At 40.2% G+C, this 251,988-nt stretch overlaps 10 protein-coding genes and 1 long non-coding RNA gene across 15 annotated transcripts; 6 read left to right on the top strand and 5 right to left on the bottom strand.

Moving 5' to 3' along the window:
• Positions 1–14,902: 14,902 nt before the first annotated feature.
• On the top strand, positions 14,903–20,171 carry MAGOH (mago homolog, exon junction complex subunit). The gene is made up of 5 exons (XM_020799618.3): positions 14,903–16,031; positions 16,999–17,057; positions 17,833–17,943; positions 19,172–19,254; positions 19,931–20,171. The coding sequence occupies exons 1-5, from the start codon at positions 15,758–15,760 to the stop codon at positions 20,028–20,030; spliced, it is 627 nt and encodes a 208-aa protein (XP_020655277.2). The 5' UTR covers positions 14,903–15,757; the 3' UTR covers positions 20,031–20,171.
• A 2,236-nt stretch (positions 20,172–22,407) lies between these two features.
• CZIB (CXXC motif containing zinc binding protein) lies at positions 22,408–30,865 on the top strand. Its single transcript, XM_020799677.3, has 8 exons — positions 22,408–22,751; positions 22,859–22,942; positions 24,120–24,176; positions 25,192–25,273; positions 25,678–25,709; positions 27,217–27,294; positions 29,326–29,391; positions 30,681–30,865. Exons 1-8 carry the CDS (start codon positions 22,746–22,748, stop codon positions 30,756–30,758), a joined length of 483 nt encoding a protein of 160 aa, XP_020655336.1. The 5' UTR covers positions 22,408–22,745; the 3' UTR covers positions 30,759–30,865.
• A 598-nt stretch (positions 30,866–31,463) lies between these two features.
• CPT2 (carnitine palmitoyltransferase 2) lies at positions 31,464–40,484 on the bottom strand. 3 transcript variants are annotated; one of them, XM_020799662.3, is made up of 5 exons: positions 40,159–40,484; positions 38,265–38,345; positions 37,224–37,330; positions 34,034–35,338; positions 31,464–33,489 (listed from the first exon to the last, which is right to left on the bottom strand). In XM_020799662.3, the coding sequence occupies exons 1-5, from the start codon at positions 40,344–40,346 to the stop codon at positions 33,158–33,160; spliced, it is 2,013 nt and encodes a 670-aa protein (XP_020655321.3). In that variant the 5' UTR covers positions 40,347–40,484; the 3' UTR covers positions 31,464–33,157. The 3 variants fall into 3 exon arrangements, with proteins under 3 accessions (XP_020655321.3, XP_072853736.2, XP_072853733.2); XM_072997635.2 differs by lacking the exon at positions 40,159–40,484 and adding an exon at positions 35,760–36,008; XM_072997632.2 differs by lacking the exon at positions 40,159–40,484 and having other exon boundaries at positions 34,034–36,008.
• A 4,432-nt stretch (positions 40,485–44,916) lies between these two features.
• Positions 44,917–90,011, top strand: SLC1A7 (solute carrier family 1 member 7). The gene is made up of 11 exons (XM_020799633.3): positions 44,917–45,166; positions 46,442–46,521; positions 61,088–61,303; positions 67,140–67,182; positions 71,249–71,468; positions 76,771–76,870; positions 78,147–78,380; positions 81,801–81,995; positions 86,175–86,309; positions 89,171–89,270; positions 89,626–90,011. Exons 1-11 carry the CDS (start codon positions 45,026–45,028, stop codon positions 89,860–89,862), a joined length of 1,701 nt encoding a protein of 566 aa, XP_020655292.2. The 5' UTR covers positions 44,917–45,025; the 3' UTR covers positions 89,863–90,011.
• Positions 90,012–106,675: 16,664 nt separating this feature from the next.
• On the bottom strand, positions 106,676–132,869 carry PODN (podocan). Its single transcript, XM_020799653.3, has 10 exons — positions 132,470–132,869; positions 129,893–130,158; positions 128,296–128,389; positions 124,144–124,208; positions 118,621–118,730; positions 115,904–116,060; positions 115,313–115,428; positions 113,354–114,011; positions 109,538–109,686; positions 106,676–108,374 (listed from the first exon to the last, which is right to left on the bottom strand). The coding sequence occupies exons 2-10, from the start codon at positions 130,154–130,156 to the stop codon at positions 108,200–108,202; spliced, it is 1,788 nt and encodes a 595-aa protein (XP_020655312.2). The 5' UTR covers positions 130,157–130,158; positions 132,470–132,869; the 3' UTR covers positions 106,676–108,199.
• A 6,982-nt stretch (positions 132,870–139,851) lies between these two features.
• Positions 139,852–145,794, top strand: LOC110082257 (uncharacterized). Its single transcript, XR_012086402.2, has 2 exons — positions 139,852–139,942; positions 145,680–145,794. It is a non-coding gene; the product is annotated as an uncharacterized LOC110082257 (long non-coding RNA).
• Positions 145,795–146,255: 461 nt separating this feature from the next.
• On the bottom strand, positions 146,256–179,162 carry SCP2 (sterol carrier protein 2). The gene is made up of 16 exons (XM_072997631.2): positions 178,976–179,162; positions 177,894–177,951; positions 176,583–176,654; positions 173,774–173,905; positions 170,983–171,050; positions 168,917–169,043; positions 167,112–167,175; positions 166,771–166,857; positions 164,060–164,210; positions 163,295–163,442; positions 159,859–159,966; positions 156,170–156,323; positions 152,978–153,071; positions 150,675–150,804; positions 147,899–147,978; positions 146,256–147,333 (listed from the first exon to the last, which is right to left on the bottom strand). The coding sequence occupies exons 1-16, from the start codon at positions 179,030–179,032 to the stop codon at positions 147,238–147,240; spliced, it is 1,626 nt and encodes a 541-aa protein (XP_072853732.2). The 5' UTR covers positions 179,033–179,162; the 3' UTR covers positions 146,256–147,237.
• A 1,782-nt stretch (positions 179,163–180,944) lies between these two features.
• Positions 180,945–195,007, top strand: ECHDC2 (enoyl-CoA hydratase domain containing 2). Of its 2 annotated transcripts, XM_072997627.2 has the most exons (10): positions 180,950–181,232; positions 183,045–183,112; positions 183,601–183,688; positions 186,351–186,437; positions 187,561–187,653; positions 188,014–188,070; positions 189,828–190,015; positions 191,342–191,392; positions 192,399–192,446; positions 194,430–195,007. In XM_072997627.2, exons 1-10 carry the CDS (start codon positions 181,085–181,087, stop codon positions 194,505–194,507), a joined length of 906 nt encoding a protein of 301 aa, XP_072853728.2. In that variant the 5' UTR covers positions 180,950–181,084; the 3' UTR covers positions 194,508–195,007. The 2 variants fall into 2 exon arrangements, with proteins under 2 accessions (XP_072853730.2, XP_072853728.2); XM_072997629.2 differs by lacking the exon at positions 191,342–191,392 and having other exon boundaries at positions 180,945–181,232.
• A 1,178-nt stretch (positions 195,008–196,185) lies between these two features.
• LOC110076156 (protein zyg-11 homolog B) lies at positions 196,186–207,221 on the bottom strand. Its single transcript, XM_020788107.3, has 14 exons — positions 207,079–207,221; positions 206,193–206,358; positions 204,947–205,701; positions 203,553–203,693; positions 203,205–203,381; positions 202,200–202,264; positions 201,719–201,818; positions 201,579–201,632; positions 201,274–201,435; positions 201,137–201,184; positions 200,584–200,781; positions 200,418–200,479; positions 198,137–198,234; positions 196,186–197,123 (listed from the first exon to the last, which is right to left on the bottom strand). The coding sequence occupies exons 1-14, from the start codon at positions 207,151–207,153 to the stop codon at positions 196,933–196,935; spliced, it is 2,292 nt and encodes a 763-aa protein (XP_020643766.2). The 5' UTR covers positions 207,154–207,221; the 3' UTR covers positions 196,186–196,932.
• Positions 207,222–209,580: 2,359 nt separating this feature from the next.
• Positions 209,581–240,260, bottom strand: ZYG11B (zyg-11 family member B, cell cycle regulator). The gene is made up of 14 exons (XM_020788106.3): positions 240,125–240,260; positions 230,283–230,448; positions 228,475–229,229; positions 226,368–226,508; positions 224,890–225,066; positions 224,132–224,196; positions 223,138–223,237; positions 222,984–223,034; positions 218,383–218,544; positions 217,348–217,395; positions 216,159–216,356; positions 216,016–216,068; positions 212,857–212,954; positions 209,581–210,824 (listed from the first exon to the last, which is right to left on the bottom strand). The coding sequence occupies exons 1-14, from the start codon at positions 240,125–240,127 to the stop codon at positions 210,661–210,663; spliced, it is 2,181 nt and encodes a 726-aa protein (XP_020643765.1). The 5' UTR covers positions 240,128–240,260; the 3' UTR covers positions 209,581–210,660.
• Positions 240,261–241,403: 1,143 nt separating this feature from the next.
• COA7 (cytochrome c oxidase assembly factor 7) lies at positions 241,404–246,221 on the top strand. Of its 2 annotated transcripts, none has more exons than XM_020788147.3 (3): positions 241,404–241,630; positions 244,778–244,918; positions 245,609–246,221. In XM_020788147.3, the coding sequence occupies exons 1-3, from the start codon at positions 241,525–241,527 to the stop codon at positions 246,058–246,060; spliced, it is 699 nt and encodes a 232-aa protein (XP_020643806.1). In that variant the 5' UTR covers positions 241,404–241,524; the 3' UTR covers positions 246,061–246,221. The 2 variants fall into 2 exon arrangements, with proteins under 2 accessions (XP_020643806.1, XP_078249018.1); XM_078392892.1 differs by lacking the exon at positions 241,404–241,630 and adding an exon at positions 243,287–243,314.
• The last annotated feature ends 5,767 nt before the right edge of the window (positions 246,222–251,988 follow it).

Raw genomic sequence — 251,988 nt, 5'->3', positions numbered from 1 at the left:
GTCAAATCCATGACAGTTCATTGTCCCTTGGTTGCAAATAAATGATGAATGCATATGTTTGAACTGGTCCCGCATGTCCTAGCTAAATGAAAAGTAACACAGATGTACTATACTTTTTATCTCAGAAACAATATAGCTTTTAGTTTTAAATATGTATTGCAAAGTAAAGCTTTCTGATTTCTTTCTACTAAATTTTGTGAATAAAGCCTATCAGCAAAAACGTACTTCTGAAGGGAGTTGGAAAACTTGGGGGTGGAGGACATGGTTCATCCATTACTTTCAGCTGTTCTGTTCAGATACTACAAGGTCACGCACTATGTGCATGAAGAAAAGAATACAAGAATCTTTGTATGTAATAACTGTAACTAACCTCAGTCTGTAAATATATTTGAAGAATTTACAGTTTTGATACTTTTTTAAATAAATCCTTGTATAAATCCTGCATATGAAGAAGCTGGATTTCCCTCCCCCCAAAACCACTGTAAATTAATGTGACATTTTCCTGCTTTCCAGCTTGAGAGATTTGTAGCTAAATTGAGTCAATAACCAAATTTTCCTTTAAAAAAGAAAGCAAAAGAAAGAAAGATTGATTATTTACAGTATGTTAATTGAAACCATTAGGATCTTGTTTAACATTGTAACCATTTCTGACCTCTGTCTTGTCATTGAAGTTCTGTTAGGATGCATTCTTGCTTGGTGCCTTTTGTGTTTTATGTTCTTATTCTGGACAAAAGGTCTAGGGATATGGAATGGGGGTGGGCTTCAATAACATTTGCTGTACTTACATTGATAGGGGGTACTGAAAACCAAATGAATACATTTGTAAAACAGTGCACTGTTTCTATAGAGAGATTAAATTTTTTATTGGCAATTTGCAATGGGCTCTCTTATTTGAAGAACTTAAATGCTGAAGAAAATATCGGAATTCCTGTAATTGATTCTTACATGTAAGTAGACAAACATTTCGAGCTTAAGGTTTTACTACTTTGTCTCCTAATACATACCAGTTTTAGCTATTGTGGTTCATAGTGGCATTAATAGGAAATGCAGTCAATTTTTTTAACAAAAAAGAAAGGTTACTTACCTGTAACCATGGTTCTTCGAGTGGACCTCTGTGAATTCACACATATGGGTTTAGTCTGCGCCTGCGCTGACATTCTCGGAGCATTCTAGAGCTAAAAGTAACAATTTTATGGTGTGATCCCCCATGAGGCACAAGCTCCTCCCACCCAAGATTCCCCTCAGTTCCTGCAATTTGTCCGCCGGGCATGAGAGTTATACAACAATAAGATACCCGTGACGACAGAGGGGAGGATGGGTGGGTAGTGTGAATTCACAGAGGTCCACTCGAAGAACCATGGTTACAGGTAAGTAACCTTTCTTTCTTCTTCGTGGCCTCTGTGAATACACACATATGGGTGACTGGCAAGCTTACTTACTGGCAGGTGGGACGTCACGGTAGGAAGGATGGCATCACATTTCTGCCAAATCTAGTGGTATTGCATGTACCTACGTGTAGCCAGTATTGCTCTGCAAAGGTAGATGTCATGGATCATATTGGTGCACGGTAGACGTCGAGAGTCTCGATTGTACTCTGGATGCAGCCGAGGTAGACAGCACTCCGTGGAGCGAGGCTAAAGCTAATTAGACGGTGACTTGTCTGACTGCTGGCAAGCCATAGATACAGCCTGGACCATCGATCTAGAGATGGATAGGAAGAAACTAGACTTTTGAAATGAAAAGAATGAAAGCATCAAAAGAGCCTGTCATCTGTTTAGAAGCTCTGGTAGTGTCCAGAGAAAATGCTGGTGAGCATCTTACATAAATATTGTGGAGCATGTGCTCTAAAGGAGATGATGGTGATCTGAAGAATGATGGTAAGATGAAGCATAGATAAACATGAAAATTAGTCGAATACGTCAGGAATGAGACATTAAAGTAGGAAGTCACTTTATCAGGAAAATTGAATAACAGGTGGATCAAATCACAATCGAGCTATTTCGCGCGTTCCCTTGGCAGATATGACAGCCACTAGGAAGGCTGTTCAAAGTAAGTAATTTGGCATTTGAAGAGAAAATGGGCTCGAATGGCGGGCACATGAGTGAATTTAGAAATCTATAGACCATTGAGGAACAATGTGTTTACATGGAGGACGGATGGTACTGAGTCCTGTGAAAAGATGTTTGACCCTAGAGTGAGACAAAAGTCCTACCTACCAGAATAATCTGGTTAATGGACAACAATAGCAGATATATAACATTTTAAAGCATAAACAGAAAGCCAAGTAGGCAACAGTTTCTAAGAAAGTTGGTAAGGTAGTTCTTTGTTTCAGTATATTTAATAAAGATTTATTTATTTACACACTGACATCGAGTTCATGGTTTTTGAGCTCGATCGAGCACTGATGCCAAAGTGGGAGTATTTCCCAGGTTGCCTAGTTCATGCAAGTTAGGAGGTGAGGAACCAGAGGGAACTGACATGTGTCTGTCTATATCGATCTGAGACAGGCAAACTAGGACCAAGTACCTCAAGGAGGTATTTGGATCGCATTTGATTAGGAATGATGGTGATGGAAGATTCTCCGTAGAATGAAATGTATCGGAGGGAAGAGTTATGGCAAATTCCCTGTCCACTGCCATATGAATATGTCCCCAACAGTGTTTCCGTCCGTACCTGCACAGGAGCAATAAAACCTGTAGTCGGCGTACGGACCCCAGTGAATACATTGAAGGTCGATACTTTCCAATGGTGATAGAACCGAACTTGCAGTTACTTGGATTAGGGATCCTGTAGTTGGTCAAAAGGAAAAGATAGCACTATTGGAGTGGTTCGAGGCTGAGTCTGGATTGCTTTAGCACTGAAGCCGTGGAGGCCATGAATTTGGGGAGATGATTGCTAGTAATAATAATTTTATTTTTTTTTTAAAGAAAAACATACGCTATAGTACCAGTACAGGTAGATGTCCATATCTCGCAGGGGAAGGTTATTATCAAACTGATGTCCTGTACCATCTGAAAGACCTTGCAAATGTTGAAAAATTGAATGGCAGTGAAACCTTAGGAATTACTGATTAGATAATAGTGTTGAGGCTGGAATCTGAAACTTGCGGTAGAATACACATGAAAAGATTTCTGAGACCAAGGATGGGACGGATGCCTCTGTCCTTTCTATGTATATAATAGCACAGAAGTAGAAGCCATGCATAAGCCAGATGTAGGAACTTGGATTATGACATGTTTGCCCAGGAGGCAAAGGTCTCTTCCTGGAGGATATAGACAAAAAGAGTGAGTCTAACGTTACTCAAAGGGGAACAAAGACAATTATATAACGTAACCTTGAGAGATGTGGTGACATTCTTGTATGAACCGAAATGTCTGGGAGGCTAAAACTCCAGATATGGTTGAAAGGACTATGGGTAGAACTGAAAGAGGGATGAAAGGGCTGTCGGCCCATATATAATTTAGCTGTTTTCCTATTCTGTGTAAATAATAATAATATTTCTAGTGTCACCAGTCTAAGACTGAAGAGACTGGTACCATGTAATGGAAGACATTCAATTCTGTCCTATGTGTCCTTGATGAACCAGTGGTTCGTGACTAGGTGAGCCTTCTATAGATACTAAGGATGCGACAGTAGTTGAAGCCCTTTGCATGTCAAGCAGCAATCCTCTGTTGCTTTGCTAGAGTCGTGGTCTCAGAGCAAGAGTTTCTAAGCTCTGTTTTAATGGATTTCAAGAGAGGTAGAATTTGAGACCAAAATTGCTCCAGGTAGGCGCCTATTGTGATTGATAGTTGGCCACATGGAGCAGAAGTGAATGAAGGGAATAAGTCTCCCTGCCAAAGACATCAATGTTTCCGTATTCTTAATAGTAGGGTTCAGGGAAATCATTTCTCGTTTTGGATAAATTTGTTCTACGATGATAGAAATGGGACTGGAGTCATCCCAAAATTTCTATGTCATTTCCTCGTACCTTGTACCTGTAATACATTCTTCCTAGATCTTTAATAGGAAGTGGCTTGGTGCAAGCATCCTTTATTAGCTTCAGCATAGTTAGTGTAAGTGCTCAGCTAAGTGATGGCTGGGTCTGGAAAAGGCGGTTCCTCCATTCCCAATAGACGGGATGCGGTGAACCGAGAAGTGAGCTGTGCGAATGAAAAGAAGCACACTGAAGGTGACAGAGGATGATAATGGATCGCATCATATTGGAGGGAGATTCGTTCAAGGAGATCCGAGCTTATGTCCAGAATTGGCAGATTCAAAGCCAGGACCGGTCGTGCTCGATCATAATGGGCCTTGACACGAGATGGATTGGAATTTGGAAAGCATCTTTTCCTGCCAAAGTGTTATATGGTAGAGAAAAAGAACAAAAATCTTTTCCATGTTGAGGTCGATCCTAATGGGTTCAATGTACATCGAAGATAGTGGCAAAGCTGGTAGCTATGATAGAAAGAAGTCAAACGGACTGACTGGTCAACAACAGAGAAGTAAAGAGCCTGCTCAGTTTGCAGTCCTACTAGCAGTTCTGCCGGTCAAGGCACTGCCTCCCCACATGTCTAGGGGTGGCGGCTGGTAACTTTGGAGTTGAGGCGTTTAACGTTCCCGGAACGCCATAGGCTGATGGGAACATCTTCAGGCTCTTGCAGATGTTACAGCACAATGAATGTGTCACCTTCTAGATCCTGAACAGGTTATCAAGAATAACAACCTTTTTCTGGCTAAAAAGCCATACACCAACAAATGGCAGGCCCTAACCTGTCAGTTGCTTAGACACTGGTTTTCAGGCGTATCAAGCAGCAGTGTGCTTGTGATGCACCTGCAACAGTGCCTCCCAGTGATGCGGAAGGCCTGAACTATAAGCGTGCACATGAGCTACCTGCAGGGTGGGCAGAACCAACTCCATAAGTGGTGATAAGCCCTCATGGCAGAGGAGTACGTGGCTACACGGCGACCAAAAACAAATAACAATGCTGACCAAAGAACTCATCTGTTGACAGTAAAGGAGTGTGACCATCTGTGACAACTGAGAGGGGTGTAGGAAGATTGGTTGGAAACTCTTCCACCCCCCCCCAGCGACTCATGTGAGTCTCAAACCTGAATGGGTTAACAACAGGTTTGATCAAGGCTCCAAACATTATGATGACGGAGCCGAGTTCGAGGGAGCACTACATCTGTAAAGTGCATGTGGAGGCATAAAGCACTCCATAGCCCATGGCTCAGAACGATGCCAGGTAGAGCGGGATGGCGATGGTGGCCGAGAGCTCACAGCTCCTATCCCAAACAAAAGGGACTGGTCCTACGCAACCTTGTCAGTGTGACAGGACCTACCTGAGGAAAATTATCCAGACTTACCAGACAGCGGCAGGTTCTCGGGTGGACCCTTGTGAGTCCTTTCCTTATGAGCCTATGCGGGCACTGGCAGCTGAGACAGGGCCGCAGGCTATTTTGTGAGCCAGCCCATTGATAAAGAGGGCTGTTTTGTGCCAAATTAACAGCCACCAGCAGGTGCTACCCCAGGCAGGAATATCACCGACTAGCAGGGGTAGTGGTGGGAGTTGTTGCAGCCCCCCCTTTCAGAGGCAAACTAGGGCTGTCAAGTGCTGCCAGAAAGCTTTCACCTCAGCACCTGGTTTTGGAAATAGCAGCCACGTGAACAAGGCCTCTGATAAATCAGGCCCAATACACCAAACACCCAAGGGCGTTACCCCAGACAGGCAAAGCACTGACATGCAGGGCTAGCCGCAGGAGCTGAAGGGGCCCATTGTATCCCCAAAGGGAAAACCCAAGCCTTACCATATGTTGCTGGCACATCTACAGCCTCGGTGTGCAGCTCCCTCCAGAAGTCGCAGCTACATGAGCAGGCGCGCGAAGGAGGGTTGGTGTGCGGCACTCACACACAGAGGCGCTTCCCATGTCAGGAGGAATCACTGACAGTCAGGGAAGGTGACCGGGGCAACAGGAGGCCCTTCTTCTCCTAGGGACAGGGCAACAGCCCTAACTCCTGCAGGGTCCCTTGAACAAGCCCCTTGAAACAATCATCCATCACCAGTCTCTCTCATGGTTGCTCAGAGAGAGGGTGTGGTGAGACATGCCTCCTTTTCACTCTCTTCTCCTCATGAGATAGAGAGACTTAAGCTCCAACTCTGGAATGTCAAATGCCCGCCCTCATGTAGGGCTAAAAGGGCCATGGCCGGACTGGACGGTAGCGCAGTCACTAAATGGCCAGTTGGAGCAGAGAGGCTATCAGACGATCCCGGAGTCTGTGCAGGTAGAGCTGGCACGTCGTCTCCTCAGAGGCAAATTCGCTAGCCTCTGGCGAGGATTCCTCTGTTGATGTAGACTTCGATTTTAAGGACTCCTTGGCATTGTCGGGTCCCCTACTGCGGCCTGCACCTATCTGGGTAAGATGTAGCTTACTCAGGCAGAAAATCATTAATGTGCCTGAGAGTCAAAATGAGTAGGCCGAAAAAGGCGGGAAAGGAGAAAGAAGCAAACAGTTGAAGCGTGTGTGTGTGCGGGGGTGGGTGGGTAAGCCAAATAGCTGGCAAGTGAAAAGAAAACAACTCAGGGGGGATCGTAGATTAGATAATTGAGAAGGGAAAGAATCCAATTTAGAGGGAATTGATCAATAAGATAAAGGGAAAAACCCCTGTGGAAATAGCTCTATGCTCTGTAAAACTTTACAGCACGGCGGAAAAAAGGAACTGAGGGGAATCTTGGGTGGGAGGAGCTTGTGCCTCATGGGGGATCACACCATAAAATTGTTACTTTTAGCTCTAGAATGCTCCGAGAATGTCAGCGCAGGCGCAGACTAAACCCATATGTGTGTATTCACAGAGGCCACGAAGAAGAAATATTGACATTATTCTTGTTTGCCATGGATGAGTATACTGATGTCCTACTTAAGTCTGTCGTAACTAATATAGCTGGCTTGACAGCTCAGTGAAATGAAACATCTGGCTGCATTGAGAGAATCAGCCTGTATAGCCTTGGGCAAGCTGCACAGTCCCAGGACGCTCCCAGGAGAAGGGAATGGGAAACCACTTCTGAGTTCTCTGTACCTAGAAAACTCTGGGATTGCAGACTTGATGGCATACAATTAATATTGTTACTAATATATGGATTTCTACAATCATAATCTTCATCTCACAAAACTAGCCAGCTTCCAACACCTAACTTTCTAGATTTTTTTCATACAATCTGTTAGCCGATGATTAAAATCTTCCTGCTCAGGGTTTCCAGATAAAGTGCGATGGTTGTTATATTGCAAAGAACGATTTTAGAAAAGAAATGAGTGAGGAAATGGGAGTGAGGTCAGATGACACCGCCAGGAGAATATGGCTGTTGGAATTATGTGTTTGTTTGTTCGATTTATATCCCGCCCATCTGGTATAGTCTACCACTCTGGGCAGCTTACAGAATATCAAAACAATTAAAAAACATAAAAACATTAGCATACAACAATAACAAATAGTGCAGGAATAAATAAATAATAAACAGCAAAGCAAAAGAAATCAGTAGTTGACAGGAGGGAAGGTCTGGATGTACATCCATGTTTTCAGCTGGCATTTGAAAGTACCCAGCGTAGGGGCCTTGCGAATCTCCGGAGGAAGGTTGTTCCAAAGGTGAGGAGCCACCGCCGAGAAGGCCCGGCTTCGAGTCTTTTCCCTCCGGGCCTCCCTCGGCGTCAGGCTCCTCAGCATCACTTCCTGACTCGTGCGGGGGATCCGAGTAGATCTTGGTGGGAGCAGGCCCTCCGTCAAGTATCGAGGTCCTAAATCGTTTAGGGCCTTATAGATAAGCATTAGAACTTTGAATTCACTGCGGAAACGGAGGGGCAGCCAGAACAGGAGAAATATGTTGGTGTTTTCTCACTCCAGTAAGAAGTCTGGCCGCTGCATTCTGCACCACTTGAAGTTTCCGCATCAGCCTCAAAGGCAGCCCCACGTAGAGCGTGTTACAGTGGTCTAATCTTGAGATTACGAGCGCATGTACCAAGGTAGTGAGCGCCCCCATGTCAAGGTAGGGTCGCAGCCGGGCAATCTGCCAAAGGTGGAAAAAGGCGGTGCAAACTACCTACGCCACCTGGGTTTCCATGGTGAGCGTCGGGTCCAGATGTACCCCCAGGCTGCGAACCCCACTCTTAGCAGCCAGGGTCACCCACTCCAAATGTGTGAGAGAGCCACCCAGGCCACCAACCCCAAGGGCGTCCACCCTCAGAACTTCCGTCTTGTCCGGGTTCAGCCTCACCTAATTTTCTTGCATCCACTGTAGTACGGCTCTCAGGCAGCGCTGGAGGGACAGGATGGCATCACCTGCAGTTGGTGAAAAGGAGATGTAGAGCTGGGTGTCATCAGCATACTGATGACACGAGGCTCCACACCCCCTGATGACCCCACTCAGCGGTCTCATATAGATGTTAAACAGCATTGGGGAGATAATCAACCCCTGTGGGACCCCACAATTTAGATTCCACGGGGCTGAGACATTCTCCCCAAGCTGTACTCTCTGGGGTCGGTCCTCCAGGAAGGAATGGAGCCAGGCTAACGCCAAGCCACCAATTCCCAACTCAGAGAGCCTTCCCAGGAGGATATAGTGGTCGATGGTATCAAAGGCCACCGAGATGTCGAGGAGAACCAACAAAGACACTTCAGCCTCCCTCAACAGGTCATCGTACAGAGCAACCAATGCCATCTCTGTACCGTGGCGCAGCCTGAAGCCCGACTGGAATGGATCCAGGGCATCTGTCTCATCCAAGTGGGCCTGAAGCTGATCAGCGACCACCCTCTCGACTACTTTGCTCATGAAAGGAACATTGGTGAGGGGCCTATAATTGCCAATCTTGTCCACCGCCATATTAGGTTTCTTTCTAATGGGCCTAATGAGTGTCTCCTTGAGGGCAGATGGAAACCTGCCCTCAAGGAAAGACCCATTTATTATTGCTGTGGCCCATGCTGTTGCTTTCAGCCTGGCTGCTTTGATTAGCCAGGCCGGGCAAGGGTCAAGGGAGGAGGAGGTGGCACGACAGCGATCAAGCACCTTGTCCACAGAATCAGGCGTCACAGGGTGAAAGGAGTCGAAAATCACCGGGCAAGATGGAGTGCTGGACATCTCTGTTCGACTCATTGTATTTAAAAAAGGAGAGAGCTCCCAGCGGATGGCCTCCACTTTAGATTTTTAAAAGGCTGCAAACTGGTCAGGTGAGAAATTAGGGGGAGGCCTATCACCTGAACCAGTTCCGGATAGGTCGCGCACTATACGGAATAACTCCGCCTGCTGGTTGGACGCTTCGCTTATCCGGTTAGCGAAGAATGATCGACATGCAGCCTTTACCTTATTCAGGTAAGGTTAGTTGTGACCTTAACAGCTATCCAGTTATGGTCTGTCGGGTTCTTCCTCCATCTACACTCTAGCCTTCTCCTTATTCCTTATCTCCTTAAATGCATGAACAACTGTACAGCCTTCGACAAGGTGCATGTATTCAGAGTGGCACAAGAAGGGCCTGGTAAGCCACTTCTGAGTACTCCATCTACAACCAAAATGGTCGCCATAAAGTGGATTGAACTTTATTGTACATTGTTTCCGGATAAAATTTTGTTTAACTGTACAGGCGTAAATGGTGATGGTGATGATGTCACCAGCCTGCCATATTACTATTGAATTTCATTGAAAGCACCTACACCCCCAACTCTTCAGGTTCCAAGGCTCCCAAGGGATCCTCTTTGACCTGGGGGAGCCTTTGGAAACCTTAGGATTGGGGGCTTTTATTATCAGGAAATTGCCACTGCTGGGATTGGGACCACCAACAGCAATGCAGTGGCCGTTTTCCTATAGTAAAGTCTCCCAAATACTTCCTTAGATCAAAAGAGATCCCATGGGAGCCTTGGAACCTGAAAAGGAGCATAGGAAGCTTTAATTAAATTACATTGAAGACTAACACTTATTTATTTATTTATTTATTTATTTATTTATTTATTTATTTATTTATTTATTTATTTATTTATTTATTTATTCTATTTACATCCCGCCTATCTGGTCGATTAAGACCACTCTAGGCGGCTTACAACAAGGGGTACAACAATGAATAAAAGCAGTTTTACATGTCCATGTAGTTGTGCCAGTGGGATTTCATCCATTAAGTAATAGGGTATTCACTCAGATTGCCTTCATTTGGTAAACATTTGCAAGCTTTAGAATATACAGGGCTGGGCTGGTGTCAGAAGATAAAACTAACCAATCATTCATTTTTTTACCAGTAAAGATGGACATAGCAACGGAGAGTAATGACTTTTATTTAAAAATTAATATCCCACTTTGTTTCAAAAAGGGAAATCATAGCAACCTGCACCACTTAAATATTTGAACACAATATTATACCCTCCATACCTATCAATCCAAAGCATTTATATAATAAACTAACAAACAATGGTTAGAATCCTCTTAATGATTTGTGCTTATAAGAGAAATTACATCAGTCTTGGCAGCAAATTGGCAACAGGATTTTGGCCAGTGACAGTAGTGGAACACAGAAATAATTATTTCCAAAAATAATCAAAACATTTGTTTTTTTTTTAAATAAAGTTTTTACTGTCACCAATAATGAAAGGGTGTCAGTTCCTGATTGATATCAAAAGACAGCTGAAAAAGTCTTGTCCCAGTGGCTGCTCACCATACTTCTTAGGGAAGAGGACTTGACTGTTTATGGCCAAAGTTTGTGTGGAGGAATATATGATGAAAGGTGGCCCTCAAGAAGTCCAAATCTGAAACTATTTAGCACTTGAAAGTTAAAACCAGCACCTTGAATTCATTCAGAACAAAAACTGCTAACCAGTGACAAATTAAACAGCACAGGTTTGGCAAGCTCACAATGGGAGCATCACTAAACATCTGGGCAGCAGCATTTTTAAACAGCTGTTTCCTAACTTCTCAAGAGCAGCTAATGTGCTATTGCACTCCATCTAGTCTTGGGAAGAAGTAATCTGAGTAGTTAATTTTTGAAAAGGTAGCTGTGTTCAAAAATGTAACCACATTTGGCAATGCTTACCAAAAGCAAAAAATATTGCTCCTTCAAGACTGATTTCTTTCACTGTGAGTTTCAGTGGTTTATGAGCCACTTCCTCAGGTACATGGAACAGCATATTTAAACCAAAGACTTTTATACATGGTGTATACACAAACATTTATATACACACGGCCATGTGTGTAATACATATAAACCTGTGGCCTAAATATGGTACCCAAGATACCTAAGGAAGTGGATTATAATCCACAAAACCTCACACTGAAATAAAACATGTTGGTCTTAAAGATGCCCCAATAGTTTTGTTTTCTTTGATCACAGTAAATATTATGAGAAATCAGGTGGATAAGAGGACTTTTTTGAAACTGTAGTTCATTTAAAAACATATCCCGTAGGTAAAAATGGATTCATAGTTTTTATATTTTTATTACTATTCATTTAGTCTGCACATCTCACTCTTCTTCAAAGGGGCTTGAAAAAAAGAAAGCATGAAAACAATGGCTGAAATCCTATGGTTTACCAGGTTGTAAACAACTCTAGAGTTGTAGAGTAAGTTGCACTAGAGTAGGCCCATTGAATCAGTGGGGATTAGGTGAGTCAACTCCTCGTAAATTCCAGATTCAAATGAGTTTATAAATTGCAACTAGAGTAGGCCCATTTGAATCAATGGAACTTATGCAGGGGTTGATTCACCAAGTCACTGATTCAATGGGTCTACCCTAATGCAACTTACCATACTAAGCAAGAGGATTTCAACCTGAAATTACTAAAACACATTCACAACTATCTAAAAGTAGCAGCAATGACAACACAAAGACCCAAGAAAAGTAAGAGACAACCCCCCCCCCCCCCAGCAACATCAGAGTCAAATCCTTGTTCAAACAGAAGTATATTATACGCCAGTGTGGACAGGCTCTTAGTTCCATAGATGGGGTACTCCTATTGTGAAAGCCTATGAAAAGAAACCATTTCCAGAATACATTTGAAGCACAGAAAATAAAACAAAAGGGGGGAAAGAGTAACAAGAAGCAGCTAAATACATGCATCAGTAAACAGTTGAACAAGTTATACCAGCAGGATGTGCTCCTCTAAAGTTGTCAGAGTAATTCTCAACCATCTGCTGAATACGGAGCGCAGGCAGGCATCCTTAGGAAGCTATTGCCATAGTTGGGATGGGGAGAGGACCATAGCTTGCTGGCAGAGCACATGGTTTATATGTGGAAAAGCCCCAGATCAATCCTTGGCATCTCTGAGAGGAGCTAGGAAAGATTCTTGCCTGATACTCAAAGACCAGCAGCTGCCGCCACTCATCAGTGTAACAAAAGTGGTCTGAATGGACCAGAAGTACGGCTTAATATCAGGGAGCTTCCCAGCATTCTCCTGCAGAGCAGGGATTGTAAACAATTTCTCCCTATCTTACAGGCTGAAGTCCCTATAACAAGCAAAAGGGACCCTCAAAAGCTTACATGGGGACTGTGACCTAAATCTGTCAGTGTTCACTATGACAAGGAACAAGTTAATTTACGATGACTTTTTTGTGCAGCTAAAAGTAATAATTCAAGCTAAACAGCAAACAGAAAGGGTTATGACAGACAATCACAAGTGACTTGAATGTTGTTTGAGGGAAGTTTTGTTTCACCTCCAGTGCTGCTGCTGGCCAACCCACTGACAGATTGCTGTGGGGATGCAAATGCCCATGTTGTATAGTAAATACAGTGTTGGGCTAGGAGTCTGATTCCCACCTAGCCACATAATTGACCTTGGCCCAGTCATGCTCTTAGCCTGATTTACTTCATAGGATTGGGGTAATACTGTATGAACTTGGGAAGGAAAGACGTCTGTCAATTGGAATGGCATGTGTAAATACAAAAACAACCAGATATCTATAGAAACATATACATGTGATAACCTGCCAAATTTGTTTCACCAGTGAGATAAAAGTAGATTAGTGAACATGTCATTATTAATGCTCCCTCTTTAAAAGTGCCTTCAACTCCAGGTCAGACTACAATTTGATAAGTACATAGCATGCAGATAAACCTCTCTTTTAAACTCACAAACAAGCAGACAGACCCTATTTTGTATGGGTTCAAACTTACTCTACATGTATTGTTTAAAATCTTCATATCACATAGGATTGTTAAGAAAGAAAACTTCCACTGAGGAAAGAGTCCCCTTTCCCAAAGAAAATGAAACCTGCACAGCCAAGACAATTGAGAAATCAAGAACTTAAGAGCATTTACGATCAGACAGCAGTGCATCCTTCAGAGCTACCCCACTCCGCCTCAGTAGGAAAGCCCTCATGCTCTTTGTCACCAAATAATAAATTTGTATAGAAAAGTTGTACTGAAGTTTTAGACCAAGGGCACAGAAGGTTACAGTATTCGGAGGTGATCCAAGTGAGCAAAATTAAATAACCTCCCTTCTCTATCGCTGTGCAGTGGGAGGGAGGTATTTGAGAGGATTCTGAACTATGATGAACTTCAACCCCAACTCCAGTCTGCATTATGAACAGTGTGGTACACTGTAGGATTGCTCTAATTTTTCAGGCAAGCAAAGTGATACACAAGGTATTGCAACAAAAACTTTTATCTTACAGTGGGGTCTTGACTTAAGAACGGCTTGAGTTAAGAACATTTTGACTTAAGAACCGCTCTCATAGGAAAATATTGACTTGACTTACATACTTAGATTTGAGTTAAGAACTGAAAAAAACCACGTGGTAGGCAGGGAAAGTGCAAAATGTGAACTTTCAGTTAACTGTTGGCCAGTGAAAAGGGTGCCTGTCTGCTTCCTCACTCCTCCCAGCGTTTAGAGAGTGGATTGGGAGACAGTCTTCAGACTGCCTGGTACTGTCCTGCCTGGACTATATTTTCCCTGCCTTCCCTGGACCTTTCTTGACCTAAGAAAAAAAGAAACAAAATATCCCCCTCTAGTGGTCGAAGGCAGAATAGCAGCTTCCCATTAGTTTCTATGGACGGAAAAGAGCAGATACGGATCAAATGGTTTTCAAGGCATTCCTATGGGAAATGCAGATTTGACCTGAGTACTTTTTGACTTGAGAACCGCCTTCCAATACGGATTAAGTTCTCAAGTCAAGACCCCACTGTATATGGTGTGGGAAATGCCTGATGTTCAAGTCAGATTTCAGAAAGGAAAGGGCACTTAAGGTCATATTGCAAATATCTGCTGGCTAATGGAGTGCACCAAAAATTTCAAAAGATCAGCTTTTGTTTTATATACTGCAGCAAAGCCTTTGACTGTGTGGATCATGAGAAACTATGAATAGCTCTGAAAGAAAAGGGTGTATCTCAGCACTTAATTGTTCTGATGCACAACCTATGTTATAGACAACAAGCTACTGTTGGGAAAGAATAAAGAGAGACAGAATGGTTTTCCATAGGCAAAGGTATCGGACATGGGTGCATTTTATCTATCAGTTTAATCTGTACACAAAACATGACATAAGGAACGCTTGACTACGTTCAGAAGAGGAAGTACGAAAAATGGTGGAAGAAACAGCAATAATTTAAGATATACATGTGACACCATCTTACTGACAAAAAGCGGTAGTGACTCAAAGTGACTTCTGATGAAAGTGAAACACATGAGAGGACCTTCTCTTTAATTGTTCCGAGACTCTGGAACTCCCTCACACAGGAGGCTAGGCTGGTCTCATCTTTGCTGTCATTCTGTGAGCACACAAAGACCTTCCCCTTCAGGCAGGCTTTCCCTTAGTGGCTGTCTGTCTGACAGAGGTTTTTACAATAGATTGTTCTGCCTTATTGCTTTTGAAGGTCTTTTTAGTACTGGTTTTATTTACTGTATTTAATATAATATTAGTTTAATTATTTTAAATATCTTTATACATGCTGTTTTTGCTTTTAAATATTGTACAGTATTTTTAATTATGTAAGCTGCCTTGGGTTATTTTCAGGGAGAAAGACACAATAAACAAACAAGAAGAAAGTACCAAAGCAGGACTGCAGTGGAACATTAAGATGACAAAAATGACTACTGAGGAACTAAATTTGACAAGGAAGAATTTGAAATTGTTAAAAGATTTTCTGTATGTTCAGTCATCCATCCAAATGGAGACTGCCGCCAAGAAATCAGAAGACTGAAACCTGGAAGGGCAGCAATCAAGGAACTAGAAAAGATTATCAAGTGTAAGCATTTGCCACTGGAGACCAAGATCATCTACACTATTGTATTCTTGATCACTATGTGTGGATGTTAAAGCTGGACAGTGCAGAAAGCTGACAGGAACAAAAATCGATTCTAAAAATGTGGTGCTGGAGGGCAAGTTTGCAGAACAAGTGGGTCCTAGAAAAAAAAAATCAAGACTCAACTATCTCTGGAGGCAAAAAATTTGAAACTGAGGCTTTCGTACTTCGAGCACAGCAGAGAAGGCAAGATTCCCTGGAAAAGACAATAATGCTGAGAAAGTTGAAAGGCACAGGGAAAAGAAGAAGCCCAACTGCCGGATAGACACGAAAGCTGAGCGGGGCAGGGCATTGTGGAGATCCCTCATCCATAAGGTCGCCATAGGCCGGAGGCGACAGGTCACTCCCTGCTTAGAGTAGGAAGGCTTACTTTGCTACTGCCTTAGAATACTCCGTGTGACTATTCTGTTATTTTAGTTCAACTTTAGTGCTTCTCCAGAGCTTCCCCGTTTATAGTGAACATGTTAGAGCGCTACTTATTTTGCAACATAATTTTCCCGGAAGTGCTCTACCTATGATTAGGTGCCTATATTCTCTTTCCCCCTCCCCTATCATTATCTCTATGCGCTCGGACCCTGTGCGAAAAAAATGCCAAAAACACTTCCGCACCGCCTGTGACGTATATTACACGCGTCGCATACGTACGCGAGTACGTCCTGCGCAGTGCCTGCTGGGTTGTCGGGAGGGCGCTCTTCGAGCCATGGCGAGCGATTTCTATCTGCGCTATTACGTTGGGCACAAGGGCAAGTTCGGCCACGAGTTTCTCGAGTTTGAATTCCGACCGGACGGTGAGGCTTCAGCGGTCGTTAGGCAGGCGTCGTGGCGCGAGTGGAGGGGGAGAGACGGTGGCAGCCCGGAGACGGAGGGGGTGGCCTGTTTTCCCGAGCGCGGGGAGCCTTACTGTCTAGGGAGAGGAGGGGACCGCTTGCCCGGTGTGAGGAAGGCAAGCAAGCGGCGGCTCCGTGCTTGCTGTGGAAAGGCGACGGCGTCGAAATGGGTTTCTCCTGCAGGCAGAGGAGGAGGAGGAGGAGGAAGTGGGGGGGGGTGATAGCGGTAGCTGAGGGTCCCTGCATTTGGGTGGCGTCGTGACAAGCTGGCCTTCGGCACTTCGGGTGTGGCAAAATCAGCCGTGGCCCTGAGGCGTGGGGGGGGAGTTGGAGTTCAGAGTCGGGAGAGCAGTTGAACACGCACACCCCCAACTCGTAGGAATCGCTGGTGAGGTGGCTAAAGATACGGGGCCCCCTTCGTGGGGTGATGCTCAGGTGAAGCCGTGGTGGGGCATTCAGAGATACCTAGAGGCAGGAGCTGCCTGCCGGATGGGGGAGGAAAGAAGAAGGTGGAGAGGAAAGTAGCGATGGGGAGACTGGAAGGCGGGAACTAACTGGAGGGCAGAGGTAGCCGATCTTTCTCCTACCCGTCTTGGGTTAGGATATGGCGCTCTGAAACTACCCGAAAGCATTCCTGTACAAGGCACAAAAAGTTAGAAGAGGGAGATAGAGCGAGACTGAACTTAGAAATTGGAAAGAGTTGTGCAACGATAAACCCTTCATCACTGGCTTGACTTTCATTCCATTCACTTCCTTGCGCCTTGTCAGTTTGGGGAGCCAAAAATAGAGATTTGTTGGCATCTGTTTAAAGAGGTAAAGGGGAAGATTTATTTATTTATTTGATTTATACCCCGCTCCTCTAGACCATGTCTATATTGTACAATTTCCCACTGCTTTGTTTAATTTTTAATTTTATCTGTCTCCACAGGTAAACTTAGATATGCAAACAACAGCAATTATAAAAATGATGTCATGATCAGAAAAGAAGTAAGTCAATTACATTAAATTATCTGCTTATTAATATCAGTTTGAAAGCAGTAAGGCAATAGTGGAATCTTGGCAGAGAACTTTGCAAGCCATGAAGATTTGCTAGTTATTTTTACACTTCGGATGTTTCTAACTGTAGAGCGTTTTCTGGTTTTGTTGCTAAGCAGGAAGTTTCTGTGCTTTAAATGTTATATCTTTGAACCATGCTATTCAAAGAGCTCTTTGGAAACATCTTAACCCATAAAGTCTTAGTGGTTTGTGTGCTGAATTGATCTTGATTTTAATTTACCCTTCTAGGTTACTTACTTTCTTTTCTTTCTTTCTTTTTTTAAAGGATACTTTGAGTTTTTAGTGTTTCTTGGTTATCTGTGTTTTCGTGGGTGGTATTGGGTTGTGATAGTTGTTAAGCATCCAGAGTAGTGCCCTAGAAGGTGTGGGATATAAATGTAATGAATGAATAAATAAATAAATATTTTAAATAATGTAGCTAATAATGTTTAGCATTGATTTTTCTAAATTTATTTAAAATATAAATAAAGAGAATTGCTCTTTTCACTAAAACAATGTCTGCTGAGCAATACTGTACACAAGTTAAAATGTCTGGCATTAACTGTACTATATATATATTACTTTGCTGGTTCAAGCCTTTCCCCATTCCCGAATCATTCCAGTATAGAGTGAATGTCACTGGGTAAGAGAAGATATATGATTGCCTTGTGCACCTGTTGATTTTTTAAATTAAAGAACTGATACACATATTTATACTTGTTTTTAGGCTTACGTACATAAGAGCGTAATGGAAGAGCTAAAGAGGATAATTGATGACAGTGAAATTACAAAAGAAGATGATGCTTTGTGGCCTCCACCTGACAGAGTTGGTCGGCAGGTTGGCAAACTTCCTATTTTAGTTCAAGTATTTTAAGTTTAAGGTGGTGCCCCGCATAGCGACATTAATCCGTTCCGGATTAATCGTCGCTATGCAGAAACATCGCTATGCGGGGGGGAACCCCATAGGAACGTATTAAACTTTGTTTAATGCATTCCTATGGGGTGAAAACTCACCGTTATCCAAAGATCCTCCATAGTGCCACCATTTTCGCCACCTCGGTAAGCGAGGGCAGCGCGCGAAAATGCTTGCGGCGGCCATTTTGGAACCACCGATCAGCTGTTCTAAAAACATCACAATGCGAAGATCGGTAAGCGAAACGCTTACCAATCATCGCAATGCGGTTTGCCCTATCTAAACATCGCAATAGATCGCTTTGCGGATTCGACGTTAAACGGTGCACTCGTTATGCGAGGCACCACTGTATATCCAGTATGGCGTAATGGACAGAATGATGAACTAGAACTCAGGATGCTTAGGTTCACATCCCTGCCCAGCCATGGAAGTTCACCAGGGGGTGGGGTGGAGTGTGAAACTGGTGAAACCACTCTCTTCCCCTGGAAGCCCTGTTAGGGTCACTATAAATCCATTCCTACTTGATAGCATATAACAACAAATTTTAAGTTCATTTACTGTATTTATGTGCATAGCATTGAATTTGTAAATTTGCCATCCTAAGAAGGATCTGGAGGGAATGGAGCAGCAGATCTCAGTCAGCTTTGCATTGGCTGAAAGAAGATTTTGAAGGATGGTATAAATTTTAATAGGTTTTTGACCTCCAAATATATGGTTTTAAAAATCCTCCTATTACTATCAGCCATCAACACAGAGTGTGGAAATTTATTACACCTGTTTCAGATGGGTGCAGCTACAGGATCTGATCTTCATGGGTGGTTGTCAGAGTCTTGAATCCAGAGTATTTCGAATCCCACCATTTAATCCTTCTGCCACTGATGAGAACACTGTGAGCAGTATTAACCCCAGACAGAGGTCAATGAGGGAGCACTCCTGATTGTAAACTTTGATTTATCTACTTTATAATTCCTGCAAGTCCTGTAAACAGATTGCAGTGATGTTCCTTTACAAGTCTAGTGAAGAAACTGTCTTATTTTACACATGAATACACTTTGAGGGACAGTAAACTTTGTGGGGAGGTTTCATTATACATTTTAAATTGATATTTATTGTCAAATGGATATTTTTGTCACATGGTACTCTTACTTTTCAGGAGCTTGAAATTGTAATTGGTGATGAACACATTTCCTTTACCACATCAAAAATTGGTTCTCTTATTGATGTGAATCAGTCCAAGTAAGTAACATTTGAAGAAAGATAGAGCTAGTTTCACTGACTAGCTCGTCTGGAGCAGTGTTTTGTCAGTATGTTGTTATGAGTGTAATCTTCCAAATATAAAGCTGAATATTCTGAATATGCATTTGCAGTTTCACGACTTCCTAAAACCCAGCAGAATGTACCCAAGTGAATGTACATATGATGAGCTTGAACCTATGCTTATCTCATGAGAGCCCTGTCCAAGGCTTTCTAATGAAGGCAGAAACTGTAACTAGTCTGAGGCAATCTTAATGTTTGTGGGAACAGCAACAAAATCAGAGTACCAGAGAGATTTAAAAGATAGATGAAAAAACATTTTGGCTATTGTTTGATTTTTGTGTTAATGAAACTTTAAACCTAATGTTAACATACTGAGTTTGTCTGATCCAGTGCATTTTTTTCCCATAATTTACTCATAGTTGTCCTGTGCTTTGGATAAACATAACATGTTGAATAGCATCCCAGAATCATTTAATCTTACTTTAAATAAACCTATGCTAAAAACCAGGCTGGATAGGTTTTGCCAAGCTTCCAAAATATCCTTGATATACAGCTAAGAGATTGTAATTCTGCTATTTAATAAATATTCAGACAATGTTTTCTTAGGAATTCTGACTTTATGTACATAATGTTTTTTCTCCTTTTAATGTTTCAGGGATCCTGAAGGTCTAAGAGTGTTTTACTACCTTGTCCAGGACCTCAAGTGTCTAGTCTTTAGTCTCATTGGATTACACTTTAAGATTAAGCCAATTTGAATTGTATAAGTTTATGTTTGTACTGTAAAGTTTCTTTGGGTGGGTCACTTTCATTCCTTGTCTCTTAAATGACTTTTATGTATGCCAGTTTTTTTATGCAGTGAATCTAATAAATGATTTAAAAATTCTTTTTATTTAAAAGTATTTGTAGTCAACTATTTGATCTTGGTGAGCAGGACATTATTCTTTTGCTTAGAAGAGGAAGTAACTTAATTTCTGCTAGTCAATAATATAGCAGCAGCACACTATGTGCATAGTCCTTCATAAGCCTCTGCAGCAGTAATAAAAAAGAAATATGCTAATGAGTCTAATATATGTTAGAAAGTTAGAGCTGAAACTGATCCGTAGGCAGTTGGGCCATGGATTATTTACTTGTACATTAGCTAATGTCACCACCAAGTCGGGCTTTCATGGGAGAGCATTCCATAGGCAGAGCATTACAATAAAGAAAGCCTTCTTCCAGATCTCAGTGTCGTGTAACCCCCCCCCCCCCCCAGTGGTGGGTCACCATGAGCAGTTCTACATAGGGGAATTGCTGGTTTTTACATTGACATACGGTTGCCAGAATCCTACTGGAGATTTACAGAATTTTAATTATCTAAACCAGAGTGGCACATTCCTGCTCATTAACAAACAAGTTACTGTTTGTTTTCTTCATCATGCAACAGTCATGCAATTTGGATTGTCACTTGCCAGTTTGGCACAATTTGCCACTGCACACAATGACGTTTATGCTGACCATAGAATTCTGACCTATGAATATCTGTTTCAGTGCCTGTTTGAAATATAGTGATACAGAGCAGAGTTTCTTTCAGTGGAATTTGACATAAGTGAAAGGGAATATGTTTGCAGAAGCTTATCTGTTTCCCTTAAGCTAAGCAAGGAGCCTCAACAGCCAATTCTACCATATCCTGCTATCAAAACTTAAAACAGTTCTCCATCTTTGCTTCTCCCAATGTTTGAGACTCCTAGGAACTCTAGCCTGCATGGCCTATGGTCAGGGCTTCTATAATTTGAAAACTCAAGTGTCTGGTCATCCAGAAGTTCAGAACCACTGACTAAAAGGCTGTAGTGATATAATTAGGAAAGGCTGATTTTAGATACAGTGGCAGTTGCCAGTCATTTGGCTTTATAAAACAGTATCCTACATATGTTGGATTGCAGATAGTCAGCATGATTCAGTATAGAGATGGGGTTCCAAAAAGTATTTGAAATGTAGGCTTGAGAATGTATGTGAGAATGTATGTGTAGTTGTCTCATCATAGCAACCTTTGGGTTATGATAGAAAACTTTTACAGATACTGTCAACGTTAGCAAAAGAGTTAATGTATAGGGATGGTGGGATAATCTCTGGAAATCATGCAAAATGTACTTGAATAGAAGTTCTTCCTCTAGGATACTTTGTTTTTCAAGGACAACTGGTGAAGAAGTCTATGACCTTTTCCTGCCAGAAACTCCATAACTGGCAAACTACTGACATATGTGAATATCATAATTCTAAAATGGGCTAGACTTGTAATTCATCTGCATATGACAATTTCTGTGTTTTTAATTCCTCTGCTGTTTGTAATAGTGGTAGAAATGATAGGCAGTTACATGAGAACAAATCCAGAATTATATCACAGGTAACCGTTTTGCTGTGTGCTGTGAACTCCACACACATACACATATAAAGGGGGGGAGGAGCATAGGAACACATATTTAGATCTCATGGAGGGGTGTGGATCTAATTTTTTTTGTCAGTTACCTCACATTCAAGCAGTGTTTTGCAAAGAAAGCTTGAAGGTGTGTGCGTGTCCTTAATAAAGCAAGGAAAGAGGCTGAAGTAGGTGGTCTCCAATGAGGTCATTTATTTCAGTGTCAAAGGCTGCAATGCGCTGCCTTCCTGAGAGCCATAGAACTCAATGGGATGTTTTTTAAGTTAACATGCACAGATTTGCACGACTCATTGACGGTCTTTTCAACCATCAAGCATGCTGGGCACCGATAGGATAGCGAAAGGGACTCTCTTAAAAACAGAGCTCATAGTACTGTAACGAAGCACAGCTGAATTGCCACCTTGTTTACTTCCCAATCTGTTCGCCCATTCACTCTTGTGCTGAGAACAGGAGAGTGTTCTCCCTAGCAAGCAAAGCACACGTGATTTTGAAACTAAAGTTCAGGTACCGTCATTCAGACTCGTGTATCTGGCGTTGAACGGTAATTCACCTCACACCGTGTGGAACCGCAATAAAATTATCTTCTGAGGCTTCCTCAGAAATTATTTTCGGTTAAGGTATTGTCCGGCTTTCTAACGCTTGAACTACAATTCCCATAATTCCTAGCCGTGGCCTGGGCTGGCCGGAGCTTCTACGCGTAGAAATGCTTCCGGCGAGCTAACAGTTCCCGCCCCGTATCGGAATTTTAGCGCTGCAGAGTTTAACGGCGAACACTGGTCGCCATCTTGAGTAAGGGCAAATCCCAGCTGCTGCGCTCCTTTGACAGCATCATAGACCTGAGGAATGGGGGAAATCGCGAATATGAAGTCTCGCGATGTTTGCGTAGCAGCTCTTTAATTATCGCTGTGTCTGCTGGTGTAGGTTCTCCGTTCCTAGTGTTGGTCTTTGCAAAATCTTTCACACGCAGCAGTGCTCCGGGGTCGGCTCGTTAATCTTGTGCATCCCCGTCCTGAAACGTAGTTTTAAGACTTTCTTCTTGTCGCTTGCCCTTTATAGCATGGGGGTAAGAGAAGGCTGAACCCGTGCGAGAGTGAATTGGGAGTGGGGTGGGAGTATGAGAGCCTCGTTGCCGTGGGATCGATTAATCTGATCACGCCTCTCTCGTTGTAGAAGATCGGGTTGCAGCTCAAAGCCACTTTGGAGAACATTACAAACCTCAGGCCGGTGGGGGAGGATTTTCGATGGTATCTGAAGGTAGGGCCTGCAAGGGTTGTTGCCTGCATGCCTACACACAGGGTACCTGTTAAATTTGCAGTACAGCCATCCCTGGTATCTTATTAGGCACTGCAATTAGTGGCGGAAGGATTCCTCACCGTGTTATTTTTATTAACACCTTGTTATAACAGCTTCAGTTTAGAGTCAAGTTTTTATAGCTTCACTTGTAATTTTTCCACCTCTTAATTTGTGCAGGATTTACAGGGGTTTAATATCCGAACATGTGAAATTATATTAGTTTATGTAGAATACAGTACTTTTTTTTTAAGAAACCAGAGCCAATACCACACATATCTTCGATTTGGAATTTTTCCTAAAATATGTTTAGAAGTTTATTGTTTCAACTTCTGTATTGTCACATGGTGCCACAGCACCCATTTGGGTACCCATTTAGCAGCATGTAAGACTGAGTCAGGTTTGAGCTGGCTATCTGAATCTATAGGGATTGAATTTGGGTCTTGTACTGCAGTTCAACCACTGCAGTTCCCCAAGCAGACATGGGAGAGAGACTTTTCTAGTTGTCTCATCATGCTTCTTCTTATTGCTGTCCTAAAGGTGGCTTTATTTTGGCATGCTCTTAAATGCATGCAAATGCATAAAGCTCCTACATCTCTTGTTAACTAACTCAGCTTCCTATGAGACAATATGGTGCTTCAGAGGATGATGCCTCAGTGGACTCTTTAAGCTGTGCTAAGTCACCACTGAACTTAGCACGACTTAAAGAAAGCATGCATCGTATTGTTTATTAAAATAGTACAGTGTACATAATGATAGTGAAAGCATATGGGGACAATATTGTTCCAGAGTGGTTTGCATTTCCAAAGACTGTAGTTGTAGGCTCTTTCATAGGCTGCAATGCAAAAGGAAAATTTCTGCCCTGTGCACTACAGGATTGCATTTCCCTTTAATAAGCGACATTTGAGAAAACTCTTGGGGTGATTTTGAAACAACAGCGAAAATGTGTTGTGTTATAGTCACTGACATACCATCTAGATTTATATAATTATGGGATTCTTTTTTGCTGGGAATATGGTGGTACATGCCTTTGCTTTCAGATTTCCAGCACTTTTAAAAATCAGAATGCTGTTTTTCTCTTGGACTCTATCCTCTTTGCACAGTATCCGTGGTTTATATTTAGTGTGTTTTTCTTTTCTAGCTGAAGTGTGGTAACTGTGGTGAGGTTACAGACAAATGGCAATACTTACGATTAATGGTAAGTCTCAAAATTACAGCACAAGTCTGGTAAATTATCAATGTGTGATATGCACAGATGTGGATTTGAATATTAGCAGCTAGTCAAGGTATACAGTACATCTGGGAAATGGCAAAAGAAGGTGTTAAATAATTGTATTAGGGCTCTTATATATTTTAATTACATTTTGTACTTAGGAATCAAACTACCAAACAAAAGGTCATACAAGAAGCGCTTTTGCTGACCATCTAATGTATTTTACATTTGGAGGGGAAGTTGCCACTTTTGCTTTTCAGAATTTGTATATAGGTGGTTGGATAGCTCAGTAGGTACATGGGAGTTCAATTCTCCTTTTGCCTCCCGGAAGAAGAGCCAGCTTGTGTAGTCTTGGGCAAGCTTCATAGTCCTAAGGCAACCCCGGAGCAAGGGAATTAGGAATCATTTCTGAATATTTGGTACCTAGAAAATCTTGGAAAGGGTAGCCTAAAGTCAGAATTGACCTGACCGCATGCAGTTATTATTATTGAACTAGAACCAGTGTGATGTAGTGGATAAAATGTTGGACTAGGCCTTGGAAGCCTGGCTTCAACTCTCTCCTTGGACATGGAGACTGGAGTACTGGAAGTAATAAGCCACTCCATCTTACATACTTCAAAAAGTCAAAAGGAACTTGACAGTGTGCAACGGTAATCCATTGACACCAAAATCTATAAATACACGTTTATTGAGAAATCCCACGGTGTTCAATGTGACCCAATCCAAGTATGTGTTGGGATTGAAATTATTCAGTTGCAATTTTTAAAATGTTGCTAAAATTTGAACGATTGTATATCATCATTGGCATAACATGAGGGAGTGTGCCACCTTCCTTCCTTTTTTTTTAAACCATTGCCCATCACATTTTGTGGTATTCCCAAATTAACAATACCTTAGTTGCCTTATGGCAATACATTTGATGGTAATGCTGCTACATGGAGCTTCTCCTCCAGACTGTGAAGATGTTGACACCGATACTTCCTTTTGAAATTTGATTCAGGACAGCCACCCTCTCAAAGGAGGCAGGGGGAGTGCCACCATGGTGCAGAAATGCAAGCTGTGCTCCCGTGAAAATTCAATAGGTAGGCTGGTTTCTCTTCATCCATCCATGAAACTTAAGGAACTGAGGATTAACTTTCTTTTGACTAATTTCTTCTTTATCATGGTCTAATCTTTTATATGATACCTTATACTTCTGCTGCTCTTCTGAATTAGAAGATGAGAAACTGAGATTGTAAGATGGTTATAGGAGGTATTTAAATAATTTAAGGTAAATTTTAAATAAATTATTTACACTCCATCTGTTTACCGCTAAGTATTCTACTTTATCTAATTGAGTTACACTGTTTAATTTATTATTATTTATTTATTTATTTATTTGATTTATATCCCGCTCATCTGATTCATCTGTACCACTCTGAGCGGCTTTAAAAAATATTACTTCTAGGCATGCTTCCTTATCCTGTCTTCTTCCATTTTCATTCAGATATCTTAAGCCAGACAATGAAGCCTTACAATGTAAGTCGGTTTCTTTGCATTTTTATAGAATGGTTTTGTCAAGGGGCTTAATATAGAGAAACAGAAGTACTGAAGGGCTCTTTGAATGAAGTTGGGAACAGAGATGGGGGTATTCATATTCGTATACGAATATCCCCGCACAGGTGGTGTTAACGAGGGTCCAGCCCCATGGGGCCCAATGGTCCACTCACCGATTTGCCGTGGACGCCGACAATGCGATTCTACAAATGGCACCGCAGTACGCGATCCACTCACCATTCTTCAACCTTGCAGTGAGGCTTGTCCTCCTGCCAGGAATAGTGAGTGGATCGTGTGCTGCAGCGCCATTCGTAGAATTGCATCCGCAGCAGATCGGTCCAGCCTCATGAGGAAAGACCCTCGTTAATGCCACCTATGCGGGGATATTCATATTCGTATACGAATACCTCCATCTCTAGTTGGGACCTTGTCAGCTGGCTGACACATGAGCACTCGATTTTAGGTGTGCATACGCACCCATCGTCCTCTTAAAATTCTTCTGAGTCTCCTGCCCACTTTGTTAGATAGCAATCTACTTAGAGGCTAAATAGGTAAGCTAGGGACTGGTTGTTCATGCTGAATTATATTGTGCCTGCAGAATCCTTTCCATGCAGTAATCCACATGTGGAAAACAAAGTGGGAAATGTGTTTTTCATTTTTTTTTCTTGCACAGTAAGCTTCCTGGGGAGTTATCTATGTAGAACACCTTTACTACACAAAGAAAGAGGTTTTTGGTTTAGAAAACTATATCTAAGGCTGCAGTTCACTTACCTGGAATTAAATCTTGTTGATCCCAATGAGGTTTTCTTCTGAACTTTGAAAAAGAATGAATTTAATGATATACTGAAACCACCTATAACTATGTAGTAAAAGGATGATGCTTTGTGACCTAAAGTATCATACTACCATACTCAGTTACAGATAGCTTTAGTATCTGTACTGCTTTCATTTTTCTTAAGAGTGACTTTCCAGACACTGCCCTTGAATAGACATTGATATGACTGTACTGTACAATGTCCCATTACAGAACCTTTGCAAAAAAAATTTATTTTAGTAATCCTGAGGGTAGAGGAATACCTGTGCATCTATTCATGGAAGCACTAATTGTGGAATAAAAGAAAATGAGGTATTTGGAGGATATTTCTAATTAATAGGAAAAGTAGAGGAAATTACAGGTTTTTTTCTTATTGATCTCTCTGTTTTATGCATAATTGGAATCAGATTTAAGCAGTGACTTGAACAGGCTGTAATGAGTAAAAAGTATAATACATATTTTCTTCTGTCCTATTCAGATGTGAATGTTTCCTGACTTTCACTGTGGAGTGAGAACTATACCCAGGGACTTTAAAACTTTCTAAGTTATTATTGTAATTAGGCAATATTTTGTCTCCTTGTGGGGTGTTCCAAATTGAGAGGTGTATTTTATATGTTCCTACTTCTTTGTATTTTTCTAAAATGATATCTGTGTGCTTTTTTGACTCAATTCTAGGCAGAAGACAATGAGACGTTTAAGACAATCGTGGAGTTTGAGTGCCGTGGCCTTGAACCAGTGGACTTCCAACCGCAGGCAGGTTTTTATGAATGTTTCTCGTATCATTTTTCTTTGAAACATCTTTCTGTGATACCTAAATTAGGATATTATTAGTTCTTTGGTGCAGATTTCTTTTCAAAGGTTAATTCACACAGCCAGAAAGCAGAATTACTAGGTCATGGTTTTCCACCTAAATACTCATGTGACATGAAACATCTTTGATCATTCTCTACACCTGCAGAAAGAAGGGAAATAATTTGAATCCTTTGAGAGGTAGGAAGGATGGAGACGCATCTGTTAGCCTGCCATCTTTTCTTATCACTTCCATTGGCTTCATCACTCTTCACATGTTGATAAGGAGCAATGAATCTCTGTTGACATTTTTCAGATGTTCTGAAAAAAAGCATGCTTTCTTTCCATCTTCTTTCAGAATTTTTTTTCGCAATTTTTGAAATGTTCTTATAAGGGAATAAATAAATGTATTAGATCTCTCTCAGCATAGAGAGCTCCGTACTCTTATTACTGCTAAAGGTGAAGAGCCTGTCATTGTCAGGTAGGAGAGGCACCTGGACCCAGTCCAGGGCGAGACTACAGGAACAAAGTAGAGCCAACCCTACAGCCCAAACAGAGACCAACCAGCTGGGGGTTTGAGTCCAAATAGTAGCTGGGCAGAAGGATGATGCAAATCATGGTCAGACAGTTCAGGGGTCAAAGCCAGGAGGAACTGTATCAAGGCAACAGGGTCAAGAAAGGCAGGAATATCACCACAACACAGCCAGAGACCCTAATTGCTGAGATTGCCGGGTTCCAGCAAGGCCTCAGCCCTGACAGTCGGAAGCAAAGAGGTGACAGCACTAACGGCTGAACCAACAGGCATTAAAAACCAGATATTTAAGCACTCAGAGACATCTGCCTGAATGGACAAATATGTCAGTTTCACTTTTTTATACATTAGGGTTTTTAAAATCCATCCAATTAATGAAGAAATTTGCATGTTTCAGAAAATGTACCAAGTAAAATTCTTTCCCATCCTTACTTGGAAGGATAACTTTGGCAGTGGACATGCAAGGGGAGTGTCTGTTCATGTATATTCTCTGTGTAACTTAGAAGCCTTAAACATTAGAATTTTCAATTGTATGGGAAGCCTGTAAGGGTCAAACAAGCTCCTTGTTGTGGGCATTCAGCCCCCCCCAGCATGTGACAGACTTCTTTTTCATGCAGTGGTAATCATGAGGAAGGGGGAGAATGAATGCAGAGGACAATAGTGGCCTTACGAAATAGGTAAATCCACAAGTTACTGTATCTACAGATCCGTACAAAGTTACGAGTTTCCATTGCAGTCTTTCACTTACATAGCACCTTACATATTCATCTGTCATGGAAAAAAATCATGCAAAAGATGGTGTGAAATCTGCTCAAGCTGGGTAAAAGAGAATGGGAACAGGGGAAATTCTTATGTTGTGGTTTACATTAATTTTAGCTTGGTTTCAGCACAGACTGTGGCCATAGGTCTTTTCTGTTTTTTTCAGGCATATGTCTAGTTATAACCTGATTTTAAGAAAACAGGTGCCACGTTATGTGCACATGAACAAAAGGAGCGCTTTTCCTGGTGGATGCTGTCAGGAATGATTGCTGAGATTTGATATCCATATATACAGGATGAAACATTTTCTCCCTTTTTCCCTATCTGAATGTTGCTTGTTCATTTTTAACAGCCAGCAGGGGGCAGTTGGTCACGTCGAGTCTCAATTTAGCAAAAATTAAACCTGGCTCCACTAAAAGGGTGGTGTGGTGAGATATTTTAAAGGATAACAAATTACAGCATGAGTGTTCATTACAGTTCAGTCAATCAGTACGTTATGCTACACTGGGATGCCACAAGACTTTCCTGTGGGAAGCTCCCGGAAGGTATCTTATCTATACATCCAAGAAGTCAGATCCAGTGTAGAGATTGCTAGCACCATAACCTGGGACCTGTTTGTCAAGCAGGAGATTCCTGTTTTCTTTCCATCTGGGCAATTATAGATATGACTGTATGCCTAAGAAAAGCTTTCTAAATATTTATAGGCTGGGTTTGCTGCTGAAGGTGCAGAATCTGGCACACGTTTCGATGACATCAACTTGTTAGAAAAGGTACAGTATCTCCATTCATGTTTATTAACTGCTGAACATCCTGCTTTTTTCCCAGGGCATTTCAGATGTAGTAGCCAAAATCATTTTACTTCATCACACCACTCACCTCACCTAACAGGCCTGTGAGAATCCTCTTTCTTCTATGGATTTTCTTTATCATCCTGTTCACTTTTCAGGGACAAACTATAAAACATTAATATGCACTTGTTTTAATTGTTATATAGACTAGTACTTGCCTTTAGCCTTTGTGCTTGCATGACGTTTACCACATTGCTTCCATTTCAAACAATCGGGTGTTTCTAGAGTTAAGTTGTTTTTCAAGGGAAATTCCCATTGACTTCAATGGGGGATTTTTCTTAATGCAACTTTAAACACATTATTGATTTTATTAGAATACACTCTAGTGTAGAGTGCAATATAAATTTCACAGTGTGGTGTAGTGGATTGAGTGATTGACTAGGACTCTGAAGAACAGTGTTTCAATCTCCACTTGGCCACGAAAACTCAGTGACGGAGTAGAACTGATAAATATCTATTCCTTAAATATCTCATTTACCCTGAAAGCCCACTTAGTGTCTTTACGTTGGTTCCAACTGACAGCACAGAACGCACACACACATTGTTACATGCTTTTCATTTAGTATGAAAAATACTGAATTCCCTCTTTCTGTCTTCTGGAGTTGGGATAATAGTTCCTCACATACATCTCAGCTGGTACTTGCATATTTAAAACCACTCTAAACTGTATTTTGTAGTAGAGATATAGTACTAAGAATTTACTAGAGATAGAGTCAACCTCCTTGGAGATTAATGTACAGATTCAGCTCCGGAATATTTAATATAAGCAAATAAAAGTTTTGATTCCCATCCTTTCGACAAATATGGCCTTTCTGGAGCTGGTTGGTTTCTAAGGGAAGTTCCCATTGGTTTCAGTTGTAGATTCAAGCATTTCCTACATATTTATTGTACTATAATTGTGTCAGATAATCTCCCTGGAGGTTTAGGATGGGTCTTCACTTATTCAGTCTTCCTAAACTACGAATGGTGAGTCTATTTATGAGGCAATGAACTTCACACCAGGAAAATCTTAAAAATCTTGGAAGAAGCTTGAGGCAATTTAAATAAACAAGTTGAGATTTTCCAGTTTTTATCCTAACACAGGAAAATAGTGTTCCTGAAATGTAGGTTGGACTCTGAGGATAGAATCCTGCACCATATACCTTAAAGTTCCAGTGCTACAAATTGATTCTGGTGTGTACTAAACTAATGTTGTATACTTAACTCCACAGGACTGGACCGACTATGATGAAAAAATAAAGGAGTCTGTTGGCATTTATGAAGTTACCCATAAGTTTGTAAAATGCTGAGATTTATGTTTCCCCACGGATCATTGTCTGTAGAGCCATGTTGTTCAAATTGTCTTTGTGGATCTTAGAATAAAAGTCCTGTACTTTCTACAGGGTTTGTTTTTCCAGAGGAGCACAACTTTTTTTTAAATCACAGTCTGAGAACAAAGGCAGCTAAGCAATCCTATGCATGCTTACTTGGAAATTAATATCACCACTAGACTTAGAGTAGACATATAGATGTTTCCTGGATTTAAGATTATGTGAGAGTAAAAAAATCTGGAAGGCCACTGGGAAGGCTTTTGGGACACAGACAGGACTGTAAAGTATCAAGATTACAGTTGAATTAACTGCAGATAGTGCCTTAAAGTCTAGGAAAAATCAAGGAGGTTCATAGAAGGAAAAATTCCCTCACCTCCTTCTCCTAAACCTTAACTCTTTCCCCAGCCATTCAAAGGAACCTTTCAAGGGCTGTAGTTGGGTGTTGGAAGAAAAATTTCCTTCAGCAATCTTATATGAGATGTATGCCAGCAGATTTTTCAGGTTGTTATTTGTCACAACAAAGTCTACCCCATAATCAATTTAATACATTGCTTATAGAGTTCTCATTTGAGTTTCACATTAGTTTTCAGTGAGGCAAAATGGTTGACAACAGAGACACATTCTAGAGAGGCATTCTGCTTATTACATTAGTTTTGTTCTAAATCCATACCATTCACAGTTCAGTTTGTGTATCTGGATTCTTCAAAATAGTTTTATTTGTTGCTAGTCTTAGCAACTCTCACAGTGAAAAACATTTTGGAAAATACATTTACCATGAACAAAGAGTCCAAAGCAAATTTGACATTGGTACAGTAGGAAAGTGAATCTGTATTTACATAATTATGCAATACAGTTTGTATTAAAAGTCCGTGAAGGCCGTTTGAGATTGCACTCAAGCAAGCATAGTCTAGTTTAGCCTACCAAACAGCATACCTGAGGTTGATAATAGAGTTTCATAGCAACTACTGTATCTGTATATTTAAAGGAGGGATGAGTAACTGTGGCATTCCAGAGACTTCCGGCCTACAGTTCCCATTAATCATATCTAACACTGCCAGGGATGAGGAATTATTGGAGCTGTATGCTGGAAAGTTGCCCACCCCTTCCTTTAGCTATAAATGCCATCTACTGAAGACAAATTTAGCTATTGTTGCAGATGCTATTTTAATGCAGCAGGAAATTTCCTTGCACTGTTTCATACACTGAAACAAAGTAGATACAGTGGGGTCTTGACTTGAGAACTTAATCCGTATTGGAAGGCGGTTCTCAAGTCAAAAAGTTCTCAGGTCAAATCTGCATTTCCCATAGGAATGCATTGAGAACCATTTGATCCGTATCTGCTCTTTTCCGTCCATAGAAACTAATGGGAAGCTGCTATTCCGCCTTCTACCACTAGATGGGGATATTTTGTTTCTTTTTTTCTTAGGTCAAGAAAGGTTCAGGGAAGGCAGGGAAAATACACTCCAGGCAGTACAGTACCAGGCAGTCCGAAGACTGTCTCCCAATCCACTCTCTAAATGCTGGGAGGAGTGAGGAAGCAGACAGGCACCCTTTTCACTGGCCAACAGTTAACTGAAAGTTCACATTTTGCACTTTCCCTGCCTCCCACGTGGGTTTTTTTCAGTTCGTAATTCAATTCTAAGTACTTAAGTGAAGTCAATATTTTCCTATGAGAGCGGTCCTTAAGTCAAAATGTTCTTAACTCGGGCCGTTCTTAAGTCAAGACCCCACTGTATGTGGAAAGATATGAAAACATCTCTATTCTAGCTAAAACTTTCAGCTAGGCGAGTCCTTGAGTATTGTGGATCTTTGGGGGTTTTTTTAAGCTCCATTACTGAAGTGTATTCTGATGAAAACGCTTGTTTAAGGATGTTTCAAATATGCATCTGAACAATGACAGTGCCCTTTCTACACATTTGCCTTGCAATTTTGCATATATTTTAACATTATTTCAACATTAACAGATCTAGGTACTGAGAAAGACAGAATGCTGTGCAACATGTCACCAAGCCTAGAAACGTAAGATTGTGACAGTGTGGTTTTCATGATGGGTATTAGTATAAGGCAACATTAATTTACAATCAATAATATTAGAATTGTATTCATGCTGAGAGTAGACTCACAGAAATCAAAGGCAGCAATTAATCATGAGTAACCTAATTGATTTCATTGGATCTTGTTTTAGACCCAAATATGTCTAGATCCAATTTTTACAATTAAATTAATTATTCCAATCCCCACCCCCACCCATCTGGCATATGTTTCAAGGGAATTATAAGGTAGCAGGTGCTATCCTGAAATTCCAGCCAGGATGTTAAAATCTTTTCTGACACGATCTTGTAGTACTGTGTGTTTAAGATGACAAGCCCTATTGTGCTTCAGTGGCTAACTTGTTTGTCTTCCAAAACATTAAAAATATCTTCCAGTGACTTGTGCACACATTGGATAAATCCGTGCACATCCCTAGCTGGGTAGCTAGACACATTTAGTCCAATCCAGTTATCGTGCACTGCATAGGCTATACCAAAACCGTCAGGTACCACTGGGCCAAATCCACCCATCTGCACAGCTGGGCTGCTCAGAGTGCTTGTGGAAATAATGTTGTGATTAATTTGCGCATATGCTTGATCCTGGTAAAAGTCTGGCAAAGGAGTTCCTCTGAGGTCTGCCAGACACTGCAAGCCGAACAAATGGCGATCAAATCCCTGGCCTGTCAAGACAAAATGCAATGGTGAGTGGCACTGGGGAAGAAGAAAAAGTAATGCCAAGCAACCAAAAGTTGTAGCTTTTACAACACTGGTCAGAATCCTGTCTTATAGTTATCAATCTAAAACAGGTAATAAGGATGCTTATTACTCATTTAAGCTACATTTGATGAATAGATTAGGAACTTCATGAAGATGTTAGTGGGGATTCTGCTCAGGACTATATGCTCTCGGCTCCCTTCATTTCAGGGGTCAGAGAAGGAGTAGAAGCTAGTCCAGTAATTTTTCAGAAATTCAGGAGTTCCCTTTCCTTTTTAATTTTTCCCCCTAGCCCTTCAACAAGACTTTAAAAAAACACCCAAATGACATTTCCTCCACAAATTTTAGTTACACTTGCCAATTCTGCAACCAAGTTTCATTACCCCAAGAAACTCGGATTGCTCTGAACATACAAGACAAGCACCACCTACCTCCACTGGACTCAACAAGAGAGCTGAACTGTGGGTGGATCATAGAAGAGATACAACTCAACCTCATATTTACACTCACCCATAGCAGCTTCTTTTGTGAGCTGGCCATGATACTTGGAACATTCTGCGATCATCTGTTGCAGCTCTGCTTTGCTGTGCTTGGACGCCTTCCTGACAAAAGCCTCTGAACATGCCTTTGTATAAACTGAGGCAGGGCGGATGGTTTCCGTGCGACCATGTCTGAATGCTGCTGTGCTGCAAGATTCATAGCTGGCAACCGTTTGGCCATATTGCTGCAGAAATGCCATCTGGAAGGCCAGCTGAGCGATGGCGTCAGGGCTGACCTTCTGCTTCTTTAACAGCTCCTTCCCTCCTCTTCCAAAATGATGGGCCTCCAGAGTGAGAGTTTTCACAGTAGCATCAAATTTTTGTTTGGCTTTAGTAATTCCTTCTTTTAAGGCATCGTTCAGGTGGAAGCTCAGTTTCTGTACAGATGTGGCAGAATCCACCGCGGCAGGCTGAGACCGGGGTGTGATTGCAGGTGATTCGATGCTGTCTTTGAATACTTCATTTTGGAATCTCAGAACAGCTACCCCGTCTCCCCAGGAGTGTTCGAAGTGAATTGCTGCAGTGCCATCTTGGGTTAAAATTAAGTTAAATGATTTGTCATACCACCTGTTGATGCCATCACTGTGGAGCATGGTCTGGGACAAGTGGGTGAGATCTTTGATGGGAAAGTCATCAAGACATAAACAGAATATGGCTGAATCCACCTTTCTTAAGGTGTCCTTATTGCCATTGTCAAGTAGCTCCTGCCTCAGTATCGCCCATGTATCTCGATCTTCGCTAGTCAGACAAGCAATAGGGAATGCTGGAGCTGGACTGTTGTCGGAAAGGATGAATTTTAGGTGTGCTTGAATTTCTGACGGTTTCACTATATTCCCATCTTTGTCTATCACATCAAATATGTACAAATTTCCATTTCTAATGACCAATAAGTGCCTCCCACTTTCATCTGTAAACAGTTCATCCTTGCTATGCTTAGGCAGTCGAGTGGAATTGAAAAGCCTGAAGTACTGTGACATATCTAGTGGGTAGGCGTTCACCATATAGGCACAATACCATGAGAGAGATGAAGGGACAAAGCGAACAAACCTTTTGAAGGCCTGAGTGTCACTTTTGGCTGGGTTGAGGTGAAAGACCTCTGGCTCCAAAATGCCAGCCCTCAGAGTCTTCAAGAAACGCAAAGCAGAAACAGTCATATTAGTCGCTCTTATGAGCTGGTCATTATATTCCATTTTGGGGTCAGGGTTGAAAACCATGAACGGATTGAAGTTCAAAACAACTGGCTCACGAGCCCTGAGGTACATGTCAAACCAGGGCCCTGAAATTGTGATATGACATAACAAATAAATGCAAAAACCACAGACAAGACAAAACATGAGATGCTTGTGTGAGGGGCTTTTCTCTTTGCCTGCCTATAAGAAAGGTCGGTTTCTAAAGGCAGAATCAGTGAAATGCTTTCATACCTGGAACTGGAAGGGGTGAATGCACCTGGAGTCTCTCACATCCCCTAGAACCTGCCCTAGAGTTTGGTGATCACCAGATTCAGTTTGAGGGGCAAAAGCAGGGATAAAAAGGGAGAGAATGCCAACGTGCAATTGGGCCTTATTGCGACTTTGCATTCGACCTGAAGTTTCTGCACCAACACTATGTGTTTTATGCAAAGATTTTGTCTCTATGAAATAACTTCTAACAGTGTACCCAGGGGGTTGGAACTAAACGAATAAATAAAATTCACTAACCTAAGTGCTATAAATGTTATCTTCGTTTATCTCCCCTCGTTCTCTTTTGTTCTGTCAGACCTGCTGCCTCTTTTCCTTTATTTTCTGGTCTGCATCTTTCCTGTTCTTCTTTGACAAAAGGAAAGCTGCTCATTCTTAAAGGCTGAAACATGCTTCCTCTCCTGTCTCTCACCCTGTTTTTCAGAGGCAAGCAATTTTGCAGCTGTGACTAAACTGGATGCTCTGTAGACTGGCACTTCCTTCAACATCCTGGAACAGATTTACATTTGTTTTGCATCAGTCATTGCATGACAAGTTACTATTTTTCATATAGATATATATACCTCTCTTTTCAAAACTTTGTAGTCTTTTATTGCAGCACAGTTTTCCTTCCCATTCATTTCCTCATGGTTTTCCTTTCTTTGGAAAGAAGTGGGGATGAATTAGCTGCATGATCCCAAGACAGACCACTGGCTCATCTTGTCTACTATTGATTTTTGTTTGTTTGTTTGTTTTGCCTGTTGGCTGAATTGGTCCATGACAAGTATGTTGAGACTTTGTACTGGCAGTGTTTGGGATCACACCAGCTGGGCAGGGTACCCTACCACTGCAAGACAACCTGGTGTAATTGTCCAGGAAACCCATTTGCTCACACGTGCTCATAGACTAATGCTCCTCTGCTGAAATCCGTTTTTTAAAAGGCTGCTATTAATGCCAGTGGAGGTTTTTCAAAATGTTCATTGCACACAGAATCATAGAATCACAGAGTTGGAAGAGACCACAGGGGCCATAGAGTCCAACCCCCTGCCATGCAAGAACTTCATCAAAGTACATGAGATGAAAAACATTGGGGAAGGTTTCTCTCTCCAATTCTTCTACCCCAGCCCTAATAAAACTAGGCTTTCTACCAAAAGAGGCCTTTTCAAGACTGGCCATGGCATGGGACAGATCTCAAGGGCCAGAGATTCCCATGCCTGGTATACATCTCTCTTCTAAGACATCAGAAATGCTGCCCCATAGAAACTGGAGATGCTAGGGCTTGATTTACCAGTCAGCTGGAGCCTCCCAGAGCCTGTTTTTGCAAACACGCTATTCAGAACAAAACAAGGGCTGGTCCATACAGTTAATGGCTATAGCATCAAGCGGTGACTTGCAGGTGTAAATGACCAATTTGCATGTCATCCAATATTTCTTCAACCACAGTTGGCTAGATCAAATTGAGTGATACTTAAAGAAGACTCACTGAAAACTACAGCACAAGCTGGTTATTCACATTGGTTTCAATGATTTAATCTGGATTCATTTCAATGCCTTCTAATGACATCAATTCAAACAAGATGTATAAAATTAACCAAACCAGCCCAAAGCCCTTTGGCATCAGTGAGAGTACACTCTGATATTGTGTAAGGTTATAGTGGTTTGCAGCTTCACAGTTCACAGAGTAAATACAATAATGCTAATGATATATCAAAATTGCTTTCCCACCTGAAATATAACTTGTATGCTTGTTTTGTTTGTCTTTCGAAACTAGTTCTTCATGTAATTCTCTACCAATCCCATTTCTAAAATTGATGGCAAGCTGTTCAGTATTCCTTCATATTGGAGAGAGGGAGAGAGAAAGAGATTTTTTAGTAAAGCTATTATGTCTTTTTCTAGGTGGCAGAGTACTCATAATGATACGTGACAACATGGGATCCAACACAAAAAAAGCCTTGTCCTGCACTAATATGATTCCCTCCATTCTACACACCAGATCTTCCAAAACCTCCCAGCTGAGAATGAGGAAGCAATGTCAGGTTCAAAGCTGCAGCATCCAGATCAAGTTGCATGTGCTCCCAAGGGTTCCTTTTGCCAGACTTCTAGAAATCTAAACTTAATTTAAAAACTGCTCATAAAATCCCCATCTGCTTTCAAGGCAAGTTCAGCAGCAATTTTGCCATACAGTGGACCCTTGACTTACAGACGGCTTGACTTACAGACTTTTTGAGTTACAGACTTCTCTGGCCGCAAATTTAGGTTTGACTTGCAGCCTGAGAATTGACTTACAGACCAGAAAAAAACCAAAATGGAACAAAAACGGCCTGTTACGGGATTAACCGGTTTTCAACGCACTGTAGGTCAATGGAGACTTGACTTATAGACTTTTTGACTTGAGAACCGCCTTCCAATACGGATTAAGTTCTCAAGTCAAGACCCCACTGTATTTTGAGGGGCATCCATGCCCCTGTTTGGTGAGATCACCCCCCACTGATCTAGGTTCTGGAACTGGACTGAAATAAAAGGTTTACCTACTTCTATTGCTTCTACTGCAGTGTTTCCCAACCTTGGGTAACCCAGGTGTTCTTGGATTGCAATGCCCAAAAATCCCAGCCAGCACAGCTGGTGGTGAAGGCTTCCGGGTGTTGCAGTCCAAGAACACTTGAGTTATCCAAGGTTGGGAACCATTCATCTACTGGTTCATATAAAGTAGATGGTGCTGCAGACACTATGCATGGTTTGAGAAGATGAGGTCTTATTTGGTCTTACCTGAACTGGTCATCATTTAAAAGGGGCTTTTGAGCATTCAAATATCTTCTAATTGTGTCTTCAAGTTTTGGAATGGGCAAACTAAGAAGGTATGGGGAGAGATACAGAACAATATGATGTTAGAACATTCCACATTAAGGAAAAAATTTCAGGAAAAAAAATTATATGCAAAAGTAGACTACTGGACAATTTATAAATTAAAGTATATTTACAGCATGAACCTCAGGTTATTTATAACAGTTAAAAATATTCAAAGTAAAGAAAAATTTTTCTGAACTTGCATACTTTTTCAATTTGGCATTTTGCACAGGAAGTCTGGCAATTTGCACAGGCAGTATTCTGCAGTTTAGTGTAAATATGGATAGCCATCAAGGAAACTGCCTTTAACAGTAACCTTTCACCTATATACTGTACAAAGCTGAAGGCATTACCAGCGGCAGCTCAGTCTTCTCTCTCATACCCACACATTAAACTCCTGACTCAGCGAGGTGTAATTCTGAACATATTTCTTGTTTCACAATATGTAATCTAGAAAGCAGTCATAAGTATAGTTTTCTAATCTAAAGGACTCCGCACCCAGTGTTATAGCAGTTGTAGAATTTTGTCAGCAGCAAAACTGGGTGCAAAAAAAGAGGGGGAAGATCATTATTTTTCAAAAGTTTTCTAGAGAGGCAGGAAATCTCAAGTGTTAGAGATGATCTTGAGTGGCAGATACTGGAATGAATTGGGGGAAATAAAGAAAGTAGGGGTTTGACAATGAAGATAAGATCTCTAGGAAGAAATGTCTTGTGGGGCAGAGATTGAAGGACAGTGAGGAGCAGAAGCCCTATGCTGGGGGCTGTGAACTAGGAAGCTTTGACAGAGCAGGAAGTGGACTCTTTCAGGGCATCAGGGACTTTTAAGGGGAGGAAATACAATACAAGGAAGAATATACAAGATCACATGGCACAGCAGCAAGGAAACCTTTGGCCAGCCAAATATTTGGGACTACGCTTCCCACAGTGCTTTATCACTGGCCACACCGTGAGCAAGGTTTCTGGAAGCTGGTCCAACTTTTCAGAAGTATCAAAAGGTTCTCTGCTTCAACATACTATAGTATGAATCCCCTTCAGCTGCTCTTGTGCAACATTGTATATCCTGTTAATATAACTGAATGGGGTAAAGTAACCTACAGTACAGTACTGTACAGTACTTCCTTCCATGGCCGTCTCTCAGGAGTGACAGGTCTTCTGAACGGAAGGCCTTAAAAGTTACTGTTTTGTGGAAATGGCACATGAGAAGTGTAATATCACGGGAGAGCATCTGACACTCGGGAGCACAGAGGAAGCCCCCCGTGTTTGTGTGCGTGAGAGAGAGGGTCTAAACTTGTGGCACGATCTTGTGAAACCCTTTGAGAAGTGATGGAGGTTACTTTGGGTAAAACTCAAAAAAGCCTTTGTCTCCTTCGGGGAAGACAGAAATGCCATCAGGTGCCGCCTTCTCCCAACGCAGGGCTACGGTCAGGGCGAAGCTCTGCGGCCCCTCCATCACATGCTCGTCCCCACGGAATACTTTTAAGGTCCCCTCTTGCGTCCTGCCCTGGGCAGCAGCACCGAAGGCTTTGCAAGATTAGCATTCAAAACGGTCGCCGCCGCCGCCGCCCTCCCCTCGGACCTGCTCGTGGAGCGGGGGGGGGGGCGTACTCTGCACATGTTCAAAAGCACCCTCTCTCTCCTTCGCCTCCCGCAAGATTGGAATGGCACCTATGAAAAGGAGTGCCTTGTTTTGCTGGATGGGGGTGGGCAGAGACTGCCGCGGGAAGAGAAAGCAGCTCTTCCCAAGGGCAGGCCGACGGGGCGAAAGGACGAGGTCAAGGACCGTCCAGGCGAGCCCCCCCGGGGACGCGCCGCCTTACCGGGGCAGGCTCTTCTGGTAATGCATCGTAGGGACGAGGCTGCGTTGCAGATACTGCGAGGGGGCGGCGGTGGCGTCCCGGCTGTAGCCCCTCCGCTGGCCGGCGGGGATCGGCGGGAGCCGAGCCACGGATACTACCCCTCGGACGTGGGAGAAGGAAGCAGAGACGAGCAGCGCCCCGGTGGCCATGGCGGACTCCGGCTTTGCCTTCGCGGCCGCCTCCTGCCCAGCCGGAGAACAGAAGCCCGCCCTTGGGAGGAGTTAGCAGCCCGGCCTTCCCGGGGAGGAAGGAGGTCGCGGGGCGAGCGAGGGCAGAGGCGGAGGCGCCCTGTTGGCGGCGGGGGGGGGGGAGGAAAGGCGCGGAGGCAGCGCGTGCACGTGTGAACGCCCCCTCCTTTTTTGCCTCGCAAGAAGGTCGGCGTCACCCAGGGATGCTGAAGGAACATGATCGGAAAATGCGCCCCCGCCCTGTTAAGCACCCCCCCCTTTTCTAAACCGGGAGGGCGGTTCTGAACTGAGCCAACGCCGGCTGTTGCTTCGCAGGTCTTGAGCATGGCTTGGCACCCCGCCACGGGGGCTGGACTACAGTTCCCACAATGCCACAGCCCTCGGACGACATGGGCCATGGCATGAGGGGGAGCTGTAGTCGAGCTTTGGGAACGGCCGGCTGGACCCCCCTTTTCCCCCCTGGACCTCCATCCCTGGCGCTGAGTGGGCCTTCTGCGGTGGCCTAAGAGGCCCTGCCGATGGAGTGGGGAAAAGACCCGTGTCAGCCTTCCGAGACCTAGCCAGCCTTTCCCCCGCCCCCTCCTGAAACTGCAACCCTTGCTTGAGATTCAGTCCAGGAGGGGGCGTATTTTCCCCAAGCTAGGATGACCGCAGTACTTTGAGAAACTACATTCCCCATAATCCACCGGGCTCCGAGACAGGCGTGGCGTTCTCTACTTTCAGGCCCAGCCTGTTCTGGGTGAGTGAAAGAAGAAGAGGGGGAGACGCAGGCGGAGTAGTCAAACTAGAAGAGCGGGAAGGGTAGAAGGCTAGTACCTCTCGCTCCGTTTTCCTGCCCTGCGAGTTTACACGGCAGCCTAGCCGGCTTGCGAAAACCAAGGAGCTGTGCCTTCTCCCTTTCCTGGTTTCCCCAGGGGGGACTTCAGACGTTGAATTTCCGCAACATGGTGAACAGCTCTGTTTTAGAGTAGAGGAATGCACAGTATTTCAGGCATACTAATGAGCCCTACGGACTGTGTCTTCAGTGCAAAGCCAGCGCCCGCACCCAACTTCTCTGTACTTTGGGGATCTTGTGCCGTTTCTGCTGTGCCTGTGTCAGAATAGGAGGCCAAGAAAATCTCGTGGGATGCTTTGCATGCAAGTAACAGTAGATCCAATCTGCTTCCTGAGGAGGACTACTGGAGATGCTTAGATCTGCATAGTTTATGAAGAATTGACATATGGAAATGCGAGATATGAAAGTTGTCAAGGAGTAGCAAGAGAGGGAAGGATGCAGAAAAACTACAATAGGAAGAACTGGCATCACCAGCTGATGAAAACAAAGACATTTGGGGAAATCAATTGATTGAAAAGCATGTCACTAAAACATTTAGTCGCATTGTGACTAAAACAGTCACGAAGACTGCTTGATCAAAGCAAACCATTACCAGATCATTACCACTTCACTGGTTTGCCGTCCAAGTGACATAACACTGAATTGTTGGGGAAATACCTACTGCTGCTGCTTTAATTCAATACAGACCCTCCTACATGCCAGAAACGGAATTAAATGGAGCAATCATGCTTGCTCACAAGTAGCCCCTCAGAATGATCCCGAAACACCTGGATAGCTATGGAAAAGGATCAAGTTGGTTTGCAATTACCAGTTTGTAATATATATTCACTGGGAAACAGATAGAACCTTACTGTGCCAAAAGCAGTCCAAAATGCGAAATAAAGTGCCATCTCAATGAATCCTCTGTGCACACCACTAACTGAACTGGTGGCCACCACAAATCATACAGTACTAATAAATTGTAGTCAGTGGTTAAAAGGCATTTTTGTTGATCTATCAAGAGGCTCCTGGAATGTTAGAACTAAGATTTATGATAGTATAAACTTCTGTGGAGTAGAGTCCACTTTATCAGAGGCACAGAGTGTTCTCCTTAATGACAGACATTGGCATTTGTATACGTACTGTTTTTAGCTTTATTGTCTTTTAAACAATGTAAACTGCCTTTGGTTCTTTTAAGGAGAAAGGGGGTATTAAAATATTTTAAATTAATAAATACAATAATAAATAAAGGGAAAATGAACAATATGTATGCCCCAAACATCTGGAAGCTCAAAGTTGTCCATCCTTGGTTCAGGACAATGTGAGAACACAGACACTAATGTACAGTATCTTCCTATTTTTGCTTTGCTAGTACTGTGGAATAGGCAGGGAGTTCTAGTCTCCTAATTCTGAATATGTGCAATAGGAAAGTCTTCCCTAAGAAGCTTGACTCCTTCTAAAAATTCTAACAGGAACATATGAATGTGATCACTTGATTTTTTTAAAAGGAACTTTAAACTTTGATATTGGATCACCAGTAATATAATATTTGGCTAATTAATGCTCTAAGAACTCCTACAAAAGAAAGCAAGGTTTTTGTAACAGGTTTTAGAAGATGGAAACACTGTATAGATAACAATTAGTAGTATAGGAAATTATAAGAGATAAATCTTAGGTAATGAAGTTACTCAACAACAGGGGTTCTTAGGCTTTTACACAGCATCCTGAGAGACTCTTCCCATCCTGCTTATAACTTTTTTGAACTGTTACCGTCTGGCAGAAGATATAGAACAATTAAGACTCGGACCACACGTTTTCTAAATAGTTTTTATCCTAGAGCTATAATTGCAATTAATAATGAGCTTAAAGACCACCAGTAGTGAATAATTAGTTGGACTGTGTTACTTGGCCTGAGGTGTAGATGTTTGTATTTTTAGTGGGGGACTTCTAGTGGGTGGGGAGTGTTTGGGGAATGTTATGTGTGTGCATGTGTCTGGTCTCTGGGTGTCTGTGAATTTCGTTGTATGGTATACTGTGTATATACTTACAATGACAATAAATTATAAATTATATTATTATTTAAAGAAATTGACCCAGAGTATTCAAAGTTATTTTATATTTGTTTTATTCATTTATTTATTGCATTTTGTATGTTTGTATGACTATAATTATGTGTTAAGATGTGTTGTGAACTGCCTAGAAAGAATGTTTGACCTGATGGGGCGGTATAGAAGTTGAAATAATAAACAAATAAACAATGAATTTCCATCAAACCTGAACCTCAGAAGAGTCTTAGAGAATAAGAACAGTAAGAGATTTTTCTCCATGTGTCTGTTAAGATAGGTTGTGATCTTATTCATACTTGTGAACATGTCCCATTGAATTCAACTGAGCTTATTGTTAATTGTGTACAGTAGTGGTAGATTAAAGGCAATCCTCCATATTTGGAGTGGAAGTCCCATCAATCCTGAGAAGCATAATTAATAGCAAAGGATGATGTGCATTGCAGTCCCATGTGTGCAGAGTTCCATTTTGCCCACCCTCGGGATATACCATTGAAACTTTGCTCCAGAGTAAACTTTGTCAGGATTGGGCTGTACAGGATCTGATAACAGCATACAATTCAGGATTTTAGTTTAGAGTGCTTCTTTCTTTGGCACCGTTTTCTAAACGAATGCTTTCTTTTTTACTTTCTGTCTGCTTAACTTTCCATCTTCAAAAAAATCGCTCCGGACACTCAATATATGCTAGCATTTCTCTCACAGTCCACCAGGCCTACAGCTGGCCAGGATCTGGTGACTGAAGTAATTAACAGCTTGAGGGTCCCATTCTTTTCTCACTTCATTTATTATCAGCATCCTCCTCTGGTCTTGGATAGATATATGACGACACAGGCCACATAGTAGTAATAGTACAGTAGTACTGTAATTCTGTGTCTGAGGAAGTTGATTTTCATCCAGCAAAGCTCACACTGAAATAAAACTGTTACTCTTCAAAGTGCTACAATATTTCACACACAAACATAATTTGTAACCCTCTCATTTTTTTCCCCTGAAGGGCAGAAAGTTAGGATTATTACATGCCCACAGTAATAACAAATGGCGGCATCAGTAGTTTGTATGTGTGTGTCTTCTGTTCTACATTTATAGATAGGAATGCTATCATTTTTATTTGACCATGATGACGACGACGACGACGACGACGACAATAATAATAATAATAATAATAATAATAATAATAATAATAATAATAATAATAATAATAATAATAATAATAATAATAATAATAATAATAATAATAATAATAATAATAAATAAGTAAGCAAGCCTATTTAAAGAGGTTCCATTTTGCATCTGCCCTGCCTTGCTGTGATGACTCATAGCTGCTCAACCGCATGGGAAATGTAGTCTTTCAGTGCCCCTTCTCTCCTTGTAGTCGCTGGAATAGTGGACCCTTTATTTCTAATAACATATAATGGTATTTTGTTTGTTTGTTTTTCATACAACGTGGTGCTTTGCTTTGAGGCAGTTCTGGTTTCAAAAACACTACTCTTCCCTGTTCTAATTTTCCAGAGTCCCTAATCTTCTTCCAGGTTCTTATTGATGTAGTCACTAATAGGATTGTTGGTATTAATTTGGAAATAATGCCAGCTACATGCTTGGTGGCTGTTGGCAGAAGAGGTGACCTTGCAGGTCAGCTAAGCAGCACTAGGAATGCTTTGACCTAATCTATACCAAACCAGAGACGGCTGTTCTGACAAAGGAGGCTGGTGAGGTCTCTCGCTCCATGGGATGCTGATTCTCTTCCAGAGAGCACTGAGGACAGCATGGCAGTGGCTTTTGATGCGATGCTGGCTCGGGTCAAGGATGTGTGTAAAAGGAATGGTTTGCTCATTCTCTCTGTGCTGTCTGTCATCATAGGATGTCTCCTTGGATTCTTCCTCCGGACCAGGCGCCTCTCTCCGCAGGTGAGCGACACAAGCCGTCGTGAGAACAAGGGTGTTGGTTATATAAGAAAAATGGGACTCCAAAAAGTTTGTCAGCCTTTACAGGCACCCAAAAGGATGTGGTATTTTGTGAGGCAAAATGTCTCATTCTAGAATGAGGGTTATTTTTTTGTAGGAGGGAACCTGCCTTAGCTCTTCAAACGGTATTTTAGAAGGCTCTTTTAAAAATATTTTCATTGTGTAGAATATATAGCTACAGGTGGTCCAGAGATCTTGCAGCACAGTCCTATTATAAAATGATGTATTGTGTAAAATGTCAGATTCTGAATCTGCAACTGACATGATACTTGTGCTTAACAGCTTACAAAGCTGAGATTGTCTGTTCGTGATACTGTTAATGCCTTATTTCCATGTAACCTCTCTTGTCAACTTACTCTGAGGTAGATCCACCAGTTTCCAAATCTAATTTTAAATCCTTAATCACTGATTTCAAAATCGAAAAGTGTTCCAGAAATCAGTGGTTTGGTTTGCACTATATATAGGCACTATATGTGCATGTATGTCTTTCCATTCTCCCCCTTTGCATCCAGAGTAGATTCTGATAACAATGGACAAATAAAAAATAACTATATTCTTTAATGTTTCTGCCAAAGAATAGGAATTGTCTTTTTCTAAAAAGTATTACATGAAAATATCTATATATCAGTTACCGGTAACTGAGAAGTGAATGTTATTCTCAATTTTATTCTCAATCTCATATTCTCAATTTTATTCTCAATTCATGGGGCATCTATTAAGCCAAAACTACATGTTTATAGAGAGAGAGAAAGAGAATTTGTTTTGTACTTTGTTACCAGGATTAACTTTGATTAAATATAACCCAACCTTCAGAGAACTGAGATATTAATAGAGATGTAGACAGATGTCTTTGATTGACAGGAGCTTTAGTACCTTTTTGTCCGCTAACAGTATTTAAGGGCAAATTCTTTTCTATATTCAGAGTGTCTGTTATGACTAAAGTCACAATGTTAATGTGATAACTTTCAGTAATATTTTAAATTATGCATTTTCAGTAGTGCAATGAGAAATAGAATTGTTATGCTAAAATTCAGCACTGTAAGACAAGCTAGTGCAACCTATTCATTTTTCAGTCTCTTCTTTTTTGTTATGGCGTGCATTGAGATGAAAGTAGCAGTAAAGAGATCACAGCATCCAGTGATGGCTTAGCAAAGAGATAGAAACATGTATGTTCAAATAATTTCATAGGAAATTAGTTATTTCCTCCTTATTTCATAGGAAATTAGTTATTTCCAGTTTCCTGGAGAGCTCTTGATGAGAATGCTGAAAATGCTGATTCTGCCCCTGGTTGTATCAAGGTAAGTTAGTCTATAACAGATTTGTAACAACTTCATTCTTTGCTATGAGAACATACAACTGCGTAGTTTGTTTGGTTTTTTTAAAAAATCTTTTTGGGTTTTTTTCCCCTCAGGTGTTTGTGCTTGAAAACAAATTCATTCAAGAAAATAACAATATGATGCATGAGTATTTATGAGACACAGATTTAGAAACAGTTGGAAGTTTTAGCATTACCTGCTAGTTTTTGCTGGAATAAATGGGTAGAGAATGTGACTGTAGCACATCATGCAAGCATGCCTTTAACAATCCATTGTGAAAAACTATCAGAAGGAGAGACTATTTGGAGCAACGAAAATCCAGTAAGGGAGGGAGTTTCCCATGCATCACTTCTTTATTTTCAATCACCGTTGCTGTCAATCATCTCCATTTCAATTCCCTTCTTTATGTTTCAGTCACTTTTCCTTTAAAAGACCTCTAATAAGAGAACTTTTAACACAGGGAACTCTAAAACATACGTGTACACATAGTGTGGCTAGCTCTAACTGCTTCATTGCCTGCACATACAAATAGTGCAGGAGTAGAGTATTCACCATCTATTACATCTTTTGACTACAATGTTTATTTAAGACCAATGTTAGGAAGGTCTGAATATCAATTAACATACAATATAATATAGAAAGTGTTGCTTGAATAATCTCTTGTTTTGAAAATAAATGTTAGCAAGAAAATACATTTCATAATGTGTCCTGGTCCATGCGTTGAATGGGCAACAATATTGCTCTAATTTTGTATGTTGTTTCATATTACACATATACAATAATGGTGTACATCACTCTTTTTGTGTAGTATTATTATTTGACAAATATTGTTTGTTTTGCAGTGGATGTTTTAAAGATTTACAGAAAAATGTCAAATACATTTAATATTTCATAAAAATAAAACCACTGTCTATCAATGATGACATTAATATGGCAAGTTTTGCTTTTCCGAATATAGTGGAGGTTTTACATCTGTTTATTATGCTAGGTGTTACTTAAGATATGCTTTCTGCAAATGCTTCCAGGAGCAGCATAACTCATAAAGAGTTAGGTTTAAACAAGATGCTTTAGAGCTCAGGTCCAAAGTTACAATCCAGCTGTTGAAATCTGAGATATTCTCCAGTTGACTGGCCTATAACACGACTTAATCGTTGTTTCCATTTAATACTACTGTCGTGATAGTCACTGAGCTTCAGATGTCTCCTGTTTTACATTTCTTGTCCATCCACTGAAAATTTCAATTTATATGTTAATGAATATGGTAGAATTTTTGTACTTGCACTTAGCAAAAGATTTCAGATAAAGATGTTAGCAACCACAATGCTAATAGATACAAATCATGCTCAGGAAATATATTGAATAGTATAGACTCTTAGTTCTGTCACTCAGATCTCCATGCTAGATGTTCTTGAGCCAAAGGATGAGTAAAGTATGCACCTTCTTTTCCCTTCTTCCCCTTGGTGAGAAGTTCCAAGAGAAGTTCCATGTTACTAGATTTAGCTCTCTTTAGACTTGATAATTCTGGGCAAGAAATGTACAATTTATCTGCAAAATTTGCTTCATTTACAAACATGCAAGGATGAGGTAAATGTAGGCAGTTCAATAGTAAGCAATTTTATGTGCTTTCTCAAGGCTACTGAAATTATCTTCTGAAGTGCTTTAAAGTAATATGTGTAGTTGATGCCCAGAAAGGGGTCTTTTCATTGGCTATGGTGTGCCTAGGCTTTGGAAATAGCTTCCAAGATAGGCCCATCTTAATCTTTAAGGACTTTTCAGATGATAGAATTTTGCCTTTTTAGAAAGGCAACTGGTTGTTTTGCTGAACTAATTTTAACACTCTCTCGCACACTCTCTCTCATATATAAATATATTATGCCGCTATATTCTGTCATTTCCCACCCTCAGTTTGTATACAGGGCAAAGTCCTCTTGCATAACTATGTACATTATGTAGCTTTTGGAGACCTAGTCCAACACTGTAACCGCTAGACCACACTGGTTCTTTTTATCTGTGATGCTAGTCATGTTGAACTCTTCTGAGGGAATATTTATTTATTTAAAGCATCTTTACCCCACATTTTATCCACAAAGGCAAACTTGAGAGATGTCAAATAAAATGTTTCATCCAAGGAATTCAATAGAAATCTGCCAACAAGAGACCAACCATCTGCTGTCAGTAACGGTCATTGATGAAAAACCTCACCAGGCCAGGCCCACAATCAGTCTGCTGGCTGGTTTAACAGATATAGGCCCCTTCAGAGTTTTCTGTTAGTCCCTGTCCCACAACTCCTTGTAGTTAGAACTCCACTTACGCTGATGCTGTTGCATTTTAGAATTAAGAGCCACTGGACGTCCACTAAAAGAAACTCTTTGTTTGAGATTAAGACCTCTAACACGTTAGTATCATCCAGACAACAGGATACCATATGCAAGACAAGTGCAGAATTATAATATATATTCTTATAAATTGTTTTGCAGGCATTGAAATCTGGTGTGAGCAGGATGCCCTATGCCAAAATTCAGTGCTGTAGCAGTAAGGTATAATTATCTTGGAAAAAATTGCCTGTTTTAATAATAAGCAAGCAGGTCAAACAAGCAAATCATATTTAAAAAAACACTATACAGCAAGTTCTACTTGGTTTAGGACTTAGTGCAAGAAGTCATGGGGGCAATCAAGGTGTGTGTCTGATCACACAAGAAAGGGTCACTTTGCCAGGAGCAGTCTCCCTTAAAGCAACCCTTCTGTTTGTCAGGGAATTGCTTGAGCCTCATGCCAAAAAATAGTAACCTTACAGCTGGACTGCTTGGGCATGCATTGGGGTTGAGCTGGAGTGCTGTTCCCCCATATGTCATGTGATCACCTGGGAATAACTTGCACCACACTGTGCCACAAGTGGTCCAAAATGCAAACTGTATCCCCTTGTGGTCACACCCAGAGACAAAATCAGTTGGGAAGAAGTATAAATCCTAAACCATACTCGTATTCATCATTATTATTGGAGCTGCTGACTCTAATTTATCACAGAATTGCTCTTAAATAATACATCTTATATAAATTAGAGTCAGCAGCCATTAATGTATTACTGTACCTTTTGCCTTAAAATGAAGGATGAATGTGATCCACATAGCCATAAAAATCTTCCTTATATAGTTCCAGCTGAGATGAGTATTAGTAGGTCAATGACTGGGTTAAATTGAACCAATCAGTCCATCAAATGTGTTAGCATTACTGTATTTACATATAAAATTAAAAGAGCAGGTTATATTAGATAAGTCATGAAGCAGAGGAGTAAAGAAGGTGAAGGAGAGGCTTCATGAGCCTCGTGGCGCAGTGGTTAAAACGCTGTACTGCAGCTAAAACTGTGCTCACGACCTGGGGTTCAAATCCCAGGTAGCCGGCTCAAGGTTGACTCAGCCTTCCATCCTTCTGAGGTCGGTAAAATGAGTACCCAGCTTGCTGAGGGGGGGCAATGTGTAGCCTGTATAATTAAAATTGTAAACCGCCCGGAGAGTGCTTGTAGCGCTATGGGGCAGTATATAAGTCCAAAAAATAAATAATAAATAAATAAATTCTAGCCTTCTCCCCTTGCATGCCATCTCTCTCCTTAGTCCATTATTTCAGCCAGTTATACTTTACTTTGCTTTTATTAGACTTGTACCCTGCCCCCCTAGACAAGGTCTACTCGGGGCGGCTTACATAAATAATAAAACACAACAGTATAACAAACATAATGAAATCCTTCAAGCCTCAAAACTTAACACTTATTACTAAATACATTGCCAAGATGGAATAGTTAAAGAAACAGAAAAATCAGTTAATTTTCTCCATTCTTGGCTCACTTTTAACTGCTGGCTGGGGGGGGGGGGGGAAGGGCCTAGATTGATAAACCTGACTTCACCCCACCAACCACCTGTATTTCTTTTACATTTAAAGTTCAATTTCCTTCTGTCTTTGACACAAGCACTGCACTTCATAACAGGGTAAAAGGTAAAGGTTCCCCTTGACATTTTTAGTCCAGTCGTGTCCGACTCTAGGGGGTGGCGCTCATCCCGGTTTTCAAGCCGTAGAGCCAGCGCCTATCCGAAGACAGTTTTTGTTGTCATGTGGCCAGCGTGACTAGGGAACGCCGTTTTACCTTCCCACCGAGGTGGTACCTATTTATCTACTCGTATTTACATGCTTTAGAACTGCTAGGTTGGCGAGGAGCTGGGACAAAGCGACAGGAGCTCACTCTGTTGTGTGGATTCGATCTTAAGACTGCTGGTCTTCTGACCCGGAAATAAGCACACATATGTCACTAACATGTGTATGGCATCTTAACATGTTCCTTCTTTCCTAACTAGAGCAAAACAGATATTATAGCAAATCATTATTCTCCTGTGTTTGTTTGCCAGAGTACATTATTACCAACATGGCAATAGTCAAGTAATTGTGAAACAGCAGAGAAAATTTATAAACCAATGTTCCTTTTTAATTTCCTTTGATGGGGTGCCTCTGACTTTGCCATTCATCCTTTTTCTCTTCCATGAGTGATGGACCTGCTGAGACAAGGCAGGACTGGGAAAATCCTATCATTAGAAAAGTTTTACCCACTTCCTCTGCATTTTTAAATGATGAGTTTCCATTCAGTATCTTAAGCCCAAGCCTCTTCTAGTCACTGATTATTTTCCCCTGAGGTCAGGTTCTTTTTCAGACCTGGTGGCCATCTGTTCCTACTACTTTAATACATTTGGCTCTGAATAATTTGGTGTTTGATAAGATTGAGCTAGAGTTAAATCCAATCAAACAATGTGGGGGGGGGGAATCATAACTTAATAAGCTTTGATATTGTTTTATGCTGTATACCAGCATATAACTAGAGAGTATTCATTAAATTTGGTTTCATTACTATCTGCATATCCATTGAATGCAATGGATTCTAACTAGTTAGAATAGATTTTTACATACATGTGCTAGGAAATCAAAAAGTGACTTTCTGTACTATTTCTCTCATTCCATGTATTGATACATTTTTCTATATATTTGCAAACACATAAGACAGAGTGCCAGTAATAACGCTGGTCTATGACTGGAAAACAGAAGTGAAAGCTACATTTTATGGGTATGTGACCCGTAGCCATCACTGTATCCAATTGGATGGCATGTATTTGTCAATTGATTTGTTTGATTATTACTTTTGTATAGTGCCTTTGTCTCAGTGACCATAAGACAGAATACATATCCCCCCTCTCATAACTACAAACTGTAGGTTGTGAAAACAACTTGGCAGAGAATGACTGACAATCTGTTTTGTAGTTCAGTGGGGATGTGAACTTACTCTGCAACAGAAGTAAAAACTAAAAATATACATATAAACACACACACACACACAGAGAGAGAGAGAGAGAGAGAGAGAGAGAGAGAGAGAGAGAGAGAGATGAATGTAACAAACATGGGAAGGAAGGGATCTTTTACCAAAGGCATAGTGTGCAGGCAAGCAGGTTGGACACTGTGCTTCCAAGGAAGTATAAGAAAATAATTCAAGCATAATTGCTCAGGAATCCAGTGTTAGTGTTTATTCTGTTTCAAAATATGGGATGGGGGCACACTTCATGTTGAGTCCCAGATTAGAAACTCATTGTACATATATGCTATCCTCCAGGTCTTCCTAGCTTTTGGTTACATATTCAACAAGATAATATCACTCCAGATGGATTATCCATAACGGGATGCACCACATTGTCTATAAGCATCTAAAAGAAAGGCCTTGGAGTGTACCATGGTGGGGAGACTGCAAGGAGGCTTAGCCATTGATAGTGACCTCAGAACCAATTTTTTTTTTGAAAAAATATATAATTTAACATAGAAAGTCTAGAAGCAGGGCTTCTGCTTTGACTCTTAATACTGAAAGGTAAATAAGCACAAGGAGAGGCAAAGGAATTGGGAAATGTAGATAAAGAAATGGGCTCACTGAAATGTGTGTCCAGGCATCACTCACTCTACAGTTATACAGTTGATTTTCCCCTTTCCCCTCCCCCTAAATATCTAACTCTTCCATTCACCCCATTACAATTCATTTTGCTTGTTTTGGCCCAATCTGTTAATTTCATGTTGAATCCTAATTCTGTCTTTTGAGGTATAAACTACCGATCTCATTTCCTGAAGATTTGATGGGAATCCTCCTTAGGCCATTATCCAAGTCATTAATTCCAGACAACACAGGGCCCATGTTAGAAACCTGTCGCGCCCCACTTGTCACTTCAGGATGTCAAGGAACCATTGCCAAGAACATTTTGGATACAATCCATGAACTAGCTACAAATTTGCCTAACAAGCTGAATTTTCTAGTCCGGATTTTGCCAGTTTGTCAGCAAGAATATAATGGGGGATCTTGTGGGAAGCCTTGCTGAAATCAAATTACTGCATCAACAGCATTGCCTGAATTATGAAGGGAGGAAGGATGGAAGGATGGATAGATGGAAAGATGGATGGATGGAGTGGTATCACTTGTTGGTTCTTAACAATTACAGCACTCTAGCCACCTAGAGTGGACGAGTCGCCCAGATAGGAGGGGTATAAATCAAATCAAATCAATCAATCAATCAATCAATCAATCAATCAATCAATCAATCAATCAATCAAACAAACAAACAAACAAACAAACAAACAACAACAACAACAACAACAACAACAACAACAACAACAACAACAACAATAATAATAATAATAATAATAATAATAATAATAATAATAATAATAGCTCTGAGTTAATGATCTGTTAAATTTTCTAGCATCAGGGTCGAGCTAAATCCTCCCCCGCCCTTTTAAAAATGGGGATAACATTTGTCTACCTTCACTCCCTCATCATTCTTCAAGAACTCTCTAATATTAGTGAGTTTGTGATTACATCTACAGATTAACTAGTACATATGAATACCATTCATCTGTTCTGTGATACAACTTCATTTAAAGAAGCTGAGTGTTCTGTATCTTTATTGGGCTGTAGGTCTCTTATAGCATAATTGGTACTTTTTTCAAACACTTTGGGAGAAAACAAAGTATGTGTTCTTCAGTTTTAACTTCACACTCTTTCTCTGTTTTTGAGCTCCCAAAGCTATTTACAATAGGCTGAAATGATCCAAAACTACATTTATTTTGGAAAGCAGATTTAAAGCATTATTTAAAAGCAGATCCAAAACATTCTCAAAAAGCCTCTTTAAAAAACCCCACATGAAGGCGTGTAGATCCAGGTATACCATTTTAAGGGAGGATACTCAAGAGCTGAGTTGCCACTATTGAGAAAGCTTTTTCTCATAGTTATGACACAGTGCACTTCTGATTAGATATGAAATTTAACCAGGACCTTGATAGAAGATGAAAGCCCTGTTCACATCTTTAGCATGCCAGTCTCACCCTGTACTCCTCAGTCTGTGCCTGTCCCATCTCCTTAACTTTTGCATTTGGTGTATTGAGCAATAGGGTCTGAAAAGGCATTTTGTGTGCCTTCACTAGAGCATGAGTGGAGTATGATCTCTCCAGCGTGATCACAGGGACCCTGACTGTGCGAAAGGTTTTATACATGTTCCTGTGAAAAAGAAAAGACATTTTCAAATGTTGCTGTATTTGGTCTTCTGTTTACTGGTCAAGTTTTTAGGTAATTAAACACAGAGCAATCACCTTTTACAATAGTGTACATTTTGTTGTTGTTATGTGCAGTCAAGTCTCTTCTGACTTATACATCTACTGAAATATTCGATTTGAAACGGGGGGAAATTGTAGTCTCAGGATGTAGAAAATATGATGCTCTTTATTCCAATATTAAATGCCTGATGTGTTTTGGCCTATTAGCCTTCTTCAGGAGCTATGAAATGTGAAAAGAATTACAACCACACCATTATAAATTACTGGGAACAAATTCATATAAATAAATTAATGTATCTATAATTCTGCATCACATCCGTAACATTTTTATTGTATTCTTATATTAATTCATAATAATCTTATCTAGAGTATTGCATCAATATGTTAACATTAGGAGAGGTGGACATTAGAAGAATATTCCATTTAATCTATAGTTGTAAATAAGATCTATACATATTGTGTTATTTAAATCTAATTAGTTCTTTTTCTGTTGAGTCAGTCTTGTGTCCAGCTCTATTAAATCAATTCTAATATAGAAGGAAAGAAGGCCCGATAGGCCAAAACATGTTAGGTACTTTGTACTGCAATAAAGAGCATTGTATTTCCTACACCCTGGGATTACAGTTTTCCTTTAAAATAAATAAATAAATCTAACATGACCCTAGGAATCAGCAATCTACAAAATGTCTTGTCCTCAAGTGCCCTGCTCAGCTCTTGTAAACTCAAGAAGAGAGTCAATCCTCTTCCTCTTTTCTAGCTGCCTTCAACTTTTCTCAATGTTATTCTTGTTTCTAGAGAATTCAGCTTTCTCATGATGTGTCCAAAGTAGGACAGCCTCAGTGTCAACCCTTTTGCCTCCAGAGATAGTTCAGGCTTGATTCGACCTAGGACTCACTAGTTCATTTTTCAGAGAGTCCAGGGTATCTGCAATATTGCTGTAGCTTTTACCCCTTTTGTTCTGATTTTTTGTTGGACCACCTCCATTCATATATTTCAAAATATTTATTAGGAAAATGCTCAACTGCCATTAGTACTTTCCTTATAGCACTGAAACTTACTTGCTTCTCTTATTTGCAAATATTCACACGATAAACTCATTGTGGGAATGGCGTTCTGTTTCTGCTTTTTGTAAGCTTGGATTGCTTCCTCCAACCACCTGTGAAAACTGTCTATTTTTAAAGTTATAATAAAATCAGGTATTCTTAGAGCAGCAATAAGACTGATGTATTGAGCTAATGCTACTGTAGCAAGGTTGTACCCATTGCTCTTCAAAAATTGCTTTTTCCATGTAGTCTAAATCCCAGATATTCAGACACTGCAAGCGCCTGTGCTATAATGTGATTAATGTCCACAATGGAAGAAGTAATTTATGAAATGACTATTTCCCTCCCCCCCACCATTCTAAAGCAAGGTTAATTTTTTTTTAATGGGAAGAGATTTTTATATTACACAGCAGCAAATGTGTGGACATATTATGGGAAGTCCCCAAAAGTCTTGGTTTGCTGTGAAATGTACGTCTATATTCTATAACACAAGTAGATCAGAAATATGTTTGCAATGTGCATATGTTACAGTTTTATAGCTACAAGTATAATGTTCTAGAGGTATGTTTGTATGTAAACTGACTCTGACAATAATATGGGGTTCTTGAAGGCTTTCACAGCCAGGACACGATGGTTGTTGTAGGTTTTTTTCAGGCTGTTTGGCCGTGTTCTGGAGGTTGTTCTTCCTAACATTTCACCAGTCTCTGTGGACGGCATCTTCAGAGGACAGGAGCTAGAACTCTGTCTGTGCTCTGGCAGAGTTCTGACTCCTGTCCTCTGAAGATGCCGGCCACAGAGACTGGCGCAATGTTAGGAAGAACAATCTTCAGAACATGGCCAAAAAGCCCAAAAAACCTACAACAACCAATATGGGGTTCCTTTCCTTAAGTATGCCTTTTCTCCCAACTGTTTCTATGTTTCGTTTGGATAGGCCACAGAATTGCACCTTTTTGTTCATATCCCTGAGATACTGAAAACTGACCATGTCATAAAGGGTGATGAGAAGCTTAATTGGTAAAACCCAAAGGCAATGGCAAAAAAAATATGTTTTTGTTATACCAAAGGGGGGGGGGAATAATGCAATATCTAATAGTTGTTAATGTTGTTGACAAAGGGGAATCTCACCGGGTGATCTTATTTAGGAAGGACTTTTCAGGAGCAAGCAATTATGAAATGAAAAGACAGCCAAGAGGTGAATGAATGAAAACAAACATGAGCCTTGTAGCGACTGCTGTTAATACTTGACCATTGCTTCTTGACAGGATTAATGCCTTTCTAATCACACTAATCCCCTTTGACAACTTTATCCATAATCCATCTATTTCAAAGCAATATCCAGATGGCTTCTGATGGGAAGGAATACAGGAAGATAGAGAGGCATGAGATGAATGGGCTTTGCAGTCAGCTTATTATGTTTCCCTTTCCCAGGACTATGGTGTTTAAAGCTAACACCATTCAAAAAGAGAATAGAAAAAGAGCTGTGTTGATAAACACAACTAGACTATGAAAGAATGAAACCAACTTACACCTAAATTTCATAGATGTAGCTTAATTACCTATGAATCGGCCGGGCAATTTTATGACTCAGTTCAAGGCACTATGTGTTGCTGCTACTTGGAGCAAGTAGATGTACAGTATTGTCCTTCCATGCACACCCTTTTTTTTGTCCTCGTTACCATTTTATAAAGGTTAGCTATCGTTGCTGAAAGCAATAAATTAGGAATAGGAGGTTTTCTTTATCAAGTCTCAATTTTGCAAATTTGTCCTGATTTCCATCTTGGGTGAACAAATATTTGAAGCCAATCTGAAAGTGCATCAGCAGCTGCTATCTTGAGTCTGGAGTTTCATATAACCTGTTCCTCCTCTACCAGATGTATTGGTTGCATTCACTTTGTTGAATATAAGCAGAAATCTTAATAACATTCCTTGTTAATTATGTTTCTTTATTAAGAATGTGTGACATGACATCCAGCACTGCAGAGGCAGACTACAGTGTGCAGTATAGAATGTTCCCTTCGTCTTTTCCTCCCTTAGATCTTCTCCAAAAGGTTCAGAGCAGACAGAAGGGGAGCTGCAAAGGAAGGAAAAATCATCTTAGGCATCTGGCTGCAAAGCCAGAGGCTGGGAGTTCAATTCCCCATTGTGCCTCCTTGGCAGGGACTGGCCTCCATGATCCATAGGGTCCCTTCCAGCTCTGCAGTTCTAGGATTATTAAGATTATCTCCCTATTTTGTTGATGGAATCTGTTCTTCAGGTGGGGTGAACAGCAAAATTTCAAGAACATAACAAACGTTATCTGGATCTCTTACTTCTTTTGTTTTTTGTGTCCTCTTAAAATGTGATGGCTGAAATCCTGATGCTTAGCATAGTTGTCTAGAGGGGTGGGGTAAAAATCAAATAAATAAATAAATAAATAAAAAGAAGTCACAGCCAGAGGAGGCCTGCTAATGTGGTGATCCAGCTCCTCTATAAGTTCCATTGATTCAATGGGCCTACTCTAGTAGTGACTTGCTACATGAAGCAACAGGATTTTGGCCAACGTGTCATTCCAAGCTTCAATATCCTTGTTTCCAGAACTTTTAATGATATTAGTTGGATTTTGATACTCTTTCAGTAGATATCCCTAATGAACTGCTTCTCAACTGTTAATTACTTCTGTGGACTTTCTCATTACAATTCCAACCTCATCACTACATTATCTGGTGGCATAGTAATCTTATTATAGATGATGATCTTATTAATGAGCATGCTCCAAAGACAGGACAATCTCATTATTAGACCCCTCTAGGATTTGTCACCTTGGAACTAATGTATGATTGGACATTCAGTCTCGGCCATAACACAGTAATCTCACCTCATCTATAGGACTACTGTAGATAAGTGACAGAAGTACCAGGTCATGCCATGTCTTTGACTAGTCTGAGCTCCCTGAGCCACTCATTACCTGATCATCATTTTGTCTTGCCTTAGCTGTCCTTACAAATTAGTAATCGCATCTCAACAAAGTGAAACATTTTAAATGGTTTTTGTAGGACACAATTAACCATTATGGCCCAAATCCTGTTGAATATTTGCATGCCTAGAGCCTCCTTGTCAGATTGCTTCAGTAGCTTCCACAATTCCATACAAGCAAATATTGAACAGTATATGACATATGTGCAAATGTTATATATTTAAAAGTCATGATATCTATTGCTGAACTTCCCAAAGAGATTATGGGGAAAGTACCTTCTGATTTCCTTTTCCTTGGTATTAGAAAACACTGTGATCTAATATGATATAGGACATCCCTACTTCAGTGTTATCTCCATATTTTAAATTATCAACATTTCTTCCATAAATTTTCATTTCTCTTTCATCTGAACCTAGTCCGGCTTTCTGTGTGTATTGAACAGGTAAGGGGGGGGAATGCACTCTTGTCAGATACCTTTGCCTATAGAAAACCATATTGTCTCTCCATATTCTGTCCTAACAGGAGCTTCTTGTCTACAAAACTGCATTCAGGGTTCTGACCCTACTTCTGTCACCTTTTATATTTGCTTCTCATCTGTCCTTTGCAGTTTTAAGTGTTTCTTCTGACATCCATCTAGGTTTTTCTTTTCTTTTTTTCTGCAAGAATTGTCTTTTTGCTTTCTTGTATTAATAAAAGTTGCATTTTGCTTTCCTTGCATTAATAAAAGTATAGTTTCCGAATCCTGTGATTCAAAATAACCCATTACAGTCCACTTTAGTTTGCTGACACCAAGCACTGCAGTATTTATATGTTCCATTTCTTGCTTTATGGTTTCTAGTTTACCTTGATTCATACTTCTCATGTTCCATGTTCCAATTGTCTGTGTTGTTCAGCTTAGGACTTTCTTTTTACTGTACATGTCAGTCACTAGAACTTTTTTCAGATTTAATTTAGTTGCATTATGAGTGACATTCACACTTATCCCTTGCTGTTCTCCAGTACCTGATTAAGTGCTTTCTGACCTCAGAATCTCATCTTCCAACATGATCTCTTGTTTCATTTCGGACTGTCACATCATAGAGTTTTCAGAGTAAGGAAAGTTCCCTAGTGGTTTACCATTGCCACCTTCTGCGAGGTACTAACAAAAATTAGCTTGAGTATCACCACTGTTGCCTCTTCCTCTAGTGTCACGTTCAGCTACCAGTGCTGCTCAGTAGCTATTGGAAATAGCCATTCTCTTCTGCTGATGTGGCCTTTACCCTTGAAGAAGGTGGATGCCTCTTAGTCTGGTGTCTCAGCTATGACCATTCCTCTTTGGGTGATTCTACTAGGAGTCTGGGCTTGTAATGGAGTCTAGCCTCCTAATGGCATTGCTCTCAGCTTCACTGACACACTCAAACCCATTCACCATGTTAGGGTGTGCATCCAAGAAGAGATCATCCAGGTAGCCACCCCATATCAGCCAGGACCCCCTATTTTTGGGCCTTCCAGTTCTGGTTTATGTAAGCATTCTGGCGCAAATTAATGCAATACTTTAATTACTTAAAATGTTAGCTGAAATATGTGTTTTAACATTTTGACTAGATTACCCAACCAGATTTTAAGCAATAACAGTACAATTTATGTTCCCATAAACTGATGTACTGTATGCTAAACTGGCTTTCTAGAAAAGGGTTATAGTAACTCTACAAATACATACACCTACTCACACACATTTGCAGGAAAGATATAATGACATAGATTTGCTTCCAAAGCCTTTATTCTTTTCTTTTGATCTCTTCTGTTTGTTAGTTTAATTGAACAACAGACCTGCTTTTTAAAAATAGGTTACACTAAGCAGCAGTTTGGTTTTTCATGGGAAAAGGAACTATTTGAAGATTGTCTCCTTTAGAATAAATATAACGACATTTTAACTTTGGTTCACATTTTATTGTGAGTGGGATTAAGTGGGAGGGATTCTAGGAACAAAGCTAAAATACAATGAAATCTAAATTTATTTGATGGTAGTTTCCCTCACTTATCAGAATACAATGAACTGAAAGCAAAGCCTGCAGGATTAAGGATTGGCATGCAGAGATGCAGTACATTTTCCTAATTAATTTACTGGATAACTAAAAACTGAATGCTAAATGTTTTTGCCAAATTTATGATAATGGTTAAGCTGCATTTCAGCCCGACCTCTAGATAACTTAATCAAACAGCACTGTGTTGTAAGGGAGAAACCATTTTGGCATGTATACATGACACTTGCCAGTTTGTTTTATGCTTGTTAATAAGGAGATGTACTGAAAAGTATGCGTAACAGTGTTTTATCCCAGTGGGGCTTTGTTTTACCTCATATAGATTTTCCTATTATATTTTAATCCATCCACACTTTTGTGGAAATTATGAAGGAAGTTAGGCTGATGCTCCTATGAATATTACGTAACTAGCTAGCTGCTCATCCAAAGTTATAACTGAAGGCCAGCTTCCATTGGCCCGACCTTTCTCTCCCATAAACCACATGAGTCCAGAGTTCAGATTGGATTTCTGTTTACAGGGCATAATCAGCACCACAATGGGTTGGTCTAAGGCCTTATAGATTTCAGAATAGATCCTATGCAAGGGATGTAGCTTTTCATCCTTCCCTGGGTTTTGGGATACTCCCATAGAACACTTTCGCCATGAAATTGGCTTGCCTGGTCACAGAGTCTTCCCTCTGTAATACATAACCAATGTTTTCCTCCCCTTTTCATTTTGTTTCTAACCAGCCAACCAACAAACCAACAAACAAACCTCTAAAAATACAAGGGGACAGTGACCTGGAAAGCACTAGACTTCAAATTTATCATCAGAGAAGATATTACTTACCTGCCCTCTCATTACATAGTAATAGAAATGATTCAATAAGCATGGGGGGGAAGGTAACATATGTTGTATTTTCTTTCAACAGTTTAATGTCTGGGCTAGCAGCGCTTGATGCGAAGACATCTAGTCGATTAGGCATCATTACAGTCACTTACTATCTCTGGACCACCTTTGTGGCTGTTGTTGTGGGAATAATTATGGTCTCCATCATCCATCCTGGTGGACTAGCCCAGAAGGAGAACACTGAGGAAAGTGGGAAGCCAATCATGAGCTCTGCTGATGCCTTGCTGGACTTAATTCGGTAACTACATTCATTATTACTCCTTGTATGAAAAGGTGAAATGTTGTGCATTCCATAACTTTGTGGATGAAATGTTTTGGGATATGTTTTAAAACTAGTGAATGCCCCTTAAACTCCATTTTAATTCCATCCTATTAAATCCTGGGATGCATAGTTTAGCAAGTGTACTTAATGGATTCCCTGAACTACGTGGAACAATTTGTAGTGCTTCACCAAATTACATATTCTAGGAGTGGATGGAGCCATGAAAAAGCGATATCAAACTGCCACAACTGTGTAGTGTAGATATACTGCAAGATTTTCTTGCTCCCATGGCTACCGCTCATTGTTGTGACCTTAATAGCCTATGGAGAGAAGTGCAGTGAGCAGTTTATTATATGTTGTAATTCTTTGGGGGGGGGGGAAATTACAGGTGATGCACAGTCTGTAACCAGGGCAACCAAGTTGATCATGTGTGGGAAGAGGGAAGTGGCACATATTTGGCCATCACAAAAGAAACATCAGACTACAGCGGACCTCTGCTAAGGACTTCTTTTTCACATATTCACCTATTTATACATATATCAGTATATGAATATATGTTTCCTAATGGTTTTCAATTCTCTGTGGCTTTAAAACTGGAAGATGTTAATGACTACAAATCCTTCTCCTGCTCCTATTCCTACCTCTGAGTTCACTTTTATTTGCAATATTCATTTGGTTAAGAGATCTCTTAAGCATTCTATTTCTGTTTTGGCAGATCTGCCTATTTTTTCCACTCATGAATCTCATTCTGTGAATTGTTACAAATGTATAAAAAAATTGCACTTTGAGTTATTAGCATCTGTATCTGGCTTTGCTTATAGTATGGTTTCACTGCTTGCTGGAACGTCTTTTTAAAGTCCAGAACATTGCTAAAATTTAATGGTATTTGTACAATTTTAATGACATTTTCAAAATCACATTGAATATGATTTGACATAAAAGCATTATATATCTTTTTTAAAAATTGAATTGAATCCAAGCATAATAGTGGCTGAAATCCTTTTGCTTAGTGTAGCAAGTTACAGTAGAGTAACCCATTGAATCAATGGGGATTTGGTGAGTCAACTCCTCCATATGTTCTATTGATTTAAATGGGCCTGCTCTAGTTGCAACTTCCTTTAGCATAGAAACTCACAGCTAGACTAGGCTTATTTAAATAAATATGGAGGAGTTGACACACCAAATCCCCACTGATTCGATGGGCCTACTTTAATTACTGTGTAAAGCAACAGGGTGTCAGCCACTTTTTGGTCTCTGTCCAGCTTCTTTTTACCCAGTACTGGATTAATGCATTCCTTATACTGTATTTAACTACCTTGGCATTTATCTTAAGGTAACTTCCATGTAATTCTGTTTCTTTTAAAGTTTACTCAAAAATGTTGGAACTTTCTGCGGTATATGAATTCCATGTAATACCTGTGCATTTATTTCTACAGAGCATTGGTCTCCATCCATACCTCTTTCATCTTTTGATTTTCTTTTCAATGAATTACGGTAGCTTTTTGCATCAATAGAAATTAGTCATTATTTCTCCAATCTAGCTGTTTTTACCTCCAATGCTGAACATTTTTGATAGGTACTAAATAAGTTGTGCAGTATTCTCTGAATTATAATGTTCTGAGGTTTAAGGTTAGGGTTAGAGTTGTGGCCAAGGTTAATGGAAATATACCTCTCTCTCTCTCTCTCTCTCTCTCTCTCTCTCTCTCTCTCTCTCTCTCTCTATCTATCTATCTATCTATCTATCTATCTATCTATCTATCTATCTTTTCTTTTCTTTCCTTGTTAAGACATCACATTGGCTGGAAAAGAACTACCCCAATGGCAGAAATAAGCACATTTTGGAGATTTTTTTTTCCAGGATAGTGTTTTTTTAATGCATGAATAGCAACAACTGTAGGCGGCAAGGGGCTGTCAGTCTGAGGCATTGTTTTCAACTGTTGACTGGGATGCACAATGCTGGTCCTATTTCACTTCAGCAACACAATGTGATTCTAGGGGATTAAAATGTTCCATCCTGACGTATGAGGATTAAGTATATGTATATGCACTCATTTGACTTTCAAGTAGGCCATGCATGTTAAAACATATTAAGACTGTGCATATTGGTGACAGTGAGCCAAACAGACCACTCGAGCATTCCTGTTTGATATGAGCTTTCTACAGCTTGTACAAAGACCGCCTCTCCTGCCTAGCAGGGCTCCGTTCGGTCTTTCGGAAGCCCTGCTTGCCAAACAGCCCATAATGCCTTGTGGAAAGAAGAGTCTGCTGCTTTTTACCAGCTTCATCTAGCAATGCGAATCAGCTTCAGGGCTGGGATTTTGCATGAAACTAGGGGAGGGATAATCAGGCCTCTCAGATTGTCTCTAGATCTAAATCTGCATACACAGCATGTGCTGAGGCGCCCAACTATTGCCTCTTCCCCAGTAGCTAAGATTCCCCACAATACAAGATGAAAATTATGAACATTATTAATAGATCATATAAGACTGTGTGATTGATTATTTAGCTCATTTCTAAGTTACAGATAAGCCATCCACTGAACAAAAACTTGTCTTTGCCATTAACAGAATGTAGGAAATTCTGATTCTTTCTCTTGGCTACCTACTTTGAACTAGAAATCACACTGATCAGTTGATCACTGATTCAGATAGGGATAAAGAGTATATATACAGAACTATTCTCTTTTCCAACTTTTGCTTAATTCTTTCTCTCTCCCCCCCCCCCTTTTTTGCTAGCACCTAGATCTATTGTGCACAAAGACTTTTTAAAACAAGCATTCGGCTTGCTTTTGCTTCCCATGTATCACTCTCCTTTTCCCTTTCATGTGGCATTTTATTCTAGTGACATCCTTTTTATTGCAGAAATGATAAATTTACATGTAATGCATTTTGTATTTTGGAAAAACAAGTATCATCCTCATATCTTGGACACTAACATCCAGCATAAAATGTTTTCACACTGCCCGTAGAACAGGCTGTTGGTCCTAACAAAGTGACAAACAGGTTGTTTGCCCTTATGGAATCACAGCAACCTTTTGACTTTTGTCTGACCAAATCAATGTGACTTCCTCACATTGTGCTCCTAGGAAAAAATAATTGATCTTGCTTTAAATACTGTGGAGGAAGTAAGAACACTAGTATCTTATGGTTGTTTTATCGCTTACAGTTGTTTTATCACTTTATTTGTGAAGAGGTGGGGCATGACAGTATCCCAGTTCCACTGTGTTAATTTAGCTATTTATGCAGCTGGATGGGTAACTCCATGGTTTAGGCATCTGTTTGCAGAGCCAGAGATTAGAAATTTGATTTTCCACTGAGCCTTCTGAGAGAAGAGCTAGCCTATGTAACCATGGGCAAGTTCCACGATCCCAGGATGCCCTCAGAAGAAGGAAAATGGTGAATCACTTCTTATTTATTTATTTATTTATTTATTGGACTTATATACCGCCCCATAGCGCTACAAGCACTCTCCGGGCGGTTTACAATTTTTTAAATTATACAGGCTACACAAGCTCATTTTACCGACCTCGGAAGGATGGAAGGCTGAGTCAACCTTGAGCCGGCTACCTGGGATTTGAACCCCAGGTCGTGAGCACAGTTTTAGCTGCAGTACAGCGTTTTAACCACTGCGCCACGAGGCTTAGTATTCACTACCTGGAAAACCCTGGAAAGGGTTGCTTTGGTCAGAATTGGCTTGATGGCACACAATCAATGTTATGATAGCTTACCTAATATGCACACACAATCAATTTTGGCCAGTAATGACAGCAGACTATGATGAAAAATTGCCAAAGTCTGAGGAAGTTATCTGTTCCCAGATACTGTATGTCTATATGAGAGCTATAAAGACATCAGGAACAGAAGGCATTGATGACTCTGAAACACTGCTTTCAATATCTATCAAACCACGTTAATGCAGATGATATAAGCAGATGCATAGATTTTCTTAAATTTTCAAAATGGCAAGAAGACTTAAAAAAAAATAATACTTTGTCCCAATTGTAAGGATTTATCTAGCATTACTGCAGTGTTCTGAATTATACAGCGTGCTCTGCTCACTTTGATGTGCCATTTCCCCACAACTATATTTCTGCATAATGACTCATTTTTCTTCCTAAATTTTATTGTATTTTGACTCCACTACAAACCACATGCAGTTTAAACATAAGACTCCAAAACACACAAACACACTTCTTCTTCTTCCCAGAGGCATCAAACATTACTTGCCAACTAAGCTAGTAGAACATTATGAAGCTTAATATTGTCCTGCTGCTGTTGCAAAAATATTGACCCAAATCATCAGAAGAGACCCATTGAATCAGAGGGGCTTGCACAAGAGTTGACCTACCATTCAGCAGCAATTGATTCAATGAATAAACTCTAGTTTAGGCTAGCAGTTAGAATTAGGCCATGGGGCGGATGCTCCAGGCAAGTGTTTTAGCATATACACACACGTAGACACAAAAAGTCTTTTTCTCCTTCTTACCCTGTCTCTCTCGCACTCTTGCTTTCCTTTATACAGATTTTGCAAGTATAATCTGTCATCCTTTTACCAGATCAGTGTGGTCATTTCAGCAAAGCCTGTCTCAAAGAATTGTTCATCATGGAAAACAACAACAATCTTTTAAAAATATATTGGAAGAATTCCAGACTTCCGTATTAAGAGGAGCAGTTGTAATTCCTGCAGGATAAAGAATGATAAAGAAATCAAATGCTCTAATCCTCCACAAATTTGGCTAACATTAAATCTAGCTACTAACCATCTGATATTTCTTCTCCCAAATACTCCCAGTAGGATTTTAAAGCTGCCAATTAGGGCTCCAGGGAGGTGCAACTCAACTCAAATGCTGCCTGAAGCTTGCCATGGTCCACGTGCCTAGCTCCTCTTCAATTCAGGTTGAAGGGGGGAAAAATCCTCAATGAGAATCTGTTGCTCCAGATTAATTATCCATCACAAACTAAGCTATAATTTAATCAAGGCGCTAATCCTTTCCACGGCTGTAGCACCTTTCATCCAAAAATCACATGAATTAGTTAATGGAATTCAGAATATGCATGGATGGGATTCATAATAGTAGATTAACATTGCTGGTGAGTCAGCATCATTTTCAAAGGCAGATGAAGGAGAATTCTTGAGAAGGCTAGCTATCCTCCTATCTTTACAGACAACCACTTTATAACTCATTAATGCACAGTTATTTCTCCTTTGAACTTAGAAGGAAGCTAAACATCTTTCACAGCAGTAGTACTTTCTACACGAAACTGGGAAACAGTAGTGCTTTCTATGCGGAAACCGTGGCTGAAAATCTCTTGCTTAGCATATGAAGTCACAACTCGAGTATGGCAACTGGAATCAATGTAACCTACTCAAAAGTGACTTACTACATTAAGCAATAGGATTTCATCCCATGATTACTAGCACTAAAACTGGAACATTTTATTCCTGCAGATATATTTGTTTTCTCATTCCTTGTTTCTTAAATTCTGATCACACAAATTTGACTATAAATCGTGGTTCAGATTGCATTAATTGCCTTAAATGTCCAATACTGGATGGTTCATCATTCATGCCTCCAATACCCCACCAACTCATCCAGTAATCACAGTACTTTGCAAGTTGGTGCTCTGAATCTTCAGTTAGCAGAGTGCAATATCATTACCATTTTGCATCCTGTTATTTAGGTTCTATAGCAGAAATCCTTCTCTCTATCTATCTATCTATCTCTCGGTCTTTGTGTGTGTGTTTAAAAGGGAAATTGCAGTGATTGCAAATGCTTCCTAATTTCTTGGCAATTTTTTCCATTTGTTTTCAGGAATATGTTTCCTGCCAATCTTGTTGAGGCCACTTTTAAACAGGTGAGTTTATGAAACTCTATTAGTTTAGGTACTACAGAACTGTTTTTCAGATGAACAAAGAGTAAACAATGTTAAGCAAGAAAAGGAGATATGTTTGTGTGTGCTTAATAGATAGATAGATAGATAGATAGATAGATAGATAGATAGATAGATAGATAGATAGATAGATAGATAGATAGATAGATAGATAGATAGATAGATAGATAGATAGATAGATAGATAGATAGATAGATAGATAGATAGATAACCATCACTTTCATAGGGTGTTGGCCAATATTTAATTCTTTTTCATTGTAAGAAAGGCAACACGGATCAGATTTTAGCAAATAGTTGTGATAGAGTGCTTTAGTTTCAAAATTGCAGTACAGTAATAGCATATGGGCTTTGTTTTTAAAAATCTGTTTTGCAGTGTGTAACACCAAGAGAAGCACCATAACTTGGTGCTGATGTTGAAGACCACATGTTGCAAAATAGCTCAGCTTAATCTGTGACATCTTTAGGGGAGAGTTTGGAAAAACTCTTGTCTGAAACATTTCTAGAGAAATGGGAGGCCTGGCTTTCTCAATCTAGCAGCCCCAAGATGAGCCCAATGGCAGCCAGGATAATTTCACATCACATCTAGAGGGCAGCAGCTTCAGGAAGACTGGTGTGGAATATGCTACAGAAGTGAGCAACATGGCCTTAATATATTGCCCATTGGCTGTGCTGGTTAGGACTAATGGAACTAGTTGAACAAAATTTGAAAGGTACAACTTGCCCGTCTCTGCCACAGTGAATTGGATGGACTAATAAGGTGACTTGATATAAGGCAACCTCTTATCTTCTATATAATCTATATAAAATATGTGCATCCTTAACACTGTATGGATGTAGCATCAAATACTGTAAACCTATACTATCTATGACACACCATGTCTAACAGAAGGCTTGATAAATTTCCCGAGTTTGCTCATTTTAATTTAATGTTTATCCATTATGACATATTTATTATGTTTTTCTGATGCCGAATCAACCGACCGAAGGACCTTGCAACATTAAAAAAATTTATTTCATAAAGACAACAATATAAAACAATCAACCAGAAAAACAGGGTGAGCTGCTGCTGTTCTTGCTATTTCATGCATACAACTAAAGTATGCAATAGAAGGAAGCCCTCTTCAATTACCACAGTTCAAAAGGCAAGGCATTCTATAATCTGGGTACAGCCACTAAAAAAGCCTTCCCCCTTGTCCCAGTAAAATGTAATTCCATTTTCAATGAGACTTCCATCCTTGATTGGTATAGCATGACTCTGTGGGTAATAATGTATGTGGCAAGTACCCACCCATATCCTTGCATCTTCTTTCCTGTAGGACTTCCAAAAAGCAGGGAGAGGGAAATGTCAGCCTATATGGGCAAGAGACCACAGTATGTGGGTGATGTGTGGCATTTGGCTCAGTGGGGCCCAAATTATGTAGGTCTGGCTTAAAATCAGCATCGTTCATAGCTTGATCCAGCTTAACTCATCAAGTGCTGGCGAGCATTTCACAGATGAAACAACGTATGCCATACCATGGGACTCACACCAAGGATCACTGACTGAATATGTATACCAATTGCTCCGCCATACTGTTGCACATTGCTAAAGATTCTTCCTATCCTTTGTTCCATCTATGGCCTAAATCTAACTGCTAGTCCAAACTAGAGCAGATCCATTGAATGAATTGCTGAATGGTTACGTCCATATACTTATATTGTCAATATTGCAGGGCCCGGTAACCCTTTCTCATTTCATAAAACAGTTGTGAAAGCTCAACTTGGTGCCAAGGGCATTAAAGGTGGAATTTCATTTTCACTCACCAACAGAAACACAGCAATCTGTTTAACAAAAACTGGATATGAACATGAATTAAAACTCCATAAGAGGATTCAGGTAATGTACCAGACAGAGGCATGTTCTGTCCAATTAAATCAAAAACAGCACTCAAGTGACAGAAACTAATTATCTGCACTGATGGTGACCAACATACTTTATAGAGAAATTTGCGTACTTAGGTCTATCCTGAATGTGTTAAGTAAAAGGGACATGTTTGATCAATTCCTTTTGCATATTTGGAATCCCTTTGGAATGTGAGCAGCCTTTGAGAAGGGTTCTCAGTATAATTTATAGAAGTTATTCCTAACTTAAGCTAGAGTAATTTTTTTAAACTTTGCATTTATTTAACGTAAGTCTACCCAAACCAGTGAGAATTACTCTCAGGTAATGGTACATTTTGACTGTGGTGTAAGTAATCACAACAGAGGTTGTATGTTTTCAAAGAAATATGCATCATAATTAAATTACAACTGTACCTTGTGGTTTACGGAATGGAACATAGGAATCCTTAGACCCTTTACTTCCTATGTTTCATGTACTGGCAATTAATATTTACACCACTACAGTTTTTTACAATAGTTTTGACTTCACTTGAAGTTCAGAATAATAGTAATAGGTATTGCCCTTACCTAGCCTTTGGATGTGGTTTTCTACAAGGTGGCAGCCATATTAAAAATTTGAAAACAGGTTTGTTGAATGTCAGTAGAAAAGAAAACAGTGGCCAAAATCTATAAATTGTGCCAGAGTAATTATGAAGATATCACCAACAGGGGAGATTGCCAGTTAAAGATCTTGTGCTTTGATCCTGGAGTTAGCATGATTTGCACACAGTGAAATTGACTGTGTGTGTCCTAAGAGCCACAGGATCAAATGAGAAACTCTTTCATTGCTGACAATCTTCCCTTGCCAGTGACATCATCATCCTTACGCCAGTGTAATCCGCACAACAGGATTTTGGCCAATGTGTTAAATACAATAACTAGCCTCATCTAGAGTTGGACCACTGAACTGTTGGACTTAAGTCAGAATTTATGCAAGTCCCATTGATTTAATAGGTCTGTTTTGTTTTAGATGAACAATTGGAATTAGCCCATATTGTTTGTGCTCCCAAGTGAAAATATATTTGTGTGGAGGTGAGGGTGGAAGGAATAGTTAAGTGACTACTAGCGGTTAGTTGGGTACCAGAAGATACTTGGTTCAAATCTCAACTCAGTTGAAAAGCTACCGAATCTCTCAGGCAAGCCATTCTTCATTCTTGTTCCCAAGGGGTAATAATAGTAACCTTAAGGCCAAAGTGTTTCTTAAGAAAGAGGGATAGGAGCTTGAATGTCCACATTCCTTCCATGGAAGGGCAGTTTTTATTCATAGGAAACAGTTTTTCCATTTCCTCCTTCCCTTGTTACTTCCCTCTGCCCCTTCCTTAAGAAATCTGCTCTTGGTATTTGTGAGACCCTTAAGAATAGTATGAATGTGAGGTGTATTCATGCGCTCCTTATATGAATGGACTGATCACTCTTTGAGGGGAGCATCTATCCTCTCTCTTCTCTGTTGTCATTTTCTCTACATGGAAGATGGTGCATCTGCAGGGGTGTCCAATTCAAATACTGTATATGTTCTCTACGTCCATACATGTGAGCAGGAACATCTTTTCTGCAGACAGAAATGTAAAGCTTGACCTCCTTTTTCCTGCTGGCAATGCAGGCGTGATGTTGTGCAGCAATATCAGGGCAGGCCATTTCCTGACTTTATGAACTTTTGTGCAGGCCTGGGAGGCAGGGCTGCAGGTGAAGGAGGGGACATCTCACTAAAAATTAGCTCACTCTCACGTAAACAAAGAGCCACTTTAAATCCAATTCACTGTCATCAACCCATGTTCCCCGCTGATTCTATCCCTTCTCTACAAAAGCTCATCTGGGGAATATTTATCGTTATTATGTATTGTTATCGTTATTGTTGTTGTTATGTCATGTCAACATATATGAATTGGCAACACAGATTGCTCTGAAACTCTGTATTCTCTGGATGGGGGCAGGGTGGGAAGAGACAGTCTTGGAGGGCATTTTTAGGCAGAAATTGATGAGAGGTTTACTGTACTCCATCCATTCTGAAAATTAACTTCTATAAATCCTTCCTTGCTCCTTATTCCACATTATATGGAAATTTTTCCATGTATCCTTCCAAATGTAACAGAGATGACTTCTGCTCTTTCAGTACCGAACCAAAAGCATCCCTATTGTCAAAGCTGACAAGTCAGCATCTGAAAGCAGCACTCGCCGAATCATAATCTATGGAATTCAGGATGAGAATGGATCCAGCATCCAAAATTTTGCTTTGGATATCACACCACCACCGGAAGTGATTTACAAATCAGAGCCAGGCACCAGCGATGGCATGAATGTACTGGGAATTGTAATATTCTCTGCTACAATGGGTAGGCATTTGAAATCCATTCTTCAGAGATGCTGTTGCAATTAATCTCTTTGTATCAAATCCCTGATGTCATTCCCATCCTGTCCTTTTCCTTGGTTCACTAGAATGCAGAATGTCTACTAGCAAAAGCGTGGCTCACAACATACAAAATATAAGCAATGCACTGTCACAATGTTTCTGGTTATCTGAGAACACTTTTGCTTATCCTTTGTTGCCTGTCTTTTTCTGACTTCTCTGCATCTTATTTTTGCTTTGTATTTTGCTTCCCTTGTATGCTTTCCTCTGAAACTCACAGAGTAGCAGTGAAATTCATATCAAAATGTGTATCAGTTTTTATATAGGTAGGCCAGTACATGGAACCACTTAACAAAGATCACAGTAAATCTGTCTTGCACCACTGAGAAAGCTTTATCTATATGACCAGATGCTTCCAAAGCCAAATCTTTTCTGCTGCGGGAGGCAAAAACCCAAGAATGAGATATTTCATTCTTGAATCACAGGGAGACTTACTAGAGATAATACTTTTTCTTAACAACTGAGCAGCAGATGGCTTAGTTTGGAATTAGATATTAGAACACAAATATATTGGACTGAAATATCCTGAAACTTAAATAGCAGCATGAGGATTATTAGAGAAAATCCCCCCACATATATGCACATTGGTAATTTAAGTTTCTCAATAGTATTTAATTAGGAGCCTTGTGGCACAACAGTTAAACTGCAGTACTGCAGTGAAGACTCTGCTCAGGACCCGAGTACAATCCTGTGCTCAGGTGACTGGCTCGAGGTTGACTCAGCCTTTCATCCTTCTGGGGTCGGTAAACTGAGTACCCAACTTGCTGGGGAGGGGCAATGTGTAGCCTGCATAACTGAATTGTAAACAGCCCAGAGAGCTTTAAGCAGTATGAGGTGGTATATAAGCAGCACAGTTTATGGACTGGGGAAAACTCATTCATTATGAAATATTCTTTCAATGAATCTGGCCTATCAAAGACAAATGGAACTAGGTTGTAGGTAGGAATCCACTTCTGTGAACCTATCATGTTGTGTTTTAAAGTGCCTACTTTCTTTCCAGTTTGCTGGTGACACAATTCTTGTGGTTGTTGAAAGGCTTCTCACTTAATTCAAGCCTTTTTCAAGCAAGACAAAGTTGTGGCTAATTTTTATAAACATTGCCAAATTCCAGTCATGTGTGGCCAATTCATAAATATTGACATGACATTCCAAAAACATCACTCAACCTTTACTTTAGGTTCAATAAAGTAGTTCTCAGTATGTCCTGCAGAGAGCAGTGGAATATTTAACTAGGTTCACACACTCTTTTCTCGTTCATTTTAGTACCAATTTAAGTATTCACCAATCTGAATGATGTGATTTATATTTAAAACATAAATTTAGCTGACACTGTGTTTAAACTGTTGGATTCATGTGTTAGACATGGAAGAGGGGCATTACAAGTTTTAACATATCCTTTTATTTTTTAAAAATATTGTAATAATGTATTATTTAGCCTTTAACTTTGTTTCTTTTAATAATGTGAGCTGCCTTGGATCCTTTAGGAGAAAGATGGCATATAAATATTTTGAAATAAAACAAATAAATAAATTCACATCATCTTGACAGGAAACTTCAATTTGTTGAACAAATACGTTAGCAGGGAACAAAAAACGGAAAGCCACTTACATTGAAGTACATCCTGAGATCAGTCAACTGTTCTTACTTTGGGTAAAGAGCTATAGCACACTGTCACGTGAACTGTGTCCCAGGAGTTCATGCATGCATTGGAAGACACATGAAAAGTATGAACTGCTGGATAGCTCAGTGGTTTAGATCACTGGTTCTTAACCTTGGGTTACTCAGGAGTTTTGGACTGCAACTCCCAGAAGCCTTCACCACCAACTGTGCTGGCTGGGGTTTCTGGGAGTTGCAGTTCAAAAACATCCGAGTAACAAAGGTTAAGAACCACTGGTTTAGATATCTGGGTGCAGAGTCAGAGGTTGTAAGTTCAAGTCCCCAGTGGGCCTCTTTGACAGGGGCTACACTTGATATAACTCTGTCCCTTGTAGTTCTGAGATTATATGAAATATGAGCTCAGTAGTAGAGCACATGCGTTCCATTGTTCCAGATCAGTTGTGGCACATAGCCTCCAATCACGAAACAGCAGTCTCTGAGACCAAAATCAAGATCATCCATACAGTCATATTCTTGATCATTATATGGATTATAAACTGGACAATGTAGAAAGCTGATAGCAAAAAATCAATTCATTTGAAATGTGGTGTTGAGAGAAATCTTTAGGGAGACCACGAGGCACCAGAAAGACAAGTCAATGGTTTTTTAGATCAAATCAAGTCTGAACTCTTACTAGAAGCAGAAATGAATTAAATTAGGCTGTTGAATTTTGGACATATTCTGAGAATATAAAATTCATTGGAAAGGACAGTCATTCTAGGAAAAATTAAAGACAAAAGGAAGAGTGGCAGACCTAATTTAAGATGGATTGATTCAGTAAAGGAAGCCACAATCTTTAATTCGTTTCTTGAACAAACCTGTAATGGTAGGACCTTTTGGAGGTTCATTAAGTAGATGTTAGAGGGGAACTGATTTTCCTCTTTTGCTTTTAATAAAAAAAACCCCACACTCTCCTAAATCTGCCTTTTCTCACTGTACTCTGAAACTGGCTTCAAATGCTGAACTGTCCTCAGTTTTCTGCTAGCTGGAAGCAGCAATCTAGTTCATAAATCATATTGTGGAGCTGCAATCTGAAATTTATGCTTAGATGAAGATTAACAGGCATTGGCATGCAACAGTTGGATCTGACAATACAGCAGCTTGTTCCCTGTTAAATCAAGATTAGTGTAAGATCTCAAACCTGGCTTACATCTGCATATGCTAGTTTGAAGCTCATCTTTTGGTCAAGAGGCATTTACTGTAAAGAAAAGTCATAAATATATCCAGACTATAAAAAATCACACTGCCTGAATAATTCTCAAATGTACCTAAGTATCCTCATGATGAAATGGTTCTGGAAGTAACTGTATTTTTCCTCACAGCTTGACACATATAAGTTTGGGAAAGCCTAAACTGGCTAGATGTGAGACCTTTCCCTCAACGGTGTAGGAAGGCAGGTTTAAGAAGATCCCGAGGGAACAGAGACTCTGCCCTTGTGGATCTGGTGAGATAGAATCTATTGAGCATATGATGCTCAGATATAACAGTCATAACAAGATTCATGGAAAATATATTACACCTCTCTTAAAAGACATGATAAGCCAATCAGACTCAGACTACTGTAACCAATTGTTAATTGATCAAAATCGGACTACTACAGAACTGGTAATGAAATTTTGGGCGGCATGCCATAGTAGCCAGAATAGATAGCCAAACCCTTAGACATTGGTTATATTTTTATATTTGTAGTTTTATTGCTTTTTGTTTATTTGATTTGGCTTTTTGCAGTATTTATTTTATTTTTTATTTATTGGACTTATATACCGCCCCATAGTGCTACAAGCACTCTCCGGGCGGTTTACAATTTTTTAATTATACAGGCTACACATTGCCCCCCCAGCAAGCTGGGTACTCATTTTACCGACCTCGGAAGGATGGAAGGCTGAGTCAACCTTGAGCCGGCTACCTGGGATTTGAACCCCAGGTCGTGAGCACAGTTTTAGCTGCAGTACAGCGTTTATGTATATGTCAGTACTTGAAGCTCTGCATTCAATTTTGTTTTATCTACGGCTTGATGCTGTAGCAATAAAGTATGTATGTATGTATATGTGTAGTCATTGTTACCATACATGTTACAGTGTAATATATGAAACAAATAATAATTTGCAACTTGAATGAATATTCTGGTCAGTATATATTTTTGATTCCCATTATGTATTCACATATTCACTCCAAATCTTGTATGGAAGAACTGGGTTGGAATAATAAATTTGTTGCAGAAGGGAAAGATTTGAGCATCTGGCAAGTGATTGTACCTGTCCTGGACTTCGCTGATAACTTAGTATGTCCCTAGTTCTTTAGGTTTGATATACAGTGGTGCCCTGCATGATGACAACCCCACAGAAAGACAAAATCGCATGACGATGACTTTTTTGTGATCGCTATAGTGATCGCAAAATGATGTTTCCTATGGGGGATTTTCGCTTGACGTCGATTAGGTATTTGCTTCGCAGGGCAGCCATTTTAACAGCTGATCAGTGCTCAGAAAATGGCTTCCCCTATGGGCAATCTTCGCTGGCCAATGAGGTAATTTCCCCATTGGAACACATTAAATGGGTTTCAATGCATTCCAATGGGGAATTCTTTTTCTCATGACGACAATTTCACTTAACAGTGATTTTCCTTGAACAGATTATCGTTGTCATGCGGGACACCAGTATATATGACTCATACCTCAAAACATGGCAAGTATTCGGGCAACCTGAGGTCCCTTTTAAAAATGCCTTTCCCATCTAGATCGTACATCCCACAATTCCACAGTGCTAAGAAGGGTTGCAGTGGAATGGAGCTGCAAGGGAGAGATACTCTTCTAAGATCCTGTCTCATGCACAAAATGAAGTTCCCAAGTTGAGAGTACAAGTTTTGTTCCCCTCGGCTTCTTTTGTCCTGAGAAAACAGTTGTGTTTTCAGGAACCATTTTCTTCTTTATTTATTTAACCTTCAACCTGAGTGTCTTGCAAAAACACTTTGTTTTAGGATAGTATTTTGATGTGTGCATTGCAGCCCACGCAATCCCTCTTTTTCTAATTCAACCCATAACTTGAAAATCTGCTGCCACCAACCTCAGCCCATTCTTATAGGTGGAATACCTGTTGAATAAGCAGGGTCAGCGCACTGTACAGGAAATGTGTAATAATACACACATCCTTTTTAATAGTTTTGGGAACATGCCATATTCTTCATTGTTATTTGGATAGTTTCTCTGTTAATACCTGACATATCATGCATTCTTGGTTAATGTCTGCTGAGGCTGCCAAATCAGAAAGTCATGTGCAAAAAGTTAGGATGCAAGCTTTTTCATCTAGATTTTCCACAAGAACGTGGACTCAGGCCTCCATGTATACATCACTGTCATCCTGTAGTCATAAATTAGGTAGAAAATATAAGTATATATAGTAGAGAAAGGATAAATGGCATGTTTACAACACAATCCTCTGTGTACCACCAGTCTACATGTTCCATCCATCCATTCATACTTGACTTTTATACACAGGAGTCTGTTGTAATGTATTAGGTAATAGATTTGAAACTGAACAAGAGGACATAAGATATTTTATCTACTGTATTTGCAGGAATAATGCTGGGCAGGATGGGTAGCAGTGGAGTTCCTTTGGTCAGTTTTTGCCAGTGCTTAAATGAATCTGTCATGAAGATAGTGGCTGTTGCCGTGTGGTGAGTAAATATGGCAAAGATAAAGGCTGGGCAAATGAAGACATCTTTCAATGGAGGCCTTCAACAGTGAAATGTCTTTGAGTATCCACGATGACACCAATGTGGCTGGTGTCTCCACCAGTGCAGATCACAAATATTCCATGCCATCCTTGTGTTCATAGTTGCTTGTCATCAGTGTGCCACACAGTCTGCTGATGAGCCTCTTTGTACTTAGCTAAACGGATGTGCTTCAGAGGCCACACTCAAAAGGTCAACAGCTTGGTACACCTACAGTAGGTGTTCTCTTGGCATAACCTTCAAAAGCCTAGGGATGCCAGAAGGAGGTATTAGATGAGGGTCTTGTGGAAACACAGTGCAATAAGGCTGCCCACACTTAATGGAATGGAAGACTACAATGGATTGTTCATAAAAGGGTGGAAACATGTATATTCACCTTGAAAAAGGCAAAATCCAGTACATCGCAGGAGATTCTGGGTCACTGTGAAGTAAAGCATGTGGAATATTGACTGTGCCATGTTGCTGACCTGTGTGAAGTGAGATTAAAACCTAAAACAGCAGCCACAGCTTTTTGGTGGTTGCATGTAGAGGGTAAAAGTAATGAAGGACAAATGATCAGCAAGGCAAACTTGTTCACCATACCTCAGCTTTTTATTGTAGCTGACATACTTCTGTGGAATCCTTTGATTCTTTGGAACACCATTTCAAAATCCCTTCTGGCAGCCAGTTTTCCTGTTATGCTGAAGATCTGCAGTAATTCTGCAGCTCTGATTTTTCTTTTTCTTAAATGTACTTATATGTACTAATGCTAGGATACTACAAGTATGATCATAGTTTTAGCCCTGTAGTCTGTGGGTTTAGTGTTTTAAATGTGGACTGTAAGCAAAATCCCACCCCCTCACAAGATGCTTTAAACATCCTTGTATCTTTTTAAAAAATCACTTCAATATGCATCTGTGTGAAATCAGAAGGTTATGGATTCAGTATTAGCTACAGATCCTGAGGGGGGATATTAAGCATATATTCAAAGTGCTTTTTCTGCAATAAAATGTGTAGTCTTCCAAGAGTCCATTTTGCTTTGCTTTTCTTTTTAATCAGAGGAATAATCACACATCTGTTCTATGTGTAATCTTACCTCAGTATTTCTGGAACTGGCCACTGATACAGAAAATAGAGTAGCTGCAGGGGGACATGTATTCTCCATATCACTTAACCTCCTTCCAATTTTATCTGGATATTTTCACATGGAATATATCTTCTATGTCTCTTTCTCCCCTAGGTACTTTCCATTTGGAATAGTGTTCCTTATTGCTGGTAAGATCTTGGAAATGGATGATCCATCAGCTATTGGGAAGAAGCTAGGCTTTTATGCCATTACTGTGGTTTGCGGCCTGGTAGTGCATGGACTTTTTATTCTGCCAATGATGTATTTCTTCATCACCAAGAAGAACCCCATTGTCTTCATCAGAGGGATTCTTCAAGCTTTGCTTATTGCTTTGGCCACATCATCTAGGTACAACACAGTTTATTCTATGAATAAAACATTGGAGCAATAGCTTCAAAAATATTGATAAAGGAATCACTGTCAGAATTTGATCTCCCAGGGGGACAACTTGAGAAAGCTGTGAATTATGTTATCCCTCTTCTATTAAATAAGACTTTGGAGGCAGATATATTTTGTCTGGTACTTATGAATAAAGTCAGTTTTGCCTCTCTGATTTTGACTCTGTACTGAATGTAGGATCTATACAAAAGGTTTCCTCACACTTGAAGTTCATGTTGATGTTGCCCAAGTAGTCAAAGTACTTGGAGATTTTTGGCTTGTAACATGTCTGCTTGATCCTTGTGCATTACAGTTGATATAAACCGATTCCATATCGTCAGGAAAGCTGTAAACATGGTTGAGCAGAGAAAATTGGTTTGAGTTTCATTAAAGTTGACTTGACATGAATGACTTAGTGAATTAAAGAGCAGCATCTAATTTTTTTGGCAAATTACTCCTTATGTAATGACAATTCAGTTCTTATTATGATAAATTCTAAAATAATCAGAAGTTAGCTGCCTAGTTCCCCTTCACTGTGGTTTTCACGTAGGTGTTGAAACAAAGTCCTCATTTACTTCTGTGGGCAAATTATGTTGGAAAGAAGGTGGAAACGCTTAGTGCTGCTAATTTTTCAGGATCATTCAGCGGTTTCAATATCCATAGCAATCCTTCTGGATCTCTGAGAGGAACTGGCTGGTTCTGCAAGGGGTGCACTGTTTTTGTTTCTTTACTTGTTTTTTAAGATGATATGCTAGGCCTTTCTCCATCCCATGGGAATTATCCAGCATAATATTCCACTAACCAAAATTCCAGAAGAGCTGGAAGTTTGAACAGGTCCTGATATTTATCCTAAGGTTCTGTCCTGTGGTATGTTCCTTGAGGTACTACCCCATATTCATATAACATAATAGCTCATCTACAGATCAGTCCTACAATCCATATTACAAATGAAAAGTATCCCATACTAGTGCAGGTTTGCAATTTGACAAAGGGTTGCTAAAGCCATTCATATGTCTTCAATATGTAAGTGGTAAATTGTTGTCATATAGGGACATTTCCGCATCCATGTAAAGGTAAACTTCCAGTAGATGAGGTGGTCATGCTGATGCAATGGCAGAGCATAAAAGACATAAGAGTGTCACTTAGTTGTGATAAGTGTAACACTCATTTTGCTAGCCATATTGAAATGAGTGAATGCTGGACCTGATTGTGGGGAGAAGGACGTGCACTCATGTTTTATTTTTTTTAGGATCACAAAGCAGTGTTTTCTACTCATGAGCATCTGTATTAATGCATGCAAAAAGAGCATTACATAATATTCATGTTAAAGGCATGGTTTGCCAGTAACCTGAGAGAAGAACTGAGGGTTGGATTTAAGCACCTTGCAGAAGCTGATTATCTATATCCATTTCAGTCTGGCCTCTCCTTTAGCATTAGGTCATAATATATATGGTAGCAGAATCTGAAAGACTAGTTCTCCTTGATGCTTTCCAGACAGTGACTACTTGCGGCAAAGTTTCCTCAGTTACTTATTTAAACTGCACATAGACCTGTAGAAAGAAGGTCAGCATAATATATATAACTAGTCATTTGAGTTTGAGAGGAGGTACAGATTCTAATTTGTGAATGGCGTGCAGTTCATTCCTTCTGAGAACTAGGTATGCGCCAAACTGAACTGTAAGACAATTGTCACGTGCAAATTCATCATGGCTGTGCCATTTCTAGACTTGAAGGAGCTTCAACAAGATGCTATCTAAGCGCATTTTCTTTTACCTTCCCTCCTAAGTTCAGTGGGTTCTGACAACACAGTACGCATGACTAGGAACCACCATTTAAATTTTCTACAATTCTGCTGATGTAGCATCGCTTCAGGATATTATGGGCAGTTCAAATAGTGACTCCCAGTTGCCCATCATCTTTTTAAAAGGCCCCAAAAACGTCCTTTTCTGGGCTTAAGCCATTGCCCAAGAATGTGATGTGTTTTGTCTTTTAGAGATTCCACAAAATCTGAGGCAAAAGCTGTGATCTTATCCTAAAAAACTGTCAGTTTGTACTTCAGTAATCTCCAAAAGACATCGGCGGTTATATGAAGATAATCTAGAGCTGGATCCTCTGACCATGCCAAAGAGGGGTTCTTAAAACCAGGCAGTGTTTTTATTGATGCATTTTTATAACAGTTTTTCACTCTTTTTTATCTACTAGTTTTAATTTGATACCTGTTTAATTCTTTTTAAATATTGTAATAATATATTGGTTTCAGTTTTTAACGTTGCCTGTTTTAATATGGTAAGCTGCCTTGAGTTCTCTTGAGGAGAAATGCAGGATAGAAATATTTTTAAATACGTAGGTACGTACATACATACTTTATGGGCCACCAAAATGGCTCTGGGAGTGGGGTGGACAGCCATGGCTCTCCAGACATTTTTGTATAGATGATGGTGAGGGCTTGTGGAACTGCCAGTCAAAAAGCATCTGGAGGGCTGCTAGTGTCCACCTCTACCGTAGTATAAGGATAAGTACCCCAATGTCAAATTCTGCCTCTAGAGCCCTTTGGAAAATTAATCTGCCATAGAAATTTTTTTTATTTAAACCTGGGATTGTTTTAGGCTTTATAATGCCTTAAAAAAGAAAACCACGCAGAAAGTGCACAGCTGATCTGCCATAATTGGATGCAAAAACTTTCATCACGCAGGGAGGCCTGGTGTCTCTCAGTGGGTTGCATTCCTACCTAAGCATTTTAGCAGTTTCTTTATGGGGACTTAAGTTGCGGGACTCACTGTCATGTCAGACTTAAGTCTTGACTCAACCCAGACTCAGCTCAGTTTTTTTTATAAAGCCAAGCAGACTTGACTCATGACTCTGAACCCACCCACCCCTCCCTTTTATCTGGGGGAAAAAAGCTTGTATTCAGTAGAGACTCAGAGTTGGGGCTTGGGATTTGAGACATGGTGCCGAAAACTCAGAATCGGACTTGGTACTTGATACCAGAGACTCAGACTTTGGACTTGTACCCAAAGATATGCAACATCTCTGCTTTACACACTTCTTAATTCTATATTTCAGGTGAATCACATTTAGTTACTTGATTATGAGCTTATGCCCAGCATCTTTTCAGGAGTATCTCGTGACAGGAGAGAGAACTTAAATTTTGTTTTATCATTAATAGAAAACCTAACCGTTTACATGTGTTTCGTAACTTAAATACGATACTAGAAAACTACAGAGGCCACACTCAGCCTGTGAAAGTGGGATCTTCTCTGAGACAGCACATGATGATGACTTCAAAATTCTGAGAACCTCAGTTTCTAATGTATTTTTGAAAATAAAGCAAGGTTTTGAATATCTTAATTCTGCTCGTCCAACGTAAAGGTTTCTGTGCTCTTCCTACAGTTCTGCCACTTTGCCTATTACCTTCAAGTGCTTGTTAGAGAACAATCATGTGGACCGGAGGATTGCCAGATTTGTACTCCCTGTGGGGGCAACAATCAATATGGATGGGACTGCCCTTTATGAAGCAGTAGCAGCTATTTTCATTGCTCAAGTAAACAATTATGAGCTGGACTTTGGACAGATCATCACCATAAGGTAAAAATGTCATTTTTAAAGGGGCTCCTTATGTTTCAGTACTGGACATTTTCCTGCAACTCTAGTACTGCAAACTTTGTTAATGCATAAGAATTTGAGAAGTTGTTTTAAGAGATGTAAGTCTCCTATAAGGAGAGGAAGAACCACTAATTAGCTGAGATATTTGGTCAGAAAATGATGCAGTCATAGGCTCAGTGGCTTTGCTGCAGTGGTTTCCCACTGACCAGTGAGAGACTCAAAATATGCTCATTTAGAAAATGTTGTATGTATATTACACTGATTTTTCCATTGTTTCTTTTACAGGGAAGCTGGAAATCATGTTCCAGTTAAACCATACTTATTGTCATTCTGTTTATTTCTGGTGGCCAAATGTGAATGCCGTTGCGTATGTTGTCAAATGACAGCACTCATGCATGCATCAGAAGTTTCAGGAACTGAGCATACTTAAGGATGCACAGATTAGTTACTGTATAGGTAGTGTGAGGAAAAATACTTGGAAAAGTGAGGGAATAGTGTGTCTGAAATCCTGAATAGGATCACTCCACACTGCAATCTTTGAAATAGCGTCTTGGATGTTTGTTTTAATTGGGGGCACTGGAAACAAAGCAAGACCAGGAGAGAAGCAAAGTTCTCAAAGTGTTTCTGCCTGTTAAAATGCCCAGTGGATTGTCAGAAATAATATAATTCCTTTGTCAGGAACAAAATGGTAAGAAGTTTGTATACTCTTTGAACTGGCAATGGTGCGGCTAAAAATATTGTAAATAAATAAATAAATAAATAAATAAATAAATAAACTAATGAGAAGAATAAATACTGGCACTTTAAGAATTCTGATTTTCCCATTTTCTCTCTGCCAATCTCCTGTAATTAAGACTGAACTCATTTCAAATGAAAACTGACAGCAATACTTATTTCCTGCTGTTCTCGCTTAAGCCCAAAGTTGGGTTGTAAAAAAATCACACTTGATCCCCAGAATTAGAGTGAAATCAGATGAGCATTTAGCCAATGTTTCATCCACTGCAGGGATGGACAGGTTCACTCCTTTTCCCAACGATTTGGTTCACTCCTCATGACCAAATGGCATATCAACGTTCATGTCAATTAAGTGCTTTCCCTGATTGTCTGTAGACGGTCAGGGGAAGTGACATTAATTTTTTATGTCTGCTAGATGATCACTGATGCAATGAATCACTTAGGTTAAATTAATATATTTTTCTTTATCTGTGTATTACTGATCAAAATTCCATCCGCATCCGCAGTTTCAGTTGGTAAAACACAGACATTGAAGTGTTCAGTGCTTGTAACTTCAGAATACTGGAAGCTGACACTGGAAGGAGCTGCAAGGTTCTAGTTTAGTCCATTCCAAGCAACCAGACTCATAGGGAATAGACTAAACTAGAGCCCTCCAACCCGCACCAAAATAGTATAGAACTCCCTGACAGGTTCAGAAAGGTGTGGGTTGGGGCAAATTGGTCAACTCCAGCGAAGTTCATGTATTGCTTATGGGGGAGAAAAACAGACCAACCTGACCCATTAGCACACCAAATAGCAGGATAACTGCCCATGTGGACAGGCTGTCAATGAAACCTGGCTTCATAGTGAGCTCTGTAGATTCCACCAGCTTCTAAAAGATGTGTGAATTAAGGGACACTAGATTTAGTGGATGACTTAAATTCTTATTTTCACTTCTTTTGACAGATGCTCTTTGCAGCTATGTTTTGTAAATCCTAAAAGACAAAAATAAAACAAAATCATAGTGAGGAATATGTGCCAGAGATCCTACATACAGAATGTCTGGGCTTTGGAATGGAGATCAAATAGACAGGTTTCCATAAAAACTGGGATAAATAAATTATCAGCCTCAAACAAACAAACAAACAAACAAACAAACAAACAAACAAACAAACAAACAAACAAACAAAAAACCCTCCATGAAACATGGAGATCTCTGGTTGCTTTGTTCCTAGATCAGTCATTCTATCATTCTGACTGAATCAGACTAATCAGCTTTATGCTGGACTGTGTTCATGCAGCTGTGATTTGTATTTTCAATTCTGGTGCATACTGGGAATTACCGCTAAGAGCAGAGAGATTCCTGCAATTAGTGTTGATGCAATGATTTGCCTACTTTGATACTTAAGGTCATATTAGATCAGGCCTGTCCAACACGTGATCCACTGAGCCCATGAAGCTGAATGTCACTCCTAGGACTTCAGCATGTTACAGTTGATGGCTTGCATTAAGCATGATAGGTCCTTGAGTTAATAATCTCTGGTCTCTTTTATTTAATATTATATTCAAACCCTATCTTCAATAGGTATATATATACCTATTGAAGATAGGGTTTGAATATAATATTAAATATTGAATATTAAATATATATATTCAAACCCTGTCCATCTCAGAGGTTCAAGACAGGTTAGCTATAATCATGAAGGAAGACTGTAATCCAATATAAAGTTAAGTGAAATGAAATCTATTTCAGTGGGCTTAAACATTCTTAACTTAGTGCTGGCTTGTGAGTCACAAATAAGGCCAGAGACTTGGAGCTTTAATATACAGATACAGGTCAAAATTTTAAAAGACTCTCGCCATTTTTATAACTGACACACAAAATACCTGAATTGTCAGGGGCTTCAAAATGGATGAAAAGACTGTTATGAGCATCTTCATACACAATAGACATCAGTGGCCTAAATACTGTTGCATAGTGTAGTAAATTGCACTAAGAATAGACCCATTGAATCAGTGGGGATATAGAGAGTCTAACTTCTCCATAAATTCCATTGGCTGAAATGGGCCTACTCTAGTTGCAACTTTAGTGTAGGAAACCATAGTTAGATTACACCAATTTGAACCAATGGAATTTAAGGAGGAGTTGACTCACCAAATCCCAACTGATTCAATGGACCTACTCTTAGGGCAATTTACTGTGCTAAGCAGTCAGATTTTGGGCATTGTTTGCTCTAAATTGCACTTTAATATCAAGAATGTAAAAATCTGCCTTGGCTGGAGTATATCTGACAATGCCACTCTGTTATCAGATTTTGCTACTGGGGCAAAAAGGAAGTGCATGTTTCCTTTCAGGATATTCCAGCCAGTTCCTGTTTGCCTAAAGAGGCTTCCTATCTGCAGATTCTGAATAAACTTGCCTTTCAATTTAATGTGATTTCTGGCAGACAGTTACCACACTGGGACTTATATAACCTGCTATACAAATAAGTGATCATTCTAAGTAAGGACATGTTGATTCTTGGAACTTGACAAGTTTCATAACACTCCTGGCAGTAGCCAGGGAATGTCAATGGGGTGGGGTGGGGAGACAAAGTGTTAATTGTATGAATGTAATTAACATGTAATTTTTGTTATGTAAATAGCAGCTGTGAGGAAGCTGTGAGAGACTATGAGGTGAATTAAATGCAGAAGACCTTAATTTTTGTTTTTTAAATAGGGCACTACTTTATTGATTTATTGTGACAGCTTATGTTGAATACAGTAAACATAGCCAACCCCTCTCCTTCCATACAGTAACAATAGCATTCTCCAGTTGCTCACTTTAACTGTAGGGAGGTTCAACTGTTTATCTCCCTGCTATGATCCTGTCAGTTACTACCTACATGAAGCTGTTATCTGCATTTCAGGAAAATACAAACAGCAGCTTTTGAATAAGGGTGCATTTTTGTCTGTTTGCTTGGACAGGATCATAGTATGGTCAGGAAGAGTTATTTCAGTTTAGCAGTGCCTCCCTCCCACCATTCCAAAGATATTTGGACTTCCTATAGCTGCTATTTACATTTCTTAAAACTTGCATTCTGTTCACACCAGTGATGGCCATGTGGGCTTTAGGCCAAAGCTTTAGCAGGGGGCTACTACTGCTACCTATGAAAGGGGTACAAGATTTGTCCATGTGAGCCCTCTACCTGTATGCCTCTCTAGTTCAGATTATGTTGCCCATTAGGCTAAACAATTCTATTCCTTTTGAATGACTCATATCCTTTCTTAGTACTGTGAACCTTGCTACAATAGATGGATCACAGGTGTGAATGTCCACCTAAGTTCAAATTAAAACCTATGAAATGTTTCTGACAGATAGTTTGGACCAAATGCAACCATGGTCATTCTAGACTTGAACAGCATTGTATGTTGAATCATTAATAACTTTCTGCTTTTTTATAAAAGTATTACAGCAACAGCTGCCAGTATAGGGGCAGCTGGGATTCCACAAGCTGGCCTTGTGACCATGGTTATCGTTCTGACTTCAGTGGGGCTGCCTACAGATGACATCACCCTCATAATTGCAGTTGATTGGGCATTGTAAGTAACTGCCAACGTTTTTAGGTTTTTCTTCCATCTCCAGGTCAAGCTGATTGTGTGAGGATTGGACAGCACGGTTCATAAACCCCACAGGGACCTACAGGTCACTATGAGCCAAAAAAGAGAGTAGTGGATAGCGATAAAAGCAATACTGTAGCTTACCAATGGTTTTGCTGTCTGTGACTCAGTTCTTCATTGGTACAAATGAAAAATATTAGCATGGTCTTACTCAATAAAGTGGAAAATTCATCTGTTCAGGGCACTGTCTCCAATGGTGAACAAATACATATTATGGAGTTATTCCAAACAATGAATGATTGATGGCAGCAATCCTTTGATGTTGATTCCTGAAATCTTAAGATGGTGCTCTTGGAAAGTCTTTCTATGGCCTCTGTGACCTGGATGCAGTGTTCAGTGTTGTGGGGATGGAACTGGAGGTGGAGTGCAACACATCCCATTGTTTTCTGCTTCTTCACTTGGATTCACCCCCCACCAAGCTCCACAGGCTAAGAACTGCCTCAGAGCTGATCAGCAACCTGTACTTGAAAGAATCAATCTTCTGCTATAGTTAAAACATTGGGCCAAATTAGGAAGGACAAACTTAATTTACATGTTCACTTATGTCATTATAAAGCAGAGTTTGATCTTTAATTATCAAAAAAGACAGAAGATATGGGTGCTGAAACAGTCCATATCATTCTTTCCTTACAGTCAGTTGCTTCAGATACTTTCTTTTTCCTAGTTTTAGTACATGAGGGAAGAGCAGAGAAAAGAGAGAAATGGTTGAAATAGTGTATGGACTCAGGAATAATCTGGTAGGAGGTGGAGGGGTTTAGATTTCTGTCTTCTGCTTTCCTTGTATTGTAAGATGCAAACACATGCCACTTTAAATGTGAGGAGCGCAAATAGGTTTGGTAACAGCATGTAGAAATAGAGGGGGTAGCCTAATCATGTTCCACAATTGTCCTTCATACTGGATGACTCAGAATATATACAGCATGCTGGAGGCTACATAGTTTAGGGAAGATACAAAACATACCACATACAATAGAATTCTTCTTTTGGAAGGCACAGTGGGGAATAAAACTCCCAAACTCTGGCTCTATAGCCAGGTATCTAAACCACCCAGCCTATCAAACCAGCTAATAATTATGTTAAAAACTGATTTCAACTTATGTGCCTCTTGTCCCTTAACATAACTGAACATCCCCCTCTCCCCGAAGACACTCTGTTTATTGTTCCACTTTTGATAACCACATAACAGTTTAGCTGTCAGTTTTGATAGTGGGAGGGTTGGGGACTGTTGGCAGAACAAGATATGATGGGCAAACCCATGTATTTAGACACATGTCCATGTTATGGACATGTGTCTAAACTAAACCTGGACAGTGCTGATTTTGGCCCATTGTTCAGTTTTCTAACCCAAACATCTGGATGTTCCTGAATTTCAGTTTTATGACCACATCAATATATTAACCAATAGTGATTCAGTTTTCAAATGGGCTTTTTTGCATTTGAAAAATAAGGAAATCACATGATTCATTTCAAATTTAATGTAGCCCTCCAAAATGAACTTGGCTCAGTTTCAAATAACATACTAAGGGTAATTCCAACTAATACACTTGCCCTTTCCCCTTAATTTTGTGTCCTCCAAATCAATTTAAATCCTATAGTTTAAAATATTTCCCTTGCAGTAGTGCTCTGAGATGAGAAAAGTACAAGTCACAAAGGAATTGATTTGAGGTCAGAAGTACAAAACATATTATAGGCAAAGAAAAAAAAAGTGGCAGATATATAACTTTAAAATAAAAATAAGAGCTAACATAGCAGCAAATGATAATAATGGAAAGTGATCAAGCTATTTGCCAACCATACAAAAGTTTATCATCTAGCTTCTTGTCTCATGTTCTACATATATCACTCACAAATGTCTACTCTCAACTTCTTTTCTAGTCAGAATCAAAATATTTTCTAATCTCCATCTGGATATATTTAATGACTCCGCCTGCTTATGCCTTAAAAAAAAGCACTATTTACTGTACAGTATTCTTCCTTGTTCTTCTTGTCCCAAAAACATGTTCCAGTTTTATTTTTAAAACCTGGACCAAGATTTCTTCCTTCATTATTCACAAAAGATTTTTAATATTTCTGAATCGAAGGAATAAGAGGATTTCTTTCCTTCTTTATAAACTTTTAAAAGCTGTTGCACCAGATTCTTTATTTTACAAAATTAATTCCAGATCAACCCACTCAGGGACTCCTGTTGCCGATTAATAGAATCCAGAAACCAGAAGCATAATGCTTGTTTTGGGGGCTGGGTTCTATTTAGGGAAATCCAGAGACGATTTAGCTACCCATCCACAACCCAAATCCTTTTTTTTGCTCCATATTTTACCACATCCCACAAGGCACAGCACAATTTAGGGAAGATACAAAACATACTACATACAATAGAATTCTCTGTCTCTCCATTTACTTTTTTGCTCATTGAGAAAGAATGCAGTATAAAGAGGTCAGATACAAAATGAAAATAGGAAAGAACAAGCAATCATAGCATAAAATCAAGGGTTTCTCTGAGTTAACAATAGCTTACTGGAGTGATCCACTTTATTGCTTTTTGGCACCATGCTTTCACATTATAAAATTGGTTCATGGCCTTCTGTGTTGGCCCAGTCTAGGCTGATGTGAAGATATACAAACTTGTGTTGAATAGACGACTTTATTCATATCTGCTATTATCCATGATTTTCTTGCAATAGCCAGTTGTTACTTCATGATGTACTTTTAATTTTCTGTGTTAGTACAGGAGAGATGTTTAAGTCTGAACCTTAACTAAGAAAGAAAATGTCTTCCTTTGACAGAGACCGATTCCGCACAATGATCAATGTCCTAGGAGATGCTCTTGCTGCTGGAATAATGGCACACATCTGTAGGAAAGATTTCACCAAAGATGCATCTGAGGTACACACAAATTATTAAGACATTCTGTGGGAAACAGGGATAGTTATGTCTAGTGCCAGCTTCAGAGCAAGATGAATAAGTGGGTTGACATTATGAAGAAGACAAAGGATCCAGATCGCTCTTTGCACTCCACCCTTTCATGGATATGGGTCCTCAATAGGTGCCTAACCATGTCAGTCCTTTATGCTGGCTCTGGTTATGTCAGTTTCTCATAATCATTTTATGTAATAGGTTAAACCAGCTTAGCTACCTACATGTTTTGTATGTTACGATCAAATTATGGTCTAAATATAGAAGGAGATGGGTATTCTGAAGTATTAATAATATTAGTCAAAATCTTGTATCTCATTCATAGGTGCCTTTGATCTGTGAAACAAAACCTATCAGCATTCATCAGATCATGGCTTACCAGAGAAATGGCTGTGTAAAAACCATGAATGAACCACATGGACCTGAAATATCAAAAACATTGCAACATCACATACCTATTCAAGTGGAGCAAGAAGCAAGCCCCACAGAAACGCATACAGAGAAATCCTGCAGTAAAGACCACTGTACTATTGAAATCAATGAACTAGAAACTAATGTATAAGTGTTATCCTTTATGCTATAAGGAGCCTAATGACTACCTCATAGGTGGAACCAAGGATCAACCTTTTGCCTTGAATGGGAAACCATGGAATGACTGCCATGAGAGGACTGAAGCTTTGAGGCCAGCTGTGAACATCTGTGAAGATGGGACACTACACAGCATATGTTGAATGGTTGTTGTAAAGGGAGCAAATCATTGGACAATGTTGCTTTACTCTGAGCAGACTGACATTCACGTATAATACACTTTTTAAAAAAGATCTGTTTAAAATGATTTTATTTCACCTACCGTTTTAGCTACAGAATGAACTTGCCATAACTGCACTCAAATCTCAACATCAAGGAATAAATACTTTACATTCAGTTAACATGGCAATATGAAAATAACTATATCCTAGCAAGTGAACAATGTATTGTTTCCTATTTGGAGGAGGGTCACATTCTTATAAACCTTGCAAAAGTTAATGTTTTTCAAATAACTGCAGCTCACTATATCTGAACCAGAGGGCAGTGGCTGGTAATAAATAACATAGTTACCTGTACTAGTTACTTTTGGGGTAATGAGAATCTAACTAAATAGGTTGGGAGTTTGATTCCCCATTGTGCCTCCTTTACAGGGGCTGGCCTTGATGATCAGGGGGTCCCTTCCAGTTCTGCAATTCTGAGATGATGATGATGTTTCAAAAGCAAGTAAACAAATGGTTAATCTTTCAGGTTTTATGCCATTCTTTTATCAGAATGCACAGAATGCTATTAAATACTTATATTATCAGAGAGTAATAACAAAGAATACAATGAATTACAAGCAGAACAATGATAGTGCCAAGTTGCCTGTCTCAATGTAGCAAGTAATGCAATGTTTCTTTTGGAAAAAAATAAAGCTCTGCTCTGAACCAGGATAAATTATGGTTAGTGTGAATTATAGATCATTAAGAGTAGCCAGTTTGAAACCATATTTAATCATTCTAACTTCCTTCTATAAACTATAATTACAATTGACTACACTTTCTGTTCTGGGCAAACCAATGAACAGTGATCAGTTTAAAACAGAAATAGCTTACAATCCTCTTCTTACAGCTATGGAAAGAAAACAGAGGGTGTCGTGCATGAACCCAAAGCTTGCATAAGTAATGCCTCATTGTGGTTCAATGTTACATGTGCAAAGTGAGACAAACTTGCCATGAAACAAATTACTCTTGGTTGCAGCTTCCCACCCTATAGTATCTCGTAGTCTGTTGAAATGTTCTCTATGTGTCTAACATACCAATTTCATTGCAATTAGCCACTCAGAGTGGTATAAATATACCAGATGGGCGGGATACAAATCAAATAAATAAAATAATAAATAAAATGTGCATCTCTGTAGCTAAATTCTATTCTTTCTTGTCTTGTATCTCTATGTATTGTGATTACGATCACATAAATATTGATAATACACGAAACAATGTATATATTAGGAGCCAGCAAAACTTCTTCATTTTTTAAAAAAAATTGCAACCAGTACCATTTGTTACTTGGCTAGTTCTTTTTTTAAAATTTTGTAAGATTTTGAACGTACCATATGTGTTGTCGCATACACCGTTGGTTTCCAGTCTTTGGCCCTCCAAATATTTTACACTCAGAATCCCTGGCCATTGGGCATGCTGGCCAGAGACAGTTTCTAGGAATTGAAGTCTAAAATACACGGAGACTGAGAACCACTGAATTTTATTACTTTTTTGGGACTAATAAGAATTACTATGTTTAATTAAGGTTTATGAATTAATTGTAATGAATTAATTTTAGTTAATTAAATCTTTTGGAGGAAGTTTCATTTTTGAGACTCTTCTCAAAGAGGCATTGAGCCCCAATCTAGAAATATCATGTTTGCCTTCCAAGTGCCAGACGCATCCTTCTTTTCCCCTGTTTCTTTCATAAAAGGTTTTGCTCTCTAACACTTAGTCTGCCATATGAGAACCTAAACACTCAAGAACTGGTGCTAAAGAAGAGTATGTAATGCCCTCTCATTTGTGTGGACTCTGTATGTATTACAATATTTATTGGCCCCGTTTTACTATTTACTAATAACTTTTGTGGTCTGAGAGCACACTAAGCATGGGCTGGGATCCAACATATATGGCAATGGAAGAATTTCCTTATAATGTTATCCTCCATTCCATCAAGATGTTCTTGCAATTCCCATCATTGAATCTAGGTCTCTGGATTAATACACTTGCTTCCACTCCCCAACCCCCACATACCTAAGGTACCCTGACAAGAGTTCTTTCAGGTCTAGTTCAAGTATCTAGACCCGCATTTCTGTGCTGCTAATATGGGAATGGCATCCCTTTGAAGTTAGAGCAGTGTGAGGGATGAGAGAGACAGAGTTAGCACTTGGACTGATCTCAGTGTCTGTTTGGTTGAAGGATATTGCTGGAGGCCAAAGATTCCCCTAGCTTTGAAAGTTGTGTTGAGAACCAAGGTTCCTTGAAAATTATTAGCAAGCTAGAACTTTACTGGCTTGTGGTTGGGCCAATTACTGTCAATGATGCTTCTACTGAAGTGGTTGTAATAAAGATAAAATAGAAAGGGGAATCATGGGCTGCCTTCCTGCAAACAAGCTATGTCAGTCTCAAGCACTTAGTTCCCTTCATCAAATTTCAATATAAGCGCTGGATTCTGAGGTTGTGTATCTATCTCCCATGCTGCAAGTTTTTGAAGAAGCTGTGTGTTCTGCTCCAGGTCAGTGAGAATCTGGCTCCTTCTAGGACTGGAAGTTATTCTCCTTCTCAGTGCCTGCTTTGCAGAAAGGATATCTGCCATGGAAGATGAAGTTCTGTCCATTTTGGGTTTGGCTTGTGGATCTATGTGTCTCTGTGCATTCTCTTTTTCTTTTTCTTACATTTAAACTTATGGTGATCATTCATTACTCTGGCATCCCTGCCTTAGTCCTTCATTGGAAGGAGGGGGTGACGCTCTTGTCACTCCTTGAGAAGAGGTGGAGCCATTTGGAGAAAGGAAGGAAATAATTATATTATCACTATCATATCTGTGCAAACCCTGGCTTCTTCTTCTTTAAATTATAATATAACAAGGCTGGACTATTTAAATGTTCACTTTCTCTTACTCTCTTCCTTTTTTCCTCTCTCGAAATCCTTAAATTGTAAAGTAACTCTCCCTGTATTAATGATATTACCAACTGTATTATGTATTTATTACCAGTGTTTTCGGTGGAAAATGTTTTTAATAAACATGCCATTGTGAAAATTGGTTGTCTGTGCCCTGTTAGGATCAGATCATTTCTTATTCTGAAGAGATTGACTCAATATATTCAAGGGTTTGAAATTTGGTAAATTTTCTAATTTTTCTATATTTTGAATACTAAACTGAAACTTGTACAGTGGTGCCCCACATGATGATGATAATTTGTTCCCCTGAAATCGCTGTACAGTGAAATCATCATCATGCGAAAACATTTTCCCCATTGGAATGCATTGAAAACCGGTTAATGCGTCCCAATGGGTAAAATACCTCGTCATCCAGTGAAGATCCTCCATAGGGCAGCCATTTTGCAAAGCTGACGATCAGTTGTAAAGATCGTTGTCTTCCGAATAAATAGGCCGTGAAGCACAGACTAAATCGTCGTGAAGTGGAATTCCCCCATTGAAATGCCTCTTTTGCGAATTGCTATAGCGATCACAAAAAGTCATTGTCCTGCGGTTTCGCTGTTTAGTGGGGTCGTCGTCATGCGGGGCACCACTGTGTTGTGATTATGAACTCTTTCTTACTGCAAAATTCAAAACTGAATGCTTTGAACAGCATGACATCTTGATTGGTTTGGACTTGGCATGGCATGAAATCCAATAGGTTGTCTAATGTGATAGAGAATTACAAATGACAAAACACTAATAAATTAATACTGTTGCATCTGAGTAATAAAATAGTAGCTATAGTAGACCCAGTGGGGATTTGGTGAGTCTAGTTGTGACCTCTTTTGGCTGATTTATTTATTTATTAGATTTATACCCTACCCATCTAGACAAATAGTCTACTCTGGTCGGCATTACAAAATTTAAAAACAATAGAACCAATGAACATGCAAAAATCCAAGATTAAAAAATGTAAATATTAAAATACAGCAGGAGGGGAAAGCCTGCCTAAATAGTCATGTCTTAAGTTTACTTCTAAAGACACCCAGAGAGGGAGCCAGGCAGATCTCTACGGGCAAGTTGTTCCAGAGTCGAGAGGCCACTGCCGAGAGGGCAGTTCTTTCCTTCCAGGCCTCCCTCGGCATTAGGCCCCTCAATCACCCAGCCTGGCTAGAACAAGTGTCTCTAGCAGAACTGGGTGGGAGAAGGCGCTCTGTCAGATATCGAGGTCCTAGACCATTTAGGGCTTTATAAGCAATCGTAAGGACTTGGAAATCAATGCAGAAATGAATGGGCAACCAATGCAAGGCAGCCAGCATGGGGAAAATATGTTGGTGCCTCTTCACCCCAGTTAGATGTCTGGCCATGGCATTTTGTACCATCTGAAGTTGCCACGTCAATCTCAAAGGCAGCCCCACATAGAGCGCATTACAGTAGTCTAATCTTGAGACTACGAGCGCATGGACCAAAGTGGTGAGTGCCCCCACATCAAGATAGGAATGCAACTCAGTCACACATGCCAAAAGAGCCTGAGTTATATAATTTTTTTCCATCCCTTTCTTGAATCAATATATATTCATATGCAGTCACATGACATATATATACTGCTGGACTTTGTGAGGGTTCATACATAGCCTCCTCGTCTTTTCCAAATAAAGTCGGAGTCATTTTTAAGATTAAATCAAAACTTGGGTTTATTGAGTCATTCAACCGTAATACGTTATTTAACTGTTCCTCTGGTAACTTCTCTCTCAGCACCAACGGGTGACGCAAGGGCCACCAAACTTCAGTATCAAAAGAGTTCAATGATTTGTTCTCCCATGGCCCGGGTAAAAAGGGGTCATTGTCTTCATTAGGGTGTCCTCTTTCTTCATCCCCTAATAGCGGAAGGGTCTCTTCATCTCTGGCTTCTCCCCATAAGGGCTTCCTTTCTCTCTCATAGGAATCCCATGGTCCTGGAGGTATGCCCTTCTCTGTGCCTCCTCCACACGCCATGCCCGGCACTCCTCCGCTTCCCTCGCTACCACCTCCTTCTCCTCTTTCAGCCGTCGCTTCCACTCTTGGGCCTCCGACTCACCCCAGTAAGATGGTCTTTGGGGTAGTCCCCTCCTCTGGCTGTAGTCACCTTCCTCGCAAGGCACCTTCACCTTTTCCCATCTCCCTGTCCAAGGGTCTTCCACCCAGATTAGTTCCCAACCACCTGGGATTGGGTCTCTCTCCTCTTTTATTTCTCCTATTCCTGCCTCTACCACGGACCTCCCTCTTTCTTCCTTTCCCACCAATTCCCTTTCAGTTTGTGTGGCGACTGTTAGCCTTAATAATCTCTCCTCCAGTTCTCGGGTGTCAATTCCCCGATTGATGGTCTCTCAGGGAGGTGGCAACAGGATGGTTTGAACCTCCGGAGACACCCTAAGGATGGACGGCACTCCAACGAGAGCCTCTACGCTCTCGGCTCGCATTTCACAGACCTATTCACATGTCTGTCAGTTCAATCAGTACATGCCTTGCTATTTGTACCAGTTCTGTAGGCTACATGTGCCATCTCATACAAATCGATCCATTTGCCATCCTGTTTTGGGGGGTCCCTGCTGCCCTGAACTTTTCTTTCTTTCTTTTTCATAATTCATAAGTGATATATCGCTCGCTATTTTCCTGTGACTTCCAACTGTTAGTTGATGTGCAGCCTGTCGGTATATGTCACCTGCAGCCCTTCCTTTTTAATTGCCACTTCCCAATTTCTTTCTCCACTTTCTGTTTTTCTTCACCCTCTTTTCCTTCTCTCCTCCCCTGTTCCCTTCCCTCTTTTACTCATTCATCCCCTTTTACTTATTTCCCTTCCTGTCTTTCCCTCTCAGTTCTTGGCTTTCATTTTTCTTTTCCCCTTTAAACAGCATTGGAAGGAGGAAGGTTTTAAAGGACTTGCAAAGTATTGTGAAGAGCAGGGCCTTCACCCTGAAATTGGTACATATACTGTGAATGTCTGAAGCTATGTAGAGGGACTTTACATAGATGTCTCTATATTGAAGGCTTCCATAGTATGGAGCCCTTTACAATTGGAGTTCCAAGTTATTAGAACTTTTAGCATGAACATCTATGAATATCAAGGCTCCATTCCTGAACATACATGCATGGAACTGGTAATTACTGTGTTCTTTTGAAGAGGCTTTCAAGCCTGCTGTGGCAGAGACAGAGTTAGCACATGATTTAAAAGTGGAGCTCCTTTAAGTGGTTCAATTCATTTGTTGATACTAAAAGGAGCTCTCTCAGCCTCTGAAAGTGGTAAATTTAGTATCCCATAATTAAAAGCTAGCATGTTTTCTGTTTCTCCAGGAATTTACTTTATTGTTCCACTTGAATGATGGAAGTGAAACTCTGGTCCAAAGTCTTTGTGATAACGAACTCTAGGATTTAATTGTTTTGTTTTCCTCTAGTATTTCCTCTGGTTACTATGACCTTCAACTGTTTTTTTTTTTCCTTTCTGTGTTCTGGACTTGCTTTTGGACAAGCTTCATTACTTTTTCAGTCAAGGGAACAAAGCATAAGAACTGTGTCTAATACCTGCACTCCACACACACACATAAATAAAAGGAAAATATTGTGTTTAATACCTAGAAGAACATTGCTGGTTCAGAGTTTTCTGATGAGATTTATGGTTTATCCTCGTGGGAGTGCTCTTACAAATTTGTGGGTGGTTTGCTTTAAAGTATCTGCTCATCTTGGTGGATTTCCCCCCCTATTTGTTTTCTTTCTCCTGAGGAACTCACTAGTACAATGTATCTTATCCATGCTACTTATATGATCAGCAGTTGCAGTGATATATTATAGGAAAATGAGAACTCAGACATATGTCTAAATGTGAGATTGAATCCACAGTTTGCCTGCCCAATAGGCTTTTGAATTACTGAAATATGATCTGTTGGAAACAGGCAAGTGATAAACAGTTACAGCAATGCATTTGGACGTTCATATTTAAAAAAAAAAAACCTATTAAGATCTCTTTTCCATTCTTCAGTCAGGCTTCATGAAGTGACTTACATAAAATTATTTAAACAATGCACATACAATTATAGCATAAAACAGAGAGACCAGAAAACTATTTGTCTTGAAGAAGCCATTTCTTCTCCTTTCCTCAGGTCATAGCTATCCTTCAAAATGCTTTAGTTGTGGCAAGTTGGATGGGGAGAGACCACACTGGGAGCAAGATGGGTGACTGATCATTAAGTGGTATCAGCTTCTTCCTTCTTTCTCTCAGGGCAACAAAACAAGGGTGTCTCTCCTTTAGAAAATTCTGTAGTAAGTTGGAAATTATATTTAATCCTATCAAACAGATAGGTAGCCAGATACCACTGAATATACCATTAATGTATCTCGTTTATCTAGAATAGTGCTGCATCAATAGGAAATATATTTTAAAAATTTTAAATGGGAGAATTGATGCAAATACAGGACACGTTGGGTTGTCCATTGTCCGTTTCCATGGCACAATCTATCAGATACATCACAGGCTTGCCACTTCAGATAACACCACCTATTTGGGTGCAGACTAACTATCCACACAGGCTACACAACAAGATAATTAGGAGTGTGCCAAATTGCATTAAAAAACACAACAAGCCCTAGCCAGATAGGATCAGGACACCTGTATAAAGGGGGATGGGATGGAATGCTCTAAATCAAAACATGTGGGGATACCGTAATTTGATTTGAACCAAATTGCACCAAAATCGATCCAAAGAGTGATCTATATCTCTGTCTGGACAGGCTCTAAGTCCTATGGAACAAAGAAGAGAAACAACCATGCTCTGCATGGAGCAAATTTAACTGCCTGCTCAAGTGCAGTGTAAATAACATGTTGGACTTTGATTTTTTTTATTTATTTATTTATTTATTTATTTATTTATTTAATTTATATGCCACCCACTCTACCCAGAGGTCTATGGGCGGCTTACAACAATTAAAATTCAATACAATAAAAGATAAAATGATTAAAATACAATTAAAATACAATTAAAATTGCCATCATCAGGACCCACAGTTGATGTTATTTCAATTAAAAGCTTTCTGGAACAGGAAGGTTTTGACCTGGCGCCAAAATGTCATCAATGTCGGCGCCAGACGAATTTCAGTTGGGAGGGTGTTCCATAGTCTGGGGGCAGCTACAAGCCATCCCTCTTACCTCCTTGAGGGATGGCTCTTACAAAAGGGCCCCCTGGCTAGATCTTAACTGCCAGGTAGGCTCATATGGAAGGAGGCGGTCCTTCAAGTATCCAGGGCCCAAGCCGTTTAGGGCTTTATATGTCAAAACAAGCACTTTGAATTGGGCCTGGGCAGCAACTGGTAACCAATGTAAACTAAACAGAATTGTCTTGATGTGATCTCTAGCGGCCACACCACTCACCAGCCGTGCAGCTTGATTCTGGACCAGTTGCAGTCGCCAGACCGTCTTCAAAGGCAGCCCCACGTAGAGTGCATTGCAATAATCTACACGAGATGTTACCAGTGCGTGTGTAACTGTCATGAGACTCCGCTCGTCCAGGTAGGGCCATAGCTGGTATAATTTCCGCAGCTGAAGGAAGGTGTCCCTGGCCACCAAGTCCACCTGGGCTTCCAAAGTTAGACTGGGGTCCAGGAGCACCCCCAGACTGCGGACCCTGTCCCTTAGGGGGAGTGTAACCCCATTCAGGGCAGGGAAATGGCCCTCCAACCTGTCCGGCGAAGCACCCACTAACAACACTTCCGTCTTGTCTGGATTGAGTTTCAATTTATTAACCCTCATCCAGTCCATTATCAGGTCCAGACACGAGTTCAGCACAGAAACCGCCTCACCTGGATTGGTGGAAAACGAGAGGTAGAACTGAGTATCGTCAGCATATTGCTGACTCCTCAGCCCAAACCTCCTGATGACCTCTCCCAGCAGTTTCATGTAGATGTTGAACAGCATGGGGGACAGTATTGAGCCCTGAGGAACCCCATGACATAACTGCCATGGGGCAGAGCAACTGTCCCCCAGCACCACCCTCTGGACACGGTCAGCCAGGAAGGAGCGGAACCACCGTAAAACGGTGCCCCCAACTCCCAACCCAGCCAGCCTATCCAGAAGGACACCATGGTTGATGGTGTCGAAAGCCGCTGAGAGGTCCAGGAGTATCAACAGGGTCACACTCCCCCTGTCTCTCTCCCGGCAAAGGTCATCGTACAGGGCGACCAAGGCAGTCTCTGTACCAAAACCCGGCCTGAAACCTGATTGAAATGGATCCAGAAAATCTGTTTCATCCAGCAGCACCTGGAGTTGCCCGGCCACAACCCGCTCCAACACTTTGCCCAAATAAGGGAGGTTCACCACTGGTCGGTAGTTAACCACCAGCCTTGGGTCCAGGTTAGGCTTTTTAAGGAGTGGTCGAATTACTGCCTCTTTCAAGGCAGTAGGGACCACTTCCTCTCTCAAAGAGCCGTTCACGGCCTCCTGGACCCAAGTGCGAACCCCCCTGGCAGATCTTCCAATTAGCCAAGATGGGCAAGGGTCGAGCGGAGTGGTGGTAGAATGGACAGATCCAAGCACCCTGTCCACATCCTCGGGTCTCAACAATTGAAACTCATCGATTAATGTTTGACCTAAGCACGGCACACTGGACACATCTTCCGATTTTGCAGTAACAGTGGAGCCCACTGCGAATCTGAGTGATTTTTTCCTCAAAATGAATAGCAAACTTATCACAGCAAGCTGATGAGCAGTCCGGGACCTCCACCGGATTTCCTGGTTGAAGAAGATCCCGGACCACTCTAAACAGCTCTGCTGGACGACATTCTGAGGAAGCAATACAGCTGGAGAAATATTGCCGTTTCGCCAGCCGTATTGCCACAAAATAGGCCCGATAATGGGCTCTAAGTCGTGTTCGATCAGACTCCCAGCAGGACTTCCTCCACCTGCGCTCCAGCCGTCTCCCCTCTCGCTTCATCGCCCGCAGTTCAGAAGTATACCAAGGAGTTGTCTGGGCTCAGTGAGCAGGGAGAGGGCCCTTAGGCGCAATCGTGTCAACCGCCCGGGTCATCTCCCTATTCCATAGAGTGACCTGAACTTTGACAGGAGCGCCAACCATATCAGACGGACAATCCCCCAGAGCATTCAGGAAACCATCCGGATCCATTAGTCTCAGGGGGCAGATCATCTTAATAGATCCCCCACCCTTGCAGAGGGAAGAAGAGGCTAATAGACTAAACTTGACCAGGAAGTGGTCTGACCATGACAATGGGGTCACAACCAGCCCCTCCACATCCAAACCACCACCTTCCAGTCCCGTTGTGAAAACCATGTCCAAGGTGTGGCCCTTCTCATGTGTCGGGCCGATGACACATTGAGACAGCCCCATGGTTGTCATGGCGGCTATGAAGTCCTGAGCCACCCCAGTCAAGGCAGCCTCGGCATGGATGTTGAGGTCCCACAGCACCAACAACCTGGGAGTTCTCAACACCAGGTCCGAGACTACATTTATGTATGGTTTCCTTCTTGGATTATATACCTAGTACAAATTCGTGAAATTCCAACAGCTTCCTGAAACGATGCATTCTATAAACATTTTGAATTGACCTTCTAAAAACTACCGTAATACCATTTTCAGCACACATTCTTTTTACCAGAACCTATATTTTGGAACCAATTTGAAAAGAACAAATATGTTGCCATCAATCTGTTTAATGGCTTTGGACACGTACATACATACATACATACATACATACATACATACATACATACATACATACATACATACATACATACATACATACATACATACATACATACATACATACATGTGCTTGTTGTTAACAAAATACACTCCTTCAGTGATTTTACAGTAGTGTTTCAGAACACTACCAATATTTTCATCAGTAAAATATATGAAAAAAGCTTTCTTATTTTCTAATTAATAACATAATGGTCTACATGCTGCTCTGTGGCGAGGAGCAAAATCATTGTAATTATAGCACACATACATTTATAATGTGCATACTTTCAAGGAATTAACCATTTAAGAAACATTCACCTGGAGACCAGGCAGTTACTTTAAAATAATTAGTTATAACTATAGTTCAGAGCTTTCCTAATAAATCACTGTTGGAGATGTAATTTTTAAAAAGTTCCTCTTTATGTTTCAATTTCTTATGAGTAACTAGTTCCCTTTCAAGTAACTTTAGGGGAGAACATCTGAGTATTCTTAGCCTGTGGTATCTTCAGATGTTGAGACAAAAACACATATGATTCTGTATTGTGAATTGTACAAGTGCCCAAGGCACAGAATATTGTACCCCAATATAGTTGAGGCCAAAAAAACAAAAGGAACATGGTAATTGGAATCTACTACTGGCCACCCAACCAAGGAAAGGAAGTGGATGAAACTTTTGAACAACAAATTGCAAGGATTTCAAAGAGACACAATGTAGTAGTGATGGGAGGTTTCAGTTATCCAGATACATGTTGGGAGGCAAATTCTGCAAATTATGGTCCTTCCAAGAAATTCCTGGCTTGTGTGGCTGATAATTTTCTCCTACAAAAAGCGGAGAAAGAAACTAGAGGGCTAGCTATCCATTACTTGAGTCTAACCAACAGAGATGACTTGGTGGAGGAAGTGGCAGTAAGGGGAACTCTGAGAGAGAGAGAGTTACCATGTTCTACAAGAATTCTTGATTTCAAAGGAAACCAAAGCAGAGTGTAGCCACACACATATGCTGGATTGTGGGGGGGAACCCTAATTTTAATAACCTCAGAAGAAGGATGAGTAAGGCCCCATGGCAGGAGATCCTAACAAGAAAATGAGTCCAAGAAGGGTAGGGGTTTCTAAAAAAGAAATACTAAAAGCACAACTATAAACAATTCCAAGAAAAAAGGGAGGGAGGCAGCAAAAAAAGGGCCAGCGTGGCTTCACAAAAAGCTCAGGGAGGACCTGAAAACAAAAAAGACATGTATAGGAAGTGGAAAGAAAGCCAGATCACTAAGGAAGAGTAGCAAGGAAATGCAGGGATGGCATTAAGAGAGCAAAAGCTGAGAATGAGCTGAGATTAGCTAGAAACACTAAAAGCAATTATAAAAGCATTTTCCAGGTAGGTGTGAAGCAAGACAAAGAAAAGAAATACAGTAATGACACAGCTACTCAATGAAAATAGAAAAATGATAACAAATGACAAAGAAAAGGCAGAGGTGCTCAGTTCCTATTTTAGCTCAGTCTTTTCCCATAGGAGAGATTATGAATCTTCAGACAAATGTGAAGTGCAAGTGGAGGGGACAGGATTGCAGCTGGAGATCGATAAACAAACAGTCAAAGAATACTTTACCACCTTGAACAACTTCAGATCTCCACGGCTGGATGAACTGCATCTGAGACTACTGAAAGAATTGGCCAAAAAAACCTCTCAGAAGCGCTGTCCATTATTTTCTTGAAATTATGGGAAATTAATGAGGTGCCAGATGATTGGAGGAGGGCTAATATTGTCCCTGTCTTCAAAAAGGGCAAAAAAAGCAGAATCTGTGAAGTACAGGCCAGTCAGCCTGACATCAATCTCAGGGAAAATGCTCGAACAGATTATGAAACAGTCATTATGCAAGCACCTAGAAAACAGTGCAGTAGTAATTAGAAGCCAACATGGATTTGTCAAGAACAAATCCTGCCAGACTAATCTGATCTCAGTTTTTGATCGGGTAACCTCCCTGATAGACAGAGGGTATGCTATAGACATAGTATATCTTGTCTTTAGCAAAGCTTTTGACAAAGTACCCCATGATATCCTGATTAGCAAGCTAACTAGGTGTAGGCTGGATAGATCATGTGTCAGGTGGGTACAACTGGCTACAGAATCGTACTCAGAGAGTAATGATTAATAGTTCCTTCTCCAACTGGGAGGTGGTAACAAGTGGGGTACCCCAAGGCTCAGTCCTGTGTCTGGTGCTCTTAAACTTTTTTTTATTAATCACTTGGATGAGGGAGTGCAGGGAATGCTTTTCAAATTTGTGGATGACATAAAATTGGGTGGAATAGCTAATACCCTGGAAGATGGAAACAAAATTCAGAATCATCTTGATAGGCTGGAGCACTGGGCTGGAAACAACAGAATGAAATTCAACAGGGATAAATGCAAAGTACTGCACCTGGGAAAAAGAAACCAAATGCACAATTACAACATGGAGGATACCTGCATCAGCAATACTACAAGCAAGAAGGATCTTGGAATTATTGTACTGTAGATCACAAGCTGAATATGAGCCAACAGTGTGATGTGGCTACAAAAAAGGCTGAGGCTATTTTAGGCTGCATTAACAGAAGTATAATTTCCAAACCCCACAAGGCTCTAGTCCCCATGTATTCAGCACTGGTTAGGCTTCACCTTGAGCATTGTGTCCAGTTCTGGACACCACACTTCAAGAAGGATGCTAACAAATTGGAACAAGTTCAGAGGAGGGCAACAAGGATGATCAGGGGCTATAGACCAATGCCTATGAGGAAAGACTGAAAGAACTGGGCATGTTTAGCCCTGAGAAAAGAAGACAAAGTGGTGATATGATAACACTTCAAATACAGTGGGGTCTCTACTTAAGAACGTCCCTACTTAAGAACAATCCAACTTAAGAACAGCTCCATTTGCTAAATTTTGCTTCTATTTGAGAACAGAAATCCAAGATAAGAACAGGAAAAAAAACCTTTCCTGCTCTTTTTTTAACCTTAGGTCATCTTAGGTTAAAAAAAAAATCTCCCCCTAGTGGTAGAGTACGTATTAACCAGCTTTGCATTAGTTCCTATGGGAACTAATGCTTCAATGTATGAACGCACCTCTGCATAACAAACAAACAGCCAGAACGGATTAATTGGTTTTCAGTCCATTCTTATGGGAAATTTTGCTTCAACTTAAGAACATTTCAACTTAAGAACACCATTCCAAAACCAATTAAGTTCTTAAGTAGAGGTTCCACTGTAGTTTCTATGGATGGAAAAGAGTAGATACGGATCAAATGGTTTTCAATGCATTCCTATGGGAAATGCAGATTCAACATAAGAACTTTTCAACTTGAGAACCACCTTCCAATACGGATTAAGTTCTTAAGTAGAGACCCCACTGTACTGTTCTTGGTCATCCGAGAGTGCAGGACACGCAACAATAGGCTCAAGTTAAAGGAAGCCAGATTTTGGTTGAATATCCTTCCTAACTGTTACAGCAGTGCAACAGTGGAACCAATTACCTTGTGAGGTGAGTGCTTCAACACTGCAGGCATTCAAGAAAAACTTAGACAATCACCTGGCAGATATCCTTTGATTTGTATTCCTGCCTTGAGCAGGGGGTTGGACTTGATGGCCTTATAGGCCCCTTCCAACTTCTCTTTTCTATGACTCTATGAATATTGTGTCCAATATCCTTATGTTCGAGACTGCCGGTCTTTCTCTACAATTCCTAAAAAGATCTGTAGAGGAGAACACAAAATATACCCCAGTGATTCTAAATGAGACACTGAAATGTACTGAAGATTTCAGCAGGTCGGAAGCATTTGAGTTCTTGTAAACATTACTCTGCTACTGTGTATTCTGCCCACCGATAGACAAATTGTACTGAAATTCCAGCACCAAATGTATAGACATTCCCTAGACTATGTATCTCTGTGATGTCGAAAGGAAATAATGACATGCTTAAAAACTTTTAAATTGTGCACGGACAGCATTAAGCAAGATTTTAACTTGGCACTCATATTCCTTATTTATCTATTTAATGCATAGCCCACTTTCCTGCCAAGAATGGCACATAAGAAAGAAAGAAGGAAAGAAAGAAACCTAACAAAATGTCTCATTATTTAAAGCACAATTGAGCACACAGCACTTCAAATTCCAAAGACCCTTTAGCTGCAGAAACATAGAACAATTTGTCCAAAAAGTTATTGTCATTTAATGGTCAGGAAATACATGACGTTCCCATAACAAAAGTCCTGCCTTGCGTAGCTCTCTCTCCACCCCACCCACCACTTGGGCCTCTTGGGTCAACAGTAACAGCTGCATTTGTGTGCACACTGACATGCTCTTTTGGAGAGGCCCAGCTTGGGGAAGGAGTCAAACCACCATCCTAATGTCAAGATTTCTTGGCGGGATGGGTTGGCATGGGTTTTTATCAGGTGTTTTCCCTACTGGTCTCTACAGTTAGAAATGTTGCTGCTTGGACTAAAGATGCTTGGCTTGTTCCATCCTCTTCGCTAGGCCAAAACAGAGACCGTGCAAGCATACCCACAAGCCAGAAACATTAATGTTATTCTAGAAGGAAAAGGAGGGAGCCTAATAAAAAATTCCACTCACAAAAGGGAAGGAATTATGCACAGGAACTTCACAGAAGGGTTACGAGCAGCAAAAAAATAACAACTGCCAACTGCAAAAAGGAGGTTTCTGTGCTGTTCTAGTTAGAGAACTATGGTTAGTAAGGCTGAAAAAGACAATGTACGACAGTGGCTGAAATCCTATTGCACAGTTCCATGGCTGTAAAGTCTGATAATGTCTCCAGCCACAGACATTAATTTCCTATCCCTGCTTGGATAGGGGTTCTGTCTATCCTGAGATTTCCTGGGGAAGCCTTTGGGAGTCTCAGGACAAAAGGAGGAAGACTTTAAGATCTAAAAATTGCCTCCATCAGTTCATTCCATCACCAGGGACTGCCAGCAGTGATTTTCAGACATTAAAGGCTTCTCCTCTAACCTGAGGCTCACAAAGACTTCCTCAGATTGAAACACATCCCTATGGGGCCTCTGAAATGCTGGAGGGTTTCTTTTTTTGTTTTGTTTTGTTTTGTTTTGCAGTCTTACATGCTGCTTCTAGTATGTGTGGCTGAGAGGGGCTTTTCTGTGCTGAGGTGACCATCAATCGATTTCACAGAGAACCCCACTGCTGTGCTGAGAATTTTTTTCTCTCTCAATTGTCTGTAAGTAAATTAAGCTTTTTATTCTTTCTCTTACTAATGTCTCAGAATGAATTATTGAGCCCGTAAGCACCAGCTAATGAGAGAAAAGGGGGTGGACTACTCTGGGGAACTCAAAGCTAACTCTGCTCTGTGAATCCCTGCACTTCTGTTGTGCAGTTAGAGGAATTCAAAACTGTAATATGAACCTGGGATGGAGAGAGGGATAAGAAACTTAAAACTAAAGATTGATATCTGTGGCTGATGACATCATAGTTTTACAACTGTGCAGCTTCACCAAGAGAATTCCAGGCAATGAGTTCTACAATAACCCTCACCAAAATTTGGCTTCTTGGGCGTTCTTTAGACAATCGTCTATTTGGAAGACTGTTTGAAATTTATACCCATAGAGAGAGTTTGCTGTCATAGGCCTCGAAGCTGCCTGTCAAAACTTAGTTTGGGGATGACAGACTGAGAAGACAACATCCATTACCTCGCCACTGCCTGCCCCATTACAGTGATATGGACTGTATTTCTGTTTAAGTAATAGTAATTATTTCCACATTTTTATTTACACATAAAATAGCATCTGCAAATGTTATTTAAATGTTTCCCTCGTGGGGGAGATGTGTCACTTTCTTTATCTTCAGAAGAAATTATGAAGGTTTTCACACCAATCATTCATTTTTAGCAAAGGATTGAGGAGTTCTGTCTTTCAAAGATCATAAGCAAAGCATCCTATATATATATATATACATGAAAGACATTTGACAAATATTTCAAAAGCAAAAATATATTTTAATTTTCATAAAACAGAATAAACAGATACTTTCAAATTTTGTAAATGAAGAGGCAAATTGCAGATTCTGGAAATTGGGATAAATTATAAATGGGATCCAGCCATAATATGATTTTTTTTAAAAAAAAAAAATCTATATATACATATTGAACTGAAGCAAAAAAGGGATAGAAGCATCCAGCAAGAGGAGTCCTTGTAACTGACAAAATGGTCTTTAACCCAAGAAAGGTCATACTGTGGGTCCTTAAGGTCCTTAAGGTGCCACAACTCTTTTGTTCTTTTTGTTGTTGTTGTTGTTACACGTCCAATGTGACGAGTTTGTCATTTGATTTGATCTGAAGTTGAGATGCCTCAGTTCGTTTGACAGAAAGAAACTCACATGAAATGATGTCCTTTTTCACATCACTGAGGTTCATCCAGATACACAGAGAAAGTGACATTAATTTGGGAAATAATCTGTAAACTATTGTTTAAAGACAATTACTGTGGAAGAAGTAAAAGAAGGGAAACAAAAGCCAGCTTTTGAAAATTCCCCCTAAATCCCTGATGATCCAGAAAATACTTCGTAAAGGCAAAGTAGAAGAACACGGCCAAAGAGCCCGAAAAACCCACAACAACCATTAAATCCTGGCCGTGAAAGCTTTCGCGAATACGCAAAGTAGAAGATTTGGAATGTTGCAGGTCATGTGCTGCCTGGTCAAATGTCATACAAGCCAACTACTTGTGTGTAATTTGTTGCACTTCTCCTAAGTGCACTCTGTATACCTATAGAGATACAGACATATAGATAGATATACAAAAACGAGGATACATGCCAATTTGCTGAATGAGTTCTTGCAAAACATTCAGTCAGAATGTTATGTTTTCACTACATTTTACCCCATCTGGCTTCATTCTTACCCTATTTATAACACTGGCAACTAGTATTCAAAGTGTAACAAAACTGGAGCGAAGGATCAGAACTTAAGGCAGATCTATGGCAGTAATGTGTTTGCTGAAAGGGTTTGGGCCCAATCAATGCACTCTTCTGAACACACCTGATTTACGTGGACCAGTCAGACTGTGTACAAAGCAACATCCTATTGTCAGAAGCTGCCACAGGAAAATACTTCTTTATGTACTTTCACAAGAACACTACATGGGACAGGTTTCCATGCACCACAGTTACTATCATATAGCAATGATATTATCCCACAACTCAGTTATTAACTGTATGTATATGTGAACTAAAAAATGCAGGATGCAAACTGATGTAGCTACAAACTTGTCCATCAACCTGTGGGATGATGTGAATATAGCAATCGGCTATGCCTTGCTGGAAAGCCATGACAGATTTGATACTACTGTGTTGGTACAATCCCTGTGCCACACTCTGCTGACCTTGTCACGTTGCCAATTCTGGTATTGCACTAGCAGAAATTTATGCCCTGTCATAAATGTTTATTGGCTAACTTAGCAACTCATGAGCAGGGCCATGCTTGATTCAGTCAAGGTCTCTGCACTCAGTTTTCCTCCACTTCCTGTTCCTCTTCTTCTTCTTCTTCCTCCATGTCTTCATCTGATCCATTCTTCAAAGGGTCACTAAACTCAAAGTTCCCTTCAATGTCTAGCACTTGCAGATGCTTCAGTCTGTGGAAGGTGCTCTCTTTTACTGCATTGAATGCAATCTTGTTAAACCTTCAAGATTTAAAAAAAAGAGAGTAATGTACTCTTAAATCCAAATATTTTGCATCATTAATCTAAATATGAGGAGCAAATGCATTAAAAAGATCTAGTAGGGGCTAATATAAAAGAATCACGTAGGTCGTGAAATGGTCCTGAAAGCTACAAATTGGGGTGTCATTCTGCATAAAGTACGTTAATTTTTTGTTCATTTCCCAGTTTTGTTTTCAGTTCCCTCCATATAAAGCTGTCTTCCTTTCAAAAGTATCTTACAAAGTTCAGCTCAATTAGGATATTCATACAAAGTCACTCCTTTTGCAGACGTCAAACCCTCTCATCCTTGATCCATAATTATAAAATATAAATCTGCATTCAGTGAATGCTACAAACCCCTATTATATTTATCTCTTTAGGAATTCTGATGGTTTACAGAAAACTGTATAAAGACTTTACAAATCAGAATTAAATTAAATGTACAGCTGCAATAATCAATAACCTTTCAATGGCTCATCGTTGTAGCTTCAGCTACTTCCTACACTCAGAAGCTGAACACTTCCTCAATTCCATGGACAGGAAGAAGCCATTTTTGTCTCTGTTTGTATCCCTTATGCCTCCTACAATTAATGGTGTGTGTCACAGATAGCTCTGGAACAGTTTATTTTATCTCTTGCATCTTTCCTTTTCAGTGGTTTCAGCATCTGGGGCTTTAAGGAGAACCAGAACTAGTGCCTGCAAGCCCTTAGAGCAGCTGCTGTGACCTCAACACACTGCTAGGCCCACTGATGCTGACAGACATGACAGATGTAAGTCTGCTAAGTATTGAGTGGTAGTGGTAGCAGCGGGCTGATCAGATTTCCTGAAAAATCAACGGGTAAAAAATATAGCCTCTTTGATCCATCCCAGGGTGCCTTCAGACATGACTCCTTACAATATCAGTAGTAGCACTCTGTCAAAAATTCATCCCATGAGAATTTCTCCTATCAGAAGGAAATTCCTTTTGGAAAAAAACAACATTGTAAAGGAGGTGGAATTTTAGAGAAATTCTCTTGGGTGAGGTTCAGGGTTCTAGCACTCAGCTTATATAAATTGTGCCCGAGGAACAGGTGTTCAGGTCTTTGGGCCCTTGGCCTATAATACAGGCAATTCAAGGCAAAACTGCTTTTCTCACAGCTACAAACCTGAGATAGATTCCCTTTATGTTAGGTGTGGATGCAAAGGCATCTTCTGGCACTGTGGTGATCTTGTTGTTCTGGAGATACAGATATTCCAGAGATTCAGGCAAATCAGATGGTATAGAAGTCAGTAGATTGCCAGCCATGTCTAATGTCTGAAAGAAAGGACAGATAGGAGAGCATTACCTTACACAATTCAGGGAATGGGAATCATTTGACACTTCAACACTTCAAAATGGGTATTTTAGTATAGGAGAGGATGGATTTGAATAGCAATGAAGTCCACCACCTCAATGTGTCTATTTAGAGGGTACATCACATTTAATTCAATTAGACTTTAAGGATTCTCTAGACAGGCAAATGTTTCATAGTAAGTAAGCATGGTTGGTTACAGTTCTTTCCCAAGTGAAATGGAATCGGTACAGTATTTGCATCTACGCAGCAATACAAAAGCTCAAAAATTGCTCTTGTGGAGAAGAAATCTTATTAAACAATTACAAACACATTTCCTCACTGCAATTTTGCTCTTGAAGATCTGTTGTTTGTTTTTAGTGCTAATTAATGAAATAAAAAAATTCTGGCTGGATGACACAGAAATGAACTCGCCATAGGAAGCACTGTAGCGCTAAGTCATGGATCTCTGTGAGGTAAACACTATGCCATCTGGTCAGCAGGAATCCCCCTCCCCTCAAAAGGAACAGCAGTGAACCAATTACTTTAACCTCTGTATGGACAAACCATTACCCTCAAGTACATGCGCACATAATGATAGGCTAAATTCATTTCATGCACTGAGATTTTTTACAAATGGTGGGACTTCTATGTGGACATTTTGCAATAGTGTTGCTCAGCAGTCAAGTACATGAGAGAGTCCCTCTTCCCACCTCTTCACCACTGGCAGTGGCTCACCTTGCTTTCTCTCTTGATCCCATCCCCCCTTTGGACTTCTGCAGCTCTTTTCTGCCTTTGCCTGCATCATTCCTTCTTAGCTCTTCTCCTTCTATTCTGTGCTGTTTATTTGACTGAAGGTCTTCCTCATAGTTATGCTAGCAAGATGCTTATCGAATGTTTGACGTGTGTGTGCATGTGTTTATTGAACTATTACCATGGAGCTGAGTTGCGATGGAACAGCTGAGTGAGTTAAAATTCCAGTTTTCTTTCTTGTTTGGCCTCAACTAGCTGTGTTGTTTTGTTTTGTTTTTGAAGTCATGGCTGTAGTTGTCACTAAATGTGCAGCATGACAAAGCTTGGTATCTGGTTCTCAGTATTTTGGACACAGAAATAGGACAAAAGGAGAGGATTGCTCTGTTAATTGATTACGACTCCCCTTCCTTCTGTATTAGAAACTAGTTTATTCTCGCTGGGGATTTTAAGGATTTTCTCCCAGGCAAAAGTTCATATATTCTTCATCACAGCTATTGCCTTCACTCAGATATTTATAGTACCAGTCCTGCCCCTACTGGTGAGGCAGTTCACAAGAAATACAGCTGACATACTTCATGTACACAAGCATTGTAACAGACAATTACTCTGCTTGTTAATCTGGAGGTGAGTCAGGGCTTGATGGGACTTATTCCTAACTAACTAGTATGTGTTAACCTAATTATTTTAATTGTGATAAATAAATGTAGTTTAGATGTTGTACATCGTACAGTTGAACCAAACATGGATTCTGATTGCTTTTGAATATTCCATTTTATGTTTATCAGCATATGAAAATACAGTATAACGTGGTCACAGGCTGATCTCAATATTGTGAAATATCTCTGGCCTTCCAAATGATGCCGGACTCCAGTCAGGAATGACGTGAAATTATCCATACTGACTAAGAGTAGCTCAAAAGGATTTGAAAGAAGAGATATTTGCAATCCTGCCAGGGACAAACTGGAAACACAGTGGTGTTCTGCCACTGAAGTGTTTGACTTTCTCACAGTCACAGCTATACTCGAAAGCATATTACAGTCTATAATATTATAAGCAGCACACAGTATTATAATAAGCAGCACATACACTTATATAATTAAAAGAGTCTTCTTTTGAGAAGCGTAGTTAATCAGTGTTGATCCGGGCTAGTATCGCAAAAGGCTGTTTACAGGTGGAGATAATCAACAGGGAGAAGAACCAGGCAGAATTTCACATTCTCACAAAAAGATTATTCAACATTTTGGCTCTGGAAAAAATAAAGCTGGAAATGACAGATAATCGTGTTGCTTTACAGAGCTACACTTTGAGTAGCTCCCAGTGGAACATGCCATTTTGGCGCTTTTGCCTTTACTCTCAACAGGACCAAAAAAAACAGACATTAAAAGGTAAAAAGAAGTAATGGGAAAAAGTAATAAGAGGCATTTAAATCTGGGCTCACTGAGTTACTATATTTAGGTTTTAGTCTCACCCAAGGTGGTTATAAAATACTTATGTGTCTTAAATGATTGTTACCAAACTCAACTAACCATGAGTCAAAAGAATTGTGGTTTGGAACAGGTATTAGAGAAATTATTGGGGAGCAATGCAAAAGAATTATTCCTGTGGTCAAAACAAAATAAAAGCTTGTATATATTCTTATTTAGGAAAAAGGAGCATTCAACATTTTGAAATATGATCACCTTTCAACATTTTGAATCTTTTCTTTATACCATAATATTTTTGGGAGGGAAATGTTTCAATCATAGTTTATTATGGCTGCCAAATGGGTTTTTTAATGGACTGCTGTAGCTCATTGCATTGAATGTGTTTTGCTGTTGCTTATGTTTTTTGGTATTATATGCATTGATCTTTTTAGTACTGTACTGTATACTAATTGTTGCTCATCTTAAATACAGTCTTTTAACTGTTGTAAGCTGTCTTGGGTCCTTTTTAAGGAGAAAAGCAGAATATAAAATAAATAAACAATTGTTCAGTAGAAGCTGGAATTGTTTTGACTGGCATTCAATGCTGTTACAATTTAAATAGATATGTGTTTGTTGTACCAGCATGAAGTGAAAAGTAACTGCCAGAATAAATAGTACAGTATTTACACAATGAATCCACCAGTAATTCCCATAAAAATTTAGTGTACCTAGAATTTTTACAACTGACTCAAGACAAATCATAAGTTAAAATAATAATTTTGTTTTTATAAGAGTTTACCATAATTTGCAAATATCTTCATACTTAGAACTTGAAATTTAGAATATTTCAATGTGAAATAGATGAAACTGATTAATTCATGAAGACCCAAGGAACAGAATGCATAGCTCTCTAAGTCTAGGTTTGAAACTTTGTGTATTCAGTTATATTAACACTGGATTATGGTTGCCACATGCCACCTTCAAATACCCAATCCCTTGAAATACATGAATGAAGATGATCCTGATCCAGTAGCAGAGCTGAAACTGTGTACCTTTCCCTGCAACTGAAAAACAGATTTTAGTTACTAATTTTGAAACATGAATTAATTTGCATGTGAGCAAACTGGATTTGCATGTGAGCAAATCTTTTCTATAGAAGATCACCTATTTGCCAATTTAAAGTGCAATCCTTGTTTGACTGATTGATTGCACTGCAACACATTGAATGCCTCACTCTTTCTTTTGCTTTGATTATTAGTCCTTAGGTTTCCATTGCCCAAATTTCAAATGCTGTGGTGAAATAATAGAGCACTCCACGTCCAGCTTTTAAAATAATAAACATTCTTGCACCATTTCTTTCCTTCACAAAATCTATTCTAGTTTTTCGAAACTGGATTTCCTTGTGATGTAATATGTCTGAGTATTTGCTTGTTTCCACAGTTCTCCCTGTATGAAACTGGCACTTATGCCATGTACAGTATAAGAATGTTTATACCTTGAGACTGGTGAGATCCCGCCATGCATTACTGTAAACTGAGCTGCTTTTCAGTTTGTTGTTGCTCAGATAGAGCTCTTGCAACTTCGCCATCCCAGACAAGGTGCCCTTGGAAATGGAGCTGATCTCATTCACCTTCAGCTTCAGGCTTTGCAGGTTCTTTGGGAAGCCATAAGGCAAGGTTTGAAGGTTATTGCCTGAAAGATCCAAGGACTTCAGTAGCCTCAGCTTACGGAAGGCTTCCCGATGAATCTGTGAGCTGGTGATTTTGTTGTAACTCAGGTTTAATTCCTCCAAAAAATAAGTGGAAGCAAAATCATTCCTACCAATTTCTGAGATCTGGTTGTGAAGAATCATAAGAGTTTTCACCCGTCTGGGTAGCCCACTGGGAATTTTTTCCAACTGGTTATTGTACAAATGGACGGTGTGCAACTTCTTCAGGCCTTGGAAAGCCTGCTGGTGGATCCCACGGGCCTTCAGTTTGTTATTGTGAAGGAGCAGGTACTCCAGGTTCTTGATCTGAGTTAAGACATCTGCACCAATTGATTTAATTGCATTCTTCTCTAGATGGAGAAGGACAATGTTTCGAGGTAAGCCAGCAGGGATGTGGGAAAGATTATTGCTGGACAAATCCAGATACTCTAGGCTTGAAAGTTTCCTTGGGAAAATAAAAATGGTGCCAGTCAGAATAGAAAAGGAAAAGAAAGAGCTGTGCAATGTTATATGGACTCTAGCTGAACATTTTCCACCCAGTGAGCTGAGAAATCAGTGTCATATGATGAGAGGGTTATGGCAGGCAAAATCCTAGACCTAGATGAGACATGACTGTGAAGTATGTATTCACATATATAGGGTCAAGCTAGAGAATACCATTCAGACATCATTCAATGCAGAGGTCCCTTAAGAGGGGAAAACTGTTCTTTTAGTCTGACACAATTTTGCCTCAATCTACATTTGGCAAATTAGTGTCTGCTTTGGTTTTATAATTCATCTGTTTGGAATATCATGGCTTCGGTTTGCATGTGTGATATCTCAGACAGATTTCCTCTAGACCAGGAGTCTCCAAACTACAGCCCACCTTGCCTTTTTACCCAGTCCAGCATAGGAAGAGGAGGCAAGGGAGACCCAAGTGATTGCTAGGGTCCTCCTTCCCTCCTCTTCCTATGCCCGAATGGGGACATGAACAGGAGCGAAGCCCAATCTAAGTGATCCCCTACTTCCACTGTCTTTGCAAAGACAGCGGGGGTGGGGGATTGCTTGGGTCCCCCTTTCCTCCTTTGGCCCTCGAAAATGCGTAAAATATATGATGTGGCCCTCATACTGAAAAGTTTGTAGATCCCTGCTCAAGACCAGTGCTTCCCAACTTTGGGTCCCCAGATGTTCCTGGAGTACAACTTCCAAAAATTCTGACCAGCACAGCTGGTGGTGACAGTTCTGGAAGTTTTGATTCAAGAACATATGGAGACCCAAGGCTGGGAACCACTGCTCTAGAATATTTGTACGGAACAGTGTTGTAAGATGAGGAAATACAGATTAACATGCAATCTGACTCTTTATCCTAAATTTGCCCCCTATCTTTAGTTAAAAGAATCTAGAGAAAAAATATGTTTGTTAAACACATAGTGGCTAGTATCACTATAAAGTGGGATGTATATGTTGCTGTTGATTAAAAAAAAACAGAACATGCCTAGAATAGGGGGTGAAACCTCTCTCACACACACTTTTCTATATTTATCCCTTTCCACAGCTCAGCATCTCTTCTTGAAGACAGACAGGATAAGAAGCAATGGATGGGGTAGTAAGGGATGATAGAGAAAGGGGCACCAGCATCTTCATTGGGGCTTACTCCCTAAAAAAGGTGTACAGGACATACTTTTGGTAGAAATATATAGCCATATCAGTCAGCAAAGCTATTACTACACAGAAATGCTGTCCACTCAAGAAAACTGATAAGCTCACCAGAAAGTTTCATTGTCCATGCCTTCGTTTGTCAATTTGTTGTTCTGCAAATACAGCTCCCGAAGTCCTGAGAGCTCACTGAAAGCTCCTTTGGGAATCTTCTCCAACTTGTTATTCTGCCACAAGAAATATAGGAAGCAAAACATTAAACTCTTAATTCTCACATAATTGCTCTCAAAGTAAAAGATGGAGCTCTTCAAGATAGTACAATAATAGGTAGTAACATCAATGGGAGGCCAAAGCCAAAACTAAAGGTGCAGAGATGACGAAGTCATGCTATGCACAACTTCATAATTAATAAAGGGTCTTCCTAAAAAAATTTTCAGCTGCCACTTCTCTCAGGCTTCCCCTTTACAATTGTTAATTGCAGCTTACTAATAAGGTGCCAGAGTGCATTTTAATTGCATAGTCAGACAAATGACCATCCATGTGACCAAGATGCAACCTGGCACCTTGCCTGTTAGCTGCCATCAACAGGATTATGCCCAGTCGGATAGATTATCTCAAGAAATTTCTAATGCCTTAGCTCCTGATAGGCAAAGAGACACAATCCAAACCCAGTGGGAAAGGGCTAATGGAAAAGAAACAAACCTTGAGGTGCAGCTTATACAGGGCTCGTGGCAGGTTCTTTGGGACATATTTTAAGAAATTACTGGACATGATCAAGACCTCCACGTTGTCAGAACCATTGAACATACTCTCTGGTAACCCAGCATCTTCAAGTTTATTATTGTGAAGGTACACAGACCTAAGAGAAAGAAGGGCAAAAACTGGATAAAGAGTCAGCGCAGAGTAAACTACTGCCTTGTGCAAGAAGAGAGATGGCATCTTTCTCACTGCACAAGAAAGGTAAAGGAGGCAGCGAAATAACCACCACAATCATTGCTGAAACATGTATTAATAGTGTGCCAAATAAACATCCCAAGAGTTTGGCCCCTGGAGGGCAGATTTCTGAACATGCTAGTACACAGCTCTTTGGTTATGCAGAAAGACATGTAGCCTGATAGCTCTAATTAGTAATAAATGTATTTAGTTTGTACATTTTCATAGAATCATAGAAAAGTGAAGTTGGAAGAGGCCTACAAGGCCATCATGTCCAACCCCCTGCTCAATGCAGGGATACAATCAGAGCATATCTGCCAGGTGATTATTCAAGTTTTTCTTAAATGCCTCCAGTGTTGGAGCACTCACCAATTCCCAAGGTAACTGGTTTCACTGTCGTACTACTCTAACAGGATTTTTTTTTTCTGAAATTCTGTCTTCCTTTAACTTGAGCCCATTGTTGCGTGTCCAGCACTTTGGGGTGATCGAGAACGGATCTTGCCCCTCCTCTGTATGACAGCCTTTCAAATATTTGAAAAATACTATCATATCACCCCTCAGTCTTCTTTTCTCAAGGTTCAGTTCCTTCAGTCTTTCCTCATACGCCTTGGTTTCCAGCCCCTGATCATCCTTGTTGCCCTCCTCTGAACTTGTTCCAATTTGTTAGCATCCTTCTTGAAGTGTCGTGTCCAGAACTGGACACAATACTCTAGGTGAGGACTAACCAGTGCTGAATAAAGGGAGACTAGCACCTTGCAGGATTTGGAAACTATACTTCTATTAATGCAGCCTAAAATAACCTTTGCCTTTTTTGTAGCCACATCACACACTGTTGGCTCATATTTAGCTTGTGATCTATGAGAATTTTACGTGTGGGAGTTAGTGGAAATGTCTGTCTTATTCTTCTCACTGGTGAAAGTTATGGAGGTAATGCTTTACCTTTTTTTCTGTTTGAATGAAAAATAACAGCCAACTTTCCTGAGGCCCCATGAAGACCCACCAATTGTTGCTCATTTGCTGGATCTCTGCAGTGAGTGGATGGGAGTATGTTATTCCTACATGTCAGTGGTGATGTGCAGAGGTGGTTATGGTCTGACCATGACTACAGATGACACCCTCCATCCTATTTTGAAGTGGAAAGGGTGCATTTTTGGTTTAAATTGTATTTTTTTAAAAATACTTTCCGCTATTGCACTGCATCCCTTACTCACTATAAGGTGAAGGGCTGAAGATGATATCCTGGCAGGTGCAGCTTTGCCTTTGCAGACGTTTATTGCCTGCCAGTTTTGCAAAGTTGACATTCTCAACATCTGTCAATGAAGACCACAGAGCACAGTAGGCAGCAATGTTTTGGTTTTTTTGAATGGAAATGTATTTCAGAAATGAAAAAAAGCCAGTCATTTGGAGTTCATCAGCGATGAAACAATGTAGCCCTATGCCACTAACCAAGAATTCATTTTTTAAAAAAAGAAGGAGAAAAGGAGAAATATGGGGCTGAATCGTGGAACTCTGTACCCCATCCCCTTTCTGTGCCTTAAAAATGGCAATAATACCCACCTGCAAGTAAACAGAAATAGGCTGTTTCCCAACCAGCTGATAGCTATTGCAAAAGAGAAGGCAGGAGGGAGAGAGTGGGAAGGAGGGGACATGTTGCAACGAAACAAAACAAAACAGAGTGGCCTAATGCCAACATATGATTGACTAGATCACAGCTTCAGGGGCTGCAGGAGTAATCTAAACAAGCGCCACCATTCCAAACCATTCCAAAGTGACCCGGACTAAATTGCTCCCTGTTGCTAATGTAGCAGTAACCTCGGACTGAGGTAAACTGCATCTCCAGAACTTCTCACCACTCAAAATATGGAGTGTGTGTTACCATATAACCTTCTTTATTATAATTCACTGGGTGTGAGTAAGGAGCCATAGTCCTTGCCACTATTCCAACCTCATTTACACTATCATTTGGCAGGATTCCATCTTTTTTGTGGCTTTGCCCATTGTAAAAGGATGAAATCTCTGCTTGATTATGGTCACTAAGAGCTGTATATTAAAATATGCTTTCATTTTTGGTCCCACCCTTTTGTGTTAGGTCCTGTCCTAACACAAATATATTTGAAATTGAATTTATCTTCTCATTGACTCCTGGGGATAAAGAGGTTCCCACCCTTGCTCGGTTAGATACTGAATGAATATAAATCAGAAAACAAAAATGCTTCCCTCTCAAAAAGCAGGTCACAGAGGCAATGAGCAAAATTTCTGAGTAAAAGACAGATCTGAGAAATTTTGTTCTGCAATTGACAGAACAGAAATGTAAAGGAAATTGATGTATGTTCTTTCTAGAACTAACAACCCCCTTCCTCCCAATATTATTCATAAGCTTCAAGTAGTTTTATTAAACAATTAAATGCATTACTTTTTCCCACCCGGCATAGTCATATACAGTATTGTCCCTCTCTTCCCATTGACTCTTAAATCATGTTCTTTACCTCAGGTTTGGCTTCTGTCCAAATGTAAGATCATAAATCTTTGTGAGGTTATTGGCTGCAAAATCTGCACTAATCAAAGATCTTGGGAGCAATTTTGGAGCAACTGTGAGCTGGAGAAAAAGAGATCATTGTCTAAGACAAAAATGCTTCAGCCATCATCACTATAGAGTTTTGCATGAGAATAGTGTTAGGCTATTCATTTCAATGAGAAAATGTAAAATGTTAGGAATATTGGCAAAGTATGGAAATTGCTGACTTAAAACGTTCAGCTACAGAGTGGAGAACAATCCAGACAAGGACCTACCAGGCAGATTGTTATAATTTCAAGTCTTCCTCAAATATACCACCCCTTATTGTTTGATTTGTTTTACTTCAGCGAGCAATATAGTAATACTGTATAGTCTAAATAAATTAAGTCAGAGACTCTGATGTTGAGAAAGAACAAAGAAGTTTCTATTTTACTCATAAATCTTCATATATATACGAAAAACAAACAAACATATTTGTTATAAAGCATGAGATCTTAACTGGTTAACTTTATTATTTGACTAACCGACTGGTTACACAAATACTTTATTCAGGGTGTGATCACATGATGGAATTGTTCCCTACGTAGAGCATAGGATAAATTTGTGGTCACATGACACATGATCATCAGTGATTTATTTTACTGGCTAACTACAGTCCAGTTCCCACTCACCAGAAGGCTTCTAGATTTTTTTTGTTCTTGTGGTGTTTCAATATATTCCATAGCAGTATGGCATGTGTATACGATCCTATTTATATTTTTTCAAAGCAAATTCACTGGGGAAGGTGGCCACCATTACTATCGCACAGCTACCCTTCTATAATTTTTTTAAAATGCCACAGCCTGAGTATTGATACATTGGTAAATTTATGTCAACAGCTTTAAAGGCATTGGTAGGTGTCACAGTACTCCACTTACTGTCTGGCAAGCGGAACAGCCCTGGGTGGGGGTGGTGGGTCCATTGCCCTGGGTGGGGGTGCTGGGTCCATTGCGTACAATGCATTGTTTCCAGAGGTGCCAGCACAATAGGAGAAAGTCTGCACCTCAGGAAAGAGTACCCAACATATTGATGTACTGTTTAAATTTTAAAAAAAATTAAAAGGGCTGCAGTGCCCCATAAAGCAAGAGAGAAATAAATCGGTACCATGCTGTAGCCGGCCATAATGATTCAAACTGAAGAAAATGAATCAGTAACATTAAAACACATCGGGATGTTCATCTAGGTATATATATCACATGACCATGATGCATTACAACAAAGGTATGGAAAGTATTGTTAGAAGTGGGAAACATTTCTGCTGACTACAAAACTCTCAGGTTTTAATGCACACAGAACACTTAGTGTCAGAACCCTGTCTGCATAAAAATGAATCTGAGGTAGAGAAGGAATAATTAGCTGCTACTATGTGATTGACATTCACCCTAAAGTCCCTTCCATCCAAACATCCTAAAGACATGACATGCAGGTTGCTGAAATTTCAACAAGGAAAAGCCTCATCAAGTCCCTCTGTGTCAAAGCTTCTTCAAAGTACAGAATATTTCTGTATTTTTCAAGTAATCACTGTAGGATACAGTTTAGCTTTTTCAGTAAGCCTGGAAAATAAAATTTATCTTCTGTTTATTATTCCTTTCAGAAATAACTCAGTACCCTTTTCTGATAAAGTCCCAGGACAAAACAAGAACCCAGGGCAGGGGTTCTGCTGAAGTTTAGTTTTGACAACCTCTGGACAGAATGCAATATAAAGATATGACAATGATGTTTCTCATATACATTTTTAAAGCCATGGCTGCAGTTTAGGAATCTTACTCTCATCTGTGGGCATTTGGAAACGTAAGTCAATATTACTTTATTACCAGTTGTAAGGTGAGGACTATATGAGAACACAAGAACAACATGCCCACAGGGGAAATATTTTGTAACTCAATAGTGCATCCAAGAATGTACATGCATGTTCTTCGATTGGAGTTTCCTAACAACAGGGGTCCCCAACTCCTGGTCCGTGGCCTGCTGCCAGTCCGTGGCCTTCGCAGGACCGGGCTGCAGAGTCAGATCTCCCACCCACCCTGCACTTCCCCCCTGCACGTCCACACGCATGCACGGGTGCCCCACCCACATGCACATACGTGCAAGCGCACCCCACCCACCCACCATTGGGGGGTGCCCCCCGCACATGGACCCCGCCTCCCCAACCAGTCCACAGTTCAGAAAAGGTTGGAGACACTGCCTTACAGAACATTCTTAATCACAGCTATGTTACAGTTACATTGATTTTAGAGTTGTAAGAAACATTATTGTGTCTACCTTAAAATTAATTTGTTTTTTTAATAATGTTTTAAAAATTCAGCAAGAATGGTTCAAATCATTCTTCAAAATCTAACTCCAAAATTAAATTAATCATAGTAGAGTTAAACTTTGTGCTTTGAAAAACCCCTGGTCTCTTTATTGGCTGTTGTCGTCATTACATGCTGTCAGTTCACATCCAACTTTTGGAAACCCAGTTGGGTTTTTGAAGTATGTCAGATGTTCAAGGAGTAGTTTACCATTGCTCCCCCCTAAATTGAGTTTTCATGGCCATTTGTTGATTTGAATCCACGTCTCTTGGAGTCCAAAACTGCATCCATTAAACTACACAGATTCACAATCTTTCTATACATTGCAAATTAAATATTAGTACAGTATACTGATTTCCTTGGTTCTGGCCAATTATGTAGCGGAGCCAGAGCTTTCTGTCAACTTTTCCTGTTCAGGTGTGAGTGCTTATGCTTAAAACAGCTAAAACAGCACCATCCAGCTCCACCTATGAGGCAAATATAATACACCTAAGGACTAACTGCACTCAACGGACACAGACTGTTGACTGACAGATGAAGGGATAGAAAACTGTTCAGACAGAAGTATGGAACGGAGTGTTTGATGACTAGCAGGGTTGGCTGGCATTGTGAAGGGGAACATGCCAAGCCACACTTTCCATTTGTAAGATTCTTATCCACTAATATTTAAAAAAATTGAAAAAAAAATTGAGATTTCCGGTGTATAGATCTTCCCTTTTAAAAAAGTAGTACAGATTATTTAATTTAGAATATTTATTACAGATTTTTTTTTTTGCAAGACCTGAACAGGGCTACTAATGGAGTTCAGTAATTCATAGGGTCTCCATAAGTTGGAAATGACACTAACATCAACACTAGACTTTTGTTCTCAAGTTCTGCCTGTGACTTCATTCCCACCATGAACAAGTCACAATTACAGTATCTCCTACTGCAGGTGTATTTCACTGCCCCACTTCTCAGTATGTTTGGCACAGATCCAAATATGCAAAGCTGTTTGTGGCGTCCGCCCAGTCATTAATATTAATGTGCTATCTGCATGGACCAATGAGAGTGCTGGAGAGGTGGAGTCACGAGATATAAGAGTCCTTGCAGGGGAGATGAGAGAGATGAGAGATTGGGGATTGGAGACTAAAGGATTGGTGGTTTTGTACTCTGCAGTAGAGAGAGAGGGTTGGCGGTTGAGAGTGGATGAAGTAGGATGTTAAGAGTTAACGACATTGATTGTACTTCTATCACCTGTAATAATAAACAACTTCTATTTGGTTCTTTTTTAAAATGATACATTGTCTGGACTTCTGTGATTAATATAAACAATGTTGATGTAATCAACTGGTGGCAGCGACATGACACGTAGCTTGTGTCCTGTGATTGGTGAAACAACCAAGGGACAGATGGGAACGTGACACTATTAAACCACTTTTTTGTGTCTATTATGTCTCACTGTAAAAATGCATAAAGCTAGTTTGCTTTTGTTATTTGGATGCAGTTTTGTTCAACAGCAACAGGAAAGGTTAATGACTCTTTTATCACACGAAATAGGGAAACTGGACATACAGTAAATGTCCTGGAATATTAGTCACAGCCTGGCAAGCTTTCCTCTTTTATGGAACGGCTCATTGCCAGACCTGTTACATGGAAAATTGCTGTAAATGGGAGGAGAGGATATGATGTGACTGGAGAAGCAGTTTGATATGGCACCTCCATCACAATAGAGTGAATTTGAGAACTGATGAGTTACTACAATTTTCCTTTACACGGTGGCCACCCAAATCCTCAGTTTCCAGCTAGACAGACATGTTGGGTATGGTGGAAAAGGGAAATTGCAGAGAGTTGCACAGTTTAGCTCCAAAGGTTAGTAAGATTTCCCTTCCTTTCTCTGCATATCTTAGTTTTGCACAAATATGGACACAAATGCAAGATTCCAAATCTGTAAGGAATGTGCTCAGAACATGTGGAACGGTGTGGGAGACCAGCCAGGAAGATATTTCATCTATTTGAAACATTTCCTGGTCCTGCACTGGCACAATAATTCTCAAGGCTTGTTAACTTTTTAGGAGCAAAGAATCAATTTAACAGATCAAAAGGATCTAAGGGTTCCTCCCACTACAGAATACAAATGCAAGAGCAGGCGATAGCTGTATAGACCACTATAAAAACATCATACAATATGTGAGCTTTTGTGGATCAGGGACACTTCATCAGGCATGTATCCAGTGTGAAGAACTTAAAAGTCCATGGCAAAATGGGTCCCCTGACCCTCCACAGAGGATCAGGGGACGTGTTTAATTGACATGAAAGTCAATATGGTATTTGGACAGAAGGAGCACATCAAATGGCACATCATCCCCCCCCCCCCCCACGGGACCTCAACTGGCCCTATGTAGCCCAATCCAGACCACACCAAAGTAGTCATGCTGGACAGGCCCTTACACTCTCACATATCAAAGAAGTTTGGCGACTGCTTCAGAAAACATCTGTCACTTTTCCTGTGCACAACAAGGATTTTGCATTCTTGCGGCATTGATTATGTGCAACTGCATGTGACTTGTATATCTGCCAGACTCACCAGGCATATGGGGGGAAATTGCTCAGTTTAGTTTTCCTTTCTTACATTTTTCCAAGAAATTCTAAATAACCCTTTGAATTCAACCACACCAAATAGCCACTGTTGTGCAACACTGTGGAATGGTTTGATGTTATTGTCTGCGACCCACCCACCCATCCTTTTCCTGTAACTGCGTTTTTCATTCTTAGCTGCAATACCGCAAATCCACAGAGTATAATTATTAAACAAACCACCCACAGTTAGGAAGATATTTGTGAATGTTTATCTATGCCGTATATGGGCAACTTGTGTCACTCAGGCTTACTACAGATCTCGGGTATCTTCCCTGCCAGCCACCCATTTTCTATCCCCCTCCCCACTTTCTGAAGATGTACCTCTGTTCCTCTGATCCCTAAACTAATTCTTTTGGTGTATTAGGCTGCCAATCATTCTTTTCTTTCTGAAGAAGAATGTGTCATTCTTTACAAGGAAACTACATAGTCTTGTTGATTAGAATGTGTTTAAATACTAGACTATTGTACTTCATGGTTTCTATCTCTCCAATAATTATCTACAAATATAATCAACAGCAGATCTTATAGTTATGATATTTGCTTACCTGATTGTTTGCGAGGTACAGATAATTCAGGTTCTCCAGTTGATCAAATATTTCCTCTGGAAGCCCTTTAAATAATAGGAATATTCAACAAATAGTAAGTACCCTGCTTGAAAGATGTTGCTTTATAGAACTTCTATTAATGAACAATTTTTGTTGATATGTCTCCCACTCTTTTAAAACAATGGGAAGTATCAGATTTTTAATTTATTTTACTTACAATTCCATATAAATTTGGGATCATCCAAATATCTACTTTATAGCACACCAAAGGCCTGGATTTGCTCATTGTTTATTTTGCTTCAAACAGCAGATTTATGACCCAGATAGCTGATTGGTTTTGAATATCCAAACTAGATATTTTCCTACCAATAAAAAGATTTCCTCAGAGTGATTTCTTCAGAGATACTGTAGTGTTTCAGCACTCGGACTTGCATGATAATTGCATGTTTATTGTCCAATTCAAATCACAAACAAAGCATGCCAAACTGTGCAAGATACATAGGTGGGGAAAATCATGTGCTATATTGGAAAGATATCTCCCCCCACTTGAGGAAGCATTTCTTGTAAACATATGCTGGATTGATTCTCAAGGCCACAGTATTTGTTATAGACAGTATATCATCATCTAAGAGTAAACTCCTTGCAAACCCCATCATGTCACAAATGTTTGGACTTTTGGTACTTACTTTGAAGAAGTGGGATTTACCCATGAAAGCTCACATATTGTATGATTTTTAAATTTTTATTAGTGGCCTATAAAGGTATTGCCTATTCATGCATTTGTATTTTGTAACGGCCAGACGACTCCCCACTTTGATTTCAACAGAATCCATTCATGTTCCAGAAGATTCATGATTCTGGAAGACCTTCAGGACTGAGAAACAATACTTGCAAATAAACCTGTGCTTAGTGACTGGTGGTTCATGATTCTGGAAGACCTTCAGGACTGAGAAACAATACTTGCAAATAAACCTGTGCTTAGTGACTGGTGGTAACCGATCACAATACAAAGCAAGTTAATTTACAAACTATGAGAGCCATGAAAAGCACCTGTTGTGACAATTACACATTTTCAGCAGTTAAGGAATTTGATGGTTGTTGTGGGTTTTTCAGGCTCTTTGGCCATGTTCTGAAGGTTGTTCTTTCTGACGTTAGGAAGAACAACCTTCAGAACATGGCCAAAGAGCCCGAAAAACCCACAACAACCATCAGATCCCGGCCGTGAAAGCCTTCGAGAATATAGTTAAGGTATTCCTTCTTTTAATCATGGGCTACTTGTCTTTCTCTTCAACATGCAAGATATGCGCCTTCTTGACAAGTGCTGGACTTAATGGATCCATTAGCTCCTTTCCAGCCCTGCAGTTCTAAGATGATAATGATGATTATAGGAAGGTGAGACCAAAAGCTCTATTTAAAATGAGGGACTTGTTCTGTAGATCTTTGGATCATAATAATTCTGTATTATTAGAATTAGTATAAAAGTAATAATAAAAGCTGTGGGCTAGTATATGAAAGACTTGGTAATAGGGACAGGATGCTGTTGAACACATTTAATACTAATATTTCTATTGCTGTTGTTTTATTTTTACATATTGCATTTATTAATGGCTACTAATAGGCAACATTATATGCCAATCTCACACTATTCAGCAAAACCATTGAGTTACGGTACTACCCTTAGTCCAGTTTCCTGGTCTCTCAAGGGGATGTCAATATTAAGGTGTGTTTGTGTGTTTGTTTACTTAGGAACACAAGGGCCACCACCTGGAGCCAGATGCAAATTATAAGGACGGGGTAGCACCTCCTTGTCTACCTGCTTTGGAAGTAAATCCCTTAAAAGTTCACCTGGATTTATTTTGATAGATTTATTAAAGGACAAGACATTACAACTTTAAGTGCAACTAGTTGCCTGTAAACACTTATATACAACCCTTGATTTTTTCCCCCAGACCCACAACTGACAGACAGACAACATTCTTGGTTCTCCCCACAGGCTTCCTTCCTTCCTTTTTCTTTTTGAGGGATGGGAAACTTTTTGTTATTGTAACTGTTAAAGAATTAGGAATTAGCCAGAAGAACACTTTGCCAGACTACTGGAATTCACTGTAGATTCTGCTTTGTCTTCTGCCAGCCATTGCCTTAAACATTTCAAAACGTAATGCTTTGCTGCTCCATTTATGAGCACGGCTGGCCCCAAACATTTTTCTGCCTGAACTGAAGAACAATGTAGTATCTTGCCCTCTTGCATATAGAAAAAAAGTTGGTGGCTGAATCTTTGTGCAATAATGGTGATCCTCTCTAACATACTTGAAGAGTTTAGGGGTTACAAGTCAAGCCACGTGGCCTATAACTTTTCCTTCCTTGTTGCTGGCTCTCAGTGTCTGCAACCAGAAACCATCTGCCTAAAGGTAGAACCGGCGCTTCCTCCCAAGTCCCTGTATATACAAGTTGCATTCTCACATTTTCTTTCCCATCTCCCCTCTAAATATTTTAAGTTTGTCTTCAAAAGTCACTTCATTCGAATTCCTCCTCAATATCTAGTTTTAAGAATGTACAAAAGTACAGTATTTGCATATCTTTTTTCCTTCTGATCCTTCTTGCTGCAAGAACCTTGAAAGTAGGGCTCCATTTTACATACATAGGTCTGTTATGGGTAACATCTTATCTATGTGCATGTAATTATGTCGTTCAGAAAATTGACAAAAAATTCTTGTAAAAGTAAGTTAATTACTTAGAGCAAGCTGAAGTGGGAAACAGATTACATTTCACCCCTCTTAGCACAGGCTGATGTATGATAATGAATGGACAATAGAAATAACAGTCATAAGAGAGAAGCTCTTTTAGAATTATCTGTTCCAAGAAACCACATCATGTACTTAAAATATCTCTTATTCAGTGTTTGTACATTTTCAAAGATGTTGATTCTATTGCCTCTTTGTGGTGCTGAACTGTTCTAAAAGTTACCAAATATTTCTTAACGCATCACATGTACAAGTACAGTATGAATGCTTCCATTCTAGAATGCTTCCTATCCTCAGTGTGGAAAAAATTATTCTCAACAATTTCATTATTTAAAAAGCTCTGAAGGGACAAGCCTTGAACCTGGACTTTTTGCTTCCCCCTGCTGCCTGGGGGATTTTGCGGTTTGTAGTCAAAAAATGTAACTCCAAGTGCTGGCAGAGGATTTGTTTATATAGCAGAGTGTTAGTGTGGTGTTAGCTGGCATAGGGCTCTTTGTATTTGGTGTTGACCATGCCATTGTCCTGTGCATGTCAGGAAAGGCCCTGCAATTCTAAGACAATTTGTTGCCTGAAGCAAGTTGGCACCCTCTCTCCATCCCACCTAAAACGGCAGGTTCAAGACAGGCAATGGGGTAGTGCCAGTTTGGTTCTAAGGGAAATGGATGCTGAGGCCATCTCTGGCATCTCCTTCCTCAGGAATTGGAGCAACACCTGAGGCAACAGGTCCAACTTGCCTCAAAACTGTGTTTCAGGGCTCAGGAGAAGTTGATAACATACATGCCTGTTCCTTTTCCAGAGTGAAACAGATGGGGGATCCAGCAGAAATAGACAGGAGATCACAGCTGCTACTCCTTGCACTGTCAGGACCATATACATATACATATACATATACAAGGCTTATGTGCAACCAGGTAAATTGTACCTGGAAAGCATTTCCTAAACATGCCTACTCTATATTGCAATACTGTATGTATTTTGCCATCCTCCTTTAATTTTCATATTATGCAGTTTACGTTACATTTCAGGCATTGAAGAGCTTCTTCATGTTATGTCCATTAACAGCAACAGTTAAGAATATTTGTATACATGTTGATTTACTTTTCTCTTTGATTAATGACCTCTGATTTCCTGTGTTGTCTACTACACTCTTGACTACTGATTCAGGTCCATAAAGGAAGATAAGTAATGTTGCACATGTTTAAAACTGGTTATATACATTTTGACAGTTCTGCAGCATGGTTTATATTATGCTATTAGACAAAAGAGGCTAAAGAGAATATAGAAGCTGGACTGTACTTAAATTCCACAGTTAATTCATTGTACCAGAATAGAAGAAACAGTCTCTCTATAAGCTCATTCTGGTTTTCTGTCACGTGCACCCAGAAGTTATACTGGATGTTTTTCATCTTACCTCTGGACGTGAGTCTGTTGTTTTGCAAATTGAGCGTTTCTAGCCTAAAAAGACGTGCAAGTTCTTCCGGAAAGATTTCTTCTATCTGGTTATTCTGGAGGAAGAAAAAAAGATCCATCAGGAATTAAAGGTGAAGTGGAAAGTACTCTTTTTGAAACAACAGGGCCCTTTTTTCCTGGATTTGAATGATAAAACTGCTTTATCTCTCAGATAAAGAACTTGGAAGTAATGTGTTACCTGTAACATGTTACTTCCTTGGGTAACAAGGAGCAGGATTATGCAATTTGAACATTTTATAACAATATAAATGTTGTAATTTTTGTATTAAAAATGTTTACTCATTGCCGAGCATCATTTTTTTGGCAAGGGGTTGGGCAGTTTTGGGTTGGCTGATTTATTAATTGACGGATTGATTGCTTGATAGATATGCCTTTCCCCTTAAAAAGAACCCAAGTAGGTTAATTTTTCTTTAAATTTGACAGAAAGATGTTAATAAAATGCTTCTTACTGATAAGAAGCAACATTAAACATTAACATCTTACTTATAAGCGGGACGTGGTGGCACTGTGGGCTAACCGCAGAAGCTGTGTGCTCTAGGGTCAGAAGACCAAGCAGTCGTAAGATCGAATCCACGTGACGGATTGAGCTCCCGTCACTTGTCCCAGCTGCTGAAAACCTAGCAGTTTGAAAGCATGTAAAAATGCGAGTAGATAAATAGGGACCACCACAGTAGGAAGGTAACAGCGTTCCGTGTCTAAGTCGCACTGGCCATGTGATCACGGAAGATTGTCTTCGGAGAAACACTGGCTCTATGGCTTGGAAACGGGGATGAGCACCGCCCCCTAGAGTCGAACACGACTGGACAAAAATTGTCAAGGGGAACCTTTACCTTTACCTTATAAGATGATACCAGCAAGAAACAATGGATAATGTATTGCTTTTTTCAAGTAATCTTTTAAGGCTTTTTTTAAATTGGCCCAGCTCTCTGTGCTGCAACACCTGCTACAGGTTCAAGTCACCGTTTCCCCTGTAACATACAGAACTCAAGATAGGATCGAGTAAAACAGGATATAAAGAGGCACTTTAGCCATATCCAAAAGTATGGCATATCCATGATTTATTTTTTACATCATCATGATCATTAGAGCAGTACAGCAATGGAATCAATTACCTCAAGAGGTGGTGAGGCATTCAAAAGAAATTTAGACAACCACCCGGCAGATATCTTTTGATTTGAATTCCTGCATTGAGCTTGGACTTAATGGCCTTATAGGTCCCTTCCAACTTCATTACTCTATTATAGTATGATCATGCTCCTCTCCAACAAGAAACGGCCATGTCTATCACACCTGCTTTGAAAACTGAACTCAGTTCCAAAAGAATGAGCTGGCATGGCTTGTTGTTGAATGCAGAATGGTGTGAATTTGGACTTCAGAAAATAATCTGCCACACATAGTCTATCGCGAAACATTTTCAACTAAGGGAAAACCTTAGCCCATTTTGCATGGTTTGCATTATACAGGCACCTATGAGGCAACAGGGAACTCTGACCTCCCCCACCCCCAGAGTTTACAGGCTTTCTTCGGCTCTTCTCTACCTGCAAGGAAAGGTGGTTTGTCATTTCTGGTATATCTATGGGGAATTCCTTCAGCGAAAACCCTCCACAATCCACAATTCCTTCCGGACTGCAGGTGCATTTTTTAGGACAAGGCACAGCCAAGGAATTACTTTCCACATCAAGTAGTTCAGATGAGTTTTCCAGAAACTCGTTGCTGTCTTCATTCTTTTGACCTTGAATCCAGCTGGAACAAAGCACCAGCAACCACAGCACAGGTAGCAGAGTTTGGAACGTGAAGTGCATTTCTAATGAAAATAGGGAAACAGCATTCAGTTGGAGATCATTATTAACTCTTTTCTTAAAGGTTGGCACATGGAAATCAAATGGAAATGCCTCATTTACAAAGAGCAAATGCTAGGGAGAGTGCATTGTAAAAGTAAACATACTCCTACATTCCTATGAAAATCTGTAAATCCAAGTAGCAGTTTAGTCTCTTTCATTGAGTTAAACAGGCACAATGGAAGCCTGAGCTTCTTCTGTTAATACCTGAGTTTAAAAATGGCATTTTGGCACCTGATAATTTTTTTTATTGCTGTAGAACTAGGATATGGCAATCAGTACCCTCTTCACCATAAGTCCAATACATCAAAGTCTGAGCTTCTAACATTTCTTTCCTAAGGGAAGAGCAATGAATGTATCAAGAGATCTGCACCAATTTAGAGAGGAAGGGCAGGAAGATAGGCATATGGTTGCACAGATTGTTTCCCCGAATAAACATAGGTGGGTTGAAAAAATACATTAAAAATTTTTGGAACAGTTCACTCTTGAACAAATACTTTTTAAAAATAACATGATTGTCTAAAATTCTACTATAAGCACATGGCTCTACCAAGCCTCTTGATATTTCAATTTATACAGATAACTGTTTCCAAAAAAAAAAAAAAAAAAAAAAGGCTCAGAATTTTTTTCTGTCATATACTTCAGACATTGGATTCAAGCTGTCTGTTGATCACAATCCAATTTCTATCAGTCATCAAACCTTAAATGACTTCTTTCCCTGGAACTGTTCCACTGACAATGAAATATTTTAATCTTTCTGATGCACAAGTCATTTTAAAGGCTTTTTGAAAAAAGTTGAATGGCTTGTGTAATCACAATATATTGTTGTTATGTGCCACCAAGTCAGAACCAATTTACAGTGATCCTAATACAGCTTTCGAGATAAGTGAGATATTCAAGGAGTGTTTTTACTCATCCCACCTCCCCCGTGAGCTTCCATAGCTCAGCAGGGATTTGAACCCAGGTCTCCTGAGCCCTAGTTCATAGCTCTATCCACTACATATCAGATCGCACTGGGTATCATAATCAGAATATATGCTGGCTAGGTAGGTGGTTGCAGAGTCAGAGGTTGGGAGTTTGATTCCCCAGTGCACCTCCTATGAGTAGACCCAGCCTGTGTGGCCCTGGGCAAGCTGCACAGTCCCAAGGCACCCCCAAAGAAAGGAATGGCAAACCACTTGTGACTGTTCTCTACCTGGAAAAACCTAAAAAGGGGTCACCATAAGCCAGAATTATCTTGAGAGCACATGATTATTTATTTATATAATAGCATGTATTCCAGAATATGTCCATTAATTTCAATGTATTCTGACATACATTTTGTTGGAACAAAGGATCAAAGCATGCATTTTTTTGGAACAGAGGGTGAAATTAGTGCCACGGATACTTAAGGGGTGACTGCAAATTTTGTCTGCTCATCCTTACTTCAGAAAAGTCATCACTACAATAATCTCTCCCCACTCCCTTCAAAGCAATAGCTGCTGTGGTACCACAGAGAAGTACTTGGGATCACAGAACATCTGCTGGCTTTCACCAGAGAAGGCAGTAAAACCAGGAAAGCTTTCTTCATGTCCTTTTTTCAGTTCAAGGAAATCCTCAGCACATTTTTCTTTTTTCAAAGAATAGTGCCACTCTTATTATTGACTGTGCCTTATCCAAACTTCTCATTCATCTCACTCTGGTCTGTGCACCGTCTCTAACTAGTCTGGCTCAAGATTGCACAACATCAAATACAACCAAGTCTGCCAGAAGGTACAGATAAATAAATTGTTTACTTGGAGTGACTAGTGTTCCTCCCTCTATATCTAACACAGATACTTCTGCTTTTCAAATCCAGTACCCAACATCAACCTGGGAGCAAAATGTGAACTTGCAACACTCTGAAATGTGTGAAGAGTTTAAAATCTTATCAGGTAAAAAACAATAACAACAAGACATACACCGTATCATTTACGCATGCTCTCTCAGCTGTTACAATTTACTTAGCTGGATAAATTCTAGCTTTGCTTGTTTCTTTAGTAATGATCCTTACAAATACTTATCGCATAGTACAAAATTGTATTTAACAATTCCTCCAGGTTTCTCCCAAACCTGTCAACCCAGTGCCAGGTACTCTGCTCTGAGACTTTCCTACATCCTCTATTATTTCTGTTCCATGTTGCCAGGTTATTGGGTAATGTGGAATAGACATAATGAGTTTATAAGCAGCTGCAGCAAGAAGCAATGTTTTCCAAGAATCATGCTACTACAAAACAAACAGTACTGATAGAAACTCACCTCTGTTTAGCTGGTAGAGATGAAAGTGTCCGAAGGGAAAATGTTTCTCTGGTCTCCCCCCACAGAAAGCCACTGTTTGCTCATGCCATGTCAGTTACACACTCCAAGCGCCGAACACTTTCCCCCTTTCCCAAGTCAGATCCTTTCCAGATGTGATCAGCAGAACTAGAAAGGGAAAGAGAGAGAGAGAGAGAAAATAGGCAGCCCTCTCTCCCAAAGAGCATTTCCTGTCCTTTCCTATGCAGAGAGGAATTTTCCAAAGTCACCATATGGGAAAATGTAAGTGAACAGAATGGAAGGGATGGGGGTGGAGAGATGGAATAAATTAATAGCTGTGATATAAATTCAGTAACTCGGGCATGTTCAGCCTCTTTCCTCGTGACAACCTGTGAGAATAACTAAGGAAAATGGAAGAGAGATGCAATGCATGCTGAGCAGACAAAGTAGACAGAGTCCTGCTTCAGACCATGAACTTCCAAAACAGCCCTGCCACCTGAATCTTTTTCAATACAGTATCAGGTTCTGAATCCTGATTCCTTTCCCAATTCTGTTGCGCAAAAACTCCTGGGCTGTCTGAATTTTAGAAAGAACAAAGATTTTCATTTTCCCTGTTCGTCCACTCCTGTTATTGAGGCTCTCAGTCTACCAGCAGGTATTGATTGACACAACAATCCTGCATCAACCACTTCTACTTTGGATACCATAATGGAATAATTGGAAGTGGCTGCATGCCATCATAAGGATCTTTGTTTCCGGGAGAGCTACATTTTCTTTGTAGGACATACCTAATGACTCTCCCAGGAGCACTTCCAGATGCAGCAAATTTGAACTGCCAAGGAACTGCTTTGATAACAATGATGAGCATTCAAAGAAAGCATGAGTTGTAACAGATGCCTCTGCAATGACCTCTACGGCACCTGAGAGAAATATGCAGACAACCTCTCCCCATGGATACTTGCTGGGTATCCAGAAATCCCCAAGTCCTTCTTTCCAAATGCACTTGAAATTTGCTCAATCTAAAGTTTGGTCATTTTCAGCCCCCCCCCTTTCTCTCCCATCCCCTAGCCCAGTTTTGGCTTATTGGGATTGGAAGGGATCTGCCTCTGGACCATGAACTCTATGCTAAAACTAAATGAGGGAAGTGCATGTTTGCATTGAACAAATTGGCTCCTTTGTGCAAAATGACTCAGGTCAAAGATTTAGTTTTTATCCTCCACTCTCTGCTTCTGTAACTCTGTACTTCCATGACCCCAGGACCACACATAGAACAATGGTATCAGAAGACACAGTGTTCTGAATTTTGATTAATGGAGACATCTTCCAGGGCTTTGTAGGTAGAGAATACTCCGATGTGGTTTACCATTCCATTCTTTTTTGTGGGGGGCACCCTGGGATGTATAACTATGTCTATCTCGTGAACTCATATTCCCATAGCTAAGATCTAATAGGTTGGTAGTCACAATGGGCATTTCTGTAGTGACCAACTCTTATGGAATGCCTATGAGTGCGATGCACAGCCTTAATGCAGTGCTGGGTCTTTTAATGGTTGTCACAAAATGCTTGTCTCTGATAGACACACCCCTTAATATGTCACAGTCTCAGTCTGACTTTCTTCACAGGGTTTTGAGACCCTACACTGGGGAGGAGAACCAGGTATTGTCACCTATAGCACACTAGTGGAAAGGAAGAATAAAAAATATATAACAAATAAATGGCCCTTTAAAATATGAGTAGAAGAAAGGAAGTCTGTTACGCTCCCATATTATTTTTGTTTTTATTAAACTGAGAGAAATGAGATAAGATGTCATTCAACCAGGAAAGAACATAACCCTGAAGTGGCAGATAAGTGAACTTCACTTGGCAGAAGAGGACAAATATTTCAAGAAAACCAAAGCAAACAGAGGGGTTATTTACCAGTAACCATGGTTCTTTGAGTGGTCCTCTATGAAGACACACAAATGGGTTTAATCTGCATCTGAGCACAATCCCTTGGAACTTTCTAGAGCTTAAAGACATGTGATTAGTGGGACGTTCCCCCATGGAGTGGATGCTCCACCCGCCTGAAGTCCCCTCAGTTCCCAATAAAAGTCCACCACTGTCAGAAAGGTAGATGGAGATGACAATGTGATGAACAGAGGGGAGGACAGGCGGGATGTATGGATTCACAGAGGACTATTCGAAGAACAATGGTTACAGGTAAGTAACTCTTCTTTCTTCTTTGTGGTCTCTGTGAATGCACATGAATGGGTGACTAGCAAGCCCACTTACCGATTGGTGGGACGTCACATTAAAAAGGAGTTAAGAACAGCCCTGCCGAAATGAGCTTCATTCTCGTCTCTGACGTCCAGTCAACAGAGAGTCACAAATGTTGAGGGAGTAGACCAGGTGGCAGCTCAACAGATGCTAGAGACGTCAATACCGAGGAGAAAGGCGCTAGAGATAGAAAAAGCCCTGGTGGAGTGGGTTCTAACAGTTTGTGGTGGTGATTTTCCTGCTAGTTCATAGGACAAGGTGATTGCTTGAACTATCCACCTGGATAGAGTTTGTGCCGAAGCTGGAGAACATTTGCAAGGACCGTGATAACAGATGAACAGACAAGAAGATTTTCTGAAAGACTTTGTCCTGGAAACATAGAAGGCAAGGGAGCGTCTGACATCTAGAGTATGGAGCATGAGCTCTAGATGTGATGTTAGAGATGGAAAGAGGGAAGGTAAGACAAGGGGTTGGTTGAGGTGGAATTCTGACATGACCTTAGGTAGGAAAGAGACGTCTGGATACAGGGTAACCTTGTCAGGATGAAATTGCAGATATGGGGCATCAGCTCTGAGAGCTGCTAACTCGCTAGCTCATCTGGCAGACATGATGGCAAAGAGAAACAGAGTCTTGAGGGACAGAAGTTTAAAACTGGGAGTTGCTAGCAGTTGAAAGGGAGGACGAGTCAGAGTGTGAAAGACTGGAGAGGCCATTGTGGAAGCAGTGGTCTTTGAGGAGGATGAATGTTATGGAGGCCTTTAAGAAATTTCTTCAAAGTAGGGTGAAAGAAAGGCAGAATCAGAGTTTGATGGCTAATGCACTATGATAGCAGAAATGTACACCTTTAAGGTGGAATGTGAAAGACCAAGAGGAAAGAGGTGGAGAAGGAAGGTAAGGAGAGTATCGAGGAAAACAGGTGCTGTAGAGAGTCCCTTGGAAGCAGCGAAGGTAGAGAAAGTCCTCCATTTATAGTGGTACAGAAGCTGAGTAGAAGGCTTCCTGGCCTTGTCTAGAACAGCTGCTATGGAAGGTGAATCCTCCATGCAGTGAGATTGAGGGACTCCAGGTCTGAGTGGTGGATTCTGCTGTTGTCCTGAGTTAGTAGGTGTGGAAGCCGAGGGAGACGAAAGAGGTCTGTTGACCTTGCTCTCAGGTGGATGAACCAAGGTTGACGCAGCCACCATGGGGCTAAGAGGATGGTGTTGGAGTGAAATTGCTGGAGCCTGATTATTGTCCTCTGGACGAGAGGAATGGGGGAAAAGACGTACAGAAGACTGGATCCCCACTCAACCAAGAAAGCATCCACTAGAGCAGCAATGGCGAATATATGGCATGTGTGCCACAGCTGGCACACAGTGCCCTTTCTGTGGGCACACGAGCCATAAGTCACCGGTTCGCTACTCCCCCCCCCCCACAGCCAAAACTCAGGAGGTGGCTGCAGCCGTGGTGCTGGTGCTTTGACAGACGGCAAGCTGAGATCCGGAGCTGGAATGGAGTCTCAAGGCACCTCTGTACTTGGGATTCCCCCTTCCACTGCCACTTCTGGTTCTGCCGCCGCTGCAGCCCGCCACCTGCTTTTTTGGGGGGATTTTTTTTTCAGTTTCAGCATTTGGGACCAAAAAGGTTCACCGCCACTGGCCTAGAGAGTTTATGCCTTTTCCTGCCCTGGAACAGTATTGTGGGCATTTGGTGTTCTCTTGTGTGGCAAAGAAGTCTAGAGTAGGAGTGTCCCAGCGTTGGCAGAGTTGGGAGAAATCTGTGTCATCCATTTGTGGGTTCGAGTAGTGACGCCACTGAGGTAATCCGCTATGATGATGTCCTGAGTGGCAACGTGGACTGCAACAGGAAAGATGTGGTGGGTGTAACACCACTCCCAGAGGTGGACTGCTAGGTACAGGAGAGAAAGGGAGTGCCTCCTTGTTTGTTTATATAGTATAGTAGAGTCATATTGTCCGTGGCCAACTGAACGGTGCGACCTACTATAAGGGGATGGAAGCCATAAAAGGCCTTGATGATGGCGAGCAGTTTATGTGTAAGCGTTGTTCTGTTCTTGACCACAGAGCATGGATTTTGTGACCTTGACAGTGAGCACCCTATCCGGTGTGAGCGAATGAATGGCCAACTGTGAGATGAGGGAGAAAGGTCCACTAGGTAAGTTGGTGAGCTAATTCTGGAGAAACCGTCAACAGTTTGGAAGGGGGGGCAATCATAGGGTTGAATCTCTAAGGTACCAGGCTTGGAGGATCTCATTTTGAGTCTGGCATGTTGGATGGCTGATGTGGTTGAGGCCATAAGGCCAAGCAAATGTTGAGCCTGATGTGCTGAGACCGATGCAAGTGGGCAAAAGGGCTTTATTGCAGATTTCAATGTGACTATCCTTTTATGAGGAAGAAAGGCCCTGGTTATAGATAATTAGAGGTGAGCCCCGATATAATCTGCGATTTGAGAGGGTTCCAGTTGAGATTTGGTGAAGTTGACCTTGAGCCTGAGGTCTGCTAGCATGGAAAAAGTGAAATAAGTGTCTCTTTGTGTGTTTTGATAAGAGTTCTGTATGATTAGCCAATTGTCTATGTAAGGAAAAACGGTTATGCTGTGTAAGTGGAGATGTGCTGCAACTGGTGCGAGGCATTTTGTGAAAGTCAGTGGAGTAGTGGAGAGTCTGAAGGGAAGGGAACAGAACTGGTAAGCGGTGCCCTGGAAGCGGAAACGGAGGTATCTGTGATGACGTGGATGGATGGAAATGTGAAAATATACATCCTGAAGGTCTATTACCACAAACCAGTCTCCCTGGTAGAGGAGAGGGATTATGGTATCGAGAGTGACCATCCTGAAGCGTTTGGGCTGGGTGTATGTGTTGAAATGACTGAGATTGAGGATGGGATGGCCTCCATCTCGCTTTGGAACTGTGAAGTACCAGTAATAGAAACCTGTGTGGAGATCCTGGTTGGGAACTCTGAGGATAGCTTGCTTCTGGAGGATGAGCGTGATTTCATCTAGTTTGTCTAGTTTCCTACCCTCTCTATTTGTTGGGGCTACTGATGATTTATTGCAAGCCTGGGATTGATTCGATTCCACAATGATTGAATTGGGTGCGGGATGCTTCGCAACAAACGATGCATCTGAACCATGAGTTTTATAATGGTTACCCATCTAGATATTTGAAGGGAGGACAGTGGCTTATCCCAAGATTCTTTAACTAAATCAAGCATGGCTGGTATGAAGGTCAGGCTGAGAGGTGGGGTTTTATCTTGATTGATGTAATCAAACACCAGATCTTGTTTTGGAGGTGGAGGCTGCTTGAGCTTGAGGGATTTTTCCATATGAAGCAAAAGGAGGGTGATTATCTGCCACATTGGAATCAGGTGTGGGCAACTTAGAGGGAGACACTTGAGAGATTTCCAAAGGAGGCTTGTGAGTCTCCAAAGCTGCTGAATCAGAAGAGGGTGAGTGGTCTCGAAGACTAGATGAGGAGGTTCGGGTTGCAGTGGCAGGGAGTGCCAATAAACCCCTGTTAGTGTCAGCCAGAGGAGGGGGGAGTCCCTTGTAGGTGGTAGTGACTTGAAGGGATGAAGCATGGACCAGGGAGAGGGTAGCACTAGGTTGAGAAAGAGAAGCAGAAGCCAGTACGAAAGATGTGTGGGACCCCTTGGAAATAGATTGATGGGTGGAACGAGAGGAATTACGTTTAAGAGCTGACTTGGAATGGAATGGAACTGCCAGTATGGGCTGAGGTTTGGGTATATGAACTTGATGCCGATGTCGAGGTGCTGATGGTGATGGCAACGGAGAGGGTTCAGGTGGATAGGCAAATGCATATCAAACTCTCTTTGGTTCATCATAATAGGATGAACTGGCATACGGGTCGATATCAGATCTGCGATGCCGGTACTGGTCATAATCACCATAATAAGGGTCTTCATAATCTGATGGAAGGTGATATCGAGAAGATTCTTGGATATAGTAGAACTCCCGGTGTGGGGGATCTTGGAAGTTAGGTGAAAGGTTGCATCTCTTTGATGCATGTTTGCGAGGAGGAGACCACTGAGAAGACTCTGAGTTGGAGAATTGAGCCATTGTTGCCCGCCTTGAAGATGCAGGGCTAGAATGGGCCGAGGGTGGGCTGGTCAAGGCGAAAGGGCTCACAACAGAAAGAGGAGCCTGATCAGGAGGTAGTGGGAGTGGATCTTCCACCTCGGACAAAGAATCGGGAACCTCTCTAGAAGACTCCTCCAGAATGGGCTAAGGAAGGTCTGGTGGAGGTTGACCTAGTCGAGTAGCCTTGGATGATTTTTTAGCCTTTTTTGATCCACCCTTGTCTTTCTTCTTTTTAGGTGACTGGCCATGAGATTGTGCCGAGGAGGACTTTGATGCCAATGCCAGCCTCGACTTCGAAGAAGATTTAGGTTGCACCTTTGGGTTGGGAGATGGCATGGTCGGGCTCGACACAGAATGAGGCAATTCCTGTCTAGGGACAGGAGTCGAGGTAGGCTGCATGGAAGTGGTGGGTTGTTTAAGGGATTTCTCCCACAGAAATGAGCGGAGACATTGAAGACGGAGCTTGAGGGCAGGTTTGGTGAGCCTTTTACACTCTGGGCAGAACTGGGTTTGGTGCAGCTCTCCCAAACAAAAAAGGCAGTGGTCGTGGCCATCTGAAAGCGGGATCTTATTCACGCACAAAACACACCGCTTAAACAGACCGGAGGGGCATAAAAAAGGGTAGGAAAGGAGGGGCGAAGGGGGGAAATGAAAGTTTAAAGGAGCGACGGGAAGATAGGAATGAAAGAGCACTCATGGGGAAATGTCCAAGAATAGAATGAATAAGCCTATAAAGGTACAAGGTGAAAATACTGATTATGATCAAAGTTGCTCTAGTCATCGAGATAGGTCTGACCTAAGTGGCAGCTAAAAGCAACTGAGGGGACTTCAGGCTGGTGGAGCATGTGCTCCACGATGGAACGTTCCACTAATCACATGTCTTTAAGCTCTAGAAAGTTGTGAGAGGTCCTGCCCAGGGGCAGATTAAACCCATTTTTGTGCATTCACAGAGACCATGAAGAAGAACGCATCATAATTGCTGTGGGCATGATATAAACCTATGCAAGAATATTCAAAGAGTATATTGCCGTTTTGGGCTCGGGTGCAGCGGGCGGTGATAAAGCCTTCATCAAGACAGAAAAACAGTTTTAGCCAGTAGAGAGTTCTACCATCCACCCAATTAAGGTACAATAGCACATAATGTCAAAATTTATTCCAGACTTTCTGAGGGTGTCTAATGAAAGAAAGCTGTTGGGTTTTTAATATTATTTCCAGCTTGTTACTTTCCAAAACAAATTGTTAGAAAGAGGAAACATCCAAGATGTTTCCAAATTAAGCTTTTTTATTGTGTAATCACCCTGCCTCAAATGTAAAATAGAAATTAATGAGGTGCAACTATATTTGGTTCTGGCAATCAGTCCATTTGGAGAGTGGGGTAGATGAGTAGGAAAGAGTCTAAAGTGCTCCTGGTTAGGCTTCTGGCTTTCTACAGGATTCTGGAATTTGTTTCATAAATGTAGATACTGGGCTTTCCTTTAATGATCTGTATAATAACAAATTGAGCTGTTTAGCAGTAGATCCCTACGTTGGAGTAAGTTACTTTTATGCCACCAGAAACTAGAAATTTGTTCTTTGAGCATTTGTTTCCTCCAGCTATTAGATGTGTTGTTGTTGTCATGGACCATCAAGTCACCGCCAACTTATGGCAACCCTATACAGTGGGGTCTCTACTTAAGAACGTCCCTACTTAAGAACATAGTGACTGAGGATACAATAATGTAAAGCTACCCAGTTTAGAATCTAATGATTTCTTCTTTTAAAAAAAACTTAATCCATAAACTACAATTCTCCCTAGTGATGATCATATAAAGACTGCTCTGTTTTCTCCTGAGTTCATATGCTCAGAGAAGATGGAAGTAATTCTTAATGTATTGTAGAGATTTTCTCTTCTAAAGATGGTGAATCAAATTTTCTTACCTTTTCTGCTTCTAGCAAGTCTGTAAGTTACTCAGCACTAACTCATCACCTGATAACCCAACATGATCACACAGTCTGTTAAGCCCTGTTTGCGTATCTATAGAATTTTCCTCCTCCATTACATCACAAGGTTTTATGCAGACTACATGGCTCTATGACTGAGCTCCCCCTCCACTACTTTTGGAACATCTAGCTTGATGGAGAAATATTCTGATCTCAAAAGCTGACACATTAATTTGTACCTTTTTGGTTGGTGCAGTAGAGGTATTTTTGTACTGTGGATCTGTGTTGTTACCAAAACAGTTTTTTTTTAAAATGTGGTCCAATTTAGGTCCCAGTGCCACCTAAAAGCTCCACATCTGTCTTTAAATACAAACTGGTTCAGAAAATGTTGAGTCTATTTAGAAATCATCTGCTACATATAAGAATCTTGCTTGTTCCTGACTAAAAATCTAATTTGGCATTTTATAACCATCAGAAAAAACAGCTCCTTACTCAAGGAATGGTGTAAATAAAGATTGGTGACGATGCCACCTAGCAGCACCCTTGTTGAAAAGCATTATCAGGCAAATTCCAAAGAAACAAACAAACAAAAAAGACAAAAATCACGTAGCACCTTAAAGGCTATTATATTTTAATGTGAGCTTTCATAGACGCGTCCACTTCATCATTACCCCCTTGCCCCGAAATAAAGGCGTGAGACAATTGTTATGGATCAAACATGGGCCACACTTTATTAAATATTCATTAAAGCCCTCAATAAATTGGGTGTTCTGCGGTAGTGCGGAATCAGGTTCTGCAGAGGGGTCTCAATGGATCCCCACCAAATAATGGGTGAGTCCCGAGCCCCAAGTACTCGTGGTCATGAAGACAGCGAGAACCCTGCTGGTCCAAATTTGACCACCTCTGGACTTCAAGCTCCCTCTTCATTGTTGACTGTTGGTCCAGGAGTGGCCCAAGTGCATCTCCCACACACACACACACACTGTAGTCACACGATCCGCAGCACTGGGAGATCAGATGAGCTATACTTTACAGTACCTCTGTTTGTGATAGGACTTACCAAAACCTGTTCTATCCACACTACCTGCCTGTGTGAGCAATATAACCACCTCTCAGCATGCCAACGCTCCTTGACTAGTGTAGGATAGGCAAAAAATCTTCACATCTAAAGGCCAATCAGGAAGCAGGTCAAAAATTCCTATCTGGAGCCAAAAGGCAACCCAGTAAGAACTCACACTAGTATACAGGGTGGTCGGGTGGGCTGCTAGCAAAGAAGAAGCCGATAGAAGATGGGGACTCTTCTTGAATACATTACTCCTTCCCTCTTCCTTCTCGGTCGGTCATGTGAGACAACTACATCTCGCAGTGTCCCGGGAAGGGAGATAATGGTGGCCCGTGCCAGTGAAGAAATCTTGCCAGCCGGCTGAGCAGATGCGTGGAAGCAGAATGAAATGTTGAATGAAGTTTCAGTTACTTACTAAAAATTCATTGGCTAAAACAGCATAAGCCAAATAACTGCTTGGAAATGTAACATGCATTCAATAGCTAATGAATATTTAGTATGTAACTGAGACTTCATTCAACATTTCATTCTGTTTCCGTATGTCTGACAAAATGGACATGTCCATGAAAGCTCACATTAAAATATAATAGTCTTTAAGATGCCACATGTTTTAGTCTTTTTTTGTTTTGCTTTATTTTATTTCTTTGAAATTTGCCTGATATGCTAACACAGACTAACATGGCTACCTCTTCCAAAACCACATGTGGAAAAGACAAGTGCTGAACCCTTGAACTTTTTATGCTTCTATAATGGAGATGGGTGGGAATTACTATGTCAATTCATAAAAATTCATTTTTGCCACTGCAGCAAGCTCTAACAATTCTTTCCTTGCAAAACAATTTGCTTATACTGGTTAGAAATCAGCCATGCAGTCATACTAAGAGTGCCCATTAAGGGTTAATATTCTCCGTTCTTTTAGAACTTCCAGCACTTTCAGAAAAGTGGGATGTGTTTAACAAGTATTTCATGCTAATTATTGATCCAGTTAATTAAGGCCAAGTTCCTATGCGTAATTTCCTTAAGGTATTGAAACAGGTGTGGTTTACTTCCTAGTAGAACTGAAAAGAACTTGCATAATAGTTTGGTCCCATTTTCCTCACTCTGGTGAATCACACAGGTTTTCTCAAGCTAAATACAAGTGTTCTCTAGCTAATACCTTCTTTCTAATTCTTGTTCTGTAAGTCTGATCCCCAAACTCCAATTTTCTTAATATTGAGATAGAAGGATGTCTCAGCTTTAGATAAATTACTCCTACATAGAATGGACAAGGGAAGAGCTTATTTGCATGATTTATAACAGGAAGTGTTTTTAAAGACTGATGTAAATATGCATAAGAAATATTTCATACATTTTATCAGGGATGGAAAACTTATGGTGTTCCACATGTTATTGGATTGCAGCTCCCATAAGCCACTACAGCCAAAAGTGAGGGATGTTGGTAGCTGTGATCCAACATGTAGAGAGCAGCAAACAACCCTACTCCTGTTTTACACCATGGTGAAGTAATGCAGAAATATGGTATTGCTGTGGGTCTAATGTGTACCTTAATTATGTGTTTGCCTTCAAATCATTTGTCAAATTCATATTTGAATGCACAAATACATCTTTATTCTACACTGAAATGATATATTGTACAAATCAGCCCTGACTAGCCCACCATGAACTAAATCTACAGAGAAGAAACTTGCATATTAGTGTTGACTGAGATCCAGTACTTTCCACTGAAAACAAATAATGGGCTTGCACCATGACAAACAGCACAGATAAGAGATTACATATGAAGGAGGCTTGAGAATACAACCATATACAGTATACTCATGATATCACTGAAGAAGACGAATTAATTACAATGGTGCCTCGCTTAGCGATCGCTCCGTTGAGTGATGAAATCACTTAGCGATGGCCCCTATGGGGAAAAATCGCTTTGCGTTGATCGTGGGGAAGCGATCATGGCAAAGCGACCCTTTTGCACAGCTGAAATGGCTGCCCACTGTTTTGTCTCGCTTTAGAGGCACCGAAAATGGCCGCCCCTATGGAGGATCTTTGCATAAGGTCAGTTTTTAAGCCCATAGGAACGCATTAAACACGTTTTAATGCATTTCTATGGGCTTTTTTAAATCGCTTAGCAACGTTTTTCCAGGAACGGATTAACGTTGCTAAGTGAGGCACCACTGTACCTTCAAGCTCTATTCTCACAGAGTTTTTGAAAGAACGAACAGCAAAAACACCCACTTTTTTCACCTGCTTTTAAGCTATATTCATACTATGTCTCAAGATATACACACGCAAAACATGGTGGAGACTTCTCAAAACTGCTAATGAAAGAGTATTATGTAATTAGTATGTGTAGTCTGATCAGTCAGATTCTGACTTGTGGCTTTTGCCTTAGAAAATGTTCAGGATGGGAAAACATCACATAAACATTCTCACTATTTAAATCATTGCAAGTCAACTAAATATGGGGCAGCCTTGCCTAGTTTAACTGAAATGCAGAAGCATCTAATAAAAAGTTTTAGTATTTTAGTTGCTAACATTTCCCTAGTGATCGATATTAATATTGACAGAAAGTCTATCACTTAAAACAAAACCAACACTTTGAATTGGATCTGAAAATAGGTTGATAGCCAGTAGAGCCATTGTAACAGGAAAGTTATATACTCCCTGTAACTGGTCCTAGGCATCAGTCTGGCTGCAGCATTTTGAACACTCTTCAAAGACTATGCCAAGTAGAACATGCAAGCAGGAGGTCAACTTAGGTGTTTGTTGCCCCAGCCAGATCAGACATCTCCAGGGATAGGAGCAACTGATGTACCACCTTCAGCTGTGCAAATGAGCTCCTGGGCATTGCCAAAAGCTAAGCATCCAGACTCAAGCATAAACTCAAACTGTACTAAGAATTTCCTTCCTATCTAATATTCAGTAAATAAAGTTATGACCCACAGAATTCTATATAACTGGGTCCAGGATATGTGAAGGAGCATTTATCCTCATATGAACTTCTAAGATCTTTCACGCAGGCCCTTCTCTGTTCCAAAACCCTCACAAATGTGTTGCGATCTTTTTCTTTTTATACTTTCTTTGATCTCTATCTTTGCTAACCTGTAATGTTTTTAAAATTTTTATTGTTGGGCTGATTGTAAGCCACCTAGAGTGGTCTAGTATGACCAGATAGGCAGGATAGAAACAAAATAAAATAAATAAATAAATAAATAAATGCCAAGCAGCAACAGCTGCACTAGCCCTACTCCTCTACCACAATGAACATCACAAGACACTGTATCATTGTAGCTTCACACTGTGTTCTGCATATGTGTATAGACATCAAAATCCTAAAAAGTATAACACATGTAGCATCAGTAGAGAAAAGTGCAAGTGTCAAAACAAGCCCTGTTCTGTTACTACAGTAGGTATACTTACCAAAGTAGAGAGAAACACTAGCCCCACCACTTGTTTCCAGTTTTGGTGCTCTCCGGCATACAGAGTACAACAAAGAGGACAGTCCACATGATTATAGAGGATCTCCAAGCCTATCTTCCAGGATTCTGAGTCAAACAGGAAGCCTCCATGGATTAGAACATGCTCTCCTCTTCAGAATCCTTGCCTTTTACATATAGGCAAGGAAAAGCACTAGAAACAGAGGGTGACGGGGCTAGTGTGGTCTCCTTGACCCATGATAATGGTACTTCCTTTAATCATGACTGAACAGGGCTACAGAACTGGCGGCTTGATAATGTTGCTATCCTCACTTCTGTGTATGTTTAGAAAGAACAGAGCTGATTTTCTGTGTGTGCACACACGCTCCTTTGAACTGATACACTACATACGCATTTTGTATTCTGTTCCTATAAATGCATACTAAACCAATCCCTCTATCCACAGGATTCCAACATATGAAGAAAGACACTTCTCTTTCAGAGAAAGGTGTTTAAAGTCATTTATGTGACTTTTCATGCACATCTGTTTCTAATTTAAAATAATATATGGTCTACTACTGAGAATGGTTTATTTTGCTCCTTGCAAGCTCTTTATAATTATATGTCATAAAAGGCATTAAAAGAAAATGGCATTCTCACTCTTCGATCCATGTAGACCCCCATTTTCTCAGAATGGCAGCTGGGAAATGTTTTTGACTGGATGATTATTAAAAAGATTAAATGTAGAAAAGCATTTCAATGTGGAATAACATTTAAGAGACATGTTTGACCTCTGCTCCTTGGTTGCTGCTTGTTTATCTTGCTCATGTTGCAGTTTTAGTTTTGAGCAGGACATTCCATGAACTGTAAAGGCAGAAGTCTGCTTAATCTATGAAATACTGCATAGTATCTTCATTTTAGTACACAAAGCAATTATCTTTGTAATGCCATGTGCTCCATGTTACAGGAGCTGTAACATACAATTCTTAGGAACTCAAATTTATAATCACAATTTCACCTAGAAGACACCACAAACACAAACTGAGGAATCAAGTTAAGTTTACTATCAAACTTACAAATTAGAGTAAGTTACCTCCAACCAGAGTGAATTAAAAATTTAGCATATTAGATATTAAGTTAAAGAACTACCAGTTTTCAGAACAATGTATTCTATATCATAATTAAATCAATAAATTGTTTCAAATGAATTAGCCTTTACAATCAACAAGTTCAGAAGCATAACTGATGTTATTACAATTAATGCTATATTGTTCATTTTTATCAGTACCTACAATTTATTGCCAGTGAGATAACACATGTGCCCACATGTCAATTTAGAAAGAGGTAAATTTTATTAGTCAAGGCTAGGATCCAAATTACACAAACTGTGTTCAGCTATGGGAGATTTGGATTTTCTGTCATTACCAAGCTATCTTTGAAACCTGAGGGAATGTAAAAGAGATTTGGTGAATTGGGAGGCATATATATGTGCACTAAAAACAAAGAACAAATAAAAGATTTCACTAGATATGCCCAAGGTTGTGAGACTGCGGCCTAAGTTAGCTTTCTGGATCTCATGAAAAGTTGGAAAAATTAGAAAAGAAAGAAGCAGCATTTTCTAAGCCTTTCATGAAACCAAGGAAGATTTTTGCCAAACAAGTAATATTATCTTTGCATACTTACTGCCTTTCCTATGTTAAAAATTTCATCAGAATGAGAGTAGACAGGTCCCATTCTAGTACTTTTAGAAACAATTTCAAATGGACTGAAATCACAGTTTCTAATATATTGCAATTGTGCATTCATACTGGTCTTAACCATTATAAACTGTCTTAGGTTATCCAACCATTAATATTTTATTGACTGATTTATGGAAACTAATTCCAAAATCTTCATTAAGCAGAGGCTTCAGGAAAGCTAGAGTTGATCACACAGTACCATGCTACTTCCAACATCTAGTTCCAGCCTAGTTTTTGAGAGAAACTCATTTTAAAGTCCTGACTGCATCTTAAAATCAGAGCAATTCAAAGTTTAGCTTTGCCAGGTTGGAGCTGTAGATTCTGGAGCTTCATTGCCATGCCCATGTTCCCAGCAATCTTCAATTTTCCTTGAAAGAAAGCCTAAAATTAAAAAAAAGAGAGAGAATTAACTACATTGTTTGGGTTAATGATTTTATATGAAATACATACAGTTTTGCCAGCCATCACAAGCAATTTCAACCTATCTTTAAGATACACACACAGTGAAAAAGAGCTGCTACAACACTGGCCACCTTTAAATAATTGAGCTCTTACTTCTCCGCCCCACAAATCTTACGTGATTATTGCTAAAAAGGAAGGTCTTTATTTGTTTCATCACAAACAATGTTACAATCATGCCAAATAATAAAAGACATTCCAAACGGGGAAAATTTCTATCTGCATTTAAATGATTGCTAGTTAACTATTTTGCCAAGTACTCTAGAAGTACAGTAATGACAACAAGGCTATGTTTCTCACCTATAGCAATTCTGAATTGAACAGCTCCTGGACAGTGTCCAGAACCAAGTCAGCTACCGTTCAGTCTCAAGACCATAGGAGGAAAATGCACACTGGCTGTTTTCATCAGTTCTCTGCTACAAAATAAGTGTACGCAACAACAACAAAACCCCAGAAAGACAGGATGACTTCCTTATGTTTTACTTACTGTTTGTGGGTTCATCTGGCCCGTCATCAGAGCCAGCAAATCAGAGTCAGCCATGGTAATCGTGCAGTCAGCTTTCTTATCTGTAAGCATCAGACAAAAAGATTAAGCTATCTATCTCTAGGTAGACGTAGACTTAAATATTGCACATTACCCTAGGGAAACAGAGTAAAAACACAGCACAGGCTCATCTAAAATTACAGGGAATATCGTTCATTGCCAAAGAATCAGCAGCTAATCCAGAAGAACTACTGATGTAACCCACTTACATTTCTTGAACAGCTAAGAGTCTCTAGACATCTTAGAAATTAATATGTTGTATTTGTCATTAATTTGTGTGGCCTGAAGCCCACTGCAAGTGATGTGTGATATAGCCTGGGCTCAATATTGCCATGTTTCAAAAGTACTGTACTCAGATAAAAAAAGAGTAATCAGCCATTCCCATCTACTGTTGGCTCAACTATTTCAAGACAAATTATAAATGGTTGTGTGGAATATATTTGAAAGATCTGTAATGTCATTCTGTATTGAGAGAGCATGAGCTGATGGCCAACTGGCACTGATCCTTGCTCTGGATCATCCCTGTCAAGAACAGCATCTATTTTATTTATTTAATTTATTTATTTAATTAATTTATATGCCGCCCACACTACCCAAAGGTCTCTGGGCGGCTTACAACATTTAAAATATATCACAGTAATGGACAGAGAAGCCAATAATGTGGGGTGTAGTCTGAATGGGAAAAGAGAGAATAGCTTCTCTTCCACAGCAGCTTTCGCACAGACATTTGCTTGTAGGGATAAGTATTCCATTCTTCAAGCAATTATCCTTGTTTGTTCACTCACTGGAGAACATCCATAAGAAAAAGCTGAGTAAAAAGGGTATTAACTTTCAAATATCAATTAAAGAAATCTCTTTCTCTCACTCAGCCTCTGGCTCACACACACAGAGGGAGATCATTTTAAGGAAATTTTGCTCTCTCCAGAGAAGCAAAAAGCCTGAGGCCAGCATGAGTCATCCTGTGCCTCACATGCGCTTGCTGACACTGCCAGTTCATAGCTACAGAAGCCAAACTAGAATAGTGAGCTGACATAAGGACAGCTGCCAATAGAGATCGTGCATTCATTTCATCTTAGGGCAATTTTTTGTAGGCTATTTACTTCTAGATGAAGAGCACAATCCTCTGCATATTTACTTAGAAGTAAGTCCCACTGATACTTACTTTGTAGTAAAATATATACAGGCTTACAGCTGTAACACTATTTAGAATAACACCTGACTCTTTCTAATGCAGTGCATAAACATTAAAGAAAGGCAGGCAGTTCTTTCAATAGATGCTAGCTTACTGATATTAATACCTATGGACTCAAGTGATCCATGTCCAAGGACAATTCATTAGTTTATCTTTCTCTGACATAAAAGCACCTTCCAAAGTCCAAAAAAAAATCCAATAAGCATTTCTCTTTATTATAGCAATATACTATTTTTTTTTCAAAAATAATTGTGCACTATTAGGATTAGAGCCTCAGCTCCTTCCTCAAATTATGAGTTTGTGCAGCTGAGCTCTTAAGCAGGATCTCAGTAACACTGTTTCTTGAGGTCGGGGGAAGACATTTCTCATCCTAATTCAGCATATAAATTGGAATGGTCTGAAAGCAATGCTAAACCCCAGTTTTGCACAATAGCCAAGAGCTAGTTGGATCAAACTGCTCAAACAATGGACGACAGGACGAACAGCTTGACACTTTCACTGCTCCCTGTGCAAGAAAAATGCCACAGCATTTTTACAGTGGTGATCACCACTTGTCCAAGACCAAGAAAGGGCAATACTATAACATGATGGGGCTCTTTGCTCCATGGTTGTCAAGCTGGATCTTAGCATATGTGCTCAAGGTAGAATAAGCTTGAGGCAAGTTTCAGGCTTGCAAGATCCCTCCTTTTTTCTCCTTCCTTATAGTTGTGAAGACTTTGCTCATGCTCACTCTAGTTTCATAGAATTCTGGCTCCTTGTTATGCACATATAAGAGATTATTCTTTAAAATTCCGATTACTTTATAACACAATGGATGAAGTCCTGTTCAACGCATGTAAAGTGTAATGCTATGCTTGGGTACCGGTAGTTTCAGTTTGCCCTTCCACACGCCAGATGGGAATAACAAGAACGCTGCTTGCACAAGGCAGCACTGGATCCCACCTTGCACACATTTGAAAAATGTCACATCCCTTGCAGAATGGACCATGGATAACTGGTTCACACAAAGAAGTTGGGGATCTCTGGCTAGTCTTGCTTTGGTCTCACTCACTGCTGGCATGCTGCCCCGAGAAGGTTAGCAAGAAGAAACTGCTCTCCTCAGACTGAAAAAAAATGTGTTCTCCTCTGTGATAAATGAAGTACTGCAATCACAAAGGTTTGTTCCCTCTCACTACATACGTACATGCTTAGGCTCCACAAGTGAAAATGCCCAGATTATAATTAGTGAAACAGATCCCCACCATATTGTGGACATTTTCCTTTCTTTTCATTTTCTTTAGCTTTTAGAAAGTTGAATGGTTTATCTTGCTTCAGAGACAGGTAGTGACTCTTTCCTATCTTGCTTATAGCAGTTGGATAAAGCTGAACATCAAAACATTCTTTACATTCCAAGGTTTAGGGACATCCAAGAGGCTTGGAGAACTGGAATAGCCGGTTATAAGAAAGGACTTCACCGGGAACATATGTTCAGGAAAATATGTTCTTTTTCATGAGAATGTTTGATAATGAGAAAAGAGCAGAACTGACCTGAGTTAAAATCTACACAGCCTTTACCATTTTTCACATCAACTATCCAGGTTGCTTCTTTGCCTCCAGGACCATCTTTTATTTTGAAAGCAAAAATTCCACCAATTTTCTTGACATACTGCTCTCCTTCCTGGAATAATTAAAACAATTACGAATCGTATAAACAGCAGGATTTCAATTTATTTATGAACCAATGTTTTCAGAGGTTGTTAAAACATTTGAATGCATGAAGACATAAGTCACTATCCTGAGTGCTCTCTGGCGGCTTGCATGCCTCCAGCCGTATGTGCTGTTTCTGATGGTCAGTAAGTACAAAACTTGAGAAAGTAAATATAGATACACAGCCTAAAGGGAGAAAATTACTCCAAAAATTGCAGGCTTTCCCAGTATTTGAGCTGCAAGCATAGGAAAATCCATATAATCTTTTCCCTCTCATTACTTGTATCAGATTGCAGGCATACCCCAGAGAAAATTGGAAATGAATGAGGGAGATACTAACATACACCAGCAACTTGAACTACTGTTTCAAGCCATTTTTTCTATGGAAATTAAATTGGCACTTTAAAATGCTGAATGTTGTTTTAGAAAATAAGACATTTTCAACCATAGGAGAAATTTACTCTGTTGCTGCAAGATACGCAGCACCACTATTGCTTATTTTGTTCTGTCAACTGTAAAGCAAAAAATAACTTGGGTTTCAATGGGAAGAGTGCATAAACATGGTGTGGCGTTCACCCTCCTACCACCAATTTACATCACTGCTAATCAGGAACTTATTTTAGAAACCCAGTTAAGTGTTAAGAATTCTAAGAAAGTATTCATGACACAAAGGGACTACGGCCAACGAGGAGCTGAAGATAGAAATGAATATATCTGCTATCCATCAAAATAGAAGTCTAGTTCATGTCAGGCAAAGTGCCTGATGCAAACTTTAATTATTTGTTTTCTGAGGGCAGTGCTGTAGTATTAATAGCCACCATGACATGGATGAAAATTTATTTCAGTCAAGTTTATTTTTTAGAAGACATTACATATTCTCAAGCAAGCAGTCTCACCTGTGATAACATCCATCTTACCTACCTCTCCAACCACTCTATCACCCCAAAGTATCCTGATAACAAATTTTGTCTCCAAATGCAAAGTGACAGTTCCATTGTACATGGGTACAAAATGTGCTATATTTCCCATGTCACCTCCCTTTCCAAGATCTAAAACAGCCCTGTGGTAGTACAGAATTGGGTCAGCTACAGATACTTCTCCCCACAGGGCCTATGGAAGATGTAATTAGGGGACAAATGCTGGGGGGGGGGGCAAACTGTTTTCAATAATTTTTGAGTACTTCAGGAGGGCTGGGGAGGTATACTAGACCCCCCCCCAAGAAAGTCATGTGGCCTGTGGGTTGCACTTCACACAGTCTAAAATATTTCTCACTGTGTTCATCACATGTGACATGAATATCCATACAGTGAGAATGCATCCATAATTGAAGGTTCTCAGAGTGAGGTGAAAGAGATTGCCTCTAAAAACAAACTAATGCTGAAACATGTAGAAAATTTCCTAGCACAAATTTATTATATATTAAAGAAAATAAACAGGCAGTAAAACAGCATAATTCTGTGATGGGAAAACTTCAGTTTTCATTATTTCCAATTATTGGCATCCCGAGGTAGAAAAACATCTATTGTTCTTTGTACCACAGCTTAAGCATTCTTCCTATTACAAAGTTTGTTGTATTTCAGAAGTTTATTCCAACCACTGTTTTTGAAAACTGCAAATATAATCATGCTGCTCTCTTGGGAGCATATTGCTCCTGGTTCTGACCCTTCTTTTGAGGAGGAGAAAGAGGAAAGGGATCAGTAGAAAGAATATATCTATCAATTTATTTGGAATAATAAGAACAAATAAGCTGGCTTCAAGGAAACTGTCTGCATACTTATCACTATTCCTATGCTAAAACATGACTTAAAGGTTTCCCTTGACATTTAGTCCAGTCGTGTCTGACTCTAGAGCGTGTGGTGCTGCTCATCCTTGTCTCCAAGCCATAGAGCCAGTGTTTCTGTGGTCACGTGGCCAGCGTGACTATACACAGAACGCTGTTACCTTCCCACCGTGGTGGTACCTATTTGTCTAGTAGCATTTACATGCTTTCGAACTGCTAGGTTGGCAGGAGCTGGGAGAAGTGACTGGAGATCACTCCGTCACGTGGATTCGATCTTACGACTGCTGGTCTTCTGACCTTGCAGCACAGAGGCTTTAGGAGTCTGAAAATCAATCCATAAACAAGATTTATTACGATGAAATACCTCCTGAAGTTTCTTTTCAATTTCTTTGAAGACAAGGTCTGCTTTAAATCCCTCCACAGCTGCCTTAGTGGGAACAGCTTGGATTTGCCGATTTCTGAAATTGGAGAAAACCATCTGGGTCAGTAAGGATAGCGTCACATAGTAAGCAAGCTATTTTCCATATTTATGCATGCATCTATGTCTGTGCATGTATGCATACATAAATATTAGGATTCATATTTTTCAAGTATCTGCAACTGAAGAACCAGAGAACTCTCCAGGATGACGTAGACAGAGAAAATAAACGGCCAAAAAAGGATAACAAGTGAAATCATGGCTCCTGTTACAATTTTTCGGAGACAGCTACAAGTAAGAGCTGCGTCAAGACTCCACCAAGGAATCTGGCATAGTTCTGTACTTCTGCTTTCTTCCAGGGTGGTAACGTAAAAGGGACAGAGCCCCAATCCTCTCTGTGATGCAGCAGGATGAAGACCTTTCTTCACTGCTGCTAGGGAGACTGAGGTGAAATGTGTTTTACATGTTCGTCTTGTACAAGCAAAACAATATTGTTTTCATGAGAAGAAAATACAGCAAAAATTTGTTCCAGTGAGCCACACAAATTATGAATGAACTAAATCCTGCACTTCATACCTACCTGCATAAACAGCTTTAAAAGCAATAACCAGTGATCAAAGAATGATTTCTAAAACAGAAATTATGAAACACAGCTACCTTTACCCCAGTTACTCAATATCCACTCCCAACACTTTAGTTGCACAACCAAACTGAATGCTAAGGTGTTAACTTTGTAAGAAACAGAGCTGCCGGGGGGGGGGGGGGGGGCAGAAAATGAACTGATTTCTGTACTCTGAAAACAGGGTTGAAGTCAGGTATCTTCCTTCATATCCCTGCTCAGCCAAGCAATTTACTTTGGACAGGACACCATCTTTGAACTTGTTCTTTTTTATAGGTTTGCTATAAGGATCAAACAGAATAATGATATAACACAACCCACTCTAAGCCCTTGGTAAGAAAGAATTAAATATATGTTTCAAAGCTTCACCTTTCTAGCTTCATATATATCAAGTACAATTTTGTGTGAGAGAAAAAGACATACTTTAGCTGTTGTACTTCTCATGGCAGTTTAACTTCAAAACATAACTTATACAATTAGGACTGTCAAGAGAACCAGATTTCAGCAGCTTTCGTAATGAAGTAATGCTTTCCCCACATCTTTCAAGTTACTGTTACGGTATTATACCACCAATGATTGTTCACATCTCTCCTCATAATCTAGCCCTATCTTCACCCAGTGTCTTTTAAAAAAATTCTGCTGCTTCTGCTCTCTAACGATGCAGGCTTTAAGGCATCAAAGAATCGTTTTTATACTGTAGGCCAGTTCTTCTCTGGGAGTGCTAAGCTTTTTAGCTGCCAAAGCTGTATTGCAACACACTTGTATTACAACATTCATTCCATAAAAACAAGGACATTGGAGATTCAATTAAAAAGTGATGAAACCAAAGCTATTTTACTTTGGACACATAATGAGGAGAAAAGACTCACTGGAAAAGACTAATACTGGCGAAAGCGGAAGGTAGTAGGAAAAGAGAAAGACAAAATATGAGATGGACTGGATCTATAAAAGAAGCCATGGCTTTTAGTGCACAAGATAAGAGCAGAGTTAATAATGTTGGGGTCTTCTAGAAGTCATTGATTCATGGAGTCACTGTAAATTGAAGGTGATTTGATGCCACATAACATCAATAGTGAAGTAATAGCACGGCATCTGTAGCAGGCTGAAGACAGCAAACCTTCCTGCTTTAGACTGCAAAACAGACAAATGTTTCTGCATAACAAAAACTTGTAGACCCAGCACTGTGAGTTCTGTCTGATACTGTGAGCTGAAAGTGAAAGATATGCAGATGCAAATGGAGACGTGCATTCACATGTGCTATCTGAAACATAGATCTAGTGCAAGTATGCACAATTGGGAGAGAAGTTTCTAAACTGGGGCACCATAGCCAGTTTAAAATGGGTAATTACCACCACACACAAAGGTTTCCCAACCTTTACACAGGCAAAGCTAAATTGTGCCAGCCATGTCATATCTTTCATCAATTTGATATTTATCTGAGTTCTTCATTCTCTTCTATGTGAAGAGAATGTGTTTCTGTGTCAAAGTTTCTGTGTTAAAGTTTCTTCCTCCTCTGAAACTCCTTATCAACTAGAAAAACCTTTTCAAAATCCCCCCTTTAAAAAAAATCTCCAAAATTCAGAAGCTGGATAAAGAACCCAACCTGGTATTTCAAAACTTGGCACAGGTCACATACCCATCATTATCAAGAAAGCATACTAAATACTAAAATTTTTTAAATTTATTTTAGCAAACAAAATATTGTTGAAAATAAATTGAAAAAAATATTACAAAACAGGGTTGTTTGAAATGGGCATTTCTAAACAGACTGAAGGGACATCAAATGTAAGAAATTTACTCAGCAATTCATAAATTTAAAATATTGTTTAGATACATTTCAAATTCCACATGTACTTTGGGAATCCAGTTTTTAATATGTTATTTTGTCAGCAGTGACATAAATATAAAACTTACTGGCTATAAACTGTGAGAAATCTAAATGTAAATTTCCTTGCTATGCTTGCAAAACTATTGTGATTTAAAAAAAATACATAGCTCAAACCCCTTTTTAAAAAAAAATAAATGGCAATTTCTACTCTACTTACCAACTTTTCTTAATTATAGCAGTTATGCTAATTCAGCACATTCTCTTAACTGTTGTTTACTTTAAGCTCTTTTTTTTAAAGATAGGAACATGGAACCAGACTTTGGAAAACACAATTAAGACCAAGCCTCATGACCAAAACCACAAGGAAAGTTTCCAATTGCCGAAGAACTCAATGTAGTTGATCTTTTAAAAAAAAGTGCTGAGCAAGAATGTGGCATTCAGGACTAATATTCTTCCTGCTACAAAGAAGCCAAAGGATTCCCAACTGCCTACTTCAATTTAACAGGAATTAAGACAGGACACAGTGGCAGCAAGCATTTATTCAAGACTGCAATCTTGTATGTATGGCATTCCTCTTGTTATTCTAAACAAAGACTAGCTGCTTCAAATTACAACACTGGCATACACAAGGTCCGACGGCAGACAGTGGGGAAGCGCGCTGTCTGTACAAAAAAGATCACTCCATACTCACCGTGCCGTTTCAGGAAAGCCCATTTTGTAGAGCGAGATTACTACAGCACCACCAAGGCCCAAGTTATGCTGCAAGGCAACCTTTGCACCAGGAACCTGTCTCTTTCCAGCTTCTCCTCTTAGCTGCCAGCAGAGCTCGGCACACTGAGCCAGACCTAAAGCATCACACACAGAGAACATGGATGAGGCGGTCTTTCAAGTGCATCACGTTGGGTATTATGCCCAGACTTGACAGAGAAGAGAAACGATGCCACAGAAGCTCTATTTGAGCAGGAAGACGAATCCTCCTTTTGGTTAAAAGATAAAGCTACTGCCAATATGGCTTAAAAGTGGGGGGGGGGGGAATATGTGAAACCTCAGTGCATACTGAGTGAACAGCTCGCAACACGTGTTTTTCTAGATTTCAGAAGAGATGGTATTAATTCTATCCTTTCAGTATTTTAGGGAGCTGAGGCAATTCAATAGTCCAAACCTATGCATATTTATACAGAACTAAGCCCACTGTATTCAAAAGTATGCCCAGGATTGCAGCCTTTAGGCAAAGAAAAAGTTCTAACCAAGAACAGTTTTGGAAGGCCAGAAAACAGCACATAAAGGTGACCCAATGTAAAACCAAACGCACTCTGATTTAAACCCTGTATTCAAAAACGTTCTCCAATGTTTTCCTGAAAAGGGATGTTTGAATCACAGCAGAGATGGGACAAAGATAAGCCTCTTTCAAAAGCATATTTCATAATGCTGAGATTAATGAATTTTTTTCAATGATTTTCCTAAATGTACCGTATTTTTTTTGCTCCATAAGACGCACTTCCCCCCCAAAAAAGTGGGGGGGGGAGTCTGTGCGTCTTATGGAGAGAAGGCCACAATTTCGCCCCCACTGGCCCCGTGGGGGGGTGGGGGAGCGTTGCAAGGGCCCTGGAAGGCTCACTCGGACCCTTGCGACACTCCCCCCACGGGGCCAGCGCGGGTGAAACCGCTAGCTTCCAGGTGGGGAGAGCATCGAAAGGGTCCTGAAAGGCTCACTCGGACCCTTGTGACGCTCCCCCCCCCCACAGGGCCAGCGTGGGCGAAATCACCAGCTTCTAGGACCTTTTCTGAGCCTTTCAAGCCTCAGAAAAGGTCCTAGAAGTTGGCGATTTCACCCCCCGCTGGCCCCGTGGGGGTGGGGGGAGCCTCGCAAGGGTCCTGGAACAGACCCTAGTACCCTTTGGAGGTTCCCCCTGCCCCCCCCCGCGGGGCTAGCATGGGCGAAATCGCCACCTTCTGGGAGTCTTTTGAGGCTTGGGAAGCTTCAGAAGACTCCCAGAAGGTGGCGATTTTGCCCCCTCTGACCCCTGGGGGGGCAGGGTGAATCTCTAAAGGGTCCTGGAACAGACCCTAGGACCCTTTGGAGGCTCACCCTGCCCCCCCTGCCGGGCCAGAGGGGGTGAAACCGCCACCTTCTGGGACTCTTTTGAGGCTTGGGGAGCTTCAGAAGAGTCCCAGAACATGGCGATTTCACCCCCTCTGGCCTCTGGGGGGGGCTGGGTGAGCCTCCAAAGGGTCCTAGGGTGTGTTCCATAAGACGGACCTCTCCATAAGGCTCACAAATTTTTAGAAGAAGAAAACAGATTATTTTTTCCTGTTTTCTTCTCCTAAAAATTTGGTGTGTCTTATGGAGCGAAAAATATGGTATTTCCTTTTCAGTGAATTATCTTGTAATATATTTTGTTGTTTAAAGATGTGTGTTATTTTTAAACTTAAGGTACCATATATCAATTTGTTCGGATCCCAGAATATTTACATTCTCATTTTAACCTTCCTGCATACCAGGTAGCAAGACTGAGAAGGCTGCTCTGTCCGTTCTCCTTGGCAAGATGAATCGTACCCCCTAGACCAGTGGTCTCCAACCTTGGGCCTCCAGAGGTTCTTGAACTTCAACTCCCAGAAATCCTGGCCAGCAGAGGTGGTGGTGAAGGCTTCTGGGAGTGGTAGTCCAAGAACATCTGGAGGCCCAAGTTTGGGGACCACTGCCCTAGACAATACAGGTGATGAGCTTAGGCCAGAGTGGGGATTCAACTTGAAACTTTATGAGTCCTCCTTAAAAACTGGCATGCAACTCTTGAGCTCAAAATGCTCATCAAAGGAATAGTCACAAAATGTAAACACACATAGGAATCTTTCCCCATCTTGTCTCTTCCCCAGTGAACTTTGCCGCAGGACAGGTGATACATGCATCATCATGTTTTTCTGACCTAGAACTCAGAAACACTCATTTTGCAGTTCTCCATGAATCACCTAGCCATTTACATAGATTTCCATGCCTTTTTACCTCTTCTCTCTCATTTATCATATAATCTGACGAAAAGTTCGCAGGCCTTTCCATCACATACCTCCTGACCCCCTCTTTCCTTTCTTATTGTTTTTGTTTTTGCGTATTGTGTAATGTAATGTAGTGCTTTTATCATTTAGAATTGTCTATTTATACTTTTATTGTATCGTTTTATGGTTGTTAGCCGCCTAGAGTGGTCCTCACTGACCAGATAGGTGGGGTATAAATTAAATAAATAAATAAATAAATAAAGTTCTGCAGAGCTCAAAAGCTTGCATATTTTGTGTATTTACAGTTAATCCCACTTATGGATTTTGAAAGTTTTAAACATACAACATGTGTTCCGGGCGCTTCTCCACTGGTACATTATATTCTTCTATCTCTGCCACCACTCATTCAGAAGAGCTTGTAGAAAAAAGGAGATGCCAGTGTCATTCCTGAAGCTTACACTTTCACACTATCACAAGGAGAAAAAGGAGAACCAGCAAACAAAAGGGTGGGTACACATACTAAACAGAGTGCCATGCCTAACCTTGAGTTGTTTGTGCACCCAAGTACCTGTGACCTTTCTACAGAGCATATGCCTAGAAAAGAAGAGAGATGACACCCCATGCATCTCATTCTGCCATTAGGTCACCAATATCCCTGTTCTCCTTTTCCTGCAGCTCTTTTTTTCTCCTCATTGTAGTGGAACTAACACAGAGCTATATAAAATATCCCAAAAGGGAAGCTAGAGCATGATGCACGCCACCCATTTCTGCTTAGCAGAAATGTATAATTGTACACAGCCAAAGTACTGAAACTCATCTCCTGGCTAAGAATGAGAGAAACCCAATGTAGAAAACTGGATGATAAGCTAGCACTCATGTTCCCTCATGTCCCCTTCTGGAATCAGACTCCAAAGCAGCTAAAACATTTGTGTAATTCTTATCAAAACTCTGTTTGTGCAGAACTGCAGGACTAAAGTCCAATTTTGTGCACCAAGACAGTATCCTTGACTTTAGACTTCAGCATCCAGATTAGAGCCCAGCCCAGCAAAAATGTGCAGTATATTGTTCCATGCCAGAGATAAATTATGAAAAACAGTTCTATGCACTTGATAATCTACCTCAAATGGATAGTTCAATATTTTTTAACAACTAGTTTCACTGGATGAGAACTTTGCAGATACCCTGGACTGTCAGAAAGACAAACAAGTGGGTCCTAGATCAAATCAAGCCTGAGATATCTCTGGAAATAAAAGACACATCATAAAAAGGCAGGATTATCTGGAAAAGACAATAAGGACAGGAAAGGTGAAAGGAAAAAAGGAAGACCAAATATGAGATGGGCAGACATTTCCCATGTCCTAAAGGCCTTAGGCATAATATGTACACTACCTGTGGCACCCAGTGGATGTCCTTTTGAGATCAAGCCACCACTTGGATTTATGACCCACTTTCCACCATACGTATTGTCTCCTCTTTCAATGAGCTCACCAGCTTTTCCTGGAAGACAAAGAAAGAAAGATTATTCTCACTGCATAGAAGATCCTTCCACTTCTTAAATAATTATGAACTTTCAAGTACTTTCTGAAGACATTATCTGGTTGAAAGGAATGCAAGCATTGTACTATTCTTGACCTTGTCCGATCAGATTTTAATGTATATTCTAATTTGTACATTTTGCCTTTTTTTTTGAATTAAAAAATCACTGTGAAGCTCAGAATTTTGCACTGAATACAATATGTAGTAGTTGCCATTTTCCCTGGCACAATTCTGTTAAGGCTTATTAACAGAATAGTACCGGGGAGCAAGGGGTTATTTCTTAGCCACAACCTTTTCTTTGTGGAAACAAGCCTCAGCATTTTCCAGCAGACGTGTGCTATTTTCAGGAAAGGGTATTTGAATATTAAATTATGCCCAGTGACTGCTTTGCAAAGGAAATCACAAATTTGGGAGAGGGCATAGTACTCAACCACTTTTTTGCCTATCCAAACTGCAGAAAAGAACCTTGCAGAGGAAAATTGGAAAGCAACAAGCAGGTAGAAGATGCAACTACTCTCAATATATCCAAACCAAGTCTGTTCTCAAAACACAAAAAGCCAGGATTTTCCCAGAACCTTGCCTTGTTATGAACAGAAACTAGCTAGTCCACTTTTCGTGTTGGATTTGTCTTGTCACCTCCCAACAGGAAGCTTCCTTTCGCTGGTTTGTTCCCTCCCAACAAATCACACAAGCAATCCAGGGATTATTTTTGACCTCTTTTTCTGGCTTGTGGGAGGAGATAATCTGCCCATCGACAGGCAACTCCCATGTGCACAAACTCCCTGCTTATTTATGACAACCTCACGGAACCCTCCCTTGTTACGCTGTACAGAAAAATCCAATGTGTATGGAACAACATATGTACAACTATGAAGCACTAATTCTCAGTCAAGTCAGTAATTCCTTGAAACAGAAAGGACCAAAATGACTATGTAAGGAATACTGGAATCTTGCAGAAAAGATTGTAGCAAAAAAGGTAAAATACCACATATTTATAGCAGCTCACCTGAGAGCCAGTGTGGTGCAGCGGGCAGAGTGTTGGACTAGGATTCAGAAAACATGAGTCCGAATCCCTGCTGGGCTATGGAAACCCCCTGGGGGCGGGGGGATGGCATTGGTAAAGCTACTTCTTAAATATCTCATACACCTTGAAACCCCTGTTAGGATCACTGTAAGTCTTCTGAGACTTGATAGCATACAATAGCTCACTTCTGGTAGTAGAATGTATGTTTATTTATAGATTAATGAAGTATAGAAATTATTTAAATCATTTTGGATATTAGCATCCAAATGAACACTGACACAAGAGTAATTAAAAAGATATTTTAAGCTTTCCAGAGAAAAACAGATGCAACCATGAAAATCAGAATCATGCTTTTTTTTCTCTTTAGCTTCTAAATCAGAACATTAATTTATTCCTTAGACCCTCCTGGTGGCATATACAGGAATAACACCTGTACCAAGATTTTGTATGAATCATGCAACATTCAGAATGTTCTACACATCAACAAAATGGTTTTGCAATAAATTAGATTAGAAATTGGCCACAAGTGTTGAAGCTTATCATGTTAGTCCTCAACGTCACATCAACATTAATGTGACACTGATGAGTAAGTCTGCAAATGGTAATGTATTCACTCACAATTTGAAACTGGGACTTCTTCATCCAGATCTAATATGCTATCCACAACACTAAACAATCAAATACAAGTGGCATACACAGCTTTCTTACACACATCCCAACACTTTGCCCCAAAGCTTTTCTTTGTCTCAGCTGGATCCTGACCCAATCTCAAACCTCACTATAACTTTAAACTGTTACATCTTTCTTCCCTCATATGGAAAAACTTCCACATAAACTGGAGAATCGGTGTGGTGTCATGGTTAAGAGTATTGATTTAGATTAAAACCACCAAATGAATATAAAGCTCACTGGATAACCTTGGGCCCTTCGCATATTCCTGGCCTGACCTACTTCATAGGGTTGTTGTCAAAATAAAATGGGTAAAATGGGAACGGCAAGGTGAAAATGTAACACATGGATGTAACAGCTTCTAATCTTCATCTATGCACATCTTCATCTTTAAACCAGAAGCCACAGCTTCCTCAGTCTTTATAAGAGACTAGTTCTCAGGATATATGTGCTTTACTGGTTGAGTCTATGCAAGAACATGGCTACTTTTCTATAAAGCCACAGTGCATATAGTCCTTCAAGTGCTTACCTCTCCTTACTTTTGAAAGAGACATAAGAGAGCCCAGCTGGACTGAAGACACATCTAGTCTACCACCTCATTTCCAAGAACAGATAGCTCCAGACAAAATATCCAAACCATATTTTTATCTAGTTTTGCTGCACCACTGAAAACCTGCTGCAGTTCTCTTAGACAGGAAGCATGCTTAAAAAGGCTTTCTGAGCATCTGCATTATAACATGTGATGTCTAGAGATAGTCCCAATCTACATCTTGCTGACTTTTTCAACAGAATTCCAGAAATTTAATCGAGAAGAATCTATAGAAGTCTTGATCACTTGCCCTTAGTAAAGTCTGTTCTTTCATGAATTATTCTGTCTTTTCTGATGCCTTAGGTGAAGGCAGACTAAGCAGTAAGAAAATGTCACCGTGGCTCTCTACTGATCCCTTCTCTAAACAAATAAAAAGGAAAGAAAGGTGGGGGTAAAAGAAGATAACCTGCGCTCCTAGTCCACAAAATATGCCAAATAAAATTTGCTAGTCCTTTAAGATGCAGGAAGACTCTTCATTGATGTCTGCTTGTTTTAACGATTGCACTCTCTTGTTTTTATTTCCGTCATTTTGCAGAACCCTAATGCTTCCAGAACTAGACCCCAAATCCTTACAGTGACTGAACTGATAAGAGAAGGTTCCTTAATTAAATTTATTCCTTCCTATAGCCTTCTAGAACAGTGGCTAATTGGGGCATGAGTCCTTTGCATTCTCTGTAATTCAAACACTGGTAATACAGTGGTTGTTGTGGGTTTTTCGGGCTCTTTGGCCGTGTTCTAAAGGTTGATCTTCCTGACGTTTCGCCAGTCTCTGTGGCTGGCATCTTCAGAGGACTGGAGTAGGAACTCTGTCCATTCACTGGTAATACAGTGTTTTTATCCAAGGGGAAAATGAACTAGCATTCAAGGAAGCATGTGAGTAGGCTTCCCTATACACTTCTGACAACTCATTTTCCTCCAGAGGTTAGTTCAAGGGAGTATGCTGGTGCTAAGGCATACTGTGCTGGGTTGTGTACAAGATTTTTAATGTCAATAACTTCAAATAATACCTTCAGGACAAAGTCCTAGAGCTTCATAAGTAAGTAATTCATTAGCAGAGAAGCAGTCATGTAGCTCAATCACATCCACATCTTCCGGTTTCAGGCCAGCTTTTGAGAAGCACTTTCTTGCAGCTTCCTTAGCCATATCAAAGCCAACCTATTAAAAACACATAACAAAATGTATGTTAAACAAATCATTTTGTCCTCTCCCTTGGACATCAGTCAAACATCATGCTGAATACTACAAGATTTTTTAAAAATGTACCAAGCAAAGCAAACACCTAATGATCATCAAAGGTTAAGCATATGATTTTGATAAGGTAACCTCCCTGATAGACAGAGAAAATGCTTTCCCTTCCTGTTCCTTTTACCTTTTGTGCCTTGTCAGCTGGGCATTGTGAACTCACAGGACGAGACTGTTTATTTTTCAGTACTACGCAGCACTTGCAAAATTTTAGGGTTTTAGAACTGTTAAATAATGGCCAGAAGCTTATTGGTTAGTTGCATGGTAAGTGCAATGGTGTGAATGGCAGTAGTGAATTACTGCTGGTTAATAAGGTGCTGCTTGTTCTGCTCATTGCTCACCAACTCAGGTGCCTGGGATGTGACAAGGAATACAGGTAGAGATTTATTAACTAGCAGGAATTTGCTTCTCCAATTTATGCCACTACACTTAACACCAGCATTAACTAATTCACAGGGATCTGGCTATTGCAGTTTACAATGCATATGCAGGGATGGGTAGGCAGTATGTATACCAGAGAACAATGCTACCATTTTGATGCAGCTGTTTTCTTCAAATGTGCTTGGGAGATCCGTCATCAACTCTTGGGCTACAATTTCAACAGCTTTTGGCTCCAAACCATTCTTCTTCACAAACTCTTCACTAGCCAATATGGCAGCTGCTGCACCATCAGATGTTGGGCTAAATTAGATTAGATATTAATATATTTACTATATTTTTTCTTTTATTAAAAACAAAAAAGGAGGGGGAAGGGATAAAAAACAAAATACTGTGACAAATGAGTCACCTATTAAAGCAAATATAAATCAGCAAATGAGAGTAACACTCTGCACTGCCAGGTATAGTGTGTATTACAAAACTTCTCTATGTAGTCTCCTCACACTTCACCATGGCACAAGATGGACACAACCCAGATATATTCAGTATTTCTAAATTGTGTCATTTTCCATTGGGAAATTTAAGCACATACTCAAATCTATCTAGTAGAGTAGGACCCCCATATCTGTGGAGCTGATAACCGCAGTTTCAGTTATCCACGGTTGCTGCTGCTATAATGCAGCCTGTAGTACACACACTTCCTCCTCTTGCCCTCCCCCTCCCCATGGATAGTTATGAATGGATTTGCCACTATCTGCGGTTTCAGGCATCCACAAGGAACTTAAAACCTATCTAATCTCCCATGGATACAGGGGTTCTACTGTAATATTATTATATGTAACAGCATTATTTGGAACAATGGTTCTTTTCCACAATGAGCACTTGCTAATATTTATACTCTTTATTCCACGTGAAGGCCAAAATTCCCATTACTTTTGTTTGCTGGTATAAATATCAGTGGAGAACTACTGCCAGTTAAGACATCGGTGCTTGTATTTCCTGTTGCATACAAATCACATGACTTTGCATGCAATGAGAAATACAAAGTTTGATTTGTTAACTGGTGCCAATTTTCTGCTGAAATATATGTTGTCAGAATTCTGACCCATGAGTACTTAATAACATTTATTTGTTGCCTTTTCTTAATAAAACTTGTTACTTAATAAAAACATTAAAAATGTTTTCTGGGTTCATTTGGAAGCTATCTTATGCTGTTCTTTTTTTACTTTTAGGCTGAAATCCTTTTGCATAAATTACACCACATAAGGCTGATGATGCCATCAGCCAAAGCAATTGTTTGAAAACTAAACAGTTTGAATTTTTCCTCTGAAGGTCCTGAGCTTGTACATAATCACTTTAATCAGTAGAAAGCCATCTGGGGCTGTGGAGCCAGAGTCCTTAGGTCTTTATTGAAATTTCCTGTCACCCATTAATGCTGTCCAGCAGTGATTCTTGAAAATTAAGGACTCCCCCTCTGGTCCCATGGCTCCAATGGGTTCCTGACAGTGAAAGAGATTACACAGGAGCATCAGGCCCTTTGGGGGAGAAATTAGAAATGTTTAATTGCTACCCAGTTGTTGTGGCCAATTACATTATCAGCTTTCTGCTACATACTATACAGAAACAAGATTTCAGGGTTAGAAGCAGGAACTTTTTTCCAACAACAAAAACAAAAGTGAACTGAAAAGTAACAGAAAATCAAAGCATAATATAGAGCTGCTAAAATAACTTTATATGATAGGAAGTTTCTTTGTTTAAACAATTTGTATGCAGCTCCCAGAAAAGTAACTTTCCATATCTGGAATCTGCTACATTGAAATAAAAACCTTACAGTGATTAGTTTTTTTCTGTGCCATGTCCTAACTGAATATTCAAGCAGGGTCTGTAATCAACTGCAATTTGCCCTAGTATTTAGGTGAAGACTCCCCCATACAGTCTTATCAGAAATACAGTGGTGCCTCACTAGACAATGATAATCCGTTCCACTGAAATCACTGTTTAGCGAAATCATTGTCTAGCGAAAAGCATTTCCCCACTGGAATGCACTGAAACCTGTTTAATGCTATCCAATGGGGAAGAATTGTCATTGTCTAGGGAAGATCAGCCATAGGAAAGCCGCTTTGCGAACCGCCAATCAGCTGTTTAAATCACTATCTTGCGAAGCTTAGGTCCCGAAAACACCTGTTTGCGAGCGCAGAGGGAGCTGTCAAAATCGTCGTCTTGTGAAAATCGGTTTGCGAAGTAGGGACCAAACATTGTCCAGCGAAATTCCCCCATAGGAATCACTGTTTTGCGAATTGCTATAGCGATCGCAAAAAGCCAATGTCTAGCGAAAAAACTGTCATGCGGGGTAACTGTCTAGCGAGGCACCACTGTATTATAAATGCATACAAAATGGCATACAATCACATAGCTATTTGTTTTGTTTTCTTTTGAAGCAACTGTAATCTAAAGCTCTCTTGAAAGATCCCACTTTCAATTCCAGGCACAATCAGTATCACAATGAAACTACTGCCCTCTGTACCATTATCTACGCTTCCTTAAGATTCAGTTCATATTTGGAATCATGACCCTAGATACAGGATTTGGTTTTCTTTCTTTCTTTTTTCTTTTTTTTTTTACAAAAGTGTTGCTGTTGTTGTGTGCCGCCAAGTCAGAAATGACTTATAGCAACCTTAACAGCTTTCAAGTTAAGTAAGATATTTAAGGAGTGGCTTATTTATCCATTTGATGCCCCCCATGAGTTTCCATGCCTGTGCAGAAATTTGAACCCAGGCCTCCTCAGTCCTAATCTGTCATTCTATCCAATATACCACATTGGGTTTTCAGTAATACGGAAGTATTATGACTATGCTATTCTTACCAACACTGCAGAAGTGTCAAGAAATCATAAACCTTGCGTGACTGTAACACTTCATCAAAACTATACTCCTTTTGAAACTGGGAATTACTGCAGGTGAAAAAACAAAACAAAATAGAGGTAGGTATTAATGAAGTACAATATCCATTATAGTATAACAGTGCAGTTTGTCATCATCTTCATTTTTAATTTAATTTAAAGTAGAAGAATAACTGGTGTTTTAATATTTCAGAAACACAGTTTTTTAAAGCATCGTAAAACACAGAAGTTTTGCTTTTTTTATACTTCAAAACCTAGTCTGTACTTCATTCACGTTAAAATATTGTACAAAATATGTTACTTACGGATTGTGAACTGAATGTTTATGATTTTTCCATGCAATTTTTGCAAAATGTTCTTGCTTTGTTCCTAGAAAAGCAAAACACAACTTTACTGGGGAAGTATATTAGTAGTCTTAAACACGACTAATTAAAATCCTTACATTTCATAATCCTTATAGATCTGGTATGAAAGCTTCCTATGAAATGTGAGCTCCTCATAGACCAGCTTTGCCTCAATACAAGTGAAAAAAATGTATATAGCTTTGTGGTCATGGACATTTGACAACCTACAGGAACTACATTAAGCTGCCTAGAGTAAACATTGCCCAAATGAGCGGGATATAAATGTAACAAACAAACAAAAAAACAAGAACAAAACCATTTTTCATGTTTAATGAGGTCATGACAGCTAAACAAATTAACAGAACTTCAGGAAACCACTTATTACAACCTAAAACTAAACTTCAAAAGTCAATATATTGTTTCATATAGAGCTTTCACGATCAACTGTTAAATCAGAAGTGCGACCATTCCATACTGTCTTTGCTGTTATTCAGAAAGCACAGACCGAGGTCTAATAGTGTGCTTCCCACAGAATGAGAATCAGAACATTCCCTCTGGTCCCTCTCCCCAAGCCCTCTGTGGTACCAAAAAACTTCTCCAGAAGGACTCCCCATTCTCTGGATCATGCTTTTAGGATGTTGTCTTTACAGATGCTATAAACTATACAGATAGAGTGAGACTTGACAGCTTAGGAGGAAGACAACAGGATCTAACAAAAGAATCAGAATTACTGAATTTTAATCAGAATTATGTTCTATACCACTGGTTCCCAACTCTGGGTCCCCAAGTGTTTTTGGAGTAAAGCTCTGTGACACACAAGGCGAGAGGGTGGAAGCTCTCGCTGGAGTGTCGTCCTCCCTCAGAAAGGAACAAGAGGCACAGACAGACCCACCTACACCACCCGTCAAGACTACACAATGGGGAGTTGATACCCGTGAGTTAGAGCAGGAACTGTCAAAGATGACAGTGGCCACTCAGACTGGAGGAGAATTGGTGGGAAGAGAAAAAATAGGGAGGACCCTCGAAGAGGCAGGAATGGGGGAATATAAAAGGTGAGGTGGGATATGACACCAAGAGGTTGGGAAATGATTTGGGTAGAAGACCCATGGACTGGAAAATAGGAAAAGGTACGGGTCCCTAGGGAGGAAGTGGACTATCGGAGGAGAAGGGGGTTACCTCCACGCCCTTCCTATTGGGGAGAGTCGCAAGCCCAGGAGTGGTGTAGGAGACTCCGAGAAGAAAAGGAGGCAGTGGAAAGGGAAGAAAGAGAACGTCAATTATGGTGTCTGGAGGAAGCCCAGAGGAGGGGATTTCTGCCAGACTGTGGGCCCCTTTTTGAGGAGAGGAGAACCCCTGTGAGCTAGAGGGGGAGATGAAGAGACCACCCCATTATTAGACCCGGAGACTGAGCTGGTTGAGTTGGAGAACAGCAACCCCTTTTTGAAGGGACCTTGGAATAACTTGGACCCATTTGATAAAGACGTTTGGATGCCCTCGTGGGACCCGTTGGTCGTGAGAGGCAATGCCGAAGTTGAATTTGATCATACGGACCTGTTGTCCCATGTTCCAATAAAACCTAGTTTTGATTTTCCAAGAAAGCAGTCTCCAATGTCTCTGTTGAAGCCAGAGGAGGTAAAGTTTGAACCATCACAAGCTCCCAGAAGTCTTCATCACTAGGTGTGCTGGGAGTTGTAATCCAAAAACATCTGGGACCCAAGTTTGGGAACCACTGTTTCATGCATGCATTTTTGAACAAACTTTAGTACCGTATTTCTCCATATGTTCTTTGCCAGCATTTCCAAACAACTGTGGAGTAATTGGTGCCGCAGCTATGCCATACTTGTTTACCATCACTTCTAAATGTTTATCCATTGGACTCACCCTGTCATTGAACTGGAAAAGACAGTGGTACATTTGAGGCACAACATGATGATACAAAAGAGATACAGTAAAATACTACAAGTATCTTCTCACTGGGTAACACATGGGTATTTTCAATGCATCATTACAGTAGCCTTCATACCAGATGAACTGGAAACAGTTTGCTAAACTACTAAAGTGTGGAAAACTGCATGTGGCAAAGTTTAAACTTTCTTGGTTTCCTGAAAACTAGGTTTCGCTCATAACTGCAACCTTTCCTCCTTTCTACCTAGTATTTAATCTTGCTGCCTTCAAGGCAGAAAACTCCAAATAATACAAACCTAAATATACTGCCCCCTTAACAGATTTTCCTGGTAAGAAGGAAGGAAGTTCACAAAGTGGCCAATCAGCAGGACTTGAGCTTACGTTCATCCTCTTTCTCACATTCCACAGTGACTAATATAGTCACCCTGAAAATGAACATGATATACAGTGGTGCCCCGCTTAACGGCGATAATCTGTTCCAGGAAAATCGCCGTTAAGCGAAAACATCGTAAAGCAAAAATAAAAAGCCCATTGAAATGCATTGAAAACCTTTCAATGTATTCCAATGGGCTTAAAACTCACCATCCAGCGAAGATCCTCCATACGGCAGCCATTTTTGCTGCCTGTATAGCGAGGAATCCATCCCTAAACACAGCAGGGAGCCATTTTATTTACCCGGTGGCCATTTTGAAACCAGCAATCAGCTATTGAAAAAATCATCGTTTTGTGAAGAATCGGTTCCCGAAGCAGGGAACCGATCATCACAAAGCAAAATTCCCCCATTTAGACCATCGTTTTGCGATTGCAATCGCAAAAAGATCATCGTAAAGCGGATTCATCGTAATGTGGGGCAATTGTAAAGCGAGGCACCACTGTATAGCTGTCCTGACTAGCAGCCATCAATGATCTTAGCTTCCATAAATTTATTTGATCCTTTATGAAAAGCTGCCCAAGTTGGAATAAGTAGTTAAACTCTCGGTTTAACTAAGTGCTGTGTGAAGAACTCATTCTATCTGTTCTAATTCTACTTCCACTGTTCAGCCTCAGTGAAGGACTCTGGGTTCTTGTTTTATGACAGAGGGAAAACTCTCTCCATACAATGCATAATCTGTATCACATCTTGCTTGCCTTTTCTTCTAAGCTTAACAGTGCCAAATGCTGTAACTTCTTCTCACAGGGTATGATCCAGTTCCTTGATTATTTTGGCCGCCCTTTTCTGTACTGTTTTCAGCTTACAAAAGTCGTTCTTCAACTGAAGTGCCAAGAAACCTTTCAATAATGCAAGAGTTCATTTGAACCTCAATGGTACGATGGCTTTACAATGAAGACAGCAGAGGAATGTGCAAATGGACACGGCCAGTTATGGTATTTTGGAGATAGAGTCCAATAAGCTTAGTGCCAATAAGCTAACTCAGTTTACAGCAATGCTGTAGAAGTAATACATCTTCCCTGTTAGAAGTGGTACCAGTACTTTAACAACCACACTTTCCCCCTCCTGTGTTGAAAATAGTGGACTGGAACTAGGGAAGTATGTAATTGACAAGTCACATTCTCTCAGCAATAACAACTACCACATTTTCACCACTAGGGAAATGCAATTCACTAAAAGAAATGCAATGGACCTAAAAGAATATCTTCAAGTACTGTACTGTAGACAAAAAAAACTGGTATAATACCGAGGCAGTAAATGCTTATACTTCCTCTGCTGCAATTGGATAATGGTCGAATGTCCCTCACGGAAAGGAAAGGAAGCCTGAAAAAGTCTTTCATTTTCTAGTAAATGTCTTAAGACACTCCTTTCAAACTTGACAAAATTTGTACATTACTGTAACTTCCATCATTTTCTGCCAAATAACGTTGGAGGAAGAGAACGTTTCCACACATATATGCAAAGCTCAACTGAATTTGTTACATTAAATGAATTTACCTGACTCGATGCAATGGACCCTCTTGCCATCTTCTCAAATCCAAGAGCCAAGGCACAGTCAGCCAAACCTTAAATACAAATCAGTGAACACTTATACTACATACTTTTATTATCATATAAACCACTTGAGTAAATTCAGACAAGATTGAAAAGGTAGAATGCATAAAATCAACTGTTTTAAACCATAAATAGGGCCCAACAGCCCTTGAATTGGGACCTCAATGTTATTAAGATAATCCACAGGCGACATTTTAGAATATTTAAGTTGATCTTCACATCTCCCTTGCATTCAGTTTAGCAGATCTTTCTCTCAACATTAAATAATGTGGGAAATTATTGGAAACACCTACTTTCAATAATTTCCCTCTGCGTAAAGCTGATTTCTTAAGTACAGAATGAGTGAATTTAGAGTTGTGAAATTCCCTCAACTTTTTGTTCTCCTGCTTACTTTGCTGTTATGATGTGCCCTCAAGCCACTTATGACATACAGTGATCATATGAATTAGTGACCTCCAGAAGGTTTTGTCACCAACAGCCCTGCTCAGTTCTTGTGAATTTAAATGGCTTTTTTTTATTGAGTCAATCCATCTCTTATTTGGTCCTCCTCTTTCCCTGATGCCTTAAACTATTCCTAGTGTGATCATCTTTATGTGCCCAAAACACAAGAACATCCGTTTAGTCTTTTTTTTTTTCCTTTTAGGGAGAATTCTAGCCTAGAATCTACATATTTGTCTTTCTATCGGCCCATGATAACCACAAAGTAATCCTCCAACACCACTTTTATAACAAATCATTTTTTAACTTGGTGGCTTTGTTCATTGCCCAGCTTTCTACACCTTTAATATACATTTTTCAAAATTTCCTTGCCTTGATTGACCTCTACTCCAACAAACTTCTACTTACTGACCCCACTGTCCCCTATTAATATAGGATCATTGGAAGTGCAGTCAATCTAGGAAGGGAGACTGTGAGAAATATATGTTAATGTTAGTGGCAAGCAGGAGTATACCTTTGAGGGAGAAAATCACAAAATACAATTGAGTCTCTCAGTAATGAGTCATATACTGGTTAGTGATTTAAATTCTAATTTCAATAATGTTTTAGATCAGTTTGATTGCCTCATCTTGTGCAGTTCTGTAGCTGAGGAAGAGGACAAAACAGAGTCAATCAATAACTTCTACTGCAAGGGTGTGAGACCTATGGCTTCAGAAGAGTCCAGAGGTCTGGGTTAAGAGTTCTTCATGTGGTTGGCTGGAAATTTCACAAGCCTGCTCCAAGAAGTACACCTATAGAAAAGCTCTCTTATTCTACCTCAAAGAGGTCACAGATAGAATTTAAATCAAATTTACCCTGCCCAAAACATACTGCCATGCTGGAAGTTATTTTTTTAAAACTCTGCATAGTTTTAAAAGATTACTTGGCATATTGTGCAGCAGTTTTGTTTTTCAGCTACACACAAGTCAATTAGTCAGTCTCTAAGAGCTTTAAAGGATCCACTTCATTCCCTTAACATTCATAATGTTAGTACCACTATAACAGAACATTTTAATATGGAAAATGGGGGAGGAAAAAAAAGAGAAATATTAATGAAAAATCCTAAGTAATTAAGTGCAGCAGTTAGTACTGCGTATGTACACATGCCTAGAATACTAATGGCTGTACTTGATTACATAAGATTTCATGGCCAAATAACCCAGTGGTTTGAGTATCTAGTTGCAAAGCCAGAAGCTGGGAATTTGATTCCCCAGTGTGGCTCCAGGAAGAACAGCCAACCTGTGCGACCTTGGGCAAGCTGCACAGTCCCAGGTACTGTTGATGCACTACATCAGTTATAAAAAATCAAGCTTTTATTTCCCTTCTCTTCAAGGACTGATCAAGAAACTGCCTGCAGCTGAAGTCACTGACATGGATTCAACTGTGGGTGTTTTCTCAACCAGTGAGGCAAAGAAAATATTTAATTTATTTTTTTATAACTGATGTTGCACATTACCTACATACAGTCTACATGTTGTCTGCATACCGACAAAAAAATTTATTTTATTTCCCTTGCCCTCGCCCAGCAGGGGGATGTGATTAGTTTGCCAATATCCTGAGGTGGCTTGCTTATTAAGCCACTTCATGATATTGGCAAATTGAAAGGCTTGCTTTGAATCAGTTCTATTGTGATATTGGCAAATTGAAAGGCTTGCTTTGAATCAGTTCTATTGATTGCATGTGCTGGGACTGATCCAAACCAGAATGATCCTACCCACACGAGAAAAGCAGAAGTCCCTTGATAGGAAGTAAAAAGGTGTGGACAGGAATACTCTGAGGGTAGGCTGATGTGTTCTAGCAAAGATGTTGTCTGATTGCCATCTTTAAGAGTGCACCAGCCCATTCCTGCAGTGCTCCAAATGGAGGGCTAAACAGCCCATGTATCCAGTCTCAGTGTCTGCATAGCAGCAATGGGTACAGTCAGAGCCAAAAGTGGGTGGAGTAATGAAGTGACCATCCCCTTTGTTCAGTACACAACAGACAACAAAGGCACTTGCTTTCAAAGCTGGCTCAGCTTTGATGTAGAAGACAGCAAACAACTGTAACTACTACTATGACTGGGGTGTTGTTAGCAGCTGTGGCTACGGCCTTGTAGGAGTCCAGAAATCTGGGCTGATTGTTCTGAATCTGCTTAACCCTCACCCTTGCTCCACAAAAGTATTCCCAGAGAAAAGGTTTATTCTTTCTTAAAGCAGCCATGGACAGAGTAAACGAAGATAAGCTACACATGTTTGCAAGAGCAATAAACACAACATACCTCCTTGAATTAGTTGTCTGGCCATGAACAAAGCTGTTGAGCCAGTTGAGCAGTTGTTGTTCACATTTATGATAGGAATTCCTGTTAATCCCAAACCATGATAAATAGCTCGCTGACCACTGGTTGAATCGCCTTTATGTAAAGAAGGTAAGAAGAAGAATCACACAGCTGACAAAGTTGAATCATATTCTCTTTTAAATAATTTTTTAGGTTATTCAAGGCTTTTTAACATGGTGGGCGATAAAATAAATTCAGTCCCTGGCACCTCCAAATAGTTTAGAAGACTGCTGTCTAAAATTTTGGCTGGCTACTCATATTCTCATTCATAAATATGCATTAATATACAGTATTCCTTTAATGGTGCAACACGTACGTTCATCAGAATATTACCTAAGTACATATTGTTGATCATCAAGAAACTTATAAATCATGAACATGAGGTTAGGTTAAAACACCTGCACTATCAATATGTGAAATGCTTAATTTATAGAGTGTTTAATTATGGTAAGAGAGAGAGAGAGAGAGTAGGAAATGCAATCCTGAGAATAAGCATTGTATATTTAAAATGAAGCATGAACAGCAATTTACCAAAGTCACTGTGAAATCATTAGATGCCAGATGAGCAAGGTCATTGCACATAAACACTTTCTTACTAAAGAATGTCTTTCATGACTGACAGTTCAGCCTGTAAGGCCATAAATAAAAGAGTGAACTAAAAGTGTACGGAAAACATTGCAATATGTTGATATGATAGGCCCATGGGGTTTGCAGGTCCTGTGATTTGCTCTTAACTTTACTAAATCCCTGTAATTTTAATGCATTGAAATCTGTAGGCTCTGAAATTATTAATCAAAATAATAACACTCATAGTCATGGTGGCAATTTGACAGATTCTGGTTTACAAGCCATTGTATTTACAGGCAGTGCAAAAGCAATATATAACGTGATTATTCATGCCTCTGTAACTTAGTGGTCCTGGAAAATCAGTTCTTTACAGTTTGAAGGGAAATATAAATATAGGGAGGGAGGAGACATACACACATCAATGCTACTTTATGCAAGTCCATGCTATGCCATGCCACACCATACACATTGGATACGAACAACATTGCTATCAAAGAGCAGTAACGCGTACCAACAACAGCGGCACAAGGGAAGGACAACGTGGATTTTCCTCCATAGATTCAAATTACCTTGGCTGGTAATCTAGAATAATTTTCTTGTCATTGTGTCATTAGTAATAAAGGCTAAGAAAGTTGCTTTTAAAACGTATTCTTACTTTTAAGAACTTCGTATTTTAAAGATGTATGCTCTGCTTTTTGATTGTGCCTTTTTAGATTATATGCATGTACTGTACACTGTTAGACTGTAACAGAAACATTCTCTTTCTTCTTTTTTACTCTTAAAATATATTTCTACTGTATTTTGAATTGAATTCTAATTTAAGTAGTTGACTGCAACTAAAGTTTAATTGTCACATATCTTTAAGCATTTGTGCCCATAGTTTTCTATAGCTGTAAGATTTTTGGATGTTTTTAACAATGCTGAAGTATTTTTGTGCTTATGGAACATAAAAGCAACGTAGATAAATAAAGGTTGTAGAATCAGACAAGCTGATATTGCCTGGAATGATTGCAACAATAAAAAGACCTTGATACTCAGATGACTTCTGATATGATTAGAAATGGTCTGATTTTATTCTGGAATTAACCCTAAATAGGATAAATGCCAGCTGTGAGGAACAAAGGCTTCTAATTTTTCTCTACAGGTCTATACAGTTCCACAGTGTTCTTAGTGAGATTTCAGACAACAGACACCCTGACCAGACAGCACTCTCTTATGCAAATATTGTTATACCAAAATATTTTTTCTCATTCATATTTTATCATCAAGTGCTGAAGCTGAGAATGTTGGATGCTAACACCAGTTCAAAAACTATAGTGAAATATTGTAGGTGGAATATGAACCTTGCAGTTACACAAGTGACCAAGTGCTCTGAAATGTCATATATGCATATCTGCCAGTTTTCCTATATACATCCAATTCCCCTTGGCATGACTAACAATTGATGCCACAACTGAGTACAGTGGTGCCTCGCAAGATGAACACCCCGTTTAACGATGAAATCGTATTACGACAAAGTTTTTGCGATCGCAAAACGATGTTTCCTATGGGGCAATTTCGCTTTGCTTTGGGAACCGATTCTCGCAAAACGATGATTTTCGCACAGCTGATCAGCGGTTTCAAAATGGCCGCCGGGTAAAAAACATGGCCACCCGCTGTGTTTAGGGACAAATTCCTCGCTGCACAGGCAGCGAAAATGTCCCCGCTATGGAGGATCTTCGCTGAACAGAGAGGTTGAAGCCCATCGGAACGCATTAAACAGGTTTTAATGCGTTTCTAAGGGTTTTTTAATTTCGCTTTACGATGTTTTCGTTCTACAGCGATTTCGCTGGAACGAATTAACATTGTAATGCGAGGCACCACTGTACTAAACTTCTCAGTATTGCAGAACTGTGCATGACTGTGTGTCAGTGATTCCCTAAGTCAAAACAGACGACAACACATTAAATAACCACAAAAACATAGTAACAATGCAGAAAATCAAACATACATATATATCAATTAAATTAAAAAGAATATAAAAATAATTAATAAAAGTAAGATGGTGGAAATGATCATTTATGAGCAGAAGGAACCTCTGTGCTCTGTTGAAGTAATATCTTGAAATGCCTGTCTTACGTGGTATCTAAGCCAAATAAACAAGGCCTTGAGTTTTGCTCTGGGCTTCAGCAGCAGCATTACTTACCATTAACATAGCCTACACATGCTTGTTCCACAGCAGAATAAGGTATGCCTGCATCAGTAAGAGCCTTTTGACCTGGAAGTATTTAAAAAAGTGATATCTTTTATCAAAATCTTTCTTTTAAAAAACAACAACAGACCTATAAGCTCTTTTTGTTATGTGGCAGGCTTTTGGGAAAAAAACAGTACAGTTATGCTCATGTACTTGTAAGCAGATTAAACACAGGCATTTCATAAAACTTTGGGCCAGTTTAGACAAGACTCTTGACTTCATTATAATGTTTGGATCAGGTCTAAACAGATACAAGATCTATGCCATTAGTTAATGGGTTATGTGGAAACACTGTTCAAGGTGCTATAATCATGGAAATTGCAGTCAGGGATCAGAGCAAGCAATATGTTGCATGTTTTCATATTCTTGAATTATCAGGACTATTTCCATAGGGCTTTTCACACATACAAACTTAGCAACTTTATTTCCCTTAAGGAAATAAACTTTAGGAAATAAATCTATATGTTACATAAACCTCAATGTAGTTACTCTAATGAATCAAGTTCATCCTTCAGGATACCAGCAGGTATCCAAAACCCATTTTCATTAATGTTTTTAAAACTTGTTATTTCAGAGAAGCATTCATGCTCCTTTATCTAAGACATTCATTCTAACACAGAGGATTGATCTGTTTCTTATCTTCTTTATCAAACAGTTACGAAAGAAGTGGGGAACCATTTACTCTTCAGGTTTTTGAAGAAGAATTCCGATTATTCCTTACTGCTATCCTTGTTGACTGAAAGCTGTGATCTGAAACATCTGAAGAGCTAAACATTCCCTATCTGAGTCATGTACAGTATCTGACTTCACAATACAGGTACAGTATGAGTGAAATTTAGTTGAATCTTATATACAGGGCGATATGGACAGACAATCCCCATCCTGTTCTTGTGAAGCCAAGACTTTACTGGCTGGCCTTGGACTGCCAAATAGCAGTCTATCACTTTGCCTTCATGCTACTGATGCTCCCTGAAGCTACTGTGGGCAAACTAACCCTGATAAAACCCTGATATACCTATATATGGGAGACTCCACTCTTGTGCAACAACCATGTGGCTGATTGCAACTGTCCAGGTCACAGGGCACTACATGCCTCTAGCTCTTTGCTGCAATTACACTCAGGCATGGTAGCATGGTTACTCCTGTTCAGCAACTAGACTGTGCAATATCCCCAGAAAGAGCAATACCCCACACAATGCTGTGTGAGTTTAGCCAAACAAGGGGCAAGGCCCTCACATTTTGAATTGGAAAGCCAATACTTGCCTGCTTCTTTAGCCATGTCAGGGTAATCAAAATTGGCACGGGTTCCAGGTTTTTCAAACTATTAGAAAGAAAAGCAATAGTAGTTGATGTTTCAACAATTACACTTTTTTCCCCAGTTCTGGCCTAGTCATTGTGAATATTGCAGGTATTTGTTAAAATAGATTAATATACAGTAAACAAATTAAAGTTGACTCCTCTTAAAGACATGAACTCCTACAGATCATGCAGTGTTTTACAAGAACAACACTGCTGAGAAATCTTGCTGTAATAACAGAGTCAGCACAGAGAGGGCTGTAGCCTCTAGGTTCTCCCTCATTCTCACTGTCCCCTCTGTCACAGCACTGATACTGGTCACAACAAGTTTATCTACTTATTGTGCTATTGTAAGGACGGCTGAAAATAATATATGCAGATTAGTCTAAATACTCTAAACTGCAATACTGTGGTCTTTGATTAAAAGACAAGTCTTCTTTATCAGATGATTAGGAGAAACTCTGTCCAGAGTTTGATAAGGTAAGGGGCACACAAAGCGGGCTGTCATGGGCGGAATAAGGGGACACCTCTTCCATTACATGAGGAGAATACAGCTGAGTATAGATAGAAGCCAAAAGGTAACTTTACAGAGCTTGCCACAGGCAAAAAGGCATACTGTAGTTACATCTCTTACAAGCGCCCCTGTGCCTTTAACAACCCTTTCTCAGCCTGGGGCTTCTTGGAACAGAATATTGCAACAGACAGTAGCTCTCAGCCTAAAACTACCTCACAGGGTTGTTGTGAAGATAAAGTAGCAATCGCCAGACACCTTTATCTGATTTAAAAAGAAAAGAAAAGGCACATACTTCACTGCAGAGACTGGAAAGGGGGGGGGGGGCGGAGGCTGGAGACACACGGTGACGGCTACTCTTAGTGTTCGTTAGTTTTAAGAGTCTTTATGCAACCCGGTATAAAAGTACAGGAGATGTGAGACCCGTAGAAAAGAGAGGCAAGGCCAAGCGTCTACTATTCTCTCGTTTGGTTCACACCACCACCTTTCCGAGGAGCTGGAATCCGAAGCGCATCCCAAATTCCCACCGCCCGGTTACCTTGGTCATGCCGACGCCCACCACGAAGACCCTCTTTCCCGAGACCATCGGAGCCATGGCTGCTGCCCAGGGTCGCCCCACCGTGTGCGTTTCGGTTGCCGCTGTCAAGCCACCGCCGCGAAAACCCACAAAGCCGTACTCGCCTCCTTTTGGAAATCGCTGTTAGGCTCCGCTCCGGAGGAGGCAAAGGTCGAAGAAAAGGGGCGGGAGTCCCCGAACCACTGGTCCGCCCCGTCGTCTTCTTAAAGCAACAGTAGCCCTAAATTCGCCCCCCCCCCACACACACACAACCACTTTCAATTGGTTAGACTAAGGGAGCCCTAATTGAGGTTTGGGGTTCGAGTCCCTATTGTGCCTCCTGAGAGCAGAGCCATGCTACCCCCAGAAGAAGGAAATGGGAAATCACGTCTCAGCACTCCCTATCTGGAAAACCCTGAAAAGGGTCGCCATTGACAGCTCATGATTATTATTAATTTTACCGATTTAACAACAATAATAACCTTTGAACTGCAGAGTTGGAAGGGAGCCTATGGATCATCAAGTCCAGCCCCTGCCAAGAAGGCACAGCGAGGAAGTGAACTCCCAACCAGAGATCTAAAGCCCTGAGCTATCCAGTTTAGGGCACCAGCTAAGGATAAAGCTGCTGGTTACTACTGCGGACTAGTGGATATGAACAGGTAGTGCAGCACAGTCTGGACATAACATGAACCAAGATGGATGATAAAGAACGTCGTGTTACTGGATATGTTTGAAAAGTGAAGACAATGCATTGGTTCTCAGGAGGCACAATAGGAGATCAGAGTCTATGTCTGGGTTTTCCTACTATTCCCAGTTTGAGCTATAATCCTACATTCTTGCAGTGTTACACGATAAAAAATAAATACATTGAACTTCATAAACTCAGATTATGTAGGAGTTTTATTTGCAATCTCACATGCTGGCTGTAGTTGTATGACAGACAGGGACTTTTCAGGGCTGGGGTGATTACTTATCTTCTGCCTATGGATTCAAAGAGAACCCCATCTCTCTGCTGAGTGTTTTTCCCCTCTTTGATCTGTTGGTGCCAGCTGTTTTGCTGTTTATCTGCTTTGGTTGGTTGCAAAGTATATGTGCAGTAAAGAGAGCAATGTGCAGAAGCCTGTAATGGCAAGCAACCATAAGTAAATAAATGTTTATTTTTCCATAGAGGGAGTTATTGAAACTTTTAAGTACTGGTTAATGAGAAAAGGGCTGGACTTGGAGAATTTATAGCTATTCTTCTCTGTGAGTCTCTGTACAATACTTCTAATGGGTAGCAAAAGAGTTTTACCATAAATTCAAAACTCTACAACAAATCACAGCTTTACTTTGACTGGAGGAATAAAACTAAATAAGTTTCCGCACAGTACTGTATTCCTGAGCGTAGACACATTTCCTGGGCTAGCCCTGTAGAGCCTTGACCTGTGAGACTCCAGCCCAATCTCAAACACAGAATATTGTCTCTTTTTAGTGGTTCATGAGTAAAATCCCACTTCCTCAGGTTGTGTACTGTCCCTTCATCCTGAGAAAGTGGGATTTTACCTACTAAAGCTTGCACTTTGTGTGATTTTTTGTTTTAGTGGTTCAATAAAGGTATCATCTTAGCTCTTGAATTTGTGTAATCCTGAACCCACACGGCCTTTTACAGTAATTCTTTCTGGTCTCTGTTTTTGTATGTTGTGGAAAAGAAAGGAAAACAACAAAGGACAAAATATTGAGACGCCTTAAAGACTTTCACTGGTGAAGTTTCATAGATCTAAATCCATTTCCTGACAAAAGTTTCCGTTGCCGTTTGGTTTACAGCACGGCTATTCCGGAAAACTTGTCAAGCTCTCTTTAGGGTAGGGCCCTTCATGGCAAGGCAGGTGGCGCCACTATTCTCTCCAAGCTTTGCAAATGAACCTTTAACTTTCTTTACAAAAAAGCGCAAGAACTTATTTATTTGGGCCATAAGTCGATTCCCTGGACGGGCGGGCCAAACCGAGGAGGTTCCCAGCTCCACCCCTCCCAGCTTAAGGCAGTGGAGAAAGACGCGGCCGTTCCTTCTCGACCTCTGGGTTCCTTCCTCTCAGGGGCGACCTTGCAAGCGCCATGCTCCGCCTGGGAAGAGTGGCTGCCCTGGTCCGAAGGCTCCCCGCTCAGGGCCTGCCCGCAGCCTTGGGCGCCTTCCCGAGAAGACCCGCGTCCGGAGGGAGAAAAAAAGAGGTCCTCTTGCACGTGCATGGGGAGGCCGGCTGCGGTGAGTTGCGTCCGAAGCCCTTCCTGAACTGCCCCGAACACTCTGCGGAGCGGAGTCTCAAGGATACGCGACCCCGCTAACAGCGGCTGGTTCAGCCAGTGCGGCCGGAACGCCTCTTCTGAGGAAAAAAAAAAACGGGGCCGCGGAAGGTTTCCTCTCCCGCCCTTCGGAGACGGAGACAACTAAGCTGACCATCACCAGCGCCCTGTGGCTTCACGACGACACCCACTTGCAAACCAGGGCAGGCCCAACAGGCTGAGCTGCAGCAACTTTTCGCCCCTGGGATGAAATTATTTTCGCACCCGAGAGGCAGAACATTTCACAAGCGCCTCTCCCCTTCTTTGGAAGTCAAAATATACGGCAGCAGAAGTTAAAAGCCAGAATTCGCTGCCTTCTCCTCCACTGGAGGCAGCCACCCCACTCTGTTTAATTAATGGCAGGGCCATCCCTTGATAGAACTAGTCACCCTCAGAAGACCCCAGTGTACATGCTGCAACTTGAAGGAGTCCTGAGGTGAGGTGGTCTCAACCCCTTTGGGGCAGGAGGCACAGGGTTGCAAGGAATAGGAATAGGGGAGGTCACCCTTCCTCACAGGTTTCCATCGTTCAGTGCTTAGGGAGGGTCATGCTGTCAGTCGGGATCAGCAGATGTGCACCCCCACTGATGTTTTTGTTTTGCCAGTCCTGTGATTCCCTCATCATTGCCTATGCTGACTGGGACTGATGGGAATTGCAGGCTGACAACATTTGAGGGGACAGATTCCCCCCCCCCATTTAATTAAAACCAAAGCCTATATCTTGGCCAGTCAAAGATGGATTTAACTGTCATGGTCCCAGTGCCCTCCCCTCTGTGAAGAGGGATACATTATATACTTAGTTGCAGACAGCTATGGCATAAAAGCTTAAAATGCCTAGAGCCATCAGAGCAGGATCAGCAGAAGCCAAAAACTAGGGACTCCTAGGCCAGAATCCTATTAAGAGCATAAGGGTGCTCATGTGAACATTTCTCCCTCCACCACATCCTGTGTCATGTGACTTATCAATCTGTCAAACAGCACAAGACTACACATGCCAAGAGTGGTCTGCTGGAGTGGGCCAAACTTTTGTGTGATGGTCTTTCCACAGTCATGAACCCCAAAGGATACTGGACATGGTCCCTCCCCTCGTCCCCATCTCTAGGGCCAGTGGATAAAAAGAGATAAAAGCTGCATTGGAGAACTGTTGTGATATCTATTAATATTAGCCATCATTGGAAATATATTGAACTCCAGTAATTGTAAGTCACTGTCTTGGAGTAGTAGACATGCTCTTATTCTGCAGGTTGGTGGTAAGAATGCTACCCAGTTTCCCCAAAAGTAAGACAGGGTCTTATATTACTTTTTGCTCCAAAAACGCGTTAGGGCTTATTTTCAGGGGATGTTTTATTTTTTCATGTTCAGCAATCTACATTTATTCAAATACAGTCATGTCATCTGGTTGCTGCACAATGGTGGAGGGCAGGGTTTCACTTAACTGGGGCTTATTTTTGGTGGAGGGCTTATATTATGAGCATCCTGAAAAATCCTACTAGGCTTATTTTCAGGTTAGATCTTATTTTTGGGGAAACAGTATTTTCATTTGCCCTATAGGCAATAAAAGTAAAATATTGCATCTGGTTTATACTACTACTGCTACTGCTACTGCTACTACTACCACTACTTATTTACTTATTTACTTATTTACTTATTTACTTATTTACTTATTTACTTACTTATTTATTTATTTATTTATTTATTTATTTATTTATTTATTTATTTATTTATTTTGAGTACAGGTATTGCAGAAATTCTAATGAATAGGCCACATGCCAGAAATTCATTGGGAAGAGTGCTTGTTGAGGAAGTAAGTGAATATCTTGTTCAAACCTTCCATTTCCTAGTTACTATTGATAAATGCATCATGATGTGCTCCATTTTCAGTCAAATTGTCTACTGAAAGCTTAATAGAGCTGCAGATTTTGAACTTTGATGTGTAACACAGGAGTTAGTACAGTAAACCTTTATTGGCATAAAACAATGTAGACAAGAAAGTAAGACACAAGGGGAAAAGAATTGCAATGTGAAAAAACATAGTCAACAAGTAAGACATAATACCTGGGGAATTAGGTAAAGAAAAGATCTACGGCAACAGTGAGTTTCATAATTACAGCTAAATAGTTTGCCAGAGGAGTTACATATTTATAAACTAAGCACAGAATAAAGTTAGGGTATATAGTCTACCAACATGCTGAAAAACTGGCCTGTTTTCTTGTATGTACAGTCACATAATAAAACTGTGGCCCTCATAGAGTTTTCCATTAATTGAACTTTACATTTACACTCTTTCCATAGCTATATGAAACTCTTGATGTTCTCCGTTTTGATGACAGTGTCCGCGTAGTAATAGTCAGGAGCAATATAGAAGGCGTATTTTGTGCAGGTGGGTAAGGCATTTTCTGACTGAAGATGATCAAAAGCCAGGAAAAAAATACAAATGGAAGTAGAAAATAAAATTAAAGCCAATATATATATATCGTTAACTTGCATTCTTGCTTATTTTCATTAATAAAATATACTTCTTGCACTTGTTCTTTTTTGTGTGTTTTCATTTCAAAAACTGTTACTTCCAAACTGAGAATCACAAGATGAACTATGTGTAGTATTACTAATAGAAAAGGGGATATTCATATATGAATACGAATGTTCTCATTGCAGCTGGCCCTAATGAGGGTCTGGCCCCTGGGACTGGACCATTCACTCACACATCCTGCTGCAGTGACGGTCCCACTTGTCCTGCCAGTGGTGCTTGGAGCTCCGACTTGTCCTCTCACCCCCTGCCTGGAGTGGCCAGCTGAGCAGGAGGAGAGCACAACTCCAGGAACCATTGGCAGGTTGTGCGGGACCGTTGTTATGTCATTAGTACCAGCTGCAATGGGGATATTCGTATTTGTATACAAATACAGTACAGTATTCCCATCTCTAATTACTAGATATAGAGACAGCATACGGTTGAGGAGCTTTGTGATAGATTTACCACTTTTCTTTGATACTGGCTAAAATCTTGTTGTGCAGTTATACCAACAACATAACTTTTGGAAGCAAATTGCCATAAATTAAAACATCTCAGTAGACATTATCTGTTGCATTCTGAGTTGTGTGAGTCAGTGTATAACAGATGATGCCTAGGGAGATTTCTTAATTTATGACAATTTACACCTAAAAGCTACCCTGCTTGTATAACTGTGCAACACAATTTCAGGGAGTTAACTTGATCATTAGATCTATCTTTTTTAAAATAATGAATCAATCTTCTGAATTCAATTTATCCCAGCCAGTGATTGCTGCTGCTCACAATTCCATGCAAGTCTTTTACTTATGGGTGCTTGTTGTACAGATACATTTGGGGACATTGTTTTATATTGAAAAATAATTTCAAAATATGGCTCTCAAACTTAGAAACATGCAACTGTGACCTTCCAGATGTTGTCAGATTATAAATCTCAGCCGGCAGTCTGACAACATCTGAAGGGCTACAGCAGCCCACCACTACCATTCTAACCCTATAAGTACATCAATAATAATAATAATAATTGTGTGCCATCTAGTCAATTCTGACTTCTCGTGACCCTTTTCAGGGTATTTTAGGTAGAGAGTTCCCAGAAGAGGTTTACCATTTCATTCTGGGGACACCATGGGACTGTGCATCTTGCCCAAGGCCACACATGCTGGCTGTTCTGGGATGAGTAGTGGGGAACTGAACTCCCAGTCTCTGGTTGTGGAGCCAGATCCCTAACTCATGGAGCTATCCAGCCAGGTATAAGTACATCAAACACAGATTTAATTGAAAGTAGAAGCTGCTTTGTTCAGAGACAAGTCCTAATTCTCTGCTTTGAAAGTAAATTTACTAGCGTGGAACAGCAACTGCATTATGTTCTAGCTACATTCTAACTTTAATCCTTTTATGTGCTAAAGTTTTTGTTTATAACAGCAATCTTTTAAAATATGTAAAATATCTTCTACAACTACTCCTGCATATACTCTGAATTCATAAATAATTAATTACAACATAGCCCATGTTGTAACATGAGGCATACAGTATACAACATCACTGATTAGCACTGACACATTAATGTTCTGTCTTTAAAGAAAAATGGATTCATATTCAAAGGATAAGAAAAATTTACGAAATGATTACATTGTTTTGCATGTTAATGAAACCCATAATTAAGCTGTTAAATTATAACTTAAAAGAAAAAATCAAAATAATTCATTATATTGCTTGACATTAAACTGTAAAATTGTAAAAATAATTTAAAGCAATTAAAAATGGCCACCAGTGGCTAATGACCCATTAATCAACACATGAAATAAAGGATCATAGTTATTCCACACTAATATTGGTGTTGTTTAGTGTTTAAAATGTAAAACATTAAATTCACTGTTACCAGTTCTAATGAATTAGAGGTAAACAAATTCATTTGTAACATATTATTCTAAATTTTTCTAGATAAGCTGGACATACCCAACCTGGTGCCCTTCAGAGTTGCTGAATCAGAACTATTTACAAGTCTAGGAAAATTGGTTTTTTTAGACTTCATAGGCAGATGCTTATCCCCATTAATTTTCCTGAGACAATACAATCTAACAATTGTATAAACCCTGGATTTTTCAGTTACTTGAATTTAAGTACCATCCTGAGCTAATCTGAAGCTATACCAGAAACAAAGCAACACTGTGACATGTGCTGTCACAGCTAAAATCGAGGTGGGGAGTGTCTACTAGGGCTTTACCACTTTTGTTGAGGTTTAGGGAAGGAATGAAAAATGTGTATCATTCTATGAGAATTTATTAAAACAGCATTCTTAAAACCAGATCTTTGTGATGCATTTCCTACAGGTTATATTCAGCAAACTAGTGCTTTAATGTCCCAGGTTTACTCGTATGCAGAATTGAGCACACTTGCACACAAATGGAAGGAATTGGGCACACAGCCTGACTAAGATTCTTTTTCTGCAGTCCAAAGGTCTGAAGGTCTGTTGTTGAACTCATTGCATTCCTTTTCTGCACTGCCAAACTTATCCCTGCCCCTGTTCTGAGTGTAGGTGCAGACCTAAAAGAGCGTGCTCAGATGAGTGATACTGAAACAGACCATTTTGTTCAAAGGCTCAGGAATTTAATGGATAACATTGGTAAGTAGGTCACAAGCAATTCATCTGCATGGGATACTTTTTTTCACATTAACATGTAAAAGTACCTTGTTAATTAGTACAGTGGTACCTCGCTTAACAGGCGCTCCGTTTAGCGATGAAACCACATAGCGACAAACTTTTTGCTATCGCAAAAGCGATCACATTGCCATGTTTCCTATGCAGTTTTTTTGCTTTGCGGTGATCAGTTCCCTGTTTCGCTTACCGATCATCGCAAAACGATGATTTTTAAACAGCTGATCAGCAGTTCCAAAATGGCCACCAGGTTTAAAAAAAATGGCTGCCTGCTGTGTTTAGGGACGGATTCCTCGCATAAGAGGCAGTGAAAATGGCTGCCATATGGAGGATCTTCGCTTTAAGGTGAGTTTTAAGCCCATAGGAACGCATTAAACAGGTTTTAATGCGTTTCTATGGGCTTTTTAAAATCGCATAACTGTATACCAATACTAAGTAATACTGGTATACCAAAGAAAGGAATCAGTAGTACTATTAAAGCATTTGAGAATAATCATGGAGGTTATATATACTCTGATGATAAGACTTGCTGCATTTTTATTTCTTGCTTAGAGTTCTGTGTAGTCAGCCTTCTTTTCATATTAAGAGAGAACATTCTCTTGCAGCAACATTCCCCACACTGGTGCCTTCATGATGTATTGAACTAAAACATCCATCATCCCCAGCTAGCATAGGCCCAGGAGAATGGGACACATAGTATAACATATTAGAGTACCAGCTTGGGGTAAGCTGCTATAGCAGGAGAAATACATTTCAAGGGTAATTTGGGGCTAAAATTATATTTGCTTAAATGTTAATCTTAAATATTTCTAGAATACTCATCAAGGCTTAACTTCTAGGTAACATATCTGGGACCAGAATGTTAGACTCATGAGAATATATAAAAGATACACATCAATTTATACTTCTGTTTTAAATCCCAGTTAGGACTGGCAGTGCATAAACAGACATTTGGAGAAGCAACCTTATTTTATAACTGAAAGAGTAATTAAAACCTGAAAGTCTGTTCACCAACTTGTTATGTATTCCTGGATATATTGATGACTGTACAAGGGCTGCATTCAGTGACTCTGTCGTTTAATTTTCACAGCTGCACTACCGATGCCTACCATTGCTGCCATTGAAGGTTATGCCTTGGGTGGGGGCCTGGAATTGGCACTCGCTTGTGATCTCAGAGTGGCAGGTGAGTATTCTGGCAAAAACTGGAATCTTTTGTTTCAGGAACACAGAGCTTTCAAATGAGAACAGGGAGTTTCTGAAGTCATTAAACTGAAATAAATGTACCAATTAGTTATCAGTGCAGAGTCAGAGGTTGAGAGTCTGATTCCCCTCTTTTCTCATGAGAAAAGAACCAGCCTGTGTAGCTTTTACGCAAACTGTCCCGTCCCAGAACACCTCTAAAAGAAGGGAATGGTAAACCACTTTTGAGCACTCTGTAGCTGGAAAACCTTGGAAAGGGTTGCCATAATTGACTTGACAGTATACAGTTGTTGTCATTGTTATAGCATTCTCCCCCTTTCCCCCTTTCTTTTTCTAAAATCAGCATCGTCTGCTAAGATGGGTCTCATCGAAACAACAAGAGGACTCTTTCCTGGTGCAGGTAACATGATTTTGTGCACTCCCTTCCCCCACTTTTAGTTTTTGACTGTTTTTTTTCTTTTTTTGTATGTACTCCTGAGACTGAATATCCTTTGAATATCCTGCATTTTCTTCAGTGAGCTGAAAGAAATATATAGGGCTCTTTTCCTCCCATAGTCCTGTGATGGTGGTCAGAAAAAAAATAGTGAGTCACTCAGAAAGAATTTCATGGTTCATTGGGAGCAACAGTGGGGGCTAGTACAGGTCAATGGTCCTAAAATCTAGTTCCAGTTCTGCTCACAACATGTAATTCCTAGCTAATTTCCCATGTTTTCCATTTTTAAGATATATTAATATATTTTCTCATCTGTAATATGTAAATTGTGACATGTAAACTGTTTTATAGATACCAAACTAATCTTAAACATAGGAGAACAACAGAATTTCAAAAACTGAATGGCTCCCTCAAATAATCAGAAAGAGCAAGATGCTAACCATTTCTCTATCTTAAGATTCCCAGGCAAAGGAACTCTACTGTTTTGTTTGGTTGTATAGTCCCACCTTCAGGTATTTTTTTGGGGTTGGGGACAATTTCATCCACCCCAGCTTTTTCCTCTGTAACATCATACAGAGAATCTGTTGTATTGCTTCCCATTCTGGATACATTGCCTTCAAGACAGAATTTGACAGCCAAGTAGTTGCTCTCCCCATTTAATCCATAGGCCTGAGAAACATTCACAAAGCATATTTGGGAAGGAGACATTACATAAAAATTGCAACCTCCAACCTTCTGACGGTGGAGGGAAACTCTAGATTCTACCACACCCTTGCACAGGAAATGTTTAAATATCAGGGCCACAAAGACAGTGTAGCAAGACCTTTCTGTTCTCCTAAGGGGCTTGAACAAGAGTAACCCTTGTTTTATCATGGTGCGGGAAGGCGGAACAGGCATGCTTTACGAAAAAGGTTCAGGATCCTTCCTAGAAGAGTAAGTTGCTATGGGCAGCAACGTACCATGGTAATGGACCAAGTGTAACATTAGGTATTGCCCTTGAGTGAGCTACAGGGTTGTGGGTTGGAGCCCTTGCTTCAGAGGAAAGGTGGTGATCATAGAGCTGGGCATGAACCTTAATTCGGAGGTTTGTGCTGGATTGTTGGGCAAGCACCAGAAGTGCCAGGTCTTCCCATCCCCCAGCCAGATTGCCCGCTCACCAGCTGGTGTGCTGTGCTCTTCTCCTCTTCAGGTGTTTGACCAGTTGCTCCAGAGGCCACCCATTCAAAGGCAACACTGCAGGAATCCTTCCCCCTTATCCGAAAAGGCGGGGGAGGGAAGCTCACGCCCCTGCTGGAGGAACCGGTCGAACACCTGAAGAGGAGAAGAGCAGAACAGGCCAGCTGGTGAGCGGGGGATCTGGCAGGGAGGTGAGAGAAGGGAAGGCGTGGCACCTCTGGTGCTCCTCCAGCCATCCAGCACAAACCTCCGAACTGAGGTTTCTGCCTATCTCTAAATTCAGCAGCCTTTTTCTTTTCACACTTGAAGCGAAGTTGTACAGTTTTCATAAGTGCTTCCATAGAAGGAAATCCTGGTAATTTTAGTGTGGCCAGAAAATCATACAGGGCTTCAACTGAAATAGATTTTTATAGAGGAGTTTGTGAAAAACGCAGCAGCAGTCAGTCAGAACAATAGGCTTGTAATTTTTTTTCAGCATAGAAATCACAGTGTGTGGGTTTGTATAAAGTCATGTTAAGATACTGTACTGTTTCCCCTGCCCTGTCTAGGCGGAACTCAGCGTCTTCCTCGTTGTATTGGAGTCAGCTTAGCTAAAGAACTAATCTTCACTGGTAGACAGATTGATGGGGAAAAGGCATTTACGATGGGCCTAGTCAACCATACAGTCCCTCAGAATGAGAAGGGGGATGCAGCTTACCAAAGAGCACTAGCCTTGGCTGAAGAGATCGTTCCTCGGGTCAGTGTATTCTTCTATTTACCCTGTAGCGTTTGAAGAAACGGAATATTCTTTTGGTTGTTTTTAATTTTTCCATTTCAGAATTCTGTTCACTGCACCAAATGTCATTTTCTCAGCAAAAAGTCGAAGAATTCAAAATTCTGAACTCAAATTATATGCAGTTTGCTTATAGTTATTTAACTTTTATGAGGTCAAATCCTGTTGTTTAGTGTGATAGGTTGCACTAGAGTAGGCCACTTTGAATCAGTTGGGATTTGGTGAATTAACTCCTCTAAGTTCCATTGATTCAAATGGGCTTATTCTGGTTGTGACTTAATAAATACACTAAAATAAGTTGCAAGTAGAGTAGGCAGTAGCTTAGTGGTTTAGTATCTGGTTGTGAAGGCAGAGGTTGGGAGTTTGATTCCCCACTGTGCCTCCTGTAAGTAGAGCCAGCCTATGTGACCTTGGGCAAGCTTCCCTGCCCTGCCTCCTCTGGGTGCTGCCTATCTGTACTTTCTAATTAGAAAACCCTGAAAAGGGACATCGTACGTCAGAATTGACTTGACAGCACATACGACCATGCAGAGGAGTTAACTTACCAAATCTTCACTGATTCAGTGGATCTGGTCTAGTGTGACCTACTATGCTAGAATTTCAGCTATTGATGTTTAGCTTATGTATCCAAATTTGACTTTTATGTTGTCAGTAATTTCTACCCCAACTTCCATTTTAAAATGTTGGTTTCTTGATAACAGGTATATAACCCCCCTTATTATTTATTCTTAGATCTTAGAAATGCCTGCTAACAGTCACAAATGTCATGATAATCATTTATTGCTTCGGCTACAGCTGTAATTCTGTTAGATGACTGCAAGTTTTGAGGTTTGCAAGAAGACAACTATTCACTATAAATACACACTCTATAATGCCTTCCGTAACTAGAAAATTGTATCCCATCCCAAGATGTCTCCCTTTTGTTATTTAAAGCTTCCTTTCATTTGTGCAATATTGTTTTTCATGCAGCGTTCATGCACCTCTCTGAATAATTAAACTACTGTTCAGTGTATTACATATATTTCAGATTGGTCTGGGGAGCCGGTGACCCACTGCTGCTTGTTGGGTTCCATTTCCCATTAGCCCCAGCCAGTCTGGTCAGTATTGAGTTTATGATGGGTAGTTTATCCAGTTGTCAGCAGTCAGAGATTCCCCATGCTGTCCTTGAATAAAATACTTGAAGGCATCTATTCTATACTGGACTCTGATAGCAGCTAGATATCTGAAAGGAATAATATCATATTGTGTGCTTCTAATTACTCACAAGTGTCTTTTCTTTTCCTTTAAAAGGCCCCAATAGCTGTGAAAATGGGTAAAGTGGCTATAAACAGAGGGATGGAGGTAACCATTTTTTACAGGTTGTTTAAATTCTTTTCAACAAACTGGGAAAGTACCATAGTAATCAATCTGAATGGAAGAGCCTTATGGTCTAACAGTATGTTACATACATAATCTCTAGAGCTGCCTGTTGCATACAAAGCAATGAGAGGAATTCAGAACATCTCTTCTGCTACAAATCCATCATCAAACCAGTACTGTATTCTTTCTCCTCCTCCTAACTTCTCTCCTCCACCCTTCAATTTCATCCACAGAAGCGGGTGAACAGATAGTACAGGCAAACAAGGGAGGCAGAGAACCCCATTCATAATAGCTTTCTCAAAACACAAAATTATATTGGGTTTGTTTTAGGTAGATTCATGAGGTAGCTGCGGTATGTTAGTCTGCAGTACACCTCCCAACCATCTCTTTAAAAAACCAGCTGGGCTGTGCAGTGATAGTTTTTTAAAAAAATGCCTCTGTGGGAAATGGGGCAGTCATATCTAGTGTGAGAAGAATTAATACTTACTTGCCCCATGTGTTCAGGCCAACTTTGTGCATCACTTCGTAGAGCAATGGCCCCAACCTTGGGCCTCCAGATGTTCTTGTACTTCAACCCCCAGAAATCCTGGCCAGTAGAGGTGGTGGTGAAGGCTTCTGGGAATTGTAGTCTAAGAACATCTGGAGGCCCAAGATTGGGGACCACTGGCTTAGACCACTGGAAGCCGTGGCTTTTTTTAGGTGTTAGGAATTTTAAAAACCTAAATGCTATATGGAGGGGGAGAAAGGAGGTGGGGAACATAGAGGGATAGAAGGGAAGAAAGGATCAGATTATAGTATCCTGTACAAATGTCATCCAATCTCCTGGATTTTCCATGATAAACTAAACCTGAGAGCAAAACATTCCCTGGCATCTCATCAAAACTATCAAGGAACACTACTTATTTAAGTCATAGTGCAGTAAATATGAAATTGTTGAGTGTTACTGCTTTACTTGTAGCAGACGAATAAGATTCCAATTCCTTTTCAGGTGGATATTGCCTCTGGAATGGCTATTGAAAGAATGTGTTATGCCCAGGTAGGCTTCATTTAAAATACATTTATCCAAAAAAGGTACACTTTCTAAATACAAAGTTTTTTTTGCTGTACAACTGTTTCTGAAGATCACCTTGCTGCTTGCTGACCTTCAGAAACTCAATGAAATGCTTCAGTTTTCTGACTGCTTCAACTCTGATTAATACAAGGAAATTGTGTATCTTACCCTCAGAGGAACTACATGCTCATTAAAAATAACTAGCAAAATTGGAATCAGTTTGAAAACCTGAGATTGTATACTTCTTTCAATTTTTCTGTTAAGATAATTTTGATTGGGAAGTAAAAGAGTAGGAACAAGAGACTGAGCATTTTTCAAATATTTGAAATACAGTGGTGCCTCGCACAACAATGTTAATTGGTTCCAAAAAAATCAACGTTGTGTGAAACATCGTTCTGTGAAACACCATTTCCCATAGGAATGCATTGAAAACTGGTTAATCTGTTCCAATTGGAACGGATTGCCGTCCTTGAGCGAAAATCCCCATAGGAAACATTGTTGAGTGAAACCCGGTTCCCCAATTGAAATGCACTGAAGCCGACTCAATGCATTTCAATGGCTTTGCGAAGTCCTTTTTCGCTCCTGTAAAAGTGTCTTACAATGTTTGGAATGAGTGAAAAGGGGCATCGGAAAGAGCTCTTTGATCTCCGTTTCCCTTTTAAAGCTCTTTCCGATGTCTCTTTTCACTCATTAAAAAGTACCTTAAACTGTTTGAAGCCTGTTTTAAATGCTTGCAATGGTTAGCCCACCTCCTGAACCCTATGCAAACTTATTTTGGTGTTGTTCTGACACTTCGTTAATTTGTGGTGATTTTTTGTTTTTCCCCTCATTGAACTCCATGCATTTCAATGAGGGGAAAAACAAAAAATCACCACAAATTAACGAAGTGTCAGAACAACACCAAAATAAGTTTGCATAGGTTTCAGGAGGTGGGCTAACCATTGCAAGCATTTAAAACAGGTTCCAAACATTGTAAGACACTTTTACAGGAGCGAAAAAGAGGCATTGTTGTGTGAAAATTCCCCATAGGAAACATCGTTGTGTGAGGCGGCAAATTTAACAGAAAAAGGCATCGTTGTGTGAATTACAGTAATCGTTGTGTGAGGCACCCGTTGCGCGAGGCACCACTGTACAGAGGAATAGCAAGATCATCCCAGAGTGCAGGACACGCAAGAATGGGCTCAAGTTAAAGGAAGTCAGATTTCGATTGAATATCAGGAAAAACATCTTAACAGTTAGAGCAGTTCGACAGTGGAACCAGTTACCTCAGGAGTTGGTGAGTGCTCCAGCACCGGAGGCATTCGAGAAAAATTTAGATAATCACCTGGAAAATATGTTTTGATTGTATCCCTGCATTGAGCAGGGGGTTGGACTTGATGGCCTTACAGACACCTTCCAACTTCACTTTTCTATGATTCTAAGCTACACTCAACACCTATTACAGTGGTGCTTCGATTAACAACGTTAATTCGTTCCAGCGAAAACATGGAAAAGCAAAATAAAAAAGCCAATTGAAACACATTAAAAACCGTTCAATGCGTTCCAATGGGCTGAAAAACTCACCGTCCAGCGAATATCCTCTATAGGGGTGACCATTTTTGGTGCCTATACAGCGAGGAATCCATCCAAAAACACAGCGGGGAGCCATTTTGAGCACCTGGTGGCCATTTTGAAACCCCGACGATCAGCTGTTGTGATCGTCGTAATGTGAAGAATTGGTTCCCAAAGCAGGGAACCGATCTTCGCAAAGTGAAAAAAAAAACATTTAAAACATCGTTTTGCGATCGCAGATGCAATCGTAAAAACATCGTGAAGCAGATTCGTTGTTATACGGGGTAATCATTAAGCAGGGCACGACTGTATTCAGATGCTTTTCAAAGAGAAGGCATGGGATACCTCGATACATGCCGAAGATGGTGAAGATTAGAAAATAATATTAAATGGTGCCTTCTCATGTTTTAAATATAGAATATCCCAACAAGAGACCGCCAAGAAGGAATGGCTGCTTTCATAGAGAAACGACTGCCCAAGTTCATCGGAAAGTGATATGTCAGCCTTTTTCAGATGGCTTGAAGACAACTCCAAGAAGGCCGTGCCTTAGGAATATTTTTCTACATAAACTTTATATTCAGGAAATGTACTGCATTTGTCTTTTATACTCTATAGAAAGCATAACAGCAAAACAATAATAATGTAGATTATATTGATAAAAGGACTTCAGGTAATTTGCCTGTACTTGTTTGGGATTTCGATGTACACAACCAAAGCTAAACATTCACACTATTTGGTGAGCTGTCTATTGCACAACCAGTCACATACCAAACACCTCACCAAATAGCATAACTGTTTCCACAGTGTTAACTGTTCCTGTGGAAAACCCCAGCAGGATACTGGCGTTCATCTGAGTGCAGTATATTTCCAGCTGATGACCAGAAGATACAGTTAAACATAGTGTAGCACCTTTTTTGGGAAGGCTCTCCTTGCTTGCAAGTAAAACATTTTATGTTGCATGTATTTTATTAGAAATAAAGAAGCTAAGAAAATTATTTTGCTTTATTATTGGTGCTTGGTGTTCGTTACCATACCCACACAGGCTTTGTTTTTCTAATGTCCATCCAGGCTGACAGAGGGCATTTACTGGAATCTTAGGTAAGAGTCCTCCTTTTTTAGAGAAGCTTGTTAGTACATACACTCAGCCTGAGAGGAGAAACAATAGATCTCTGGAGGGAGCATCCATCCTTCAATACATTTGAAATGAGAAACATTTTCCATTGGGTAAGATCATAGGGATGGTCGCTTTCACATCTACAAAGGTAATAAAAAATAGCCATTGAACAACTGAAAATCAAGTGGGTAGAACTCTTTTTGGTCTGTGAAACCAGAATGGATTGCAGGCAAAAACAGCTATTTAATATTTTGGCTAGGTCCTTATGTTTGTTTCACATGAGCAACTGTTAATGTCAACAAAAGGTTGTTGTTGTTTAGTTATGTTTGACTCTTTGTGACCCCATGGACCAGAGTACACCAGGCCCTCCTGTCTCCCACTGCCTCCCGGAGTTGGGTCAAATAAATGATGCCAAAACATAAATATGCCAGTTCCACGTGACGCAAACTTGCTCTCTGCATGGTTTGAACAGAACAAAAGTGGCACATGTTCGTTGGCATGCTCAGTTTGGAAAAATGTAGATGTACTAATGAACTGTAGTATGGGTTAGAGAGAAAACATTAGCCAACTACTAGACCTTTTCCCCTTCTGTTGATGAACAAAGGCTAAACCTGAATGCTATGAAACTGCAGTATCTTTAAGTGTAAACCACGTTAATTTTCAATGAAATGAAGAGGCTGCCATTTAAAAGCAGATCTTGAGGATATAGAGCCTCATCCTTCATTGCCCATGCCTGCCCCTCCAAAATCACTTCCACACTGTGTGTGTGTGGGGGGGGAGAAAAACAAAAAGAGGGGTTACTTCTACCTCAGAGCTCCATGTAGAGGAACAATTTTCCACATGTACCCCAATGTATAACAATATCTAGTTTAATTCAAACATTCCCTCACTGGTTTCAAGTTGGACCTATACTGTATGAGTTTAATTTCTCTGAAGTCAGCCTATTTTTCTATAAGTTTCTTTCTCTTGACAATAATGCAACTGTGACCCCTTGCATAGCCTCAGTATCACCTGTAAACGCTAGTGTCATTAAGATAAAAACACGCAGTCCACTCTCAGTGCCATCAATGGACATGCCTTTTATTTTAGATATGAAAAGCCTAAAAGATTCCATATAAAAATAGTTTGTATATACACTTCCAACACAATGCAGTTACAGTGTTCCTTGTATTGGATCTAGCATCCAGAATTTCCTTTCTAGAAAGTATCTAATCACCACTTAGAAATGGAGTTCATGAAAGCTGGGGACTGTCCCAATGACCTCCTGTAGGTTAATTCAACATTTCACTTCAACAAACTGGTGCTCCATTGCTGAAGGGACACCAGGGGAGCAAGGAACACGGTGATTTCGAAGACATCGTCTTCCCCATCAGTGGTGATTTAAAAACATTGGTTTCATTTTGAACCAGTACAGCTAAACAATCTTATTTCATCTTCACAATTATAAGCAATGCTGAATTAGCTGTTAACGCACATGGATAATGATGAAACATTCCCTGAAGTTGTTTTTAAGTCTCTATTTACAGTGTCATTGATTTCCACTATAAAGACTGGTGGCTTATAAATGTCAGACTTTTTAAGCCATATATACTGGATTACTGAGCACTTTTGTCTAGAGATGATGCCCCGTTTCCCCATCACAAGGTAAGTTAGAAATGAATGGGTGGAAAACTTTTAATTGTCCACACCATACAAGTATCCTCGAATCTTACAGGAAAGGCCATCAGGGTCACAAATAACCAAGAGGATAAGAAAGCCACAGATTAGCTTGTGAAAACAATAGCATGAAAGTACACGTGTCTTCTGTTATCCATTTGATTTGGCTTGCAACTCCTTTAGGTGTTTAGGTTTTCCATAATATTTCATGTGTGTGTCCACATACGTTAATATCTCAGCTGTAAAATTTTGGAGATCTGGATCACTTTGATCATTTTCTTTGATATTATATAAATGTTGTAGCCCATTTTCTTCTATTAACATGGCACAGTATCTGGCAGCTGGGGAGAAATAAAAGTTTGTTCACCAAAAGATACAGTATGAATATTTGTAATACTAGTATTAATTTTTCATATAAATTCACTGAATCTGTCTTCTCAATTCAAGATAGTAGATACATCTGCTCCCATTAACCCCTCACTTTACTGTACAACTATAAGCAGAAGTCCTCAGCTTCAGACACAGTGGACAGTTCTTCATCAAAAAGATTCTGGCTTTGAAAGAATTTGTCATTGTGTTTTGCATCAAAGATCCAAAGTTTAGGATATACAGTAGCTGAAGGAATATTGAGTTCACTTTGCTAATCCAAGGCCTGGGTTTTCTAGATACACAATTCAACTAATAGAAAACATTTACTTTACAGTGTGGCACAAAGAGCAGCACATTACACACTGCAATAAGCCACGTAAGATTTCATAGAACCAGAGAATAACTGGGTTGGAAGGGACCTACAGAGCCATCAAATCCAACCCCCTGATCAAAGCAGGAATCTAAATCAAATCAGATCTGAGAGATGGTTGTCCAATTTTCTCTTGAATACTGCCAATGTTAAGAGTTCTCACCACCTTCTGAGGTAATTGGCTCCACTGTCATACTGCTCTCACAGTTAAGAGGTTTTTCCTGATAATCAGCCTAAATCTGGCTTCCTGTAGCTTGAGCCAATGCACTCTGGGATGATTGGGAACAGATCCTGCCCCTCCTCTGTATGACTACAAGTATTGGAAACGTGCTGTCATATGTTCCCTCAGTCTTCTGTTCTCAAGTCTAAACATACCCAGTTCAATCTCTCCTCACAGTGTGATTTCCAGTCCCCTGATCATCCTTGTTGCCTTCCTCTGAACTTGTTCGTTTGTTAGCATCCTTCTTAAAGTGAAGTGTCCAGAACTGGACACAGTATTCTAGATGAGGCCTAACCATTTTTGCTTTGAGCTTAAACAAACAAAGAGATATATTTAAACAGACTTTTAAAAAACGAACTTGAAAATAAAATACATATTACAAACTGAATACGTACGGGTTTTGCAGCAGATGTGCAGAATGGCCCAAGCGGCCCAGATTTGTACTCCAGGTAATGCAAAGCAGTCAAGCAATGGGTAAAATGGCCTGAGAGATCTATGGATTGAAGAATTGCATGCATATTTATCAGTCATTTCAGAATTCAATATGCTGTCATTTCTCATATACTGGCACATACGCAACTAAGTCCTTAATCATAAAAATGACAGAGTAATGCCATGGAATTTGGATTAAACACTTCAAACATTCCAAATGGTATCTCTTTGTAGTGGTCATGTGTTGTGGAAAGGTCACTATAAAGAGTGGGAAACAAATCTGAACGCAAAATTTGCTTCGGACCTCATTAGGCAGAGTTGCTCTTGTACAAACAATTGTCTAGCATGTAACTATCTCGTGGGGGAAACATGAGCTGTTGTGAGTTGTTGTGACCCCCAAATTGAACACATATTGGATCTGAAACCTTATGAAATGGTACAAACCAACAAAGTGGCATCAAGAGCATGGAGTTGTAGAGCCACTTAACAGGACCAACGGATAAAAAAAAATAATAGGAAGTTGAGTACAGTGGTGCTTCGCTTGACGATGATAATCCGTTCCAGCAAGAAACGAAATCGTTGTCAAGCAAAAGTAGAAAGTCCATTGAAATGCACTGAAAACCGTTCAATGCGTTCCAATGGGCGAAATACCTCACCATCCAGCGAAGATCCTCCACAGGGCAGCCATTTTCTGGTGTCTGTATAGCGAGGAATCCATCCTTAACACACAGCTGGGAGCCATTTTGCACAGCGGGCAGCCATTTTGAGAGCTGCTGATCAGCTGTTTTTAGATCATCGTTTAGCGAAAAATCGGTTCCCGAAGCAGGGAACTGATCATCGTCAAGTGGATTTTCCCCATTTAAACATCATTTTGCAATCGCAAAACCTCATTGTTAAGCGGATTTGTCATGGAGCAGGGTAATCGTTAAGCGGGACACCACTGTAACTTGTTCTTTGACTGCTGCACGGTCAAATCAACAGTAAAAAGTCAGCTGCACCCTTTAAAATGATTAATGACAAACTGGTTCACAGAAACATGTACTCCTTATTTTATCACAAAACAAAAATACCATGGGTATTTTTATCATGGTGCAGAAATTAAGAGCAGCCAATATGAGCCCATGCTCCATGTTGCTTCCCAACAATGTATTTAGTTTTCAAAGAAATAGCAGGGTTAATCTGTTTCAACAAGTAAAACAATAAAACAAATTAAAAAAACAAAACAAAGCTATTTTGGTACCTAAGAGACTAACATATTTACTTCACTTTGAGTTTTCATAGCTTACAATCCACTTGCTCAGACACATGAACTGAAACATCTAGCCTCCAGTTAATGCAGAAGTATACAAGGCAGGGGGGCAGTGATGAGGAATACAGGCACAAGAAATCAATTTTCAAAATGACAATAGCAAATCACTTTATTAACACAAGCAACAAGTTTTGAGAGAGTGTTGAAGTATGAGTTGAAATAATAAATGAATAAATACCCTGGTCATAGGCAGAATAATTAATTCTGGGGTGCACCATCTTCCACTTTCAAAGGCAACCGTATGCTTCCCAAGTGAGTTCATCATTTTAACTATGGTGCTTGAGGACTTCAGAGCAAACAGTGTTAGTGCTGGGGGTGCTCAAGATCCATAGTAAGACCACTTTGTCAGGAGTGGCCAGGACTTCAGGTCCCCCATGACAGTCACAGGTCTTTCCCAGGTAGTTTCTAACCCTATTCATTCTGCAAGGCATACTCTGCACCTGATTTTCTGGATGAGATGATGGTGTGGAGGTAAAGCTCTCCACCCCAACCAAGATCATCTTGTCTACCTCAGGAAAGCAGCCTATCAAACAGTGGAGTGGTGGTACAACAGGACTCCTATTGCACCCTGGAGACCCACCTTTGGGTACACACACCAGACTGCACAATATTTGGTAGCTGACATTAAATATAGCACTGCAGCTCCACCTCTCCAGGTCTGCACACACACACTTTCACTATAACTATGCTTCACTTTCAAAGTTGACTGCAGTTAGTCCAGTTCCCAAGAGGAAAGTATGATTAGCTATTCATTTAAAAAGTTATGGGACAGCACATACCCACATCAGAGAACCAAATTGTATTTCTTGCCTTGCTCAGTTCAATTTGCACATCTGTGGCTATTTCTTTCTGAAAAATATTCCCTGTAAGATTCCCTAATAAGCAATCCAATACATACTATCCAATATATGTATATTTAAACAACAACAACATACCTATAGGCTGGCAGGGCTACCATCTTACATTCTGGTGCTGGCCACTTCAGGACAGCCGAGTGCTATTATTTAAAAAAGAAAGGAAGAAAGAAAAGAAGGTGAGGTGTCAACATTTTGATCGGTCTTGCAAATACCCAAAGGAATTATAGAATTTAGTTCATTGTACCAGTTTTTCAATAAGAGATCTTCTCTGTGTTTGACTCGGTGTCCAAGCTTGTTCGCCCCTGGATAGCAAATTGGCAACAATCCCAGCTGAGAAGTAACCAACTTCAATCTCAACACTGTTCAGTAATTCATTAACATGATCTATGAAGTCCTTCTGCATTAATCTGGAATGTAGTTCTCTCACTTCTGCTACATTGTTCTGAGAGGAAAGAAAAGAAAATTATGGGAAAAAGTACATCACTGGTGGTAAATTAACTGAGTGTTGTTAAAGGACGTAACTTCAAAAGAAGGATGGACCAACATTTAATAGCTTGTTGTTTTCTTGAGAATTGCCACACATTTCAAACCAAGAACAAGAGCTAGATTTTTCAGTGTTTTGTCAAACTGAAAGTACCAATCAAGGCATGGAAGGTGTAAAGAAAACTACCTTTTCAGAAAGGCTGAAGAACAGAAGAGCAGGTGAAATTAACCTAATCATAAAACATATACTTTTTAAAAACTACAATAAATTTATACAAATAATTCAGACAGACTATGCTTGATTCTGATCTTACCAGAAGGCCAAGAACTTTATGTTGTATAGAAGAGTCAGATGAAAAGGTCTGTGGACAGAAATCAACATAATTACTACTACTAAGCTTAAGTAGGATTCCATTTATCAACTGATCAGAAAGACAACTCCCATGTTTACCTCTAAAACACGCATGAAAAGCTCCAGCCCTTTGTTTTCAATGAAATGCCTACAAGTAGTTGGAGATTCGTCTGTGAGATTCCACAGTGCACTCAAAGTAAAATGAAAAGTTGTGTCCAATTCATTCTGATTTGTCTTCTGTTCAACTATCTCAAGAAGTTTCTATAGAAAAGGACAACACCATTAATAAACACTGCAGTATAAGTGTATGGAAAATGCAAATTACAGCATAGCATTCTCTCTGCATGCCCTTCCTTCACATATTTACAATTCCATGTTAGAGGAACAGGCACACAATGACTCACCCCAACAACAATGTAGAACTCTGCAGTAAGCTGTGCAGCTTGCTCGTCTGAAAGCTGAAAATCATGCAGAAGTTACAAAAAAATTCTGAGACATGCTGTGAAAATAAAGAAGCATCAGGTTAAATGGAAAATCCACATACCTTAAGAGCTAGGATAGATATGATATTAACAGCAATCCTTTGTATATGTTGATTTTCCTGGTTACATAGCCATTGTACAACAAATTTGGCAGCTGCGAACCTGTAATTTGAAAGCATTGTCACAGTATTTTCTGTAGTACTTCAACAAGTCATAGTGAAAGACAAATATTAGTAAAGCATCCCTTTCATCATCACTATGTTTTAAGTAGAGCATCCCTTTCATCATCACTGTATTTTATGTAGACGTGCACTCCAACAGTCAGGGAAACAGAAGTTAAGAAGTGCTCCACATGTATTTCAGAGTAGGCACAGGAAAAAGGACAGATCCTTGAGTTTTAAATAAGGTGAGAGATAGGGAAAAGACCACCAACTGTGTTGGCTGTAGCAGCTCAATGTGACTCACAGAAGACTGCTAAAATGAAGCCTTTTATGAGTCACATTAAGCCATTACAGTATAGAATCCAACTAGAGGGTTACTTGCCTGTTAAATGGAACATCCTGCAAGATCCTTACACTAGATAATGAAAGAAGACAGTTCTTCTGGAGCTGTAAGGGGACAGAGAAAGTTGAACATCATGCAACTGTACATTAAAAAAACAACAACAACCAAATTATGCTGGCAGAAGGTCACTGACACAACTCAAAGCATCATACTGTGGCTAACTAACAAGCTGCCACTTTGATTCCTCATCATGCACCAGTCAAGTAGCTCACCATGTGACCAGGAACCAAAGTATGACTCATTAGGGGCAATTTGCCACTGTCTGAAATCCGGTTGCTTTAGTTTACACTGCCTAAGGCTGCTGTCATGAGCTGCAGCAGTTTTTTGAAATTACAAATTAACAACCCGACCTTCCAAAAGGTCCTGAAGGTTAACTGGAATTTCTTTTGTTGTGATGAAGTCTTTGACGGGGACACAGGAAGGGAAGAAGTCTTTAATTTCTGGAAACTGTTTCCCAATTTCAGAAATAAAAAACATCCACTGTCCTGTGGCCCATAATAAAAGGGATCCAAAGGCAGCCTTGGCACCTAACGGGAAAGGGGAGTAGGTCTTGAAATTGTTAATTTCTAAAATATTGCAGCTGCTGATGACATCATCAGCCTTACTTGGCTGAGTTAAAGCAACAGGATTTCCACCACTATGAGGGATACTCTACAAGAGAATGTTGGCCTCTAATTGCTACAGCTAGTCACAAAATGTGATTCAGGAATTCATATTTGTTAGATGTGATTAACTTCATATGCAAGAATAACAGTCTAGATCACTGAAATCCTGTATGCCAGTGGCGGATTTTGAGTTACAGTGCAAAAAAGTAACCTTTACAAGCTCTGCCTTTATATCAGAGATTATCCAGCATCAGGGAAACAGATACAAAGCAATTTCTAAGATAAAAATGGAACCCTGGAAGGAGGAACACCTATGTGGTCCACAGGCCTTTTCTAACCATTACGCCCATACTAGGCTTCTTGAATCTCACATTCTTACCTGCTGTTGTTCAGGAAAGGTTTCCATGGCTTTGAGGAGTAACTGAATCACACTGGAGAGAAGGCGAACAGGCATGCCTGCTGCTAGGCCTTGCCTGGTTAAGTTAAGGGCACATGCGCTGGCAGTTAACTGTACAGCCAAGTCCAAAGGATGATTCCTCATTCCAATAATCACCAGCTACACCATGAAATGCAAGAACAACAAACTTAGGTAAAAATACATATTTTAAGGTACAGATAAGGAATAACAGATTCACTTGGCAAGAAAAATGATCCAAGTGGATGATAATGATCAAATCACCCCACAATCTGAAAATGCAAGTCATTCCCATCAGGATTTGTTTCTTACCTTTAGGATTTCAGGCTTTGTAATTCTCATAAAACATGTCTGAGTAAAAAGATGAAAGAAGGCTTCCTTGACAAAGCATGCCCTCTCACTGTAGCGTTTCAAGGCTTCTAAAATCTGTGTTTCATTCTCTCCTCCAGCCACCTTTTAACATGCAAAGAGTTCAGTTTTTTTTCAGTTTGCTTAGAATTTTTATTTCATGTCTAAATCAGCAGTATAATGAATCTGATGACATATTCTCACAGCAACATTGTTTAGATTGATGGTTCCCAACCTTCGGTAATCGGGTGTTCTTGGACTGAAATTCCCAGAAACCCCAGCCATCACAGCTAGCGGTGAAGGTTTTCAGGAATTGCAGCCCAATAACATTTCGGTTACCCAAGGTTGGGAGCCACTGGTTTAGATGTTTGGGAGATAAAACCAAACCTACATTTTTGTTACAAGTATCTATCATTCCTGAAATGAGGTGTGCATGCATGAGTGGAATACCTTTATTTCTTCTGAAGCTACAAGACATCCAATATATTGACTGAAATCTTATTGCTATGTATAGTAAATTGCACCAGAGTAGGCCCATTGAATCAGTGAGCATTTGGCGAGTCAACTCCTCTGTAAGTTCCACTAATTCAAATGGGCCTATTCTAGTTCCAACTTCCTATATTAAACAACAGGATTTCAGCCATTGAATAAGCCCAGGAAACAGTCCCACTAAAACCACTGACACTTTTGATGAAACTAAATCCCTTCTAAGTGAAGACAAGCCTGGGCCTAACCAGAAGCCTCAGATAAAACATTTTGAACATAAGTTGAACATTTTTCAACAGGTGCTACTTCCTCCCAGAGTTTCTTGTGTAGCTTTTGCCCACTTGGTTTTACTTTACTTTTTACTGAACCCTGAGCAGTGCACACATGCATGCACAAACATAGAAAAAGTCCTGTTCTCCAATGCAGCAGACTTTCCTGCCAAGCAAGCTCTCACTGCTCTCTGGGTGAGATGTTGTTTTTTGCTAAAAACATTGCCTTTATAGCAGAGGCAGCTAGGACCAGCCCATGCCAAAGGCAGGAAATGCAGGAGTAGTACAGCCCTCTTCTTCATAGGTGCAAGAAGCCACATGATTACTTTTGAAGGTAAATCAACTTCCTGTGGGGGGGTGGAGGGGAAATCATCTAGTTTTCCACCCAGCACCTGGTTTAACTGCTTCATGGCTTGAGGTCATGAATGAAAATCTTACGCACTGATAGAAATGAGCTCTTGGCTTTTCAAATGTATTTTTTATTTAATTCTTAAGTATAATTAAATTTGCCCGTGTTGATTTTGTTAGTCCAAAAACATAAGAAAGGTACTAAACTAAATGCCAACTACCACTGTATTAATAGAACACCTGAAAAATTCAAACCTTCAAGGTTCCTTCTCCTGAAAGGAACTCTGTGTATCCAGCATCCGTACAAAGCAATCCCACAAATCGCATCCTTGGCCGCTGTTTTACAAATGCTTCTACAGCTTCATCAGTAATGTATTTACTTCCAGAAATGTCCAAAGAAACAAGGTTGGGGAGAATGTCTTTTTGCTGTAGCAAGTGAAAGGGAATATCTGACGTGGAATGCTGCTCATCTGAGATGTCAAGGTGAATCAGATACTTTAGCTCTCGTATGACATCTAAGAACTTTGGTGTAGACATTTTCAAACATTTCAAACTATGCATAGTTAGAGACTTCAGACGATCTTTGCAGGTAAGGAGCGCAGTTATGTCTGTGACAGAGGTATTAGATATATCCAGAGTTTCTAATTTTGGCAAGGAAGCAACCTCAGCTAGATCCTCATCATGGAACAACACATTGGTAATGCTCAAAGATCGAAGACCAGACAACTGACTGAAGCACCTTTCATAAGGATTTGTAGAAGAAACAGTTAATGAGTCCAAGACAAGGCACTGAAGGTTGTTCTGGATCCATGTACTACTGCCCAGCCCACTTACAACATCAGCTATAGTAACAGCGTCATTTATTCCTGCAGCATCAAGTTCTACTAGTTTATGATGGCAAAAGGCCTTCTTGAACGACTGGGCTGAGATTTTTGCTTTGCGGATGCAAGCTTGCTTCAAGCGCATTTGGTTGCCTTGGAAAATGCCCACTGTGCCATCGTTCAACAGCTCTATTAGGAAAGAAAGAAAAAAGTATCAGAGCAAATAATCTACTAAAATTGAGTCAGTCATTTCCCAGTTGCATAGTGGATCACAGGCATTTAAATAAATAATCAGGACTATATATTTATCAACTCCTCACCTTCTTGCAAAAAGTGAATAGCATTCAAGTTAAACAAATTTCCTTTTATATACATAATTAATTTCACTTTTGCTTATCCTAATGGAAAGAGAGGGAAGAAAGGGAATGACAGCTTTGATCTAAACATGGCAATACAGACTAAGACATACAGTATTTCAATCTTTATTCATTTATGCCTTTAAAACCTTTATGATATTCTAACTTTAGAGATATATGCATTGCAACTACAAGTGTTCTTGAGTCTCCAGAGCACTGATGTACAATATATATGGAACATTATGTTCCTGTTTTTGAATAACCCACTGTTCAGAACATTAGTGCCAAACACTTTGATACTGCTGGCACAGTAATAACTCTTACCTCGGTAAGCCATTGTCTGCAGCAATCGATCAGACACTTCTTGAGGAAGCCTTGCATATTCTTTCAGGCACAACGACCCATCTGGTCTCTCTACACAGAACTTTTCTAAATCAGCAACCAAGGCATTCAGGCAGATGTCAATTAGAGAATACGGAGATGCTTCAGCCTGTCATCCATAAGCCCCAAACCAAAACATCCTATTAGCAAGATGTAGTCCACACAGAGGATGCTTAGAACAATTATGCCACTTTTACAAGCCATTTGATCTCACTATTGTGAGTAACTGGAAACTAGAGAATGGGAAAAGGCTCACTTGACAGCACATAATTATTGAAAAGATAAGTCTTAGAATGGGCTGCTCCCCCTCAACTCAAATCCCTAAAAATTGTTTCCCCTTCACTCACTCACTCATCAGCCCTTGCACCAAAGAGCTTTGCTAGATCTGCTGAAGGGCCCATCAAATCTAGAATGTTACTTCCTTCTGAGGGGCATCACACGTAAGATGTAAGCCCACAACACACACACAGCTGCAGCTCCTCAACACTGACACGCACGCTGGTTTTATAACCTGGAGTCCGCACATAAGGCACCAGTCGACCGCTACCGCACCACACAACTGCAGGATCACTGAAGAGGGAAATGCAAAGCGTCCCTTCTAAAACATTGCTCTCTCCCATCGGAACGATCCGTGTCCAAATCCAAGAATGCAAGCCAGGACTGTGCTGTTACCCTCGGCTCCCTGCTAGCTCTTCCCTCGCCTCGGCAAGCTACTCTCAGCAAGCGCTTCCACCCCGGCAGGCTGCGTCTCGCTGCCCCCCCCCCAAAAAAGGATCTCCTTCGACCGCACCCAAGGACCCCTTTCAGAGCCCCCTCCCGAGCCACTCACTTGCACAGCCGGACAATCCCCACAAATTGTCAGCGGAGCCCGTTGCCGGTTCTGGATGTGCAGGAACCGCACCATGGCGACCAGCCGGCATGGACTCCCAACAGAGGGGAGGCGGGGTTAGCAACAACCGGAAGCGAAGCGACACGGACTGGGGGAAAAAGAACACCCACCGAACGAGGAAAGGAAGTGGGTAGGGCGCATGCGCCGAGGGAGAACGCTGGAAGGGAGAAAAGTGCCTGTGAGAGAGCAGAATCGATTGCCGAGCAACGGCTCAGTGGGGACGTCCCAGCAGGAAGTGAGGGGAGAGAGTTTTGAATGGCCTTTTATTCTTAACTGCGCTATCCCTTCGCAAACCTGATCTTGCTTCGCTTTCTTAGTTGTTCCACAGGTAGAGTACAGTACATCCATTAGGCATCCTTCAGTTTCGAGAGACTATGCTAACGTGCTCTGAATGGGGGACTTGGAACAGCGTCTAGTGTAGCTGAGAAGGCCAATTCGAGAGTGACAATCCCTTCCACACTGACGACAAATGCAGTCTGGCCCCTGGTCCAGGTCCCTGATTTTGTTGGTTTTGGGACTGCCTCTTTGCCTTGGCCTGCTGGGCAAGGGTCTCTTCAAATTGGGAGAGGCCGTGATGCAACACTTGCCTCCAGGCTGAACGCTCAGACGTCAAGGTTTCCCATCTGTTGAGGTCCATTCCTAAGGCCTTCAGATCCGGCTTACAGATATCCTTCTGTTGCAGCTGTGGTCTGTAATATTTGTATTTATATGTGCATATAAATACAAATATGTGTAATCTCTGCCATTTGTAAACATCCACTTCCTCATTGAAAAGTGTGTGGAGATGTCTAGCCATTTTTCAGGGTACAGTAATATGTTCAACTGCTGTATTCTTGGTAATTCTAAGTTTAGATCCAACAGCAGCATGTAGAACAAATTCTAGAATGCCAGTATAGGTAGTGGAAGCTAATCTATTAGGACAAAGGAGGCATTGTCCCACCTCAGGCTCAGGTGTTGAATGACGGTATATTCCAGTTATGTTTGCTAAAAAGGGACAACAGGCACTGATACCCACTCTTTCTTTCTTTGGCTCAGCCTATTGCAGGCATTGGAAATGCAAAGAAGGGAGTTTAAGGAGAAGAGAGGAAGCCAGACAGAGACTAAGAGTTTTGTGAGAAAACTGTTGTTGTATGAGGAGGGAATATTGCTCACAAGTATATTGAAATAAATGAATGCTGAAAGTCAACCAACTTAATATATATTTTATTACTGTGCTGCCCATAAGCCACCCATGCACGATGTTATTCTTTCATCAATTTAATTCACTTTAAAAACCAGTGGTGGCTCTGGGAAAAGAAATGAGCTGGGTCATAGGAGCCAGGGGTGGAGTGGGGGACAAATGGTGCCTATCAAAGTTATCCTTGGGTCATTGTAAATCAGTTTTCAGAGACACAGCTGGTAAAAGTGGATTTGCTGTCTACAGTAACCCAAATTAAAAACAGAGGACAATCAGTATAACTCAGCACAGATCAAGTTTCTATCATTTCTTCTTAGCAATTATTGTTTGAAACCATGTTAATAGATTTATAGTATAATACTGTACATGTCTACTCAATTTTTTTTCACTGAGTTCAATCAGGCTTACTCTGCAAGTGGATATAGGACTGCAGCCTCACGTTACAATCATACATATTCTTATTAGGGAGCAAATTTCACTGAACTCAGCAAAAATATTACAGTTGCCTGGAATGGAGCGAAGAATTTATGAGAAGTACCGTCTCCTGTGTAAAATTAACTTTATTTTTAATACATTGACTTGCATAAGAAATATTTACTGCTCTGCCTTAAGGCAGCAACACATCCAACACAGAGGAAACCGGTGTGGCTCTGATAATTAAATATAACTTTGCTCTATTTGAACACTGCCTCCTGAAAGAAGATACAAATTCACTAAGACACAGAGATGTGTAACAAACTTGTTTGTTATTTTGCTAGTAGTGACAGTTATTATTTGCACTTCTGATTATAGTGCCTTATAACTGTAATAAATAATATTCATTGACAGCACATTTCCTTCCTTAGTTATCCCAGTATTTACATGGTCACTTAAGTAATGAAATAAAAAGGCTATTCCCTCCAATTAATAGTATTTTAGGAATCTTTAATTTTCTTCACCAATGTATATTTTGCTACTATGGAAATTCAGCAAAGATACCTTGACCCACTCCTGTTTTTTTAAAAAAAGCATATCCGTTTTTTATTCCTATTATAGCAGTGATAATTCCCATTGGTAGTACAAAGCTACTAGCACAGGGACCCCTAGTAATAAGGCAGCAAATTTTTAAATTGTGAAACAAATTGTAGAGCAATCCTTTCAAAATAGTAAGTTTGACTGAAGGCATTGTTTGCTTTACATCAGTTCTACTTTATGTCAGTCTTTGTGTACTTCTGTGAATTCTATTTTGCCCCCACAAAATATTAATAGATACAAACCAGAGGAAGTTTTTAACCATGGAAAGTTTTATGTAAAACTTTAATACTCCACACAGTGATGTAATTTACACCAGACTTTACATAAGATATTGGATGAGAGTTGTGTTGCCTTGCACATAAACTTCACTGCACAAATACTGACAAAGTATTTACGAGAAAGAGCAAAGCAATTGATCGCCTGTCATAAATAAGGTGATCAGATGGTCCTCCATGTTGTACAATCCCATAAACTGAGCAAACTCTTTCTACACTTAGCAGTCCTTTTGGGGGAGAGAACCACAGTTTTCCCAGTCTTCTGTTAAACACATATCTAATCATAACAAGTGTCAAAGCACTGTTTGATCTTTTTCTTCTTCTCCTTTTTGAAAGAACTGCAACTCCCCCTTTCCTTCATATGCCTTCGGCTCCTTGGAGCAGAAGCCAGGTTTCTCCCTACAAACAAATTCCACCATAGGATATTAGGAAAATTAAACTATGATTAAAAATTCAGGTGCTCTTTTTAGAAATAATGGGTGAAACATCAGACAAATCAGAAAGCTCCACATGGGGTTCAAAAAGTCTCTATGGAACAAGATGCCTCTGGTCACCTTACTCATAACCTGTTGTGTTTAAATGTGTGGATACATGACATTGTTTCAAGCTCGATAGTGCTGACGTTACAAGCACAAACAGTTCTATTCAAATACTGAGTTGGTGAATAGTTCTATTTAAACACAACTATTCTGAAGGAATGAAGCAAGCAGAAATGATTTCTTGTACTTGAACTCAACAGAATTTCTAAAGGTTCCATTTTGGATGTACATCTGAATGGTAGTCTTCATTTTTTCATACAAGCAAAGGCGATCCGACATGACCAGTTTAAGAATGCATCCTAGATCCTCATGAAAACCCTTAATGGCAGAGACCATTAAATACAACATTTGCCAGCCATGAGTTGTGTGTGCTTCCACATCAGCTGGCAAAACGTTTTAATGGTGATCATTGTAACCAAAGTTATTCCAACTACAGACACTTTGCAAAGGATTATTAGAGGATAATTTATACACATATTCCCTGTTATTTAGTGTTTCCTTTAAATTTGTCTGGTTTTTAACAAGGAGGTGGCCGCCCATGCCGCAAAATATGTTTTTCTAAACTATCTAAAATTGAGTTAGCAATTCGTTGGACATCTGGATCAGTCTGGCTGTTTTCTTTGATATTAAACAAGTGGTGCAATCCACCTTCTTCAATTAACATACTGCAGTACCTGGCAGCTGAAATGAGAAAAAAGAAAAATGCAGTGTGCTTAAGTCTCTTGCATTTGGTTGCCTGCTTCTGTCACATGGTATTTACTGTTTAAAATCTAGATGTAAACTACAAAAGGATCTAGCAAAATAGTTTTGCTAACCAGATGCTGCAAATAAGCCCCAATTATCCATAACATTTTCTTATTGCAGACAGGAGCAGCAAAACCATGATTAGCCATGTCCTCGCACAACATCTGTGGATGCTAAAATATGCATGTTAGGGTTAACAGTGGAAATTGTCTCTTCTACATACCCTGATGCAGGATAACATAGGAGACAAAGAATTACAGATAACCACTACAGAAGAGCAGCATATCTATCTAATCTCTGATACCCTCATGATCCTGTCCTGTTTTCTAGGACTAGGAGTGCTACCAGAGAGATTGCTCCTAGTGTCATGAGATGACATTGTGTAACTATTCAATTTTTTGTTCAACTGATTTTTTTAATGTGTGCAGCAAGAAAAAGAAGAAAGCAATCAGAAAATGGTGTGAGGGCTTACAAATATAAGATAACATTGTCTAGATGACTCATAAAGCTTACATTTGAAGCAGGAGATAGCATAACAAAAGCCTCATTCCCTAAGAGAGGGAAAAGTAATAATCAACAAGCTTTTGGTTTGCATTCCAGCCCAACTTGGATCCTTATTCTTCTCTCCCATTCCCTTTGTAACACACAGAACCTGCTTATTTCTTCATTGACCATGCCTCCCAGTCTTTACTGGAGCCTCGTGGCACAGTGGTTAAGCTGCAGCCAAAACTGTGCTCCTCACCCAGGGTTGAATCCCAGGTAGCTGGTTCAAGCTTGACTCAGCCTTTATCCTTAAAGCCATAACAGCTCTTAGTGCTGCTTCTAGGACACAAGAATTAGTGGTTGTTGTGGGTTTTTCGGGCTCTTTGGCCGTGTTTTGAAGGTTGTTCTTCCTAACGTTTTGCCAGTCTCTGTGGCTGGCATCTTCAGAGGACAGCACTTTGCTGCTCTCAAGCTTTTTGCTGCTCTCAAACTTTCGTCACATGTAGTACTTCTCTAGGGATCTGTTATGTGCTGCAATATCGTATTTAACATGGTGACCCTAACCAGGTTTTCAAGGTATGTGAGATATTTAAGGAGTAATTTTACCACTTCACCCCCTATGGGTTTCCATGGCTAAATATGGATTTGAACCCAAGCCTCTTGAATCCTACTCCCTCACTGTACCCACTATACCACACTGGCTCCCTCTTTAGGGATATAGATGATGACTTAGCACTAGATCTACTTTTGTGACTAAACAAATGCTTAGTCCCAAGTGGTCCCGTGTTTAATTTATTTATCACTTCTACAGCAGCTGTTCCTCCAATTAACTCAAGGTAGTAAACATGCTACTTGTAGCCTTGTAATCATCCCCCAGGTAGGTTAGAAAGAGATACAATAGCCGACGTCTAGTAGTGACTCACAACTAGAGTCATTCAGCCATTGAGGATTTGGAGAGGCAGTTCCTCCATAAGTTCCATTAATTCAATGGGACTACTCTAGTCGTGATTTACTGTTGGCTTTCAGCCACCAACATACCAATAGCCTTCCCATGTGAGCAGAAATTTCAGCCAGTGCTCTTGATCCAGGTCTAACACTTTGTCTAATGCATCACAATGGCTCCTAGAACCCCAAATACGTGGAATATCACCTTACCCCATGCTTGACTACTAATTTTGCTTTCTCCCTGGGATAAAAATATGACAGATTTTCTGATGTGAAAAATATAATACATACTTTATAGATACATTGCAAAATTACTAGGCTGTATCCAATTGTTGGTCCTGGTGAAAGCAGGCACATTGAGTTACTGGACTTGTTAAATCAACACAGCATGATTCTCACTGGAACTAAGTATTGGGTTTAACCCACTGAAAGTGATTTAGTGTATATCGGTTATCTAGCTAAAATCACAAGAACAATCCTGTCACTCAAACTACATGTCCAAAGTGTTACTCTAGATGTAGAATTTAGTCTCAGTACATACGATTTTTACTGCAGACATGTTGCATTGCCCACACTGCCCACAGCTGTACTCCTGGAGTCATGAAGCAGCCAAGCAAAGGGAAAAAAGGATTGAATGACCTATTATGAAAAGAAAAATAGAGGCACTGTCACTTTTGTACTTTTACTGCATAACAGGAGGGCAAAATTTCCCCCCGTGATGTGCCTTAACTGCGCCGCCGCACACACCCCCAGCCCAAATGTGATCTCTGGGCCTCAAATGCAATCTCTCAGTGCTTCCAAATTGCGAAATAGTTCCAAAATTGTTTAAAGAAGCTGGACACATTTTGGCTCAGGAGGTCTCCTTGTGTCTTTCTGGAGGTTGTATCTGTAAGACTATATCAAAGTATCTACTCTTCATCATATTAAATATAATCCTCCTCATTCAGTTATCACTTTCTGACTCTTCATTGCTTGGAATGCTGGGTTTAGAAGTCCCACTGGGCAGATTCCCAGCATCCATGTGGAGCATTATGGGTGACCGAGTAAGCCCCTGCGTATTGTATGCTGCACAGTAGCAGGCAGCAGCACTGCGAGGGCGGCATGAAACAGCCCAGCAGGCTAAATTCGGCCCGTGGGCCTTGAGTTTGACACGTGTTGTAGAGCAGCAGTCCCCCACATTTTTGGGGCTGTGGACCGGCTGGGGGGGAGCAAACTCCATGCGCCGGGGGCAGGGGCACCCTTGCATGAGCGCAGTGGGCTTATCACATGCGGGGGGTGTCGCACATGGGGGGCATGTCACGCTTGCGTGCAGGCATGACACCCCCCGTGCGGGCACAACACGACCCCCAGTGCAACACGCCCCCCACATGAGCGTGACACGCCCACCATACTGTGGAGTGGGCAGAAATCCATATCCGCGGCCCAGTTCTGGCAAGCCGGCAGACTGGGTGTTGACGACTCCTGTTGTAGTATATAAGGAGGCTTTTTCTAAACAAACCCTCCAATTTTTTTAAAAGAAAAAAATTCAGAAGATAGAATAAAAGGAGCAAGTGCAGCCTTCCAAGGCCCAGGGATTGTAGTACTGTATATATTATGGTCCCTGGGCCTCTGGAAATTGCCCTCCTCAGCATTACACCAACCAAACAAGACTAAACTGCACATTTAGCTTAAAAATTATCAACACAGCTTTGCTAAAAGGACAATCATGAAGAAATTTTTACTGGATGTGCAGTATTTTTTTACTGCAAGCCACAAATCATAAGATCACACCATAACTTGTGGATAGAAGCTCCCATATATAAGTGCACACACCGTGCAACAAGCAAGCCAATATCCATTAGCACGGACTTCTGGATCGAAGCCGGTATTATTGGAAGAAGATGAAAAAAATTACAGTGGTGCCTCGCTTAGCGAGTGCACCGTATAGCGATGTTTCCGTATAGTGATCCCTTTTTCGGGATCGCTATACGGAAACATACCTGATCTTCGCAATGGGGAAAACCCGCATTGCGAAGATCGGGTATTGCGGCGGCCATTTTGGAGCCACCGAACAGCTGATCGGCAGTTCCAAAATGGCTGCCGGAAGCCCGGAAATGGCTGCCGGCAGCCATTTTCGCGCCCTGCCCTCGCTTAGCGAGGGCGCAAAAATGGCTGCCAGCAAGGGGAATCCTCACTGAACGGGTAAGTAAGCAAGGTATTGGAACGCATTAAACTTAGTTTAATGCGTTTCAATACGTTTCCCCTACCCGTTTAGCGACGATTCCGCATAGCGAGGGTTAATCCAGAACGGATTAACCTCGCTATGCGGGGCACCACTGTATATTCTACTACAGAAGAAAATCTGTAGCTTTTCCAGACAGCCAGGCAAAGGATGCCTCAAATATATTTTACTCACTGATCGATACTCCTACAATTCTTGCCAGCAAGCAAGCTCTGCACTGGGAAGAACACCCTTGTATCAGGAGCAATAACTGTTTGTTCTCTCTCTCTCTCTCTCTCTCTTGTTAAAGTTAAGAACTGTGCCTTTCAGCACTGAGGCATGGATGGATAAACAGCAAAAATAACAAGCAGCTATATTTAGATTCAGAATAGAAGTGATGTGCAGCTTTCATTTTCCCTTTTTTTCCAAATGAAAAGTTATCATAGGATGCTCTGACTTTGAAGAAAAGAATGGGGCAAGGTGGCCTGTGTCTTTTCCTATGTGGGAAGAAAAATAGCTGGGAAAGAGTACTCTGAGTATAAAGCATGTGATTTTTGTAAGCCTATTCTGGGATTCCTCTGTTCAGATTTACAACCTCTGGACACTGATTGTGACATCCTTTAAAAAAAAGGAAGAGACTTTTTATCCTGTATGCAAGGTGGTTTGTTCCACAGTTAATATTTAGTTAATTTCACTTCTTGCACAACAACTGAACTAACAATCGCCAAATGGTTGAGTTCTGCACCCTGATCATCTATGAGTAAACAGGTAAAATATTAGGTAAACAAGTAAAATACTAGGTTAGTAAATTTAGTAAAACATTGTTAGACCAATACACGAGTACTGGTTGGTGCTTATACTATAGAGAATAGGAAAAATGCAAGCTATATGCAATAGGAGGTCACCATACTTGTACAATTGCAAGAGCAATTCTGACTTGAAATTAAACTACACCAAACAAAGTGGCCACAATCTTATTGGTGATTTAAATGTGAATCTGTAACTTGCCACAGTGAATTGCTATTCATTAATAAGGTGCTGGTTTCATTACCAGGGATGTCCCCAATTGCACAAAAGGGACATGCCTGATAACAGGACTGGGGCCTCATTAATTAACGACAGTTTACCATCATGAGTAACGCAATTTAACTGATGCATGTGTAAATCACCAACAGGATTCTGACCAGTAGGCATTTCTTTGAAGTAATCAGGCATAAGATTGGTCAGTAAGAATATGATAAATAAATCATGCAATCCTATGCATGTTTACTCAGAGGCTAGTCCTGCTGAGTTCAATGGTAAGTGTAGACAAAATTGCAATTTAAAAATCAAGATATGTAATTTTATCATAAGACAGAACAAGGTATGTATTTTATCATAAGACAGAACATTTCCAACTGGAATGTTATAATCTGTAACTGCAGCAGATTAATCAGAACATGAGTTAATATTTTTCTCAAGTTAATATTTTTCTCAAGCTTTCTGTCAAAGCTGTATTACCTGTATGCCACCATTTCACATTCTGGTGTAGGCCAGTTCAAAATGGCAGAATGCTGTAAGGCAAGGGAGGAAGTGATGTTACTGTGAATGTTAACATTAGCAGCCTGGAATAAAAGTAGGCATTATTTCAATCCCAAGTGTACCAGCTCTTCTAGGAGTGAGTTTCTCTGACTGCGGCTCAATGTCCAGGCTTGTTCTCCTCGTGATATCAAATGAGCAATAATTCCAGCTGCAAAGTAACTGACTTCCACCTCAACACTGTGCAACAGCTTGCTGATGTGGTCTATGAAGTCTTTCCACATAAGCTCTGAATGGAGCTCTTTCACCTCTGCTATGTTGTTCTACACACACATACACACAAAAGAAACAAGATGGAGGGTTAGAATATGAACAAACAGTGGCATGGAAATAAGCTTTCGCAGGATGTGATGGTTGCAGCCATGATAAATGTTGCATGTCAAAAATGATCCATGTCTCAAAACTGTCACGCCTCAGAGCAGGGAACGGTGCTTGTAGGTGCTTCCATTGCCTGCAGCATCAGCAAACAAGTGCTAAAAATAAAACAAAGAGGTTGCCACCAGCACCACTGTTAAAAGTTCAGTCCCCCAGCAGCAGATAACTGGTGCTCATCACCCTGGGAACTGGTGAAGAGGCCTTTCATTTTGCCATCTATAAATTGGGCTGCAAAACAAAGCAGCCCTAAATTAAACCCACTGTCAACACATTCAAGATGTACCAAAAGTATATATTCATCCACATGACACACAAGATTTTTAGCACTATGATGTAGAAATGGTAATTAGATTAAATGGCTTTAAAATGGTGTTAGACATATCAGAGAACTAGAAATAAGAAAAGATCTGTTATCTTTACTTTCTGCTTGTGGGAATTCCAGAAAAAGAGTGGAAAACCTTCGTCCCTCCAGAGCTCACTCTCTCACCCTCTTTTTTTTAAAAACCTCTCTCATAATCCCTTATCATTTGCCATGCTAGCTGGGTCTTCTGGAAGTTGACGTCCAAAACATTTACATGGCCAGAGGTTCCACATCTCTGTCTCTGAGGGACTGGCAGGCCACTGCCCACAGTAGTATGTCACTCCAGAGAGTTATTTTGTATTTACCAGAAGGACTCTTATATTATTCCCATAAGGCAATGCTAAAATGAATAGGGGCTTTTCAGGAATAACATTGGATTGATTGCATCCATAGTTACTAGAATGCCATCAAAAATCTTTTTTTCCCATGTAGTTTTCAATTGGGCAGGGGAGAGAAAGAGCAAATAGCACAGCATTTCCACTATTCAAGTAAAATACCTATCATTATATTCAGCTTACCAGAAGGCCAAGAACTTTCTGCTGGATAGAAGACTCAGACGGAAAAGACTATAAATAAAAACAACATTTTTAATTCATGTATTCATTAAGAGACCTGATCCACATTATGATACAGTAACAAGAAGGCACCTGTGAGAAGACTTGGGAACTACAGAGAAATCTACGTATTTCTTACAATGCATACACAACTCTACTACCCTCAAACATGAATGAATAGGACGCTAAAGGGCATGTTTTAGAGCAGCAGTGGATGGGAAACACAGAAGAGTAGGATTCGGTGTTCTCACAGAAGGAAGGAGAATAATGTGGGGCCTCTTGTTACTGTGGCTTTTTTCCCCTGGGGTGTGCTCTTAAATTGCTTAGAAATCTGTTTTAGTGTAATAATCTGCTTAGTTTTGTTTCAATGTAATAATTCTGTTTTCAGTTATCTGTGTGAGCCACCTTGAATCCCAGGGTTGGGGAAAAGGCAAGGCATAATAAAATAACTGGCTGTTTAGGAGGAGTGAGAACATTCATTTAATGCTCTTTCTTCCCTTGCTTGAGTGGTGCCTGGAGTGAAAGAAAGGAAACTTCTGGAATGTATTCCTTCTAAAACAATAGCAGGAATTTAGAGTTGGTGATGCAAGTCTGGTGCATTCCCTGGTCAATAATTTTATCATCACAGATAGGTTGAGCCCTTTTGGCATTAAAGCATTTGTACGGGGGAGGAAAATAGAACTTCTGGGAACATAAGTAGCAGATGCTATTTCTATGAGCCCAATCATTTCTGCAATCACTTCCTTCAATGTATCTCAAAGTAGCACCTCCCCGTGTGATCCAACATGCAGTGGTTTGGGGAATGGCAATCCAAGGGGAAGGTGTTAGAAACAGTGACAGCTTGCCTCCCTTCAACAGGAGGTTTCAACCATGAGTAGCAATCCTCCCCTGTGCAGCTTAGATCTCCAAATTCAAACTTCAGGGTCCATGTGCGGAAAGTGGAAGTTGCAAATCACACAACAGATCTATCAATGCCCACAAATATCCCTCAGTTCTCACCTCCAAGACCTTCATGAAGAGCTCTAGCCCTTGGTTTTCAATAAAGTGCCGACATGTGGTTGGGGACTCATCCGTAAGATTCCAAAGTGCACTCAGTGTAAACTTAAGTGTAGTGTCCACTACATTCTGATTTGTTTTTTGCTTTACAATCTGAAGTAGTTGCTAAAAGAAAAAACACATCAGAAATAAAAACACATTTGCCTTAACATCCTTTTTGCAACAGTCATCTGTTTCAGGTTCAAATCACACTGGGGAAATAGACACATTTACTCGAGATACATTTATTTGAGACTGGTCTGACAATATTAAAAAAGGAGATAAAATCCCAAATTCCTGACCCAGTGAGACGGTGTGATGCCTCCTGCCTTCCATATTTAATTGGCACAGAGGCTCTCTCTTAGTGCCACTCACTGTCTGACATGTAATGACAATCAGCAGCAAACCTCTTTTACCTTATTGTCAGATAAGATTTTGAAGCAAGAGGATACATCCACACATCAAGAGCTAGACAGAAATAAACATAAGTGCTTCTGCTATGTCCTTTCATGTTATCTAGCACAGTGGTTCTTAACCTTTGTTACTCGGAAGTTTTTGAACTGCAACTCCCAGAAACCCCAGCCAGCACAGTTGGTGGTGAAGGCTTCTGGGAGTTGCAGTCCAAAACTCCTGAGTAACCCAAGGTTAAGAACCAGTGATCTAGCATACTGAAGACCCAACCCATGGAAAAAGAAGGCCTATGGTCTGCCTCTTCGCATATTAGGCTAAATTCAACCACTCATCCTCTTCATATCTGACCATGAGAAGGAAGGCTGGAACCTGATGTGTTAAAGAGCTGACTCAGTATAGATAAATAGGCTCACCTGCATTTTGCATTACAAGGAGGGATGCCTACATCAGTAAGTGCATCCGTGTGCCACGTTAAATGACAAACTGGTGTATATATACACATGACCAAATAGCAGGTCTCCTTGCAGGTAAGTAGCCCTGCCTGCCAATTCAAGAAACCAACTGTAAGGGGAAATATGCCACAAAATTCTGAAGGTGGTACAATTGTCACTGTATAGTTTCATTGTAACTGCTATTTTTCAAACTTTCCACCTTTCCTTTCCATTCTAACAAAGCAAACCTGCCATTCTATCTACCTTTAAATTAGCCTTCCAATGTCATTCACTTTTCTACTTTTAGATATTATTCATTTATCCATGTACAATTCAAGGGTTGAATATTTGAAAAACTTCATGCTCTCAGATAGTTTAACTGTTCATTGGGATCATGCCCTTCTCTGGATGACTCTGTCTGCAATAACTGAAAATTTGGTAACTGACCTTCTCTGTAGTAGCATTGAAAGCTTGGAATATCTTTCAAGTGCTGTTTGCCTGGTACCTACTTATGTGAGTTTTAGATGCCACATGATTAGATTAGGCATACTTCAGTCTCGAGAGACTGTGATAACGTGCTCTGAATAGACTGAGGACTTGGAACAGCATCTAGTGCGGCTGAGAAGGCCAATTCGAGAGTGATGATCCCTTCCACACTGAAGACAAATACAATCTATCCCGTCCAGTTCTCTGATTTTGCTGGTTTCGGGACTGCCTCTTTTCCTCGGCCTGCTGGATGAGATGTCAGATGACAAGGGTGTTAAATACCCACATGCCTTTTAAGAACAAATTGCTGTTCTTCTGTCTGCAGGATGGGGGGGATATGTATTTTTCATTACTTTTTAGTCAGCTGTTGTTGCCCTTTTCCTGAGGAGGAAGCTGAGGCAGAAGGTGAGCTGTGTTTGGGAGCCTATTTTATTTGGTGAGGGATTTTTTTCTAGGCTGACCTTTGCTCTCCCTGACCACATGGTCTGAGGGGGTGTGGGTCTAGCTATAAATGACTGTGATCAGAAGCTCTTAGAAAATTCTAATTCTCTAATTCTATTTTTTACTCTAATCTGGTAAATTGGAAATCTAAACAGCATTGCATACAGCTGGGGGGCAGAAAAGTTTTAGGGATCGGACCATACTTCTGCACTATTAGGGAGCAAGCTGGGTAGGTGGGGCTTGTCAGCCTTGGAAGGCAGCCCATCAAGGAGAAGGAAAACTTTGATTTCAAACCTCCACTGCCTTGTGGCTATATCCACTGATGGAAAAGGCTTCAGGAGTTAACCTCGAGTCAAAATCCGGAGCTGGAGTCCCGGAGGCAGTTCTTGTCGTTCTGGCAACTCCTGCGACATTGCTGGAACCAGTTGTATTGGCTCTTGCCTTTCCAGTGGACTATTTCAGCGATGTGGAGAGGGTAGATTTGCTGCTTGGATAACAGTCTATCCTCCATATTATTTTACCCAGGCCTCGTGCTCTGGTGAGGACACTCTCCAAGTCCTCCATACAGAGCACGTTACCATAGTCTCTTGAGACTGAAGGATGCCTAAGGAAGTAACTCTATAATTGGGTTTTATTAAATTTGCTTGGTTTTTCATATCTGTCTAAGCCACTATGTGGATAATGTTATAACACAGTGTCGTCACCAGATGGTTCTGGATAGCTCTGGATCTCTTAAAAGTTTAAGAGAGACAATAAATCTTTTGGCTGGTATTTTATCTAAACTGCCACACCTTAAATAAATAATATCTGCTATTAGAGTGATACAGTAGATCATTTTTTTCCTATCCTATACTTGCTTTTTAAAGTGTAGGATAGCAAAATATAGTTTTACTTTTTTAATTAATTTTTAATTTTGTATTTATTTTTTTACTGATAATAGTAGCATGCATAAAATGCTAAGAAAACCATGTAAGGATTCCTACTGAATACCACAATCCCACAGCTGTAACCTAAGAACAAATCACACACAGAAGATAACTATATTTTACATTGGTGGTGTTTAAAGAACATTTCAGTTGCCATGGTATTCAGATTATTAGACACCACTGGAAAGATGCAGGATTTTAAAAGCATATATTCCACTATGGCTCTTTTAGAAATATTTTCACATCCTTAAGTAAGGACTTCTGACACACTCAGGACTGCTCTTATCACAACGCAAAGCGGGTCAGGTGCCTAAGGCAGCTGGTTCTAGCTATCAAGAAAGGGCACGGGTGCTTTGTAATGTAATACTACTTGAAGTGTAATATGTGTGTGGGGACAGAGGTCAAGAATTATTGATTTAATGTATTAGCAGCAGCCAGCAAGAGGGGAGGTGCTTGTGGTTGTTTACACTTCAGATGACCCAAGCTGAGTAATGTTTTCCTTGGCAGGATGGAGAATAAAAAAGGAAATGCTATTTGCTGTGGTGCCTAAGGCAGCAAAACACCTACTATTTTGTCTGATGCAAGTAGCATATCTAATATAATTTCAAAGCCACCAGGTTATTCTTTTTCTCATGTAAAAAGAAAGACAGGACATAGACAACACTACACACACTTAAATGATTGGCTCCCCTCATTTACTAAAGAATCTCTTATATTTCAGGACAGAAATAAAATATTCTTTTCCATGTCTATACCAGGAGAATTCCTATTATGTTTAAGAGGATTAGCTCCCAAGTAAATACTGCATCCTTAATCCTAAATCATAGTATCATATAGAATATACCCTAGGGCGTAGGCATCCATAAAAGCCTTGAGCTATTATCAGCCAGTGACCTTCTTTCACCTTACATCTGCATGGGAGGTATTAAAAATCAAATCTTCTGCTTGGGACCCCTTTCATCCTGGGAAAGCTGTTAGGGGCTGTGGAATAGAGCGGGAAGTCTTTAATTTTCAAAACTTGCTGCTGCCAGCAAAAACATCCCACCAGTAGCAATTTTTAGATTGAGAAAGACTCCTCCTCAAACACAGGTCTCCAAAGGCTTTCCCAGAATGGGGGAGACTCGCCTCTATTCAGCACTGGTTAGGCCTCATCTAGAGTACCGTGTCAAGTTCTGGACACCTTATTTTAAGAAGAATGCCAACAAACTGGAGCAAATTCAGAGGAAGGCAACAAAGATTATCAGGGGACCGGAAACCAACTCTTATCACAAAAGACTAAAAGAACTGAGCTTGTTTAGCCTCGAGAAAAGAACACTGAGCGGAAATGTGATAGTACTTTTCAAATACTTGAAAAGTAATCATACAAAGGAGGGGCAGGATCTGTTCTCATCATCCCAGACTGCAGGACACATAATAATGGACTCAAGCTACAGGAAGCCAGATTTAGGCTGCATATCAGGAAAAATCTCCTAACTGTTAGAGCAGTATGGCAATGGAACCAATTACCTCGGGAGATAGTGAGCACTCCAACACTGGAGGCATTCAAGAGAAAAATGGACAATCATTTCTCAGATCCACTTTGATCTGGATTCCTGCCTTGAGCAGTGGGTTGGACTCAATGACCTTACAGGCCCCTTCCAACTCAATTAATTTATGATTCTATGAACCTCTGGTGTGTGTGTGTGTGTGTGGGGGGGGGGGGGGAAGAATCAGAAACTCTTATTCTCAAAAAGATGTATGTGGCTCATGATGCCATGAGCCTTACATGGCATAACTTTATGCTACTGGATATCAGCCAATAAGAGCTACAATTGACCATATTTCAAACACGGTAAGCAAGATTTCCAAAAAGTGTTGGCACTTAGCTTACCCTGACAATGAAGAGCTCTGCACCAAGTTGAGCTGTTTGTTCTGTTGAAAGCTATAAGCAAAAACAAACACAGAAGTGTCAGGTGACTGTAGGAAAGACCTTGGGAATTAAGGGAGCTGTAAGAACTGAAGTAGGGAAGCATAAAGTCTCACACCTTTGCAGCGAGAATGGAGATGATTGCCACTGCCATTCTCTGCATATTTTGATCTTCATGGTTGCATAGCCATTGCATAACCAATTTAGCTGCTTCAAACCTGAAAGGCAATAGAACATTCAAACACTAAGGTGTCAAATCATGTTTTGTAGTTAGAAAAACAAAAGCCGATCACTCACCCTCTTCTGTCATTAAAACTGCCCTCTCAGTGTTTTTTTAATTGGCAAGCAATGTAGCATTGAACTGATATAACAGCTTGTGAACATACCTGACACAGCACTAAATTGGAAAAGCATAGTAAAAAATTGTTCAGAGGACAGATAAGAAGCACTCACTTGAGGGGGATGTTCCTGCTATACCAACATACCTTTCAGCGGGATGCAGTATGCAATACAATGGGAACATCCCCCTCAAGTAAGCTCCTCTTCTCTCTTCTCTTCATCATTTTTTAATTAGGTACGTTTTTCCTGTTTAGTGTTAAGACTGATAAGCACTGCTGTATCTCAAGTTGTTCTGTCAATTCAGTACTATGTCGTTTGCCAAATATTTTTTAAAAAGACATTCCACCATCAATGTCACCTTAGGATATACCCTCATTTTGAACCAAACACACAAACCAGAAACTGAAAAAAAGCCATGTGAGCAAAATCACTAAAAAAAAACCTAGCCTTTGCCAGTTGAATAAAAAGCAACAAATAACCATGAAAAAAGACTGGTCTTACTCACAAGTAGCTGCATGCCATATAGTTAACAGAAAATACATAGAATTAACTGTACCAACTCCAACACAAACCACGGGGTAAACTGCATTGTAGTTGGACTTAACTGTTAAGCTTTCACAATTATAAATGTCATAATTTGCTTCTGGCTTCTGAACAAAATCCATTTTTTCCCCAAGCAGAAATCTGGAGTTTGAAAATCATGAAGCAGTAACAGAAGAAAATTAGGCAACTTGAAACTTATTCTTTTTAGTAACCTGGGAGAGAATACTAACCTGTTAAATGGAACGTCCTGCAGTATCCTATCACTGCACAATGACAAAAGGCAGTTCTTCTGCAGCTGTAAAAGAGCAAAGCAAAGCTCAATATAAAATACTTCCCATGCAGGATTTCCGAGTCTTCTCTTCTGTCAAGGGAAATAAGCTACTAAGAATTCACAAACGCTGCTTTCATTTTTTGTCCCAGTAGCTTGCAAATGTGTTTGCTTACAAGAGGAATAAAACAAAATGTGGTGAGATGCAAGGGTGCATAGTTCTTCACAGAATATAAGAATCTGCTACACACTATTTTATTTTATGGATTTACTTTTAGCCATTTGAAAAGCATTCTTATAAGGAATCTTACAATATGCAGCATCAATAATAATAATAATTTAAAAAAAACCAAAATAAAACATACAACCAGAAAAGAATTTATTAGAGCCAGTCAGCATATGTTGATTTAAAAACACCTAACTACAGAACACCATGATTCAAAACAGTTTAAGTTTTAATACTTAAAGCAAGAGGCAACAGACTTAACAGTTTTCTGATTTGCTATGTAATTAATAGATTCCATATACCACTGAAATTGTGGCGACTCTGACTGATTCTCACTGCCCGCACTTCACTACATAAATATCACTATTAAAGGCCTATTTCCATAATTTGTTTCACCACGAAACAAGGTTTTGAAACTTCTTCCCATATTACTCATTTTTAAACTTAACACAACCTTTACAGACCCTTATCTTGATAAAAATTAAAAGGCTTACCTGTTGATGATTGGGAAAATGCTCCATGGCCTTCAAGAGCAAATGAGTGACATCTGCCAAAAGCCTAACAGGCATGCCTACAGCTAAATCTTGTTTTGTCAAGTTAAACACACAGGCACTGGCTGCTAATTGCACTGGCAGGTTCATGGGGTGATTTCTCATCCCAGTAACTACTAGCTGAAAGAAATAAACAAGCAAAACAGGGGAAATCAAAATTTTGAAGCGTATTAGAAATGTGCAGAATCAGCCACAAGCTCTTATGTAATGACCACCTGCCCATCATTCTTTTAACTAGTTGCCACATAGCACTATCCCCAAACGTATTGCAACCCCTTTAAAATTCCTAAAGAAGAGGAGAAACACAGAGCAATATTTTTCTCCCCTTATTGGAGATCATATGAGCCAAAGGGTCTACCCCTCCCCTTCCTTTTTCTGTTTTCCAAAATACCTCTACTTTGCATTATGAGAAAAAGGAAGAAAGATCCTCTAACCTGAGCCAAATTTGAATTGGCTCTCCTTCTCTCACACACATAAATGCTTGGGGGTTTATTCAGTTGCCTTTTTGTTTTATTAGATTCCATGATTATCTACTGATATCATACACAAGAGGACACCCAGGCTGACTCCACCCATCCCCAGCCAGACCAAACCATGAGAAAGGGGAATGATTCTCAGAGAGGAGGACCTGTCATTTCTCTGGGAAAATCTGATCCCACCACACATGCCACTTCAGGAGGAAATTATTTGTTTTCTCCAGATTACCATTTTCCTCCTCTTCAGCAGAGACCCATATTCAAATACATTTAGCACTGTCCACAGTTAAAGCCACATTATTGAAAAACTACATGGAGTCACTCTGATATGGAGTTACAGTGGTACATAGCAAAACGAGTGCACCGTTTAACGACGAATTTTTGGGATCGCTAATGCGATCGCATACCGATGGTTCCAATGGGCAAAAATCGCTTTGCGACGATCGGTAAGACCCAAAATGGCCACGCGCAGCATTTTCGCGCCCTGCCTTCGCTTACCGAGTGCGCAAAAATGCCTGTGCTATGGAGGAACATCGCTGAACGGTGAGTTTGGGGACCATTGGAACGCATTAAAGGAAGTTCTTCTATTCCGTTTAGCGATGTTTCCGAACAGCGATGGTTAATCCGGAAAGGATTAACCTTGCTATGCGGGGCACCACTGTACTACTATTTCACTTCCCAGCCTCTTACTGGATGAATTCTTCTTACAAACCAAGTGCTTCCCTTGACCTTCAAGTTAAGATGAGCTATGTAAATACTGTAACAGATTCCTTTTCAGATTATTTACAATTATTATCTTCTTTTCTGTTGCCCCTCCAGATCTGCTGTGCATGTACAAATTTTATTCAATCTGAAATTTCATGTACTTTAATTCAAATAGTCTCAGACTACAGTCTGAAAGCAATGCCTACGAAGATACCTTATTACCATGCAATACTTTTTTACCTTTAGAATTTCTGGTTTTGTTTTCTCCATAATATGGGTAAGGCTGAAGAGATGAAAAAGTGCCTCCCTCACAAAGAACGCCCGCTCACTGTAACGCTTCAGAGCTTCAGAAATCTGAGTTTCATTTGCTTCTCCAGATACCTTCCAACACAGATACACAATGCTTTAGAGTATGCAACTGCAGCAAAAGCAACTACAGTACAGGTAATATAAAGATTTTTACTTTCTTCAGCCAGGTAGGTGGGACTTGCCAGGTAGGTGGGACTTGTCAGCCTTGGAAGGCAGCCCATCAAGGAGAAGGAAAACTCTTAATTTCAAACCTCCACTGCCTTGTGGCTTTATCCACTGATGGAAAAGGCTTCAGGAGTAAACCTCGAGGCAAAATCTGGAGCCGGAGGCAGTTCGTGTAGTTCTGGCAACTCCTGCGACATCGCTGGAACCAGTTGTATTGGCTCTTGCCTTTCCATTGGACTATTTCAGTGATGTGGAGAGGGGGGATTTGCTGCTTGGGTAACAGCATATCCTTCATATTATTTTACCCAGGCTTTGTGCCCTAGAGAGGACACTCCAGCTTCGCATACAGCATTGAAACACTAGACACTGTTCCAAGTCCTCCATACAGAGCACATTACCATAGTCTCTCGAGACTGAAGGATGCCTGAGAATTTTGTTCATCTTGGTTATTTAAGCCCAAAAGAAAATACTCTTTTCGCCAAAATTGATGCTTAATTGATCTATTACAAATTAATCCCCAGGTAATCGGAATATGATTCATTCAGCACTGCTTATAATAAGGAAACCACTGAGAACAAAATCCTCTCCATATCTACCAGAATTAAGTCCTGTCAAGTTCAGGAAGGATTATTCCTAGCTACAAAGGATTAAGATGCTAGAGTTAGCTTTTTATACACAAAGTATTACAAATATTACAATATTACTGTACCACTGCCAAATTTTGCCAAAAACTCTGCCACTCTTATCCAAATTTACCATTCTTTTACCAAACCTTTTTCCATTAAGAAATAAAAATATTTTAAGTCTATCATGAACTATCATAATAGTTATAACTTTATATTTTAAAATTAACATGTTAGTTCTTTGAATAAGACAATATACTAATAACTGTAGAAAGCGAGCTGTGAATACCAGTATTTTTCAGACAATTTTCCTTCTTAAAAGATAAGCTAGAGAACCATGAAAAAAAGAACAAGCAAGCAAAAGAAAAGTTAAAAATCTCATGCAGCACTGACATTTTGCTGAAAAAATAGTTAGAAAAAAACAGTAATCAAGAAAAAAAGGCTATATATATTCACCAAAGCCTTTATATGACTTTGAAATCACTGCATTTTTAAAACATGGAATAATCTTTTAAAAGCAGTTTGAGATGGCACCTTTGAGAGGAAGACTCATACAAATGGGTAAGGGGGTTTGCCTCTTTGATTCATGTCTTACACATGCAGAATTTTAATATGCATTTAATAGATTTATCACTCTGCCCTCTGACTCTTAAGCTCTCTATGCAAAGTGACACTGAGGGAGGAGCACTGCTAACATGTTGGACCCTTTGCTGATCTGTGGACTCTGGCAAGTGCCTTTGATATCAGCATGTCCCGCCATACCTAGGTCATCAGAACAGACACATTAATCACCAAACAGTTAATACCAAATAGTCTGGATGACATGAATTCCAGATAGCCACTATGGAGCTTCCCAGAATGCCATTGAAAAAGAACCTGGCACAAGGCTGGAACACACAGCCATGCTGGCTGATACCACCACTGCCCAGCATGTTTCATGAATTCTAGGACCAGCAATAGCCTGCATATAGCTATATGATAGCTATATATCACCTTCAGTATCAGAGACAGGGTGATTCTGTATACCAACTGGTAGCAGACAGAAGATGGAAAGAGCAATTGCACTCATATACGGCTTGTGGATTCCCAACAGGCAACTGGTTGGCCACTATGTGAACAAAACTCTGGACAGAACTCTAATCTAATCCAGCTTGGGGCTTCTCGTGTCTTTTTAAATTCTAATTTAGAAGTCAAAGTTTGCACACAGACACAAATCAAAGTTATGGAACAGTATAAGATATAAAACCAACCTTCAAGTTTCCTTCTCCGGTGAGAAATAATGAGTAGCCAGCATCAGTGGCTAGCAGCCCCACAAACTGCATGGAGGGTCGCTGTTTCACAAATGCTTCTACTGCCTCATCAGTAACATGTTTCCTCCCCGAAATGTCCAAGGACACAAGATTGGGCAATATGTCTTTCTGCTCTAACAAACGAAGTGCAATATCAGATGTGAACTGCTTGTCATCTGAAATATCAAGATGATTCAGGAACTTTAACTCTCTGATGACATCCAAAATTTGAGTGGTCGTCATTTTCAAGCATTTCAGGTGATGCATGGTAAGAGACTTGAGGCGATCCTTGCAGGCAAGGAGTGCAGTTATGTCAGTGACTGAGGTGTTGGATATATCCAAGCTTTCTAATCTCGGAAGGGAAGCCACATCAGCTAGATCTTCATTGTAAAAGAGAACATTGGTAATGCTCAAAGCCCGAAGACCAGTCAGCTGGCTAAAGCACCTTTCATAAGGATCTTCCAAGGAAAGAGTTAATGAGTTCAGCACAAGGCATTGAAGGTTTTGTTGGATCCATTTATTGCTGGCAAGTCCACTGATGATATCTGTGATTGTAATATCTGCATTCACTCCTGTAGCATCGAGCTCCACCAGCTTATGATGGCAGAATGCTTTCCGAAAAGCAACCGCAGAGATTTTGGCTTTGCGGATACAAGCCCTTTTTAAACGCATCTGGTTGCCTCGGAAAATACCCACAGTAGCTTCATTCAGCAGTCCTGGGTTGGGGGGGGGGGGAGGAGCAAGGGAAGAAAATGTAACAATAAGCGACTTATCACAGATTTTGGTTTAAAAGTGGGAGATGCCAGAGCTAAGGAATTGCCTTCAGCATTAGTATTGGGACCAGAGTAGAAGGGGCAGAGCTGCTGGAGAAGAAACACATTGAATTCTCAATGTAACTGAAATTATTTTTAACTCTGCTCTTCGTTTAATTACATTTTACTCCATTTTGTTTTTCAATTGCACTCCTTGTTCAATATTACTGTGAGACATCTTATGTCCCACTTTTGATAGGAAAGAAGGATATAAATCCAAAAATAAAGAAATGACTCCCCTTTTTTCTTGTGAGACTAATACATAGTATAGTATTGGAGAATCCCCATAGTATCCCATTGTGTGTTGTGTTGAAGCTATGACATATCAATAAGGTTGGGCTCCAAGTCACCAAGCAAAAAACAACTTAGCCACTTGCTCTGCCACTGAGATCTCTCACTGATGCCAACGCTAGCATAAGTCCTACTAAACACACATGTGGGCCTAGCTATGCGGCATATGGGACTTTTTTCTGTAAGGAAGGAAGGAGGAAGGAAGGTGATGTGAAGAAGGAACATGGCACAGAGAATACTGAAATAGGCAACTCAACTCTACAACGGTGTTCTAGCAGCTATCCCTAGATATACTGTAAAATGTACAAAAAGCCGTAAGAAAAAAATTAAAATCTATATTGTGGCAATACCTTTCTTAGGCCAACTAAAATGCTTTATTAGTCAGCCTAATAAAGGTATTACCACAATTTGGATTACAAAAGGGGTAACTCTGTCTCCAGGATTTCAATTATTTACATTGTTCAGGAGAGAAGTTCTTTGTGGTTCTGCTAGGTACCAAATGTAGTTTAGCATTTAATGGCACAAATCCTGATTGCATTAGAATTGGGAGCCCCCTCAGAATCAAATGACAAGTGAGAGTCAAAAGTGCCCTCTGCAGGTAAAGCAAGACATAGTTCAATCATAGTTCAATCCCCACAATTACCAAACCTGGAAGAACTGTTTTACCATGAAACGCCATGGTCCGCAATAATCGGTCAGCCACTTCCTGTGGAAATATCCCAGGCTCTTGCAAACATAACGTCCCATCTTGTCTTTCTGTACAGAACTTCTCTAGATCAGATGTTAAGTAATTCAAACAGATGTCAAGCAGAGAATATGGTGAAGCCTCTTCCTGTTGAATGCAAACAGATGCGCTGTAAGTTGTTTTTTTAAATCCACGCCCATCACAGATCAAGATATTAATACCTGCAGATTATCTGCAATAGGGGGAAGCTCCCGCCAGTGTCACGTGGCTCTGCGGGGAGGAAAGAACAGCACTTGCAGAACCTGGGGAGTACTATAACTTCAAAAATATTCATTACAATTACAATCCCAAGCTCCTCAGTAATTTGTTGATGTTACTATTACAATTGTTTAAAACAGCCATTACAGATGGGCACTCACTGCGATTTGGTAGATTTGGCCCACAGGTGTTGTGCGGGCACCCTGGATTCTGTGTCTCACGTCCATCTGTGGGCACCCCATTAGAAGCGACACCGTGGACTTCCCTGCCTCGCTTCCTCCTCTGAGTAGGCACCCACAGGAGGAGGCAGGGCACGGAATCCAGGGTGCCAATGCAACAGCTGTGGGCCCAATCCACTGAACCAGGCCAAACTACAATAAATGCCCATCTCTAGCAGCTATTCTCAACCAAGTTTCCATTGTTCCATGTTGTCTTAGCAATATACTGCAGAATACATACATCATATACAATAACCAAGATAAGCAGGCACTATAATTTCAATCAGCTTTTGTGTTAATACAAACATTATCCTGATTATTTTTGCATTTCATGCCCCATAATAAAATCGTCATGTGCAATTATTTAGCATTCTCCAGATGGAGGGAACAAAGCAAATTTGTGAGTCACCTTCACGAAAAGCAGGCTTAGTGGGCTAGCTCCTACTCTTCTAGTCAATTTTTAAAATAGTCATGCCAACTACTTCCCACACAAAGAGAAATAATTTCATGCTAGTGAACCAAGTTAGTTAGGAGTCCCCTTTTATTTCAAATTATTTATATCCTTTTCTTTTATTCTTCTGCCTCACATAAATTTCTTGCTGAATACAAGTGAGTTATAAAACAAAATACATTCACTCTTTACAAAAAAAAAAATCTAAGGCACCATGCATATCATTCCTATTAATTTCAAAGCAAAGAGCTCTCTCAGCTATAAAGGAAGAAAATGTATTGAGTGTACATGACTAAAAAAAGCTTCACTGTTCTTCCAGAAAAGAACTATTGACTCTCCATTTAAAAAAAAAAAGACACCATTTTGGAGAACAGCATTCTAACATGAAGAAAAAAAGGATTTTATTGCTAGGGTAAGCTCGGTAGAGTTACAGGCTGTGTTATGACATCAATGATTGTGCAATCCACAGACTGCACTAAAAAGGGTTGTAGTCTAGTGATTGTATCTACAGGTCAAATAGCTGCCTTCAATAACATTTCTAGTGGAAGAGGACCACTACCAGAAGTTTCACCCCAGCTGATTAAAGAACAAGCATGTCTCAGAAGGATGTACCAAGGGGAAAACCTCCATTTACAGGTAGCAAGTATTGTATGCAATAGTCATATAGAACCAACAATTATGACATATTGCACCGACAAAAATGTAGATCAGCTACAATTCTCTGGACAAAAAAGAAATTCTGGAACCATTTGATGAAAATAACTTCTAAGTGGGCTAAGAAAATCTTTTTTGGTCAGAAAATTCAAATGTTCAATAACTGGAAATCATTGATATTGCTGTAACTGTATACATAGTATAAATTAATATTCTCGTAAGCTTTGAGCCTACAAGAGTTAATTCATCATGCATCTATTAAGATTTTTAAAAATAATTTGATCAGTAATTTTTGCAAGGATCAGTGGAATATACAAACTTTTTAATGCAAAGATCTTGAGTTAGTTTTTCAAAAACTGATGGTACAAAGAAACATGGAACAATACTATACTTTGACTACAAGACTGGAAAGGAATTTAACTTTTTATTTTCATATGAATTTTTGGATTTGCTTCAAAAAGGAATCTATACTAATTATGAGTTTGATCAAAACAAAAACTTGATAGACAGTACTTGGCAAAGCACATACAGTAGTCTCATGAAATTCATTTCCATACATGCACTAATGAAAGTTAAAGTTTATTAGTACTAGTATTCTCAGTATGGGATTTTTTGTTCATTCAACCTCTGATAAAAAGCAGAGAAAAAAGTCTGAGACAGTGGAGTTTACAGCCTTAGTACTAAAAGAAAGATAGCAAATGATTTTCAGTAATTTTTGTAGCTTTGATGTACATACACATGGCATTTCTAAAAGCATAAACATTTTGAAAACATTATGCTAGCATAAATGCCTATGCATATGTGGACACTGGTTCCTGTGTAATGGTTATAAAGCATATTCCTGAAAGATCTGTGCTATGTAAATGAAGAGGATTTTAGAAGGAAAAGGTCTCCTTCACCTTGTAACATTTCTGAGCACATTTCTTTGGAAGTGTTTCACAGGAAGCCCTTGCCAAATTATTTATTAGCCATTGATCACAGCCTAATTGCATAAAAAGAAGAAACATCAAGAGCCAGCCGCTATTTTTCAGTAAATGAACTATAAGAAATTGGGCAAAATCCAAAGAAACAAAACAAAAGACCAAAAAGTAAGAAGATAAAAACATGTGGCATCTTAAAAGACTATTATATTTGAATGTGAGCTTTTGTGGACATGTCCACTTTGTCAGACATGTGGAAACAGAATGAAATGTTGAATGAAATACCAGTTTCACAAATAGAAAATTCTAAAAATTCTAAATATTCATTGGCTGTAGGAGTCTTAAGTGTGCGGTACATGTACATGCAATAATGTATGGCTCTATTGTAAACATTCCTCCAGGGAGACAGAAAACAAGACAGAAGGCCCGAGAAAGGATGAGGGAGGAAAGAGAAGGGGTGTGGGTGTTGAAGGTTGGGTATTCAAAAGGGGTGGGGAAGAATTTTGGCTGATATGCTTGCACAAACTAACATGGCTACCACTTTCAAAACTACAACAAATTGATGTATGTCAGTGCCAGAAACCTATTCCCAAATTCAGAAGTCCAGTTTTAAATACTTCCTGAAAGGTGTTTAAAGCCTGACACAATGCTACTAGAGCAGAGCACAAAATGGTTGCAATGTGGCACTACTGTGCTATCCCGCAATTTATATCTGCATTTGTTTAAAATCAGTTCTATTGGCTTTAGAATTACAGGTATTTTTCAAAATAAAACAAATTAATGTGTTCTCAGAAATGCATCACCACCTTGCTGGAACTGCATTCCATCATGAAAAATGAACAGAAACCTGGAGATTTGAATGACTATGATCACCTCAACTATTGCACAACTATTCACCAAGATCCTGTTAATTACAGCCATCCACATAAATTCTACCAGGGTCAATTCCAGTGGCAAATTTCTGTAAGTTAACAAGTTGGTGTAGGTAACAGCAGTCTCAACTCTCATGGTGTTATGGCAAATGATTATGTTGAATTCTTAACTTGTGGCGATGCTGTGCTGAAATTTACACTGATGGAGTTATGCCAGCATAAATATGTAATGGGATCCTGGTCATTATGTTTAATATCAACTCAAAAGTACATCACAACCGGGAACCCCCAGGCTGTGGCCTGGTACTGAACTGTGGACTTAGCAGGACCGGGCCGCACAGATCTCCCACCCGCCGCATGCATGCCCCCCCACATGGACGCCCCCCATATATGCATAGACGCACACACGTCTTGCTCATGCATGCACGGATACATGCAGGCCCCCCCACATGCATGCACGGATGCCCCACCCATGCACGGACGCCGCCACCCGGCCCGCTAAAGCAGTCTGCGGTTCGGAAAAGGCTGGGGACCAGTGAATTACAACATCCACTACAATCTAAAAAAAGAACACCCCTGAACAATTGAATTGTAGTTCTAGCATACTAATAGCATAGAAAATGTGTGAAAATAAAATTATACTATACATGACCTGATATGCATGTAGAGTGAAATCACCTGACACAATGCTATCATACTGAAATGTAGATGGGGGGAGAGAAGATTCTATTTGGTGTGTTCATCTGTATAAATATATCACTATCATCTTGGAACTGCAGAGCTGGAAGGGACCCTATAGATAATTGAGTCCAGCTCCTGTCAGGGAGCCACAGTGGGGAATCGAGTTCCCAACCTCTGGCTCCATAGCCAGATGCCTAAACCACTGAGCTATACAGCAGCTCTCTCCCCTAAAAATAATAAAATTAACTTATTAATAAAATTAAAAAGTGAAAGTAACTCCAGCTGTGAAAAGCACTAGTAGAAAGATAAACATTTTGATAATATTTCACTTTTTTTCAGGCATAAGGTGAAGACATAAGAAAGAATATTTCTCTTTCATATAAAATTTATTACACAGTGTTAAGTAATCTTAACTGGAAAATGAGCTAACTTTAGGGCAGAAAAAAAAAATATAAATTTAAAACACATAGAATGAGGCTATGATCAGATTCCTGCCATGAGTACTCTGCAAACTCAGTATAAGAAGGCATATAACAGAAAGAAGGGGTAAGCTAAATTTATGAAATAGGGCTCAGTCTACTGACAATATTTATTAACTTTTTTATTTTCTTACTAACAAACATATCTTATATAAGAAAGCATCTACTATATCAGAACAATAGGATAGCAGAACAAATGTGAGACAATCAATTCAGCAGTAGAAAGTTTGGGTTAGAATCAAAATACAGTTAATCCAACAATTCCTTCCAGATGTCCACATATGAAGGTTGAGGCAAACAGAAACTATTACAGTATTCATATTTGCAGAATGCTGTTCAATTTCTATTTTGCATCTTTCATAATTGTGCTATTTGTGTTTAAAGACCAAATTAATATGACAAATGAAACTGTCCTTTTTCACATGGCATGACTAATTGAAAAGTAAGAGTAACCTGTTGTGAAGAACACTATATACTGTAATGGTAGTGAAAAGTAAATATATTGATTACACCTCATTTCGCGTTTATGTTCCACTCGTTTGCATATAGATGAGAGTGCATATGAGACACAGATAATAAAAATTGGAGGAATCATAAGAGAAAAAGACTAGAACAACCATCTCTGCATTATTTGCTACTCTTTTTTTCTTGGAATAAATATTGAAAACAAGAATGAAAACTGTACTTTAAATACCTCTCAAACTGCCCAAAACTGAAAATGCTATGCGCCCCAACAATATTCCCACATTATATTACTTTTGAAATTGAGCTTTTGTTACACCTTTGCTACAAAGAAAACCAAAAACAAATCCTAAAAGAGCCTCGTGGCGCAGTGGTTAAACCGCTGTACTGCAGCCAAAACTGTGCTCATGACCTGGGGTTCAGTCCCAGGTAGCCGGCTCAAGGTTGACTCAGCCTTCTATCCTTCCAAGGTCAGTAAAATGAGTACCCAGCTTGCTGGGGGGGGGGCAATGTGTAGCCTGCATAATTAAATTGTAAACCGCCCAGAGTGTGGTTTGCTTTGCTAATTACAGATAGCTAAGCTATTCATAAGCTGGCTGGATAGCTCAGTACAGTATGTGGCTGCAGAACCAGAGCCAGTTCAATTCCCCGCTGTGTTTCCCTGGAGAACAGCGAGCCTGTTTAGCTGTGGGCAAGTTGTACAGTGCTCAGGGCACCCCCAGAAGAAGGGAATGGAAACTACTACTGTGTGTTCTCTATCTAGGAAACCCTAGAAAGAGTTGACATAAGTCAGAATTGACAAGACAGCATGCAGCTACTAAGTTATTCATAAACTGTTAATTCCAAGCTCTGTTGCATGAATATTCAACTTTACCTAACCTTTTGCATATTATGATTCCCCTGGTGCTCTCTCAATAAACTTAAATTCCTCCATGACAGAATCAAAAACCCAACTTTTGATACATTTAATGATACTTTAAAGGTACAGTGGTGCCTCGCATAACGTTTGCTTCGTTTAACGTTTGTTTCGCTTAACGTTTATTTTTTCAGAGTCAGATTGTGCTTCGTATAACGTTTTTCCCTATGGGCGATTTTCACATAGCGATTTTGGGACCATGCTTCACTTAACGTTTTTGGTTTTAGGTCCCCTGCTTCACTTAACGATGTTCATTTTTTCAATTACAAAAGTGTCTTAACATATTGAAAAACGGTTTTAAATGCTTGGAATCGTTAGTGCACCTTCTAAAATGTGTGCATACTTAATTTGGCGTTGATCTGACTTTTCGTTAATTTTTTGTGAATTTTTTTCTCCCCCATAGGAAACAATGGAGCTGTCAGATTTTGACAGCTGTCAAAAGTTGGGGGGAAAAAATTCACCATAAATTAACGAAAAGTCAGATCAAAGCCAAATTAACTTTTGCATCCGTTTTAGAGGGTGCAGAAGCTAATTCAAGCATTTAAAAGCATTTTTGACCCTTTTATGACACACTTAAATTTGCAAAAATTGACTTCGCAAAGCCATTGAAATGTATTGAGTCGGCTTCAATACATTCCAATGGAGGAAACATTGTATCGTTTAACAATGTTTCCTATGGGTTTTTTCGCTTAAGGATGTCAATCCGTGCCTATTGGAACGGATTAACCGGTTTCCAATGCATTCCTATGGGAAATGGTGTTTCGCATAAAGTTTTTTTCGCATGTTTTTTTTTGAACCAATTAAAAACATTATGCGAGGCACCACTGTATTCTGTTATTATATTTATTATTCAACAGTGAATTGGTTAGGTTCTTCTTGGTCAGGTTCTCTCTTGGTTAGACCAAAGATTACACGTGTACAGTAGTGTTCTGACACTATTCTCCTTTCTAACACTTTTTTTCAAACTCCCTGTTTCCAGATACAGTACTTGAATGAGTCAGTCTTTTACATGTTTTATGCAGCAGTTCACCATGTACCTATTTTCTTAACCCACCCCTAACTTGCTGGCATTTTAATACACCTACATTTTCTTCCTTTTCGTGCATGTTTTATTCCTAGAGGATAACTGTGTTTGTTGTAACAAAACCGACAAAGAGTCTTGTGGCACCTTGAAGTCTTAGGTCTTACGTGGCACACACTTTCATGAACTATACCTGCTTCTTCAGATGAAAGGTCATGCTAAATAAAACATGCTAGTCTTTAAGGTGTCAAACAATTTTATATGTTTTGGTTTATTTAGACTGCAGGCAGTTTTTTCTGTTATTTTACATGCACGTTATAGAGCATGCTTCATTTAGCAATTTATGAAATAAAGAATATTATTACACTACTTTTCAACAAGCAAGTTGAAAATTTTAGTTATCAGTACATTCTTCATCAAAGGAAGCAGATGATCATTTTCCTGCATTATTGAATTGAAGAGCCACTCATCCATCTGGCACTTTTTGGTCATATATACAAAATCATTCTCTTTTACTCCAGATCATTAACTCCAGAAGTTCTATAGTACCTGTAATATTTATCCTGATAGTCACTAATACAGACACCTTTCATGTAAACATGTACAGTAAGTCCATATTTTACACAAGGGGGTGATGAAAATCTGTCAAAGAATAACAAACATACCTTAAGCAGTTGATTACCATTTTTAATTGTTCTCTCTTATAAAATGGTATGTGGCAGAAAGACTGCGAAAGCTGACAATGCATTCTGAAGCCAACAATCTTAGAAAAGCTTCTCATGAGCCTTCAGCACAAATTATATTCAGCTCAGTTTGTGACGCATGAAACCAAACTCTCACTACCAGCCCCATATGGCTTAACAGAGCTTCCCCTTTACGTCTGCCTTGTCTAGCAAGAACTGGACAATGCTCATGTCAGGAAAATAGCACCTATTTGGCAGACTAGATATGTAGATCACAACTCTAAGCATATACTGTATGTGACTAAATGTAAAGGAGAACAGGGCTTGTCTACATGCACGGCTCACAGACAAAAATGCATTTCAATAGCACAGACAAACTGTGCTACTAAAACCTTTTCTTATATACAGCTTTCAGACATACAGGAGCACTGCTTTGTTTTGCATCTAGTCAACCTAAGAAGACCTTGAGGTCCACAAGCTTCTCCTTCAATGACACATTAGTAGCAAGTGAACCTCTGGAAATATTTGAGAGGATTGTATGATTTTACTGTATGCTTGCTAGTATGATGATAGGGAGACTCTCCATGCTGTATGACTGATGCATTTGGCAAACTCCTACACGTTACACTTACAGTTTCAAATCACTTCTGTGTACCAATTCACAGTGGCTTCTGAATGGCTGCAGTAATGTGTCGGAGTATGTACCTATTATCATGTTCAGCACTCTCATAGTGATACATGTTATAAATGCTTCTCAAGTTGCCTTTTATCACCTTTGGTTGATTGCCCAGCTGCACTCCTACTTGGATAAGAAATGTTTCACAACAGTGATTCATGCATTGGTAATTTCTAGAACAGACTACTGTAGCACTTTCTACATAGAGCTGCCCTTGAGGTTGGTATGGAAACTTCAGTAGGTTCAAAATATGGCAGCCAGACTGATTAAAGGTAAAAGGAGATACAGTATTAACACAGATCCCCAGTCTCCGCATGCCTTCACTAGCTCACTGTTAGCTTCCATGCTCAATTTAAGGTGTTGATCATAAACTATAAAGCCCTTATCGGCTTAGGACCTTGATATTTAGTAGAACATCTCTTGCACAAAATTGCTACCCACCCCATCTGCTCCTCACAGTTCTTGATGTTATAAACCATAACACTCGAGGCAGCTAAAAAATAAAATGAAAACCCAACAGTAGGAACTAAGCTTTCTCAGCTGTGGCCCCTTCCCTGTAGAATAAGCTTCCTACAGCAGTTCCCCAAAGCGCCAACCCTTTCTGGTTTTAGGAATCTGATTAAGACAGAATTATATAATCCTGCCTTCCACTAGTGTGAATATTGCTCTGAGATATTTAAACAGGTTTTAAATTGTGGGTTCCTATGTGTTTTAGATAGTGGCATAGTTCACTGTATTTTTATTGTATTTGCCACACGGTGTTTTTATTGCATGATTTTATTCAACTAAAAACATGGCTTTACATCCAGACCTTCCCTCTTGTCAGCATTTAACTTCCTTTCTCTTGGTTATCTATCATTTATTATCTTTGGAATATTTTGTTACCAATTATGTCAATGGATTTATATTATTTTAATTGTATATATGTTTGTTGTTAGCCGTCCAGAGTGGTAGAATATACCAGATGGGCGGGGTATAAATCAAATAAAGAAATAAATAAATTGTATGTTGTGAACCACCCAGGGACCGATAACACTAATGGGGAAATAAATAAAATCCAGAGTGGAAGATTTCTTCTCTGGCCAAGGATCTTTTTTCCTGCTGGATGCACATGCCAGTTCCTTGACTAAAGCTATACTCCCATTAATTTTTCTCCACATCCTCCTAGATTTCTCTTCAAGCGTGCTAGCCTTGGGTCAATTATTAAAATAGGTCTTTAAACCAGTACCACCCTTGTGTTTATCTAAGCAGATAGGGTTAATGTGTGGAAAATTCCCCCTGCCTCCCTCGGTGTGCTTACGTTTAATGTGTATGGCACTGGAATTATGTCCAAAGCAAGGAAGGCATTCATGATAGTTCGGGAGAGAGATATATTTTTAAAACAGGGATGCAAAGGGGAAGCCTTCTAGATGAATCACTCCGTCGCCAAACCAGGTGCTGCTGTCCCCTGGGGTCGCCTTCACGTTCCCTCCCATATGGATGTCCTCCGGCTCTCCCGCTTTTCTCCTCAGATTTGCTACGGCCGGACTCACCATTTCTGCACCGGGGACTCCTCGCCCCTCGTCCTTTCCTCCTCCTTCGGCGGCTGCAGTCGCGGGGCGGGCCCCGACCACCGTGCAGGAGCAAGCCGGGGCCCCCCAGCCTAGCTGTCACCCTCGACCTGGAAGTGAATTTATCTCAGGTCAGCCGGCGTTAAACACACACACACCCCACCAAAACACCCACACAGCCTAGCTGCGGCTTCCCTTAAAGGAGACGCGTTCAGACGGCTGGGAGGCAGGCTTCTTTAGTTCCGGAGCAAAACCGAAACTGCTGGAAACCCGGAGAGGTGCCTACTCGGAAGGAAGTCCCGCTGAACTCTGTGGAGCCTACTCCTCGGCACGTGGCTAGAGGGCTGCTGCGTGGCTGGCAGATGGCAACTCTTTTGACTTCCAGGATCATGCTTCAGCCGAAACTTGTAATGTCACAAGGAAGCAAAGAAGAGAGTGCACCTGAGCCTGCACAGAGTGCCTGTCTTCTCTTACGAATGAATAACCCACAGCCCAGAAATTCTTAGTCAAATGGAAACATGCCGGTTTTTGAACCCCGACACCACTGTTCGCTCACAAAAGTTGTGCTTTGAACATCTGCAGAAGACTTTCCCACTAAACGGTTTATAATTGATAAATTTCAGACAAATTTTACGACGCATACCACCCACGTCACAGCAAATAAGGATGGTGGTCTATTAAAAATAAAATATAGGAAGTTTCGATAACAGAACGAAAGAAACTAAAGCTGTTTAGAAAAGTAGAAGCATTGAAGGACAGAAAGATATGACAGGCTTTTCTTACATCATACATGACTATGGGACCACACAGTAAATCCCATCGCCCAGCAGCTCCGTAATTACAGTACAGTATAAGGGAAAACAGGACATCTGCCGTTAGCACTTTTCCATTCACACGTGCGTGGGAGAGGCTCGTCTTTCCTGCTAACGTGACAAGTAGTGTGAACCGTGTGAGGAAACCCAAACGTTTTAGTATCTTTATTGGAACCTGTTCACATGTCACACACACAGGCACACCGAGCAGTTCGGTTTCTTTGGAATTCTCCAACACAGTGGAGGATTTTCTGCACCTTTTCCTAACTGGAGATTCCAACGGGTGCAAAACCGAGATAAATATGCGCAAGATAGCTCAGCTACCCCCCCCCCCCCGGGCTCCTTCCTGGGACGAGGACCTACAGCACCATTCGCCGAGCGCGTTGCCGCTTTAAAAACTGCGGTGCCCCCTCCCACGTTCTAAGTTTTCCCCCATAGAGGAGCAGAGCGGAAGTGGCTTGTCCACCGCCTTGATTGTGTCCGCCGCTGACTTCCGGCTACAGCAAGCTTTTTTCACCTTGCGGAGGGAAACGAGGTGTCCAGTGGCGTTTTTACCTTCTTTGATGAGAAATGGCTGGATTGGTCAATTTCGAAGATGAAGAGGAATTGAAAACTTATTTGGAGAATGTGGGTATAGAGTATAGTTTCCAGTGCCACAAGGAGAAAGATCCTGAGGGTAAGGTGGGAGTCGGTGGGTAAGTTCACAATGTCTGGCCGCAGTGTTGTGTTTGTTTCAGGACTGAAAACACTACCCGCTTCCCGAAACACTTGGTGGGACGTCAGCCCCGGGAAGAATACAGTCATTTTCTAGGAGTAACGGCTGTTGAACTCAACGGTACAGTCGGATAGCCATAAAGAAAATTGGGGCGTTACGTAATTTAGAAGGGTTTGGTTTGGGGTAAAATACTGTATATCTAAGACAAGGCTGCAAAAACACTTAATGGTTCAGGATTGTCACTTTTTGGTCTAGCAGAGCTGATTTAAACTGTTGCATTACACAACGACCTTGAAACAATTAAAACAATCTCAAATTAACCAATGAAACCTCCCCTTTAAGTGCTGAGAACGTTTTAATATACAGTAATACTTATTTAATTCATTTTTAATATTTGTATGCTTACTGTTTTTAGCTTTTAAATACTGTTTTACTGATGTAAGCCACCTTGGGTCCTTTTGAGGAGGAAGGTGGGATAGAAATTTTTAAAATAAATAAAAAAGTAAAGGAAGTGCTATACTGTACTGCCACTTAAGACCTCAGTATTTGTTACAAATTGTGTTTGTAACACTTCTGTGTTTTGAGCAGACATTCATTCTCTTTATTGTCTCTGGTGTTTGGCTAAAGGATAGGTCACACAAAGGAAAGCAGGTATTCCCCTCCTTTTTGTTTGATTGTTTTTTACTGCTCTATATAATTTAAATCAAACAAACAAACAAATAAATAAATAAATTTGATGGTACATAGTGATGTGTTCTCTCTCCCTTCAGCTGCAGGAAAGAAGAAAAACATTTTATGTCCTTTGGAGTTACAGTGGGGTCTTGACTTGAGAACTTAATCCATATTGGAAGGCGGTTCTCAAGTCAAAAAGTTCTCAGGTCAAATCTGCATTTCCCATAGGAATGCATTGAGAACCATTTGATCCCTATCTGCTCTTTTCCGTCCATAGAAACTAATGGGAAGCTGCTATTCCGCCTTCGACCACTAGAGGGGGATATTTTGTTTCTTTTTTTTCTTAGGTCAAGAAAGGTTCAGGGAAGGCAGGGAAAATACAGTCCAGGCAGTACAGGACCAGGCAGTCCGAAGACTGTCTCCCAATCCACTCTCTAAACGCTGGGAGGAGTGAGGAAGCAGACAGGCACCCTTTTCACTGGCCAACAGTTAACTGAAAGTTCAAGTCTTGCACTTTCCCTGCCTCCCACGTGGTTTTTTTTCAGTTCTTAACTCAAATCTAAGTATGTAAGTCAAGTCAATATTTTCCTATGAGAGCGGTTCGTAAGTCAAAATGTTCTTAACTCGAACTGTTCTTAAGTCAAGACCCCACTGTACTTTTTTGGTGAACTACTTAGAATTGTATAAGTGGTATGATAATTCCGAGTCTCTCAGTAAATAAAGAGTGGCTACAACTGTATCTAAATATAGTTACCCTAAGAAGTTTGGTAGGGATTGATAGGCTTTCAAGTAGTATTCAGGATTCTGTACAACTTCCTTGGAACTTATAGATAAATTTATTTGTTACTTTTATATCTTGCCTTTCATTCAGTTAGATCAATGTGGCATACATTGCTCCCTTCCTCCCCAGTGGATCCCCACAATAAGCCCAAGTGTGTGTGACTGTCTTAAGAACACCCAATGAGTTTCATGGGTGAGTGGGGGGATTTGAACCCAGGCCTTCGAAATCATGTTCAAGTACTCTATGATATATTGGCTCTGTTATGTAATGGAAACACTATTGGACATATCAGTATCCCTCTAAACTATATACAATAGTTACTGCTACCTTAGAATGTTGTATCTTGACTTAATAAGCTGAAATATGAACATGCTTTTTGCCACGCATGTAACCCATATACTCCTTTTTTAGTGAAGCTGACAGTTACACTAAGAAGCATTGAACTGACTAATTTCCTGTTTTCTCTGAACTGTGGGACTGTGCTTTGGAACATCAGGATATTGAAAACCATAGTCTGAAATGGGTTTAGCATCCTTGCTTCTTTCAAGGCTGGTGGCCATCGTTTGCTGGTTTAGATAAAATGGGAACCTGTTGTTAATTGCCAGCTTCCTTATTTGATTAAAAGGGATGTGGTGGCGCTGTGGGCTAAACCACAGAAGCCTGTGCTGCAGGGTCAGAAGACCAGCAGTCATGAGATCGAATCCACGTGACGGAGTGCACGCCCGTTGCTTGTCCCAGCTCCCGCCAACCTAGCGGTTCGAAAGCATGCAAATGCAAGTAGATCAGTAGGGACCACCTCGGTGGGAAGGTAACAGCGTTCTGTGTCTAAGTCGCACTGGCCATGTGACCACGGAAGATTGTCTTCGGACAAAACGCTGGCTCTATGGCTTGGAAACGGGGATGAGCACCCCTCCCTAGAGTTGAACATGACTAGACAAAAATTGTCAAGGGGAACCTTTACCTTATTTGATTGCTTGTATTGTAAGAGAGTTTGTGTGTGAGCAAAAGGCTCAGTCATATTACCCTGGAATATATTCTTTCAAACTGGAACAGTATGCATCAGTGCTGTGTGGACTTCTAACTTTGTATGGAATTGCAGGTTTAAATCCAATATTCATCTGTATTAAAGGTGACCCAGTAAATCGGCTGAACATTCATAAATGTTAATTTATGAAGATCCCATTTATTCAAGTGGGTCTAACATGTTTGGTTTTACTGGTCAGTCCCGTCTCTCATCCAAAATTCAATCACTTCATGTTGTTGGTTTTGTTTGTTTGTTTGTTTTGCCACATAACAGATGGTAGGAACAATCAACCCACTATCAAGTATGAGATAGAAACAAACAAGAAAATAAAGCACAAAATGAAGGCAGTATGGTATACCCTATTTTCCCAAAAATAAGACCTAACCTGAAATGATGCCCTAGTATGATTTTTCAGGATGCTCGTAATATAAGCCCTACCCAAAAAAATAAGCCCTAGTTAAGTGAAACCCTGCCCTCCACCATTGTGCAGCAACCAGAAGATGACATAACTATAAAATAAAACTTCCCCTGAAAATAAGCCCTAATGCATTTTTGGAGCAAAGACCCTGTCTTTTTTGGAGGGAAAACCTGTTAGTTTTAGTTACATTTGCTTCTTGATGTAAAATCACAGGTTGTCTACGTCTGGCTGATTATCTAGCGGGAATTAAAAAAGACTTTGAAAGAGCTGCTGAAGTGCTGAAGGAGAATTGTGAAAATAATCTGCACAGTGAGAGCTGTTACAAACTTGGGACTTACTACATTCATGGAAAAGGTGAGGAAGAGCTTGTGTATATGAAACAGTTCAAGCATTTAGAAAAAGCACTGTGTTGAGAGGTCTCAAGCTTGCAGGATTTACTTTGTCTTTTATTAGAGTCCTGTTTAGATAAATGTGTAGAATTAAAGAATTCTGAGTACTAGAATTGAACAGAGCTCAGTTTCTCCATATAAATACCTTCTATGTCAGGGATTCCCAACTGGTCCGTGGCCCGGTGCTGGTCCGTGGGCTTCCTTGAACTGGGCCGTGGACACGGATCTCCGCCCCCCCCCCCCCCGCATGCACACACGGTGGGCGTGTTGTGCTTGTGGAGGGGCATGTCGTGCATGCGTGCGAGTGCAACATGCCCCTCCACAAGTGCAACACTCCCCTCCACAAACACAGCACACCCACCCGTGAGCGCAGCAAACCCACCCATGAGCATGGGTTGGCCCCACCCCCCGTGCATGGAGTCCGCAACCACCAACCGGTCCGTGGTCCCAAAAAGGTTGGCAACCGCTGTTCTATGTAACATAAACTCAGTTTATTTTAGCAGTATAGTCTAGAATGTGCATTTTGTTGGTGCTGTTGCTGAACACCTGGAAATCAGAAATCTTTGCCAGAACTTAATTGCAAATCATTCAGAAATCTTAATATTACATCTTTTGCCAATGCTTGGTTTGAGTACTGCCATATTCTTCCTTTCAGGTGGGCTCCCAGCAGATCTTAAAAGTGCCTGCAGGTGCTTTTTAAAGTCTTGTGAGAAAGGTGGAAAGAAATCCTTGAATGCTTGTCATTTTGCTGCCGAGCTGCTACAGAGCGGTGAAGGAAGTGATGATGGGAAGCCGAATGTACCCCTAGCCAGAGACTATTACAGTAAAGCTTGTGATGCAGGATTTGTCTCCAGCTGTTTTAGCATTAGTACAATATACCTTAAAGGTGCTCCTGGAATACAAAAGGATATGAACCAGGCATTGAATTATTCCACAAAAGCATGTGACATGGGTCATGTGTGGGCTTGTGCTAATGCTAGCCGAATGTACAAACTAGGAGATGGAGTTGAAAAGAATGACACCAAGGCAGAAGCCCTAAAGAACAAGGCAAAAGAACTGCACAAGGAACAAAACACAGCTTCAGTGTCCTTAACATTTGGAGAGTGAGCCAAGTTAAATGATCTACAGCTTTCTCACAAATACTATGAAAGGGTACAGAACCTGGTCTGAAGATCGGTATGACTTCAAAAGATGCATTCGTTTGATCAAATATCTCTTTTAACATATACAAATTATTATTTTGTAATACAATAAAAATCACATGTTTAGGATGTTGCTTTATTGAGGGTAAATTTAGCAAATGCAAAAGACAAAGTGCAGTGATCACAACTAATATATAAACAGCTGTCTGGTGGAACATAATTCTTGAGTAGAGTAAAAACAGAATGAAATACCCAAATTTTGTGAATGATCCAGAAATATATGGAAATCAGTTGACTCTTCTGTCTTGAAGGCATCTGTCTATCACAGCAAGCCTCTTTATTAACGTTTCAGAATGCAGGAAATGTACTGTTTAGGAAAAGAAGCAAAAGACATTTGATTGGGACAGAGTAATGAAAATCAACAGAGCTTGCTTCTGAGTAGGCACACAGAGAATCACACTGAAGGTATCCATATGATCATAAAATTGTAGTGTTGGGTCCAGCCTCCTGCCTATGCAGGAATACACAACTATCTAAGCCTCCCTCACAGATGGATGAGCATACTATCAGAAATCCAATTTTGTTAGCTTAAAAAGCAGGTGGTGTTTCCAGAAGAAACTCATACCAGTGGTACTCGGAGGGAGAAAATAAACCCTGCTTTCAATTATGTGTTTTTAAAAAAGACAAGACATACAAGAAGAAGGGATAGTGAGGGGTGGGGATGATAATCAGTTGGTTCTGGGGTAGTTGTAGCAACTGGTGGCTGTGCTTACCTTTCTTTATGGTGATCTTGTCTGGGAAGAAACACTACAACTGATGTTGCAGCCATTGTTGTCCTTGCTGGTAAGAGAATCCAAAATGTTTCCCTTAAGCTTTGCAGGGGAAAGCAGGAGTGAAGCCACGTCCTCAACCAAAGTCAGACATCTCATGACAACTGGCCAATAGGGAGGGAAATCAGTCCCTTGTACATTTTCCCATGAAAATTGAAGCTGTCTTTAAAAAGAAGACTGTCTTCTCATAGCCGTAGAGCAAGATATATGGCTATTCCATTTGTGATTGTAGAAATACAGCCAGCCAACAGTGATCTGATTATGCTTTTGTTTGCGTCAGGAGATTTGGGAATGTTTCAATCAGATTTGTCAAAACCATGTCATGAACAATTTTGTTTGTGTATTTTTCACAGATGACTGTGAATTATATTCTGCTTTCTTGATGGGTGTCCAGTACTTAGTACATAATTGTATATGTCCTTTTACATCAGTGATCTGTTAAGCAGGAGAATTCTAACAGTGAACTATACACAGCTGTTGTTGTTGCTTAGTCGTTAAGTGGCGTCTGACTCTTTGTGACCCCATGGACCAGAGCACACCAGGCCCTCCGGTTTTCCACTGCCTCCTGGGGTTTGGTCAAATTTATGTTGGTAGCCTCGATGACACTGTCCAACCATCTTGTCCTCTGTGGTTCCCTTCTCCTCTTGCCTTCACACTTGCCCAACATCCGGGTCTTTTCCAAGGAGTCTTCTCTTCTCATGAGATCGCCAAAGTATTGGAGCCTCAGCTTCAGGATCTGTCCTTCCAGTGAGCATTCAAGGTTGATTTCCTTCAGAATTGATGGGTTTGTTCTCCTTTCTGCCCAGGGGACTCTCAAGAGTCTCCTCCAGCACCACAATTCAAAAGCATCAATTATTCGGTGGTCAGCCTTCTTTATGGTCCAGCTCTCAGTTCCATACATCACTACTGGAAAAACCATAGTTTTGACTGTGGACCTTTGTGATGTCTCTGCTTTTTAAGATACTATCTAGGTTTGTCATCGCTTTCCTCCCAAGAAGCAGGGGTCTTTTAATTTTGTGGCTGCTGTCATCATCTGCAGTGATCATGGAGCCCAGAAAACTGTGAATGGAAGAATACTGTGAACTAAATCTGCTGGCGCTGCTGTACCAGTGCAACCAGAACCTTTTTCTCCTTCTGCTCTCTGCTGTCCTAGAAGCTGCCCAAAACCCAACTCCACAGGATTTGCTGGCCTTCTACAGCAGTTTTTTGGGAAGCACAGTGGACTGCAATGGGATAAAAAGTGCACTTGTTCTGGCAGCAGAGGTTGAACACTGGATTCTGGCCTGAATATAGCAGAAATAAAAGCAGAAGAGAATATTAAAAGGAAGGCATTAAGCAACTTAATATCATCCCAAGATAAACGTGGGATGATATTAAAGCAAAGCATATCAATACATGTTAGGAATGGTCAAATTACATTCCCTCCAGTCATACAAACAATGAGAGAAGCACATGTTATAACTGATGTACCTAATATGTAGTGTGAGTCTTACAGATACATCTGCTAAAAAGCAGAATATAAAAGTTTAGATTCCAATTTCAAATATTAGCAGTGGTAGTAATTATTATTATTGCTACAAATGATCTCCTCTTTTTCATATTTGAAATCAACCTCTGGAAGGGAAATAAAATGTTACCGAAAGGCCTGCTATCCAGAAACATATTAAAGTGTTTAATGCAATATGAATTTTAAATCCTCCCAGTGACAGGGAAAAAACAAAAGGAACTATATATTATAAGTCTATTGTGAAGAAACTCATAACATTAATCAGCCAAAATTTGATATTACAGTATATATCAATTTGCTACTATACATTTATTTATTGACTGAGACTGTAAGCCTGTATTCTCTGACCCAGGAATAAGTCCCAGTGAATTTGAGAGGAATTATATCTGAGTAGCCACTTTGAAATCCAGAAATACAAGCTGGATTTCGAAGGGGCAGAGGAACTAGAGACCAAATTGCTAAAATGCGCTGGATCATGGAGAAAGCCAGAGAGTTCCGGAAAAACATCTATTTCTGCTTCATTGATTACGCAAAAGCCTTTGACTGTGTGGACCACAGCAAACTATGGCAAGTTCTTAAAGAAATGGGAGTGCCTGACCACCTTATCTATCTCCTGAGAAATCTATACAGTGGTGCCTCGCTTAGCGATTGCCTCATTTAACGATGTATTCGCTTAGCGATGAGGTTTTTGGAGCGATTTTGCACTCTGTTTAATGATGTTTCCTATGGGGAAAATTCGCATAGCAATGTTGGGGACCTTGCCTCGCTTAGTGATGACAGTTTTAGGTCCCCTGTTTCGCTTAGCGATGTTCCATTTTTGCTATTTTTAAAGTGTCTTAAAAGGTTTAAAAACGGTTTTAAATGTTTGGGATCGTTAGAGCACCTTGTAAAACGTGTGCAAACTTAATTTGGCTTTAATCTGACTCTTTGTTAATTTTTGGTGAATTATTTTCTTCCCCATTGAAATGCATTGAACCCGATTTTGACAGCTGTCAAACGGGCACTTCAATGCTTTCCAATGGGGGAGAAAAAATTCACCAAAAATTAACGAAGAGTCAGATCAAAGCCAAATTAAGTTTGCACACGTTTACAAGGTGCTCTAATGAATCCAAGCATTTAAAACAGTTTCTGACTCTTCGTTAAATTTTGGTCGGTTTTTTGATCGATAATGCGATCGCAGAACGATGGCCTCTATGGCCGAAAATCGCACAGCGAAGGTCGGTAAGCGGTTCGCTTACCGACCTTCGCTTTGCGACCCACCGATCAGCTGTTCCGCGGCAACAAAATGGCCTCTGGAAGCTGCAAAATGGCCGCGCGCAGCGTTTTCGCGCCCTCGTTAAGCGAGGGGAGGGTGCGAAAATGGCTGCCGGCCATTGGAAAAGCATCGCTGTACAGTGAGTAAAGCTGCTATTGGAACGCATTAAACTAAGTTTAATGCATTCCAATGGCTTTTTCCTTCCCGTACAGCGATGCTTTCACACAGCGAGGCACCACTGTATTTCTAGCTCCTTTGTAATCTCAGTAGCATCCATCAAAACCTGTTGAAAACCTGCATCACACCTACAGACCTTAAGGTAATTCTTAGTCACTTGCAATTGGCTTGTAGCTGAATTTAAAGCATTTTCCTTATTTTGTAACAGCTTGCTTGTAAGATTAATTTCAGAAAGAATGTTGTACCATGCAACAAGGGATACGAAAAATTTGACCTTACAAATTGTATCAGCAAGGGCCTTAGCTTCAATTCGAGAACTATTTCCAGATAAATTATTTAGGCTTGTGTCATCAAAGATCTCTATTAAAGCATCATATATACTACCAAGATGATATCTCAGGGGTTTTAAGGCATCCAGCTCTCCCATCCCATTTGACTCAGTGGCTTAACAGTTACGACTGATACATGGCTAGTTAGAATTTGCCAACACTGAGTCGATGCAGAGAAATAATTATAGATCTGTTGAATCAAATTGAAGAAACTTTTTGCTTCCAGACAACATTTAGTGGCATCATTGACTACTAAGTTTAAAGAGTGTGCATTTCAGGGCACAAAAAAGGCATGTGGATTTACGTCTAGGAGTCTCTTTTGTACGCCATTTTATTTGCCTTTCATGTTACTCCCATTGTCATAACCTTGACCACGCAGATCCTCAATTGGTAATCCCATTTGCTCAAGGTGTCCAAGAAGAGTTTCTGTCATAAAGAAACAAATCCCAAGAAATGTTCTTTTATCACAACCTCAGGTTTGGACATCTCAGTATTTGATGGTTTGATCACACTGATAAAACGTACAATTATTGTCATTTGTTCAGTATGACTAACATCAGGTGTGCAATCCAGAATAACTGAACAGTATTTGCAGGGCTTGAAAATTTTTATAATATCTCACCACACAGTAAAAAATTTCAGCAGTCAGCATGACCAGACTATAGCCTTGCAATTTAAATTTAAACTAGGCACTTGTTCACTTTTATTTCTCCATAACAATGCGTAGAAACCCAAAATAAATATACCCTCAGACTTGGGTTGCTTTATTACCTGTGTGCCTGTGGGGTCATGAAATTTGAATTTTAAATGCTTTTCTTTTGAATGTGTTCAGCAAAAATAAAACAAAGCAAAAGTGTCCGGCCTTTTAACCCATATTTTCCAGCATGGGACTATTCTACATTCTCCTGCAGAGCTATATATCTATGTGCCACTCGAACTCTCTTCTAGTGAGAAGAGGGCTGTTTTCCTTTTGCAATGGGAGGGGGGAAGGGGAGGACTGCAGGATCAGAGAGAGAGAGAGAGAGAGAGAGACAGGCGGAATGTAAGGAGGCAAGGAGCTGTGGCTTATCAAGCAGCGTTTTTTCACTCATCACAGACAAGTGGACAAGTACATTTTTCAAGCCCTGAATATTTGACTGAGTTTATATCTGCTAAAACTTTATGCTTTATAGCTCCTCCTAGAAGTTGTATAAGTTCATTTTGGATATCTTTTCTTAAGTAGTGAACCATTGTTTCTTAATTTTTAGTTCTGCACAAATGTTCATTCATGATGGGATCAAAAAGGGCTAAATATTCTACACATTTCAAAAAAATTCCATTGTTAGCACTATACAACTTTTCAGTAGTACCACAGAATGCCAAGTTCTGCATGTGGTTCAAGAGAGAAATATTTGGAGCTATTCCAATGAGGCCTTCAGCATCTGTTTATCAGGCTGAAGAACTGCTAGATTCTCTGCAAGATTGTACCTTTCGTGATCCTTCAATTTGTTTGTCTCTAGATTTAATTCATCATTCATCATAGTGACAATGGTTGACAAGGTAAATTAGTTTTGTTCTTTCTCTCACTTTTTCTCTTACTGTGGTATCACCAATGAATGCGTATAAGGAGGGCATGAGGGCCAATGTTTGTCTCTAGATTTAATGCCTGTCTCTTGACTAAATGCCTGTCTCTTGACTAAAAATAAAAGTTCTTTACAATAAAATGATGGGAGCCATTTAATTCAACCTAGATTTACCTTTTTAAAAAAATGCATCAGTAATTAAAATTTTATATTAGCTCAGAACATCTTTGTCA

Source organism: Pogona vitticeps, chromosome 4 (genome assembly GCF_051106095.1).
Source record: "Pogona vitticeps strain Pit_001003342236 chromosome 4, PviZW2.1, whole genome shotgun sequence".
Classification (NCBI taxonomy): Eukaryota; Metazoa; Chordata; class Lepidosauria; order Squamata; family Agamidae; genus Pogona; species Pogona vitticeps.
Note: the sequence above shows the minus strand (reverse complement) of the source record. Positions and strands in the feature narration are given on the sequence as shown.

Bases quoted from the DNA above. Each gene is read 5' to 3' on its own strand.
- SLC1A7 (XM_020799633.3), top strand. From the start codon at position 45,026: ATGGCAGTGGCTTTTGATGCGATGCTGGCTCGGGTCAAGGATGTGTGT. The intron at 45,167-46,441 runs GTGAGCGACACA...CTTATTTCATAG, and splicing joins CCAGGCGCCTCTCTCCGCAG to GAAATTAGTTATTTCCAGTT. The intron at 61,304-67,139 runs GTAACTACATTC...ATTTGTTTTCAG, and splicing joins GCCTTGCTGGACTTAATTCG to GAATATGTTTCCTGCCAATC.
- PODN (XM_020799653.3), bottom strand. From the start codon at position 130,156: ATGCACTTCACGTTCCAAACTCTGCTACCTGTGCTGTGGTTGCTGGTG. The intron at 109,687-113,353 runs GTATAAACATTC...CCTTTCTTTCAG, and splicing joins GGGATCTCACCAGTCTCAAG to ACATTAGACATGGCTGGCAA. The intron at 108,375-109,537 runs GTTTGTAGCTGT...TAAATCTTGAAG, and splicing joins ATAAAGGGAATCTATCTCAG to GTTTAACAAGATTGCATTCA.
- CPT2 (XM_020799662.3), bottom strand. From the start codon at position 40,346: ATGGCCACCGGGGCGCTGCTCGTCTCTGCTTCCTTCTCCCACGTCCGA. The intron at 37,331-38,264 runs GTAAGACCAAAT...TCCAATATGAAG, and splicing joins TTAAATGATGACCAGTTCAG to GAATACTGAACAGCTTGCCA. The intron at 35,339-37,223 runs GTGGGAAAGCAA...TCACAATTTCAG, and splicing joins GCATACAAGTTATATTTCAG to GGCCCTGGTTTGACATGTAC.
- ZYG11B (XM_020788106.3), bottom strand. The intron at 226,509-228,474 runs GTTGGTTTTATA...CTGTGTTGGAAG, and splicing joins CCGGAGAAGGAAACTTGAAG to GTATCTGGAGAAGCAAATGA. The intron at 218,545-222,983 runs GTAAGCTAAGTG...TTTTTCTTTTAG, and splicing joins CAGAGCTCTTCATTGTCAGG to CAACTACTTCAGATTGTAAA.
- SCP2 (XM_072997631.2), bottom strand. From the start codon at position 179,032: ATGGCTCCGATGGTCTCGGGAAAGAGGGTCTTCGTGGTGGGCGTCGGC. The intron at 169,044-170,982 runs GTAAATTCATTT...TGTCTTTTCCAG, and splicing joins GGTCCATTGCATCGAGTCAG to TTCAATGACAGGGTGAGTCC. The intron at 153,072-156,169 runs GTGAGTATGGAG...CTCCAATTTCAG, and splicing joins GGCTTTCCTGAAACGGCACG to AAATCGGCAAATCCAAGCTG.
- LOC110076156 (XM_020788107.3), bottom strand. From the start codon at position 207,153: ATGGTGCGGTTCCTGCACATCCAGAACCGGCAACGGGCTCCGCTGACA. The intron at 200,782-201,136 runs GTAAGATCAGAA...CTTTCCTCTCAG, and splicing joins ATAAAGTTCTTGGCCTTCTG to AACAATGTAGCAGAAGTGAG. The intron at 200,480-200,583 runs GTACAATGAACT...TTTAAATAATAG, and splicing joins GATCTCTTATTGAAAAACTG to CACTCGGCTGTCCTGAAGTG.
- ECHDC2 (XM_072997627.2), top strand. From the start codon at position 181,085: ATGCTCCGCCTGGGAAGAGTGGCTGCCCTGGTCCGAAGGCTCCCCGCT. The intron at 183,113-183,600 runs GTAAGTGAATAT...CTCTTTCCATAG, and splicing joins GAAGAGTGCTTGTTGAGGAA to CTATATGAAACTCTTGATGT. The intron at 183,689-186,350 runs GTGGGTAAGGCA...TTCTGAGTGTAG, and splicing joins AGAAGGCGTATTTTGTGCAG to GTGCAGACCTAAAAGAGCGT.
- COA7 (XM_020788147.3), top strand. From the start codon at position 241,525: ATGGCTGGATTGGTCAATTTCGAAGATGAAGAGGAATTGAAAACTTAT. The intron at 241,631-244,777 runs GTAAGGTGGGAG...GTAAAATCACAG, and splicing joins CAAGGAGAAAGATCCTGAGG to GTTGTCTACGTCTGGCTGAT. The intron at 244,919-245,608 runs GTGAGGAAGAGC...TCTTCCTTTCAG, and splicing joins TTACTACATTCATGGAAAAG to GTGGGCTCCCAGCAGATCTT.
- CZIB (XM_020799677.3), top strand. The intron at 22,943-24,119 runs GTAGGGCCTGCA...TTTCTTTTCTAG, and splicing joins ATTTTCGATGGTATCTGAAG to CTGAAGTGTGGTAACTGTGG. The intron at 25,274-25,677 runs GTAGGCTGGTTT...ATTTTCATTCAG, and splicing joins CTCCCGTGAAAATTCAATAG to ATATCTTAAGCCAGACAATG.
- MAGOH (XM_020799618.3), top strand. From the start codon at position 15,758: ATGATTAGGTGCCTATATTCTCTTTCCCCCTCCCCTATCATTATCTCT. The intron at 17,944-19,171 runs GTTGGCAAACTT...CTTACTTTTCAG, and splicing joins CTGACAGAGTTGGTCGGCAG to GAGCTTGAAATTGTAATTGG. The intron at 19,255-19,930 runs GTAAGTAACATT...TTAATGTTTCAG, and splicing joins ATTGATGTGAATCAGTCCAA to GGATCCTGAAGGTCTAAGAG.